Source organism: Kogia breviceps, chromosome 5 (assembly GCF_026419965.1).
Source record: "Kogia breviceps isolate mKogBre1 chromosome 5, mKogBre1 haplotype 1, whole genome shotgun sequence".
Classification (NCBI taxonomy): Eukaryota; Metazoa; Chordata; class Mammalia; order Artiodactyla; family Physeteridae; genus Kogia; species Kogia breviceps.
This window is the reverse complement of record NC_081314.1, coordinates 53891711-54120893: the sequence shown is the minus strand read 5'-3', so window position 1 is coordinate 54120893 and position 229183 is coordinate 53891711. Positions and strand designations below refer to the sequence as shown.

Genomic DNA, 229183 nt, shown 5'->3' with positions numbered 1-229183 from the left:
TGAGGCTAGATTATTCCATCTCCTTCTTCCACCTCAAGCTTGAGATAAGAGAAACAGGATGTCTTTTCTCTACTTTTTTTTTTTTTTGCCACGCCACAAGCCATGCAGAACCTTAGTTCCACTGACCAAGGATCGAACCTGTGCCCCCTGCAGTGGAAGCATGGAGTCTTAACCACTGGACCACCAGGGAAGTCCCTGTTTCTCTACTTTCTGACTCAGTAATTTAAAAACTACAACTCACAGTTTTCTTGAGAGTTAGTTTAATTTACTGAGTTCTGGGGGGAATTCTGCCAATCTCTTTTACCTTTTTCATAGAATTTTAAAACCTTTAATAGTAATATTAAGAAATATTTAAATATTTACATGTACTAATTATTAGCTCTCTGGTGTCTCCATTCCTCTAGGAAAGCAAGTAGAGGGTCACTAGCAATTGTCCAAAGGACAGAAGGTACTTCTCCCTTTGAGCCTCTCACCCTGAGCCTCTAGGGAAAAACAGAATGAAACTTAGGCCTAAAAGCTTCTTATTTTAAAAATGAATTCTATAAAAACACAAATAATGTCAAGAAATATCTGCTGCATGTGCACTAGGTACAAAGCCCTATATTTCATACAATAAATGTAAAATGCAACTTTTGCCCCTGAGTCTAGTTGGGGCAGTCTACTTAGGAAGTTCACACATAAACCAGTGATAAATAATTCAAGATTACATAAAAATCCAAAGCACTAGGGCAGTACAAAACAAATTGCTAATTTTGTGGAAGAGCAAGTAAGAGCTATAGAAGTTCAGAGAAAGGAGTGATTATGTCCAGCTAGGGTGGAGAAAAAATTTTTTCAAATCTCTGATAGCAGTTATCTCAGAAGATAAGAGTGATATGAAACAGAAGCAGCTGTCTTTCATCTGGAGAGGACTTTCTCAAGGCCTACCTAACTGAAAAAATGCTTTATGGAGGCCTGACTGAAAAAAAATCCTTTGTTAAGTTGTAAAGTCATAATGTAATTTCAAAGAGACCTGGGATCTCTGGCAAATTAACATGAGATAGACCACAGGCTACTATTTAGCCTTGTCAGGTCTGCTTTTCCTTACTGGAATTGCGACCTCCAAGACCCACTCCAGTGTAGGATTGTAAGATTCTTGGACCCCTTGGAAACTTTTGGTTTGAAAACTTTACTAGACTGTGAGTTCATGTATAAAACTTCCCCAGCATCTAGCAAAGTCTATGGCACTTGGTACGTGTAGGTTGACACTAGGATTCTCAAATCAGCTTTTCATTTATTGAACATGTTTTTTGAGGGTTTACTATATCATAGTCCCATGCTAGACATGCAGGTAGTAATATAAAAAACCTTGCCCTCAAGGAGCTCGCACTAGCAGACATGTGTCAATGTAAAGGGCCAAGACAATTCAGTGGGGGAAATAATAGGTCTTTTTTTTTGGGGGGGGGGGCGTTAATTTGTTTTAACAAATGATGCTGGAACAATTGAGTATCCATATACAGAAGAATGAAGTTGGACTTCTACCTAAACCATTTACAAAAATTAGCTCAAGATGGATCAAAGATTTAAGTTTAAGAGCTAAAATTATAAAACTCTTAGAAAAGAACACAGCAGGAAATCTTTGTGACCTTAGATTAGACAATGGATTCTTAGATGGCCACCAAAAGCACAAATAACAAAAGAAAAGGATAAATTGAACTTCATCAAAATTTAAAATGTTGGTATTTCAAAGGACACAATCAAGAAAGAGAAAAATCTTCCCACAGAATGGGAGAAAACATTTGCAAATCATATGTCTGATAAGGGACTAGTATTCAGATATACAAGTAACTCTTACAACTACAAAAGACAAATAACTTAATTTCTCTTTGTGGGCAAAGAATTTGAATAGACATTTCTCCAAAGAAGACATACAAATGGCCATAAAAGCATGAAAAATATTCATTATTAGTCATTAGAGAAATGCAACTCAATCACTTCATACCTACTAGGTTGACTATAATCAGAAGATGGATGATAACAAGTGTCGACAAGGGAGTACAGAAATTGGAACCCTGATACATTGCAGGTGGGAACGTGAAGAAGTGCAGCTACTTTGGAAAACAGTTTGACAGTTTCTCAAGATGTTAAACATTGAGTTACCATATGACTCAGCAATTCCTTTCCTAGTTATATAACCAAGAGAATTAAAAACATATGTCTGCACAAAAAGCAGTACACAAATGTTCATGTAAGCATTATTCACAGTAACTAAAAAGTGAAATCAAACCAAATGTCCATTAATTGAAGAATGGATAAACAAAATGTGGTATATCCCTAAAATGAAATAGTATTCATCTGTAAAAAGGAATGAAGTCCCAAAACACATGACAATGTGGATAAACCTTGAAAACCTTAAGCTAAGCAAAAGAAGTCAGACACAAAAGGCTACATATTGTATAATTATATTCATATTAAATGTCCATAATAGACAAATCTATAGAGACAGAAAGCAGATTAGTAGTTGCCAGAGATGTCAGGAAAGGGGGAATGGGGAGTGATTGCTTAAAGGTCTTGGAGTTTCTTCTGGGGTGATGAAAATATTCTGGAATTAGATAATAGTGATGGTTACATGACATTGTGAATATACACTGAGTTATATGCGTTAAACAGATGAATTTTATGTGAATTATATCTCAATTAAAAGTAAATACCTGGTAAGTATTATTAGAGGAGTATAAACAGAGTACTATGAGAGCACTAACTCCATCTGGGTGAGGTTGTGAAGCCCAAAGGATGAAAAGGTCGAGCAGAATCTGAAGAATAATGCCAGATGACAATAGTGGGTGGAGAGGGTCAGCATATGGAAGAGGCCAGAGCTTGTATTTTGCAGGTGGACTTCGGTTCCAAAGCTAATCCTGCCACTTACTAGCAGTATGACCTTGGACAGGTTACTTACTCCCACTAAAATGAGTACCCTCATCAGCGAAATGGAGGATAATGATACCTGCTTCATGGGTTTGCTGTACAAATTAGATAGGATACTGTATGTAGAGCACTCAGTAAGGACAGTTGGCCCTCCATATCCTCAGGGTCCACATCCACAGATTCAACCAACTGTAGATCAAAAATATTTTTTAAAAAAATTTCAGAAAGTTTCAAAAAGCAAAATTTGTATTTGCCATGCTCTGGCAACTATTTCATAGCATTTACACTGTATTTACAAATATTTACATAGCATCTACATTGCATTAGGTATTATAAGTAATCTGGAGATGATTTAAAGTATACAGAAGAATGCACATAGGTTATATGGAAATGCTACACCATTTTATAGAAAAGAAGTGAGAACCCATGGATTTTGGTATCCGAGGGGGTCCTGGAACCAATTCACGGTGGATACCGAGTGACAACTGTATTTAACAAGTGTAGCCTTCTCTTTCGCCTCTCAGCCTCCCCTTATTGCTATTTTAGGTGAATTAAAGTTGGGTGTAAAGGCAGGGCAGTGAAAAGGCCTAGCTTTTGTCTGCCTGATGAGAAATTTAATGAGGCTTAGGTATAAAGGCAGTTGGAAGCAGAGGAAGAAGGTGTTTTAGAGTCAGAAAATAAAGACTCTGTAAGCCACAGAAGGAGCTTTGGATTTAGTCCTAAATCACCTGCAATTTTAGGGAGAAGAGGAATGTAAAAACATTGGTTCTTTAGATGAGAGCCGAGGGAAGAATGGCCCAGAAGAGACAAAAATTCTAGCACCTCAGGAGAGGACATAGATTCTTAACTTCATTAAGTAAAACCGATGCCTACATCTTAGAGGCACTTGATGAGGCTTATTTGCTGGTAATGAATTGCTAATGATTATTTGATGACAGATTTTCTAATTTTTCTTAAATTGCTTGATCCAGCAAACATTTTGATAAAACCAAACCTTAGATGATTCCAGCAAAGGAAGGTGCTTGCTTATTGTGGGGAACAGTGCAGCTCCATTCTGAGCACTATGTGACAAAATTGAAAGCCTTGGTTCTAATTTTGACTCAAGCAGATTATGTAACTTGCTGTATATTTATTTCCCTTTCGGAGAGTAAATGACGACAACTTTAACCTAACTGACTTCAAAATATTATGAAAATAAATAAATGTTTCAAAGCTCTTTGAAGTCCACTGATGGAAAGTACCCTTTAATCCAAAATTGCACTATGTAACTAGAGAGTGAATTATTATTCTTTCCCTGAATCAATTTTTAGTGTTCCCCCTCCAGCGTTGCCCTTGAACATTTCTACAATTACAACAACAACAACAAAAACCTTCTAAATTCTTATTCTGAGAAAAAGTCCCTGCGGTATATTGCAGTAAAACTTCAAACATGAACATGGTGCATTGTAGTTACAAAACATTTTGACAAATACGATCACATTTCTGGTAAATATTACTGTTATCCCTGCTTTAGTTATGATGAACTTGGTGTTCAGAGAGGTTAATTGGATTGGCTAAGAGCACCCAGCTGGAAATGGGAAGGATCAGTGCTTAAACTCAGGTTCTTAACTCCAAATTTCAGGCCCTGCCCATCTTCCTGCATTAAACAAGACAAAGATTTATATACACAGATGTAGTTTATATCTTTCTTTTTTTTTGGCGGTACGTGGGCCTCTTACTGTTGAGGCCTCTCCCGTTGCAGAGCACAGGCTCCGGACGTGCAGGCTCAGCGGCCATGGCTCACAGGCCCAGCCGCTCTGCGGCACGTAGGATCCTCCCGGACCGGGGCACGAACCCGTGTCCCCTGCATTGGCAGGCGGACTCTCAACCACCGTGCCACCAGGGAAGCCCTATATCTTTCATCTGAAAAATTTAACTGGGGAATGAGCATTCATGATACCTAAATTAGGTTGGAAATGTATTAATCATGCTTTTTATTTTGTATATTTTATGATGCTTTGATATCTTGGTGGCCTTACTGACAGAGGAGAGGCTGCCCCTCCCAGGGCTTTTACCTCTAAAAATTATTCTAGAGATAGCAAATGATTCCTCTGTGAATGTGCCTTTCATATGCAAACCAACCAATCCAAAGCCCATATCCCCACTTCCTACTTTATTTAATTTTCATACACCAAGCCCGCATTTCCCCTGTTCTAAATCACCCCTCCCCACCCAGGCCCAGGTACTGGACAACTAGAGACCACCGCTATAGACCAGAGCCTGCTAAAAATATTCAAACTATCCAATCCCAAATTTACTTAAACTTTCGTATGCTGCCTCATCCATTCCTTTCTGGGCCATGCTTTCTCTTTCACTCCTTCTGCCTCCAGACTGACCCTGGTGCTTCCCCATGTGGTCCTGCATGGTGTGACATGCTCCCTTTTTGGGGAACTGTAAATAATAAACTCTTTTTTCAAAAACAGTTGTCCTTGTGTCTGTCACCTTACCATACCTGATTAAAACAAATCCCAGGTGTGAATCAAGATAAGTACAGTTGAACAATGTAGGAAGTTAGGGGCATTAACTTCTGTGCTGTCAAAAATTTGTGTATAGGGCTTTCCTGGTGGCGCAGTGGTTAAGAATCCGCCTGCCGATGCAGGGGACATGGGTTCGTGCCCCGGTCTGGGAAGATCCCACGTGCCGCGGAGCGGCTGAGCCTGTGAGCCATGGCTGCTGAGCCTGCGCGTCCGGAGCTTGTGCTCCGCAACGGGAGAGGCCACAGCAGTGAAGCCCGCATACCACAAAAAAAAAAAAAAAAAAGTAAAAAAAAAATTTGTGTATAACTTTACAGTTGACCTGTATCCACAGCTCTACAACCACAGATTCAACCAATCACGTATCATGTAAGTACTGTAGTATGCATTTACTGAAAAAAAATCCATGTAAAAAAATCCATGTAAAAGTGGACCTGCACAGTTCAAACTCATGATGTTCAAAGGTCAACTGTACAGTATTGTTTCTTAACTAAGAATAAGTAAAGAACTGAAGAAAAAAAGAAAGCAACGCTCTATCCATCATGGACAGGAAGTGAAAGAACAAATACCCTTTTTTCAGTGTGTTACTTACACACTTATTTATTTCAACACATTTATTTAGAGCTTACTATGGTGCCTGGCACTGTGCAAGGCACTGAGTATACAGTCATGAAGAAAACAGGTTTATTCCCTGTCCTTGTGAGATTCACAGTTTAGAGAGAAAAAATAGGCAAGAAAATAAGTGAACAAACGCACAATTACAAACTGTGGTACCTGCTCCAAGGGACATAAATATTGTGCGGTGATAGAGAATAATGGTGGGGAGAACTCTATAAATTGACCTGGAAAAACCTATCTAAAAAAAGACGTTTATGCAGAGAATTAAAGGAAAATAAGAAACTAGATCTGCAAAGTATGGGAAAGAATATTCCAGGATTGTAAGGAAGGCCATGAGGTAAGCAAAGTGGCATCTTTGAGGAACTGGAAGAAAACCACATACACTGACATGGAAGGATATACTATTAAGTGAAAATGGTTGCAAAAGAGTGTATATAGTTCAATACCATTTTTGATAAAGAGATACATATACTTATATGTATGTTAGTACATAGAAAATCAAAAAGAATATAAAATAAGCTGTTAATGATTATTTTTGGATGTGGATTGTAGTGGACTTTCACTTCCTATTTCATATATATTTCTGCATTATTTAGATTTCTGGACAATTTTGTATTCAGGATTTGCTAGAGGTAAATATTAAAATTAAGTTCTATATCATTGTATGCTTCTGTCACATAACTTTTCCCCAACTTCGCTAACTTTTCATTCCTGTTCACTAGCTTTGCTTGTTCCCTGTAATGTATTTTGTTCTGCCTCCTGTTGTCTCTGGCATTTTATGTAATTGAGAGAGACTTATCTACCATAAATAGAACATTACAATTAAGATTTAATATGAAACTGATATGACACTTTATTTTAATACATTAGGAGCACACAGGCAAAAATCTATTCTCAGATACCAACACTAAATATTTAAAAATACAGCATATGCATGTTAAAAAATGTATCTGCTAACTAACTTTTAAAAGTAAGGGGGACTTCCATGGTGGTCCAGTGGTAAAGAATCTACCTTACAATGCAGGGGACGTGGGCTTGATCCCTGGTCAGGGAACTAAGATCCCACATGCCTCAGGGCAACTAAGCCCCCATGCCACAACTACTGAGCTCACACACCTCAACTAGCGAGCCCGCCGTGCCACCAACTACAGAGCCCATGCGGTCTGGAACCCTCATACTACAACTACAGAGCCCATGCACCCTGGAGCCCGCGTACCACAACTAGAGAAGAGAAAAACCCGTACACCGCAACTAGAGAGAAGCTCGCGCACCACAACGAAGATCCCGTGTGCCGCAACTAAGACGCAAAGCGGTCAAAAATAAATAAAATAAATAAATAAATAATAAATCTTAAAAAGAAAAAAGTAAGGACGGCCTCATAAAAATTGCATAACTTTTGGAAATACAATAGGAGGATTATTTTCCTTTACTTTAAGCATAATAATTTGTGGCAAAATTTAAAAATAATTACAGCTATGCTTAGTGAGCGTTTATTATGCTCTACTGTTTAGATACATTATTTCATCTTTTTTCAACTTGTACAATAAGTGTGGTAAATACTGTCCCCATTTTTCAGATTAGCAAACGGGATTAGAGCAGTTAAGTAAACTTCATTTATTCAATGCATAATTATTGAGCACTTAATGCTTAACGAACTAGGAATGTAGAAGTAAACAAAATGTGTAGTTTGTAACCTGGAGGTTGATGGGAGTGATAAATAAATAAACAAATATGTACGTAACATAATGTGTGGAGCATTGAAGTGTCATGAAGATAAGTAAAGTGAGATAAGGGAAGGAAAGTGACGAGAAGGGCACCTTCGGTTAGGTGGTGGGGAGTGAGCTCTGAGGAGATATTTGAGCAGCGTCCTGGATGAAGTGAGGAAGTGAGACCCGTGTAAAAGGCTTTCCCAACTGGGAAGTAGCAAGTGTGAGAAGGAAAAGCAAGGAGGCCAGAGTGGCTGGAGCAGAGGGAACAAGAGAAAACTCTCTGCTGAGTGTGACAGGCACTGGATGATTTGAGCAGGACAGTGATGTGATCTGATTTACAGCTATAAAGCTTACTTAGACTGCTCTGCGGAGAGTAAATTACAGCCAGGAGCAATAGAAGCCAGGTGACCTGTCAGGAGCCTATGGCAGTGGTCCAGGGGAGAGATGATGGTGGCTTGGTTTAGTCTGATAACTGTGGAGGTGGTGAGAAGTGTCAGATTGACTTGGTTTGTATTTTGATAATTTCATGCGTGTTCATGGTAGTGTGGCCAGAGATGAGGTTTTATTTGTATATATATCTAAATTTTTCTTGAAAACAGTTGATTTACAGTGTTGTGTTAGTTTCAGGTGTACAGCAAAGTGATTCAGTTATGATGAGGTTATATTTTGAAGGTGGAGCTGATAGCATTGCAAGAGGTCACACAGCTAGAGAATGGCAAAGTCAGGATTCAAATCTAAGTTTGTCTGTTTCTACAGCTCTACCTAGCACAACTCTTCCAGGCTGCCACAATGCTAAGTAAACATTAAGCAAAGAGCAGAATGGAAGTGAAAGTCCATAGCAGCTTCAAGTGTTTATCAAGTACTCACGTGCTTGAAGTAAGGCTTCGTGGCACAAGGCAAAGAACTCCGGACTGGATGGATAGGAGGTTAGGAGATCAGAGTTCACATTCTGCTTTTGCCATGGATTCTTCCTCAGCATGGGTCACATGACGTCTAACGTCCCTTTAAGCTTTAAAGCTCCCAGTTTCTGCTATTCAGCATCTGGGGAAATATAGCCTAGTAGTAACAGTGCCAACCGCAGGTATACAAGGGAAGATAATATTGATAAGCATATGATTAACATACTGATTATTGTAAGAGTAGATGAGAGGTGGCAGGACTAGACTTTTCAGTTTCAGCACTAGTTGCTTTAGTAAAAGTATTTGGTTTTAGTATACTGTATTACTTTCAAGGAAAAGAGAAAGCAAGTCCATATACTGTGTCATTCCAACCTACAGGATATACTAGAATTTTAGTCCTCATTCATCCAAATATTCAAGCATTCATTCCCTCAACAAGCATTTAAAACCTATTGAGTATTAGGCATACTCAGTAACATTTATTGAACAAATTCAGGTGAAGGAAGACTTTGATAAAAAGTTAAAAAAAGAAAAAAGAGAACTTTTTTAGACTTTTCATTTGGATTTTTAAGGCTGTACAACAATCTTTAAGGTGTGTTGTCCCTCTTTTTTCCACATTATAAAACTAAGACCTCAGGGCTTCCCTGGTGGCGCAATGGTTGAGAGTCCGCCTGCTGATGCAGGGGATACGGGTTCATGCCCTGGTCGGGGAAGATCCCACATGCCACGGAGCAGCTGGGCCCATGAGCCATGGCCGCTGAGCCTGAGCGTCCGGAGCCTGTGCTCCGCGGCGGGAGAGGCCACAACAGTGAGAGGCCCACATACCGCAAAAAACAAAACCCAAAAAAACCCTAAGACCTCAAAAAAAAAAAAAGCAACTAAGACCCAGCACAGCCAAATAAATAAATAAATAACAAAACAAAACAACAAAAAAAACTAAAACATGAAGCAGTTTCCCAAGGAGGGTCAGTACTTTACCAGAATTCAAATCTGGGTCACTTGACCTTCTGTCTCACCATATAAGATATTAGGACAGCAATCAAGTCTAGTTGGGGTGTAGGACAGTGTATGTACTATATTAACTATCCTGCAAGTGTCCAGCACGAGGTGATCAGTGATTTAGAACACAGGTCAGCATACTTTCTCTGTCAAGTGGACCATTACAGTCTGTTGCAACTACTCAACTCTGCCCTTGAAGCACAAAAGCAGCTGTAGACAATACAAAAATGAGTGAGTATTGCTGTGTTCCAATAAGACCTCATTTGTGGACACTGAAATATAAATTTCACACAGTTCTCACTCGTCACAAACTATTCTTCCTTAGATATTTTTTTCAATCATTAGAAAATGTAGAAACCATTCTTAGCTTGAGGGCTGTATAAGAACAAGCGGCAGGCTGGATTTGGCCTGTGGGCTTGTGTTAGTCAGTTTGGGCTGCTATAATAAATACCACAGACAGGGTGGTTTAAACAACAAACAATTATATCTCACAGTTCTAGAGAGTGGGAAGTCCAGGATCAAGGTGCTGGCAAATGTGGTGTCTGGTGAGAAACTTCTTCCCAGTTTGCAGACAATGGCCACCTTGTTGCTGTATCCTCACATGGTGGAGAGAGATCATCTCTCTCATCTTTCTTCTTCTAAGAGCACTAATCCCATTTATAAAGGTTCATCTCTGATGACCTAATTACCTCCCAAAGTTTCCAGATACCATCACATTGGGGAGGGATTATGGCTTCAACATTTGAAGGCTGGGGGGACACAAATACTCACTCCATAGCAGTCTGTGAGGGGAGCTCCAGCATCCATGAAGGGCTCTGTGATCGCTCTTCTCTGTAGGCCGGACCTTACAGTGGGAACTGTAGCCACTGAATTGGGGAACCTAAATGCAATAGGAGTAATTGGATCCTAGGGTTGCAGGGACCAAGTGGCAGCACTGGTGGACAGCAGAGTCAAAGCAGCAATCAGAATAGTCTGACTTGTGCAGACCTATGTCATTGGCTAGTTGATCATGGTATTCCTAGAAGTGAAACAGATAGGAAACCTACTAAATTCTTACTTGAACAGTATCAGTAGAAAAATTCTAGGTCAAGTAAACAAAAGTCTAACCTGAATCATAAAAAGAGAGTCATATCCCTTCATCAATTCCCAGACTTGAGCTGGTTTACAGACCTCAGTACCCCTTAAATAAAGGAGAGCTACATCCCCTACAGAAAGGACACTGGTACACCAGCCAAAGTTTACACAGTTAATCTTTCTCCAGACTTCACCAAAGGGACCTACAACCTTTTAGCAGGGTAACTGTGCACTGAAGAAGAAATAATCAGACCATTTGGGGACTACTGGATGCTGGCTCTGAACTGACATTAATTCCAGGAGATCAAACATCACTGTGGTCTACCAGTTACAGAAGGGGCTTATGGAAGTCAGTTGATTGAAGGAGTTTTATCTCAAGTTTGTCTCGCAGTGGGCCCAGTGGGTCCCCAAACCCATCCTATGTTTATTTCCCTAATCTTGAAATGAGGAATTAGAACAGATACACTGAGGAATTTCCCTGGTGGTCCAGTGGTAAAGGATCTGCCTTCCAATGCAGGGGACACAGGTTCGATCCCTGGTGGGGGAACTAAGATTCCACATGCCGCCGGGCAACTAAGCCCACGTGCCACAAACACAGAACCTGTGCGTCCTGGAGCCCACGTGCCACAACTAGAGAGAAACCCACATGCCGCAACGAAAGATCCCGCATGCTGCAACTAAGACCCGACACAGCCCCCCCCCCCAAAAAAAAAGAATAGATACACTGAGCACCTGGCAGAATCACCACATTGGTTCCCTGACCTGTGGAGTGAGGACTAGTATGGTGGTAAAGGTCAAGTGGAAGCCAGTAGAACTGCCTCTACCTAGGAAAATAGTAAATCAAAAGCAATACCGTATTCCTGGAGGGATTGCAGAGATTAGTGCCACCACATCCACACTCAACTTGCCTGTTGGCCTGTGCAGAAGGCAGACAGATTTTGGAGAATGACAGTGGATTACTCTAAGCTTGACCAGTTGGTGACTTCAATTGCAGCTGCTGTACCAGATGTGGTTTTTATTGGTTGGGCAAATTAATATATCCCCTGGTACCTAGTATGCAACTATTGATCTGACAAATGCTTTTTTCTTGATACCTGTTAGTAAAGACCACCAGAAGCAGTTTGTTTTCAGCTGGCAAAGCCAGCAATACACCTTCACAATCCTACGTCAGGGCTAAATCAACCCTGCAGCCCTATGTCATAATTAGTGTGCAAAAATTTTGATCAACTTTTTCTTTCACATCATATCACACTGGTCCACTGGTCCATTACATTGACGACATTATGCTGATCGGACGTAGTGTGCAAAAAGTAGCAACTGCTCAACTTATTGGTAAGACATTTGTGTGTCAGAAGGTGGGAAATAAATCTGAGAAAAATTCAGCGACATTTCTTCTTCCATGCCAGTGAAATTTCTAGGAGGTCCAGAGGTGTGGGGCATGTTGAAATCTCCCTTCTAAGGTGAAGGATAAATTGTTGCATCTGGTCCCTCCTACAAACAAAAAAAGAAGTCTAACACCTAGAGGGCCTCTTTGGATTTTGGAGGCAACATATTCCTTATTTGGGTGTGTTACTCCATCCCAAGTGGTAGTGGCAGATAGGAATGCTGTTTGGAGCCTTCGACAGGGGCCCTATACTGAAATCACAGCACAGGTCCTCAGGATTTTGGAACAAAGCCCTATCATCCTCTGCAGATAACCACTCTCATTTTGAGAATCAGCTCTTGGCCTGCTACTGGACCTTAGTAGAGACTGAATGCTTAACTATGGGTCACCAAGTTACCATGCAAGCTGCTCATTGTGAACTGAGTGTCATCTGGTCCACCAGACCGTAAAGTTGGGTGTGAATAGCAGCACTCCACCATCAAACGGAAGTGGACTATACATGATAGGGCTGAGCAGGCCTTGAGGCACAAGTGAGTTACATGAAGAAGTGGCCCAAATGCCCATGGTCCCCATTCCTGCTATACTGTCTTCTCTCTCTACCATGTGAGGATTCAGTGAGAAGGTGGCTGTCTGCAAATCAGGACAAGGGCCCTCACTGGATACTGAATCTGCCTGCACCATGACCCTGGACTTCCCAGCCTCCAGAACTGTGAGAAATAAATGTTTGCTTAAGTTGTCCAGTCCATGGCCTCTGTCATAGCCGCCCAAACTGACTAAGACAGAAATAGTAGTTTGCCAATCCCTGATCTAGCATTCAGATGAGCACTGTCCAATAGAACTTTCTGTAATGATAGAAATGTTCTATATCTACACTGTACAATATAGTTGCCACTAGCCACATACGGCTATTGAGCACTTGAAGTGTGACTAGTGCAACAAAGGAAGAAAAATTTTAATCTATCCTTCTTTTTCATTCCTGGAGCCTTTTACCATTTCTCTAAGGATTAATACAGTTTCCCAACTAGTTTCCCTGTCTCCAGTTTTACTTTCCTCCAATCCATCCTTGCTAGAGGGATTTTTCTAAAATCATATACGATGCTGGCACTTCTCCAAAACAAAGTTTCCTGGAAACTTTAGAAAGAAGTTCAGCCTGTTAGCATGACACATAAATCTCTTCATTAGGAAATCACAAAGAGGTAAAACACCTTCCTCTGTTTCATCAGATAAGTGATGATAAATTTCTTGAGGGTAGTCCTTTATCATATTTTGTCTTCACTGACATTTCACACAGTGGCTTGCTGAATGATGCAGGGATGAAAACTTGATTTTGGCCACGGAAAGCTTAAGTTAGAACCCCAGTTCTGGTACAGTCTAGCAGAGTCACCACAGGCATTTAATCACCTTGAGCCTCATTATATTTCTTTTTTAAAAAATAAATTTATTTATTTTATTTATTTATTTTTGGCTGTGTTGGGTCTTCGTTGCTGTGCATGGGCTTTCTCTAATTGCAGCGAGCGGGGGTTACCCTTCATTGCGGTGCACGGGCTTCTCATTGTGGTGGCTTCTCTTGTTGCGGAGCACGGGCTCTAGGCACACGGGCTTCAGTAGTTACAGCACGCGGGCTCAGTAGTTGTGGTGCGTGGGCTCTAGAGCACAGGCTCAGTAGTTGTGGCGCATGGGCTTAGTTGCTCTGAGGCATGTGGGATCTTCCCAGACCAGGGCTCGAACCCATGTCCCCTGCATTGGCAGGTGGATTCTCAACCACTGCGCCACCAGGGAAGCCCGAGCCTCATTATATTTCTGTGCTAAATGAAAATGATAACTAGGATTGTTGTGATCATCAAATGAGTTTGTGGGAATCCTCTGCTTTTAGTAAAAGGCTATACAAATGCTAGTTGTTGTTATAACAAATATTGGGTTTTGAAATGTTTCTAAAAAGCAGTACTGGGGATTTTCTGGAGGTCCAGCGGTTAGGATCTGGTACTCTCACTGCCGGGGCTGGGTTCCATCCCTGGTCTGGGAACTAAGCTCCTGCAAGCCGCTGCAAAAAATAAAATAAAATAAAAAAATAAAAAAGCAGTACTGGCCTGATTTTACCTAATATATGTTCTGACTTTTAAAGCCAATCTGCATGCAATGACAATATAGATATAGTCCTTAGATGTTCAAAGGAAAGAGGGATGAAAAGGCACAATTTTGGCCCATTTATTCCAAACATTCCTTTGGATTATGCATTTTTCATGTTTAGGTCTAAGACTGCTTTCTTCAGTTTTGTTTTACTAAACAAAAATGTCAGCAATACCAATAGACAGGATTTTTTTTGTTTGTTTGTTTGTTTGTTTTTGGCCCCGCAGCATGCAGGATCTTAGTTCCCCAACCAGGGATCGAACCCACACCCCTTGCATTGGACGAGTGGACTCTTAACCACTGGACCACCAAGGAAGTCCCAACAGTTGATTCTTGAGAGTTAAATGACAATGGTATCATATGAGCAGCTCAGAAAAGAAAGAAAAAGTAGTAGTATCTTATTTTTAGGCATCTACAGGGACTTTTCAAAGGGGACTTTCTCAGTGAGTTCTCCTAGGAGTAGGAGGAAGGGCACTGCTTTAGATAAGAAAATAAGGTAAAGAAACAATGTTATCATACAGGGAGAAGTGGTAAAGGACAATTTACCTTACATAGGCAGTAGTCTCTTACCTTCCCTAGGGACATCCTGATCACAGGATTTATGAGATTAAGTATACTTTTCATTAGACCATATTACACTTTGCGATGAATTTATATCACTAATTCATTTCTCAGTTCTTGAAATGCGACTCCATCTTAAAAAGTGGAAAAAGAAGGCACTGTTTGTGATCAGTATGCTATTTTGGGTGAAGGACAGTAAAGATTTATTATTCCTTGAACTTAAGGTTGCCAAAGCGCTTGATGGATCTGTGTCAGATCACTTAGAATGTGTGCCTATCTCTGTAAAACCCACTTCACTCTCCAGATTAAGATTTGTTGGAAGACAGGGACTAATGTTTCATTCAAATTTGCATGTTTGTCTCATCCTGCTTCAGATTAGTTGCCATATGCGTAGAATATAGTAAATTACATTAGCAAACTTGTGGCCATTCCTGCTTGTTCCCCGCGGTATGCAAGTTTGCAATCTTCACTAACCACTTAGTAAATTCATGTCAAACACATGAATGATATTCATAGGGTAATCATGATGATTCCTTAACCGTCCACCTTATGGGGATCTAGAACACTATCTTTGAGCCCAGGAGAGGAATTGCCGGTTCCATACCCAAACTGCCATGCGCTCCAGGTAACAGACCCTGCAGCTACCATGGCATTTCCTTTCACTCTGACACCTCAGCATCCAAACTTGGTGGTATTCTCTTCCATCTCACTCTTTGCAGTTCACATAGGCTTTGATATATTTTAGATGTTCTTAAAAAATTTAACAGTCTAATCAGAACTTTTCATATCTTGGTTACAGACCCCCTCCTCAAAAGGAAGAAGACCCTAGGCAAGAGAAAGCGATCGCGGGGGGAGGTGAGCCACTGGTATCTAAATTGGAAACCTGGTCACTTTCCACAGCAAGCAAGGCTTGAATTGGGAGGGGGGATTGGAAGACAAGGACCCCACGTGACCTCGGGGGCCCGAGGCTAGCCGACCCCGCCCCCTCTCTCGCCGCCGCCGCCGCCGTCGCCGCCGGGGGGCGCATGCGCAGCCCATGGTAGTGATGGAGGAGAGAAGATGGCGGAAGCGGAGTGAGTTACTTGCTGGTGACTAATGTCGTAACCGGGGGGCGAATGGGGGGCAGCGACACGTCCTCTTGAGCTCAGGGCTCTTTCGCGGGCAGTGCGGGGAAAGGGGGACGTGAGAGCTTTCTTATCGTGGAGGAGCCCGCTTGGCTCTTGTGGGGAGACGGAGGAGAACTGTAAGGGTCCAGTTACCTCCAGGCGGGAGCGCCCCTTCCGCCGTCTGGCCCCGGATCTGCGGGGCCCTGTGCGCAGGGTCGTCCCTCGGACCCTGATCGTCGGAATCTTCCGGAAGATGAGCCCGAGTGGGCCGCTCAGGCGCTGTCATCCCTGCAAGTGGGCCCCGCGGGCAGCCTTGTGACGGCTGCCGCGCCGGGGGCTCGCGGAGGCTGGGTAGGGCTGGGCGGGCACTGCCAGGCCTCCTTCGCGCTCGCCTCCTTCCCCCCCCCCACCCCGCCCAGCGCCACCCCACTGCTTCTCAGTGGGAGAACGCGAGACGTGGGGCTGCTCACCGCCCTCCCCCGGGAGGCTTGGAGGAGGTGTCGCAGCGCCGGCCTTGCAGCGGCGGGGGCTGTTGCGAGTCTGACAAGGCTGAAAACACCCTGCAAGGAAAGATCTTCCTTTCCTTCAGGTCTCTGGCTGCAGTGTTGATGCCGCCCTAGAGGGCCACATTCTTGTGTGGCGGTGTGATGGTATGCTTAGTTAGCGACTCAAACTTAGTGTTTCCTGGGTAGGCCGCTGGTGCAGCAGAGCTGCCGTTTGTATTTTGCAGGCAAAACTGTGCGTAGACGGCGGAGTTACCAAAATTGTTCTTTTGTGCTAGGTCTCCAAATGCAGTGCAGTGGTTTAGCCAGTTCTACCCACCGATGTTTAGACGTGTGTCTCGCATTTGGATTCTCTGTGACCATATTTAGTTAGTTACTGAACTGCTTATCGTAGGGTTTGAGATTGGGCACATGGCTGAACAGAATAGCACTGTAAAAGGACCGAATTTAAGCTGGCTTTTTGCATATGTTTGGGACGTGGTTCAGAAGTGCTATGACAGGTAGTAATTTGGTAAAAAGTTTATCTACCGCTATGTCTGTATGCTGTTGAACAGTTACCATATGATGCTGTGATTTGATGATTGGAAGGCAGCTTGCAAAACTACAAACCGCCCTCGCCCCCCGAAAAAAAACCCAGTGAAGCATAAAGATGTGTCATTTACTAATCAAAATAATTAGTAAGAGTCAGCTCCCCCCACACTTTTTTTCTTTTACTTTTCCTCTTATTAAATCGGGATTTTTTTAACCATTTGATTCCTGAAAGAGCACATAAATACTATTTACATACATGATATAAAAAACAAAGAAAATTTGTGCATTAAAGGACACCATATGGGAATAGTGCGTGCATACACAGTTAGTGCCAAATTACTTTGTCATTTCGTGAAGTAGAAAGTGTTCTTGTTACATTCTTGTCAATGCTGCTCCTATGAGGTGGGTCAGGTTTTGTCTCTCAGAAGAAAAGACAGATAAGAAAAGCAGATAAAGCCAGTGTATTCTCAAGTGTGCTTTTCACCATTGTGGTGCATTTTCTGACACTTCAAAAAAATACTGTAGTTTTCATTTCTAACAATATTAAGCCCCTCAGAATTGACTTAATATGTTGTTTGAATTTGTTAAAATAAAGATTCTGTATTTAGTGGAATTTTGTACCACAGCAGTGAAATGAGTTTGTAATATTGTAGGGAAAAGAATCAGTGTGGTACAAAACTGCAGTTTACTGTCCATACATGAGGAAAGTGACATAATTATGCTCTTTTCAAAATATGGAGCTATTATTTGTGAAAAAGAGATTTTTGTAAGGAAGTGGGGAAATTGTTTTCAGCTGCTTCTCTTATTTACCCAGTCAGAGTAATCTGCTTATGAGTATTACTCAGTTATTACATGTAGTGAGGACAATGTTGTAGAATAATTAGAGGGAAAGCAGTGTGAGTTAATAAATTATTTTCTAAGAGAGCTTATTTTTAAATAAAGTATATATGGTAACCAAAAACTAAGCTAATTGACTAAACTAAGCTAAACTACTAAACTAAGCTAACACAAGTCCATAGGCATCCTATTTTAATGTCTAGATAAGAATGACTTTAATTTGTAATTAGTATGGTCACAAGAATATAAAGAAATATTTTAATACTCTGACATTGCTTCAGTTTTAATTTTCCTAGGTAGTTAAGTATTCTGTCATCACCTGTTTTGGTTTAAAAACACTCATCTTCCTTCAACAATAAAAAGGTAAATTTTAGGCCAGACTTTATCTGAGTTACATATCCTGAGTCATTTGAATTCAAATTTAGTAGGTATGAACTGTTAAATATGCTATATATTTGTGAAGTATTTTTCCCTGGCACATATTTATGGTGACTGTGTGCTCTCTATATTTAGTGAGGGCCTTCTTAGAAATTTAGACTGTTGCTGATTATTTCTTGGAATAATTATTCTTTAAACACCATAAGATAACGGTTTTGCCAATATAAATCCTTTGTGTTATCTGCTAGGTTTAAGGACCACAGTACAGCTATGGATAGTGAACCAAACCCTGGAACATCTTCGGTATCGACAACAACCAGTAGCACTACCACGACCACCATCACCACTTCCTCCTCTCGAATGCAGCAGCCACAGATCTCTGTCTACAGTGGCTCAGACCGACATGCTGTACAGGTAGTTCGGTTAGCTAAGACTGAGGATGTCATTACTTTTTGCTTAAGCCAGATGAATCTATTGTTTCATGTCCTCAAATGAGTTACATGATACCCTCTAAATGAGTACAGTTAGAATTGTTCATGTTTGGAACAGCCAGCAGAGTTATTGAATAATCATTCTATTGAGAGGGCCTACATTTGTCAGCGTGTAGCTTATAAAACAATATGTTGGGAAAATTATAATTGGAAGGTCTCTAGGTACTGCTACAACATTGAGAAACTCAACCAAGAGCCCCAGCATGAAGAATGGCTCTAGGTTTTTTAAATTATTTTACATTTGATCCCAAAATATGGACTTAGGATCTATTTAGATCTATTCAGCTCTGTAGATATGTTAAGAGGTTCATTTTAAACCCAGCTGGCCTAAGAACCCTAAACAGGAGGATCCATTCAAGAGCTCTTAGGGGCAGAGGAGGAAGGGAATATTTAATTAGGAAAAGTCTTAGGCTCTTCACTTAGTTGGGAAAATAAAGTTTACCTGGTTAACCTTTATACTAATGGAGGTTGAGGCAATATGGTATAGCATGAAAAGGGCATGGGCATTGCAATCTGATGTGCTCTTTGAATTCCATTTTCTTTATCATTAGTAGATATGTAGCCTTGGGTGAGAGGCGTAATCTCCTTGAGCCTCAGGAAACTGAAAAATGAGGATGAGACCACCTGTTTAGTTAGTTATGAGGATTAAAGGAAGCATCTAGAATTGTGTGGGCCACATTATATATACTCAGTAAACAATAATAGCTAATATATATTGAATACTTGCTATGTGCCAAGCATTTGATAAATTCTTTACATGGATCTTCTCCATTTAACAGATGGGAAAACTGATGTTGTAAATTGGCTAAATAACTTTCCTAAACTCACATAACTAGTTGGTACTTTAGCTTTAAAGTTGTGCCCTTGGGACTTCGCTGGTGTCCAGGGGGTAAGACTCTGTGCTCCCAATGCAGGGCGCCCAGGTTCGACCCCTGGTCGGGGAACTAGATCCCACATGCATGCCGCAACTTAGAGGTCCGCATGCCACAGTGAAGATCCTGCATGCCACGGCTAAGACCCAGCACAACCAAAAATAAAAGAAGACTGATGTTGAGTTGTGCCCTTAACCATTCCATGAGTTCTTATTTTTTCCATTATACCTGTTTTCTCTCTCAAATCTGCATAATTGCACTCCACCCTGAAAAAAACTTACCTGTTTGTGATGTAGTCATCTCCCTGATACATTTTTCTAGAGTGGAGATCCCAGTATACTGGCTGTTTAGCTGCTCTGTGGCTTAGGATTCTGAAGTTACTGTGGAGTAGAATCAGAATTGTTGGAGACCCAGTCAGTTCAGTAAAAATTCAAACTGGAATGGAGAGTGTGTTTGCAATGTTTTTCACCTTTCTCTGAGGCAAGGGATACAGTGAAGAGTATCTAGAGCTTGAGCATACAGATGATGTGACATTTTAAATACCATTTTGTTCTCTAGCCTTACCTAAGCTGGATGTGTTAATAAAAAAAGTGTTACTGAAGATGTGTAGATATAGATATATCTCACAAATAGCACTAACTCTAATTCTTATGAGATCATAGAATTGCTTCTTTTAAAATGTAATCAAATCAATATTTATTGAACTACCTAAGTAGTTCTTTAATACCTTTCAGCTTTCTTTTTCAGTCCTGAGAATCCTCTTCCCCTTCCTTGCTCCTTTAGAGGAACAAAATAAGAACAATGTGCTGTATCTTTAACTTGCATTTAAAGAGTTTCTCTCTCATGAGTATAGTATTGAATCGTAATGAAAGACTGTGCTGACAATAGAAAAAAATTACTATACTCTGACAGAAATACGTGCCAAGTAGGTTTTTAATTTTTTAATTTCAGTTTGATTTTAGAATTTTGTTATGGAATTAGAAGAACATATGTAGATTTACCTGATGAAAAAGACATATTGTTGTGATTCTAAATCACAATGCAGATCTATAGTCCCGTGCACCGAGGTGTCAAAAGCATACATTGGTTTTGTGACAGGAGTCTGCAGTAGGCATAGCAGTCTTTTGTTGGGGAATTGAGATATGAACACATGAAGGTAAAAAACACAAGGAAATATGCTTTCTTGGAATTCGGATAAAGAGATTCACAGCTTTGTGGTAAAGGTGTCCTGACTCAGAAGCTCAAGCTGTAGGATTATGGCTCTATTACTCCCTTAGCTCTTTGAAAACTCTGGTTTGATGCTGAGATTTAGGGTGCTGTTTCAGAGTCATCATGGGCATGATGTGACTTTAGGATGTGTTTGCAGAGTACTGGTATATAGTCTGACTTACCAATTGGACAGATAAAGGATTTTCCTCTTATTAGAATACTTGCTTTTTTACTTTTATCGATTTATGAAGTTCAGGTTCATAGTTTTCATTTTACTTATAGTCACAGTCATTAACACTTTTTCAGGAATTTTTTTTTTAGTAAGAACAGTTTTATTCTGTTTTGAAACAGTTGAATCTGACATTTAAAAAACATTTATAGGGGCTTCCCTGGTGGCACAGTGGTTTGAAGTCCGCCTGCCGATGCAGGGGACATGGGTTCGTGCCCCGGTCCAGGAAGATCCCACATGCTGCGGAGCGGCTGGGCCCGTGAGCCATGGCCGCTGAGCCTGCGTGTCCGGAGCCTGTGCTCCACAACGGGAGAGGCCACAACAGTGAGAGGCCCGCATATCACAAAAAAAAAAAAAACATTTATAAAAGTGATTATTTAGGGCTTCCCTGGTGGCGCAGTGGTTGAGAGTCTGCCTGCCAATGCGGGGGACGCGGGTTCGTGTCCCGGTCCGGGAAGATCCCACGTGCCGCGGAGCGGCTGGGCCCGTGAGCCGTGGCCGCTGGGCCTGCGCGTCCGGAGCCTGTGCTCCGCAATGGGAGAGGCCACAGCAGTGAGAGGCCCGCGTACCGCCAAAAAAAAAAAAAAGTGATTATTTAGTAATTTTCTAAAAAAATAGCTTTATAATTTTAAGTGGTTATTAATATAATGAAGCTAAGTATTTTCAGACATTTAAAGAAAAATACAAATGAGAAGGTAAAAATCACTTCTAATCTAGCTACCCATTAGTAGTCTTTTAATGTTTTCCTGAATATTCTTTAAAATATTTTAATATAAATGGTATCTTACTCTATACACTATTTAGTAACCTGCTTTTTCACCTAATGATATATTTAGAAATTTTTTTGTTAATAGATATATCTGCTCTGTTCAATATAGTAGCTACTAGCTGCTTGTGGCTATTTTAAATTTAAATTATAATTAAAATTCAGTAAAATTAAAAACTTAGTTCCTTAGTTGCACTAACCACCTTGTAAGTGCTCAGTAGATTCGTGGCTGCTGTATTGGATGGCACTGATCTACATTGATATTCGTAATGCTTGCAGGGTATACATATCTTCTCTACGCAAGCTGCAAATTCTACCAAATTTTATCCAAAATGGTTATACCAATTTACATTCTTATCAACAGTGTATGAGAGTATGTGTTTCTCCAGTAGTATTCTTTTAAATCTTTATCCATTGGAAAGTTGGAAAATAGTGTCTTAATTTGTAAGTTTTGACTACTAGTGAGATTGAAGATCTTTTCAAATGCTTACTTAGCACTTTTTCCTTTTGTTAATTGCCTCTACTGGGTAACTTTAATTTGTACAGATTAGTGAATCCTAGTGATATGTAACTAGGAGAGAACTATGTTAATAAGTTTGATGACATTGAATATTAAAGTAGTGAAATTTTATTTTAGTTTATTTTTTAACATCTTTATTGGAGTATAATTGCTTTACAATGTTGTGTTAGTTTCTGCTGTGTAAAAAAGTGAATCAGCTACATGCATATATATATCCCCGTATCCCCTCCCTCTTGTGTCTCCCTCCCACCCTCCCTATCCACCCCTCTAGGTGGTCACAAAGCACCCAGCTGATCTCCCTGTGCTAATCTCCCTGTGCTATGCGGCAGCTTCCCACTAGCTATCTGTTTTACATTTGGTAGTGTGTATATGTCAGTGTTACTCTCTCACTTCATCCCAGCTTACCCTTCCCTCTCCCCGTGTCCTCAAGTCCATTCTCTTAAAGTAGTGAAATTTTAAACTGCTGCTTTTTTAATACTTTATTTTATGGTTAAGATTATGGTTTGACATTGGTTCAATTGACTTATCACAGGTAATTCAACAGGCATTGCACCGCCCTCCCAGCTCAGCTGCTCAGTATCTACAGCAAATGTATGCCGCCCAGCAACAGCACTTAATGCTGCATACAGCAGCTCTCCAGCAGCAGCACTTAAGCAGCTCCCAACTTCAGAGCCTTGCTGCTGTTCAGGTGAGACAGAAATGAATTAAGAACTTATGAGGCCAAAGTTGACATGACCTGCAGATAATTCCTGAAAATAAATATGTTGGGTAGTATTTTAGAGTTTTCAGGTGTCCTGTGATTATTTTTTCTTAAGAAAATATAATAGGCTGCCAAATTGAGGTTAGTTTAAAAACAAATGAATGTGTTTTATGTGTTACTCTATTGCTAACTTTTGTCCCTCTGCTTTTTATCTACATTGCAGAAATGCTGTACTGATGTCATGGTTTTGTGTGTAAAATTTTAGGTACAACAGTGAATAGTTAGGGTTACATGAATCTTATCTACATTTTAACAAAAAACGTTTTTAAAAAAATTACGTAAGTAATTTGCACTCTTTAAAAAAAAAAAAACAGTATAAAATTGAGCATAAGAGGTAAAGTATAGAGGTATTCCTTTTCCACATCCCCTGCTATTTTCCACTCTTCAGAGGTGGCCACTAACAGTTTAATATGTATCCCTCCAGGAATGTTCTGTATAAAAATATGTATGTACACTTTTCTAAAATCCACTCATATGATTCCTACTGCTAAGAGGATGATTTTATGATTAAATGCTTATGTTTTTAAAAAGATCTTCATTATTATTGCACTGTTTGTTTAAATTAAACTGTATGTGAGATTTAATCTTAAATATCCTCACTAGAGGAGAATCTCAATTGACTGAACCTGAAAAAAGGTTTAATAAACACATCCCCAGCTGTTACTTCTTCTCGGTAGTGTAATTTTAAATAACGTGTACGTGATACGAGTAAGGAAACCGAAACCCACTGGTACTTGATATAGTTCCAATTTCTTTTTCATAACATTGGAGTAGTGATTTCACTTCACAGAATACTGAGATCTGTAGAGTAAAACTGACAATGACTGCAGCTATTAAAATAAGATTAGTCTTTGGGTCTTCTGTTCTCACTGTTCAGTGTTTTCTTTTTTTAATCTGGCTAAAGCTTAATCCATGTTGACTGTAAACTGTAAAATAGATGTTTTGACTTTTATTGTGGTTTTATGGTATCCTGGTACCAGAAAGTGTTTAACTTCAGGCTTTTATAGACATATTATAAAGATTTTATTATTTTAGGCAAGTTTGTCCAGTGGAAGACCACCTACATCCCCCACAGGAAGTGTCACACAGCAGTCAAGTATGTCCCAGACATCTGTAAGTGCCTGAAATTTTTTCCTGGTTTTAAAATTTTAAATTATTGCTTTCCAGAAGTGAACTATTAATATTTACAAAACTGTTATTGTTTATCTGTTGAATATTATTGAAATAACAAGTATCTACAAACAAGAATGATACATTTCAAGAATTTGGAACTAATGTCAAACTTCTGAAAATCTGAGTCTTAAAAAAGTTTTTGTATTATTTCTTATGTATGTTTTCCCACTGACTGTGTTCACATCTTCTGTGATTCTGAATGATTGCAGTTTTCAGTGTGCATTGAAAGCATGAAATATATAATTCAGGGAATTAAGTCATACTTTTACTGTGATGTACTAAAGAATGTCATGTCCTTGGTAGACATCTAAATGTTTCTAGCTCTTTCTGTGAAATTCACGTTTTAGAAATTTCACTTTTCAGTTTATGCTTACTTGAGTTATGTGGGTCAAATTTACAAGTATCCATTCAAGATAGTATTATTTATTTTGAGAAAGGAGTAAAAGAAAGGTGATTTGTTATATTGTACATATATACTGGGAAATTGTGCAGAGTATCCCAGTTAAAAGAAATTTACAGGTGTGATAGTACTTGTTTAACTTTTTATTTTGATATAATTTCAAATTGCAAGAATAATAAAATAAATTTCTGTATACGCTTTACTCAGATTCACCAGTTGTTAGTATTTTGGCTCATTGCTTTATCATGCATTCTTTGTGTCTACATATATACAGTTACCTTTTTCTGAACCATTTGTGGGTAAGTTGAGACATGTTCCTTTACTCGTAAATAACTTTGATATGTACTTCCTAGGAACAAAGTCATTCTTTTATGAAGCCACATGTAGTGGATCGAATTCAGGAAATTTAGTATTGATACAGTGCCGTTCATATACAGATTTCATCAGTTGTCCCGTATTTCTCAGCCTCATCCCTATAGACATTATGGACCAGATAATTCTTGTAGGGGGCTATCCTGTGCGTTATAGGACATTAAGCAGCATGCCTAGCTTAGATACCAGTAGGCTATGCCCTCCTCCTTTCCCCAGTGTGACAGCCAAAAATGTCTGCAGGCACTACCAGATGTTTCCTGAGGGGCCAAATTGCCCCTTGTTGAGAACCATTGAGTTAACCTAATAACGTCCTCTTTAGCTGTTTTTTCCTGATCCAGGATGGTAATACTTTGAAGCTTTTGTAAAATTGACTCCAATGGAGTATAGTTTATAGATTGCTGAGGAATTGAAGATGAACTTGTGCTGTATTTCTTTAGCTAAGGTTGTGATCTTTACTAAGTACATGTATGATGAGCGTACAGTTATTTTTGGGCTATTGAGCTGATATTTTTAATTAAAAAATTACATTTTAGCATGGAAGTATCCTGGAATGTGAATAAAATTAGTTAAGAAAGAAATTACTTAACGACTTGAAAATGTTAGACTGAAGAAAATGAAAAATTTAAGCAATGTAATTTCGCCCTAAGCATTAATGCTATAGTTACGGATATTGATGTCAGGTAATATCGTTAACTAATACATTAGTAGTTATGGAAAGGACTGGTAAACCGGATAAAAAAATTATAGATAAATTCTTTGTTCTATGAAGTACTGGAATGGCATTAGGGTATATATGTATAGAGATATGTGGTCTAAATTTTTTTCCCTTCACATTATTAAAAGGTATCCTTTTAAACCATTTTGGCTTCATTATGATTTTATGTATGTGACTTTTACAATCACAGTTCCAGTGATTGTGCTTATTTTTTATGAAATTGCTAGTGCTACTTGTCATAAACCAGGTAGCCTTTGTATGATGAAGAATGCCAGAACCTGTGACTGATTGGTGGGGGAAAAGAAGTAGGGAGAATAGATGTCTAGAAAAAACAAGGGAATAATACATAGCATTTGCTTTGTTTTCTATCCCAGCTGAGCAGTAGATCCAGTGAGTGGACTTGCAGTCCAAATTATGATACTCAAGGTAGCTTAGTAATTAGTAATTAGTAATTAGTAATTAGTAATTAGTAATTACCTAAATTAGTAAATTTAGGTCAGTCTCCAAAAGAGGGGCAGAGCATGGTAGCAGAAATCTCTAGGTAGTGATAATAATGAGCCGTCAGGTGGCAGTCTGCTGGTTTTCAGAGTTTTGGTTATTTTGAAATAGGCTTCCAATAACAGTGAATGACATGAGGGAAGGGTCCAACCTCCAGTAGATAAGAGGGCTACAAGGTAGGTTGTCAAGTCACCAGCCAAATAGGTTGGGGTTCAGAGTAGGAGTGGAATGCAAATGGGGAAATGGAATATTGTATTTTAGAAAACAAAGTAAGAAGTCCAATCATACACCTGGGGAAACTGTGTATGTGGAGGAGACCACTGTTAATTGAATGTATAGGTAATTAGTGGTGCTGGCATCCTCTTCTTTACTGTCATGAGAACAGAAAGGTTAATTCTAGACTCTTACCAGTAGTGAGAGTGGTGTTTTTTTTTTTTGTTTTTTTTTTTTTTTTTTTGTGTGTGTGTGTGTGTGTGTGTGTGTGTGTATGATTGATTGTCTCTAAAACTAGTTGGGACTGAGTCTTTAGGTTGATGTCTTTGTACTTCAATTTAGTGGGACTAAGATTTAGTTAAATTTGATTTGCTAAAATGAAATCTAAACTAGTTAAAAACTCTTATGCAAAACAAAAATCAACAAAGTTAAAAACCAGCAAAGTGGTTGAAAATATATTTGCACCATATATGTCACCCAGCTTATATTTGTGAAATACCAAGGGCTCTGTTATATTAGTAAGATAAACAATGAGAACACAAAAGACCTGCATTGGTAATTTTCAAAAGAAAGACTATTTTTGGCTTTTAAACACATGAAAATATATTAACCATATTAGTAATAAAGAAATGTATGTAAAAACAGCAATAATGTTCTATTTTCACTTGTCAAATTAGAAAACAGGGAAAAACATTGAGATAGTAACAGTTTGTTGGCAAGTATGGTACACTCATATACTATTGGTGGGAATGTATAATAATTGGTACAACTTTTCTGGAGGGTTATGTGGCAGTGTGTATGATAATTTAAACTATGTGTGCCTTTTCACATAGCAGTCTAATTTTTAGTGATGTCATTGACTAAATATGAGATAATTATGATATAGATAATTATGCAAATATGCATGGTTTGTAATGGTGGAAAATTATAAACAATACAGATGTTCACTAATTGAGGATTAGTTAAAAGATAGTTAATTCATACAGTGGAATACTATAGCTGCTTAAAAATGTTATGTGTGTGTATATAAAGAGACTTAGGTTTTCATTAGTTATTAGGTGAAAAAAGCAAGAATATATCATCTCATTTAACTTATTTAATAGGTTATTCTATTTTTCAGTTCTAAAATTGCCATTTGGTTTTTCTTTGTATCTTCTGTTTCTTTTGCTGAGAGTTTATGTTTTCATTTGTTTCAAGTGGGCTCATAATTGCTTGTTCAAAGCATTTTTGTGACTACTGCTTTAAAATCTTTGTCAGATAATTAAAATACTTCTTTCATCTTAGTGTTGGCATCTATTTATTGATTGTCTTTTTCATTCAGCTTGAGGTCTTTCTGGTTCTTGGTACAATGAGTGATTTTTGATTGAAACCTGGACATATTGAGTATTATGTTATGAGATTGTGAATCTTATTTAAATTTTCTGTTTTGGCTGGCTTCTGAAAGAGAGCGTTTGCCACATCCTTACTGCCATTTGGGGGTAGAAGTCCAGGTTCCCCATTTGGTTTCCATTGATACCTGAGGGATGCTCCTTGTAATTGCTAAGTGAGCATGAATTCTGGCTCACTAGGCCTCTGCTGAGGTATCTCTGGCTAGGAGGGATAGGAGTGCTGTGTTACTGCTCCCCACGTGGTCTCCACTGATACTACAGGGATGGGGTGGTTTGTTGTTCGTGGTCTTTTACTGCTTGGCTGGTATGAAAGTCTTGGCTCTCTACCTGGCCTTCTCTGACACTAACCTGTTGGAAGGATTTGTGGGATCAGGGTGCCTCATTACAGCCTGGCGAGGGTAGAAGCCTAGGTCTTTGCTAACGTGGATGTGAATGGGGCCATAGTGTTTTCTGTGGCGTTTGGCTGGGGTAGAGCAATTATTGCCTAAAAGTTTTCTGTGTTGCTAGGCTGTCCCTTTTCTGATCCTTGGCTAGAAAGAGCAGCCCATTGGAGCTTTTTTTTTTTTTTTTTTTGGTCTGTACCCATTGCTGTTTCTGGGTTACTGACTTGTTCACCTTTATGTTTGGGTTATATGAGATTTAAAAAGGAAACCCAGGGAGCTTGCAACCACATCATTCACTGGTCCTGGAGTCTGCTTTTCTCCACCTTTTAGGATCCTCTTACGTTTATTTTATATGTAACATTTGGGATTTTTAGTTACACTTAGGGGGAGGAGTAGGGAAAAGCATGTCTATTCCACTTTCCTGGAAACAGAATTACTATCATTTAACTTATTTTTAAAAATTTATATCTATATATCTGTCTGGATATGTAGGAAGAAAATCTGTAATACACAGCAAACTTAATCAGTGGTTACCTTTGAGGAAGTAGGTTGCAGAGCTTCATTTCGTCTAAATAAAACATGAGTATACCCTTGTTGTCTAAGATGCTGACAGTACAGACAATATAGAGTAAAAGTGACCTCCCATTTCAATAGTCCCTTTTGCCCTGACAAAGTTTTATGTGAAGCTTTCCTATCTTATTACTGTACATTTCTATACATAAATGTAAATAGATAGGCCTATGGTTAATTTTATTTGTTTTAATGTAAGTGATCATTCTATATCTTTCTCTTCTAAGTCTTTGGGCATTTTCAGCTGAAAAGGATTATGTGGCTAGAAATTGCAGTCATAAGTCTATAAATGACTCAAGGGCTGTTTGTTTCTCATTCCCTTTCCCTTTCTTTGTTGTTTTTTGGCTCTAGAATCTACATTAATCCCAGATGTTTTGACTTTAATTCACTGTACTATTCTGTCAAGAAGGAAAAACCTTATTTTTGATAGCTTTCTGGCTCTGGTGTCAGACAAAATGAGCTTTCTTGCTTTCTTTCTTTTCTTTTCTTTTTTTTTTGGGGGGGGGGGGCATGGCATGTGGGAACTTAGTTCCCCCACCAGGGATTGAACTCGTTCCCGCTGCTTGGAAGTGCAGAGTCTTAAACGCTGGACCACCAGTAAAGTCCCAAGATGAGCTTTTGAAGCCCAGTTAGTTTTATGACTTTATTCATTCATACATTCACTCATTTATTCAACAAATATTTATTGAGCATTTAAACACCGTTCTAGGTGCTGGGAATACAGCCACACAGCAGATAAAATCCCTTGTCTTTATGGAGCCAGGGATAGATAGATAATAGGTAAACTAGTATATAATATGTCCAATGGTGGTAAGTTCTATAGAGAAAAAGAAAGCAAGGAAGGGGAATGGGATGAGGGAATTTGCTCTTTTAATTAGAGTGGTAAGGGAAAGCATTGCTAATAAAAATGGCATTTGAAGAAGTGTGAGGGAGGCAAACATGCTTAAGGAACAGAAAGGAGGGTAGTGTGGCTGGAGTGGAATGAGAGAGTAGGAGTATGTTTAGAGATGACTTTAAAGAGGTAATTGTAATCTAATCACAGGGAGATTATTAAACCCTTGGGTTTTACTCTGCATGAGTTGGGAAGCTACTGGAAAGCTGTTTTAGTAGGGATGTGACATGATCTCACACAGGCTTTAACTTAGCTACAATGTTGAGAGTAAGTTCTAGGGGTCAGTGATAGAAGCAGGGAGACCAGTTAAGTGGTTCCTGTAATAATCCAAGAGAGAGATATTGGGGGCTTGGACCCTGATGGTGACAGTAGATGTGGTAAAAAGTGGTTAGCCAGATTCTGAATTTTTTTTTCTCCAATATTTTATTATAGAAATTTGGATGTTTGGGGACTTCCCTGGCAGTCCAGTGGTTAAGACTCTGCGCTCCCAATGCAGGGGGCATGGGTTCGATCGCTGGTTGGGAAACTAAGATTCCCACATGCCTCATGGTGTGGCCAAAAAAAGAAATTTGGATGTTTTGAAAATAGACCTAACAGTATGTGCTGAGGGATTGAATAAAAGATGTGAGGAAAGGTAGAGTCACTGATAACTGTATTATTTTGGCCTGAACACCTGGAAGAATCTGCTAAAGCACCTATGTTGGAGAAGAAAATCACGAGTCTGGTTTTCAACACAATGTATGTTAGACACCCACCTATAGATGTTGAGTAGACGTTGGATATATGAGTTTGGAGTTCATGTGGCAGGTCTGGTGATTAGTGATGTCTTGTGCATCTCATTGACAATTCAAGTCACAAGAGTACGTGTTGACTTTACTGCCAATTGTAGAATATTATGAGAGAAAGTTTGGTAGAAAGGAGGACATAAGGGACCTGGCTTCTAGTCTTAGTTCTGTGACTGACTGGTGGTGTAACTTAGGGCAAGTCATTTAACCTCCTTACACCCCAGTTTTCTTTTATGTAAAATTAAGTTGTCTAATTAGATGGTTTTTAGTCTTTTCATCCATATGTCCCTGGGTCTAGATCAAGGAGAAGGTTCAATAGATGGTGCTATGCACTAAATTGCATCCCTCCCAAATTCGTATGTTGAAGCCTTAAACTCGCATGTGACTGTATTAGAAACAGGGCCTTTAAGGAGGTGGTTAAGGTTAAAAGAGGTCCTAAGTGTGGAGCTCTGATCCAGTAGACCTGGTGGCTTTATCAGAGGAGAGACACCAGAGATCTCCCTCTATCTGCTGAGAGGTAAGAAGGTGGCCATCTGCAAGCCAGCAGAGAGCTTGCACCAGAAACTGAATTGGCTGGCACCTTGGTCCTGGACTTCCTAGCCTCTAGAACTATGGGAAATAAATTTCTGTTGTTTGAGCTATGCAGTCTGTGGCACCTTGTTATGGCAGCCTGAGCAGACTAAGATAGATAGGGCTCTGAGCCTTACCTTAAACTTTATTTATTTATTAAAAAAATTTTTATTATTGGCTGCATTGGGTCTTCGTTGCTGCACTTGGGCTTTCTCTAGTTGCGGCGAGCGGGGGCTACTCTTCGCTGCGGTGCATGGGCTTCTCATTGCGGTGGCTTCTCTTGTTGTGGAGCCGCGGGGGCTTCGGTAGTTGTGACGCATGGGCTTAGCTGCTCTGCGGCATGTGGCATCCTCCCGGACCAGGGATGGAACCCGTGTCACCTGCATTGGCAGGTGGATTCTTAACCACTGAGCCACCAGGGAAGCCCCCTTACCTTAAGCTTTAGACAAAACAGTTCTGTGATCTGTTTGAATCTGGGAGTTCTGAATAAGACAGTGTGTGAAGAAAGGGTTCTATTAAAAAAAAAATTTGAGAACCAGTGGTTTAGATGTTAATCTAAGATTCTGTCAGGGACTTAGCCTATCACATAGTAGGTGTGTAATAAATATTTGTTGAAAGATGAAGTTTAATTATAATCATCAACTAGAATATGTAATACATCGTATTAATTTTAATTCTTGGTTATCTTGGTACCACAAGTGGTTTATCTTCAGTTCAAAGAATCATTTTAGGATATATTCTAATTGCCTGAAATTGCATTATAGAAGAGAGTCCTGACCTCAGTGATGAGATTCTTTTGTTGTTAGTTATGAGCAGGCAGCCAGTTTATCAGGTTTACCTATTGTCCCACACTGTGCTGGTTGCCCTGGGGCAACCATGAGTCAAAGTCCCTTCCCTCAGAGACAGTAATAGACATTTGAAGAACTGTGCCTAGACATATCAAACAGTAACCAACATAACAGTATAGAATCAAGTGATAAATTCCATGGGAGTTAACAGAAAAGAGATCTTAGGGGATTGGAGTAGTTGAAGAAGGCTTTTTGTACGGGACTTAAGCTGAGCTTTAAAAAATACGTGGAGTTTGCAGAGAAGAGGATTCATCCTGAGCTCATGTTCCTGAAATAGCAGAGCTTAGTCTTAGGGATTCATTTCTGAATGGGATTCTGTGCTAGTCTCCCACACTCCTGAGGATAATCTGTGCCAATATTTCCTTATTGAATGCCTACTTGGTGCCAGGTGTGGTGTTAGATGTCAAGAATCCAAAGTGAACAAAGGTCTTAGAGTACAGTAGATATAGTCTACAGACATGTAAATAGTCAAAGGACACTGTGATAGGAGTTTTGTTTTACTGGAGTTATCTTCTAATAACTTGCTTGTAAAGGGTATGTGGAAAATCAATTTGGAATCTTTGTAGGCCTAAAAATTCCCTCCCCATATCTTTTTAATGATTATTTGTATGTAAATTCTATATTGAAAATGATTTTTCTTAGGAAACTTGAAACCATTGTTTTCAGAATTTTCGTATTACCAAAGAAAAGGCTGATTTTGTCTTATTATCACTAATTGGTACTTTTTCTCTTCAGTCTTTTAGGTTTGCCTGTTTTTTTTTAAGCTTTTCTGGAGTTTCATGAGGCTCTCCAGATGTTATTGAGTTCAGGACACTTTTTGGACTCTCTTAGTGTGAAACTTAGTGTTCATGTGTATGAAACTAAAAAAGTTTTAACAAAAATTTATTTCCTTCTATTTTTCTCTGTTCTCTTTTTCTGGAGCTCCTTAGTTTGATATTGGTCTTTCTGGATTGATCCTTTACTTCTTTTAGCTTTTTACTCATTTTGTGTCTTTATCTTTTTATTCTGTTGTGACATATTTCCTTACCCTTTTTTTTTTAACCCTTTCTTTTTACATTTAAAAGAAAATTTTAGTTCAGCCTTTGTATTTCCAATTTCTAAGAGAATTTTCTTATTCTTTTCCCTTGGAATCCTATTTTTCTGTTATGGCTGAAATATTTTAGATCTCTGTTGTGATACTTATCAGATTTTAAAACATTTTTTTTTCTGTTTCCTAAATAATTTATGTTCCTTAGAAATTATCTTGGTCTTTTTTTTCATGCTGCTGGTTTTTCTCTTATAAGAAGAAGGAGTTTTCCCTTAAAATGCTTGGTTTTTCTGCTTATATTTAAGAGTAAATGATTATATAAATTAATCAACATGGGTTTCTTCCACTGCTTTGAAGATAGATTGTTCCCTAGCAGACCTCTTTCCTTAGTGGAAAGGCTGATTAAGATTTCTGTATTTGCATGTGGGAATAGCAGTGGTGATGACAGTGGTAAGCATATATCTTTGGCAGATTTAGAATTGAAGGTGTGCAGGTTAGAAGCTGGCCGTTAGGCTGGTGAGCCAGCAGTTTCGGAATAAGGAGGGTTTTATGTCAAGGTACCAGTACCCACTCTAAAAGCCTAGCTTTTCCGTGGCAGTTTTTAGACTTGTAAAGAGAAGTGTCCTTTCTTTCTAGGTCTCAATACCTGTTCTGTGTGGGAGAGGGGTGGGTTTATGACTGGTGAGTCTGTTTTCTAGACAGACCTGTAGATAATCCTTCAATTTTTAGCCCCACTTCTTACTTCTGCTTTCATACCTCTAAATTCTGAGTCTAACTAAATCCACTCTGGTCTGTTTCTTCTTGTATTCAGGACTACAGAGAGCTTCCTTCTCTCTGTTTTCTCCTTCAGTGTGATCTCATCTTTAGGTCTTATAGAAATGCAGATGGTACCCTTCTCTCTCTCTCTGTTTGCTGTATGTGTGCTTTCTTTTTGTTTAATGTTGTTCTTTTAATCCCCCAAGTTGTTTTTGAAAAAACATTTAAACCCACAGAAAAATGGAAAGAGTGAGCATTGACCCTTGTGTACCCTTCATGTAGCTATCTATAACAATTAAGTTCCTCTCTGTTTACACTGTTTTTCTGACCTTTTATTTTTATAAGTTGAAGGCATCATGACACTTCAGTCCCAAGTGCTTAGCATGTGTTATCCAAGAGGGAGATTGTCTTATATCACCACAGTACCGTGTCACGCCTAAGAAATTTAATATCAGCACAATATCTAATATATGCTCCATATTTGGATTCCCTCAGTAGTCTCCAAAATACCTTTTCCCAGGATTTAATTAAGGATCACACATTGCATGTGGATGTCCTATTTTCCTTTAATATAAAAAGATCTCCTCCTCCCCCCGCCCTTTTTTTTTTGTGTGTGGTACGCGGGCCTCTCACTGCTGTGGCCTCTCCTGTTGCGGAGCACAGGCTCCGGACGCGCAGGCTCAGCGGCCATGGCTCACGGGCCCAGCCGCTCCGCCGCACGTGGGATCTTCCCGGACCGGGGCACGAACCCGTGTCCCCTGCATCGGCAGGCCGACTCTCAACCACTGCGCCACCAGGGAAGCCCAATGAGATTGTTTTTAGATCAAGAACCTTATAAATGATCAGTTTTCTCTAAAAATGTCTAAATCAGATCAACTACATATCAAATGAATTCATTATGAATTTATCTGGGGGAAAATTACTTTCTTAAAACCAAGGTACTTATCCTCTATTATTAATATTAGGAGGTATTTTAAGTTTTAAAACTCATTGTTTTCAAGGATTGTTAGAAATCTATTTCAAGGCTTAATAGCAGTTTAAAATTAAACTGTAGCCTCCATATTTGTCTGGTCATCAGCAGTTTTACTGCATTCTTATAAAATATTCCCTTAGTACAGGTAGAGTAAAAAAGTGTTGTCACCTTCAGCCTCCTTTCCCCTTCAGTCCTTCTGTCTTCTCAGTTTGCTGGATATCCCTTCAGATCTTTACCTATGCATTAAGGACATATATAGTATAAAGAAATGTGTGCCTATGTTTAATACACAATTTTTTTAACACACTGTAAACACACGTAGGTATTCTGCATTTTGTTTTTACACTTAACAGTGTGTCTTCAGAGCTTTCTATCTCACTCACTTGAGCTACTGTGCACAGTGTGGCTGCAGTTTGTCTTATATAACTGTCTTTGTTGATGGACAGTTATTTCCAGTATTTTAATTGTTTCTTCATTGCAACTTTTCTTTTTAGGGTGTCAAAATCTGAACGCAATTGGGAGGTTGTGAAGTTGTTTTTTGTTTGATTGTTTTGCTGTTGTTTTTAATAGCTTGTATTACAGAAAGTAGAAATAATGATTTTCTGTAATAAATAGGCATTTTATTTCATTTCATTGTTAAAAATATGTGGTCTCTTAAAAAGGACATCCTTCATGGGTAGATATTATTATTTGAAATTTCTATACAATATTTAACACTTCTAGATATTTGAATTGCCTAAATTCCCACTGAATAATGAGGCAAGAAAATTTATATACTGCTTTAATGTGATAAAAACAAAACAATATACTGAAGTAAATATAAAAAAAGGAAAATATCATTTCCTCTCTGATTCTAAAGTTAACACCTACATAGAAAAGACAAAAACTTTGAAAAAGAAAATATAAATCATTCCCAAATTTTACCCATAGTAGGCATTATTCACCTTTAGCATTTTGGTGACTGTTCTTCCAGTTGTGTGTGTGTATGTGTATATTTCTATATCAAATCTAATCAGATACAGATTTATGAGTATGCATTATTGTGCGTGTATACAGTGCAGACATCTTTCTCTCAACATGTTTTCACATGTGTGGAATGTATGTATACATACACGCAGATATTTGTATGTAATTGTATAAGTGGATTATATTCTACATGTTATCCTACAGTTTTTTCACTCAGTAGTGGGTCATATTTTCATGCCATTGAATACAGATATAATCAGCCTTTTAATATCTGTGTACCATGTCTCTCTGTAGATATACCTGATTGATTCTGATCAGTTACATGGCAGCAGTGGGTCTCAAATGGGCTTTGGTTTTAGGTAGTACTCTGGGCCAGAGACCCTGTGTAACCTCCTAGTGGGGGCACTAAGGAGTGGTTGAGAGTTAAATGGCTTTTCTTGGCAGATGTGGTTTTCTTTGGTGACTCTTAGTGTCAGTAAGGAGAGAGCGTCCAGCAATAGGGCTAAAGGAGTAAGTTCCTTTATGGAGTGTGGGGATTGAGGTGTGAGACAACAGGATTGGCCAAGGCTTTAAAATGAAAGGGAATTACGCATGTTGCGATGGGATTGACAGAGAAGATAATGGAAACAGTTGAGGGCATCTGGTTCAGGTCAGCAGAGCAAAGCAGAAAATAGGAGAGACATATCAGTTGTGGAAAGGACGGGATTTCTTGCAGAGTTGGCTACTGATCGCCTTGCCCTCATGGGTTTGGCATTCATTAGTAGACACTGTCTGAAATGGCACTTGCCATTTGGAACTTAAAAATAAACATGATAGGGCTTCCCTTGTGGCGCAGTGGTTGAGAGTCCGCCTGCCAGTGCAGGGGACACGGGTTCGTGACCCGGTCCGGGAGGATCCCACATGCCACGAAGCGGCTGGACCCATGAGCCATGGCCGCTGAGCCTGTGCGTCTGGAGCCTGTGCTCTGCAATGGGAGAGGCCACAACAGTGAGAGGCCCGCGAACCGCAAAAAACAAACAAACAAAAAAACACCATGATATTTCGTCTTTGATCTCACAACTTAGACAAAGTGAAATGCAGGTGGCTAGGAGGCTACTATTTAGTTTTCTTCCTTTTTAAGGAAAAAAAAAGCATTCTGTTTGTAATTTTTGTTCTACTTCCTTATTCCTTACAGAGCACTCTCAGGCACTTGGCTATCAGCCAGTCAGTTTTTTAAAAAACTTGTATGTTTTTGTTTAAAGAGTGTGTGGTCTATCCTTTACTAGAGTATCTTTCTTCCTTTCTTTCTTCCCCCTCTTTATTTTTAAGAATCACTGGAAGAACTGGCAAGGCATTATTACTGTAGAGTGACCCAAATTAACAAGCTCTCATGGTATAGGAAAGCACCCTGCATGCCAAAATGTGAGTCAGAAAACCTGGTCCAATTTTACCCTGCTAAGTGATTTAATCTTTGGAGCAAGGCTTTATCCAAAATATCTGTTTGTGGATTGGTGTAGAAAAAGAATATGTTTGGGGGGTGCTCATTAACAATTTATTATATAGCACATCAAAAGCAGAGTTGAACTAGTATCACCACACTATCTGCATTTTTACTCTGCTTTGTTAAGGGCTATACTAGCATTGTTTTCTCTTCTCGCTGTTATACACACACCCACGCACGCTCACTCTTTGTGATAGGCTTATATACTACATTTAAAGTATGAAGTATGCCTTAAAATAACATGGCATTCATTAAGTTAATAAACGTATTGAATGAAGGCACTCTCATAGATACTGGTTATATGAAGATAAATAACACATGGTCCCCACCCTTAAAGAAATTATTGTTTAGACGAGTGAGACAGAAGTATATGCTAGAAGTATATGGAAATTATGGAAGATAACAGGCAAAAGAGGAGTAGTCAGTTCTACTTTGGGGTTGGGATGCCTGAAAAAGCTTAGCAGGTGATTTTTGAGAGAGAATTGTATACTACATAGAGGGGGAAGAGGTGGGGTATTGGGGTAGGTGATGCTCAATTCAGTCCAGAGTTGTTACCAGAGCCATAGAGGCCTGAGACATGATGACACTGCAAATAGCTTCATATGGCTAATGTGAAGGGTATGTATGGAGGAGTGGAAGGAGATGATACTGCAGAGGTAGTTAGGGGAGTTTGAATGTTATCTAGAAGATTTTTAAATGGCTAATTAACATTTATTAATTAAAATTAGGGAAGCAGGGGGCTTCCCTGGTGGCGCAGTGGTTGAGAGTCCGCCTGCTGATGCAGGGGGCACGGGTTCGTGCCCCAGTCTGGGAAGATCCCACATACCGCGGAGCGGTTGGGCCCGTGAGCCATGGCCGCTGAGCCTGCGCGTACAGAGCCTGTGCTCTGCAACGGGAGAGGCCACAACAGTGAGAGGCCCGCGTACCGCCAAAAAAAAAAAAAAAAAAATTAGGGAAAGATTATCTGGCAAGTCAGAGGACACGATATTACAAGCAGAGAGATCATTTTGCAGCTGTTAAACTAATGTAGCTGGAAGTGCTATGGGCTCAGGATCTCAAACTACGTGATTCAATATCAGAATGAAATTGAGGAAGATAAAGGTGTAGAAACAGTAAAAGACGTGACTCATTTTGTGTGTGAGTTATATGAGAGGGAGGAGTTAGGATGACTTCCAGATTAGTCTGTCTTGGGGGATGTTTTAGAAGATGCCAGTGGCCATTTGAGGAGAAGCTGGTTTAAGAAGGAATGATAGGACTTCCCTGGTGGTGCAGTGGTTAAGAATCCGCCTGCCAATGCAGGGGACATGGGTTCGAGCCCTGGTCCGGGAAGATCCCACATGCCGTGGAGCGGCTAAGCCCGTGTGCCACAACTGCTGAGCCTGCGCTCTAGAGCCTGCGTGCCACAACTACTGAGCCCACATGCCACAACTAATGAAGCCCACATGCCTAGCCCATGCTCCGCAACAAGAGAAGCCACCGCAGTGAGAAGCCGGTGCACCGCAACGAAAAGTAGCCCCCGCTCGCTGCAACTAGAGAAAGCCTGCGTGCAGCAATGAAGACCCAACGCAGCCAAAAATAAATACATAAAATAAAATAAAATGAAGAAATGATAATGAGTTTGGTGTTTGAACATGTTGAGTTTGAGTTGGTAAGAGACATCCAGAAAGATGTGTTCTGTAAGTATTTGAACCGACCGAGAGAGTAAGGGTTTGTCGTCAGGATTGAGACTATTCAGGATTGAATTGTTTGAAACTATGGAGTAGGTGTGATAATCTAGGAATTGAAAAGGAAAAGTGTTGAGGACAAAGGACGAACAGTTTGGGGGTGGGCTAGAAAGAAGAGCTGGTAAAGAAGATCGAGAGGGAATGGTCTAAAAAGAATCCACTGAATTTGTCAGAGGGTATTAGTGATTTTTGCCAATCGGATTTTAGTGGTGTGCTAGAGTAAAAGCCAGATTGCAGAATAATTTTTTATATTTTATTGTATTTATGCACTGAATTACAGATTGAAGTATTTTATTAAAATTAAGAAATACTTAAAAGAGACAAATAAATATAGAGAATTAGTTAACCAACTTGTGTACCCACTATGCAGTTTTTTAAACTTTTTATTTTTAAATAATTATTGACTCAGGAAGTTACAAAAATGGTACAGAGAGGTCCTCCTGTATAGCCTTCACTCAGCCTCCTCCAGTCACTTGTTCAGTTTAACAAGTGTCCTGGACTGGTACAAATGCTAATGTTTTGGGATAGATTATGGAACTGTGCAGGTAGTGTGCATATGGATTCTGTACCTCTATGTGGTGCAAGCCTGGAGTTTTGATTCTCATAAGAGCCTCTCTCCTTCCACCTGGGGCAGGGCAGATAGCAACTTTTCTTGCTGCTTCTCAGGACGCATGGGTGGAGCTTTTCCAGCTCCTTTTCACATATTGAGGAGCCCTTTTGAGGATCTTGGCTCAAAACAGGTTTTACTTCTAGGTCCCCACTGAAATAAGCTCAAAATCAAGTCTTCTATCTCTGTGGGCCAATATCTCCCTAGATTGCCTTGGTGTCAGCTGGAGCTTACATCTTTGAGTTTCTTCCTTTCTGGCACCTGGGAATTCCCCCTCCCTTCCCCCTTTTTGAGTTCAGTTATATATTTTTATAATTTTTCATGTTGATCTTGCATTTCAGTTAGTGCATTTGGGCACATGGATGTATTAGTTCAGTCTGCCTTGTTCCTTGAATCAGAAGTCTGATAAACTATTTCTTAATTTCTTATTTCTTAATTTTATTCTCTGCATTGTCCATAAAAAGGATTTGAGGTTGGATTATGTTACTCTCGTTAAAAATATTATTTATTTTAAAAATGGATAATACATGCATGTGGTAGTCTACATGTGTCCCTTTGTCCTGTTCCCACCCAGTTTGCCTTCACAGGTACAACCAGTTACCAGTCTCTTATATATCCTAGAGATAGACCATGCACTAGTTTATTCTTTAACAGCAGCTTTAGTGTTTATAATTTAATCTTGTAACCAATATTCAGGAGTTTTCCATCTGTTTGACAAGTAACAATTCTATTTTCTTCTTTTCTGAGAGCTTTTGAAGGAGAATGTTATACTCGTTATATGTTACGTGTATGTTTTTATACATGTGCATGGATTATCTGTGTTTTAACTTTTGTTCATTTCAGAAATCCCTCGAAATGTGACAGAAAATGAAAAAATAATGTAGACTGTTGATTCAAATGTTTTAAGTCACTACATGGAATATTAAAATAATGGAACAATAGCCCTAATTTTTGGGAGGTAGTAGAAATGATATTTTAAGATGTTGGAATCTTATGAAACACAATGAGGATATCCTTAAAAATTGTCCTAATTACTAACCAGTACATGCTATTGTTTGCATATGCGCAAATAATCGCCTACAGAAGTGATGGGTCTGTCAAACATGAAGCCCTCTCTTAGGTTCCTCAGCCACAATATATACCATTGATTGCCTAACTGCAGCTTGGTGAAATTCAGTGACATGGAAGCAAGAAATGGAAGCCTATGACCTGATATGTTTTCTTCCTTAGATCAACCTCTCTACTTCTCCTACACCTGCACAGTTAATAAGCCGTTCCCAGGCTTCCAGTTCTACCAGTGGCAGTATTACCCAACAGACTATGTTACTAGGGAGTACCTCCCCTACCCTAACGGCAAGCCAAGCTCAAATGTATCTCCGAGCTCAAATGGTAAGATATGAGCTACCAGATTTTTTCAGTGTTTAAAGATTTGAGAGAGATCAAAATGTTTCTTGATTTGATATAATAGGAGACATTTTTAATATTTAAGAAATGTTTAACAAAATTTTTGTGTATGTGCCTAGCTCTTATACATTTATGCCATGAAAAATTCTGCCTTTAATTGGTAGGCCTTCTTAGTGTATCAAATAGTAATTAGCAGCATTAGGGAGCTAACAGAATCTGTAACATAGGAGTGATTAATTTTTAATATGAAATTTCTTTGATTTCAAACCCTTTATCATATTTTAACATCTCTGAAACTGAGATGCATTTTATAATTGATGGCATCTTACAGTTGTAGTTGGTGCTTATAGTGATACATAAAATCACCGTATATCTTTGACATCTTAGATTTGATGAAATTGTTAGAAACATAAAAAACTTGGTTGTTAACTATAAATTAGAATTTATATTGTGGGATCTTCTGAAATCAGGATTGGAGTTCGTGATAATTTACCAGATGAGTCTTAGCTTTGGTTATTCCCGTCTTAAAAATCTGCAAGGTGATCTGTGTTCCTGTGCTCACTTTGATCTTTTGTTAATACAGGAATGTTAATTTGGCTATTGTGTGTTTGAGTATCTACTGATTTCCTAATTTACTTGTTGAGCCTTCTTTAAGGAATGTAAAAATTGGTTGACATTTACTTTATTTGATGTCTTTACAGGTAGCTAGAGAAGAACTTTGTCCCTGATATGTATTTATTTATATGCTTTTTTATCCAGTGAACTGAATATATATCTGGATCCCCAGTTCTCCACTAAAATTGCAAAGGTTTCCGTCATATTTCTAACAGGAAACAATGATATGACCCTCTTTTTATTTACAGACTATTCAATAGATATTACCATATTTCTGGATTTTTTCTCCATGAGATCTTATTTAATCAATAATATGCTTCAGAATTAGGGAGAACCATTTGAAATGGTTGCTACTGGACCGTTTTTGACCTCTAAAACTGGCAGTTTCATATGGTTCACGCTAGACAGAACATCTTTTTAGGTATAGTGCTTTTAGCTGTTTGTACTGGAAATTACCTTCTTGTGAAAGTTACACCTGTCATTTAATTCACTTAAGTTTAGTATGTAAAGAACTGAAGTTTAAATGATCCTGTAATTGGTAATTTTAATTTAAACAGAAATGGCTTTTGAGGAACTGTATAACTTGATGCAATTTTGAGATAGAGTATTCACAGGTTCTTTGAAACAACTGTCATAATTTACTAAATTGGATTGGATAATCTCTGAGTGGATTGTATTGCCTTTTTAAATTAATGGCATTCTGTTTCAGTATTGAAAAAATAGTATTTGAAAAGAGATGGTGATAATTAAATAAATCAAGTATGTCTTTTTCTTTTCTTTTTTTTTTTGATGTGAAGTTTTTTTGCAGGCTGCTTTGTTGTTGACTTTTAACATGTTGTGGCATTTACACTTAGAATGAATATTTCTTTACAAATAGTTTTAAAATCAAGAGCAACCTAGGTTTGTACTACACAGATCCTGTGTAGCTGAGTGAAATATTGTAACGTAGCATGTGGCATAGTTATCCTTTGGGGTAAAGAGGACTGAAAAGACTTTTTGGTGTTTCTTTTCATGTTTCTCACTGAAATTTAGTTTACATTCAAGAGCAGTGACTATGGTTGCCTATTCTAACTTCCATTTTAGGAATCCTGCCACAACAGTTTTGAGCTGGGAAAAGTTTAAGTATGATAGCTTATTCGGGGAAAATTTTGGTATGAGGATTTCATATTGCCAAAATACATTTTCTTTTTTGAGCACTGATTTATTTTCTACTCATCAGAATCATGAGCTGTTTCAAAAATGTTTCTGGTTTTTTTTTTCCTTTTGAGTTCTCTATTATCAAAAAGTTCTCCTTGTCATGTAAAACCTTTTGCTTAGGAGACAATCCTAAACTGCATTGTCTTTCTGTCACAAATTTCAGTCTTTCTTGCCTGCTATACATTGTGTGTGGGACATGTTCTTTTGTCTTAGGGTATTTTTTTGGTTTTTCTGTCTGTACAGCTGATTTTCACACCCGCTACCACTGTGGCTGCTGTACAGTCTGACATTCCTGTTGTCTCGTCGTCATCGTCATCTTCCTGTCAGTCTGCAGCTACTCAGGTGAGCTTGTCTAGCTTCATAATGTGGTACTTAAGGTCTGGGTCTTCAGGTTAAAGGTAAACATACATTTGTGTTTAAGTTACTGATGGTTTCAGTGCTCTTTGTCACACATTTCAGATCAACATTTAATCCAGTGAGAACTTCAAGAAAATTTTTTGCTTTTATAGAAATTATAATGCCATTAAACAGGGATATTTATGTTATTTGACATTAGTGAAAGTTAATATGTTTTGCTATGACATTGTATGTTTAGTTTTATTGTAAAGCAGATTTATTATGTGAGATGTATTCTTTTCTGTAGATTCCTTTGTAAGCAGTTAGGTAATAACCGTGTCAAGATGGCTTTTAAATTTAAAAATGAGCTGGGTAAACTTTAAACTTAAAAAATTGAGCAGAATGTTACTCAGTTTTTTGTTTATACTTTGTTTGGTACTATGGAGAAAATGAACTTTAACTTTCTCCTTACACCATTCACAAAAATAAACCAGAAGTAATGTAGACCTAAAGACAAAAAACAAAACTATAAAACCTCTAGAAGAAAACATAGGGGATATCTTTACAACTCCAGGGTAGGCAAAGCTTTCTCAGGACACAAAAAGCATTAACTGTAAAATAAAATAATGATAAATCGGACTTTATCAAAATTTAAAAACTGTTCTTCAAAAGACATTGCTACAAAAACAAAGAGGCAAAGCCACAGACTGAGGGAAAATGTTCACAATACATATATCTGACAAAGGACTTGTATTCAGAATATATAAAGTGCATTTACAACTCAGTAATAAGATCATGAACAGTTCAGTTAAAAATGGGCAATGGGCAAAAGATTTGAACACTTCACAAAAGATATGCGAAAGGCCATAAAGCACATGAAAAAATGCTCAACATGATTAATCTTCCTAGAAATATAAATCAAAACCACAATGAGTATCACTACACACTCATTAGAATGTCTGAAATAAAGGAGACTGAAAATGCCACATGTTGGCGAGAATGTGGAGGAACCATACTATCATATGTTGCAGGTGAAAGTGTAAAAGAGTACAACCACTTTGAAAAACAGTTTTCTTATAAAGTTAAACATATGCTTAAGATGTTACCCAGCAATTCCACTTCTAGATGTTTACCCTGAGAGATTTGAAAACATATATCCACATGAAGATGTTTAAATGAATGTTCATAGCAGCTCTATTTAGAATAGCCCCAAACTGGAAGTAACCACTGTCTTTTAACCGGTGAATGGATAAACATATTGTGGAATATTACTCAGAAATAAAAAGGAACAAACTACTGGTACATCTCAGAAACATTATAATTAGTAAAAGATGCCAGACATCACAGAGTGTAATACTCTGTGACTCTATTTATATGAAATTTCTGAACAGGCAGAACTAATCTATAGTGAAAAAAATGGATTTGTGCTAGAAGGTGGGCAGAAGGTGGGGGAGATTGACTGGGAAGGGGCATGAGTGATGGAAATGTTCTATATCTTGATTGGGGTGGTGGTAACATGGTATATACATAATGTCAAAACTTATTGAACTGGTTCATTCATTTTATTGTATGTAAGTCACACTTCGGTAAAATTAATAAAGATGAATGAAATTGAGTAAATTTTAAATTAAAACAGTTGAGTAGACTTTTACATTGTATGATACCATTTTGACATTTTTCCATAGATAATGTTTTGGATTGCATATGGCAGAAACTGGTATATCTCAAGGTCATCCTTGGCTTCGAATTTTTAATTTAATAATCTCAATCATCTGGTAAAAAGTAAAAACTGAGATAGCAATAATATTCTTTGGTATTTTTCATAGAATCTCTATTTTATTTAATAACAAAATCCAATTTTCATATATCAGCATATAAAGATGGTGATCAGTTAAACTCCGGTTTCTCATAATGTGCTCTGTGACCCTCTATAGTTCCTTAACTTATTTGGACTTCGGTTTCCATATTTATAAAATGAGACCTTTGTTAACTTTAAGGTTTTTTCAGCTCTAAACTTGAAATGTCTCTCTGTGGAATGAATTTGTTGAAGTAGTTATCTTCCTGTTTGTTTTGTTTTGTTTTGGTTTGGTTTGGTTTTATAAAACCTGTCAACTTCCAGAATGGTAAAGTGGCATGGAGCTAGGAGTGTGGTTGCCATTGAAATTACATGCATGAAGTCCTGTATGAGCTTAAGTTCAACTCCCACTGCAGTCATTTATTAGTTCTGTGACTTTAGATAAGTTACCAAACATCTCTAATAGTCATACATACTTGCAGGTTAAGTTGAAGAGTAAGTAATATATGTTTAGTGTCTAGAATGTTGTAGGTACTCAGTACTTTTTCTGCACAGGGGAGAATAGGAAGACCTGGGTTTATATTCTGACTTCAGCAACAGTTGCTTTGTCACTTGCCAGTTGGTTGATTTTGGATAGGTCATAGTATAGCATGGTGTTTATAAGTTTGGACTCTGGAGCCAGATTCTCTGGATTCAAATACATGTTCTACCACCTTCTCATTGTATATCCTTAAACCTCAGTTTCAACAATATAAAATAAAATAAATGTAATGCTTCGTAGGGTTGTAATGAGGATTAAATAGGTTAATAAATGAAAAACAGAACAGTGTCTGTTACCTAGTTAGCACTCACTAAATGTTAGGTGTTGTTATTACTTATGCTAAGCCTCAGTTTCTTCACTGTGAACTGGAAGTAATAGCTCAGAGTTGTTATAAGGAATATAAATGAGACAGTAATCATAAATAAAGCACTCAGCATAGTGCCTGGCACATAAGATATCACACGCTACTAATTACTGTTTTTGTTATGCACTGTCTAAAAATGAGTCATGAATTTGGTTCTTAGCTTTCATGTAGCTAGTAATGAAGAGAGAAACTCAACCATTTAAAGGATTTGCAGTTTCCAAGGTAAAATAAACCAGTTATTAGGAAAATACAACTAACAAATTCTCTAGAGCACAGTCTGTTTTGTGGGTTCTCATAGTCAAAGTAATTTATAGAATAAGCTCTTTGGGGTCCAGTTTGATGTGTATAGGTATGTGGCTCTCTAATAATCTGACTCAATTCAAGGATAGATGGAGGAACTAGAGGGATGGATTGACCTTTAGGAACGTCTCTACTAATGTTTTTCTTTGCTGTGCTTTAGAAGTGGCAGTGAATGAGGCTGACAGTGGTAGGTGATGCTAATATTTTGAATATTCCAGTGGTAACTTTCCTCAAGTTCAGGGTTGTTTTGAAAAATTTGTGCTCCACTTTGTTAATTTTTAAACATATATTTGCAGTTTTTAAAACATTTAATTTGTTTGTAATTGAGAAATACCAAATTTGAAGTTTTATTTTCATACTTTTTAACTGACAAAAGTCAGTATAACAGTTAATTTTTCCTCAGTATTAAAATTTATAGCATACTGTAAAAAAATGAGAAATTTGGAATATCTTACCCTTACCATTTTAAATGCTCCATCTCTTCTCCTTATCATGAAAAAAAATGTGACTTTCAGAAAGATATCATAAGACTAAAAGTATGTTATAGAAAAGTAAGAAATCTTACCAAGGCTCTCTGGGCAATTCTGTAAGAATTGAGGAGAAAACAGCCTTTTAGATTTAAAAGCTAGAAACAGTTCTACTGCTGGCAGTGTGACATGAACTCTTAATTTCCTTATCTACAAAGTGATAATTCACACATTATTTGTTAGATCCAAATTAAAAAACTGACTTGAGAGTATTTGGGTAATCCACTATAAAAATGTAAGGTGTGAAATTAGCAAAAATATTTTGTGGGAAATCTAGACTTTTTCAAAAGTCAGAAAGTTTCCACAAACTGATCTTAGGAAAAGTTCAGATGAAATTAAAGTTGGGCATTAGATGCCATAATATTCTTTATCTTAGAAAGGGTGGGTTCTTTTTAAAAGTGAAGTTCTGTCAAGGAAATCTGAATATGTGATCTATTAACAGCTCAGTTCTGTATATGCTTTAGGAGTATAGTTTACATGTTTGAAATTTATTGTAAATATTTAAGCCAAGATGACCATAGATAGTAAAGCCATATTCTAAAAGTTATCTATTCATATAAATAACATATAGTATACAATATGCACATGCATACGTTTTCTTTCAGAATTCCAGAAAACAAAAGGAAAATTAGAAGGAAAAAGTATATTATTCTATAGAAATGGACTGCTACAGCTTAAGGGTTCACTGTGTCAGATCTTCATTTACTCTGAATATGCTTTTCATTTGAAGGAAAGCTTTTGTTTTTCAGGTTATAGTTCAGACCTTGATTACCATCATTCTGTGGTCCACCTTATACATTATTTATGGCAGATGTTAAATTTCTTGCTGTTTTTCCCTTGCTTCCTGAGAGATTTTAATATTCCTCTGCTAGACATTTGTTGAGATTTCTTTTGGTAAAACATGAACAGATTTTAATGTTAGCTTAAGAAAACCATAAATAAAACAAGATACTTAACAACAACAAGAGCAACAAAATCCATGCAATACATTGTTCAGAATCAGATATAGGAGAATACCTCAGACTTGTGTAGTTTCTGTTATGTCTGCAGTTGGAATTGCGGGGAGTACAAAAATGCATGTCAGAGATGAGAGCCTGCCAGTCAGAGTCTCAGTATTTCACAGACACAGACATTAGTAATTCTAAACCAAGCTAGGTGTTTGTCATTGGTATAGGCCACTATGATCCAAATTCTATGGGAAAAGCATAGAGGGGAGGAGAAATTATTTCTAACCAGAGACTTCGAGAGGTTTCTTTGGGAGAATGGGTAGGAATTTTACTGGTCTTGAGCACTGAGTTGCGCTTCAGGAGACAGAGTTGAGGAAAGAGGAATTTGAGCAAGGGCTCTAAATGAAGGCAGTGCAAGGTATGTTTGGAGAAGGGTGAGCAGAACAGTTTGGCTAGAGTATGAGGATTGTGAAATAGAATAGTGGAAAAAGGGGCTCAAAGCACTTTGGGCCCAGACTGTGGAGGGCTTTGAGTGGCAAGCTGAGAAATCTGGATTTTAGCATATTTTTTTTGCATTAAATTTCAGTAATACAGCAGTAATTAGTCCATTTTACAATGCTGTGAAATATTTGACAAAAATCAGAGAAGATGCTCCATATGGTCTCACTTAGAAAATTCTTTCAGTAGCTTAGAATGGAACTGATTAAAACTTCAACTGCCCTGAAGTAAACATTTATTTAGCATCTGCTGTTGGCTGAACACTGCATTGGCACTTGGAAAGAGAAGGTATAGAGCATCAGTTAATGATACAGTTGTAGAGACAGAACACACATGAAACTGAAGAACATTCATAAAGCAGCAATATATTTGTTACTTTAGAATCTCTCTTACTTCAGTTTCCCTCCCAGGGCCAGTGCTAGCATAAATGTATTAGGTGCATTCATTTCTGAGGCAAAAGATTAAGAAGCTATTGGAGAGGCATGTTCTGCCTTGCTGTTTGAAAATGTTATAGACCTCAGGTGAAAGTAATTGAGATAATCCTTGCCACCATCCGGACTGGCAGTGTGTTTAGAATAGCACCGGTGTAGATAGGAGTCACACGTAAACCATTTCAAGGCCATGCATGATGTCTTTAGTTCATGAGATCTAGTTCTCAAAGGCAAATGAGTGTTTCATAACCACCACAACAAAATCTCACTAACTCTTTAAAGTTAGTTAATAGGAAATGCTTTTCATAATTATCACAATGGGGTAGGTGATTTCATGAATTTGTTTTCTTACTTAGAAGATTAGTGTTCCCTTATAATCTCTATAGACCTATTAACTTTCTTTTTTTGTTATCTTTCTGATCTTTATTAAGATAGCAGTATTGTATCCACACTGTCCTAATTGTGTGTAGTAATTTCTCGCAAGTTTATGAGGGACTTGTAGCCTTAAAATGTTTCACAGTCCTGTCATGGAGAACTCAGAGTGAAGTAGAAGGAATTGCTCATTCTTCCCTCCACACCCTGGGCTCTCCCACCTCTGCAGCTTTGCTCAAGTTTTCCTCTTTGCCTGGAATGCTCTTCCTCTTTCTCCTTCCTTTTGACTGTCTCTGACTTGGTAACTTTAAAATGTTGCAGAGTAATTTCCTCATATTGATAGTTCATTTGCAATATATATATATATATATATATTCTATTTTCATTTAGTTCTTAATGATTCTTTTCCTTAATGTCTTTTTAAAAAAATTGCCACTTAATGTTTAAGATATGATTACTTAGAATAATAGCTCCCCTTTCCTTCAGGGTTAATTAGCTGTTTCAAGTGCTTATAGCTTTATGCATAATATAAAAAGCATAATATAAATGTGCTGTCATTGTTGTTATAATGGTAATGATTACCACATCAATTAATACCATCTGTTTCATCCTTATTTTTTGTTATGTGGTTCTTAGGTTCAGAATTTAACATTACGCAGCCAGAAGTTGGGTGTATTATCTAGCTCACAAAATGGTCCGCCAAAAAGTACTAGTCAAACTCAGTCATTGACAATTTGTCATAACAAAACAACAGTGACCAGTTCTAAAATCAGCCAACGAGATCCTTCTCCAGAAAGTAATAAGAAAGGAGAAAGTCCAAGTCTGGAATCACGAAGCACAGCTGTCACCCGGACATCCAGTATTCACCAGTTAATAGCACCAGGTGGGATAAAGCTTTTGTCGAAAATAGTTGCATTATTCATTTTCTTAGCAGGCAGAGCAAAACAAAAGATGTCCATTACTTGAACGAGAATACTTTTAAAATATTTTAAAATGTGGATTTTATAAGTTAACAAAAGAACAGTAGTGTAGCTTGAAAAAAGAGAAATCAAAAGAGCCCAACAGCTAAAACAAATTATAATAATAAAATAGATTTTTTGGGGTCAGTTGACATTTGATTAACATCTTCATCATGTGCTGGTCTTCTGTTATGTCGATAAAACCTTTTAGCTTTAAAAAAATTTGCTTGTGGTTTGTTTAATGTGCTTTAGTGGAACAAAATTAAAAGCTTTTTAAAAAAGCAAGTATATATTTTTCTTTAATGTTGTCATAAGTGGGAGGAATTTATCAGTTTCCCAAAATAAGGATTATGCATAATTATTTTCTCACCCTATTGCTTTTTTTCCATCTTTGATTTCATCTCTGAGAGGCGAATGTCAGGGAATCAACTGAGTCGTTTTCATTTTCATCGACCTTTGAATCCCATGTGTGCTCCCTCTGCCATCTACAGATAATGTTGCTTCATGGTTCTCATGCTGGAAATTCTGGGGCCGTGCTGACTCAGTTCCTTACCATGTCTTCTGTTCGTCTCAGAATTTCTCAGTGTTGAGCTTTCTTCACTTCTAATAGGATAAGGAATTATCTGCTTTCTTCTTTAAAGTTAGCACTATTTCCTTGTGTCATTGATTGCATCTTTTTTACTGGCTCCTGACCTTCTTTCATAGTTATTACAGGCATCTTTTGTCTCCCTCATGCTGGATCCTTCCTTTTGCTTCTTAAGCATACTTAGATCTCTCCTATTCTTAATAAATCTACATATGTTTTTATATCAGTTTAACTATTGTTTATTGAAAGTGTGTGTGTGTGTGTGTGTGTGTGTTTGTGTGTGTGTGTGAGATGCACTGGTCTAGATACCTCACATATGTTACATTAAAAAAAAATCTTCCTTTGATCCAGCCTCATCAGGTAAGCATCTTCTTTCTATCCTTTTATAATTATGCATTACTTTTTAATCTTTTTTTTGTATTACTTTTTAAAGATTCATTTTACACTGCTGAAGTTTGCCTTTTCTCTTTTTATGTTTCCTCTGTGCTGATATTGCCAACATTTTCTATATCACGCAGTCTCAAGATCTTGGAATTGTTTGATTCCTCTAGTTAGAAATCTCTCATCCCTCTGAACTTGTATAGCATTTAAAACAATATATTGTCTGCACTGGGTCTTAGTTGCAGCATGCGGGGATCTTTTAGTTGCGGCATGTGGGATCTTTAGGTGTGGCATGCGAACTCTTAGTTGTGTCATGTGGGATCTAGTTCCCTGACCAGGGATCAAACCTGGGCCCCCTGCATTGGGAGTGCAGAGTCTTAGCCACTGTACCACCAGGGAAGTCCCTTGTATAGCATTTTTATATTTCTTTGTGGTACTTTTTCTTTTATAGTTATTTATATACTTATTGATGGTACTTTTTCTTTTATAGTTATTTATATACTTATTGATCTTAGCTTTTCTACTAGACAGTAAGTAAGCTCTTTGAGGGTAGGGAACTAATATCAAGCACCTACGTGTCAGGTACTTTACATTTATTAAATCTTTTAATCCTTTTTCAGATTAACCTTTTCATTCTTTTATCTTGACAACACCAGGTTGTGCCTTATATGTACCTTATATCTGTAATAGGTGGACAGTAGTAAATATTTGTTGGATTAATAGTTGATTTTTTTTTTCCATTTGAATTTTGGAAATTATAGCACAGTTTTTTCCATTTGTACTAACTAGGTATCACTGCTTAGAATTCTTCCATCTGAATCTTAGATAAGTGAAGAGTTTGTTAGAATGTATAAGTAATAAATCCACTCATAGTATGGTTAGATGTGAATTCTTTTTTATAAACATCTGTGTGCAAGGTCCTGCTATCTATATGGTATGATAATAGGATTTTTGTACTGTATTGTTCAGAGTATTCTTAGCCTCAAACTAGCCTCTGGCCAGTGTTTTTTTTTTTTTCTGTTTGGTTGCACTCCATGGCTTGTGGGATCTTAGTTACCCAACCAGAGGTTGAACCCATGCCCTCGGCAGTGAAAGCGCAGAATCCTAACCACTGGAACACCAGGGAATTCCCTGGCCAGTGTTGGTGGAAGGAGTTAGTGTGGAGAGGCAGTGACCCACTGTGCTTGGAATGACTGCTCAGGGGACAATTTATAGTGATTTCTATAGTTTTGATAGATTATAATGGAGGGTAGGTTAATTTCCTTTCAAAGAGAAAGGTAGAAACTCTTTCAGGGTTAGTTCAAGCAAAGAAATCTGCTTTGGGATTTTCATTCCCCCTGAACTCACAGTATCTGGTTCTAGGTTAACACTTATTCTACCCCTTTTCATTGATAGTGTGATAATATCTTTATAGTTGCCTTCCTCTGATGGCCAATATTTTATGTAAGTATGGAGGAGACCAGTAAGCTAAAACCATCAAAGAGTAAGAGTAAGGGGGTCTTACACCATCCTGAGACTTCAGGACAATTGCAATTCCAGATTTAGAGCTTATGTGTATTAACCAAACTCCAGTTTTCTGTGGTGTTACTTTTTAGAAATAAAACCAAATGGAACACCCTAAGCCACATAAACCTTTGCAGCTTCCAAACTTAAAAATTCAATTTTAACTTAAAAATGCAGTTATTCAAAGCAATTTGTATCTTCTGGCAAGGCAGCAGTTATAATTTTTCTACCCTTTTAGTTTTTCTGCTCTTGTTGGTATGGAGTTAGTCTGAAGCTAAAATTTTTATTTATTTATTTATTTTTTAGATTCTTGAATTAGTAGTTTGTCCTTTTCTTCAATTAGAAAAATGCTTCTCCTGCAGGTCACTTTCAAGTATTAAAAAATCTGCTTGTATTCTAACGTAGTATAGTCTAGTAATTATTATAATAGACATATAACAGACATGTTATATGTCTGTTACATGTTCCTTACATGTATTTCTAGGGTGCTAACGTCATTTAGTTTTCTTCATCATTTCTTCTTGAGGGTGGAATTCCCACTTGATATTTATTAATCCTATTTTTAATATATAAAATAAAGGCAAACTTTAACCAAATGTCTGGAAATTATCATGAACTATATTAGAGCTCAGTCTTTAGAGCTTTTATGAAATTAGTTAGAAAAAATATGCATCTTTTTTTGCAGACATTAATCCAGTATGTAGTGAAAAGACTAATTAGTCTGCTTAGGCGATCATAAAAAAATACCATGGCCTAGATAGCTTAAACCAGGGGTCCCCAACCCCCAGGCCATGGACCAGTAGTGGTCCTCAGCCTGTTAGAAATCAGGCCACACAGCAGCAGGTGAGCGGCAGGCGAGTGAGTAGTGAAGCTTCATCCCCTGCTCCCCATTCCTCATTGCTTACATTACGGCCTGAAACCCCCCCTCCCCCATCCCTGGAAAAACTGTCTTCCATGAAACTGGTCCCTGGTGCCAAAATGGTTGGGGACCGCGGGCTTAAACAACAGAAATTTATCTTCTCACAGTTCTGGAGGCTGGAAAGCTCAAGATCAAGAACTGGCAGTGTTTGGTTTTTGGTGAATGCTCTCTTTCAGGCTTGCAGATGGCTGCCTTCTAGTTTGTCCTCATACAGTCTTTCATCTGAGTGCAAGAAGAGAGGATATCGAGTTCTCTTCTTTCTCATTCTGTTGGGTCAGGACCTCACCCTTTTGACCTCATTTAACCATAATTACTTCCTTAGAGGCCCCCTTACCAAACACAGTCACATTAAGGGTTAGGGCTTCAACATGAATTTTGGGGGACACAAACATTCAGACCATAATAGGAACCTAGACTCAGCTAAGACTGTGGATTCTTTTATACCCAGCACTGCCCCTTAATAGCCAGGTGATTTTAGGCAAGTCACTTCACTACTGAAAGTTTCTTCACTTGAAATATACTGGATTAGTATAGTACCCTATGTACCTCATGGGGTTGTAGTAACTACTGAATGAAATAATATATTTAAGAATTTAAAATAATATATTTAATTATTTGCAATAATAAAAGGTTCTGCTGCATATGTGAGAGATGATGCCAATCATTAATTCTCCAGTTATAAGGCCACCCTGACAATACTAAAGTGTTTATTAAAATCAGAGAAATTAACACACGTCATGATTCTCCAGAATACTAGGACTTTTCTTATACGGAAGTATTGTTTAAGGTATCCTCACAGTTATTCTGTAGTATATGTGCTTGTCATTTGGATTTATGGACTTATATAAAATATATAGACTCATTTTGATTTCTGATCAAAGAAAAATTTTATTTAGCTGAAAGGATAACTATTACTGTATTGAATTACCAGCTCTAGAAAGCAAAGATTGCTTACTTGCTAGAGCACAGAAAGACTTTTTATTCCCATGAATATAATCTCCACTGTACTTCAAGAATATGGTTAATTATAACTTAAAAATTGAATTAAAGTGGGCATTTGCTAAACTGCTATTTCCTTATCTGTAAAAGGGTACCTACTCAACAGGCATTTTGTGAGTACAAAGGAGAGAGATGTGAAAGCATCTTAAGCCCCTTGGTGGAAAGGTACTCTATAGAAGTCCAAGATTTTTTTGAATACTTTATAATAGAGAGTCTTTATCAACACATTTATAAAGTGCTGACATAAAATTTTCGGTCTTAGTTTGAAATGCTAGTCTAGTTATATGAAAATTACTTTGTTAAATGAAATTTTAGATCTAATTTCCATTTTGTTTTTAACAATTCGTGGGTATTTGTTGAACCTTCTAAATGCTTCTTTCTTGAGATGTTAATCAGATGTTAATTTCCTTAAAGAATCTCCAGAATTTCAAATAATAACCAACCAAGTACAGAAGGTTGAAAAAAAGTTGTTAGAATTTTTTATAAGGTCTTTGTCACAAATAATAGTTGAATGTAAAAATAGATACAAGGCATTACAGTCTGAGATTAAGAAAAAATTTTTGCCTGTCTTTAGGTATATTTTAAATGTGATAATATTACATGATATTAATATTAAGTAATCTTTTCAGTTTATCTTCTAGTGAACCCAGTTTCCATTCTTATTTAGATAGAGAGGATTTCACCAGCATCTCCCTCTGTGTGAACATATGCACCAGTCAGTATGCAGAAGAGGCATAATGATGTGGAAACTACTTACTACTTGATTTTGCTAATTCTTACATATATATATTTCCTGTTATGAGTGGCTCCCTTGTGGAGAAAACTGGTATTATCACTTATAGATTACTTTAGGTTTTTTTTAGTGTATGTGGAAGAGAGAAGTAAAACAAGATCATTTGTCTAGACAGCATGGCTGATTGTGTCATTTTTTCTGCAAGCAAAACTGTTGCTCTCCTGGATTTGGAATGGCCCCTGAAATTTCATTTCTTAGTTACTGTGATTATTTAACCATGCTGTAGGATTCACACATGTGTTTTGCTTAACTGAATTAACTTTTTATACAAAATATTTTCCTGGGTCAGATAGTACCAACCATTCATGTCGGTTCAAATTGGGGAACTTATTTGGGAAGCTTTATAGGTAATTACATTGACTGTTAATTGGAAGAATGTTTAGACATGGATTAGAAAGGATGAGACCTTTATTTTATGATTTTGAAGTTATCTTTATTTATATTACACTTGTTCAGTTACACCCCTCTTCTTCCCAGAGAAGGAATTCAAGTGGATAAACTTTGTTAAAAGTTAATGGAAATATTCTGGTGACATATAAAATTTAATAAGAATAAATCGTGTAAATTCAGATTTATGAATCAATTGTTTTAGGCAGTTTTCTTTTGGAACTTATCACAGTACAGTTTGTTTTATGAAATTATGTAGTTTTCCAAGGAAAAGTTGTTTGTCATTACATTTTTGAGCCAGTCTTGTTGGGAAGACTTGTAATAGACTTCTGATGATTATGACCTTCTGATGCGAAAACGTTCCTCATTTAGATTTATTTTTAAATTTATGTGATAATTTTTGAAAGAAATACTAATTGTCATTTTTTTCTCTCACAGCTTCATATCCTCCAATTCAGCCTCATCCTCTAATAAAACATCAGCAGATTCCTCTTCATTCACCACCTCCCAAAGTTTCCCACCATCAGCTGATGCTACAACAGCAGCAACAGCAAATTCAGCCAATCACACTTCAAAGTCCAACTCAAGACCCACCGCCATCTCAACACTGTTTACCACTTCAAAACCACGGCCTGCCTCCAGCTCCCAGTAGTGCCCAGTCACAGCATTGTTCCCCAATTCAGAGTCATCCCCCTCCTTTACCAGTGTCTCCTAGCCAGTCACAGTCAGCACAGCAGTCTGTAGTGGTGTCTCCTCCACCACCTCATTCACCAAGTCAGTCTCCTACTATAATTATTCATCCACAAGCACTTATTCAGCCACACCCACTTGTGTCATCAGCTCTACAGCCAGGGTCAAACTTGCAGCAGTCCACTGCTAATCAGGTGCAACCTACAGCACAGCTGAATCTTCCATCCCATCTTCCACTTCCAGCTTCCCCTGTTGTACACATTGGCCCAGTTCAGCAGTCCGCCTTGGTGTCCCCAGGTCAGCAGATTGTGTCTCCAGCATCACACCAGCAATATTCAACCCTGCAGTCCTCTCCAATCCCAATTGCAACCCCTCCGCAGATGTCGACATCTCCTCCAGCTCAGATTCCACCACTGCCCTTGCAGTCTATGCAGTCTTTACAAGTGCAGCCTGAAATTCTGTCCCAGGGCCAGGTTTTGGTGCAGAATGCTTTGGTGTCAGAAGAGGAGCTTCCAGCTGCAGAAGCTTTGGTCCAGTTGCCATTTCAGACTCTTCCTCCTCCACAGACTGTTGCGGTAAACCTACAAGTACAACCACCAGCATCCGTTGATCCACCAGTGGTAAGCCCTTGGAAGCTCTTTGACTTTCTTGCCGAACTGAAAGTAAAAACAGTTTTCTCCCACGCTATGTTATATCATTAGATCTAAATGCCAATGAATTTAAAAAGCTTGAAATTTCCATCTGTCAGTATCAGTATCTGACATACCTGCTATATGGGCAAAAAAAAAAAAAATGCCTTTTGTTGTAGTATGGTTGCATGCTTGATAATTTGTGATGGTTATTAAAGTCCCTCGTTAATTTTATTACTATTTAAACAAATCCATCTGCTATCTTTACAGAGTTGATTTTTTTTCCCCAAGGGAATGCATTTGAACCAGTGTCATCTGCACAAAGTTTTTTCTCTTAAGGTGATTATCCTTCATAGATCCCTTCTGTTGGCTTGTATGTTCTTAAACGTATGGTTTATCTAGCTAACCTTTTTGGTTGTATGCATTCTGAAGTACTAGGCCTTTATGGGGCTTTTGCTTCAAGGTGGAGGTATGCTTGTTATGATGTAATTTTTTGGTAAACTTGTATTTTGTAATTAAAACTTTGTAAAAACCATTTATTCTAGGAAAGAATCCAACTTTGCAAAAAAAACATTAACTGTAGGCCATCTTTTAGAATTATTAAACTTCTGATTTTTAAATTTCTACTAAGGGAGAATATATACTTAAAATATTTCTCATTTAAAAAGCTAAGAAAATCTCAGTGGATGAGTTGAATACTGAGGATGAAAAAATCCACTGGGAGGAGTAAAAATTTTGAGTAACTGAGATTGTGGTGAAATTTATCAAAATAAACCTCTAGAAATGGTACGTATTGCCTACAGAGGAAAATTATCCTGAACAATGTTTTTCTTTTAAACATTCTATAAGGGACTTTTAAAATTTATAAAATAATTTATAATAAAAATTGAAATAAGGTCTTTATGTTAGAATGATCAAATTCATAATTAATTTATAACTGAGGAAAACAGTATTCTCAAAAGAGGTGGTTTTTTTTTTTTACTTTTTTTGAATTTTATTTTATTTATTTTTATACAGTGGGTTCTTATTAGTTATCTATTTTATACATATTCGTGTATACATGTCAATTCCAATCTCCCAGTTCATCCCACCACCCCCACCACCCCCCAAAGGAGGTTTTATTATCAAACCTCACTAAAGAGATTTTATCACTTAAAGGCTAGTAACCATAAACTCAGAAAGGAAAGGAGTTTCAAAGTCTGTTCCTTAATGGGAAACATTTTGGTTCTCAGGATGCAAATTTATAGATTCTTTATTTTTGTCATTCTGACTGATCTTAATAGGCATGAAGAGATTGAATTCCACTTCCTGTTCACTTTTATTAAGAACAGAACTTGACAAAGACAACAATGGGCATCTAGAAATAAGTTTGTATTTCAATTATTATGTCTATATTTTCTTTTAATGGATTTTTGAAGAGTTTACAATCGATATTGTAATATAAAAACACAGGCTTAAAAGTGTACAGTACCTTCAAAGAAATCAAATATAATTTGAATTTATATTCTCACTTTCTAGTTCAGTGAATTGGTTTTTAACAAGTAAAAAAATAAAATTTCTCTATATGCCTTATATTTTTCTAATTATTTTTGTTAGGGCAGACCTTGGAAGAACATATTTGGGATAGAAATATCAAAAACATAACAACACTTGAATTAAAGCTACAAATATCTAGGATCTTATTATTTTCTTCCCTCTATTAATTTTTTTTTTAAAATTTATGTTACCTCATTTTTAGAATTTTTTTTTTCATGAGAAGAATAACTTTCTCTGCTATCACTGGTATGGTCATATTTGCTACAGATGTTTCCATGTTATCGTTCTTATCTTTTACCTTTCTTTGAGTACCATAACCTATTTATTAAATTGCTGTATTTTTCTTTTATTACCTTTATCAAATCAGCTTTTTTAACCATCACATTTCTTCATGAATTACACATTTGTTCACAATTTCCTGGTTGTTTCAAATATTCAAAGGTAGAGAGATACTTCTAAGAGATGTGAAATTTTCAAAGATAAGTGAATTTTCAAAGTAAAATCAGTATGTTTTTTAAAAAGATTTTTCACTGACATTTAGGTATGATAAGTAAGATATGGTAAGTGTAGATAATTTAGAACTAATAAATGTTTTCCACAGTTTATTTAGGGAAAGGAGACAGATGGGACTAATGTACTTTATTGAGGTAAGTTTGGCAGCCAGTGTTAGTTTTAGAATAGTCATAGTTATGAACTAAAGAGAAATTGTGATGTACAGTTTTCAAATGATCTTGTGAGCAAAACCTTCACTTCTTTGCTTTATTCAGTCTTTTAGTTGTCACACTTAGATTTTTTTTTTTATACTGATGGTGCCAGATGTCTGTGACAGATCTGCTTTTGCCTACTTCTTTTATTCCTTAACTTACTTTGCCTTTACATGGACGATGTGGAAGAAAGTATGTATAGTTAGGCTTACCTGTAAAGAATGAAAAATATTTTACAGTATTCTTTGTTGGATTATTTCAGAATACGTTATTTGTGTTTGCCTCTTTTAATCCTTTAAAACTCTTTCATTATATTTTAAAAATCAGAATACTGTGCATGATCATGCCTGATCTTTGATTCCTTAAAAGGTACTGTAGTAGGTGTTTGAAAAACTTGTGACAGCATTAATATTAAAGAGAGAGTTTCAGCATTTTATGAAAAGATGATCTATCTAATAAAGGAATGCTACATAGATAAAGTTGAGCTGGTTGATACAACCATTACTTGTGTAATTACCTCTGAATCAACATCCCCACCACTCTGCCAAATTAAGGTAATCACTACTACAGTAGGTGCCCCTCACTAGAAGTTTTTTGTTTTTTGCTTTTCCTTTAACCCCCAGGACATTTTTGGGGATGACTTTCCCTGTATTGGACATTATCATCATTTAAAAAAAATTATCATGAACAGATACTAGCAGCTGTCATTGTTGCACTGCACAGTAATGAACGACTGCTTTCACTCCTGAGGATCCAGACATGAGGCAAGGACTCTCTCTTAGTGAAACAGGTTTCCAGATTCAGGGTTGTGAGCAAATACTTTTTAAAAATGTTGCCTACTTAGTAGCTGATTCAAATCACAGCTCTAGATATTATATTTGATATAAAATTATCAGTAACAAAGGGATTTTTTAATTTAAAAAAAAGGAAAGCTATTTTATTCTTAATAGAGTCTTGAAAAATTAGGGGTCTTTTTTGTTTGTTTTGGTTTTTAAGTTCTATTGCTGTTGTTAGATATGCCTTTGTAGGTAAAACTTCATAGTCCTTTTTATCACACATAAACATGCTGGTTTCAGAAATATTGATTGTTTTTATATTTAATTTCAAATCAAACTTTTTCAATAGTTTGATTAAAAATATATACAATATTAGATCATTTAAAAGTTTTTTGTGGGCTTCCCTGATGGCGCAGTTGTTGAGAGTCTGCCTGCCGATGGCAGGGGACAAGGGTTCGTGTACCGGTCCGGGAAGATCCCACATGCCGCGGAGTGGCTGGGCCTGCGTGTCTGGAGCCTGTGCTCCTCAACGGGAGAGGCCACAGCAGTGAGAGGCCCGAATACTGCAAAAAAAAAAAAAAAAAAAAAAAGTTTTTTGTGAATGTTGAAGAAACATTTTTTGTTTTGATATTTATTAGAAATATTAATCAGTTTGGGTAAGTTATCTTAAAAACTCACAACTTTTATAAATGTAAGTAATAAACTTTGTACATATAAGAAGGGGGGTAAATTGCTTTGTGGCTTTGTTTTTAGTGACCTGTCATCGTTCAGAAATAATGGTTAAATAAAAAACGATGACAAAGTAAAATACCTGTGTCAGACGCTACAAGTGGACTTTGAAAATTCAGCCTTAAGTTTAATAAAAAATCAATAATAGGTTAGACGTTTTTCAAGTTCCTTCTCAGAGTACTTTTGAGTCCATGTTTTCTTCTTAAGTATTCTTAAGTATTATCTTTACCATTGGATAACAAGGTAGTTAAATTAAAGATGTAACAACTTTCTTCTATAAGTATGGAACAATATTAAAGAACTAAAAAGTAATATGTCAGATGGTTTAGGATGTGTGTGTGTGTGTGTGTGTGTGTGTGTGTTATTTCAAGGACAGATGTTTTCTGTTTAACTGATACTAGCTTATAAAAATTCATTAGATTCTTGAGTAGATCAGAAGATTAAACATGCAATCACATAACCTTTTTTGTGGGTACTCAGACATTAGTATTCAAAATATAATCTTTAATTCACATAAATATAATAAAGAAGAATCTGGGATGTAGTCCTTTAAACAGTGCATTTCCTTATATAATATGTTTCATTTTGGAGATTTACTTAACCTGCTTGTGAAAAATATTAGTATCTATTTTGATTTATGACAATGGAAGTTAACAGAAACTATAGTAAATTCCCCAAATAGTTGTTTGAGTGTATAAAATCAAAACATTTTAAAAAATTAACAAAATTAAAAATATGTCCTGACTTGACTATCACCTTTGGGAAACTTTAATGATTTATAGCCCAGGTACTGATCCACAACTTGCTTTCAGTGAAATATCATCAAGTATCATGAATCATCAAGGATTATGAAAAACTTCATTTGAATGATTTTAAAGTTTTCCTTTCAATCTGTCAAATAGTCATTTTGCCTTTTAATTTTTAAAACACTCAGAATTTATTTTGTTAATTAAATTAAGAACACCTTATCAAATATATTTTAGAAACATTTTTAGGCAGTGTGGTTTGTCGTTGCAGGTTTATCAAGTAGAAGATGTATGTGAAGAAGAAATGCCAGAGGAGTCAGAAGAATGTGTCCGAATGGATAGAACTCCACCACCACCCACATTGTCTCCAGCAGCTATAACTGTGGGGAGAGGAGAAGATTTGACTTCTGAGCATCCTTTGTTAGGTGAGGAAATTCCTGGATTTGGGGAAATTTTCTATTAGAGAAATGTTAGTAACAGAAAAAGTTTTTTTTTTTCACTAGAGGTGGTATTAAACTAATTTGCTGTGTAATTAATTGCAGCAAAACATAGATTAGAATTCAAGACTTTAAAAAAAATTTAATTAATTTATGGCTGCATTGGGTCTTCATTGTGGTGCGCGGGCTTCCTCTAGTTGCGATGAGTGGGTGCTTCTCTTCTTTGTGGTGCATGGGCTTCTCATTGCGGTGGCTTCTCTTGTTGCAGAGCATGGGCTCTAGGCACTCAAGCTTCAGTAGTTGTGGCACGCCGGCTCAGTAGTTGTGGCTTGCGGGCTCTATAGCACAGGCTCAGTCATTGTGGCGCATGGGCTTAGTTGCTCCGCAGCATGTGGGATCTTTCTGCACCAGGGCTCGAACCCGTGTCCCCTGTATTGGCAGGTGGATTCTTAACCATGGCGCCACCAGGGAAGTCCAAAGATTTTTTTTTTTTTGATGAGGAATAATTAGAACAGTTGTTGACGAACTACCCAAATCAAAAACGTATTTCAGCCTTTGAATTTTTAGTAGTTTGTACAGATGTGTTTCATATGACCATTCAGATTTATGTGTCAATCTATTTCTAGCTTAAAAACTAGAATAAATCAAAGTTCTATCAGAAGATTTCAATTACACTTTCCAAAAAATCACAAAGCATTTGAAGTCATATCTGACATTCGTCATAATTGCTTGTGATCCTTGGGCTTCCATGGTGGCGCAGTGGTTGAGAGTCCGCCTGCCGATGCAGGGGACACGGGTTCGCGCCCCGGTCCAGGAAGATCCCACATGCCATGGAGCGGCTGGGCCCATGAGCCATGGCCGCTGAGCCTGTGCGTCTGGAGCCTGTGCTCCGCAACAGGAGAGGCCACAACAGTGAAAGGCCTGCGTACCGCAAAAAAAATAATAATAATAAAAAAATAAAATAAAAAATTGCTTGTGATCCAGACTGAGTAAATGCTTTTAGAAGTGTTCTTTCCCAGACAGTACTTAAATTAAGCCTCACCAATTCTTACTAGGGACGTGGATTAAAAAATTCTTGAGCTTAAGCATTCAAATTCTTATTCACTACTTCAGAACTACTTATGAGTTCAAGTAAATCTTCTCTATACTCCTCCTCATAATATCAAAGTGACTGTGAATCCTAGGTATTTTACTAAAACATTATAATCTATAGCCCAGTGTCTAAGTCCTAAAAAGGATATATTCTGTGTTAGGGTTTTTTTGTTTGGTTTTTTTTGAGTATTTTATTTAGATCAGGGGTTGGCAAATGATAGCTCACGCTTCAGATCCTTCCTGCTGCATGTTTTTGTATGGCCCATGAGCTAAGTATGGTTTTAAAATTTTTAAATGTTTGAAAAAAAAAATCAAAAGAAGAGTAATGTTTCATGTCATGTGAAGATTATGTGAAATTCAAATTTCATTGTCCATGAATAAAGTTGTATGCAACACAGCCACGTTCATTTGTTCAGATATTATCTGTGGCTACTTTTGCATTACTGCAGCAAAGGTGAGTCATTGCAGAGACCGTATGTCCTTTATAGAAAGTTTACTGACCACTTATCCAGATAATATTAATCTTGGTTCAGGCTTTGTTGTAAGTACTTTGTTCTATTGAATATCTCATGGCCTTCATGATCACTTTCAGTTAAGAAGAACCACTATAACAGGCATGGAAACAGACTGTAACGGGGCACTGACTTTGCTACCAAAGCAGCTCTTGTCCTCTCTTTTCGTCAGCATGCCACATTTCTATTCCTTCTCTTCTTTCTAGCTTTTATCCCTTACTACCAATGTGAATCTCTGGAAAGCATGGAGGGGGGAAACCAATTTTCCTCCAACTTTTTCCCTCTCCTGAAAAATAGAAAACATTTAGTCAATAAAATTATATAACATATTTAAGACAAGTTCAATATTATTGCTTTTGCTTATTCAAAATAATACCTCAAAAGATAGATTTAAGAAAATCTAACTATAATATTAAATCTTTGTAGTTTGTGTACACTGAAAATGGATTTATGTTGCTGCAGATTTCTTGGAGTTTTGATTTAAAGGCAGAAGTATGTGTTTAATTGGATACTAACCTTGCATTGTGACTGTGATTTAATTACCTAATAAGCATTACTAATGATACTCAAGAAAATTTAAACATTTTTGAAATATTGAAACTCAAGAATATCTTCACATTATTTCCTCAGGAATGTAGTCTGAGATCCTGGCAGGTATATCCATCCCTCTGGCTAAATTGTCTAAGTACAGTGTAGATTTTTGAATCTTCCTTTAATTTACTTCATACTTAACTAGTTTCTGTAGTATATGAGGGGGGAAAAGCAAGCACAGGTTGCTTATCAAATCATGTAATAAACTAACCTATAAAAATAGAGGTACTTGTTTCCACCCAGGATTCAGTCTTCATAAATTTATAAGAATTCTTTAAAAAGCATCCATAAAAAAGAGTAGAAAAAGCTCATAGATGTTGCTCAGACAATGAGACTGTGAATAGGCAGAGTAACCTGTGGCAAAGTCTTATCAGTTAACTTGGGGTTTCTCTCTCACAGCTGTCTTAAATCTGGAGAGTGTAGTAATTGTGGCTTTTTTTAAACTAATTAATTAAATTTTGGCTATGTCGGGTCTTCGTTGCTGCTCGCGGGCTTTCTCTAGTTGTGGAGAGCGGGGGCTGCTCTTTGTTGCGGTGCGTGGGCTTCTTATTGCGGTGGTTTCTCTTGTTGAGGAGCACGGGGTCTAGGCACGTGGGCTTTAGTAGTTGTGGCACGTGGGCTCAGTAGTTGTGGCTCATGGGCTCTAGAGTGCAGGCTCAGTGGTTGTGGCACACGAGCTTAGTTGCTCGGCAGCCTGTGGGATCTTCCCAGATTGGGGATCGAACCCATGTCCCCCTGCATTGGCAGGCGGATTCTTAACCACTGTGCCACCAGGGAAGTCCCCAATAATTGTGTTTTTGTTCTGCTATAATATGTCAGTGTTTCTTGTGCTTTTGATTTTAACAGCTGATTATAAACTGGCAAGTCATAGCTATTAATAACTTTTTTAAGAAGTCAGTAACTTACAACTTTGTTTTCAACAAAATTTAGATATATTTGTATGTATGATCCAAAAATTAGTTAGAACATATACTAAGCAGTATTTTCTGAATAAACCACAATATACTTAATGCAGCTTTATATTTCTAAAGTAACAAAGTATTTATAAATCTGTAAAGGATATTAAAATTTATCTTATTTTTCAGTTCTCCATAGGTTTATATTTTCCTTCCAACAGAAAAATTGCTTTTTAGTCCCTGTTCAGAATTATATCTTTTATCCTTTTTCTCTAGGTGTATATGTGAAAATTGGGTATGTGGGGTAGGATTTTTATGGAGTTCTTCAGTCTGGTAATGCATGTGTACAATTGTGTATTTGTTCCTGGAAATCAGCAAACCAGTATTTCCTGCTGACTTTTTCTTTCCTTTTCTTTTTTTTGGCTGCGTTGGGTCTTCGTTGCTGTACGGGCTTTCTCTAGTTGAGGCGAGCGGGGGCTACTCTTTCTGCTGTGCACGGGCTTCTCATTGCAGTGGTTTCTCTTGCTGTGGAGCATGGGCTGTAGGTGGGCGGGCTTCAGTAGTTGTGGCTCACGGGCTCAGTAGTTGTGGCACACATGCTCTGCGGCATGTGGGATCTTCCCGGACCAGGGATCGAACTCGTGTCCCCTGAATTGGCAGGTAGATTCTTAACCACTGCGCCACCAGGGAAGTCCTCTGCTGACTTTCTTTTGTAGTTTTTAATGAGGGATTGTGTGACTTTAAATAGGTTTTCCAGTACAGTTTATCCTGGTGGATTATTTGGTGGAACTAGGTCAAGTTATGGCTGTAATCTTGCTGTGATAAGCTACATAGTGTTATTAATTACGTCAGAGTTACTATGTCTGAACTGTTAGCTTTTCCATTTCTGACACAACACCAATTATCACTACACTATTTTGTTAGCTGAAATTTTTATTCGATAGGGATTTCTTTTCTTTCTTCTCTACCTAACTGGGCTATATTTTGAGCATTTTTGATAGTGATATCAATCCTTTTCATACCGATGGTAGAGAGGAGTTACCGTAGCAATGAAAAAAGCATTGCCTCCGGAACCTGACTGCCTGGGTTAGTATCCCAGCTCCACTGCTTATTAGCTGTGTGCCTCTAGGCAAGCTGCTTTATCTTTCTGCATTTTGGTTTCCACATCTATAAAATGGAGATAATAACAGTATCTACCTATAGGCTAGTTTTGAGGACTAAATGTGTTATAACATGTAAGACATTTATACAGTACCTGGCACAAAAGTGCTCAGTAAGTAGTAGTATTATCTTTACCACATGTTCTTTTTTTGTTATTTTTCTCAGACATCTTGTACTCAGTGGTATTCCTAGCTATCAGCTGGTTCCGTCTCTCCACTTTGGTACAGCTTAGTAAAGGTTTATTGCTACCAAATGGGGAGGTAAAGTCTCCATTGTAGGCTGTGGGTCTGTCTTATTGTGGTCCTCAAAGTTTGAAGGGGAGGAATCACAGTGATCCAGCCCAACATTTTTCAATTGCCTGGTATACAGTGTTCCCCCAAATTGACATGTACAGTGTCAATGAAGAGTTGTTAAAGATAACAACAACAACAAAGAACATTTGTGCATGGATGTGGATTAGCTTGAAATAAAGGTAATGCCCTGTATAATTCTTTAAAATTTCTACTTATTCTGTGCATTTCCACATGATTCTTTTTTTCTTAAGCATGTTTTCAGAGTACTTTCCCCCCCATATCATTTCGAATATATAAACAGAAACATAGGTAATTTAATATCTGTATAGCTTAAAATCAAAAAAATTTTTTTAGTAATTATTCTTAAATTGACATTCTAAAACATTTTCATGTCTTATGGGACAGTTCTTTGTAACCAAAGTTGGAGTGACAACTTTGAGCAAGCCACCCCTTTCCTCTGTAAGTGGGAATAGTAGTATGTATCTCATAAGGTTATTGTGGAGATTAAATGAGATAATAAATATAAAGGTCTTAGAATGTTTTTTTAAAGCACCAGATATTAACTATTATTGTTACTAATGTTTATTCTTGAATTTTCTTTCACATTTGCCTGAGCAGAATGCTAAAGATTTAAAAAAATGACTTTTTGTTGTTGTTGTTGTTCCACAGAGCAAGTAGAATTACCTGTTGTGGCATCAGTCAGTGCTTCAGTAATTAAATCTCCATCAGATCCTTCACATGTGTCTGTTCCTCCACCTCCGCTCTTACTTCCAGCTGCTACCACAAGGAGTAATAGTACATCTATGCCTAGTAGCATACCCAGTGTAGAAAACAAACCTCCACAGGCTATTGTTAAGCCACAGATCTTGACCCATGTTATTGAAGGCTTTGTAATCCAGGAGGGATTGGAGCCATTTCCTGTAAGTAGCAAGCAAAATTTGTATTTTTACAATTATTCATGTAGCATTATCTTAAAATGTATAATCTGTTGTTATCTAATAAAAAGCTTGTAATTTTATCTCAAAAGTTGTTAATCTTTTATCTAGAATTTCTTTATATATATCCTTTATATATTTCCAGATATACTTCTAGGATTTTATGCTAGCTATTTAAATGTATAAACTAAGAAGAAAAATTTCAGGATATAAGGATATCAGTTTTATAATTTTTAGAGAAGGCAATTATATGTTTACTCCAATGAAATAAACTTTCTATTTTTTTTAAGGGGATTGAAATGATACCTAAAGTGAATTAGTTTCTTTTTAATGGTGTTTCTTGTATAATGTGATACTTTGTGAACTTTAACTTGAATACAGAAAATGATAACTTCCCAGTGATCTAATACTTCTGATGTTACCCAGTTGATGCTTTAAAATAAGCAAATAGATTTTTTCATTATTCTTAAATCTCAGCCTTCAATCAGATTTCAAAAATGCTTCAAAATGTTCACCTCAAAATTGAGGTGCTATATCTGTCACTAAAAGTATTGTGACTTGAGACTAGCTGTACATTACAGCTATACTAGCTGCATTACATACTAATATCTAGAGATGAACATTTTCCCTTAGAAAATATATTAAGGCAAGTGGCCAAAATCAAAGCCCAAATCAAAGACAAGAAAACAAAATTATGTATTTTGAAGGACTTTGAACTATCTCATTTTTCAGATTCACAGGTAGTGCATTGTGATTGCACTGTGATAGTTGACTGTCTAATCAGTTGCCTTTGCTTTCAGTTTACTGTGTGTATATTAAGCTTGGATCTAAGAATCTCTGATATATAGTGAGTGGAGGAATGGGTTTTTTTCTCCCTATTACTCAGTGATTGGATCCTGGCTCTGCCACATATAGACTGTGTAACCTTTGTCAAATCATTCAGCTTTTTTGAAATTCATTTGTTCATCCAGCAAATGGAGATGATACTTTGCTGTTAGGGTTATTGTGAGGACTAAATGTGCATAAATTGTTCTGTGTAGTGCCTGGCACTTAATGGCCATAGCTATGATTATCAGTTATTACTAGTGACAGTTACAACTTCTTTTTTCAGATTAGAAAAGTAATATGTATTATTTTTTAATGGAAAATTTTTAAAATATAGAGAACAAGTAATCCTCAGTAATACCACAGAGTATATTTTAATATATATATTTTTTCATATGATCAAGGTTATTATTATATATACAGTTCAGCTTCTTTCACTTAGTATATCTTGAGCATTTATTTTCTAGTTTGATTAATAGTACTTAGGAAACATTTTGAAAGGTTACATAATATTTCACTTTCTGGACAACTGTAATTTATGTAATCCTTCCATTACAGTTGGCCCCCCATATCCACAGGTTTCACATCAGGGAATCAACCCAATCATAGATGAAGAATTAAAAGAAAAAAAAAAGTCTACAAAGTTCCAGAAAACAAAACTTGAATTTGCCATGTACGGGCAACTATTTACTTCGCATTTACATTGTATTCAATATTATAAGTAATCTAGAGATGATTTAAAGTATATGGGACAGGACTTCCTTGGCGGTCCAGTGGTTAAGACTCTGTGCTCCCAATGCATTGGGTTTGATCCCTGGTCAGGGAACTAAGATCCCGTATGCCATGTGGTGTGGCCAAAAAAAAAAAAAAAAACAAAAAACATGGGAGAATGTGCATAGGTTATATGCAAATATTACTCTATTTTACATAAGGAACTTGAGCATCTGTGGAATTTGTATCCTCTGGAGTCTTGGAACCAATCCCCTGCAAGTACTGAGGAACAACTATGTTGTTGGACATTCAGGATTCCATTTTTTTGCTGTTCAGGTAGCCCTGAAAGGAGTATCATTGTATGTAAATTACTCACATTTGAAATCCACATTTTAAATAATTTCTTTAGCATAAATTCCTAGAAGTATAGGTATTGGATCACATTACATATGTATTCAACATATGTATTCATAAGACTCTTGATATATATTGCCAAGTTATTTTCTGGAAGATTATTTAAATTTATTCATATACCAGAAGTGTATACTCATAACAGCACTGAATATTACAGTTTTCTCAACCATGAGTTTTCCATTTTTTCTTTTTTTGATTATAATAGGTTGCTGAACCTAAGAGTCAGGAGACTTGAGTTCCTGATTCTGCTTTTGTAAAGAAATCACCTGCATACTTTGGGTTTTTTTTTGTTGTTTTTTTTCGATAGGCATTCCTTTGTTTTATTTTATTTTTTTAACACCTTTATTGGAGTATAATTGCTTTACAATGGTGTGTTAGTTTCTGCTTTATAACAAAGTGAATCAGCTATACATATACATATATACCCATATCTCCTCCCTCTTGCATCTAGCTCTCACCCTCCCTATCCCACCCCTTTAGGTGGTCACAGAGCACCAAGCTGATCTCCCTGTGCTATGTGGCTGCTTTCCACTAGCTATCTATTTTACATTTGGTGGTGTATATAAGTCCATGCCACTCTCTCACTTCGTCCCAGCTTACCTTTCCCCCTCTCCGTGTCCTCAAGTCCATTCTCTACATCTGCGACTTTTTTCCTGTCCTGCCCCTAGGTTCTTCAGAACCTTTTTTTTTTTTTTTTTTTTTACATTCCAAATATATGTGTTAGCATACGGTATTTTTCTCTTTCTGACTTACTTCACTCTGTATGACAGACTCTAGGTCTATCCACCTCACTACAAATAACTCAATTTCATTTCTTTTTATGGCTGAGTAATATTCCATTGTATATACGTGGCACATCTTCTTTATCCATTCATCTGTCGATGGACACTGAGGTTGCTTCCATGTCCTGGCTATTGTAAATAAAGCTGCAGTGAACATGGTGGTACATGACTCTTTTTGAATTATGGTTTTCTCAGGGTATATGCCTCGTAGTGGGATTGCTGGGTCCTATGGTAGTTCTATTTTTAGTTTCTTAAAGAACGTCCATACTGTTCTCCATAGTGACTGTATCAATTTACATTCCCACCAATAGTGCAAGAGGGTTCCCTTTTCTCCACACCCTCTGCAGCATTTATTGTTTGTAGATATTTTGATAATGGCCATTCTGACTGCTGTGAGGTGATACCTCATTGTACTTTTGATTTGTATTTCTCTAATGATTAATGATGTTGAGCATTCTTTCATGTGTTTGTTGGCAATCTGTATATCTTCTTTGGAGAAATGTCTATTTAGGTCTTCTGCCCATTTTTGGATTGGGTTGTTTGTTTTTTTGATATTGAGCTGCATGAGCTGCTTATAAATTTTGGAGATTAATCCTTTGTCAGTTGATTCATTTGCACATATTTTCTCCTATTCTGAGGGTTGTCGTCCATCTTGTTTATGGTATCCTTTGCTGTGCAAAAGCTTTTAAGTTTCATTAGGTCTCTTTTTAAAATTTTTGTTTTTATTTCCATTTCTCAAGGTCAAAAAGGATATTTCTGTACTTTATGTCATGAGTGTTCTGCCTGTGTTTTCCTCTAAGGGTTTTATAGTGTTTGACCTTACATTTAGGTCTTTAATCCATTTTGAGTTTATTTTTGTGTGTGGTGTTAGGGAGTGTTCTAATTTCATTCTTTTATATGTAGCTGTCCAGTTTTCCCAGCACCACTTATTGAAGAGGCTGTCTTTTCTTCATTGTATATTCTTGCCTCCTTTATCAAGAATAAGGTGACCATATGTGTATGGGTTTATCTCTGGACTTTCTATCCTGTTCCATTGATCTATATTTCTGTTTTTGTGCCAGTACCATAGTGTCTTTTTTTTTTTTTTTTTTTTTTTTTTGCGGTATGTGGGCCTCTCACTGTTGTGGCCTCTCCCGTTGTGGAGCACAGGCTCTGGACACGCAGGCTCAGCAGCCATGGCTCACGGGCCTAGCTGTTTCATGGTATGTGGGATCTTCCCGGACTGGGACATGAACCCGTGTCCCCTGCATCGGCAGGTGGACTCTCAACCACTGCGCCACCAGGGAAGCCCCATACTGTCTTGATTACTGTAGCTTTGTAGTATAGTCTGAAATCCAGGAGCCTGATTCCTCCAGCTCCGTTTTTGTTTCTCAAGATTGCTTTGGCTATTCGGGGTCTTTTGTGTTTCCATACAAATTGTGAAATTTTTTGTTCTAGTTCTGTGAAAAATGCCATTGGTAGTTTGATAGGGATTGCATTGAATCTGTAGATTGCTTTGGGTAGTAGAGTCATTTTCACATTGTTGATTCTTCCCATCCAAGAACATGGTATATCTCTCCATCTGTGTCATCCTTAATTTCTTTCATTAGTGTCTTATAGTTTCCTGCATACAGGTCTTTTGTCTCCTTAGGTAGGTTTATTCCTGGGTATTTTATTCTTTTTGTTGCAGTGGTAAATGAGAGTGTTTCCTTAATTTCTCTTTCAGATTTTTCATCATTAGTGTATAGGAATGCAAGATATTTCTGTGCATTAATTTTGTATCCTGCTACTTTACCAAATTCATTGTTTAGCTCTAGTAGTTTTCTGGTAGCATCTTTTCGATTCTCTATGTATAATACCATGTCATCTGCAAACAGTGACAGCTTTACTTCTTTTCCGATTTGGATTCCTTTTATTTCTTTTTCTTCTCTGATTGCTTTGGCTAAAACTTCCAAAACTATGTTGAATAATAGTGGTTAGAGTGGACAACCTTGTCATGTTCCTGATCTTAGAGGAAATGGTTTCAGTTTTTCTCCATTGAGAGCAATGTTGGCTGTGGGTTTGTCATATATGGCCTTTATTATGTTGAGGTAAGTTCCCTCTATGCCTACTTTCTGGATGGCTTTTATCATAAACAGGTGTTGAATTTTGTAGAAAGCTTTTTCTGCATCTATTGAGATGATCATACGGTTTTTCTCCTTCAGTGTGTTAATATGGTGTATCACATTAATTGATTTGCGTATATTGAAGAATCCTTGCATTCCTGGGATAAACCCCGCTTGATCATGGTGTATGATCCTTTTAATGTGCTATTGGATCCTGTTTGCTAGTATTTTGTTGAGGATTTTTGCATCTATGTTCATCAGTGATATTGGCCTGTAGTTTTCTTTCTTTGTGACATCTTTGTCTGGTTTTGGTATCAGGGTGATGGTGGCCTCACAGAATGAGTTTGGGAGTGTTCCTCCCTCTGCTATATATTGGAAGAGTTTGAGAAGGATAGGTGTTAGCTCTTCTCTAAATGTTTGATAGAATTCGCCTGTGAAGCCATCTGGTCCTGGGCTTTTGTTTGTTGGAAGATTTTTAATCACAGTTTCAATTTCATTGCTTGTGATTGGTCTGTTTATATTTTCTATTTCTTCCTGGTTCAGTCTCAGAAGGTTGTGCTTTTTAAGAATTTGTCCATTTCTTGCAGGTTGTCCATTTTCTTGGCATATAGTTGCTTGTAGTAATCTCTCATGATCTTTTGTATTTCTGCAGTATCAGTTGTTACTTCTCCTTTTTCATTTCATTTCAGTTATATTGATTTGAGTCTTCTCCCTTTTTTTTCTTGATGAGTGTGGTAATGGTTTATCGCTTTCGTTTATCTTCTTAAGAACCAACTTTTATTTTTATTGACCTTTGCTATTTCCTTCATTTCTTTTTCATTTATTTCTGATCTGATCTTTATGATTTCTTTCCTTCTGCTAATTTTGGGGGTTTTTTTGTGCTTCTTTCTCTAATTGCTTTAGGCGTAAGGTTAGGTTGTTTATTTGCAATGTTTCCTGAGGTAGGATTGTATTGCTACTAATTTCCCTCTTAGAACTGCTTTTGCTGCATCCCATAAGTTTTGGGACATCGTGTTTTCATTGTCATTTGTTTCTAGGTATTTTTTTATTTCCTCTTTGATTTCTTCAGTGATCTCTTGGTTATTTAGTAGTGTATGGTTTAGCCTGCATGTGTTTGTATTTTTTACAGATCTTTTCCTGTAATTGACATCTAGTCTCAGTGTTCTGGTCAGAAAAGATACTTGATACGATTCCAATTTTCTTAAATTTACCAAGGCTTGGTTTGTGACCCAGGATATGATCTATCCTGGAGAATGTTCCATGAACACTTGAGAAGAAAGTGTATTCTGTTGTTTTTGGATGGACTGTCCTATAAATATCAATTAAGCCCATCTTGTTTAATGTATCATTTAAAGCCTGTGTTTCCTTACATTCATTTTCATTTTGGATGATCTGTGCATTGGTGAAAGTGGAATGTTAAAATCCCCTACTAAGATTGTGTTACTGTCGATTTCCCCTTTTATGGCTGTTAGCATTTGCCTTATGTATTGAGGTGCTCCTATGTTGGGTGCATAAATATTTACAATTGTTATATCTTCTTGGATTGATCCCTTGATCATTATGTAGTATTCTTCTTTGTCTCTTGTAATAGTCTTTATTTTAATGTCTTTTTTATCTGATACGAGAATTGCTACTTCAGCTTTCTTTTGATTTCCATTTGCATGGAATATCTTTTTCCGTCCCCTCACTTTTAGTCTGTATGTGTCCCTTGGTCTGATGTGGCTTTCTTGTAGCCAGCATATAAATGGGTCTTGTTTTTGTATCCATTCGGCCAGTCTATTTCTTTTGGTTGGAGCATTTAAACCATTTACATTTAAGGCAGGTATCGATATGTATGTTCCTATTACCGTTTTCTTAATTGTTTTGGGGCTTTGTTATTGTAGGTCTTTTCCTTGTCTTGTGTTTCCTGCCTAGAGAAGTTCCTTTAGCATTTGTTTTAAAGCTGGTTTGGTGGTGCTGAATTCTCTTAGCTTTTGCTTGTCTGTAAAGGTTTCAATTTCTCCGTTGAGTCTGAATAAGATCCTTGCTGGATAGAGTAATCTTGGTTGTAGGTTTTTGCCTTTCATCACTTTAAATATGTCCTGCCACTCCCTTCTGGCTGTCAGAGTTTCTGCTGAATGATCAGCCGTTAACGTTATGGGGATTCCCTTGTATGTTATTTGTTGTTTTTCCCTTGCTGCTTTTAATTATTTTTTTTGTATTTAATTTTTGATAGTTTGATTAATATGTGTCTTGGCGTGTTTCTCCTTGGATTTATCCTGTATGGGACTCTCTTTGCTTCCTGGACTTGATTAACTATTTCCTTTCCCGTATTAGGGAAGTTTTCAACTATAATCTCTTCAAATATTTTCTCAGTCCCTTTTTCTCTTCTTCTGGGCCCCCCTATAATTCGAATGTTGGTGCATTTAATGTTGTCCCAGAGGTCTCTAAGACTGTCCTCAATTCTTTTCATTCTCTTTTCTTTATTCTGCTCTGCAGTAGTTATTTCCACTGTTTTATCTTCCAGGTCACTTATCCATTCTTCTGCCTCAGTTATTCTGCCATTGATTCCTTCTAGAGAATTTTAAATTTCTTTTATTGTATTGTTCATTATTGTTTGTTTGCTGTTTAGTTCTTCTAGGTCCTTGTTAAACGTTTCTTGTATTTTTGGATCATCTTTACTGTCATTACTCTGAATTCTTTTTCAGGTAGACTGCCTATTTCCTCTTCATTTTTTTGGTCTGTTGGGTTTTTACCTTGCTCCTTCATCTGCTGTGTGTTTCTCTGTCTTCTCATTTTGCTTAACTTACTGTGTTTGGGGTCTCCTTTTCACAGACTCTATGTTCATAGTTCCCGTTGTTTTTGGTATCTGCCCTCAGTGGCTAAGGTTGGTTTAGTGGGTTGTGTAGGCTTCCTGATGGAGAAGACTGGTGCCTGTGTTCTGGTGGGTGAGGCTGGATATTGTCTTTCTGGTGGGCAGGACTGCATCCAGTGATGTGTTTTGGGGTGTCTGTGACCTTATTATGATTTTAGGCAGCCTCTCTGCTAATGGGTGGGGTTGTGTTCCTGTCTTGCTAGTTGTTTGGCATAGTGTGTCCAGCAGTGTAGCTTGCTGGTCGTTGAGTTGAGCTGGGTCTTTGCATTAAGATGGAGATCAGAGCTTTTGCTGTGTGATATTACGTGGAGCCGTGAGGTCTCTGGTGGACCAATGTCCTAAACTCAGCTCTCCCATCTCATAGGCACAGGCCTGACCCCCAGTTGGAGCACTGAGACCCTGTCAGCTGCATGGCTCAGGAGAAAAGGGAGAAAAAAAGAAAGAAAGAAAAAATAAATAAAATAAAGGTATTGAAATAAAATTTTTTTTTAATTATTAAAAATAAAAAAATTAAAAAGTAATAGAAAGAAAGAAAGGAGAGCAACGAAACCAAAAAAGAAATCCACCAATGATAACAAGCACTAAAAACTATACTAAAGAAAAAAAAAAAAGGAAGCAAATAACGGAGACAGAACCCTAGGACACATGTTAAAAGCAAAGCTATACAGACAAAATCACACAAAGAAGCATACACTTAACACACTCACAAAAAGAAAAAGGAAAAAGATATATATAATATGTATTTTTTTAAAAAAAGGAAGCGAGCAGCCAAATCAATAAACAAATCTACCAATGATAATATACTCTAAATACTAAACTAAGATAAACATAAAACCAGAAACAAATTAGATGCAGAAAGCAAACCCCAAGTCTACAGCTGCTCCCAAAGTCCGCCGCCTCAATTTTGGAATGATTCATTGTGCAGGTATTCCACAGATGCAGAGTACATCGAGTTGATTGTGGAGATTTTATCCGCTGCTCCTGATGCTGCTGGGAGAAATCTCCCTTTCTCTTCTTTCTTCGCACAGCTCCTGGGGTTCAGCTTTGGATTTGGCCCCGCCTCTGCGTGTAGGTTGCCTGAGGGCATCTATTCCCACTCAGACAGTACAGGGTTAAAGGAGCAGCTGATTAGGGGGCTCTGGCTCACTCAGGCTGGGAGGAGGGAGAGGTACAGATGCAGGGCGATCCTGCGGCGGTAGAGGCCAGCGTGACATTGCAACAACCCTTAGGTGCACCATGTGTTCTCCCGGGGAAGTTGTCCCTGGATCATGGGACCCCGGTAGTGGTGGGCTGCACAGGCTCCTGGGAGGGGAGGTGTGGATAGTGACCTGTGCTTGCACATAGGCTTCTTGGTGGTGGCAGCAACAGCCTTAGCATCTCATGCCTGTCTCTGGTGTCCGTCCTTATAGCTGCGGCTTGCGCCCATCTCTGGAGCTCATTTCTGTGGTACTCTGAATCCCCTCTCCTTGTGCACCCCAAAACAATGGTCTCTTGCCTCTTCGGCAGCTCCAGACTTTTACCTGGACTCCCTCCTGGCTAGCTGTGGTGCACTAACCCCTTCAGGCTGTGTTCACGCTGCCAACCCCAGCCCTCTCCCTGGGATCTGACCTCCGAAGCCCGAGCCTCAGCTCCCAGCCCCTACCCGCCCCGGTGGGTGAACAGACAAGCCTCTCGGGCTGGTGAGTGCTGTTCTACAGCAATTCTCTGTGCGGGAATCTCTCCGCTTTGCCCTTTGCCCCTATTACTGTGTTAGTGTGTGGAAACTTTTCCTCCTTCACAGCTCCCTCCTGGAGGTGCAGGTCCTGTCCCTCTTCTTTTGTCTTTGTTTTTCCTTTTTTCTTTTTCCCTACCCAGGTACGTGGGGAGTTTCTTGCCTTTTGGGAAATCTGAGGTCTTCTGCCAGCATTTAGTAAGTGTTCTGTAGGAGTTGTTCCACATGTAGATGTATTTCTGATGTATTTGTGGGGAGGAAGGTGATCTCCGCGTCTTACTCCTCCACAATCTTGAAGGTCTCCTCCTCCACCTGCATACTTTGAATATTAGTTCCCTTATCTTTATTTTTTTTAATGTACGTATGTATTTATTTATTTATTTTTGGCTGCGTTGGTTGTTCATTGCTGCGCGTGGGCTTTCTCTGGTTGTGGCGAGCAGGGGCTACTCTTCGTTGTGGTGCACGGGCTTCTCATTGCAGTGTCTTCTCTTGTTGCGGAGCCCAGGCTCTCAGCGCACAGGCTTCAGTAGTTGTGGCACTTGGGCTCAGTAGTCGTGGCTGTGGGCTCTAGAGCACAGGCTCTGTAGTTGTGGTACGTGGGCTTAGTTGCTCTGTGGCATGTGGGATCTTCCTGGACCAGAGCTTGAACCCATGTCCCCTGCATTGGCAGGTGGGTTCTTAACCACTGTGCCACTAAGGAAGTCCAGTTCCTTTATCTTTAAAATGCATATGAGAATGATCTATCCTGAGGAGATAATCCTACAAATAAAAAGCTTTGTGCATGAAAAATAAATCTTAAAGGTTATTGCAGGAAAAAAATATATTAAAGGTACTGGCTCATCAAAATTTATTACTGATTTTTTAAAAAACTTTTTAGCCTACCTGCCTAACTAGGACCCTTGGTTCCATTTGACTGAGACTTTGAAGCATCCATACTGCTCATGAACTGCAGTATAAAGCATTTATGTTCAGGTTGCCTAACCTTTTCTCAAGGAATAAAGCCCTTAATGAATAGATCTAATCAATCATACAAGTAAATTATCACAGATACCATTCATTTCAAGAGATTTTTAAACTAAGTTGTTTCTGAAAATCTTTTAAAAGATTATTTTATTTTGTTCTGTCTGTCTTTTAAAGGTGAGTCGTTCATCTCTGCTGATAGAACAGCCTGTGAAAAAAAGGCCTATTTTGGATAATCAGGTGATAAATTCTGTGTGTGTTCAGCCAGAGCTACAGAATAATGCAAAGCATGCAGATAATTCATCTGACACAGAGATGGAAGACATGATTGCTGAAGGTTTGTGGATTTTTCTTTAAGATGCCCTTTAACTTTTATTGTTTGAAACAAGACATGGGTATTTATTCCACACAGATTTTCACTTGGAAGTATTTATTCTTTTTCTCATATAATGCATTATTTGACTAAAATAGTGGGAAAGCTAATCAGACTCTTAATGGTCATATAATTAAAATAGCAAGATTGGTGTTAATTTGTATACTATCAGTTTGACATTTGAAGGAGTGTGGTTGGGAAAAGTTCCATTATATATGAAACTAATTCAGAATTTTAGGATCAAAACAACCAATTCTCTTTCTTAAGCAGACTTAAGTAAATGACTATAATATTGATTTTGCTTAAAAATTTAGAGCTTCTGGGTTGTTTGGTTTTAGACTTTATGTATTCAGATGTTTGATATCAGGTGGGTATTATAGTTGTGTTAAGGACGTAGTCTTCAATCAAAAGGCGATTAAGTTTGTTCATAGAGGAAAATATCACTAAATCTTCTCAGTGTCAAATAATTTTTTTATAGACCTTATTCTAATAGTGAATATTCCATAAAAGTCAAAGTGGTAATGCAAAGTGACTTTAGGAAAACAAACACAGATAAATGCAAAAATGATATATTTTACTTTTTATTGATTCTGATCATGGCTCTGCAGTTGATAACCGTTCAGTTTAATTAAATAGCATTTAATATAGTCAGAGCTCTATAATAGTGAATTAATTAACATCTGTGTCTAAGTAATTATCCTCAATATATTAATATATTTCATCTAAAATTAATTTATTCATTTTGTAAATATTTATTTAGCATATATTATATGCCTGTACTTTGCTAAAATTAAGTAAAATAGCATGCTGGTAAGCAAAATAGATACTGACTTGGCTCGCAGCTTTCCTGATTCTTAAGAGGAAGGCACCTCTGTCATTGTGGTAATTTATGAACTGTTACAAAGTATTTATCACTGTTTTACTTCTTATTTGAATAGCAAAGAGTATGATAGTAGGATAAAATTTTTTTACTGCTAACTTACGTTGAGTTCGATTTGATTTTTTTTATTTAAAAGAATGTTAAACATGAACATTTTCAAACATACATACAATTAGAGAGAACTGTATAATGAATCCCAACTCACCCAGATACAACATTACCCAATTTTAAACATTATTTTGCCACACCAGCTTCATCCATCCCTTTTGTTTTTTTCTCCCTATGTTCCCCCTTCTCTCTTTCTCTGTTGCTTTTTCTCTTTCCCTTTTCTCCCTTTATTCCTCTGTTTAAAAAAAGATCATGGTTCTTATTGTATTTTGCTAGTACATGCTTCAGTGTGCATCTATAAAAAGTGTACACTTTAATGCTGTGTCACACAAAACAACATTAATAAACTGTTTGGTGTCATCTAGTACCTGGTCCATATTCAGATTTCCTCAATTGTATAATTGATTAAATTGTATAAATGTTCTTTTATAGTTATTTTGTTCAAATCAGGATCCAAACAGTGTCTACATTTTGCCTTTTGTTGTTATGAATTTAATTTCATTTAATTCCTAAATACTTGCTTTTTGTTATGCATACTATTTATCTGAGAAAATTTTTCATTTGAGATAAAGAGTAGTAAAGATGAATGTGCAGGGTATGTTTTTTCTTGTCTGTATCTATAAGAATAAGAAGTGTATAAACAGGAGTTTTCTAGGCTAATAAGCATATGTAATGTGCTCTCTTGTGTGCACATATTGGAGAAAAATGGAAAACTGCTTAGGAAGCTTCACAGCATATTTTGTGATGCTCATGGTTTATAATATAATACAATTAAAACATATGATGGACTATGCTAGAACCTAGAGGAGCTTTTGATCTAGTAGGAAGTAGCAATCTCCACAACAGAAAGATAAGTAAGGAGCAACATATGGTAGGTATTAAATGAATTATTATAGACAGTAAGAACTTGGCACGTTAAAACTGGGTGAGATTATTGCCAGTTTGGTGAGTTTTCTGTGGAGATGGGATTTGACCTGGGTCTTGTCTGGTAAAGCATAGATTTAAGATAACAGGAATAACCTTTCAGGTTAGCATACCATGAATAAATGCACAAAAGATGTGCAAGTGCTAGGTAACTTCAGGAAGGGGCAGTGAGGAGTAGACAGTTGGGTTAGAGAAGGAGTGGGTAGTAATGCAGTCAGATTCTAGCATACTTTGATATTTGACTGTGGAGTTAGGTGTTATCTTGCTCTCAAGAGCATGGTTACTGAAGATTTTTTAGGCAGGTGACACGAAAAAGAGTGTTTTTGGAAACTGCTGGTCACATGTAGGAGCAGTGTAGAGGTTTGGCATGTAATTGATACCTGTAGTCATTGTGGGAAGAGGAAGACAAGGCAAAGGGTAGTTTTAAAGGACAAGATACCAGAGCAAGGAAAAGGGAGATTTAAAGATGATTAACCTATGCAATGAATAATAAATAAGCCATAGAGATCTAATGTATGGTACAATGAGTATAGACAACAATATTGTACTATAATCATCAACCTTGCTAAGAGACTTAAACTTAATTATCCCAGTGACTAAAATGAAAGGATAAAAACGTAATGTGATAGAAGTGCTCACTATTGCTACAAAGGCAGTCATATTATAATATATAAGTGTATCAAGTTAATGTATTTTAGACCTTAAATTTACACACTGTTTTATGTTAACTATATTCAGTTAAAGAAAGATTAATCTATTTCATAGTGGAGATATATTTACTGAAAAATGTGTCAAATTTTAAAATCCTTCATAATTTCCCAAGGTAATTTTGTAAAGTGTTTCTGTTACTGTTTACTTCGGTGTTTACGGGAAGTATTACAGGGAGTGGTGAGGTCACTTATTTAGTGGCTTTGGTTGTAGTAGTATATACAGTTTAATTCAGTATGAAGAACAATGTAAGGATTATTCTTTTTTTAAAGGATAAACTGTGTCTCTATTTGGACTGGTTCTATAACCAGAATCTCCAACCAAAATGTGATTTACCAAAATATCTTATGTCTTCCCTGGTACATCATCACACTGATCATGGTTTCTGTCTCATTGCCTCTCTTTGCTGCTGATCATCACATGATCTCAGGTCTTCAGGAAAATTGAAAAGTAACTCCTCCTTGCACAGAAAAATTGGGGATCTCTATTAGTTAGGATATGTGTTTGGCCACTCCATTGGAGACCCAGAATAATACCTGATGAAATAAAAAAGTTTAATTTTCTCTGACATAGTCTAAAGGTAAGCAGTGCAGGGCTCCATTGTGTTGGACACCTAAGCTCTCAGTGGCTCTGCCATCCCTAGAATGTTGCTCACATTTCCAAGATAGCTAATCTTCTTGATCACATCCTAATTGTAAAATGGGAGAAAGGGCACCACCTGGAATTTGGTCAGAAATTGGCCACACATGGGGCAGAAACATTACTTTTTATTCTCAGTGTCCATATTCCTAGCTAAAAATTAGGATTTTGTTACTGTGGGAGAAAAGTGAAGAATGGATATTAGGGAATTGCCAGCTGTCTCTGCCATAGAATCCCATCTTTATTAGCTAAAGCAATAGTTTTTTAAACTTATTTTTTAATTTTTTATTTACAAATGTGACAAAGTAGCCTTGGTAACATTACCAGATTTGTTGAAAGTTTGACCAGATATTAGAACTGGACTTTTTTGAATCTGTTAATATTCCTCTCTTCTTTATGACAAATAAAACTGATGTTCTATTTTTGTCAGGTTGTTAACCCTTAGACCATACCTGTTTGGGATCTCCCCTCTCTCACCAGCAAAAACATTTCCTTCTTCATAAGGTATTCTAACCTATTATCAAGTGTTGCATATTATTATGTTAATTAATACAAACTTTTGAAATAAAGCTTTCAGTATAGTCGAAACAGAACAAGTTGACAAATGGGCTCTTTGGGTCCGGATTGGTGGCAGTGGTGGTCGAATAAGAGGTTCTGTCTCCAGTACAGGCTTTTCAAGGTCAGATCTGGTTACAAGCGTGACAGCGTAAAAGCAATACTCCTGGAAGTATGACACTAGGTCCCAGGGATGTGTTGAGGGGCACAACTGTGCGAAAGCCATCTCTAGGTCATTGGAAGGAGCAGTTTTTACTTTACTTGCTTTGAGACTCTTTTGTTCCTCATTGCTACTAAATAGATGAGTTTTGTTTATGAAGACAGTCTTGAGAATTTCCTTGAGATGATCACTTGGTAGTTTATGATTTGATTGGTCATGACAGTGTATTTGGATGTCTCTTGGAACTTCAAATATTTCACAGTGTGTTTTTTAGTTCTTACTGCCTTCACTTAATTTAGCACTTTGCTGTTTGCTTCTCCAGTAATACTGGGATAATGTGATGCTTGAATGTACTGAGTACATGTCATCCATGCCTACATTTCAGAGTCCCTTTCTTCATCTTAACAAGTCTTGCTTAAATGAATAACATAGAAAAGCACATATGGAGCTCATAGCTAAAAGCTTTAGTTAGTGGAGTTCTTTTTGTGTATATTTTATATGACTCGGCATAGGAATTATGATGATGCATGAAAATGGCAAAATATGGTGGATTTAAGAATTTAACAGTTTTCATTGAAGTATTTCTTAAGCACTTATTACAGGTCTTAGTACTCTTACTTCTTATGTGGAAAATAGGAAATGGAACTGTCACTTTTTTTAAATGCCTGCTACTTATTGGGCATTCATGTAATCTTCACTGCAATTCTTCGGGAAGGGTATTTTAAACTCCATTTTACAGATGAGAAAACGGTGGGTCCTGAAGATAAAGTTGCTTACTTACAGGTGACTGCTGCTGGTGAAAACTTGAGGATTTAGGTGGGAAGTTTCTTTGGGTCCTGTGGTATGACTTGAAAGTTATGGATGTAGAGGTGGAGGGAAGGACATTCTTATTTAACAGAGAAGCACCCTGACAAAAAGGAACAGAGGTTAGAAGTTACAAAACCAATGGTGATTTTGAAGGTAAATGTAAATTACTTTTGTTTTAATATGATAAAACTAAAAGGGACTGTTTTATAATTAGATAAATACATCTTTATGTATTCTGTTGTACATTGCAGATCTTTGAGTGTTAACTGTTTTAAATGCTCCTCTGAAATCAGACATCAAAATTTTACCTTCTCTTTGGATTCATCCTCATTTTCTCCAGTTAGAAGTGTATTCTTTGCTATATATATTGTACATAGCACAATGTATCAAAATTCATATACATGATGCTTTTTGAAAGGTAATGACTTTGTTTTATTTTGCACATTTTAGTTAGGTTGGATTCTTAGCAAAATGAACCTTTAAAAATGTATTGCTTATTTATATAGAGAAAACTCATAAAATATTTTTATGCAGGAGCAAGAGGGAATGGTGGAAGTGGTTGTTTTGGGGGGCTTTGCCTTGCCAAAGTGGCTATGGATTGAAAAGTTAAAAGACCATTCCTTTTAAGTTTCCTGGAGGGTCTGAACACTAGCAACATCCAGCCAAAGTAGAAGCTAAAAGAAAATTTGCCACGATTAAATTTTTGGAAGTTTTTTCTTTGTTTTCTTCTTTTTAGAGGCATTAGAAGAAATGGACAGTGAGTTGCTCAAGTGTGAATTCTGTGGAAAGATGGGGTATGCTAATGAATTTCTGCGGTCAAAACGATTCTGCACTATGTCGTGTGCCAAAAGGTATTTCTGTTCTCTTGAATTTCCTAGAGCACAAGCCAACGACTGCTGTAACAAAACCAAAAAACTTGTAGAGTTTACCAGTAGTCAAAACTAGATATTTTAGAGGCATGATATCAAATAGGCATTATTTGGAGCTACTTTGCTATTTAGTTGTTAACTTTTGCTCTGTGAAAACTGCATATTCATAACACATACAGCATAATCTAATACTGAAGTGGCAATCTTCTGGTGGTAAGAATATGCTAAGGAGAACCCCTCCTGTGAATAGATTGCTAGTCCTTAAGGTGTCAAAACAATATGTGTTTTATCAGTATTGAAATACCTGGATTTACTTTGTTATATTTTAAAATGTTTCATTTCTTTTAACCATATCCTATTTATTTTAGGTTTCTAAGTGGGACAGCTATAGCATAAGTTCTCCACATTGTTATATTATCTGACAACAAAATGGTCTGTCTTCTAAACCTGTATTTTCAATAGTAATATTATAGATGAATAGTATTACTATCAGGAAAATTTTTAGTATCTTCATTGATCTAGTCGCAAGTTTAGTTTACAATGAAGAACACCCCTCTAATTCTGATTATAAATCCTAATTATAGGTATTTCCCACTAAAGGTGAAGTGTATGCACAAGCTGATTATTTTGAAATTTGTTTTCTATTCCAAAAGTTATTATTCTTTCAAAGAATTTAAGATCTTAAAGATACATCCAGGGAATTTCTTGCTTGAATACATTATTTAGTATGGTGCGCCTAAAATATACTTAGTAAAAACTTAAGTTAAATAACTAGTAGAAGTATTTTCCTCTAAAAATGGGTTATTGGTTTTTCAATTGTCAATCTGTTATTCAGATATTCTTTCATGTTATTGATAGTCCTAATCAAATTGTGTAACTCCTATTTTAACTTAGGAGTTTTTCCAGTTTGCATGTACCACAAGAAAGAATAGTGGCTCTCTGATTCTAAGGGATTAAAAACTGAGGGAGAAGGATTGCCTTTCAGAATATTTTAAACTTCTTGACTATTTAGAAATATTTCAGGACATTTAACACACTACGATCACTCTTCTCCCAGAGGTGATTGCTCAGTTGTCCTGTTATTATACCTTTAAGCGAAGCCCTTTAGAGGTTTAGGGGTCCTAATGTAGGAAAATGCAGACGAGAGAAGAGCAAGGAGGAGAGGATAAATTAGGTCTCACCTGAGAACTGCTGTTTACATGTCTGCCTAGCTATCTGTCTTAGGTATCTAAATATTTAGGGACTAAATAGTAAGTGTAAAGTTAGTCTCTTTTCTCTGTTCTGTAGTCAGCTAGGAAAGTTTTGTCAGTTGATGTGAACGGAAATCAGAAACCTTTAGAGCTGAGCCCACATATGAGCATAATGAACACAGGAGGAGCTTGTTGAATTGTTTTAGGGTAAAATGAAGTGACCATCAGGACACTTTTCTTTTTTATATTTTTAGTGGAAAAATAGCCTATTCACTCTCATAGTACTCCTTCTACCTCCTGGTATTTTCATAAAACACAGGTGAGGAAATTCTTGTCATTTCCCTGAAAAATCATCTTAGAGCAAAAGAGTTTTGAAAATAAGAAATTACAATGGCAGTTTTATGTGTAAAAAAAGAGGAACTGTGTATATTTTTCTTAGCCTTTGTGTAGCTTTTCAGAAATTTCTATCTTAGATCATCTCTTTTCACTCTTCTTTCTAGGGAAGGGGTTGGCAAACTATGCCCAGGCTGAGTCCTTTTTGGAGCCTATTTTTGTATGGTCCCTGAACTAAGGATAGTATTTAAATTTTTAGGTGGCTGAAAAAGAATCAAAAGAATAACATTTTGTGACACCTGAAAATTACATAAAATTCAAATTTAAATGTTATTAAATAAAGTTTTGTTGAACCACATCCATGTTCATGCATTATTTTTTTTAAATAAATTTATTTATTTATTTTTGGCTGTGTTGGGTCTTTGTTGCTTACAGTCTTCCTCTAGTGGCGAGAGCGGGGACTGCTTTTCATCGCGGTGCGTGGGCTTCTCATTGTGGTGGCTTCTCTTTGTTGCAGAACACAGGCTCTAGGCATGCAGGCTTCAGTAGTTGTGGCGTGAAGGCTCAGTAGTTGTGGCTCGTGGGCTCTAGAGCACAGGCTCAGTAGTTGTGGCACACGGGCCTAGTTGCTCCGTGGCATGTGGGATCTTCCCAGACCAAGGCTCGAACCCATGTCCCCTGCATTGGCAGGCGGATTCTTAACCACTGAAGTCCCCATGCTCATTCATTATTGTTTATGGCTGCTTTCATGTTACAGTTGCAGAGTTGAGTAGTTGTGCCAGAAACTTGTGTGGCTTACAAAGCCTAAAATATTTAGTATCTGCCCCTTCATAGAAGAAGTTTGCCAGCCCCTGTTCCAGGGTGTTGGAACTCAGTAAATGGCATAGGACTCTTTTTAAGCCGTCATCATGCTTTATAAAGGTCTACATTTAAAAATTTGAGTGCTCACTTCTACAGCACATATTCTAAAATCGGAATGCTACAGAGAAGATTAGCATGGCCCCTGCACAAAGATGATAGGCAAATACATAGTGTTCCATATTTTAAGTATATATATGTTAAAAATGTATATTTTAAAATATTAGTCTAGGGCTTCCCTGGTGGCGCAGTGGTTGAGAGGCCGCCTGCCGATGCAGGGGACACGGGTTCGTGCCCCGGTCCGGGAAGATCCCACATGCCGCGGAGCGGCTGGGCCCGTGAGCCATGGCCGCTGAGCCTGTGCGTCCGGAGCCTGTGCTCCGCAACGGGAGAGGCCACAGCAGTGAGAGGCCCGCGTACCGCAAAAAATAAATAAATAAATAAATAAAATAAAAATAAAAAATTTTAAAAATTAGTCTATTTTGATAAAATAAAAATAATCTTTCAGCCAATTTTAAAGAATTATATATATTTGAATTTCCTGAATTCCTGAGACCCATGAATTCCTTTTGGAACTTTGAAAACTCAACTTTACCTTTTCATTCCTTGATTTTAGTTATATTTGAAAAATATTTTATTAGCCATTTGGGATTTCCCCCTCTCTACTATATTAACCTCTTACTATTAATCTCTCTTCAGAAATGCTTACCTGGAAAAATAACAATTTGAACGTTTAAATAATTAATTCATAATTTATTTTCTCCTGGAACCTTGAATTATTTTGCAGCTAGAAAAATGAGTTAACCTCTGTATTTTGCAGTTTCTGTCATGCTGTTATTAGGGGAAAATATCAATACTTTGTTATAGGTGTCCAGTATTATACTGAGAGCTATATTATGATGTAAAACAAGGCCCCCTGCCTTTTTTTTTTTTACTGTTAGCATAAGTAAATCTATTGAACACTATGGTTTACTTTCTGAGGTATTACAGACCTTAATGAAATAAATGGCACTTACTGATTCACAACTGCACTTTAAGGTCATAATTAATTACTAAATGGAGTGTCCCATACATGATTTAATTTTTTTCTTACTTGAATTTCTTAGGTACAATGTTAGCTGTTCTAAAAAATTTGCACTTAGTCGTTGGAATCGTAAGCCTGATAATCAAAGCCTTGGGCATCGTGGCCGTCGTCCAAGTGGCCCTGATGGGACAGCGAGAGAACATATCCTTCGGCAGGTCTGTAGAAACTTTGATTCAATGTACAATACCCTTTTCAGAAATACAAGGAAAGTGCAATGCTGTATTTTACCTGTACTACATTTTCCAGCTTCCAATTACTTATCCATCTGCAGAAGAAGACTTGGCTTCTCATGAAGATTCTGTGCCATCTGCTATGACAACACGCCTGCGCAGGCAGAGTGAGCGGGAAAGAGAGCGTGAGCTTCGGGATGTGAGAATGAGGAAAATGCCTGAGAACAGTGACTTGCTACCAGTTGCACAAACGGAGCCATCTGTATGGACAGTTGATGACGTCTGGGCCTTCATCCATTCTTTGCCTGGTATGTGAGTCACCACTTTGGCCTTAATATTTGTCTTGTGCACACACAGAGGAGTGACGTTAGATCCATCCACACCTATTGCACAAAAGGGTTAGAGAAGTTCTATGTATATGTACTCATTAAATGGCATTTGGTATTGAAATGTGATCTGTCTCCTCTTGCTTATTCCCTCAGCACAACTGGGTATTTTCTCATACCCCCCAAGTCGATAAAAACTGACTAGTCCTGCTTCTGCTGTGACACCTCAGCCGGTGAAGAGATTAAAGGTGCTCTCTTCTCTTCAGTCTGATTTCTCTCGAGAGGTCAGTAGAGAGATTGAGTCAGACACTTCTTCCCTTCTGCTCTTCCAGTTTTCTATTCTATTTCCTCCTTATTTCCTAATTTAACCTTTTTTAAATGAAGTAAGAGAGACTATAATTTTTTTTAACTTTTTTGAAAGCTAATCAGCACCTTTTAGAATATAAAATTTTGGCTTCAAAAAAAAAAAACAAGCTGTTTCTTTTAAAGGAGGCTGCATTCTTTGATTCTTTGCAGTAAATAGACATCAAGAATACTTCTGAAATTAAGTAGACAACTGAATTCAGTTATGATATTCCATTCCAGTATTGAGGGTTACTTTCTTATTTATGTTTTCTGCTCTCTCTCTCATTTGGTACTCTTTCCATCAGCTTAAGCCATTATGTTCTTTATCTTTTTTCTTTACTACAACAATAATCTTTTATTTCCACTTTCTCTAAGGGGCTGGCTACTGAAGACAGCTGCACCTTTGCTCATCATGAGACCCACACTGCTATATATGTTAAGACAATATATATTTTTTTAAGCAGCAAACCTTTATCATTCACTTTGACCTTATGAATATGGAAAATAAGGTTTTAAAAATATGTGTTCCATTTTGGTTTTTCGGTGAATCTGTCATTTCTCTTGACACAGGCTTTCCAGAAAAATACATCCCCTTTGAACTTGTCTACAGACTTATTAAAATTAATCCAGCTATTTTTGCTAATTAATCTTTCTATGAAGGTGACCACTGTCTCAGAAGCAAACTTACAGCTAAAGTGTTGGGAGTTCCCTGGTGACCTAGACGTTAGGATTCATCACTTTCACTGCAGAGGCCCGGGTTCAATCCCTGGTTGGGAGAATCATCCCACATGCCACGTGGTGCGGCCAAAATACAAAACATAATAATAATAATAATAATTAAAATAAATTAATTACATAAAGTGTTGTATGGGTGAAGAAAGTATATTCAGAAGTATTCTGCTTTTTAAAAAATTCCTAGCTTGTGATGGGTCAACTTAATGAACTTTCGGTTTTATGGTGGTACAAAAACGATATACATTCAGTAGAAACTGTGCTTCAGTTCTGAATTTTGATCTTTTGCTGGTGATATGAAGCACAGTACTCTCTCCTCAGGTTGGGTAGGGCAGCTCCCAGTCAGCCACGCTGTCACGAGGGTAAATAGCTGATAGAACCATTCTGTACCCATGCAACTCTGGTTTTCACTTTCAGCACAGTATTCAATAAATTACATGAGACATTTAACACTTTATTATAAGATAGGCTTTGTGTTAGAAAATTTTGCCCAACTTACAGTAGGCTAATGTAAGTGTTCTGAGGACGTTTAAGGTAGGCTAGGCTAAACTATGATGTTCAGAAGGTTAGGTGTATTAAATGCATTTTCGACTTGATGTTTTCAACTTACGATGGGTTTGTCAGGATGTAAGTTGAGGAAGATATATATACAGAACTCTGAAATTTTATTAAATTATTTTTTCAATAGCTTGTTTTAGAAATGTTAAATAAGTTTTCCTTTTTTTTTTTTTTTTTTTTTTTTGCGGTACACGAGCCTCCCACTGCCGCAGCCTCTCCCGTTGCAGAGCACGGGCTCCGAACACGCAGGCTCAGCGGCCATGGCTCACAGGCCCAGCCGCTTCACGGCATGTGGGATCTTCCCGGACCGGGGCATGAACCCGTGTCCCCTGCATCGGCAGGCGGACTCTCAACCACTGCGCCACCAGGGAAGCCCTAAGTTTTTCTTTTTTCTTTTTTTTTTTTTTGAACAAGGTATGGTCACTTTTAAAGAAAGATGAAATTGTTTAAAGAAGGGATACATTTTTCATGGGAAGAGTTTTAAACATGCACCTAGGAAAACTTAGGTATGATTTAAGTGCTGACCATGTGGGTTTAGAATCTCCTTTAAAAAGCTGACATATTAGAGAATGGTGAGTCTTCACTGGGTGTGGTTTTAATACTTAGTGCAAAAAATTTTAAGTTTTATACCAGTCTAGATATCCTGAGAATTAACATTGGAATTGACACTAATCCCTGAGGCTGGACTTTGATTCTGTCATCTTCAGACATAGTCTCAGTCTTCCCAATGGGGTACATGAGCTGTTAGCCTGATTTCTCATTTGGGGGAAAATATTTCTTTTCCTTTGGGGAGGAGGAAAGTAGTTGGCCAAATAATTAACAAATAATAGATACTGCTGATTCTTCTATGACTTCATATGCTTTTTTTTTTTTTTTTAGGGCTAGTTTTCTAATTTTCCCCAGCATCCATTTGCCATGAGACTACTCTAGGCTGCTTTATTAGAACAAAGGCTAACTCCTTTGTCTTATTACTCTTGCTTCATTTGAATTGAAAATTATTTCTTATAACTTGAGATGCTTGTCTTATTGAGTTCATCAAGACATTTTGTTGCTAATTGTTTAGAGAACATTATATATAAAGCAGACTGCTTTATAATTTAGAATTGGTTGGTACTGTTTAAGAGTTCGCTGAATATAACTCTGCTTTTCTTTTACCTGATTAAATGGGGAGTAACTGCTTTGACAGGCTAAATAACAAGCTTATTTGTGTGATCAGTTAACATCTTCTTAAAGTTTTTCTCTGAATAATGCCTGTAGCTTAAGGTAAATCTCAGCTAGAAAATGCTGTTATCTTTATTTCTCTATGTTCCTCTGGCCTTTGTAAACTTCCTTTTGAGCTGAAAGCTCATTCAGGGCTGGATTTGTTTTTCTTTTCCCCTGAGCTTTTCTCATGGAGTGAACAAACTTGTAAATTTTGTAATCTCTTGTATTTTGTTTCTTTCCAGTTGAGGCTAGGTTTCCCTCTTTCATCGGGGCATCTATATTTATTCCTCAAGTTTTCTCTTCTCATTGTGTAATGTCATCTTGTGAACCATCTTGGTGGGACCATGTTAGAGCTGGTATGCAGACCAGTCTCAGAGCTGTTACCAGAGTGAAAAATTATTTTCTTCTAAATTTTTGTACATTAAAAAGTTCTCTATAGGAACGGTTCTTTTTATTCTCTGTTTACTGCAGTTATCTTCTTTAACTCTTCCTTGATATAGTGAACTGCCTTTTGCAAAGATCACTTTAGTCTGTATTTGTTGATCTGTGAATCTACAGTAGATTTGGTTTCCCTGTAGGCATATAAAGTAGGTATTGTCTAAAAACATATGACTGTTTACTGGTTTTCATAATACTGATATTGGGACTTCTTATTCTATAGTATTGAGTGCAGGTAATATCTTTTCATCATCCTTACTGATGTTAGTTTTGGGGTGGAGTGTTTTTGTTTTAGGTTTAGCTGGAAAAGTGGCTGGACATTTGTAAGGTTCATTTGGGACCCATGTCCATGTGCAGAGGTCCATGCCCATTCTGGTGGCTGCTTGTGGTGATGATGTCAAGCCAGCTGAGCTGACTGGTTGCTGCAGTTGGGATATGTTCTGTAATGGTCCTGGGGCGCCAGCTGTTTTACAGAAGTAGATTCTAAATATGTCAGAAATTCATAGAACTATAGCTCAGCATACCTTGAGCATCTGGGTTTTTTAAAAAAATTCATCTTTCTCTAATATGTTTCAGGAAAGCATATTTGCTTCTGCCTTTTTTTTCCATTTTTCTTTTTTAAGTCACTTTATTTTTTCATTTCTATACTAATGTATGGTATAAATACCCTTTTTGTGGTTGGCTTAAGAAAGTTGTGATCTAAAATTCTGAATATAATTCATTCCTGTTTGATCATGCTGTTTCCCAACTTTTTGTTCTGTATTATTTTGCTAATACATTTACCGTCTGTCGACAAGAAGACATTTGAAGAGCGCTCTGATAATACCAAGGAACAAGCGCATGCTATGAATTTCTTCATGGAGAACTCCTTGTTTCTATTCCCAAATGTAGCTCTTATGGTCCTCATTACTTCTCATTGCTTCTGTTTTCTGAATCTAAGAAAGTCCTACGCTATCTTTCTCTCTCTTCTCTTCTTTCCTGTATTCTTGTAAGTAAGACTGAAGAGAGAAGAACATTTAGTTCTTTCATAAAAAGAAGGATGAAGTCACAACTAGATGCAAGATTAGTCAGTTTTGTCTGCCCAGTTTTGAGAGCTACCTCTGGGAAAAGAAAAGGGGCTTTTCTATGGTGAGTAATCCCATTTTAACTATATAGTTTCTTTTATATGGTAAGTGGCCAAAAGCATAAAAATTTTGCATAGGGTACTTTTGAAATGTCAGTTTTTAAAAAATCTGAGAAATTATTAAAATAGAGAAATTGAAAAGCTGATTGCTATATAGGAAACAGGAAGGATACAACCAACAGAGACAATGGAAAAGAAATAACCAAGAGAAAAGCTGGCCACACAGCTGAATACAGAAAAAAAAGTTTGTGTTACTCTTACAGATAGCTCCTTTTTAGCAGATTCTGTATTTTGTTCATTATTCATTCAGTGAGTCTTCACTTATCCAAAAATATAGGTATTTAGCACCTACAATGTTTTGTGCTTGGTGCTGGGGTTATAGGGATGACATTATATAAGAGGATGATATCCTCTTATATAAACAAGAGGATGATACATTTGCAGTAGGTAAGAATAATCATTCCAGCAAAGTTGTATCCAAAGGTATAATGTAATCATTTCCATTATCTTTTTCTTCGTGTTCTCCCTCAGAATGCTGATTTGAATAGAAAGACTTTAAGCTGTTAGTTTTTATTCTTAAATTCACTTTTATAATTTTGTCTTTTATAGGGAAGCTTCCACATTTTTGCATTGTCTCCTCTCATGGTTCCTTAATTCATTACCTTCCCTGCTGGTTTCTTTACCTTTAGTGGGGAAGTTTATTAGCTTGGCTGCGCAAAATTTGGTAGATAATAGAAACGTTTGAGGTTCAAGTAGAGTGCTCACGTTGTTACTTGCTCTAAAGCACTTGGTTTACACAGAGAGGTAAAATATTGGTTATTTGTCAAGAGATTAGCCAGCAAGCTCAAAATTTCAACGAGAATTTGTTTTCTTATCAGAAGTGGAGATTAGTCCAGTGATACTAAGATTTGAAGTTGAAAATACAAGTTGATCATTGTAATACATTTCAGCAATAGATTGATACTATAATTTTGATGGATTGGTTCTGTCCTGAGTGAATAATAAAAATGTTTTGGATGTGCTTGGCACATTGAAGGTTGTAAATCAGAATAAAGGTACAAATGATAATGAAAGTGGTACTTGAGAAAATATTTCTAAATTATTATTTAAATGGCAGAACATTAATATTTTATTCTTTTGTACCTGTATGTGAAGGATATGTTATACAAAGTAAAGTTCTTGAGGTATAATGACTAGTTAATCCAAACTTGCTGTATGTGTGGCATGCTTTCAGGTGATGGCATTGCCCTTTTCGTGAAGGTATGTTATATCTGGACTGAACAATCTGTACATTTTACCTGACTTATAATTATTTCTGCAATATTATTTTTAGAACAAGAATTCCAAGTAAATTGCTTTACCTGGATTTTGAATTCTTACTTTTTAGAATGTCAGGAAATACTGTCTTGCTTCAAGAGTGAACCCAAGACTACCATCAATAAATTTCATGTTTCTCAGTCTGTATTTCAGATACTCAGACCCAGTGAGAGCATGACTGTGACTGTTAGGAGTAACCTCTGATTGTTGTGTATTAATTCTAACATCCTTCCTCTGATCAAATCCTAGGCTGCCAGGATATCGCAGATGAGTTCAGAGCACAGGAGATTGATGGACAGGCTCTTCTCTTGCTAAAAGAAGACCACCTTATGAGTGCAATGAATATCAAGCTAGGCCCGGCCCTAAAGATCTGTGCACGCATCAACTCTCTGAAGGAATCTTAACGGGATCACGAGGCTTTGAGAAAACAGCAGTTTTATTCTGAAACTAACTTGTAAGGTAAAGGCTCCAGTGGGCCTACAGTGTTACCACTGACTGTGATGGACAGCCAGGCACATGGGGATCTGATCTGTGCATTAAGGCTGACATTTCTTCTACAGATAAAATAATGCATTATATTGATACATTTTCATAATTAGCTAACATGGGTGAATTAATTTTACAGGTTACAACATTGAAAGACTTGTTATAGAGGGCCATGATATTTTTCAAAGTGTTTTACTAGATAATTTTTTTAAAGGTGATGTTTATCATTAATATAAAAATCCTTTTGAAAGTAATTTAATGATTTACATTTCTCCTCTTTTGATTCGGTTTTCTTATACATTTTTCTACCCTATAATTTTTCTATGGGTTGTCGTAAGAGATATAATTTAGGAGTGATTTAGGAATAATTTTGGAGTCCAGTGACTGGAATTGTATGCAGTGAGATATCACTGTATGTTTTAAAAAACATGTCTTTTAGACAGTTGCTTTGTCTATAAAAAGGATTGCATTCTAGCATGAATAATACTGATCTGGAAGTTAGAAGATTTGGTTTCTATTCCAAACTTGACCAGGAATTTGGTGTGACTGAGGAAGTTAGTTTTCCTCTTAGTTTTTGTTCTTTTAGAGCAGTGGTTCTCAACAGAGGTCAGTTTTGTTCCCCAGGGGACATTTGAAAATGTCAAGGGACATTTTGGTTGTCATAGCTTAGGGGTTGTGGGGGGGGGGGTTGCTGTTGGTATCTGATGCGTGGACAGGGATGTCGCTAAATATCCAACAATGCACAGGACAGCCCTCTACAACAAACAGTTATCTGGTCCAAAATGTCAGGAGTGCCAAGGTTGAGAAACCGTAACATAGGAGTGATAAATGTTGCTCTTTTTCACCCAGAGGGATATTTTAAGAAAAAAAATTTTTAAAGGGATGTAATAAGGAATAATACATTGTACAATGGAAGTATTTCAGATAGCATTAATGTTCTGCTAAGAGTATTTTTCCCAGTTTTATGCATTCTAGAAAAAGGGGGAAAATCTGCCTGTAAAATGAGGACTAGCATACTTAGAATTTTGACTCTCAGTATTGAGTCATAATAACAATTATCTTTCATATCTCTCTGCACTGATGAAGGCATAATATGATTATGCCTTATGAACCAGTGCACACAGCCTTTGCTGGCAGGGCGATACTCTGTAGAGGCTATGTGGTTGGTCTTTGGATTTATCTAGTGTTGAACAAGCTGGATCTAGCTAGAATGCACATTCCTTTTTCCTTGACTAAATCCTTGTATGCTTCTTGCAAAGCAGTTATCCAGCTGATGTCTCTTGGATAATTGGATCTAATTTTGTATGTACATGTTTTAGAGAAAAAAATTTTAAAGCAAAACCTTTCATTGAACAGTTAGTGTTCTTTTAGAATTATGGCACTAAAAATTGTGGCAGGCCTGTGAACTTTATAGTCCTGGACATCAAAAATGTTTTAATCTTTTTTTTATCTTATCTTTACCATACAATGGAAATGTTTTAATAATTCAAGGAACATACACAGATATTTGGCAGAAGTTCAGTAAGTGAGGAAGAGTCAGTGGGTTTCAGTCATTGTCACTGATCTTTTAAAAAAGATTGTGTTATGCTAGTAGAAGACTAAAGATGTCATTAAAGACATCACAGATATTTATCTTTTGGCTTTGTGTACATTAGAGAATGTTGATTATTTTTATACAAAAATACAGCGGGTAATTTTTTTAACCTTTAGATGCCTCTTGTTTGAATGTATGCTTTGTGGGATTCTTTTGTGTAGTAATGTTTTTAAAAAAAGACATTTACTGATAGTTATGTGTAGGATTAGAATATGTAATATAGTGTAAGGCTCATGTTCCAGACCTACAATAGCTTGTAGTCTATGTCACATATTTCTGTATATCACATTTTTAATTATTGGATTACAGTTTCAAGGAAAGGTAGGTACTCTACAGTTAATTTTCATTTATTAGCAGTTAATCATTATGACAGAGTTGTCATATGCTTTGACTTTTCCCCTCATCTTGTAATTTCAGAATACAAGTAAAGGTTAAGCATTAGTAGGAGATGGTCCACCGTATGAGCACTGAAGGGTACAATGGAAAAATCTCCCCTGGAATTAAAACTTCGTCACAGATGATCCACAAACAATTCCTACAGAATTGATTCTTTGGAGATAGACTCCCCTGGCAATAATGATTACCTCCCATAACCATATTATCTGTATATAGCCTTTAAGGTATTAACTTGGAACTGTGGTCCCTCTTCTGATATATCAGTCATTATGTACTTACTGCAAGCCCCTGTGCATAGCACTGTGTTAAGTATCCGAGAAAGCTTACAAGAGGGGTTTCCATTGGAGAGCACCTTATAATTCTAAATCTTACAATAATCTTAAGAACAGTCCAGATCTTCTGTTGTCCCTACGCAAAACATACCCAGAAAATATACTTGCTTTTTTCAAGTTATTTTATTTAGAAATGGCTCATTGGCTTTTAACTAGTAGCTTTCCCATTGATGCAGCTGTTTCTTTCTGGGTGATGTAACTATCTGAATTTCAAAATTTCAGTTATGTATAATGGATATAGACGATAACACTGGGTGCCCACTTCTCTCCTGAGCTTAAAGCACAGTTTTAGTATGAAATAGGTGGGGAGAGTGCTGTCATTTTCGTTTTCCTTCATATTACTAGTTGTTGGAGGATTTTGATGGGGGAGAGGGAATGACAAGCAGAAAGGGTATATGGGAAGTTCTTCCTACTTTTGCTACCTAAGTTTGCATTTTTTGACTTCTTTATACTGATGCACTCTTTTCCCATTGAGGAAGAAAATCCCTACAAGTTTGAAATTTTATTTGCTTTAAGCCATGTGTTCCTAAGAAAGTACACAGAGAGCTGATTTATAAAAGTTGCTTCTTACGTGATGTGCATTTTCATCAAGCCTTGTGTAGGCATGAGTCTGACACAGCTGTGCAGCTTTGATATATAATCAGTGTAAGAGTGCTGTCCCACAAGCTGTCACTTTTTAAGTGGCTGGTAATTTTTCCACGATGGTCCTTTTAATTCGCTGGTGCATCCTCTAAAGAGACATTTTTTAAAGTCCCAGTTTAAGGGCTGTCCCCTCAGAATAGACAATGTGGAATAGAGGGAAAGAAATATTAGTGAAGGAGCTTGAGAATGGTGGAGAAGCAGACAAGAGACCTGGCACTTTGTTAGTTTATCCCACTTCAGCGCTGAACAAATTTCTGCACTTTTGAAGTTAATATTCATGTTTTACCTAGTTCCAAATAGAAATTATTTTTTGTAGGTAGCCCACTTTATTTTAATTTTTGATGTAGCTTATCTCCCCATATCCAGTGTAATATTATAGTCAGACATTCACTCAAACCTGTCCCAGTGCCCCATAGCACTGGCTTGTTCAGTTAAATGTTATGAAGTCCCATTATTTTCATTTGCAGGGTTTTGGTACCGCCATGGCACAGGTATGGTAAGGAGGCAATATATAGATTGAGTATAGTCTTAGGCTGTGTTTGCATGTGTGTAAACAGTCTTGGAAAAAGTAAACTATTGCACATATACGGGAATTATGCTATCCTCATAGCCATATCGAGTGGAAGAAATCCCTGGTTGGACACACTGTTAAAACATTTCAAAGATATCTTTTCAACCAGAACAGCCTGGTTATATTTTGTGGTTTGAAGATCCTCACCCTTAGTGAATGGCAGGAACTCATGCTGCCTCTGGGCAATGGGCATTGAGCATTACTGCCTAATAGGATGAAAGAGCCTCACTCCCCTTACTTCCTCAAGCCCCAAGGAAACTGTGTGAAAACTTTCTTCTTAGAGAGACCTTTGCCTGAAAATCCCTACAGAGGACTTTGTAGTAGGGTTAATTTTAGGGAGGTAACTGGGGCAGGAATTTCTAATACCTAACAGTCATGTCTTCGTAAACCCTCTGGGCAGTGGAAACTGGCCATTTATGTACAGTGTTTGCTCAGTCTGTTTCCTTTGCAGGACGTGTAACTATAACAGGGCCTTGGGGAAGGTTTTCTAGGGGAAAGGACAGGGAAGTGGAGGAGGAGACAAACGGAGAAGAACATTCCAGACACAAGAGGATAATATGGTTAACTGAGTGAGGTTGTGTAGTATAGATATGGCCATCAGTAGTTCAGAATAATAAATTCTAATGGTTGGGTCCCAGTTATAGCAATAAACAGAGTATAGTTTTTATTTTGTCAAGAGTTAACTGTAATCAAATTCATTCTTTTACTCTCTTTATCAAGAGATTCTGCCCTTAGGAGCATATTAATAGTTCCAATGATACATCAATTGGTGAGTTTTGACTTCTGAAAAAGGTGACAATTATTATAGTTGGAGAATATTTGTCAAGAACTCAAAGGTTAACTGTTATAATTGAGTTATCAGAATTATATAGAGGAGAGAGTATCCATTGTCAGATACTACAGTTGAATCAACCTTGTAGATTGTTACAAAGAAAGGCATTTTTAAGATTTTTATATAGTGTTTTGTTAGGTTGTGTCTCAGTCTAAGAGTTGGATGACTAAGAGCTATAGGGTTCTGTTTATTAGCGTGGCTTTCAGTAAACACAAGCCTACCTCTATTTCTTTGATGCACAGTAGTGTAGATCATGAAATGAACTGTTTAATCTGCATTCATCAATATTGGTATTTTCTGAATCTGTTTAGAGCATTTGATTTCATCTTAACAATTGTGATTCAATTAAATAAGCACAAATACAATATTAGGGAAAGTAAATATGCAATCTTAATAAAATTTAATTTCAACCTATTATAAGTTGTACATCTTAAAAAACTTCTTTGGGAAGATATTCCTCTTTTGTTAGAAGTTCATAAAATGTATCATTATATAGTTTCCCTCATAGCACTAATATAAGCCATTTCTTCAATAAAAAAATGTTGAAAATTATATTATCTTCTTTGGAAAAAGTTTCCTAAATTTTAAAAAATTATAAAGTTTTACATATTATTTTTCAGAGCTTATTTAATCTACTTTAAAATAATACTATGGTAAAGGTGTTTTTTTGGAAGTTGTAAAGCACTAACACAAATATAATTTTTACCATCATATTCCAGAGCAAAACGTCTGGCTTTTCCTGAACTTTCACTTTAGTACACGTACATGAGAAGGCAGACCTGCCCTCCTTCTCAGATACGAAGCTCAGCTTCTCTACTGAAAACTCTCCCATTCTGCTCTACCACATGAACACACACCTCTGAAGTGCCATGTTCATGGGAGCTCTGGGAAATGTTTTCCACAAATGTTTCATTTTTTTCCCCTTTGTATAACTTGTGAACATTTAATTTTACTTAAAGGTGACAATTTCAACCTCCGACATTAGAGAAGAGGTACATTTAAAAAGTATTTTTTTCTACTGCCTTTGAAAAGTACAGTTGCTCTCAGTGATATTGGGGGCGTCAGTATGAATCCATAGAAAAAGAAAACCTGTGTAAAGATCTTAAAATGTATTGTTTAAAAGAAGTAATAAATGCATTTTAATTTGGAAAAAAGAAATCTATATAAATTTAAAGCACTATTATGCTAACATTGTATAGTTTTAAATGTAAGAGTAAAAAAAGTTAAGTCCTTTTAGATCACCTATTTAAATTCACTCCAGTAATCTTAAGGATGGATAGTAGCCATCTTATTGACTTAAAAATTATACTTTAGGGACTGTTATCAGTGTTAAATCCTGATTTTGTGTAGCTTTAATTGATGGAGGTGAACAAGTTGGGGTTTATAAGAGCGGTGGGGAATGGTAGTGAAATGAACATCAACATATTTTAGAAAAAGGAACTTTTTTAGTCTTGCCTCAAGCAGACCAGATGTATCCATTGCTTAAAATCTTTTAGAATGCTTATGTTAAAGCCGTAATTTTGTTTTAGGTAGTACTAAATAATTACTTCAATAGTAAATAAGAGATGCACATAATCATTAAATTAACATGATAAATGAAGATAAAACACTGGCTGGGAGACTGGGGTTTTACTTCTAGTTGGTGAATTAGCTGTGTGACACCTTAGGCCATTACTTAGCTTTTAACCTGTTTCCTCTTCTGAATATACGGCATGGAGACTGTACTACTCAAAATGTTGATTTTGTTTAAAATCATCTTTAAGCGATATAAAATTATGGTTCTAGGCCACATAATGGGGTATTTTTAAAAGTTGCTCCTACTTAATTCTCTTTTACCTTAATTCTCTTAATTTCCTTTCTTAATGGTTCATTTCACACTTAAGAGCTTTTGCTAAAAGATAATTATTTATTAAGCATGTTTCCTGGGTCACCCACAGTCTTTGTTCTCCTAAGGATTAAGGTAGAAAATTCGCACAGATGAGCAAATGAGGACGTTTTTCTAAACGCTTCTTGCTAAACCACTGAACATATCTTGAACATTGTCATTCATTCATTTAGCAAACCATTTGAACGTTTACTGTGCAGTATGTGGTATACTTAAGGAACTAGTAATAAGTAAACAAAATCCTCTCTTCCCCCCATTTTTGACTGTGGCTTGAACAAACATGGATGTAATTATTATTAATGTACTGAATGTAAAGTTGGAACTGAGAGGGAATTTTTATGCATTGGGTAAAGGATTAGGCTAGGTGATATCTAAGGGATCTGCGTGAATCACATCATAATTCCTATAACACATTTTGCATACTAATCCATATATCTGATTAGGTTACAAAATTAAAGGTACCTAATATTAGGATTTACATTTTGAAACTGGTGTGACAGCCCATATTTCTCAGAATTATTTTGACACTTGAATCTATTCCAGAGGTGTTGCTATATGCAGGGTGTGTGACAGAACAATACAAAGAAGCTGGTGCTGATTTACTATACATTTTGAACTACACCCAGTATTGACAGTGCAGCAGTAACTTTTGAAAACTGAAAAATCTCAGAAGAGCTTGCTGAAAAGGTTTGGTTTTTATTTTGTTTTTGTCTTTTTAAAGCAAGAAAGATTACATAAAATTTTACTATTATCACAAATATCTACTTTTTAGAAAGCACTCATATATTGCATAGTAAATGGGTTTCCTTTAAAATGCAGAACCGGTAAGCAGTAAAACAGTTTTGTGCTTGGAGCTTGAATTTACAGGTATTTGGGGAGTAAATATAGAATGGGAGAATTGATTAACTGGGAAAAGGTCCCTTACCACCCGAGGATTCTGTGAATTACATTGTGATTTCCTATTGACACAAGGTTACATATTAATATCATTTGATACTAACCTTCTCCATAAAGACACAAAATGGAAACATATTAAAAAGCTCTTTTATGTATCATAGTTACAGCTTTTTAAAGCAGGAAAATGTCCAAATACATGTTAGACTAGAATCTATAATAAAGTGTTTGTAAACAGGAACACTAACATCCAAGTGACCAGATAGTCTGGGTTTAAAAAAAATTTTCCATGGTACTGGTTAAAACTTTTAAAATATTTTAACTTATATAATTTTTCAAATATTTTTGCTGTTAAAATATCTATTACATAAATACTTTTTGTATGTGTATTCTAAATTTTTAAAAAAATCAGTGGGAGTGTGCAAAGATGGTATAATTTTGGACATCTAATTTCTAAGGCATTTAACTGGATTCCCAATCACCTCATTCAAAAGCTTGGTCTTTGTTTTTTTTCCATGGGAAAAAAAAAGTCAAAGTAAGATCCAAAAAACTCCTCAAAGTAAGGGGTGAGCTTGTGGTGTAGGTTGGAGTTGTAGACGGCAGTGTGCAGGGTGGATGCTGACACTGGTGTCAGGCATTTCAAGCCTCTGTTGAATTAGTGTTCCTTGTCCGCTTGCTTGTTGAAAACATTTTTTTGCTGTTGACTTAACAAAGGCAAATTGTGATAAACTTTTTAAAATTTTTATTTTTGATGCCTTATGCACATGTTAATGGATTTTTAAATTCCTCCTTTTGCTTCCTCCCATTGTTCTAATTAAATAGGACTTTCATATTATTAAAACCTCAAACACTGACCCAACCAGGATGAACAAGGGGAAAGAAAACTTTTTTATCTTTACAAAAAACAAATGTTAAGATTATATATAGATGTATTCTTTATGTTGGATATTGTACTAGAGTCCTCCTTGCAGGGAATGAAATAGTTTTAGCACTCTTAGCATTAGCGTTCCTAGATTGGTGTCTATAGCTACAGTTTTAAAATGTATAACCTGACAATGAAGTTAATTTTGCATTATAAGAGCACACCATGATCTATGTAAAAAGACTGTCCATTTGGTGTATTTTTTTAAAAAAGAGAAAGCACTTTCATATTAACAGTAGCATGTGTATGAATTTTAGATTTTCATATTTGTTGTGTCTGTATTCAGTGAAGTAAAATTGAACATTTCAAATGTTTGTTGATGGCAACATTAACTGTTAAATTAAAGCACCTTATACTCTGCTGCTTAAACTTGCTTGTAATTGCACCTTTGTTACCTGCACATTTTCACATAGAATATTGTTGTAACATTGCTTCATGTGGGTCTGGATGGAAGGTTAGTGGGCCTACAGGATCATTTATTTATATTGTTTATATTACAATAATATATTGTAGACCAGTTGTAAGTTCATTTCTTTACAAATAAAAGCCTCTTCCATTTGGCTGGTCAACTGAATAATTTCTTTTTTTCCTTTAAGCTTGTGAGGCATGGGGCATCTTCTAAGTAAATAAACAGCTTAGAGGGGCTTGAAGTAGTTATACATTATCCAGGTTTAAAATCTGCAGAGAGGGATAAGTCTTTACTAATTAAGTAAAATATATTCTTCAGTATCTCAGTTCCACATATGGCCAATTAGAAAGCCAATACATTCAGAAGGAAAGTAACACAGAGAAGTAGAGCAGGTTTGTACATTGACAAATTAGACGGTATCTGTGTACCTTAACTCACAGAGTGATTTCAGATTTTTCTGCCCTTTAGATTGCTTCACTCCAGTAGTTCTCAACCGGGAACAGTTTTGCCCACTGAGGGGAGTATGGCAGTCTCTGGAGACACTTTGATTGTAGTGACTGGGAAAGGAGGTTCTACTGGCACCTAGTGGATAGAAGGCAGAGATGCTGCCAAACTTGCTGCAGCACACAGCACAGCTCCCCCAGCGAAGGCTTATCCAACAGAAGACGTCAGTAGTGCTGAGGGTGAGAAACCCTACCTTCACACCGTGGTACTGGTACGTCGCCAGTGTGATTACGGGTTGTCATGCAAATGTATGACTGACAGATGGTAAGTTACAACTGAAGATGGATCTGTTATGTCAGGAAAGAGACCTAGTCACCACTCCCAGTTCTGTAAGGTGAGCAACCAGAACTTTTCTTTTAGAAATATTTGCACTAAGAACAGAGATATATATTTTTTAATTAGCTGAATTTATTTTTTTTTTCATTTACCATTTTAACCACTATTTTTTTTTAAAGAATTTATTTATTTATTTATTGGCTGCATTGGGTCTTCATTGCTGCACGCAGGCTTTCTCTCTAGCTGTGGCAAGCAGAGGCTACTCTTTGTTGTGGTGTGTGGGCTTCTCATCGCGGTGGCTTCTCTTGCTGTGGAGCACAGGCTCTAGGCGCGCGGGCTTCAGTAGCTGCCTCACATGGGCTCAGTAGTTGCGGCACGCGGGCCCTAGAGTGCACAGGCTGCAGTAGTTGCAGACCGTGGGCTCTAGGGTGCGCAGGCTTCAGTAGTTGTGGCTCGTGGGCTCTAGAGCGCAGGCTCACTAGTTGTGGCGCACTGGCTTAGTTGCTCCGCGGCACGTGGGATCTTCCCAGACCAGGGCTCGAACCCATGTCCCCTGCATTGGCAGGCAGATTCTTAACCACCGCACCACCAGGGAAGTCCTAAAAATAGCTAAATTTAAATTGCACTAATCTTTCCCCTTATGTTAAAGAATATTTACACCAAATTATTTAAAGAAAACAATCTTGATTTTCTTGCTCTAAGTGTAATAAAAATGTTTATTTAAATCTGAAAAGCTGGCAGTGAATTGCAGATTTACCTAACAGTTTGTATCCAGTAGTTTTCTGGGTAACACAAATATAAGTATGGTCAACAGGTATAAATATTTCTTATTGGAAGTATTTTGTTAAAAAAAAACCCTAATAAATAATGTTACAATCCCAAAATGACACATTCTGAAAAGGTATGAAAGTTTGGGATGCCAGGGAGAGCTTACAGTTCAGTTCATTATTTATATGTCCCAAGTCATCATTCTTTCCCATCTGTAAAATTATAATTCTTATAGCTATTAGTTTTAACATGATAACATGTCAACAAATTATTACTGATATAGGCTTTTCAATTTGCTCAAGATTATGAATTGTAAGTGGAATGAAGCAGCATTTCCAGTTGACAAATGGATCCACAGGTAATGCCATGTTTCTAAAATTAAGTTTGTGACAATTAAACCAAAAAACTGTAGCAATGAGAAAACTGTTGACAAAGTACAACCACGGAATGTTCATCTCGATGTATGCTGGAATCTGTACTTTAAGTAAAAGGATAATTATTTGAAGTAGTACAAATGGTAACCAGGTACCAAGAAAACAGATAATCAACTTGGGCAAGAGTGTTTTTTTAGAGCTCACAGTATAACTAGAGTGGGATGAAAAGGGAAAATATAGGACAGTCTCATTCATATAGGAAGTTATCCTCACAGCCTGTACCAAGGTAATAACTTCTGACCAAGAGGTTATAAAAGCCATAAATAAAATCATCACCATGGAAAACGACAGCCAGTAACTCTGAATGCTAATGTAGAAAGGACACTGATAAGAGTAAACATTCTGTGCGTTCAGGCTTTGGTAGATAGCTGGATCTCCTAAAACATAAGTAAGGACTGAAATCCAAATTAAAATAACTGCAAAGAAATAAAATACTTTTTGACACTTAAATGGAAGCTTGGTGGCTTTAGAGAAATTCAGGTAATAATCTATACAAGCTATCAGAAAAACTGGATAATGCAAAAAGCCGTAAGTAAAAGAAATAATTTGAGTAAATAGGCAGATGTGGTATTTAGTAAACCTAATGCCTAAAAGTACAAAATCCCTGAAATAGGATATAATGGAAATAGTCACCAAAAGTAGAAGGTCAGTAAATGCTAGTGAAATGCAAAAATATTCCATAAAATTTTGATGGGTGTTTTTTCTTCTCATTCCTAGTGTGAGGATATTTAATAATATTTTCCCAAGTGTAATCAAGAATAACAGACTGTTAGCATCTAGGGGCTGATTTGTTTGATGTAGCTGGTACTGAAAAGAGCAGTTCTCTGAAGTAAGAGCAGTCATTTTTTTTTTCAGTTCAATTTCAAAGGACTGCTGCTACAATAAAACAGTGCTTCACTTTATTTTCCATCCCTGCAAAGAAAAGTGAAAAAAACCTTGATGTTATCTTGATGCTATCACTGTTTTAAAACTTTACAAAGCACCTCATCTCAAAAATCTATTTTAATCCAATCACTTCCCCAAATAAACTTACATTTCTCATACTTATAGAATACAGAATATGATCAAGAAGAATTAATGTGTATACTCTCGTCATTCTTTGAGACCCAGATGGTCCAGAACTCTCAGCTCTATAACGAAGCTGTTTTATATAAATTACTAACTTCTGCATAAGCACAGCTTTTAATAACTTGTTGAAAAAAGGTAGAAAAACACTTATCTACCAGAGCCAAAATATAGGCTTCATATAGCTGATTCACTTTGCTGTACAGCAGAAACTAACAACATTATAAAGCAACTATACTCCAATAAAAATTAATAAAAGAAAAATGACTGAAACACTCTTACAAATACATCTACTATAAAAACAAGCCATGTTTTATGTCATCCAATTTTATAACTGAAGAACTGGGAATAATTCAGAAAATAGGCATAGAAACTCTGTGTAGCTCTAGAAAGAGGATCTAGGATACCTGATTTTCACTCCCTTACTCTCCTAGAAAGAGAATAGTTCCCTGGAAATAAAAACTGAGATACTTCTTTCCAAAAAACTGGAAGGTTCCTGCATTAAGTCATGACATAATCATGAGATCATTCTACTATTAACTATGTTGTGAATAAGATATCACATTGATGGTTTGAATTTTCTCCTTTGGAAAAAAAACATTTAGCAAGTTTGACTTCTAAAAATAAAATACATTCCAAGAAAATACATATATATATGTATTTATATATTTAAAAATACATATATATAATGTATGTAATATATTAATATATAAATTATATATTAATATATAATATATATATTATATATATATATATATAGGCTTCAAATAGCAGCCTGATAGGAATACTCAGAACAATCCACTGATAGCTGTTGACTCAGTCCCACTCTGACACCAGACAACATTGCCCGTTTTTGTCTTTCTGTCTGTGAAATTTAGATAATGCTTATGAGGCCCCTTTAGTATAGCTGGTTTCAAAGCTTTTTAGCTGCAGGATCATCATTCAAATAAATCTCTGAAGCTCAAAGATATAAAACAGATGGTTCAACTGAAAATCATGAAAATACTGGCTAAGGAAAAAGATTCATCAGGTGTGGCACCTGGAGAGATGAAAAAATACAGGGAAGGAGTAGGGATACCTGTAAACATTAAGAATTGCTAGGTAAGGGCAAAGGAACAGGAGCTGAGCTTGAGTGATAAATGCATTCAAAACAGGAAAAAGATGATGAAAGGGAAAGTTCCAAGAGGAAGAAATCAGGAAAGGATGGAAGAAAAGGAAGGAAATTCAAGAAATTTAGCCTAAAAAAAAAACCCCACACAAATTTATCCTTAAAAAATAAAAACACACAGTTGACCCAAAGTTGTTTCTGCAACTGTACAACCAGTGTTTATAACAGCAAAACAAAACCCAAACAATAACAAAAAACCTACCCATGAATGTCAACAATTAGGGATGCGTTAAAAGTGATACATTCTTACGATGTACTATTATGCAGCCATTAAAAATGTTTCTCGGGATAGGAAGACTTAGTTTTCACTCTACCTTTTCTATACTTGTTAAATGTTTTTATGCCTTGTGATTTTGTTACATGTTAAAAAAAAAATACAGTGATAATTTTCCACAGTATGTTTACTTAAGTGAAATGCAGGATAAAAAATTATGCAGCAACATGTCATCTAATTTTTTACAGATATTATACATGTATAGAAAAAGACAAAAGATACATATCAAGTTATTAATATGGTAGTATTATAGGTTTTTCTGATTTTCTCAAACTTTACAGAAAAAAAGGGAGTATCAAGTCTGAAAAGCAAAAAAACAATTTGCCTACAGATAACTGATGATTAATTTCAAGGAATTAGTGAGGATACTGTCTGAGGGTAAAGAAAAGAGAGGGAGAGGGCCACCAGTTCTGTTGACAGAATGAACCCTAAGCTGACAAAGAGTCTCTCCTAGTTGAGAAGAGAATTCAACTCTCTTCAACTAGGCCAACTTCTGAGCTTCTGTATTTGTCTTTTCATTGTCCAGTTTTAGCAAGAATATTGCTAAGTCGGTTTTAGGCAGAATCTCTCACTCTCAATATCCAACCTCTCTCAATACCTGACCAGGTTCCTCATCCCCATCATCCTTTAGTTTAGGTGATGTCTAATCACCTTGACCTGCCTTCAGCAAGAATTCTGGTAGGTCAGTTTCACCAGAATCCCTTCTTAACCCCTGATGTTTCCTTGGTAACAGTCCATTCACTGACCTGACCCCCACCTTCTTCCTTGGGTATAAATTCCCCCTTTTCCTTGTTGTGGGTGGAGTTGAGCCCAGTCTCTATACCCCCCGAACCCCAACTGCAAAACCCCATTATTGTGGTCCTCACACCTATTGCAGTCATCTTGAATAAAGTCTGCCTCATTGTTCTTTAACAAGGATCACAAATAATTTTTTCTTTAACATATTCTCATGGCCATCAATCTACCTTGTCATTAGCTAAGTTATTAAGACACACAAATAATGTATCTATTTACACACACATGTATATGTAAAGACAGTTATAAAAATCATCTAATACCTATTTTCATAACTATATGTTATAAAGGAACAAATGAAACAAGTTCTTTTGTATGCTCAATTTTTTTTTTTCCTATACTCAAATATACTATATAGTTTAACTTTACCCTCTCAGAAAAGGATCCATTCCAGATTTGATATACAGGGGCACAGAATCATGGCTGCCACCTTGACAAACACTACTGGCCTTGGATAAGGAAACCTGGGTGGAATGGTAAGACTATAGGAAATCCTTGTGCCAAGAAAAAAAACAGACTTAGTTTTAAATAGCAAATGTTGGTTCAGAATGGGGGTGGGGAAGGGAAACAATGTGGGTTCATATTTATGAAGACCCACTTATTAAAACATGTTTAGGATAAAAGAAATAAAGAATTATCAGTATAAAATGACTGTACCCTTTACAGTCCTATCCAAAATTAAAGCTAAGGAATCATATTTAAGTAGGCGACATCCAAGGGGTGTTTCCTCAGTTTCCATTTTACCACTGACTTTCCAAGGGGAGCTGATTGGAAGGCCAGGACAGCAGGCCTGTCCCTGCAGGAGGGAAGCAACCCTGAGTGTCTCCCAGGGGCCAAGGAAGCGGGTCGGGGGCAGGGGGTCAGCCACAGCCACCGAGGCACTAACCAAGAACCTCTTCAGAAGAAGATGGGGAGAAAGTAGACAAATCTGAAGTGGAATATGTAAGAGAAACATAAAGCTGGAAGAAACTTCAGAGACAAGAAAGATAAGGCCTAGGGAAGATATGCAACTTGAGGCAATAAAAAGCAGTCAAAGGGACAGTATGGAAAAATGTATGTTGGAAAATGAGGTTTTGGTCGTTTTACAATGGTTCCTGAACACCATAATCATGGAAACCAATGAAAACTTTCTTAGATGAAAATGTTAAACCCTACTTACTCCATAAGCCACTGAAAGTATTCCAAATTCCATCATTTTGTTCTTTAAAAAAACCTCCCCGTAGAAGACAAAAGGCCTTTAACGGGCTACCCGTCCCCCAATTTTCCCTTGAAAAACGTTCACATTAACTACTGAGATGCAAAGATTTTTGAAGATGTGATCCTTTTCCTGCATGATGTTTTAAACTACTTATGAATCAAGTCATGCTTCATATACAATTCAAGAAGCTAATGTGCAAGTCCTTTTCAAGGCATCTTTGGGCTTGCTGTGTGATCTGGCCCGTTTAGAAGTATTGGTAGGGCCTGAGGGAAACAAACCATGCCTTCTTTTCACTGACCCAGTCTCTGCTTTTCCACTTATAACCCAATTAATTCTTAACAACACACCATACTTACTCTGCTTTCTCCAGTAGGTCTTTCTTGGCTGATCGTCCTATTTTACTTCAGTTTTACTGCCTTTAATTATCTCACTTTTGGTTCCTGGCATACCAAAATGCCATGTGAATAAGCTCTGTGTGAAAGATAGAAAATAAAATAACCGTCATTAACAGCCACCTAAATAACTGGAATTCAGTGTAACTGCGTCCAGATCTCTGCTTAGAGAAACTGTAACGATTTGTAGGGTTACAGCAAGTAACTTCTTCTTTCCAGCAAAAGGAAGGAAGGGGATACTTAGATTAAAAGTCACCAAAGACCCTGAGATATGGGTGCAGATAACATGGTATCTGTTTATAGAAATATTGCCTACATTGCAGTTTTCACCCACAGGTTCAGAGTCTAAACTAGGCTCTCAAACTTTCATTTCAGGACCTTTTGACACGTGTTGCATGTTAACGTGAGTAACATTTTTTTAAGTGAAAAATTACTGTGTTTTCCCAAACAAAAAAAATTGAGTGAGCAGAGTGGCACTGTTTCACATTTCGCAAATTACTTTAGTATCTGGCTCAACGGCAGGCAGCTGGATTCTCTTCTATAAAATCAGCTGTGATATCACACATGTAGCTTTTGGAAAATCCACTGTACATTCATGAGAGTTTGAGAGTACGAAAGAGGTATATAACTTCATAGCATGATTACAATCAAATAGTTGTGTTAGGCAATCATAGAAAAGTTTCCTAACAAAACCATCTGCATTAAACAATGGGATGGGAAGATGAGCACAGTTAACGTTCTGGTCTACTATTATACTGAAAATGGGATTAGCACTGTAGCTGTTTGCTGAGCCTCACAAGTGAAGAAAGCCTCTGGGAGAAATAATGTATTGAGCCTTGTCCAGGGATTTTAAGTACCTTTTATCTAATCCTTAAAACAATCATGAAGGGTAGACATTATTTTCTTTGCACGAGGAAATGCTCGGGGGTTAACAAGCTCATTTCCCCAGGATGTGTGACTGCTAAGTGTTGAAGCTTGAAGTTCAACCTCAGGTTTGATTTCAAAGCTCTTCAGTAAGCCACAAGTATGGCTCAACTCACAACTGGAAATGTAGAAAGGGATCCAATTTATGTATGTGAAAGAGCTTTCCAAATAAGAGTGACTGTGTAGATTATTGGCACCCAAAGGATCCCATGAGAGCCCCTTCAGTGTTCTCTTCCCCTGCCACAGGGAGTAAACAGGATGTGTTCCAGATAGTACAGCTCAAGACAGTGGGACCTCTGTCAATCTGCGTCCTTGAGTGACTGTGTGGGGCAGTGGCGCAAAGCCCCAGGTGATTCAGAATGGATGTACAGTGTAAGCAAGAAGTAAAGTTTGTTGTATCAAGCTGGAAGGGTTTTGTGATTATATGTTATGGCCTATCCTGACACATAAAATGCCTTATAATTCTCTGTACCCTTAACATTTCTTTAAGAATTAGCATGTATTATTTATATTATCAGAATTTATAAATCCACAGTAGAAAAAAGAACTTTGAAAAGCAGCAAGGCAAATATAAGAAAACCAGCAAAGTCAAAATTCAGTTTTAATTTCCACTACATTAATTGCTTTTGCACCATATCGTTCTGAGATTCTTATATTTGCCTGTATTGGAAAATAAGGTCTTGATTCAGTGACCTGAATTTCTGCCTTAAGAAAAAGAAGAGTAAGGGAATTCCCTCACAGTCCAGTGGTTAGGACTCCACGCTCTCACTGCTGAGGGCCAGGGTTCAATACCTGTCAGGGAACTAAGATCCCACAAGCTGCGTGGTGCAGCCAAAAAAAAAAAAAAAGAGTAAATTAAACCCCAAAGTATGCTAAAGGAAGGATATAGTAAATAACAGAAAACAATGAAATTTTAAAAACAAACAAAAATTTAAAAACAATGAACCAAAAGCTGGTTCTTTCTAAAAACCAATAAAGTTGTAAACCTCCAACCAAACTGAGAAAGAACTTAGCAAAATTAGGAGAGAGAGGACCACAGATCCTATAAACATTAAAAAGATAATAGGGGACTATTAAGAATAATTTTATTCCGGGACTTCCCTGGTGGTGCAGTGGTTAAGAACTACCTACCAATGCAGGGGACATGGGTTCGAGCCCTGGTCTGGGAAGATCCCACATACTGTGGAGCAACTAAGCCCATGCGCCACAACTACTGAGCTTGTGCTCTAGAGCCCGTGAGCCACAACTATTGAGCCCCCGTGCCACAACTACTGAAGCCCATGCGCCTGTTACAGCCCGTGCTCTGCAACAAGTGAAGCCACTGCAATGAGAAGACCGTGCACCACAACGAAGAGTAGACCCCACTCACTCCAACTAGAAAAAGCCCACCTGCAGCAACAAAGACCCAATGCAGCCAAAAATAAATAAATAAATATTTTTTAAAAAGAATAATTTTATTCCAGTAAATGAGACAACTGTGATGACACACAAATTTCTGGAAAGGCGTGGACTACCAAAACTCAAACAAAAAAATTCCTAAAAATCCCTATTAAAGAAATTGATTTTGTACTTAAAAACCTTCCCACAAAGAAAATTCTAGGCTCAGATGTCTTCACTAATGTATTCTGCCAAACATTTAAGGAAGAAATACCAAGCTGAAGGAGAACAGACGAGAGAAACACATTCCAACTCATTTTACAAGACCAGAATTACCCTTATAACAAAACCAAAGACATTTCAAGAAAACTAAATTACAAAGCATCATCCCTCAAGAATATAGAGGCAAAAATCCTTAATGAAAAAATTAAATTCTTAATATGTGAAAATAATAATATAACCTAATACATCACAGTGTATGCAATCTTGGTTTAACATTAGAAAATTGATGTAATTCATCGTGTTAACAGAATAAAGGAGAAAAACTATATGATCATCTGGACAGATGTAGAAAGAGCATTTAACAAAATCCAACATTATAAAAACTCTCATGAAAACAAATAATAGAAGGGAACTTCCCAGCCAGATAAAAAGCATCTACGAAAAACCCACATCTAAGCTCAAATGCTGAAAGAGTGGGCTTTTTCCTCCTAAAATCAGGAACAATGCAAGGATGTCCACCCTCCAACCCTCCTCAACATTTTATTAGACATCCTAGCCAGTGTGGTAAGTCATTAACAAGAAATAAAAGGCATGTAGACTGTAAAGAAAGAAGTAAAGCTGTCTTTAATCATGGGTGACATGATCATGTACTTAGAAAGTCTGCAACAAGAGCTACAAAAGGTAACAAGTGCATTTAGCAAGGTTGTGGGTTAATTTTTTAAAAATTCTATTTCTATATACCAGTGATAAATAATTGGAAAATGAAATAACATTTGCCATAGCATCAAAACTATGGAACATTTAGGGATAAATTTGACAAAGCACAGGCAAACACAGTATTCTGAATATTTTAAACATTGCAGAAATGGCACTTGTGTTTGCTTTTGTGTAACTCGTGGACAAAGACTTACAGACAGATGCAAAAATAAATCCTCCTTTGCAACCCAGAACTCATTCTTCAGTATGAGTTTTGATACAGAAGAAGGAACATGATACCTAAAACAGGTTCAAGTGTTGGGGGTATATATACACATAAAGGTTGCTTCCAGGACTATAAAATTGCATAATTTAAAAGCATAAGATATGAGGGAAATTATCAGCTATACTGATTTAGTACTCTAATGTTGACATGAAACAAGGATGGCTTCTTTTTTAAGGCTTGTATCTTGAGAACACAATATCTGGACTTTAAAAAGGTACTGGCATAAAGGAAACATTCCCACTTACCACTGCAACAAAAAGAATAAAATACCTAGGAATAAACCTACCTAAGGAGACAAAAGACCTGTATGCAGAAAACTATAAAACACTGATGAAAGAAATTCAAGATGATACAAACAGAAGAGAGATATCACATTCTTGGATTGGAAGAATCAACATTGTGAAAATGACTATACTACCCAAAGCAATCTACAGATTCAATGCAATCCCTATCAAACTACCAATGGCATTTTTCACAGAACTAGAACAAAAAATTTCACAATTTGTATGGAAACACAAAAGACCCTGAATAGCCAAAGCAATCTTAAGAAAGAAAAACATACCCAGAGGAATCAGGCTCCCTGACTTCAGACTATATACAAAGCTACAGTAATCAAGACAGCATGGTACTGGCACAAAAACAGAAATATAGATCAATGGAACAGGATAGAAAGCCCAGTGATAAAGCCATGCACTTATGGTCACCTTATCTTTGATAAAGGAGGCAAGAATATACAATGGAGAAAAGATAGCCTCTTCAGTAAGTGGTGCTGGGAAAACTGGACAACTACATGTAAAAGAATGAAATTGGAACACCATACACAAAAATAAACTCAAAATGGATTAAAGACCTAAATGTAAGGCCAGACACTATAAAACTCTTAGAGGAATACACAGGCAGAACACTCTATAACATAAATCACAGCAAGATCCTTTTTGACCCACCTCCTAGAGAAATGGAAATAAAAACAAAAATAAATGGGACCTAATGAAAATTAAAAGCTTTTGCACAGCAAAGGAAACCATAAACAAGATGAAAAGACAACCCTCAGAATGGAAGAAAATATTTGCAAACGAAGCAACTGACAAAGGATTAATCTCCAAAATATACAAGCAGCTCATGCAGCTCAATATCTAAAAAACAAACAACCCAATCCAAAAATGGGCAGAAGACCTAAATAGACATTTCTCCAAAGAAGATATACAGATTGCTAACAAACACATGAAAGGATGCTCAACATCACTAATTAGAGAAATGCAAATCAAAACTACAGTGAGGTATCACCTCACACCGGTCAGAATGGCCATCTTCAAAAAATCTACAAACAGTAAATGCTGGAGAGGGTGTGGAGAAAAGGGAACCCTCCTACACTGTTGGTGGGAATGTAAATTGATACAGCCACTATGGAGAACAGTATGGAGGTTCCTTAAAAAACTAAAAATAGAACTACCATACAACCCAGCAATCCCACTACCAGGCATATACCCTGAGAAAACCATAATTCAGAAAGAGTCATGTACCACAATGTTCATTGCAGCACTATTTACAATAGCCAGGACATGGAAGCAACCTCAGTGTCCATTAACAGATGAATGGATAAGAAAGATGTGGCACATATATACAATGGAATATTACTCAGCCATAAAAAGAAACAAAATTGAGTTATCTGTAGTGAGGTAGATGGACCCAGAGTCTGTCATACAGAGTGAAGTAAGTCAGAAAGAGAAAAACAAATACCATATGCTAACACATATATATATATATGGAATCTAAAAAAAAGAAAAAGTTCTGAAGAACCTAGAGGCAGGACAGGAATAAAGACACAAGATGTAGAGAATGGACTTGAGGACACGGGGAGGTGGAAGGGTAGGCTGGGACGAAGTGAGAGTGGCATGAACATGTATACACTACTAAATGTAAAATAGCTAGTGGGAAGCAGCCACATGGCACAGGGAGATCAGCTCAGTGCTTTGTGACCACCTAGAGGGGTGGGAAAGGGAGGGAGGGAGGGAGGGAGAGGCAAGAGGGAGGAGAAATGGGGATATAGTATATGTATAGCTGATTCACTTTGTTGTAAAGCATAAACTAACACACCATTGTAAAGCAATTATACTCCAATAAAGATGTTAAAAAAAAAGGTACTGGCATAGCCCAATGATATGTACTGTTCTAGGGTGTGATAGCTTAGGAGTAATCTGATTTCAACTTAATGCATGTTTAGAGGGTGTCTAAAATTCAGAACCAGTCAGAGCCATCTCCTCTGACCATAAACATGGTCCTAAAGTAAATTGCTTGAGAAAATTGGATCCCAAAGATTGCAGGTGGGGATTTTTTAAAGTGTGTCCATAGTCTATGGGAGATCAAAGAAGGTGACCTAGAAGGACTGTGGACCGACTGACATGACAACTGTGGACTAAGCAAAAGTTCTTTTTGAAAGGGCTATCTTATCTTGAAGATTAGGACTCAAACCTTGGAGGAACTAAGTGACTGGCAGTGGAAGGAATCAGAACACATGAAATTCCTTAAAAATGTATTGACCTAAATAATTTTGCCTGTTTTATACAATTTTTAAAAATCCTTTACACTTACAAATAAATAAATATTTAATAAAACAGAAATTAAAGAAGATCTAAATCCATGGAGACATATATGATGGATTGTAAGACTCAGCCAGTTTTTTTGTAGAAATTGGCAAGCTGGTTGTACAATTTATATGGAAATGTAAAGGACCTAGCAGAGCCAAAATAATTTTTAAGAACAACAAAGTTGGTGAACTTACACTACCTGATTTTAAGACTTGCTATAAAGGTACAGAAATAAAGAGGGGGTATTAGCATAAGGATAGTCCTATAAATCAATCGAACAGAAGAGAATCCAGAAGTAGACCCATATATTTATGGTCAATTGATTCTCAACAAAAGTACAAGGTAATTAATGGGGGAAAGGATAGTCTTCCCTAAAAATGGTGCTGGAAACCATATATCCATATGGGAAAAACTAACCTTAACCCTTACCTCACACCATACACAAAGTAAACTCAAAATGGATCGTAAGGCTAAATGTAAAAGTGAAACTGAAATTTTTAGAAGAAAACAGGAGAAAAATCGTTGTGGTCCAGGTAGATGTATTAGTTCCCTAGGGCTGCCATAACTAATTACCACCGGGTAGTCAAAACAACAGAAATTAATTTTCTCACAGTTCTGGAGGCCAGAAATCTGAAATCAAGGTCTCAACAGAGCCATGCTCCCTTTGAAGGCTCTAGAGGAGCATCCTTCCTTGCTTTTTCCAGCTTCTGGAGGCTCCTGACATTCCTTGGCTTGTGACAGCATAACACCTATCTCCGCCTCCATCTTTACACAGCCTTCTCCCTTGTGTGTGTCTGTGTGTGTCCTCTCCTTTTTCTGTGAGAACCTAAATCACTGGATTTAGGGCCCACCCTATTCTGTTATTACCTTCATTACATCTACAAAAACTTATTTCCAAATAAGTCACATTCCGGATAGACAAGAATTCTAGGGGGACACTAGGCACCCACTATAGTGGGCATAGCTTTCTCAGGATGTGCACATGTGCTCGTGCACATACACATGTTGATAAGCTGGACTCTGTTAAAGGGCAAATACTTACTTCTCTTTGAAAGCATAGTTAAGAAAACGAAAAGGCAAGCTACAGACTGGGAGAAGATATTCACAATAAATATCTTACCAATGACTTGGTCTCAGAACATGAATGGACTCTTACAACTCTAAGACAATTAGCCCATTAGAAAAATGGGCAGAAAATTTGAAGGGATACGTTGGGGAAATGAAAACCACAATGAGATACTGCTGCAACACCCACTAGAAGAGCTAAAATCTAAAAGACTGACAATACATGTGTTCACAAGGAAGGAGAACAACCTGACATTGCTTAAACTGTTTTGAGATTTTTTAGGATGTTAACATTCAGGTACCATTTTATCCAGTAATCCTACTCCTAGGTATTTACCCAAGAAAAATGAAGACATATATCCACAAAAAGACTTGTACACAAATGTGTGGCAGCTTGATTTACCGTGGCTACAAACTCCATATCCACCAACAGGAGAATGGATAAATAAACTGTAATATATCCATATGGTGGAATACTTTTCAGCAATAAAAAGGAATACATGCTACACAGGGATACATGCTACACAGGGATAAATTGAAAAAACACGCTGAACGAAAGCATCCTGACATAAAAAAGCACAGACTGTATGATTCCAATTATGTGGAATTCTAGAACAGCAGAACTAATCTGTAGGGCCAGACATACCATCAGTGGAAACCTAGGGCCAGGATGGGGCAGAAGCACCAGGGAACTTTTTGTAGAGATGAAAATGTTCTCAAAAAAAAAAAAAAGTTCTTTATTTGGATTGGGGTGGTAGTTCAACAAGTTTATATACATCTTTCAAAATTCAAACAGAACATGGAAATGGATGTGTTTTATTAATTACTTTTTATATATTATTTATTTATTTTTGGCTACGTTGGGTCTTTGTTGCTGTGCACAGGCTCTCTCTAGTTGTGGCGAGCGGGGGCCACTCTTCACTGTGGGCTTCTCACTGGGGTGGCTTCTCTTGTTGCAGAGCACGGGCTCTAGGCGTGTGGGCTTCAGTAGTTGTGGCACATGGGCTCTAGAGTGCAGGCTCAGTAGTTGTGGCACACGGGCTTAGTTGCTCCGCGGCATGTGAGATCTTCCCGGACCAGGGCTTGAACCCGTGTCCCCTGCATTGGCAGGCGGATTCTTAGCCACTGCGCCACCACAGAAGCCCTATTAATTTATTTTTAAGGCTGTTCATCTCATAATATTGCATTTAAAAGTAAAAACCTAGAATTACTTTAAATATCCAGCAATAGGAAATTGGCTACATAAATTATGATTCAACTTCCAATGAAACTGCTTCTTTTCTTTCCAACAAAACAGAAGCAGGAACATAAGCATCACCTAGGAGCTTGTTATAAATACAGAATCTCAGCCTCCAGCTTGGACCTAATGAATCAATCTGCATTTTTAATAAAATCTTCAGATGAATCACATATACTGATAATGGACTGAAGAATGCCAGCAATGGAGAAAGCACAGTGGCAATCTAATTTACACGTCAGGGCCCTCAAAAGGCTCAGGAATTGTTGGCCCAGGTAACTTTGAAAAGGGATGCAAAGATGGGGCTAAAAACAAGAGGATTAGTCGCAAATGAAATAAACAGATCCCAGATCCCTTCTGTGACTCAGTGCAACAGGTAACTCTCTCTCCCCAGCTATGGAATAAGAATGGAGGTCTTCTCCTCTGGCAAGGGTAAAAGAGAGAGTCTATAGAATGTGGCCAAGATTTGAGGATGAAGGGGTATCATGATGAAAATGGAGACTGAGTAAAACTACACATATTGAAAGCTTCTCAGCTTCTCAGCTCTGCAGCCTTATATCCCCACTTGGATTTCAGGAATACCATTATCACAAAAGATAAAGATCCAAAAATCCTTCTTGAGGGATCAGCCCAAGAAGAACTATCTAAAGACAGTGAAATTGAGTCTTCTCTAAGGAAACATCCCAGATGCCCTACTCATATGCATGACTAGACATCCACAGAGCCCCAGACATTCGAAGAAAATCTCTACAATGAAAAGTCAAACCCAAAAGCAGAAAAAAGATAACTTCGAGGAAAGAGAGACAGTGCTAGAAAAAAACATTCTTCAGAAACTCATCGTTTTCAGGGAGAAAGTATTGCATCCATGAAACAAAAGGAGGAGGCTATTTAAAACAATCACAGAAATCACCCTTGGAAAATAAAAGTCTGACAGCAGAAATGATAAGCTGAACTGAAGAGTTAGAAAATAAAGTTCAGGAAATTTCCCAGAAAATGTAGAACAAGAAGATAAAGGATAGTAAAATAGAGAACAAATTTAGCAGGTGCAATATCTGAATAATAGGAGTCACAGAAAGAGAATAAACTGGAGGGGAAGACATCAGGAAGAAGAGGATGAACATTTTCTAGAACTGAAGATTTTGCAAGATTGAAAACCTTCCACCTTGATGGAAGAAAACAGACCCATGCTGAGATACATCAGAAATTTCAAAACAGTGATAACAAAGAGAAGAGATAACCAGTTTCCCAAGAGAAAACAACAGGAAGTTTTATGCAAAGAATTAAGGGATGGAATGGATATCTTGAAAACCAATAAATTAAAGGAAAAAATAAAGCATTTACCCTGCCATATATGAGATGTACCACTTGGTAACCAAGCAGTAGATGAGGGGAAGCATCTTTTTAAAGAGTGTTCCAACTTACACATGAAAAATAAGTTGTAGACCTGGAATTCCACCCATGAATTAACAGATGTAGGCATTAAGTACCTATGGCTCTGATCTTCACAACAGGAGAGTAACCAGACATTTTGTGCCTCCTATAGGCTGAACCTGAGTCTGATCAAATCTCTGGATCCAGCTGCCAATTTGCAAGAAAAGCAGAGGACACAAAACTGGAAACAATCCAGATTTCTATCAACGAGTCAATGGATAAAAGAGTGGTATACCCATGCAACGGAACAGTACTCAGCAATAAAAGGGAGGAACTATCAATACATGCAACAACACAGATGAGTCTCAAAGTAACTATGCTGAGTGAGAGAGGCCAGGCAAAAAACAAAATGCACGCTGCATGATTCCATTTATATAAAATCTTAGAAAATACGAACTCACTGAGAATGACAGAAAGTAAACAATCAATTGCTGAGAAGATAGGAAGGGGTAGGAGGGAGAAATTACAAAGGGGCACAGGGAACTTTGTGGGTGATAAACGTGTTTACTCTCCTGATGCTGGTGGTGTTTTCATTGGTGTAGACATATGGCAAAAGGTATCAAATTGTACACATTAAGTATGTGCAGTTTATTGTATGTCAGTTATACTTCAATAAAGCTGTTTTTAAACAAGGAAATAAATACAGAGGGACATACTGAGCTGCACCATGAGTGTGCAATCAGCAAAAGTCACAGTGGAAAACTCTAAAGGTCAAGTGGTCCAGTTCTTCAATAGAAGGAGTGGAGAAGCAGTCTGTAGATTAAAAGAGAGTCTTGAAAGACATCTCAAATACTTTTTTTTTGCGGTACGCGGGCCTCTCACTGCTGCTGCCTCTCCCGTTGCGGAGCACAGGCTCCGGACGCGCAGGCCCAGCGGCCATGGCTCACGGGCCCAGCCGCTCCGCGGCACGTGGGATCTTCCCGGACCGGGGCACGAGCCCGCGTCCCCTGCATCGGCAGGCGGGCTCCCAACCACTGTGCCACCAGGGAAGTTCTCAAATACTTTTTAGAGAAAGGGTTAAGACTAAACTAAAGTCTCCAGGGACACACACTTGGGTGATAAAACAATTTTTTAGAAATGCAAGAAAGGGGGGTTCCCTGGTAGCGCAATGGTTAAGAATCCTTCTGCTGATGCAGGGGACACAGGTTCAAGCCCTGGTCCGGGAAGATCCCACATGCCGCGGAGCAGCTAAGCCCGTGTGCCACAACTACTGAGCCTGCGCTCTAGAGCCCGCGAGCCACAACTACTGAGCCCATGCACCACAACTACTGAAGCCCACACGCCTAGAGCCCATGCTCCACAAGAGAAGCCACTTCAATGAGAAGCCTGCGCACTGCAATGAAGAGTAGCCCCCACTCGCCGCAACTAGAGAAAGCCCACGTGCAGCAATCAAGACCCAACACAGCCAAAAATTTAAAAATAAATAAATTTTTTAAAGAAAAAGAAATGCAACAAAGGCTACTCAGCCATAAAAAAGAATGAAATAATGCCATTTCCAGCAACATGGATGGACCTAGAGATTATCATACTAAGTGAAGTAAGTCAGAAAGAGAAAGACAAATATCATAAGATATCACTTGTATGTGGAATCTAAAATATGACATAAATGAACTTATCCATGAAACAGAAACAGACTCACAGACATAGGGAACAGACTTGTGGTTGCCAAGGGGAAGGGGAGGTGGGGGAGGGATGGATTGGGAGTTTGGGGTTAGCAGATGCAAACTAGTATATATAAGATGGATAAACAACAAGTCCTACTGTATAGCAGAGGGAACTATATTCAATACCCTGTGATAAACCATAATGGAAAAGAGCATGAAAAAGAATATATACATGTTTAACTGAATCACTTTGCTGTACAGCAGAAACTAACACAACATTATAAATCAACTACGATAAAATAAATTTGAAAAAAAAAAAGGAGGGCTTCCCTGGTGGCGCAGTGGTTGAGAGTCTGCCTGCCAATGCAGGGGACACGGGTTCGAGCCCTGGTCTGGGATGATCCCACATGCCGCGGAGCAACTAGGCCCGTGAGCCACAACTACTGAGCCTGCGCGTCTGGAGCCTGTGCTCCACAACAAGAGAGGCCGCGACAGCGAGAGGCCCGCGCACCGCGATGAAGAGTGGCCCCTGCCTGCCACAACTGGAGAAAGCCCTTGCACAGAAATGAAGTCCCAACACAGCCAAAAATAAATAAATAAATAAATGTATTAAAAAAAAAAAAAAAAAAAGAAAAGCAAGAAAGGGATTACTCTGAGTCAAGTTATTTGGGGGAAGTGGCTCATGGAACAGAAGTCTAGCTCTTTATCTGAGTGGTGGTTACCAGTGTGTTTGCCTTATGATAATTCATTAAACTGTATATTTTTGTGTATGGCTTTCTGTACCTATTTTATTTTTCAGTAAAAAGATATTTGTGTGTGTGTATAATCAGAATGGGGTCAGGCTCCTCAGCAACACCAGAAGCCAGATACCTTTACTCTAAGGGATTGTTAACTTCAACCAAACAATAACACTTTTCTGGCATAAAAACCACAGGCAAAATGAACTGGGAAATAAAATTACAAAATATAATCTCTTAGAAATCAAACAGGGAAAAGATGAAAAGTCCAATAGTGAAATAGTAAATTGAGCAAAGGATTGGAAGAGACAATTCACAAAAAAGGAAAATGAGCTATTAAACATATGACAAGATAGTCAACATCATTCATAAAGAAAACCAGAAACTTAAACTATACTGTCTGCCTCTTAAAAAGATAGGCAACACCCGCACCCCCAAATTCATCATGAGAGTTTATCTGTGAGACTGCAGGAGTATAGAAAAACTCCTCTGAAAAGCATTTCGACAATATCTATCAAAATTGCAAGCATACATGTATGTCCTTTGAGCCAACAATTCCACTACTAAGGGTTTATCCTATAGATTCGCTTGTATGCATGAAAAATTAAGTGTTTATAAGATTATTCATGAAAGCACTGTTCAGAATAACAAAGGAATGGAAATAACCTAAATATCCAACAATAAGGAAACAGTTAAATAAATTATGACACATCTATTCAATGCAATACTATGCAGTTATTTTTTCAAAAGGAAGAAACTCTTCATATACTGACATGGACATGTCTCTGAGACACATTATTAAGGAAAAAAGCAAGATACAGAATAGTGCATAGAATACACCATCATTTGTGTAAGAAGGGTGAGAAAAAAAACATAGTTCCATATATGCATAAAGAAACCCCGGAAGGACACTTAAGTCAGAAAACAATGATAACATGGGCAGGAATTTGGCAGATGGGATCATGGATGGAATGGAGACTTCAATACCATTTTCCTACTATTAAAATTCTCTTAACCATGTGAATGTATTAATTATTCAAAAAATTAAATACACCGAATAAGGAAAAAAACTAAAGTTATCAACAAATTGGTACAACTCCCAACTATACAAACTAAGTATCTGATTTACTTTTAAAAGCTTTTAAGTCTTTAATGGAATTAAGTCTTTAATTCAAAGTCAATTAAGTGTAGATATAAATCAAAGCTATTTTTAGATATGTGAAGACTCAAAAATGTCTGCATCACACAAAGTTCTTAGGAAGCAAATGGAAGGCATATTTCATCAAACCAAGGGGATAAACTAAGAAAGAGAAAGACATGGGATCCAGGAAACAGGGGATTCATTAGCAAAGAGGAAGAAGGGTCCCTTGGTGGGAGATTAGATACACCAGGTGTAGAGCACACAATCTAAATTAGAGTAGCACCTGTGGCTACAAGAAGATGAAAATTCCAAATACCTTTGAGAGTACTTAAAGAGATCTACAGAATAAGGAGGAGTTTGCAGTTGAATTACTGTGAAGTATAAAGAAACAAAAAAGAAGAAAGACCCCTCAAAGGAAAACAAAAAAGTTGTTCAGGAAAGGAAACATAATATAATATAATATATAATATATAATATAATAATATAATATTATAATATACAACATCGGTTAGCTGTTTTTGCAGTCATTATAACGTTAACATTATGAATGTGTACTGATCTAACCCCAACTGTAACATAGTTATATTGATAGTATGGGATCTGGAAAGTGTTCATGGGTATACTGATGGTGGAAGTGGGGCTTGCCAGCAAGGCAGAAGAGCCCTAAATAATCATCTTCCCCTTAGGAAGTCAACAGGTGAGACTTAAACTAAAAGCTGTGGTATAAGCATGTTACCAGAGGTACAGAGGTAAATACTATCAGCTAAAGGAGTTGAAGTTGCCTGTGGCGAGCAGGCAGAGAAACAGCTTTTTTTTTTTCCTCTCCTGTAATAAGCCTTGTGACCCAACCAGACAATCTTTTGAATAATGTATTTTTGTTACTTGGGTAAATATTAAAATTATATTTTTAAATGAAAATAAAGAAATTTTATTTTAAAAGACTGTATTTCATCTACTTTAGGGCACACTGTTCCCCAACATTTTTTATATCTCCTAAGTCGGGATGCTGATGGCATCTTACAATCACTGTTAGCCAGCTTGTGGCTTGTTAACTTCCTAACTAGACATATACAAAAAAGGTATGACAAAAAAAACCAAACTATGACTAATAAGTCTAAAGGAGCTCTTTCAATAAATATAAGAATTCTAAAAACAAAAAAAAATACCCCACTGCATCAAAATTTGGCAGGATATTCTTTTTAGTGGTACATAAAATAATGTCTTACAATTGATGGCATGTTAGAATGGATGAAATAAGGTAATTACCATCCAATCATCTTATAGAATATTATACAACCTGTATTTGTCTAATTGTTTCCTCCATATTAGATAAGCCTTTTTCCTGAGAACACTAGATTATACATCCCATTGTGTCAGTCTAGTCTGCCTCATTACTGGTCATGTGAAGTTAGAGCATATGATGAAGGAGGTGTCTGCCCTATTTCTCTACCGTAGGGGTACCTTTTCCCTTTTGTAATCAGTAAGTAATCTCTAGTGTGATAGCTTGAGACTGTTAGACTCTGCTGTTCCCCAACAAAGTCTGACCTAACAGTTCTAGCATCCATTGCCTGAATCAATCACCACACTGGGAATTGCAAAACAGTAATTTTTCTAATTCTATGACTAATTCTGCTTTTACAAACTGGCAATTTTCCCCCCCTGGAAATATATTATACATTCATGGATTTGTTTTTATTCAATATGTTATAATGCACTGCCATCATCATTCTTTTGAATGTGTAAACTTTCCTGCATTCATCCTGTCAGAGTTCCCTCCTCCTGGAACTCTGTGTCCTCCTGACATGTCCAGTCTTTAAGCATTTGTTTGCTTTGGGGCACCTTATACTTCAGCAGACCCAGAGTCATTTTCTTCAAGGAGCTCTAGTTCCTTTTAGTAAAAAACATTATTTAGAAAGCAAAACCTGGGTGAGAGGTGTGCACATTGCTATTGGAGCGTCTCTGTGTCTAGGCCCTTTTAGTGGGCAGGACTAGAATTTTTTTTTTTTTTTAATCAAGAGTTGATACTGATAACCTCCAATACAAAGCTAACATCACAGGAGTCTTTCTTATCTCATTCCTTATTTTTATTCCCTTCTCCCACTGTGATAACCTGGTTCCCAGTTACATTAAGATGCTGATTGATTGATTCTAACTACAATACATACTAAAGAGTTTCTGAGTTACTACACTGATACCTTTGCCAACAACTAACCATATAAATAAATGCCACTCTTTTGCCCTAGACTATATCCTACTATGGTTACAGAGTCTGAGCGCTACGTTAAAAAGTTACCTGAATTCTGTTTTTTCTCTTTATAGTTATATAATCAATTTGATATACTGTTTTTTATTATTAATTGTTCTTTGTATATTCAATTACAGGATTTGCTGTTTTCATTTTTATTTAATTTTATGTATTTGAATATGTAAAATATTTACCTAGTTCAAAGTCAAAGCTACACATATAAAAACAGATACTCAGAAAAGCCCCATTTCCATTCTTATCCCTCCACCCATATCCACCCAACCCTTCTCACTTGTTTCTGGTTTATAGTTACTAAGCACTTTCTGGAAAAATGATTTGTGGAGGTGTTTCCTCTGGAATAGTTACTGTAAACGGGACTGCTAGGTCAAAGGGTAAACGCTTACTTATACACTTTTGTCAGATATTGCCAAATTCTCCTCCATAGGGACTGCTGACCATTCTTGAATGATGGTTTAACTAGTATTAAATTCTAAGTTGAAGGTATGTACTCTTTGGTATTCTCAATGTTATTGTGAATGAGAAATCTGTTGTCAACTGCTGTTTCTTAGAGGTATGGCAGAAATGGTTAGTGGTTTTCAAATATGTGCTCTCTTCTCTTCCTGAAGCCCACAGAGGACCTATATTTCCCAGTCTCCCTTGTAGTGAGGTATGGCCACATGACTGACTTCTAGCCAATGGGATGTGAGCAGACATGATAGTAGCCCTTTCTGGGCAAAGCTCATTCCGCCTTCCTACGGGCAACCAGAGCAACTCTGCAGGACACATGGTGAAGGCAGCTGGGCTACCATCAGCCGGGTCCCTGAGTATAAAGGGCCCTCCAATGACCTGAAATATCTGCCCAGGACAGTTATATGAGAGCAATAAACTTGTACTGAATTTGAGCCACTGTATTTTTTACCTATTTTTACAGCATTTTAGCCTATCCTACTTAATACAAAATACTTCTAATTGCTTCTTTTTCATATCCCTCCCATCTTGCTGCATTTATATCCCTGCTTCTATTTCAAAATTTTTATCCACTGTAAGCCTTCACTGTATCTTTTGCCAGCTCCTCAGCCTCCTAAAAGTATCCTTAGCCAGAGCACTGACTTATGAGATGTGGTACTCTGCACATACTCGTATTATAGTCATTGATGGCTCAACTACTTTGTGATCCACCATGGCCCAGGGGCTTGTTCTGCCAGACTAGGCACAAAGCCAATCATTCTCCAATCTGAACTTCCTGCTTACAAAATTAGCCTTCATTTGACATTGTCCAGTTTGTAAGTACCTAATTTATCCAGGTTATTTTGACTTCTGTTTCCAGTATTTCTGGCACACAAACAAATATATACACAATACATCAATAGTCATAAAGTTTATTTAATGGGACTGGGTCCCAGACTGACCTCTGAAGGGTTAACTGGTAAGCACTATCCTGCACCAGCACCATATCCTTGATGTCTCTGACCTTCCCACCATCTGACTGTGGTATCATATAAGCTAAACTATGTTTCCCTGGGTCGTTGCTGATTCTGTTATCCATAATTAAATCAACAGCATGAGAAAGTCAAGACATATGTGCCCTGTTTCCTCCAGATCCTTACAATGTTCTTGAAAAAATTAGGTTACATTGATGAGATTCGGTTTTCCATACAGCTATCATTAATTTTTACCCAATGCCCTAGCTTCACTTATAAATTAATATTCTGGTGATGTATATTTTCACATACCCTCCCTCACAGTGTGACTGTGTCTTCTTTTTTATTGCAAATTCCACACATATATATTCATCTCTTCATCATTTTGGTGGGAACACACAGATTAATACAAGTACAGTGTTCAGAATTAAGGAGAAAGGAGTTCCATACCTTGTATTAATTGCTTTTGCCACCAAATTTTAAGAAAGATAGCAATAAATAGGAATATACCTAAAGAAGTGAACACATAGGGGAAAGGGATTCATAAGAGTAATAGTTAAAGGGTTACCAGATTGGGAATTGTTCAAAAGGAGGACATGTTAGTTTGGGAGCTAGTGTTTGCACCACCACCAGAAATGTCCAAATACATATGGGACAACTGCTTAGTAAACATGTTTATAGAGCTTTAGTCCTCAAAGGACATTTGAACTAGAGACTGCTTCCTAGTTCTCAATGATTATCATCAACTTTAGTTCTGCTCTCAAGCAAAGGAAGGGGTTTAAGCATACAGTGATCTGGAAAGTACCAATCAGAAACCCCTGCTCAATGAGACCTCACTGGCAGTCCCAAGCTACTGAACATGGCCCCTGGGATGACTCAACATGAGAGAGATGACGACATTGCTCAAGTTCAGTTGTCCATAGCTTCTAAAACTATGGCTCTGTTGGTCATTGCTGCGAAAGTGAACCAGGCCCATCACCTAAGGGAGATCCGTTTTTCAACTTCACACAACCTGGGATAGCCTCCTCAATCAACCAGGGTCAAGCTGTCCTATAAGTCATTGACAACAGCATCCCAGACCTATGCCAGCTTACACTACTACCATAAACACCCACCTGTTTTTTCCATTCTCTCAGGATTCAGAAAATATAACATACACATCTCCTTATATTGATTAATTTCATTATTTTTATTAAAGTGTAGTTGATTTACAATATTATATTGGTTTCAGGTGTATGGCACAGTGATTCAGTATTTTTACAGATTATTCTCCATTAAAAGTTATTATAAGACAATGGCTATAATTCCCAGTGCTATCAATAAATCCTTGTTGCTTATCTATTTTATACATAGTAGTTTGTGTCTCTTAATCCCATACCCCTATCTTGCCCCTCCCTCCTTCCCTCTCCCTACTGGTAACCACTAGTTTGTTTTTTTTAATCTGTGAGAATATGTTTCTGTTTTGGTGTATACATTTGTTTGTTTTATTTTTTAGATTTCACATATACATCATATCATATAGTATTTGTCTTTCTCTGACTTATTTCACTAAGCACCTTATTTCACTAGGTCCATCCACATTGCTGCAAATGGCAGAATTTCATTCTTTTTTATGGCTGAGTAATATTCCATTGTATACATATACCATATCTTCTTTATCCATTCATCTGCTGATGGATACTTGGGTTGCTTCCATATCTTGGCTATTGTAAATAGTGCTGCTACGAACACTGGGTTGCATGTATCTTTTTGAATTCATGTTTTTGTTTTTTTTCAGATATAAACCCAGGAGTGGAACTGCTGGATCATATGGTAGTTTTACTTTTAGTTTTTTGAGGAACCTCCATACTTTTCTCCATAGTGGTTGCACCAATTTACATTCCCACCAAAAGTGTACAAGGGTTCCCTTTTCTCCATACCCTCGCCAACATTTGTTACTTGTGTTCTTTTTGACGATAGCCATTCTTCCAGGTGTGAGGTGATATCTCATTGTGGTTTTGATTTGCATTTCTGTAAAAATTAGTGACGTTGAGCCATCTGTATGTCTTCTTCGGAAAAATGTCTATTCAAGTGTTCTGCCCATTTTTGATTGGGTTTGATTGTCTGTTTTTGGATATTGAGTTGTCTGAGCTCTTTATTTTGGATATTAACCCCTTGTCAGCCATATCATTTGCAAATACTTTCTCCCATTCAGTAAGTTGTCTTTTTGTTTTGTGGATGGTTTCCTTTGCTGTGCAAAAGCTTTTAGGTTTAATTAGGTCCCGTTTGTTTATTTCTGCTTTTATTCCTTTGCCTTAGGAGATAGATCCAAAAAAAGTATTTCTATAGTTTATATCAAAGAATGTTCTGCCAATGTTCTCTTCTAGGAGTTTTACAGTTTCAGGTCTTACATTTTGGTCTTTAATCCATTTTAAGTTTATTTTTGTATATGGTGAGAGGAAATATTCTAATCTCATTATTTTACATGTAGCTGTCCAGTTTTCCCAGCACCACTTATTGAAGAGGCTGTGTTTTCTCCATTGTATATTCTTGCCTACTTTGTCATAGATTAATTGACCATAGGTGTGTGGGTTTATTTCTGGGCTTTCTATTCTGTTCCATTAATCTATGTGTCTGTTTTTGTGCCAGTACCATGCTGTTTTGATTACTGTAACTTTGTAGTATAGTCTGAAGTCTAGGAGGGTGATAGCTCCACCCCAAATCATCTGAAATATCTTTTAAGTAATTGATTTCTCCAGTGCTTAGACCAAGGACCATAGACTTCTTAGTCCCCCAGGATTTTCAGGTCAATGAAGAATTGGGACATAGGCAACAAGTATACAGATTTTTTTTGAGAATTGTTTTTGAGAAATATTACTGGACACTTAAATGGAAGGACTTTGTCATATCCATATCCTTAGGCCTCCCAAGCTCAGAAAGTAGGAAGTAAGACCTTTTAAGGTCAAAATCTCATTGTGTACAGTTCTGTTATTTTCATACTGATTTTTTTAGGCATGAGACTAACAGCAGAAGTTTCAGAGATTAAGAGAAGTTTTTGGGGACAAGTAGGCCCCTTAAGAAAAATAATTCTACCTAAATATATATATATGGTGCTTTTTAGTTTATAAAGTATTTTATGGAGATAATCAGATTCGAATTGTCTAAATCATGCTCCTGAACCTACATTCAATGAGTCATGCCAAGATGTTCGAATGTTAGAAGTAGTAACAGTGGTCTTTTCCCTAATTTGACATGACAAAAAAAGTGCCAAAAGATGAAAAATAGACACATTGACATGAACAGAAAAAGGAAAACAAAACATATGATCACCTTGAGAAATGCAGAAAAAAGCTTTTGACAAAATTCAACATCCATTCATGATAAAAACCAAAGTAGGAATCGAGGGAAATTTCCTCAACCTGATAAAGGACATCTATAAAACAATCTACAGCTATCATCATACTTAACTGTGAAAAACTGACCACTTTTCCCTTAAAGGAACAAGGCAAGGAAAAAAAAAAAGGCATAGAGATTAGAAAGAATAAAGTAAAATTCGTTGTAGATGATGTTTATACATACAGATAATGCTAAGGCATCTACCCAAAACTTACTGGAGTTACTAAGTTACTTTAGTAAGGTTGCAGATCAGTTTTTTAAATTGCATATATACACACACATACATATATATATATGTATGTGTGTGTGTATATATATATATATATATATAGCATATATATAAGACAAAATTTGAAAATGTAAAAATTGCCATTTACAGTAGACTTTAAAATGTAAAATACATAGGAATAAATCTTTTAAAATGTGTACAAATCATCAGGGACTTCCCTGGTGGTCCAGTGGGTAAGACTCTTCACTTCCAATGCAGGGGGCCTGGTTCAATCTCTGGTCAGGGAACTAGATCCCACATTCATGCTGCAACTAAGAAGCCTGCATGCTGCAACTAAGAGTCCGCATGCCGCAACTAAGAGTCTGAACGCCACAACTAAGAACTGGAGCAGCCAAAATAAGTAAATAAATAAATAATTTTTTTAAAAAATGTAGAAATCATCAATGCTAAAAGCTATAAAACACTTCTGAGAAGACAACAACAACACTGCTGAGAGAAACTAAAGACCTAAATAAATGGCAAGATATACCATGTCTATGGAAGATTAATATTGTTAAGATGACAATGCTATCTAGATTGGTAGATTCAATGTTGTCCTGATCAAAATCCAACCAGGCTTTTTGGTAGAAACTGACAAGTTGATTCTAAAGTGTACATGAAAAATGCAAAAGATTCACTTTGCTGTACAGCAGAAACTAACACAACATTGTAAATCAGCTATACTCCAATAAAAATTAATTTTAAAAAAAGAAAAAAAATGCAAAGGGCCAGAACAGTTGAAAATTTTTGAAAAAGAACAAAGTTGAAGGGCTAACACTACCTGATTTCAAGATTGATAAACTACCAAACTGAAGATAGAGTGGTACTAGCTTAAGAACAGACAAACAGATAGAACAGAGTAGAGAGTTCCAACAGTCCACTTGATTTATAAGAAAGTACCAAGGCAATTCAATGGAGGAAAGGAAAGTCTTTTCAATAAATGGTGCTGCACTAAATGGACAACTGTATGAAAAAGAAGGAGCTCAATCCCATCTCACACCATACTCACAAATTAATTCAGGATTGATCACAGGCCTAAATGTAAAAGCTAAGACTAAAGCATCTAGAAGGATAACAAAGAAGAAAATCTTTGCAACCCTGGGGGTAGGTAGAGAATTATTAAGCAAAACACAGAGGCACCAACCATTAAAGAAAAAATTATAAAGTACACTCATTAAAATTAAAATCTGCTTATAAGAAAATGAAAAAGCAAGAGATACACTGGGGGAAAATATTCACTACACATATATCTAACAAATGATTTGTGCTCAGACTACCAGCCTATTTACCTATCTATCTATCTATCTACCTACTTAACTACCTTCCTACCTATCTATCTATAATGCCTACAAATTAATAGTAAAAAGACAAACAACTCAAATCAAAAATGGGCAATATACTTGAAAAAGTTCAAAAGGAAAATGAACAAATGGTCAACAGCATGTGAAAAGGTGCTCAACATCATTAGTCATCAGGAAAAAGCTAATTAAAAGCACATAGCCATATAATTTCACATCCATCAAGATGGCTAAAAGTAAAAAGACCAATACCAAATATTGGGAAAGACGTAGGAGTATAAAATGGTACAATCCCTTGGAAAAGTCTGGCATTTAAACATACATCTATCCTATGATCCAGTACTTCCACTCCTAGGTATTTATGCAGGAGAAATTAAAATACATGTCCACAAAAAGACCTGTATGATAACACCAAATGCTAGTGAACATGTGGAGCAACAGGAACTCTCACTGCTAGTGGAAACACAAAATGGTACAGCCACTTGGGAAGACAGTTTAGATTGGCGGTTTCTTACAAAATTAAACATATGCTTATCATACGATCCAGTAATCGCCCTCCTTGGTATTTATCCATAGGAGTTTAAAACTTATATCCACACAAAAACCTATACACAAGTCTTTATAACAGCTTTATTGATAATTGCCAAAAGTTGGAAGCAACCAAGATGTCCTTCAGAAAGTGACTGGATAAACTGTGATTACTTAGCATTAAAGGAAAAAAAAAAAAAAAAGCTATCAAGCCATGAAAAGACATGGAGGAACCTAAAAAAATGCATTTACTAGGTGAAAGAAGCCAATCTGAAAAAGCTCTATACTGTATGATCCAACTATATGACACTCTGGAAAAGGCAAAACTATGGAGACAGTAAAAAGATGAGTAGTTGCAAAGGGTTAGAGGGGAGAAAGGGATGAACAGGCGGAGCGCAGAGGATTTTTAGTATTACTCTGTATGCTACTGTAATGGTGAATACATGTCACTATACATTTGTCCAAACCCACAGAATGTACACCACCAAGAGAGAACTGTAATGTAACTATGGACTTTGGGTGATTATGATGCATCAATAAAGGGTCAACGACTGTAACAAATGTGACACTGATCCGGGATGTTGATAATAGGGGAGGCTATGCATACGCGGACTCAGGAAATATATGAGAAATCTCTTTGGGAAATTGTGCCTTCTTGTCAATTTTGTTGTGAATCTAAAATTGCTCTAAAAGATAAAGTCTATTTAAAAAAAGGCTTGTACACAGTTAGGAAATATTTCTTAGATATGTAATTAGAAGTGTAAACCATAAAAGAAGAAATTGATATCTTAGACTTCATCAAAATTTAAAACCTTTTTCTTTAAAAGGTGCCATTAAGAAAATAAAAAAATAAGTCAAAGATTCATAGAAAATATTTGCATGTCATATATCTGATAAAGCCCTTGCCTCTAGATTTTTTTTTTTTTTTTTTTTTTTTTTTTTTTTTGCGGTACGCGGGCCTCTCACTGTTGTGGCCTCTCCCGTTGCGGAGCACAGGCTCCGGACGCGCAGGCTCAGTGGCCATGGCTCACGGGCCCAGCCGCTCCGCGGCATGTGGGATCCTCCTGGACCGGGGCACGAACCCGTGTCCCCTGCATCGGCAGGCGGACTCTCAACCACTGCGCCACCAGGGAAGCCCTTGCCTCTAGAATTTAAAAAAATATTTGAATATTTTACTTCAAGTATTTTTATTTGAATATTTTAAAGAATATTAAAAATTATTTGAAACTCCATATGACGATGGTGACAACCCAATTTAAAAAATGGGCAGGGCTTCCTTGGTGGCACAGTGGTTGAGAATCTGCCTGCCGATGCAGGGGACACGGGTTCAAGCTCTGGTCTGGGAAGATCCCACATGCCACGGAGCAACTGGGCCCGTGAGCCACAACTACTGAGCCTGCGCGTCTGGAGCCTGTGCTCCGCAACAAGAGAGGCCGCGACAGTGAGAGGCCTACGCACCGCGATGAAGAGTGGCCCCCACTTGCCACAACTAGAGAGAGCCCTCGCACAGAAACGAAGACCCAACACAGCAAAAATAAAATAAATTAATTAATAAACTCCTACCCCCAACATCTTCTAAAAAAAAAATGGGCAAAATATTTAACTAGATATTTCAGCAAAGCAGATATACGAATGACTAATAAGCACATGGAAAGGTGCTAATCATCATTAGTCATTAGGGAAATGTAAATTTAAACTGTAATAAGGGAACTCCCTGGTGGTCCAGTGGTTAGGACTGGGAGCTTCCACTGCAGGGGGCACGGGTTCAATCCCTGGTCAGGTAACTAATCTCGAAAGTGGTGTGGCCAAAAAAGAAAAACCAAACAAAAAAACACATTAACTGTAATAAGATACACTCACACAGCCATTAGGATGGCTATAATTAAAAAAACTAACAATACTGAGTGTTGGCAAGAATGTGGAGAAATCAAAAGTATCATACATTGTCTGTGGCACTCTAACATTGTACAGCCACTTTTGGAAAACAGTTTACCAGTTTCTTAAAAAGTTAAACATAAACTTACTATATAATCTGGTAATTACGCTCCTAAGAATCTACCCAAGAGAAATAAAAATATAGGCCCACACACACCTGTACATGAATGCGCACAGAAACATTATTTATAACAGCCCAAAACCAGAAACAATTCAAATGCCATCAACTAGCGAAGAAATAAATGAAATGCGGTTACATCTGTAAAACTGAACTATTCAACAATACAAAGGAACAAGCTACTGATACATGCTGCAAATGGATGAACTTCAAAAATATGATGCTAAGTGAAAGAAGCTAGGCACAAAAAACCTACGTATTCTAGGATTCCATTTATAGGAAATATCCAGAAAAGGCAAGAGACAGGAAGTAGGTCAATGGCTGCCTGGGCTTAGGAGTGCGGACTTAAGCTGGCATGAGGGAACTTTGGTGGTGATAGAAATGTTCAAAAATTAGATTGTGGTGATGGCTGTACAAATCTATAAAAATCAAAGAATCGTACACTTACAATGGGTGGATTTTATGGCATGTAAATTGCACCTCAAGAAAACTGTGTTTTTAAAAAAAGGACTTGTAAAAGAATGTTCACAGCAGTTTCCTTCATAAAAGCCCCAAACTGAAAAGAACCCACATGGTCTTCCAGCCAGAATGGACAAATTAATGGTGGTATAATCAAAGAGTGGAATATTAGCTATTAATAAAAAAGAACTACTGAAATACACAACATGCATGAATCTCAAAACATGTTGACAAAAGAAGCCACTTTTGTTTTCCTATTGTATACTGTATTCCATTCATAAAAGAGTCTGTTGTTTGCTGTAGACAACCTCTGAATCAATCACACTTATTTCCAGAAAGTATGGTGTGTGTGTGTCTATTTGGAAGTCATAACATGTCAAATAGTTAATATAAATGAATGGCTAATGATTTAATATTCAGTTTAAAATGTTTTAATTATGTCACGTGATACACACAAATATACCTAATATATGTTATTTAACATAATCAAACTCATTCATTCTGTGCATATTAATTCACTCATTTACTCCAAACATATTTATAGAGGGCCAAAAATATATTCCTGGCATCCAAGTTCAAACTATGACTGAATCACAAATACTATGTTGATATTTCATTTTTTTCTTCATGACAGAATCTGAGTATACCTTTCAGAATACAGTTTATTTAACATGCGTTTCCTGGTCTGCTCCTGGGAGGAAAAAGTGTTACGAACCTAACAGTCACAGACTTATGAAGCAAAAACAAGTTTGGTACCAGTCAGGAACTGCAGATTCAGGACTAGTAAGTGAGGCTGTCATTTCAGGCCTGCATGAACTCGCCTGAGCCTGCCACTGGAAGGCAAGCTAAAACATGCAGACATACCCTGAAGAAAGCTGCTGCCTGGTCAGGGGACTCAGGACTCAGGCCAGAAGGAAGAAATGCCACCATCACAGGCAGCTACCCACCCTTCAGGTAACTTCCCTCCCACTCCCCAACCCCCTTGGGAGTCACACCTCAGAATCTGCTCTAAGCTGGGCCTTGACGTGTGTGATGATGAACAAGGCATGACTGCTGCTACCCAGAGAATCTGTCTACAGACCACAGTACCCAGTGCCCGGGAGGGTATACGTCAGGGTACTTCCTACACTCCTCCTGCATTTTAAAGAGTCTTCAGAATGTTCATGCATTTTGATCCAGTATCTCCACTCCAGGAATTCATCATAAGGGAATAATCAGAGCTGAAGGAAGTAATTACAGCCTGAGCAGCTCACTTCAGCATACTTATAATAGCCTGCAGAACACCCTCCCACCCCAAAAGGATCAGAACAATTTAAATGCCTCACAATAAGGAAGTAGTCAAACGCTTTATGACAGCCATAAGATGGACTACTTATCTGTAGCCATGAAAAACAAGCTCTTCAGGAAGATTAAAGAATGAGAAAATGCTGGCATTACAATGTAAGATGACAGAATTGAGATAAAAGTTGTATATGTCAGGGTTTCTCACGGGGGCAGATACTGTAGTGGAATTCCTCATGCCTTCCAGAGATTCTGCTGATCCCTGAGAATCAGTGAAACCGAGAGGCGTGAGCTGTTACCCTCAGACAGTCTAACGGCAGGGGATGGGAGGCTGAAAACCAGTGGTACATGCAGTATTATTCCCATACTGGGTAAACCCGAAAAATGTACGAATATACACAGATCAGAGGTAATTAATGCCAGGCCACCTGTGATTGGTAAGGTCATGGCCTTGTAGACCAATACTTCTCAAGCTTGAATGTGGATCTTGGTAGAAGCTGGAATCTGATGCACTGTGTCTGGGGTGGGCCTGAGACTCTGCACTTCTAACAAGCTCTCATTGCTGCTGGTCCGCAGGACACACAGGATTAGCAGGCAGCAGAGGCAAGGATACCAATGGGCAATGGCAGGGGCTGCAAGGGAAACCCCTTGCAGAACAGTCAGAAAGGAGCAGCTCTGTGGGCTGTTAGCTGGGGTGGGGAGGGCCGTGGAGGCTGTTCAGCTTCTCACTGGAACACCTGGCTGGGAGCGGAGGAGGAGAAAAAATGGAGGAGAAAGGCAACAGTTCCATGAAGGTCCGGACCTGGGCAGGAGGAGGAGGGAACCCGCCAGCCCAGTGCCCCGCCTCCCCCGGAGCCCCGCGGGCACCTCCGTGAATGGGTCTGGGCAGGAGCTGTCAACCAGGCTACCTCTGCCTCGGCTGCCGGCAGGGGACTCTGGCGGGGACAGGCTACCCCTCCGTTCTGCCTCCCTGGACACAGGGACGCTTTCAGCTTCCCGAGAACACCTCAGCTCTCAATCTCCCCCCCTTCCCCTCCCCAGACGTCATCACTCCCTATGACTCCTTAAGGGCATAAGGAATAGGAACACAGGCTACCTTGTCTGATAAAGGAGAACGCACAGCCCACTCCTCTGTTCCCACTTCTGGGCTCACCTCTGGCCTCAACCTCAGTTCACTCGTGTACCTCTCCTGACAGAGAGCAAAAGGCAAGAGAAACAAATGCAAACAAATAACCCCGCACCACTGGTCAAAGATCAAAATCGGAGAGCCCTTTTAAAACTACAAAATGCTCTTGCAAACACAGGTCAACAGCACCTCTATTGTTTCTCCAAGTTAAAAGTAACCCCCCTGGGGCACCTGGTCTTTGACTTTGCCACTCGAGGGCAGGTCGGACACAGCACTTCACGGGGCCTGCGTCAGGACTTCGTATTTCTGCTAGCTCCCCCCAGCATTCCTGTGAGGAAGGCACGCCCCCAGCTGACAGCAGAGGCGCCGCAGAGGACTCAGCTGGCCCTAGCCCGCCGCCCAGGCAGACGCATCTGCCCCATCTGCGCAGTCCGCTTCCCCTCCATCAGGGGCAGGCGGGGGGGGGGGGGGGACCCAGCTCCTTTCCACAGGCACAGTGCGTTTTAATCCCCAGACGACAGGGCCAAAGCCCCAATTCCCGGGCCGTTCTTGTCATCAGTTCCAAAGCTGCTGCACCACCAAACCCCCCTGTTGACATCTGTCACGGAGGACATTTCCTCAGGCCGCGAGGCAGGCCAGGCTGCCTCTGAAAACAGGGAGGTCAGAGCTGGAAAGCGTGTCTACCCTGCAGCCTGCCTTCTAAAATTCTCGCGGGGAGATCCCCCCAATAAAGGCAAAAGCGAAGGAAGGCAGGGCTCCAGCGACAGCAACAGCCAATGCTCAGGGAATCCCCACTCCGCGCCGGGCCCTCCACGTTCCGCTTCAGCCTTGCAGCCCTATGAGGTAGGTGTGATTGGTACTTCCATTTTACATAGGAGAAAACCGAAGGGCAGAGTGGTTAGAAAAATAGGTCACGGTCACACAGCGAGGTGGTGGGAGAACCAGGAAGACATCAGCCACCTGGCGAGAGTCCACACTCGGGGGCGCCACATTTCACCTGTGTTTGCTGTGGCCGTCATCAACCCAGTCTCCTTGCAGGCCGCCTGTTTGACCAGGGAGTAGTAATCACCTACCTGAGAACACGCCCACACACCTGAACCCCAGAGGTCCCCAGAAAGGTTCCGATCAACCCGCCGGCCTGGCACTTAGGAAAGCCCTCAGCCTCTAATGTCCTTCCAACCACACAAGGCAGCCCGCCTGCAGCGCCCCCCGTCCCACGTTTCTTCTCACACTGGGGTACGCACACACCTAGACTGACAGCTCTAGTGACAAAGGTCTCAAAACAACACCTGAGGTTTCCTCAAAACCGCACGGCAAGGTTCCATCTGTACTTCCTCCTCAGCACCTCCACCTCACCATGCCCACACCTCCACACAGCAGCCACGAGTACTCAGAACTCAGGGAGAGGAAACAAAGACCTAAACAGCAGCCTCCACTGCAACGAAACTCCACATATAGACAGAGGAGGGAACATCTGTCTCACGACCCTTACGTGAAAGTTTCAAGATGAGGAATCAGGCCACTCTTGGACTTGCATCCCAGAAACCTCTCAAAGGCTGGCCTAGGGCGCCTCAGTTCCTCCTGCCTGCAGAGCTTTCCGACGGGGCCATGCCTCAGTGGTGTGTAGGACAGATTTGTCACCAGCTGGAGAGGGGTAGGCAGAGGAGGGTGAGGGGAGTACCTTCTGGGCCCCTCAGAGCAGAGAGCCAGGGCACAATCTCAGGATCGCTCTGGATCCCAAAGTCAGGCTGCTTAAAGACGGAGGGCTAGGGCTTCCCTGGTGGCGCAGTGGTTGAGAGTTTGCCTGCCAATGCTGGGGACACGGGTTCGTGTCCCGGTCCGGGAAGATCCCACATGCCGCGGAGCGGCTGGGCCAGTGAGCCATGGCCGCTGGGCCTGCGCGTCTGGAGCCTGTGCTCCGCAGCGGGAGAGGCCACAACGGTCAGAGGCCCGCGTACTGCAAAAAAAAAAAAAAAAAAAAAAAAAAAGACGGAGGGCTTCTTGGTGGCCCACCCCTACAGGACACCCTGGGGGACCCCCCAGGTGCACAAGACCCATATTCCCACTCACAAAGAGTCAGTGGTTTGGGAGGCACTCCTTTTCTCTGCTGCAGCGTGCCCACACATGGACTCCATTTTTATTGTATTGCAGGGGTAGTAAGCTCTAAAGTTCTATGTAAATGAGTAACACAGACAAGGTGTGAGAAAAATGATGACATACGTTGTATTTTCTGTCATAGAATCACTGCAAACACAAGAATCTTCATTCTCTCAAAGGAATACGCTCTTTTCCTTTTTCTTGGGACAAGAGCCCCCAAGCTCTCTTGGGTTATTCCATTTTGGGTAGATGCACACGTAGGAAGACCTCTTACTGTAAGAAACAACGGTGCAAGTGTGATGGTCCCGTCTCAAGGATGGGGACCACAATAGGGAGTGGTGGAGACCAGGGGGAAATGAAGTACACTACCCTGCTCTAGAGAGAAGGCTGCTCCAGTACCGCCTTCAGGAATTCTTGGGGGCAGAATATTTGAAATCTCCCAATTGGCAACATTGGCTCAGCTTTGTTTTGATTTTCCCAAACTCTCCGCTGGCCTGATAAAACATCCTTGTCAGCTGGATGTGGCAAACGGCCCCAGTTTGTAACCAGGGCGGTTGAGTGTGGCAAAAAGATAGCTTGCCTAAACTAACTAAAGAACTCTTGGGTATGGTAGCTCTGCTGTCTGCTAGAGTTTGGACCAGCACAGAGGCTGGAAATAACGTAAACTCTAAGGTCCAACAGATCTGAATTTGAATCCTGGCTCTTATTTTTACCAGCTGCCAGACCTCAAGTGACCTCAAGTGACCTCAGCTGCTAAGACCTCTCTTAACTACAATTTCATCCACAAAATGGGTTGAAAATACCCAATTTAGAGAGCTTTGTGAGAATTAAAAACGTCTGTGAAGACGACTTGAACTCTTAATGAATGTTAAATTTCCTTCCCCCATATCTCCAAAGAAACCACCTGGCAAGCCTTCGCTTTTTTAGATTTTCAAATTTCTCAGCTGCTAAAAACTAAAATAATCCTCCAGCACCGCTGCTGAACCTCACAGGATGGGATGAAGTGATGTAGATGAGAGTGGAGTGCTTACAAATTAGAAGAGGATTATTGACTGGATTGCCAACACCCTTTCCTCTCATTTCTAGGCCAACAAAGCAGTATGTAATTTGATTTTCTAATGTGTTTATACCCTTCCATAACATGATGTGGGAGAAGATGGTGTCACATTTGTGGTAATTCCTTAAAATGGCTATTAACAATCAACTCTCCAGAGCCCGCCCAAATCTACCATCCTCTCACAGAGGAGAGCAGACATGAGGTCACTGCCTGTTCACTTAAAGAGCCTGGCAAGTTTCTTTTCTCTCTCCATGTTCTTGTCTCAGAGAACTGAGGTAGAAAATAAAGTCACTTAACAGTTGCATATTTCTTTGATTCACACAAAGAAAACTGTCACAAGCCAAACAATTTCACCTAAGTACCATCATGAATTCACTATGATATTTTCCAACAGTAAGGGGATTTTTGTTGGTTCTCTCATTTTCCCATGCACTATGAGGAAACTGGGACATGCTTTGGCATTTCCTCAACTGAATCTGACTTAAAGCATCTTTACAACTTCTTTTATTCTAGTGAATCTACACAGGCAAGGTCTAGGCTGAGGGGATTCATCTAACACTTCAACTTTCAGCTATCACTGATATAATTTACTTGACTTGTTTTCTCTTAAAAGCAAGGAGGCATTAAAATCAGTTCCATGGTATCTACTAAGAAATGTGGGTTTATCTTTCGGGACTATGCCTCCCTTTCCTCCCTCTATTGAATTTTAATAGCTCCCTCATAAGATCATCACTTTTCCAAATTACTAATCAGGCATGATAGAATGAGTAGGAATTATATGATAAATCCAGAGGGGGTAAAAATAAGCAAGTTGGATGAATATATAGATATAACTTCCCATGTCCCTCCTCTTGAAAGCAGGGTTCTTGGAAAAGAATGCACAGAAATTTCAGGAGCCAGTTCTTTGCTAAATATTTACACTGCTTGATACCTGAAGCAAACAAGGTAAGGACAGGAAACAGGTCACACAAACAGATAAGATCTCTCCTGGGTAATAAGCAGAGCTCCACTCACCTTGTGATTCATTTTCATAATGTTGACTTTGTATTGATGTATACAGTGCTTCCAAAAGTGTACATAAAACCTAAGTGTGTACGGGAGTGTTCACTACTCTGAGCTGTTTTTTGATGAGCATAACTTAGAAAGCATTTGGGCAGTTCAGAAAAATTGCTAACACATTTTATACAACCTGTCCATTTGGAGACAACTCAACCCCTATGCTCGCTAATACCCTTTGTATAAAAAAAAGCTGACCCAGCATCCACCTGCATCAACTTGATCCTCTCAGCTTTGTCACACTCAGCAAATACTCTATGCCTTCGCAACAAAATAAAGCGGCACCCCTGGGAGGGAGAAAAAGATTTGTTATGAGTCTGGAGAGGCAGCCTTTATACCCAGCTAACAAAAAGTGAGGATCTGTGGAAGGCTTTGAATCTAGAACCACTAGTGTTACCTTGCAAATCTACCTTCTGCAAAAAAGCTCCACAAGTGGTGTTACGTTGAAAGGAAAATGCCAAACATACAAAAGCAGAGTCAAGAGTACAAGGCAGTCCATACCCCCATACCATTCATCCATCTTCAACTATTAACAATTCCTGGCCAATCTCCCTTCACCTTGTTCCCTCTCACTTCTCCACTAGCAGCCCTCCCCAAAACTGGCTTATTTTGAAGCAAATCCTCAACCTGTATTTCAAGTTTAGAATGTATTTCTAACAGATAAGCGTTAAAAAAAAAAAAAAAACCCTAATCATGATACTGTTACCAAAAGCAACTAAACAAAATTAATATTCTTAATACTAAAAAACAACCAGTACAAATTTCCTTTATTGACACAATTTTTTAAAAAAGTTTTACACATAGCATTGCCGCCTTCTGTCTCTTAGTTTTTAAACCACAGGTTCCCTCCATCCCTGTGATTCTCATAGCAGCCAGGCTGATCCTCACCTGCAATTCCCAACAATTCTATTCTAGAGATACCACAAAGAAACTCAAGTCTTAGGGGCTGTCAAGAAAAAATGTGTATGTTAATTAGTCGTTTTATAGTTAAAGAAGTTTAAAAGTAACCTGAAAAGCACAAACGAAATTGACCTGACCTGAAGCCATGAACAATTCTGAGAACCAAACACTCATTCAACTGTCCTTTGCAATTCTAGTCTGTGGTGGATTTATCTCCGGGGTTTGAGCCGACCCCCCGCCCAGGCCCTTACCCGAGTCATTTGCACAAGCAAAGCAATGGGGCGAAGCAAGTGCGTTTCCTCCCAGCTGGACCTTCCTCCGCAAGCCGGGTCCTCGCGGTCGCCTCCGGAATGCGGGGGGCGGGCCACCTCCTGAGGCCACCTGCCCAGGTGAGAAGAGGAGTTTCATTGAGCCAACAAATTCCGGAGGGCGGTCCCAAGTTATTTAGAGATAATTTTGAGCCATCCAGGCTGGGCACAGAGGAACCACCCAGAACGCCACGGTCTCAGAGAACAACCAAGCTGAAAAGCCCTAGGGCTTAATCGCAATGCCCGGCGCTCGCGGGGGTACCGTCCCCAACGCCCGAAGGCCAAGAGGGGGGACGCAAAGTCCGCCGCAACGAATACACGAGCGTGTGTGCCAGGAAGGAAAGTTGCACACACTGATGTTTTACAATGTTTAATAGCTCTCTCCCCTGGAAAGGGGGTGCGAGTGTCTGGATGTGAGTATACATCCAACCTAGACCACCGGTTCCATCCCCGCACCCCACCCCCGGGTCCAAACCCGGGACGGACCCATGGAGCGAAGGCTACGATCACCCCGCAGCTGGAGCGCGGCGTCCTCGGCTTTCAGTCCAGGGCCACCACCCACTCCAGGATCTCTGAAGTAATAGAGAACCCCAGCCCCTGAATCCCTGGGAGTGAAATTCCTCTCCCTCCCCGACGCGCAGAGCACAGCCATGGAAGCGGGGAGCGGCGCAGTGCCGTCGCCCCCACCCCACCCCCGGAGCCCCGGGTGAGGAGGGAAGCAGCTGCGTGACGCCAGGTGCGAGTTCCCGCAACTCACCCGAGGCGCGGCGGCTCTCAGCTCCCGGCTCACGCTCCGCGTCCGCGGCGAGGTCGCCGCCCGGGCACCTGCCGCGCCCGGCCCCAGGTGACCGGGAACCCCGTAGCAACCCCGTGGCGGCCCCGCGCGCTGCTACCAGGAAGTGCGGATGCAATCCTTTGTGCGCGCACACCCCGTCGCGACCCCAGCTGGAGACTGGCCGGAGGGCGCCGCCTGCGGGCGGGGCGGCGAGAGGCGTCCAGGCCGCCACCCAGGCGCGCGGGAGAGGGGCTGGGGTCGAGGCTGGCACAGGGGACGCCCCGAGGGTGTAGGGTGGAAGATGAGACCCCCCTTTTGCGTGCCGGGCCTTCAGATACTCCCACCCCCAGCCCTGCCCAAGGAGCTCCCATCTCAGCAGGGTCACCACGGGGCCATTGCAGTTTCCTCCAGATGAGGGTATACATAGGGTGACAGAACCTGATATAAAAAACCACCTGTAATGCACTATGAATTCACATTTTAAATAAAAATTCGCAAATTGCATATTTGGAAATAGCACACTTATACTGCATTGCCTTTCTTTATGTCAACATTACTAATTTGTTATATTCAACAAATATTTGTTGAGCACCTACGACTTGCCAATCATTTAAACATTTAAAATATAGCGCAGGGAACTCCCTGGAAGTCCAGTGGTTAGGACTCTGCGCTTCTACTGCAAGGACCACAGGTTCGATCCCTGGTTGGGTAAGTAAGTGCCACATGCCCAGCGGCATGACCAAAAACAAGAAAAAAGAAAAGAAAAACCCAGCACAGTTTCCTCCTCCTCCTTTTCCTGAAGGGCCTTCAATAAGTGGAATGGGCCGGCCCTTTCTGAACCTCCCAGAAAGGGAGGTCTTGCAAGGAACTTAGCAACGGCCCGCCCAAAGGTGCAGTAAGAACTGAACCGTGATAGAAATAAGTGTGGGCTGCTAGAAGGCCTGAGGAGCGGCTTGACCCAACCTGGGGAGGTCAAGGAGGAATTTCTGGAGAAGGAGACATGTGTGCTGAGTCCTGAAGGACTACAGGATTCACCAGGATGTGAAGTGTTTCAGCCAAGATTCCACTGTGAGCAAAGCCAGAAGCCAAAAGCTGGCCAGAGAGTGCATGTTCTGAGAGAGGAATAGCAAGTGAGTCAGTAGAGCTGAGAAGAAGAGGATGTGAACTGAGTTAGAGCAGGGGGTGTGGGGACCAGATCATGCTCCTATCACAAAAACAGCTGCTGACATGTATACACTGATGTGTATAAAATGGGTGACTAATGAGAACCTGCTGTATAAAAAATAATAATAACAGCTGCCGTCTATGGAGTGTACAGCATAAAACAGGAACTGGACATGCATCACTTCAAACTATGTGGTCGGGTTATTACTCCCCTTTAAAGAAGAGGAAAACGAGGACTAAGAATGCGTGGTGTCTTGCTACTGACAGGGCTGGGAGGAGGTGCCTCTCAGGAGCTAGCCTGCACTTTTCATGGCTCTTTCCAGGCCAGTCCAGGAGGCTGAATTATCTTCACATGTTCTCAGCATCCTCAAGTATCCCCACGTGCCCACTGCTGTCTCTCCATTCCAAAGCCTGTGTCAACAACTGCCCTCAGACCCGCGCCTGCCTAGAACAGATGCCAGAGTATACGGCTGTGCACACCAGACTCTTTCCCAAGGGGAACTCGGTTTCAGGGGCTGGTGGAGGGACTGTGCAAGAGCCCTTTCTTGTTCCCTAATAGCCATTCTCTCCTTCTTCCATAATAATAGAACTGAAGCTGAGTCCAAACCTGCTTAGAACAAAGACTACAATTCCCTTCCTCTCTTGCAGTAAAATATCAACACATCAACAGTGGTGCCCAGAGCCCCTAGAATCCATTTGATCCAGCAGTACTTCTGAGGCAGCTGTTTCCTCCCCAACATCTTTGATCTGTCAGATATTTTTCGTGGGGCAGACACTGCTTACTGTCTCAATATCCAATCCCCCTTCTTCCCTTCGAAGAGAACTCAGATTTTGTTCCAGGAGGCGACGCGCTGGGCTGAAATGCTCACCTTCCCAGAAGTCCTTGCGGGGCAGTCACATGGCTTGACTGCTGAGGTGGAGGGGGAAGTTGCCTAGAGAGTCCTGAGAAGGTTTTTGCTTTCCTGAAGCGGACGCCACCGCTTTTCTCCTTCTGTTTTATTCTGGCTGTGAGGTTGCTGGAAGCTTGGAGGGTGAGCAACCATTTTATGACCACAGGACAACACACAAGAGAAAAGGAGGAAAAGCACCTGCTGCAGACTGCTGAGCTCCAGACTTCTTATTACATGATAAAAATAATCCCCTTACTTTTTTAAAATATAAATTTATTTACTTTATTTATTTTTGGCTGTGTTGCGTCTTCGTTGCTGCACGCGGGCTTTTTCTAGTTGTGGTGAGCAGGGACTACTCTTCGTTGTGGTGCGCGGCCTTCTCATTGTGGTGGCTTCTCTTGTTGCGGAGCACAGGCTCTAGGCTCATGGGCTTCAGTAATTGTGTGGTGCGCAGGCTCAGTAGTTGTGGCGAACAGGCTTACTTGCTCCGCGGCATGTGCGATCTTCCCGGACCAGGGATCGAACCCTTTTGCCCTGCATTGGCAGGTGGATTCTTAACCACTGTGCCACCAGGAAAGTTCCCCCTTACTTGTTTAAAGCACTCTTGGTTAAGGTTTGTTGCAAGCAATTGAATGCAATCCTAATGGATACACTATTCTTTCCAAAGAAAAGCCTCAAAAGTCAATCCGCCAACCCTACCTAATACAGTGTGATAGCAGAAAGAGGGTGGAATTGGCATGAGAAATCTATGAGTTTCAGCTCTTCCATTTATTTAGCTATTGACCTTGGGCAATTCTGTAAAATTAGATTACGTCTTGTAAAATTAGAAATTGTCATCAAAATACAAGGCATAGTGCTTCCTGGCATATGGTGAGTGATTAATAAATGATCAGTTTACAGCCTCCACCAAATGGATATCTGGCCAATATGTAGATTCAGAATCATATATCCACCTACCAGTTTCACCCCTTAGACAAATCTTTTGTCTATTCAGCTCTTAGATGCTTTGTAATAGCAAAGTCAATCTTAAAGTTTCAGTAAAAACCAGCTCTTGCCTAGCGTCTTGTTTCCTCATCTCCTAGACAATATACACTCTACCAAAAATTTTTAAGAGGAAAAGAATAGAAGCATAGACTTTGTTGTGACCAGCCATGAATTACTGGTACACTAGTTTAGCAGGTACATATGCATATTTCTGTTTGACTCTCTTTTTTAAAATAAGAAACTCTAATTTCAATGCTTTGAGGTTTGTATTTTTAATTACCAAGCAAGATGTTTTAATGGTCCAAAAAATATGCTTTTGTTGAAACTACAACATATCCCTTTATGCTGAAATTGAATAACATTAAAAATTACTATCATTCACTTTGGCTTTTAATTTTTTAAAAATTTATATATTTTTGGCCGCGTTGGGCCTTTTGTTGCTGCGCGCGGGCTTTCTCTAGTTGCAGCAAGCGGGGGCTACTCTTCATTTCCGTGCTTGGGCTTCTCATTGCGGTGGCTTCTCTTGTTGCGGAGCACGGGCTCCAGACGCCCGGGCTTCAGCAGTTGTGGCTCGTGGGCTCCAGAGCGCAGGCTCAGTAGTTGTGGTTCACGGGTCCAGTTGCTCCGCGGCGTGTGGGATCTTCCCAGACCAGGGATCGAACCCATGTCCCTTGCATTGGCAGGTTGACTCCTAACCACTGTGCCACCAGGGAAGCCCTTGGCTTTTAATTTAAAAAATAATACATTCTTTCAATCACTACAGAAGTTTTTAAGTTAAAAAAAAAAAGGACCGTAATTTATTTAACCTGCCTTCTATTAATGGACATTTAGGTTATCTCTAGTTTATCTCAGTTACAAATGACATTGCCTTGAACATCTTTGACTCTACACTTTTGCCCATTTGTGTAATCCGACCACATCTCCCCACTTCACAACTTGCTCCCCAGGTCCAAGCCCCCATCCATCTCTTGACTGGATTGTTGGAATAGCCTCCTGAATGGTTCCCGTTTTTGGCCTTGTCCTCCTTCAACCCATCTGCAATGCAGCAGCTGGAATAGTCTTTTTCTTTTTTTTGCCCATGCTGCACGACTTGTGGGATATTAGTTCCCCGACCAGGGATTGACCCACAGCAGTGAAAGCACAGAGTCCTAACCACCGGAACGCCAGGGAATTCCCTGGAATAGCCATTTTAGAATGTAGGTCAGATATTGTCCCTCTCTGGTCAAAACTTTCCAGTGGCTTCCCTCTCATTCAGAGTCAAAGTCAAAGTCCTTCATATACCCTGAGAAAACCATAATTCAAAAAGAGTCATGAAGCAAAATGTTCATTGCAGCTCTATTTACAATAGCCAGGACATGGAAGCAACCTAAGTGTGCATCAATAGATGAATGGATAGAGAAGATGTGCCACATATATACAATGGAATATTATTCAGCCATAAAAAGGAATGAAACTGAGTTATTTGTAGTGAGGTGGATGGACTTAGAGTCTGTCATACAGAGTGAAGTAAGTCAGAAAGAGAAAAACAAATACCATATGCTAACACATATATATGGAACCTAAAAAAGAAAGAAAGAAAAAAAAATGGTCAGAAGAACCTAGGGGCAAGACCGGAATAAAGATGCAGACCTACTAGAGAACGGACTTGAGGACACGGGGAGGGGGAAGGGTAAGCTGGGACAAAGTGAGACAGTGGCATGGACATATATTCACTACCAAACATAAAACAGATAGCTAGTGGGAAGCACCACATAGCACAGAGAGATCAGCTTGGTGCTTTGTGACCACCTAGAGGGGTGGGATAGGGAGAGTAGGAAGGAGGGAGACGCAAGAGGGAAGAGATATGGGAACATGTGTATATGTATAACTGATTCACTGTGTTATAAAGCAGAAACTAACACACCATTGTAAAGAAATTATACTCCAATAAAGATGTTAAAAAACAAAAACAAAGTCCTTACAATGGCCTATAGAGCTACACTGGCGGCCCCCATTACTGTTACCTCTCTGTACCATCCTCTTCCATACTCCCCTCTCTGCTACAGCCAGATCAGGAGCTTCCTTGGTGGTTTGTTTGTTTTTCTGTTTTAATATGCCAGGTAGGCCTCAGGGCCTTTGCTATCTCTTTGCTATCTCTTTTTGGAACTCTCTTCTTCCAAATAACACATGACTTAATCCTTCACCTTTTTCAGGTCTTTACTTATTTTTGTTTTTAATAGTTAACAATTATGGAGAGGTTAACATGGTGAGGCATCTGGTCCTAAGTGTTTTACATGTATTACTTCATTTAATCATTATAACCACCCTAAATTTTATTATCCCCATTTTATAAGTGAGGGACTTGAGGCACAGAGAGATGAAAGAATTTGCCCAAGACACACAGCTTGTAAAGAACAGAACCAGGATTTGAGTATTCAAAGCCACAACACTTTACAATACTTGTAGTAAACGGAGAACCTCTCAGGAGCTGCTAACATCCTTTCTGCTCAAGAATCTTGCTCAAGATCTGAAGAGCCACGTTTCTTCATATCCTGGGTTTTGGAGGTTGTAGTTATTTCCTTGCTTATATAGATGGACTTGTCTAAGCTTTTTATTGTTGTTTTCTCTCGTTCATTTCAGTGTATTTCCCAGAGAAGCCCAGCATTACACACTGTACTTCAACTTTACCAGAAATCTTTAGTAGCATTATTTGCAAGAAAATTGCAAAGTAGCTACTGATTCCCCTACCCTGGGCCCTGTCCAATTCAGTAACCACTAGTCACTTATGACTATGAATTAAGTCCTTAAAATATTAGTAGTCCAAATTGAGATATGCTGGAACTATAAAATACACATTGTATGTCAAAGGCTTAGCGCAAAAGAAACAATGTAAAATATCTGGATAATAATTGTTTATGTTGATAACCGTGTTGGAATGATAATATTTTATACATACTAGGTTAAATGAAATATAACATTAAAATTAATTTCATTTGTTTCTTCTTTTTACAATGTGGCTACTAAAAAATGCAAAATTAATACATGTGGCTCACATATTTCAACTGGGCAATGCTGCTCTAGGGTTTCCTTTCCTGCAGCTATGGTTTAGGCAAGCGGGAGAGGGCAATATAGTCGAACAAAAAAACTTGCAGAGAGGGAAACAGAAGGCAGAGGTAGTATGCTCAAGACGCAGGACAGACCCTTCACTTTCCCTTGTCAAAACTTTGCCCACGGGCTTCCCTGGTGGCACAGTGGTTGAGAGTCTGCCTGCCGATGCAGGGGACGTGGGTTCGTGCCCCGGTCCGGGAAGATCCCACATGTCGCGGAGCTGCTGGGCCTGTGAGCCACGGCCGCTGAGCCTGCGCGTCCGGAGCCTGTGCTCCGCAACGGGAGAGGCCACACCAGTGGAGAGGCCCGCATACTGCAAACAAACAAACAACTTTCCCCACGTGGGCATTATTGCTTGCCTGTGCAAATGCCGCCCATAGTCAATGCCAGTCCTGCTGTCTTTTCTGTGGTCAAACCACACAGCCTAATCTTTCTGGTTCCTATGTCCCCAGGGATCTCGCTATAGTTATTTATTCTATTGATTCCATATATTCTTTACCTACAGAACACAACATTCAAAATATTCCCAAACATGTTCGCTTCAAAGTAAAACCGGGGTGGGGGAGGGGAGGGGGTAGAAGTCGATGGCAATATAAATGAAACAGATTGGCTATGAGCTGATCATTGTGGAAGCAAGGAGATGGGTACATGGGGGTTTGTTACACTATTTGGTCTACTTTGGTATATGACTGAAATTTTCCTTAATAAAAAGTTTAAAACAAATTCCCAGATATGCATAATTAATACAAAATCTCTTTTCATGGTTCAGGATCCACACATGTAATTTACCCTAACAATTTCTCCCTTTTAAAATGTAATAAATTTCCTTTTGGTCAGAACGTCTGCAAGAGGTAAGCAGACAGGATACGGTGTACAATGAAGGAAACAATGCAGAGCTTTCAATTTGGCTGAGAAGACAGGCTAAGTTCATGGCAGGCAGTAACTTCACAACTTGAAAGTTTCCTGTTTATATTTTTCATAGGAAAGCTTTGGTACAAAGTCCAAATTCAGTGGCTAGTGCCTTGGACCCACAGGAACCTGGCCTTATCAATAACACGTTTTTCAACAGCTGCTGTTTTCCCATGAAAGTGTGCCCACATCGCTTCTGAAACCAGGACATCAAGTGGAAAGCACTGATGAATTGGAAAGTGTTCTTTATTGTATGTTTCCTGCAGTACCACTCAGCCCCAGCACGGAGTATTGGGGTGCTCCCTCGGAAGTTAGACTCCCTGGTTTCAAATCCTGGATGACTGAGGGTTGCCTAAGTTTTCAATGCCTTGGTGGTTTTTAAGGTAAATCTGTAAAATGGGAATAATAAGGCATATCTCAAAGGGTGTTGTAAGGATTAAGTGAAATCATGTGTGAAATATGCTTTATACCTGGCCCAAAGGAAGGACCCAGTAAATGGTAGCTGTTATTTTTACAGCAAACTCCTGTTTATTCTTAGCTGTTTGACACTTGACAAATTGTCTAACTAATTAAATATTCTGGTTCCTGTATATAAAACATGAGAAATTACCAATTTTTAAATAGTTAAATGACTGTCTTTTCCACTAGACTTGGCTCTCTGAGGGTAGGATCCATGTATTATTCAGTTTGAACCCTCAGTGTCTAGCATAATGCAGCTCATAATCTTTGAAAGACATCACCTTGAATACAACAAAATACACTTACAATTTAAGGTCTAAGCATTGCTCTTACAGTTACAAAATGTTTAGGACACTGGTTTATAAGCAATTTATAACATGAAGTGGATGTGGCTTTTGTGTTTACCTTTCTTGGGAACCTCATTCAACAAATATTTATTAAGTGCCTCCTGTAAGGAAGGGATCGTGTGCCGGGTGCCTCATTAAGGAAGAAGGCAGATACAACTCTTGTGCCTGGAATTTATTTTTAACAGGGGAGACACCTTTGCATGACCACTTACAAAATTACGTATGTATAGTTGGAGGAGAAGCACAGGGGACTGAGAGAGCAGACAAGGGGGCACTGAGCCTTAGCGTGGGACCTCTTGAGAAGTGATGTGCAGGGTGATGGCAGAGCAGGAGTAGCTGAAGCTGAGCAAAGAGGGTGAAAGAGGATAAAGAATGGGCTTTCTGGGCCTTGAATACAGTCCAGCCTGAAGGCCTCAGGCTTGTAAGGAGACAACATAAAATGCTGGAGGAACTGAGAGAGGCTGGTATGACTGGGTCTGGGGAGGGGGAATAGCAAATTGTGATCTGTATTTGGAGGAGTCAGCAGGGATCAGGTCACGGCAGTTCACTGGAAGATTTAGAATTTCATTCTGAATGCATGAATAGATCCTCCCTAAAAGCTATGACTTCCGAAATTCGCTTCAAATAACCCAAGAACATTGGAGAAAGTAGGTGGGGTATATATGAAATGAAATTGGTCATTCATTGATTTGTTGAAACTACGTGATGGGTATATGGAAGTTTATTATACTCTATTTTTATGAATATTTAAATTTTTCTATAATTAAAAAAAAAAAAGAAATCCCTCTAGCTACAATAAAGAGAAAGGATTAAGAACAGATGTGAGGAGACCTGACTTTGCTATAGACCAGGTGAAAAAGAAGAGAGTCTTGAACTAAGGTGGGATAGCAGTAGGATTTGAGGGAAGTGAATAGATTCTAGTGATAATCGAGAACTCTAATAGATGGAGTTTGGTGATTGATTCAAAGTGATGGAGGGAGAGTGGGAGCTATCATGAATGGGTCCTTGTTTTCTGCTTTGAGCAATCAGGTAGAGAAGCTTTCCTGAGGACAAGTGGCCTGCAAAGGGAAGATTCTGGTAGAGTCTTAATATTTCCTCCCATTAACTCCATCTACCTTCTCAAGGTTTAATGTAATTCAACAAACATTTGCTGCATTCCACGTGTTAGGCACTATATTGGGAGGTGTGGAGTGGTGTAAAGAGGAATATGCAATTATAAAAACAATAAGCTACCATTAACTGAGTATCTATGATGAGAGAGGCATTTTACACACGTATCCCATAATCCTCACAGCATCCCTGCAAAGCAGATATTATTAGGCCCATTGTACAGATGAGGAAACTGAGGTCTGGAGAGCTTATATAACTTGCCCAAATTCACAGCAGGAGTGAGATGGAAGTCAAGTCAACTTTTTTGGCTCCAAAGCCTGTGGTCTTTCCACTATATAATACTGCCTCATGGGAGTGCTGAAAAGGCAGGCGGAGACATTCCAAAGACAATTCTATCCACATCACAGTTGTTTTTCTCAGACTTGTACAGTTTCATGACTCAAAGGGATTACAATGCTAATATGCTGCCTGGAAATTAGTGTATGAAAATTCTGAGATAGGTCAAGCCAGTTCATCACCTCCATCATAAAGAATCCACAATGATTTCTTAATCAAGTTCAACTATCTTTTCCCAGATGATATCTTTAGCCCTTTGAATCCAATTACTGGAATAATGTTCCAGAGTTTTATGTGTTTCTTCCCTGGGGGATGGGACCATTATTGTTTCAAGATGAGCAGCAGGCAAGATATCTAGTACTTTCTCTTCCCTGCTGTGACTTCAGAGACTGTACAAAATGTTTGTCAAATGTTCCTATGCCTGCATTTATTTATTTTTTAAGTCAAAGCAATTATTTAGGCAGTAAAATATATGCAAAAGTTAAGTTTGTTTCAGTGACATAAGGCAAAATGTGGGGCCTTTTTTCCTCTTAACTTTTTTTATTACGGAAAATATTAAACAGGCCCAAAAAAAGAAGATTATAATGAACCCCCATGTTCCAGGCACCCAGCTTCAACAATGATTAACTCAACGGCCACGCTTGTTTCATCTTTACCCACCCACTTCCTCCCACATGCTTGTTCAGAAGCAAATCCCTGACTTGGTATCATTTCATCTGTAGATGTTTCAGTATGTACCTTTAAGAGATAAGAACTCTTTGGGGGCTGACTGTTTTGTCCAGCATTTCCTGAGACTGGTTTGTGGGAACATTTGCCAAGAAAGGGCTCAGATGTTTTCCAGAAAGCTGCACTGGGAGAGGTGGGGAGCGAGGTCAGAGGAGATGGCTGGTGGGCAGGGAGGCTTTGGGTGAATGTGGGAGCAGCCAGAGCAGCACCAGGGCCCACTCAGGGAGAGTCAGTTCTTCAGCTCTCGGCCTCCACTCTTCATTGTTAGCTCTCTCCATGTTTGGTGAATTTATTGATGTTTCTTCCTGAGTCTTAGTTAGTGTTTTAATGACCCCCATGGGAGAAACTCAGCAGAGGTGGCAATTCAGTGACTGCCTTTTGAAGTACCTGTCTCATCTGCATTGTCCTTTCAGTATGGCCAGCTCGCTTTAATGGGACCAGTAACAAGGCTCTCCAGGAAAGCCGACTGTAAACTCCCTGAGGGTAGAGTCTGGATATACAGTTTTCTCCCCATAATACCTGGCAGACTGTTTAGCACATAGTAAGTGCACAGAAAATGGTTGTCCAATAAAGGAAGGAAGGAAGGAAGGCCTGAACAACTAACTGAAAGAATGCCAAAGTTTTAGAAATGGCAAAAGGTGACAATAAACCAAGCAGCAAGGAAAAAAAAGAAAATCTATGGAGAGTGTGGTAGGCAAAATCATGGCCCCCTCAAAGGTGTCCACATTCCAATCCCCAGAACCTGGGAATATGTTGCCTTATTCAGCAAGAGGGACTGTGTAGATGTGAAAGGCTGAGGATCTCAAGGTGGGGAGATTATCTTGCATTATCTGGGTGGGCCCCATGTAATCACCAGGGTCCTTAAAAGGAAAGAAGGAGGCAAGAGAGTCAGAGGAGATGTGACAACGGAAGCAGAAGTTGGAGTGAGGTGAGTACCGGCTTTGAAGATGGAGGAGACAGGCAGCCTCTGGAAGCTGGAAAAGGCAAGGAAACAGATGCTCCCCCAGAACCTCCAGAAAACAGCCCTGCTGACCCCTTGATTTTAGCCTCCAAGGCCCATGTCAGACTTCCGACCTCCAGAACCGTGACCTGTTTAGAATATGTTCCTAAGGTAATCCTGTTGTCTCGACATTAAAAACATATTCTGAATCTGCCCCGTTTCCCGTCTCCACGCTGCCCCCTAATGCACACCACCCTCCTCTCCTGTGCCACAGCCTCCTGACTGCAGCCCACTCTCCACAGAGCTGCTGGGGTGAAGGTGAGGGCTTGCCACGAGTGCATAGACTCGTCAGCACCTGGCCTCACCCATACCATGCTCACCTCACTCACAGTGCCGCATTCCTTCCTGCCTGCAGGCCTTGGCACTGCTGGTCCCCTGTCTGGAGCCATTTTCCAGGATCTTTGCGTGACTGGACCCGATCAGGTATCTATTTAAATGTCACTTCCTCCAACGGACCTTCCTGAAGCCTGATCTGAAGTACTGGCCTCGCCCTCCTCCTGCTCTCTGTGCAATCTTAATTTCTTCAAGAACACATTGCTTGGGCTTCCCTGCTGGTGCAGTGGTTGAGAGTCCGCCTGCCGATGCAGGGGACGTGGGTTCGTGCCCCGGTCCGCGACGATCCCACATGCCGCGGAGTGGCTGGGACCGTGAGCCATGGCCGCTGAGCCTGCGCGTCCGGAGCCTGTGCTCCGCAACGGGAGAGGCCACAACAGTGAGAGGCCCGCGAACCGCAAAAAAAAGAACACATTGCTCTCTGAAATTATTGTTTGTAGGCTTGTTTACTGTCTATTTCTCCTCACTGAAAAATAGGCTTCTAAGAGCCTGGGGGCCTTGTCTGTCTTGTACTCGCTGTACCCACAGTTATTGGAATTGCCTGTCTCACTTGTATTTATCAGCGATTTATATTTACTGAACAATGGACAGATGGATGGATGGATGGATAGATGATTGGCTAGTAGGGCTGAAGGTGGACCAGAGATTAAGATCCTCATGTGACTGGGTAGCCTTTTGAGGATACCTGATGAGCAAGGAATTCATCATGCACACAATACCTGGGTGGACACTGGTAAAGTGTGGGATGCCTCCCTGCCAGAGGCACTCACCTCACCTTCCAGTCCAACCTACCAGGTGCCTGGTGTCCCCCTCCTGTAAAAAGAAGGAGATGGCTTAGGAAACAGAGTCTGTTGGTGACAACTGACTGAACCGGAGAGGAGGAGGCTCCAAGGGGTGCAGCAGTGACAGCTGGAGCCAGGCAGAAGGGCAGCCAGGGCAAGACCATGTGACATCAGGAGGGTGACGACAGGGACAGGAGCTATGGCAGGAAGGGTGACAGCTGCAAAGCAAGGAAGGGATGGGTATAGAGCGTGGGTGGTCCCTGAGCATGGGTGAGGAGGGTACAGGGAGCATGTCAGGCTCACAGAAGGACCAAGAGAGCACAAAGGCTTTTGTAGTGGGGCTATTTGTCATGTCATAAGTCTGATCTGGTTCTGAGCTTTTGGTTACTGAAGTGGATGCTGTAGTTTTGTGAGCTGGGACTGTTTAATCAGGAGGGCTGTGATCTCCTATTGCTCGGAGGAGAGGGTGACTTAAAAACAACAAATCCTTCAATGTGGGACATGTCGTAAGCCAGCTTGTCTTCCGTTTGAACATCCAAAGTCTTAGAGGTGACCATGTGTTTTTTCCCCCAAAGACAGGAAGTTCCTGTTTCAGAGTGAGAGACCCAGCTGTTTGAATTTTCTACAGCAATTAAAGACACAGGCTTGGGACAACACCGGTTCAACCCACGTCACCTCCAAGATACTTGCTTTTGCTGGCAGCAACCCTGGAGGAATCATCTCTGGCTTACAAGAAACCAGTTTACTTGAGATCTGAGCTACTATCCAAAACCGCACTAAGGCAGCTAATGCAGGCCAGCTACGCTAAGGAATCCCGCAGCTAGGCAGCTCTTCAAACATTGATCCTGTCATTTTGGAGAAGTCTCATAGCTGGTGCTCTCAGACCTCCACCTGAGTTGAGCAGCAGGCCCTGTGGATGATCAGTCATTTCCTTATTAATTAGGTACTTCCTATGTGCTCAGGACTGTGCTAGATGCTTTGGGTAGAAGTATAGTGAAAAAAGCATTAGGATGGGAGTTGAGTAACCTGGGTACTCTCCCTCTGGCTCCCCCATTAGCTAGTAGCACGACCTATGGGAAATCCATTTAACCTGTCTGTGCAAATGTTTCTTCATGTGTAAAATGAGAGAAGCAGACTCTGTCCCTTTAAAATCTCCTCCAGTTCAATTCTAGATTCTAAGAAGTAGAAAAATCATATCTAGAGATTTTAATTGAATATCTACTAAGTGCAAGAGAATATGAAAATGTTAGATTCCTTAAATCCCTTGGTTAAAACAGTAGGTAATATTGTTTGTGAGGTTATAACATAAAAGGGACTTCCAAATTATGTGACTTAATTAACAAAATGTTCCACCCAGAAGAGACTTGACACAGGAGTTAGGTGTTGCGTCATTCTAGGACTCCTGCTAAAGTGAAGCAGAGGGCTGAGAGTCCCCACAGCTGTCCTGCCCATGTCTTGGAAGTCATATCTCATGGATAATTCAGTCTTAAATCTCTGGATTCATTAAAAAAAAATCAATAACCAAATCAAGTTGAGTTAAGCAAGAAGGTGAAATACTTTGGCACATGACACTGAAATGTCAGAAGATTGGCAGGGCCTGGCATAGTTTGATCCAGGAATTCAGTGATGTCCCCAGGACCTGGCTTCTCTCTATCTCTCTTGTCTGCTCCTCTCCACGCAGGCATCATTTTCAGGCTCCATATGTTGGCAAGATGGTGCCAGGAGCTCCAGCCTCAGCCAATCTGCACTAATAGCTGCCACATAGGTCCTGGAATTCACTCTGGTTAGACTAAGTTGGGAATGACTTAAAATAAGAAGTGACATTTGAGCTGGAACTTAAATGAACTGTGAGAACTTATGAGTCATTGGTGGGACAGAGGAAACAGTCCAGGCAAAGGCAGAAGAATATATGAAAGCTTGGTGTGTTTAGCGAAATCCAAAACTCCAGTTCATCAGAAGCATGTGTGGTGGGCCTTAGGGGAAGTGAACAATGACCTGCCCAATTTTTATCCAGAATTTTAGGCAGCATCCATACCCAATTCCTTTCCTTCTAATCTACCAACATCACTTGAATTATTTTTATGAGTTGAAAATGTCACCAAATAAACTATAAAAGCTTAACTGAAAAAGACTGCCAGGGTTAACAAGTTATATTAAGGGTTAACAAGTTATATTAAGTTTTTAGGAAAAGTAGGCAATGAGTTCACATTTCCAGTCCAAACCCTTGGTCCTTTTTGAAAGGGAGAGTGTCATTGGAAGTTTCCACCCTGTTGGACCTGGGAGTGATATTTGCCTTTAAACTTACTAAGGCCCTGATTGGTTTTCTGTCTTGGCTTTGGCTCCCCTGGAAGCAGGCCCTGAGATAAGGACTTGAGTGTATGTAGTTCATTGGGCAGTGATCTCAGGAAACACCAACTGGGGAGTAGGAAAGACAAGGAAGGTCCTATGAGTTGAATTGTATTTCCCCAAAATTCATATGTTGAAGTCCTAACCCCCCCATACCTCAAAAGGCAACCTTATTTGGGAATAGGATATTGCACATGTAATTAGTTAAGTTAGGATGAGGTCATAAGAGGTAGAGTGGGCCCTAATCCAATATAACTGATGTAGTTATCAAAAGGGGAAATTTGGACACAGACATGCACACAGGTAGAACACCATGTGAACATGAAAGCAGAGATTGGGGTGATGCTTCTACAAGCCAAGGAACACCAAATATTTCATGCAAACCACCAGAATATAGGTTAAAGGGATGGAACAGATTTTTTTTTTCCTTACAGCCTTCAGAAGGAACCAACAGAAAAGTGAAAACAACCCAAATGTCCATCAATTGATAAATTGATAAACAAAATGTGGTATATTCATAAAATGTAATATTATTGAGCAATAAAAAGAATGAAACACTAGTATGTGCTCAACATGAATGAATCTTGAAAAAATGTTAAGTGAAAGAAGCCAGGCGCAAAAGGCTTCATACTGTATGATTCCATTTATATGAAATTCCCCAAAAGACAAATCCATAGAGACCAAAAGTAGATTAGTGATTGCTAGGGGCTGGAGAGAGGATGGGATGAGGAGTGAGTGCTACCGGGTACTGAGTTTATTTTTGGAGTGATGAAAATGTTCTGGAATTAAATAGGAGTAATGGTTGCACAACTGTATGATTATACTAAAAACTACTAAATTGTACACTTTAAAGTATGAGTTTTGGGACTTCCCTGGTGGCGCAGTGGTTGAGAATCTGCCTGCCAATGCAGGAGACACAGGTTAGAGCCCTGGTCCTTGAAGCCACATGCCGCAGAGCAACTAAGACAGCGCGCCACAACTACTGAAGCCCGTGTGCCTAGAGCCCCTGCTCTGCAACAAGAGAAGCCGCCACAATGAGACGCCCGCGCACCGCAATGAATAGCCCCCCGCTCACCGCAACTACAGAAAAGCCCGCACACAGCAACAAAGACCCAACGCGTGCAAACATAAATAAATAAATAAAATTTTAAAAGAAGTATGAGTTTTATGATGTGTAATTTATATCCTGATTTTAAAAATGAGAGATAAGATCTTTAAAAATACTGTCCTGCCCGAAGGAGGAGGGAGCTGGAATATTTATCTACCTGCTCCCAGCAGTCATTGGTTGAAGTCTGCTCCTGGGATGTATTTAACTCCCTGGAACTTGTGGCCTGATTCACATGTGGACTCCAGAAGCCAGAGAGAGCCTGTGCAAGAGTTGCCACTTGGAAGTTGGGCCTAAATATTTTTAGGAGCTATCCATTCCGAAAGTGTGGAGAGTTCCCTACGGGCTCATGGGCCAGTGCTACTTGCCTTCCAGAGTTATACAGTATTGACTTCTTCCTGCTCTGTCCTCACACAAGTCAAAAGTAGTCCCTCAACTTGGAAGATGAAGTGTTATGTAGTGAGGGCTTTCCATGAAGTATTTATGATTTAATTCATTTTGAGATTATCCACAGTCGTTTTGGCTGCAAACAATGGAAACCAACCCAGGCTAGGATGGCTATACAGCAGTAACAACAGATGGAGAGCAACAAGTGTTAAGGAGGTCATGGAAGGTTTGAACCCTCATTTATAAAAGAAGATGAAGTGATTGTTAAAGTCTGAGGGGCTCTGAGATTTACTGAGCTGGAGGATAAGGCTCAGGCAGTGAACTTCAGGCAGAGAAGCCATGCGTCGGAGCCAGGGCCAAAGTCACAGAATTTTGCTTTGTTTCCAAGGCACACACTTTCAGCAGGTCAAGCTTGAAATGGTATGGTTAAGATCATACAGCAATTTCTAGATGAAGGCAGGATTAGACAGGATTTTGAGTCCAGGGATCCCTAAATCCAAAGTCCCCCATTCTTCCTTCTGCAAGTTTGCAATTTCTTCATAAGTAAAAGGACTGATGATGGCAGAAAGGTAGGAGTGAATAATGATGCCACGGGGACCTGGGCAGTGTCCCTATGTGCCATATGCAATTTAAATGGGATCATTATTAAATGCAGCCACAATCTGCACTCATACATGTGTCTCAAACAACTAATTGCTGAAGGTGCCTGGCAGTTTTGTTTGCTGGCTGCAACTGGTCCACACGGAGCAGGTAAATGATTTACACCCCTGAGACAATGTCCTCAGGGCTTTTGACACTCCTCCATTTTGTGTAAATCTCCAGCTTGGATTTTCTGGTCCTATTCTGTCTGCCTCCATTTCTAAAGCCCTTCCTTCACCCCCCTTTTTTTTTTAAAAAAAAACCCCACATGATTCTGTGTGTCATCAAACCCTCTTTATTTTCAGTCATGTTTGTCCAAGGCCTTTAAATGCTAAGCTGCTCTGGAACAGCAGGTCTCACACCTATTGGTCTCTAGAGTCCTTAAATACTCTTTTCACAATTATTGAGGATGCTAAAAAGCTTTTTCTGTGGATTATTTCTGTCAATATTTTACTGCATTAGAAATTTAAAAAACAAAAATTTTAAAAATAGTTATTAATTAATTTTAAAATAACGATGAAAGAGATTACAGGTTAACATAAAATGTTATCATGAAAAATATATTTTTCAAAACAAAAAATTTGTGAGAAGTGACTATTTTACATTTTAAACAAACCTCTTGAATGTCTGGGTTAATAGAAGAAAGCTTGGTTCTTATATCTGCCTCTGCATTTATTCTGTTGCCATATCACACTGGAAAACTCCACTATACAATGTGAGAGAACGGGCTTGAAAAGGCAATAACTTCTTACTTAGCATTATTATGAAAATAATTTGACTTTGCAGATCTCCTGGAAGAGGACAACCAGGAGTTCCCCTGGACCATACCTTGAGAACTGCTGCCATTTTTGGAGCTCATCATTCCTTTGTGTAGATCCATACTTCCATCTGGCATCTTTTCATCCCATGTGAATAATAACTTCCTTTTACATTTCTTGCAATGTGGGTTTATTGGTAATGAATCCTTTCAACTTTTTGTATGTCTGAAAAAGTGTATTATGTCTTAGTTTTTGAAAAATATTTTTACTGGGGTAGTAGAATTCTACATTGACAGTGTTTTATTTCAGTATTTTAAAGATGTTGCCCTACTGTCTTTTCACTAGCATTGTTTCTCTTTTTAAATTAACATATATTTGACACGTATTATTACATTAGTTTCAGGTGTACAAAATGATTTGATATTTGTATATATTGTGAAATGATCACTACAATAAGTCTAGTTAATGTCCATCATCATACACAGCCACATTTTTTTCTTGTGATAAGAACTTTTAAGATCTACTCACTTAGCAACATTCAAATATTCATTACAGTATTATTAACTGTAGTCTTCGTGCTGTTTGATAATAGCCATTCCATCAGGTGTGAGATGATATCTCACCGTGGGTTTTTTTTTCACTGTGGTTGTGATTTGCATTTCCCTGATGATTGGTGATGCTGAACACCTTTTCATGTACCTATTGGCCATTTGTATGTCTTCTCTGGAAAAATGGCTATTCAGATTCTCTGCCCATTTTTCATCGGATTGTTTATTTATTTATTTATTTTTTCTATTGAATTGTAATCGTTCTTTGTATATTTTGGATATTAACCCCTTATTAGATATATTATTTGCAAATATTTTCTCCATTTGGTGGGTTGCCTTTTCATTTTATTGATGGTTTCCCTTCCTGTGCAGAAGCTTTTTAGTTTGATATAGTCCCACTTGTTTATTTTTGTTTTTGTCTTCATTTTCATTGTTTCTGATGAGAAATCTGATGTCACCTTTATCTTTGTTTCTCTGTATGTTATGTGTCTTTTTGTCTTTCTACATTTACGATTTTCTCTTTATCCCAGGTTTTGGGCAATTTTATTATGATGCACCTTGGTGTAATTTGTTTGTTTTCATGTTTCTTGTGCTTGGTGTCTGTTGGGATTTTTGGATCTGTAAGTTTAAAGTTTTCATCAAATTGGGAAAAATTTGTCCATTATTTCTTCTAATGCTTTCAGTTCTCCCTCTGCAGTCCCATTCAGGGATTCCAATTGCATATATATTTGGCTACCTGAGGTTGTTCCACAGCTCGCTAATGCTCAGTTCATTTTTAAAAAAAATATTTTAAAATAAGTATAGTCTCATGGGAAGTTGCAAAAACATTCATAGAGTCCCTTGTACTCTGGGAGAAACTCTTCCAGTTTCTCCCAGTGGTATAGCTGTAGAGCAGTATCAAATCCAAGAAAGTAACATTGGTACAATTCTGTTAATTTACCAATTATCTGTACCTGTTAAAATACAGATAAAGTTTCGTTTTCACCATTTTTAACATACATTCATTTGTGTTTGTGTGTATAGTTCTATGTATTTTATCTTATGCATAGATTCATGTAACCACCACCACAATAAAGATGTAAAACTGTTTCATCACCACAAAAGAACTCCCTTGTGCTACCCTTTTATATTCAACCACCATCCCTGTCTCCTGGTAACCATTAAACCATTCTCCATTTCTGTAGTTTTGCATTTTGAGAATATCACATAAATGGAATCATTATGTAGATAACATTTCCAAATTTACCAGTGAAACCATCTGAACCTGGAATTTTCTTTGTGAGAAGGTTTTAAAATACAAATTTAGTTTTTAAAAATGGATATAACAGTATTCAAGTTATCTATTTCTTCTTTTTTTAAAATAGATCTTTATTGGAGTATAATTGCTTCACAATACCGTTTAGTTTCTGTTGCACAACAAAATGAATCAGCCATATGCATACGTGTCCCCATATCACCTCCCTCTTGAGCCTCCCTCTTGAGCCTCCCTCCCATCCTCACTATCCCACCCATCTAGGTCATCGCAAAGCACCTAGCCGATCTCCCTGTGCTATGCTGCTCCTTCCCACAAGCCAACTATTTTACATTCGGTAGTGTATATATATATGTCAATGCTACTCTCGCTTCGCCCCAGTTTTGCCCTCCCACCCCATGTCATCATGTCCATTCTCTGTGCCTACCTCTTTATTCCTGCCCTGCAACTAGGTTCATCAATACCATTTTTTTGTTGTTGTTAGATTCCATATATATGCATTAGCATACAGTATTTGTTTTTCTCTTTCTGACTTACTTCACTCTGTATGACAGACTCTAGGTCCATCCACCTCACTACAAATAACTCAATTTCGTTTCTTTTTATGTCTGAGTAATATTCCATTGTATATATGTGCCACATCTTCTTTATCCATTCATCTGTTGATGGACATTTAGGATGGTTCCATGTCCTGGCTATTGTAAATAGTGCTGCAATGAACATTGTGGTGGATGTCTCTTTTTGAATTATGGTTTTCTCAGGGTATATGCCCAGGAGTGGGATTGCTGGGTCATATGGTAGTTCTATTTTTAGTTTTTTAAGGAACATCCATACTGTCTTCCATAGTGGTTGTATCAATTTACATTCCCACCAACAGTGTGGGAGGGTTCCCTTTTCACCACACCCTTTCCAGCATTTATTGATTCTAGCTTTTTGGATAATGGCCATTCTGACTGGTGTGAGGTGATACCTCATTGTAGTTTTGATTTGCATTTCTCTAATAATTAGTGATGTTGAGCATCTTTTCATGTGCCTCTTGGTCATCTGTATGTCTTCCTTGGTGAAATGTCTATTTAGGTCTTCTGCCCATTTTTTAACTGGATTGTTTGGTTTTTTTGATATTGAATTCCATGAGCTGTTCGTATATTTTGGAGATTAATCCTTTGTCTGTTGTTTCATTTGCAAATATTTTCTCCCATTCTGAGGGTTGTCTTTTTGTCGTTTATGGTTTCCTCTGCTGTGAAAAAGCTTTTAAGTTAATTAACTCCCATTTGTTTATCTTTGCTTTTATTTCTGTTACTGTAGGAGGTGGGTCAAAAAAGATCTTGCTGTGGTTTATGTCAAAGAGTGTTTTTCCTATGTTTTCCTCTAAAAGTTTTATAGTGTCTGGTCTTACATTTAAGTCTTTAATCCAATTAGAGTTTATTTTTGTGTATGGTGTTAGGTAGTGTTTTAATTTCATTCTTTTACATGCAGCTGTCCAGTTTTCCCAGAACCACTGATTGAAGAGGCTGTCTTTTCTCCATTATACATTCTTGTCTCCTTTGTCATAAATTAGGTGCCCATATGTGTATGGATTTATCTCTCAGCATTCTATCTTGTATCATTAATCTATATTTCTGTTTTTGTGCCAGTACCATACTGTCTTGGTTACTGTAGCTTTGTGGTATAGTTTGAAGTCAGAGACCCTGATTCCTCCAACTCCGTTTTTCTTTCTCAAGATTGCTTTGGCTATTCGTGGTCTTCTGTGTTTCCATATTAATTGTAAGATTTTTTGTCCTAATTCTGTGAAGAAAGCCATTGGTAGTTTGATAGGGATTGAATTGAATCTGTAGATTGCTTTAGGTAGTGTAGTCATTTTTTACAATATTGATTCTTCCAATCCAAGAACATGGTATATTTCTCCATCTGTTTATGTCATCTTCGATTTCTTTCATCAGTGTTTTATAGTTTTCTGAGTAAAAGTCTTTCACCTCCTTAGGCAGGTTAATTCCTAGGTATTTTATTCTTTTTGTTGCAATGGTAAATGGGAGTGTTTCCTTAATTTCTTTTTCTGATATTTCGTTGTTGGTGTATAGGCATGTCAGAGATTTCTGTGTATTAATTTTGTATCCTGCAACCTAACGAAATTCATTGATTAGTTCTAGTAGTTTTCTGGTGGCATCTTTAGGATTTTCTGTGTATAGTATCATATCATCGGCAAATAGTGACAGTTTTACTTCTTCTTTTCCAAGTTGGATTCCTTTCATTTCTTTTTCTTCTCTGATTGCTGTGGCTTAAACTTCCAAAACTATGTTGAATAAGAATGGTGAGAGTGGACATCCTTGTCTTGTTCCTGATCCTAGTGGACATGCTTTCAGTTTTTCACCATTGAGTATGGTGCTTGCTGTGGGTTTGTCATATATGGCCTTCAATATGTTGAGGTAGTTTCCCTCTATGCCCATTTTCTGGAGACTTTTTAAAATCATAAATAGGTGTTGGATTTTGTCAAAAGCTTTTTCTGCATCTGTTGAGATGATTGTATGGTTTTTATTCCTTGATTTGTTAATGTGGTGTATCACATTTATTGATTTGTGTATACTGAAGAATGCTTGCATCCCTGGGATAAATCCCACTTGATCATGGTGTAAGATCCTTTTAATGTGCTGTTGGATTCTGTTTGCTAGTATTTTGTTGAGGATTTTTGCATCTATGTTCATCAGTGATATTGGTCTATAATTTTTTGTGTGATATCTTTTTCTGGTTTTGGTATCAGGGTGATGATGGCTATGTAGAATGAATTTGGGAGTGTTTCTCCCTCTGCAATTTTTTGGAAGAGTTTGAGAAGGATCGGTGTTAGCTCCTCTCTAAATGTTTGATAGAATTCACCTGTGAAGCCATCTAGTCCTGGACTTTTGTTTATTGGAAGATTTTAAAATATGGTGTCAATCATTACTTCTGATAGGTCTGTTTATATTTTCTACTTCTTTCTGGTTCAGTCTTGGAAAATTTTACCTTTCCAAGAATTTGTTCATTTCTTCATGGTTGTCCATTTTATTGTCATCTAGTTGTTTGTACTAGTCTCATAATCCTTTGGATTTCTGCAGTGTCAGTTGTTATTTCTCCTTTTTCATTTCTAATTTTATTGATTTGTATCCTCTCCCTTTTTTTCTTGATGAGTCTGGCTAAGGGTTTATCAATTTTGTTTATCGTCTCAAAGAACCACCTTTTAGTTTTATTGATCTTTGCTATTGTTTTCTTTGTTTCTATTTCATTTATTTCTGCTCTGATCTTTTCGATTTCTTTCCTTCTACTGACTTTGGGTTTTGTTCTTCTTTCTCTAGTTGTTTTAAGCATTGGGTTAGATTGTTTATTTGAGATTTTTCTTGTTTCTTGAGGTGAGATTGAATTGTTATAAACTTCCCTCTTAGAACTGCTTTTGCTGCATCCCATAGGTTTTGGGTCATCGTATTTTCATTGTCATTTGTTTCTATGCTTAGTTGCTCCATGTCATGTGGGATCTTCCCGGACCAGGGCTCGAACCCGTGTCCCCTGCATTGGCAGGCAGATTCTTAACTATTGCACCACCAGGGAAGCCCTGTAGGTTTTTCTCTTTCATCACTTTAAGTATATACTGCCACTGCCTTCTGGCCTGCAGAGTTTCCACTGAAAAATCAGCTGATAACCTTATGGGGATTCCTTTGTATGTTCTTTTTTGTTTTTCCCTTGCTGTTTTTAATATTTTTTCTTTGAATTTAATTTTTGTTAGTTTGATTAATATGTGTCTTGGTGTGTTTTTCCTAGGGTTTATCCTGTATGGGACTCTGTGCTTCCTGGACTTGGGTGACAATTTCCTTTCCCATGTTAGGGAAGTTTGCCACCATAATCTCTTCAAATATTTTCTCAGACCCTTTCTTGTTCTCTTCTTCTTCTGGGACCCCTATAATTCGAATGTTGGTGCATTTAGTGTTGTCCCAGAGGTCTCTGGGATTGTCTTCTTTTCATTCTTTTTTCTTTATTCTGCTTCTCGGCAGTTATTTCCACCATTTTGTCTTCCAGCTCACTTATTCGTTCTTCTGCTTCCGTTATTCTGTTATTGATTCCTTCTAGTGTATTTTTCTTTTCAGTTATTATTTTGTTCACTTCTGTTTGTTTGGTCTTTAGTTCTTCTAGATCTTTGTTAAACATTTCTTTTATTTCCTCAGTCTGTGCCTCCATTCTATTTCTGAGATTCTGGATCATCTTTACTATCATTACTCTGAATTCTTTTTCAGGAAGATTGCCCACTTCCTCTTCATTTATTTGGTCTTGTAGGTTTTACCTTGCTCCTTCATCTATGACATATTTTTTGCTGTCTTTTTTTTTTTTTTCTTTTTTTTAATGAGTGGGAATGTGTTCCTGTTTTACTGGTTGTTTGGCCTGAGGCTTCCAACACTGGAGTTTGTAGACTATCGGGTAGAGCTGGGTCTTGCTGCTGAGATGAGGAACTCTGTGAGACCTCACACTGATGAATATTCCCTGGGGTCTGAGGTTCTCTGTTAGTCCAGTGGTTCAGACTCAGAGCTCCCACTGCAGGAGCTTCCACGTGACCCCGGGATTGCAAATCAAGATCCCACAAGCCACGTGGGGTGGCCAAAAAAAACAAAGTAAAAAATAAAATTAGACTAGGAAACTAACAGATATGTTAGAAAGAATATAAAAATAAAAATATAGGTGAATAAACAACTTGAAGGTACATTGGTGCCACAGTAGTAAAAAAGAGGAAGGAAAAAAACCACATGGTTATGGGGAAGGCCTTGGCTGTGGAGAGCAGGGCCTAAGCAAGGGTGAGGTTTGGGTGGTGGGCTGGGCCAGTGCTCAGGACCCACAGGGCTGGAAAAGGCCCTGGGGGCTGTGGGGGCTGGGGCTTAAGCTCAAGGAACAGAAGGGGCCCAGGCGTGCCCCACACCCCTGGTCTCCGAGGGCAGGGGACCTCATCTGGGAGCCCAGCAGGCTTCCTGGGCTTGAGTGGGTGGCGCAAACACCCTCCTCTCCTGCTCCTCGGGTCTGGGGTCTGGGAGGGCCCCCTCCCTCCTGCCTCTCCTGATCTCTCTGGCCTCCCTCCTATGCCCCCAGGACCAATGTGGGTTGGGGTGCTGTGGGGTGGGAGGGTGCACCTTGGAGGGCAGGGGATCAGCTTGGGAGCTCAGCAGTCTCCCCGGGCCAAGTGGGAGGGGCAATCACCCTCCACTCCTCCCCAAGGGCCCCTCCCACCTGCCTCTTCTGATCCCCCTGGCCTCCCTCCTATGCCCCCAAGGACCCACATAGCATGTACGGGGCTTTGGAGTGGGAGGAACCGGCCTGGGAGCTCAGCAGGCTCCCCGGCCCAAGTGGGCCAGGCGATCACCCTCCACTTCTTTCCTGCTCTTCCCAGAGAGTCCCTCCCACCTGCCTCTCCTGATCTCCCCTGCCTCAGGGGCACCGATCCTCGGTGGTCAGAGTTCCCCACCAGCAGGTGGCAGGTACCTTAGTTGTGGGGAGATGCTACCTCCACATCTTCCCACACCGCCTTCTTGACTCCTCTCTATCTATTTCTTTTTGAGTGGGCTTTGATCATTTGCATCTTTCAAGGAATCTATCCACTTCATCTAATTTATCCAATTTATTATACAAAACAATTAAAAAATCACTATCTGTTTAATGTCTGTAGGCTCTCATATTTGTAATTTGTGTCTTTTTTCTTTTTCTTGATGAGTTTGGCTAGAGGTATACCCTTTTAAAATATTTTAAGAGAACTTTGGTTTCATTGATTTTGCTCTGTCCTTTTCATTGATATCACTTTTTCTATTTAGGGTTTCTTTCTGCTTGATTTGGACTTACTTTATTTGTTTGTTTCTAGTTTCTTGAGGTAGAAGCTTAGGTTCTTAATTTGAAAACCTTCTCTTTTTCTAATGTAAACATTTAGTGCTATAAATTTCTCTCTAAGCACTGTTTTGGCTATATGCCCAAAATTCCCATATGTTTTGTCTTTATTTTCATTTGATTTGAAATATGTTCTGATTGTCTATTTGACACCCTCTTAGGCCCATGGGTTATTTAGAAACATGTTTAATTTCCAAACATTTGGAGATTTATCAGATACCTTCTACTTTATATTTATGTTTTAACTGTTGTGATCAGTAAATTTTGTACAATTTCAATTCTTTAAAACATTTTTTATGGCCTAGGATACGGTGTACCATGGTGAATGTTTCATGTGTACTCTGTGTATGTACTCTGATGTGATTGGGTAGCATATTCTATAAATGGAAATTAGGTCAAAAAGGTTGATAGTGTAATTCAGTTTTATATCCTTTTTGATTTTTCTGTCTACTTGTCCTGAGACAATAGTGTTAAAGTCTCTAATTGTGTTTGTAGAACAGTCTATTTCTCCTATCAGTTCTAACAGTTTTTGCTTCTTGTATTTTGAAACTGTGTTCTTAGGTGCATACACATTTGGGATTATGTTTTCTTGATGAATTAATGCCTTTATCATCATGTAATATCCCTTTTTATTGTTGTCCACTTTGTTATAATAAAGCCATTACAGCTTTCTTTTGATTTTCACTCGCATGGTATATCTTTTTCCATCCTTTTCTTTTTAGCCTATCTATACCTTTATTTTTATCCAATCTGGCAACCTCTGCCTTTTACTTGGGGGGGTACTTGGACCACTTACTCTTAGTGTTAGCCTTAAACCTACCATCTTTCTAGTTGCTTTCTGTTTGTCTGATCTGTTCTTAATTCATTTCCCCTTCTTTCCTTGCCTTTTAATTTGATCAGTTGAGTATTTATTATGTTTTTATTTAATCTTCACTAGACTTATTAATCATGCATTAAAAAAATTTTTTTTGGTGGATGCCCTGAAGTTTTCAATATAGATCTTTAACACAGTGTACTTTCAAATAATATTATGGCTTTTTTGTTGTTGCTGCTATTGGTCTGCAATCAGATGAGGTTTGCAACAGAATATAAATCAACTGTATCACTAAGCACATTGTTTAGTACCTGACTTTTTTTCAGATCAAGACTTTCTTGATGAAGTAAGCAGTATGTTTACTACATTCTTGCACAAGCTTTCTGTGTTTTTGTGGTCTAGTAATAAAACCGTCACAGCCCAGCACCACTCCTCAGACCACACTTTGAGTAGCACACTGGTCTAAGCCATAGGCAAGATTATCTTTAAGGATAAGGAGGCATATGTCTTCTTCTACCAGTGCCTGATGCATGATCTAGAGCCCAGTACCTTCAAGGAAGGAGCAGTCCATTCTTTTCTCAATTATCTCAAAGTACATAAAAGATATCAAAGTAAATAGCCCATAGTACCTTTGACTAAAGACTTCTTTTCTCAGACACATGCACCCCTATGTTCACTGCAGCACTATTCACAATAGCCAAGACATGGAAAAAACCTAAATGTCCATCAACAGATGAATGGCTAAAGAAGATGTGGTACATATATACAATGGAATACTACTCAGACACAAAAAAGAACAAAATAATACCATTTGCAGCAACATGGATGCAGCTAGAGATGGATAAACAACAAGATCCTACTGCATAACACAGAGAAATATATTCAGCATCCTATGATAAACTATAATGAAAAAGAATATTAAAAAGAATGTATAGATATATATCTCAATCACTTTGCTGTAGAGCAGAAATTAACATAACATTGTAAATCAACTACACTTCAATTAAAAAAAGACTTCTTTTCTCATATTCTCAAACACTCCACAATTTTTGTTTTTGCTTTACTGTTTTTTGCTTTACTTTTTATTGAAGTATGATCAACATATAGAAAAGTGCACATATCATAAATGTACAGCTCAATGAATTTTCAGAAACTGATTACACTAGGGTAACCAGCACACAGATTGAAAAACAGAACACCATCAGCACCAAAGAAGACCTCCTTGAGTCCCCTGCCCTTTCAGTCATCAGGGGTACCTCATCAGGGGTACCACTATTCTGACCTCCAACAGTGTACCTTATAAGTTTTGGATACTTATATGAATGGAATTGTATAATATGTACTCTTTTGTGTCTGGTTTCTTTTGCTCAACCATTATGTTCATGAGACTTATCCATATTGTTGCCTGTAGTTTTAGTTCATTCATTCTCACTGCTGCACAGCATTCCATTGTGTGACTATCTCACAATGCGTATATCCAATAATCCACTGTTGATGGGCATTTGTATTGGTTCCAGTTTTTAGCTATCACAAATAATGCTGCTTGGATTCATCTTAAAAAAGAATTTGTAAACTTTTTTTTTTTTTTTTGCATTACACAGGCCTCTCACTGTTGTGGCCTCTCCCATTGCGGAGCACAGGCTCCAGACGCGCAGGCTCAGCGGCCATGGCTCACGGGCCTAGCCGCTCTGTGGCATGTGGGATCCTCCCGGACTGGGGCACGAACCCGTGTCCCCTGCATCGGCAGGCGGACTCTCAACCACTGTGCCACCAGGGAAGCCCTGTAAACATCTTTTGATGCATTTCTGTTTGGTATATTCCTAGGAGTGGAATGGTTAGGTCATAGAGTTGGCATGTGTTCAGCTTTAGAAGATATTGCCAAACAGCTTTCTGAAATTATTATATCTATTTATTCTCCTGCTGACAAGGCATGAAAATTCCATTTGCTTCACATCTTCACCAACGCTTGAATTTTCTGTATTTTATTTTAGCCATTCTAGTGGTTATGTAGTGGTGTCACACTGTGGTTTTCATTTGATGACTACTGATATTGAGGATGTTTGCACATGTTTATTTGAGAAACATTTCAGATGCTTACTTGAGAAATGCTTGCTCAAATCTTTTGCTTACTTTTTATTTGGGTTATCTGCTTTTTTCTTACCGATTCATAAGAGTTCCTTATATATTCTGGATACAAGTCAGATATAAGTACTATATATATCTTCACTTACTGTCTTATTTTTTCACCTTCTTAATAGTATTTTTTGATAAACATAAGTTTTTACTTTTACTGTAGTTAAATTTATCATTTTTTTCCCCTTTATTGTCTGCATGCTTTTGGTGACCTGTTTAAGAAATTCTTATGTACCCAAGGTCATGAAGATATATTCCTCTCCTTTCTTCATAAACTTTTATTATTCTACTTTTCATATTTAGACCTTTAGTCATCTGGAATTCATTTTTGTGTATGACATAATGTAGGGGGTCAATATATTTTTTCCATATAGATATCCAATTGACTCACATTCACTCCCCACCAGAGTGGAGTATCATCTTTATTGTAAATCAAGTGAATACAAACATGTGAGTATTAATCTTTTTCAAGGATGTCTTGGTTATTTTTGGCCCTTATATTTCCATCTACATTTTAGAATCAGCCTATCAATTTCTATTTAAAAAATCCCTGTTGGGATACTGATTAGAACTTAATTTAACACATAAATCAATCTGAGGCGAACTGAAATCTTTATAATATTGTCATAATTCAGGAACATGTTATATATTAATCCATTTATTTGTGTCTTCTTAATATGTCTTAGTTCATCTTAATATTTTCAGTTTTCAGTGTAGAGAAGTGTTATTTCAGCACAATAACATTTTGTGCACATTTTGTTAGATTTAATCCTAGGTAATTTACATTTTTTGATGCTATTGTAAATGGTATCATTTAAATCAATTTCTACTTGTTTGTTGTTTGTATATAGAAATTCCACTGAGTTTTTAATCTATGTTAACCTTTATCCAGTAGCTTTCCTAGTTCTAGTGGCTTGTCTGTAAATTCTTTTGTATTTTCTTTGTATATAATCATGTCATACAATTTCTTTCTTTCCAATTCTTATGCCCTTTATTCCTTTTTCTTTTCTTATTGCATCAGCTGGTACTTCCAGTATGATATTGAATAGGAGGCCCTCTTGTTTCATTCCCAGTCTTAGTGGCAAAGTTTTCAGTAATTCATCTTTAAATGTGATGTTTGTAATAGATTTTTGTAGGTACTCTTTATCAGATTTAGAAAAATTTCTTCTATTTGTAGTTTGCTTCTGCTTATTATATTTCAAGTCAATCACTTCAAGTCATCAGTATAGGAAGTGAGAGTTAATGTTTAGAGCTCAGCTCTGCACTTCTGGAGGACACCAGATCCACCTCTGCATTTGCCTTTAGCCAATGGTGACATTTTCCTTTCGCTACACCTGAATCAGCCATTCCATCCCAGTCCTCCAAACTCCCAAGTTTCTGACCACTATCAGTTCTGTAGGTCTGCTAATTTCCTGCTGTTAACCCCCAAACCGATTTTTCTACACTTTTGCCACTCTACCCCCAACAGGCATTTATTCTGAAAAGTGGCAGCATCCTGTTTTCTCATGTGGAGTAATAATCTTTGATGTGTGTTTAAATTTCAGTTATTCTTATAGCTGATTTGGAATAGAGAAAAGATGAGAACTGGTTAATATTTCTAGCAAATTGCTCTCAAACCTGCTGTACTCAAAAAACAAAGCACCTAAAGAATATACAATGGAGAAAAGACATCTCTTCAGCAAGAGGTGCTGGGAAAGTTGGACAGCTGCAGTAAATCAATGAGGTTAGAAAACACCCTCACACCATATGCAAAAATAAACTCAAAATAGCTTAAAGACTTAAACGTAAGGCATCACACCATAAAACTCCTAGAAGAGAACATAGGCAAAACATTCTCTGACATAAATCATACCAATGTTTTCTTAGGTCAGTCTCTGAAGGCAATAGAAATAAAAGCAAAAATAAACAAATGGGACTTAATCAAACTTACAAGCTTTTATACAGCAAAGGAAACAATAAACAAAATGAAAAGACAACTTACACAATGGGAGAAAATATTTGCAAATGATGCAACCGACAAGGGCTTAATTTCCAAAACATATAAATAGCTCATACAACTCAACAATAAAAAAACAAATAACCCAATAGGAAAATGAGCAGAAGACCTAAATAAACATTTCCCCAAAGATGACATACAGATGGCCAACAGGCACATGAAAAGATTCTCAATATCACTAATTATTAGAGAAATGCAAATCAAAATTACAATGAGGTATCACCTCACACCAGTCAGAATGGCCATCATTAAAAAGTCTACAAATAACAAATGCTGGAGAGGGTGTGGAGAAAAAGTAACCCTCCTACTTGTTGGTGGGAGTGTAAATTGGTACAGGCACTATGGAAAACAGTATAGAGGTTCCTCAAAAAACTAAAAACAGAGTTGCCAATATGATCCAGTGATCCCATTCCTGTGCATATATCTGGACAAAACTATAATTCAAAAAGATACATGAACCCCCATGTTCATAGCAGCACTATTCACAATAGCCAAGACATGGAAACAACCTAAATGTCCACTGACAGATGAATGGATAAAGAAGATGTGGCACATATATATTATACAATGAAACATTACAAAACCATAAAAAGAATGAAATGATGCCCTCTGCAGCAACATGGATGGACCTAGAGATTGTCATATAAGTGAAATAAGTCAGACAAAGACAAATACCATATGATATCACTTGTATGTGGAATCTGAAGTATTCACAAATGAACTTATCTATGAAACAGAAAGACTCACAGACACAGAGAACAGACTTGTGGTTGCCAAAGGGAAGGGGCGTGGGGGAGGGATGGATTGGGAATTTGGGGTTAGCAGATGCAAACTATTATATATAGAATGGATAAGCAACAAGGTCCTACTGTATAGTACAGGAAACAATATTCAATATCCTGTGATAAGGCGTAATGGAAAAGAATATAAGAAAGAATGTGTATATATATAAATAACTGAACACTTTGCTGTAGAGTAGAAACTAACACAACATTGTAAATCAACTATACTTCAATTAAAAAAATGTAGTACCTAAATATTATGGTTGATAGGCAATTCAACCAGACTGAATGAAAAGACATATAATAAACTTTTCAGGCATTTATGACACCGGCACTTTAGGAAAATACTCTTAAAATAAGGCAACTCTCTTACCATATGATCCAGCAATCCCACTCCTAGGCATATATCCGGAGAAAACCATAATTCAAAAAGATAACATGCATGGGACTTCCCTGGTGGCACAGTGGTTAAGAATACATCTCCCAGTGCAGGGGGCACGGGTTCAAGCCTTGGTCTGGGAAGATCCCACATGCCGCAGAGCAACTAAGCCTGTGTGTCACAACTCCTGAGCCTGAGCTCTAGAGCCCATGAGCCACAACTACTGAGCCCACGTGCTGCACCTACTGAAGCCCACGTGCCTAGAGCCCGTGCTCCGCAACGAGAAGCCACCGCAATGAGAAGCCTGCGCACCACAACGAAGAGTAGCCCCTGCTGGCCACAACTAGAGAAAGCCCACCTGCAGCAACGAAGACCCAACACAGCCATAAATAAATAAATAAATAAAATTTAAAAAAATATATACATGCACCCCAATATTCATTGCAGCACTGTTTACAATAGCCAAGACATGGAAACAACCTAAATGTCCACTGACAGATGAATGGATAAAGATGTGGTACATATATGCAGTGGAATATTAGCCGTTAAAAAGAATGAAATAATGCAATTTGTAGCAACATGGATGGACCTGGAGATTATCATACTAAGTGAAGTAATTCAGACAGAGAAAGACAAATATATGATATCACTTATATGGGGGATCTAAAAAAATTAATACAAACAAACTTATTTACAAAACAGAAACAGACTCACAGACTTAGAAAACAAACTTATGGTTACCAAACGGGAAAGGCTGGGGGAGGGATAAATTGGGAGATTGGGATTCACACATACACACTACTGTATATAAAATAGATAACCAACCAGGACCTACTGTATAGCACAGGGAACTCTGCTCAATACTCTGTAATAACCTATATGGGAAAAGAATCTGAAAAAGAATAGATACATGTATATGTATAACTGAATCACTTTGCTGTTTACCTGAAGCTCATATAACGTTGTAAATCAACTATACTCCTATATAAAATAAAAATTAAAAATATAAGGCAGTTCTCTACTATCCAATGATATGGAAAGTTTTACCAGCACATGTTTGTTAAGTGGAAAAAAGTTAAGATACAGAAGAGAGGATATAGTGTGTGCCTTTAGGGTAAAAACAAAGGGTGGGAGGGAGTGAAAATAAGAACTTTTATTCATACTTTATTATATATGCATAAAGAAACTCTGGTAGGATATCTATAGGGGAGGAGGTGGAGTGGGAAGAGAAACTGGGCAGATGCAAAGTTAAGAGAGAGATTTTGTATACCCTTTATAACTTATGATTTTTGAACCAGGTGAATATAATACAAAATTAAACTTTAAAAAGAGAGAAGAAAAAGAAGATGCTCTTGAAGACCCTGAAGTATAGAAGCTGGTGAGCTCCCACATAGGACTTCCCTTTTCCCCTTCTGTCTCTCTAGGCTGTGGCTCCAGGAGTCAAACCCAGTCCAGATCTTCGATGCTAATCAGTAAGCAGAATGGCAGTCAAGAGATCTTTTAAATATTTCAGTAAGTAAAGGGACACTTTTGAAATAGAATGGACAGAATTTGGTGGCTGATTATATATGGGGACCGTGGATGACTGGACTTCCAGTTGGGCCAATTGTGACTTGAGGACAGTAAGGGGTGCAGCCCTGTACAGATGGAGATACAGAGATCTCAGCAATAGTAATTTTGGAAGAACGTTCGGTATAGAAACCAGGTGGCAGTGGGTTAAAGTGAAGCGGAGAATAAGACTCTTAAAAAGGATGAGGAGTGAAGGGAGGAATAAAGATACTTAGGAGAGAAGAAAAGTGGACAGAAGTTGTTAGAAAAGGGAGGTCTGAGCACCCTTGTAGGCTGAAGGGCAGAAGCCAGTGGAAAAAGCCACTGGAATAAATTCCTTCCTCACCTTGACATCTAAGGCCTCCTGCAAAATGATTTCCTTCTGGCTTTCAAGACTCAATTCCTGATAAACAACAAGGTCCTACCATATAGCACAGAGAACTATATTCAATAAACCATAATGTAAAAGAATATTAAAAAAGAATGTGTATGAGAGGGGTGGGATAGGGAGGGTGGGAGGGAGGGAGACGCAAGAGGGAAGAGATATGGGAACATATGTATATGTATGACTGATTCACTTTGTTGTAAAGCAGAAACTAACACACCATTGTAAAGCAATTATACTCCAATAAAGATGTTAAAAAATGTGTAAATATATGTATAACTGAATCACTTTGCTGTACAGCAGTAATTAACACAACATTGTAAATCAACTATACTTTAAAAAAACCCCTCAATTCCCAATATTCCCTTTGATTAAGACAATTGGGTCACTTACTACTCTCCACAAAGTGATCCTTATCTGTCTTTGTTTTTTGTTTTTACTCAGCATATAGCCTTGGCCTGGAGTCTTTCCACAGATCATCCTATTGATCCCATTGGGCCTCCAAGTCTTGAACACCATTGCAAAGTCTTTTTCTGATCCCTGAGTGTGATTTCCTCTGACTTTAAAACTCCCAAAGTACCTTGTATTTCTCTTTTCACCTCTAATCAGATTAAGCCCTTGAATGATAGCTATTGGTGTACTGTCTCATCGCTCCTTCTTGCGATTGTTATCCCTGCAGCATTCACACAGCACAGGGATTTACACATCGGGGGAGCTCAGCAAATACTAGTTGAATTCACAGTGAAGGGAAGAGAAGAATTCTTAATAGGGACTGAGGTTTAATGGTCAGAGAGTTCTCAGGAAACTGCTCTCCCAGCCAGGAATCTACCCTCAGTGGATAGTGGTGGCTCTGTTCATCCAGTGTTAGGCTGGGGAGACGAGGCCATGGCACAGCACTTGGAGTCCCAGTCTGAGGGAAACCTCCACTCATCTGTGTGGTTCTCTCTTCCATCCAGGATGTGATTAATCATCTGTGCAAAGTGACGGAACTGTTGCTACATACAATATGGATCTCCCAACGTTGAAAAGTCCAGCATAAAAGAGTACATAAGATAGTTCCATTTTATATGATGTTAAAAACAGGCAGAAGTGAACATGGTGGGGAAGGGAAGAGTCAGGTGGCTGGGGGCGGCACGGGGGTTTCTGGGTGCTGGTGTCCTACTTCTTGGTCTGACTGACGTCACGTGGGTGTGTTCACTGTGACAATTCACTGAGCCATACACTTATGATTTGTGTACTTTTCTTTAGGTATGTTACACTTTATTTCAAAATTTTATTTAAAAATATTTCCTGTGCATGTGTGCATTTCTTAATTATCCAATTGAGCTGTTCCAGCAAGAGAACATTAAAAGGCAACAGGAAGTTGGTCACACACGACATTAAAGCAAACCCCCTTCTCTAAATGCACCATTCTTGGCTGCCTTGATCTGCAGGAAGATCTTATGTTGCTGCAGGAGAGACTGAATTTTATAGTACAAATCTGTTTGAAAAAAATTCCCATAATTACATGTTGTATCAAAAAAATAAAATAAAATCAGCCAACAGGAAGGAAATGGAATTGTTCTCAGCAGCACAGCAATGTCTTGGGTTGCTTCCTCTTTGTAGTGCAGCATAGGGTAAACAAAATGAGCATCCTGGTGGATTTTATTTTAAGCAGGTTTAACTATGATAAGCACAAGATACTTAAGAAATAAGTGGAATGCTTGTTTGACATTGTCCCAGACGTTAAGGCTGTGTACTGGAAGCCTCCATCACAGAGGCCCAAGGAGTTATTCTTTTGTTCCTTTCCTTTCTACTCCAACAGTTCGTGGTTATTTTTCACTTGGATTTGTAAACTCCTGGAGGGCAATATTCCCAATTCTGGGAAACAACTGTTGATGGTAAAAAGGAAGTACAGGGAATGAATGATTGCAGCGGTAAAACGCTTGCTTGTCGCAGAAGTGCTACCCCGTCTTCCTTTTTGGCCTCCCCAGTCTTTCCTTCATGACCTAAGCCCCACAGCACCAATGTTTTGTCTCCATGGCACATAGGGTTTGACTCTGTATTTGCCTTATCTTCCCCCACAAGGCTGGAAACTTTCAGGTGGCAGAGATTGTGCTCTTCGGGTAGAGGATGGATCTCCTTCTGCACCATGTTTGCTCTTGTATGGGCAGAGGCTTGCTGCATGCTCCTTCCCTGGAATGTGAGCTGCTTGGGGGCAGGGACTACAGGTTCCTCATGCTGTATCTTCCTTGTTTGGTACATAGCAGGGGCTCAGTTGGCCGAACGAAGAAAAGAAGGGAAGGTGGATCGGGTCTCCCAGTTTCAAGATTCTTCAGATGACCAACTTCCTGAGTGCTGTAGAAAACTGTTAATTGCCTCGTGGAAAAGCAGTCTATGGTCTATACTGGGAGTCTAAATGGCATCCCTCCTGTCCCTACTGGTCACCACACTCTAACTCTTAATCTGTATAGGGTGGAATAAAGGCTGTGAGTTGGGGGAATTCCCTGGCGGTCCAGTGGTTAGGACTCAGCACTTTCACTGCCTGGTAGGGGAACTAAGATCTCGCAAGCCATGTGGCATGGCCAGAAAAAAAAAAGAGAATGTGAGTAGGCAATGGGGCTGAAAATTTGAGCTTATTTCCCAGGAATTGGTCCCCTTGCTATAGGGAAACTGTTTTTAATTGTGCCTTGGCATTGATGGAAACTTTAAAACAAACATTCCATGCTGCCTTACAGTACTGTCATTTAATGTCACTTTGGTTGGAGCCTGAGGGAATCACTAGACATCTTCAGAGTCCTTGCATATGCTGTTTTTAAAAAATAAAATTTACAATCTGTCCTTAGGAAAGAGACTGAATTGGAGGCAGCCTGGAAGGTGAGGTAGAAGCAAATGTATAGGAGTTTGAGAAGTGGAGAACTCTGAGGCCTCTATTAAACAGTAAGAACAAAGTTATTAAGAATAAGAGTTTCAATCTGGTAAACCTTGCAGAGTATATGCAACTAGAGAGCAGGGATGGAGATGTGCTCTTACTTGTGTAGCATCTAATAGCTCTTTCTAGTCGTGAAGTCTGACAGATATTGTATAGACTATATATTCAATAAATGCAGACCAGTTTCTACATACTCATTGCTATTTTCTTCAGTTGTGGACTAATTTGTTAGTAATTATTTTTTCTTTGCAGTACAAACTGCTATTAACTGTAAGAGGTAAAGACATGGGTAAGTTAACCATTAAATCTCCCTCATCTAAATCCCTCTTATGTTGATCATCAAACACATCCTAATGTGAAATCTTTGTAACATGCATTTGGCATATACTTAGTCTCAGGTTAACATTAAGTTCACAATTTGAAGCTTGAAGTTGATGAACAGAAACACAATTTAAAATCATAAGCTGGTCAATGATTTGTTCTTCTGGAAAAAATGTTAAGTCTGTAGTTTCGCACATGTTCTTCTTCCAGATCAGCAGTTTTTGCATATTCTAAGTGCAAGGTACTTGCACTTATTTAATACATTTTCCCACCTCAGTGAACACACAGTTACACAAGTAAGAGTTTAGATGTATAAACGTTAAGTTTTAACAGTGGTTGTCCCTGCAGGGTAGATCTGGGGGTTTTCTGTTTCCTTATTTTTGCTTTTAAGTATTTTCTGAGTTTTCTGTAATAAGAAAATAATCTCGATTTTAAAACAAGAGGGAAGTTTTGTTTAGAACACGTAAATTTAATTAGAAATATTCAGAGAATCTGATGGTTGCTCCAAGAGCCACATCTTCTCCTTCCCTCTAGACTTACCCCTAATGAGCCCATTTCCATGTTGTTAGTATAGTCTAAGATGCAAATTTGATTGTGGCACTTCCTCACTTTGAGTTAATTCCCTCCAAAGGTACTTCAAGTGTCACTGTTCACACTTATCTTCCCGTGTAAGTCGGTCGTCTTTCAGCTCCAAGGGACAGAAGCCTTACAAAATACCTTAAGCAAAAATGAGGAATTCGTTCACTCATGTAACTGAAAAATCCAGGCAGGGCTAGATCTAGGAGTTCCAAGATGGCATTATGTCGTCTTTCCTGGTTCTGCTTTTTTCACGTTGGTTTTATTTCTAGGCAGGCTTGGTCCACCTGAAGGAAACACAGCCATTGGTGTCTCCAGGCCCACTTGGTCCTTAGAACTCTAGATCTTGAAGAGAGGACTTGGATTGGTCTGGGTTGGGTCATGTGCTCTTCCATGGGGCCAGTCACCCTAGAATGGAACGAGGAGACTACAGAAGAGGAAGGAGTGTTCCGCAAAGGAAGAGATTTTAGGCAAACCATGACTGGGCTCCAGAACCATCACTTCTGCAGGGGTGCATAATTGAGCAGCTTCTTGGTCAGGTCCATGTGGGCCAGCAGTATGCAGCACTGCAGGGAGTCCTCCTGGGTATACTCGGCTTGCAGCAGCCCCTGGCAGGCCTCCCACTTGTTGCTGACGATCTTGCTACACGTGAAACAGTGCACAGGTATGATTATGGCAACAGCACAGCATCTGGCTGGTCCTGAAGGCTGTCCCACCATGGAACTTGCTAAATATATGTTAATGAAGTAGACATGAGCTGTGAATCACATTAAATACTAAATTATGCTAAATTAAGTATCACTGGCCTTTGAATATAATGTTATAGTCTCACTTGATATTGGTGTATCTGATTAGCTAGGTAAAGGGGTCTTACCTTGGAGTCCACAGACCTTTAGGGGATTTGACAGAATTCAGAGGATATGTGAACTTGGATGGGGAAAAAATTACTTTTTTTTCACTAGACTGCAACTGAAATTTAGTATTTCCTTTGATTATAAATGCATACAGTGCAGAGCTGTTTTAGGCAGTAACGTGACTTCGTCACTAACAGAAATCAGGTCTTTTCATATCACATTACAGTTGCAGAGATCTCAATATATTGTTCATGCTACTTCAATGTCATAGCAGTTATTAAACTCTCTGCTAGATCTGGTTATTAAACGAACATATATTACTGTATCACACACACACATATTTTGATAACTTACACTTTAACATAATTGGTTTTATAATGCTATGCATTTTATTTTCTGCACTTAAAAACATTATTCTGAGAAAGGATCCATGGCACAAAAAGTTGAAGTGATCTAGGTATTCACTTAAAACAAGATGAGACCAAAGTGTGATGATTTGACTCCAGAGAACTTTAGCCCACTCTACTCTTTCTAATGTCATGCTGAAATAGAGATGACGAGCCTTTTGGACAATCCAAAAACTACAGACCTATGTGTGATTTACTTTAGTTTCAGAGGGTCTCTGGGCTAGGTTAGAAGAGTGGAGTAAATGCATTTGGACCTACTCAAAAACTTATAACTAAATGCTGCAGACATTGGCTTAGGAGCTTGCTAAAGAAGACAAATTTGTTTCTTTGTGTGGTTATCTGCATAGGTATCTACCAGAATAGGATTTTGGTTATCAAAACTCTTAGGGCAGAAAATCTACAAACAACAAATGCTGGAGAGCATGTGCAGAAAAGGGAACCCTCTTGCACTTTTGGTGGGAATGTAAATTGATACAGCCACTATGGAGAACAGTATGGAGGTTCCTTAAAAAACTAAAAATAGAATTACCGTATGACCCAGCAATCCCACTACTGGGCATATACCCAGAGAAAACCATAATTCAAAAAAAGACATGCACCCCTATGTTCATTGCAGCACTATTTACAATAGCCAGGTCATGGAAACAACCTATATGCCCATCAACAGACGAATGAGTAAAGAAGATGTGGTACATATACACAATGGAATATTACTCAGCCATAAAAAGGAACAAAATTGGGTCATTTGTAGAGACGTGGATGGACCCAGAGATTGTCATACAGAGTGAAGTAAGTCAGAAAAACAAATATCATATATTAACTCATATATGTGGAATCTAGAAAAATGGTACAGATGAACCTGTTTGCAAGGCAGAAACAGAGACACAGGTGTAGAGAACAAACGTATGGACACTAAGGGGGGGAAAGCGGCAGGGGGGTGGTGATGGTGGGATGAATTGGGAGGTTGGAATTGACGTATATACACTAATACGTATAAAATAGATAACTAATAAGAACCTGCTGTATAAAAAATAAAATAAAATTCAAAAAAAACCCCCCATAAAACAGAAACAAAAAAAAACCTCTTAGGGCATGCTCTGTAAGGTTGTGAGATACTTTCTAATAATGTTTGAGGACAAGGACCCATCAAAGAGGTAAACTCTTCATTAGAATTGTTCTCTAGGAATTTCTCTGGTTTACTGGTCTTGGTTCCCAATAGGAAGCAGATGGTTCTTAAATTAAGATACTTGGAGGAGATACTAACAAAGATGTGGGGTGTAGCGGAGCCACAAGAGGAGGCACAATAGCTTCAACAACTCCAGGCTAGTATCAGCAGAGCTGACATCACCGCTTGGCCAGAAGGGAAGAGAACAGGAAGGAAAGGAGTAAAGAGAAGTTTAGAGGAAGTGGTAACCTTTGACTATTGAGGCAGCCCATAGTGGAAGAGCAGAGAGAAGAGGTTAACCCTGACCATCCTCAGATCTCCAGCTAGGAAACTCCTTAGACACACCCACCCAGAAGCCAGGAGGCAAAGCAGCCGACTGCTGTGGTCCACTCATAAGTCTCTTGAGGGCAGAGAGTAGAGTGGAACTGGAGAGGTAGAGATATCCAGCACATTTGGCAAATCCCTACCATAGCATTTTTCACACTATCTGATGGTCCAAGAGGGCAAAATTTTTTTTAAATTCACGGCTACACCTAAAATTCTGGCACGTTGTGTTTGGTATTACTGAACAAATGGACAAAGAACTGAAATACTGCTAAAACAAAGAGCAAAAGGAAACTACTACATACAATTAGGAACTAAGTATTTACTTTCAGACAGAATGGATATTTAAAATGTTATGGAAATACCGGAGCATGATTCAGCAATAAATCCTATTCTGTAGATCAGACAGATATGTCACAGCTTTATAACACAGTTAAGTACAGTTGATCCTTATGTGTGGATTCTGTATTTGTAAATTTGCCTGTTGTTTAAAACTTTTGTGGTGCTTTCACAATCATGCATAGAGAGGTGAAAAATTTGACTTGCCCAATGCGTATGTTCCCAGTTGAGGGTGACAAGTTGACATGCTGTGTCCTTGGTTCAGCTCTCTTAAACAAGCATCCTTTGCTCTATTTAGTGCATTGTTCTTTGCATTTTTGTGTTTTACTGGTGATTTTACTGTTTAAAATGGCCCCCAAATGTAGTGCTAAAATGCTGTCTAGTGTTCCTACGTACTAGAAGGCTGTAACAGACCATATGGAGAAAGCACGTGTGTTAGATAAGCCTGGGTTGGGCATGAAGTTATGGTGCATAAGTTCAATGTTAGTTAACTCAACAAAACAGAAAGACACCTAAAACAAATTTATGTATTGATTAGTTGGTGAAAATGTGGCCAGAAGCTCACACAATAACCCCAGTATTTCCCCTAGGAGCAATGATTCAGTATTTGTTAATTCTGTGTTGGTGGTGACTTTACAGAACCTAACTACATGAATAATCATGATCAACTGTAGTTATTGTTTTTCAATTCCTCATAAAGATTCAAAAAATAAAATTCAATTTACAAAAGACACAAGATGATTTTTCTATAGTTAGCAGCTAATTGGTACTCATAATGTAAAACCAGAAGGGGGGAAAACATTAAAACCCATCACCACTGCATAATTTTAATGTGATATATTAAAATTTATTACTTTTTGATAGTATTTGGCTAAATCCAAATTATTTCAATTAAAGTCATCTAGAAGGCCATATAGTTTGAAAATTAAAGAAATCAGTGGGAGGGAAAAGGAGAAACAACCTATTTAATACATTGACTTTACAATCACAAATGCATTATCATTATTATCTGGTCTCTGTTAATTCCATCCTGCTTATTAGTTAAGTCAACTTATACCCACTCCACAATAAATCCTACATTATCCAAAAGCTTCATGCTTCTATTTACAGTAGCATAGCAAACCTGAAGATTTTTTTTTTTTTTAATCACGATTCCAATGACTAATGTAAACAATTTTCCATGCTCTGGCATAAGAATATTTAATGTTAGTCAAAAAAGACAGCCATCTATTATTCTGAGAAATATAACTGTGGCAGTCTTTTGATTTTTTGTTTATAGTATACAACTTTGAATAGTAAAAGAGCTGAAATTTCTAACTTGCTTTCTAACCACAGTAAGAATGACATTTTCCCCCAGGGACCACCAAATATTTATAAAAATTTGTACTAACATTCTTTAAGAATCCACACATATCGATAAGAAGCTGACTTTCCTGCCATGCTCCAAATGTCTTAAAGGTTAGACATAGTACATATATTATAAAGAGCTTAAGGATAAATATTGAGTGCCTGGGCATTATCACAACAGTAAAGGTTAAATCATTTTTATTTCTGAAAGACACTTTTGGTACCATTATCATATCCCAAAATAGGTATTAATGCTACTGGTGATTAAGAAGCTCAGAAGTTATAATTATGCATCCCTTTTGGGGAAATAAAGCAGAAGAGCTCTGAAAATGTGAGGGGAAAACACCCAGGCACTTAAATCAATGAACATTTGCTAGGAGGAAACTTACACTGATTGACTGCAGCCTTGATAGAGTTGCATTAACATCAAATAGCCACATTTCTGTCCACTTAACAAGGAATACTATAAAGAAGCAAACAAGCCATGTTTAACAAAATGTGTCAGTATACAGAAAGTGTACTTTTTCACAATTAGAAAAATTTAACATCTTTAGTCTAACTTTAGGTGGAAAACTGCCTAAAGAAAAATGAAGACCTATACACACCACCTATTTCAACTAAAAGCAAAATGTTCTCACTGTGACTGAAGGAAAATAATATTCATTATCATTTTATAAGAGTATAACTCCAATGAATGATTATGCTCGTAAGTAAACACGATTTTTCCTAAAGATTTGTAATTAAGGTTTGCAAGACATGAAATCAAACTGCAAAACTAGTTTAAAGCAATTAGAGTCCAATGGTTCTCTTATGTTTTCTTTTATGTTCTTTATTTTAAATTGAGATTTTAGAACAGTAAATTATCTTTCATAGCAGTCCTCCTGGTCTGATAATACAGCACCCCATTTCTGAATGTAGAGATTTAAGATAAATCAAAATGAACATTAAGGCGTACAAACAGCTACTTTGTCTGCTCTTATTTAATAAGGATCGTTTTAATTCATATTCAAATACATGGAATGTTGGCACAAAACTGAAGCTGCTGCAGAAAGATCACAGATGTTTTGTGGGTTATTGAAACTTCCGTTTCTCTAAAAACATACGTTTAAATGGTCTTAATTTTACAAATTTAAGTGTTGAGAAAATGTCTAAATAAGAAGTCAATTAAAATAAAATGTTTATTTGTAAATTATGTACAGAATACATTTTACTTTATGACAAGGAAATGGGAAGAAGAGCCATCACCTTCCAACCAATGCTGCTTGCTTGCTCTGTTGGAGATGACCACGTTACTCTGAATGTCGTACAAATCAGTTTGGATTTCCTAAGTTGGAAAAGGAGAATTTGTAGTTAAACTAAAAGTGTTGCTGCATTATTACTAGTTGGCTTGTTTCCACAAAATGCTTTTGAACCCTGCTAACTCAGAATCTTGGAAATTATCTGGTAAAATTTTATTATCAACAGAAGCTAAACTATCAAGAACAATAATTTAAGCATTTCACCTTAAAGAAACTGTGAAATGGCTACATAACTATGCATAATAATCTGAAATGGTGGTGTTTGTTTTTATCCCTTTTAGTTATTTTGATTAGTCTAACAGTAAAAAGCCATACAACTATCAAAAATGTCATTAATGTAAATGTCACTGTGGAAAGTGCACCTTTGATAACTATCAAAATAAATGAGACCTATTTACTGTAAAATTATCAAATAGATAAAACTTACAAATGGCTTTAGACTGTACCAATAATAGTATTACATGAAATGAGGGGTTGAGTATAACTGCTTGGATGTCAAATCCACTTCAGTAAATGGATTTAAAGAATGCTACAAATGTCATGTATACATTATGATCAGCCAACCTAGAAAATCCAACCTCTTGCACTTATTTAGTCCCCAAATTAGTCAGATTATGATTTTTCATGTGAAGATTTAGTTGTTTCTCCATCATTGTCTTCTTCTTCCTCCTCTTCACAATCCCCATCTGTTTGCTGTTCCAGTTCCTCTTTTGTGATCATTTCAAAATCATTCCCATTTCCACTACTGTGTTGGGATCGGTCATCTTCTCGCCTGTCACTGTCTGTGTCTGAATGCCGTTCTCCACCTGAGCCTTCTGTTCCATGATTTCCTGGTCCTACTTTTCCTTCCTCATCTTCCTTTTTCTCACTGTCTGACTTTTCCTCACTGTCGGACTTCTGCTGCTTTTTGGTTTCAGACTTCTCATCTTTCTTTAAGTCTGCTTTTGGTCCTTTATATTCATGTGTGTACAGAGGCCTGAAGGAGTCAATGAAGCCCACGTCAGCAGTCAGATTTGGCAAGAACCAAAAATGGTGCCTTCCTCCAGTTATGAGCCAAATGATGAGAAATAGAATGCAACGAGCTGTGGGAGAAAAATTTCTCTAATTGAATAATTCAAAAATTGACTCAGAAAGCACGTAATATTTGTCAATGAAAAAGTGGGAAAACATTCAGTTTTATTATTTGCATATTGCATGCACCTTAAGTAGAAACAATTAAATCCTAGCTTAGCAGCTATCAACAGTATTCTAGGCACAGAGCATTCTTCTCTGAACTTGAGGGCATAATGCTACAATGCCATTCAAAAAATTGCTTTTGTAATTTTTTAATTCGGGTGCTGTTTCATGGATATACTTATGATTTATGCACTCTGCTATGTTATAGTTCAATAAGCACAGCTGCCAGTTGGACCCTGAAGTACACATGAGACCACAGTAGAAGAAAAAGGAAATAAATGCAGGATGAAGGATACCTTAAGCAGCCTTAAAAAGGAGAAAGCAGGACTAAACCATGACTTCCCTAGACCCCAGACACTTTTGCCTTTGTAAGGCAATTCCTTCATTAAAAAATATTAAAAATTCTGCTTTTCCGACCATACTGGTACAAATACAAATATAATACTGCACAGCTCCACTATGATATGCATGTGTATATATTATTATTTTTGATTTTAAAAGAAATGAAAATGAAACAATTTCCGTAGGCCCCTAAATGTATCATGAGTTCAAGGCATGTGCCTACCCTGCCTAAAGGATAAGTCTTCTAAGAAAAAATACTTTTGAACAATAAGATAATGTTTTACTAAAAGTTACGAGTTTCTTAAATAAGTATGTAATTTCTGTTTATTTTAAGGACCAACCTTCTCCCAATATTAGGACACATACAATGCTAATGAAAACCAGATTGCTTCAACAAATAGGTTTGAAGTTACTCTTTTAGAGCAATATATGACAAAACTGTGGTTTAGATAATGGAAGAAATTGAGAATTTTAAAGTTTATAGTAATGAGCTATCACAAACAGAAACCCCAATATTTCATATACTTTTCTCTTAATTTACCAAACATATAGAAGAGCTGAGTGAGTGATTTGCCTGGTTTTTCTTTTTTTTTAAGGTAATGATTATGTGAATGTTATGGACTAATCAATTATGACAGGTTTTTTTGGTTTTATTTTCGTTTTTGTTTTCTTTACTGGTAATTATATCATTGTTTTCAAATAAGACCTTAGAATAGCTCATCTATGTTCCTTCCATTATATTGCTCTGGACAAATAAAATGGTTATAGCTGCCTTGACTTTTATAAAGCAGTAATTTCTATTTTCACAAAAGAACATAAATATTCTGAAAGACTGTGTGTGTATACATCAGTATCTTTTGTGGTACAAGCAGAAAAGGCAAATATGCTTTGAAATTATGGAATAATCAGTGAATAAACCCCACTGATAAAAATAAATAATGAACATCTCTTAAGGAGGCTGCATATTTTTCCCTCCAAATAGAATTATGATGTTATGATAGGCTTTGAAGGGTTGTAAGACAGACAGTTCATAATATGAAATCTTGCCTCAAATCTAAGAAAGAGCAATATCGAAATGGCAAATAAAATCTAAATTCTAATGCCATATATAAACTGGGTGTAGCAGAATTCTAACATTTTTTACAGTTTTTCTCTATATGGCAGTAGATTATCAAGGTCAAAAGGAGAGGAATCATGAGAAAACCGCTGTGATATGTATTGTCATACCAATTCTATACTAAAAGTGACATATTTAGAAAATCGGCAAAGATCTTATTTTAAATGGTAATACTAAGAATATGTATTCAAAGTAGCACCAAATATAATTCTGACCAACATATAATAGTTCATGAGATATTAAAAAAATCTCCAGTTTATACGTGGGGTACAGATCAAAACCATTTGAAAGTATATTTGGAATTTTCCAAGAGAAACAACATTTTCTAAGAGAAGCAACGAAAATGGGTTTATTTTCTGATTTGATTCACAAGACTATTTAATGCATAATGCGACTTAAATCCATAGTATATTTAAAATGAAAAATTATAGAAAACATTACTGAAGAAACAATACTTTTAAAAGCAAAACAAGATAATAACCATAAATTATTGTGAATATTGGTTTAAATAAAAGATAACCAAGTGGGTTAATTCTATTCAGTGGAGTTAAACCTTTGCTGAAAAATTTCAAAGAGCTTCTAAATCTTCAGAGATTTGGGAACCAGAAGACACCAACTTGATTAGTATATCTAATGGCAGATAAAAGTTTATGGCTTCTCATTCTTGATGCAGGTAGTACACTACCACGAATTACCTGCTTCACACTCTTAGATATTATTTCTTGGCCTACACGTGTGCTGTTACATGCAGAAACTTCAGGGGCTATTCTCAAGGTGACTAAGCTAGAGGAAGGAAAAACTGAAAGGTGGATGAAAAGGGCTTCACACAGTCAGAGATCCCAGAAAAAAATGGAGGCCCATAAACAAGATGAATTGAATGAAAATACTCAATGAATTCCTGGGTCCATGGGTGGTGGCACCAACTCAGGACACTTTGATGTCCAGGGTGAAGGGATGTGCAGAGGGAAACTGCTTAGGGCTATAGCAGTAATGCTTTATAAACATAAGAATCTATTACATTATATATCATAGAATCGCAGAATAACACACAACCTCCTCAGATAATCTTGGCCAAATCATGTCCTCTAAAAACAGATATTAAATCATTAATGTGGATATTTAAAAACATTTCTATAAAGAAGTACTCCTATATGTCCTGGTGGAAAAGCTTATTTGTCATTTGAGGAAAACAATCAGAATTTAGTACCATATACCAACATAAGCTCTCGATGGTTCAAAGAATTACATATAAGGTTAAAAAAAAAATCACTAAAGAGCTTTAGACAAGCATAAAAAAATTCCTATTTCTTTCCCAAAATGAAAAACTAAATTAGACCAGTTTACCCTATACAGAAAAATTTTCAAAGACTAGAATTTTAAGCAAATACTTGTTTTTTCTCGTAGTAACATGTTCATTGTAAAAAATATAGACAAATGTAAAGAAGAATATTAAAATCATTCAAAACTACCACCACCATTTATATTTAGGCATATTTCCTTATAGTCAAACCCTCCTTGGCACTATTTCCATTTCAAACAAAACAAACCAAAAAAACAAAAAAAGTTCCTAATTATATAAGCAAAAAATACATTATCTTAATTTTATCATTTGATAACTAGTGATGAGCATTTCTCATATATTTATTAATCAATTGTTTTGAATTTCTTCTTTTGAATTGGGTTATTTTTATATTGTTATTTTTAGCTATGAAAGACCCCAATCATCCAGAAACATAAAATAACATTATTTACATTTTCTTGTTGATTTTTAAAAAGCATTTTACAACCTGTTAATGCATCAAGAATTTATCTTGGTACATGGTACAAACTGATTTTTACTAAAAATGGCATAAAAATAAGTTTCATTTGCCTTAAGTAAAAAAAAAGAAGTGTTTACTGAAAGTATTATGTCTAATAAATGATCAACCACTGTAAAAATATTGAAGTCCTTGTGGTAGTTAAATCTTAAAGCCTAACTATTTGCAGGTTGAGACATATTAAATCCTTTCATCACAACAGACCAAATCTAATCAAGCACATATACTACTTCAAGCCTGAGTCAGTTTTGGGATATGATCCAAAAAGTAGGCCCATATACTTCTTGATTCACTTACATTAATCTTGCTGTTAAACATTACTGAAGCTCCAGATTACAGTCCAAACTGCTCAGTATCTACCTCTTACCGAGGTCAGTCTTACAAATAACAATACTTACCAACAGCAAGAAGAAGAATGCTGGCTACAAAACAGCCTGCACCCACGCTGAGGTAATAAACACCTACTCTCATTTCTGCTGGCCAAAGAGGGAAGAGGGTGGCTGCTATCACTGCAATCACTGGAACAAGAAATGAAAAAGTTACATACATAAATAACCTTTAGATTAAAATTTTAAATGGCTTAGTTGCCATAACAGTGAATATACTCCTAGAGGGAGAAATAAAACATAACCATATTGAAACATATAAAACTGCCATTTTTATAGGTAAAAAATGGTCAATTATCAACCATTTCATAGTTTAACCTAATAGTTTAACTACTATTTTAAAATTAGATTAGGGTTTTTCTAGTATAAATTATACATAATTAGAAAAAAGTGTTGTCTAAAAATGTGAGACTGTTAAGCTCCTTAAATGATCAACTGCTGCTGCTGTCAACTTCTGACTATAAAATATCTCTCTATCAAATAGGGAAGCTTAAAGAAACAACAACCAAACAACAGAACTAACCAAAAATGATTCCAAAGATCCCTCCCTGGAGATTGGTTATGGGATGAAGCTCTGAGATCTACCAAATGAAAAGCTCACCAGGAAATTCTGATACAGATCATTTTTGGTAGTTAGGGAAGCTGTATACAAGCATCTCCAGTTTTTTTCTAAGTACAGTGGGACCACATGGAACAATCAAAAGAAAGACCTGGTTTTTAGGTATTTACAGCCAAAGAGATCAGGATTCAAATTCAAATTCTAGCTATTTCATTTATAAGCTAAGGATTGGATTATTTTGAATGGGATCCTATGATCATACTGATCAAACTTGTTTAACTGCTATCTATTTTTTTCTACTTGTTAAATCATTGCCTCCCTCTACTCCTATACCGTCCCCTCCCCCCACACCAAATTTACAGGAATAACACATACCTATGCTAACAAAACAAGCAAAAAAAACCCCCAAACAAAAAAAACCCAAAACAGTAAAAGAAAAAAACAATAAAAAACAAACCAAAAGGTATAATGTGAAGTCTTCATCCAATTCTTGATCCATTCCCCAGAGGTTAATTACTATGATTTATTTGTACTCCCAGAGACTGCCTATATACAATTAAAACTAGCCACACAGAATTCTTTTTTTTTTTTTTTTTTAAAATGAGCTTACAATACTCTTACTCTTTTACAGTGTTCATTCAATCTATTCTAGATATCTTTTCATGAGTACTAATAAGAATTAGTCTTATCTAATTCTTTAAAAGCTGCATGATATTCTGGCACACAGTTGTACTGTAATTTATTTCACCATTCTCCTACTGAGGGACTTGATCTGTTTCCAGTTTTATCCTATTATAGACAGGAGGGCAACAAATACCAATGTACATGTACATGTGTGCAACTGTGATTACAGCACAGGATAAATTCCTTGAAGTGTAACTATTAGGTCAAAGGGTAAAGGCATTTAAAACTTGAAAGATGTTTGCAGACGACATGATACTATACATAGAGAATCCTAAAAACGCCAACAGAAAACTACTAGAGCTAATCAAAGAATTCGGTAAAGTTGCAGGATATAAAATTAATGCACAGAAATCTCTTGCATTCCTATACATTAATGATGAAAAATCTGAAAGAGAAATTAAGGAAACAATCCCATTTACCACTGCAACAAAAAGAATAAAATACCTAGGAATAAACCTACCTAGGGAGACAAAGGACCTGTATGCATAAAACTATAAGACACTGATGAAAGACGTTAAAGATGATACCAACAGATAGAGAGATATACCATGTCCTTGGATTGGAATAATCAATATTGTGAAAATGACTATACTACCCAAAGCAATCTACAGATTCAATGCAAACCCTATCAAATTACCAATGGCATTTTTTACGGAACTAGAACAAAAACTCTTAAAATTTGTTTGGAGACACAAAAGACCCTGAAGAGCCAAAGCAGCCTTGAGGGAAAAAAAACGGAGCTGGAGGAATCAGACTCCCTGACTTCAGACTATACCACAAAGCTACAGTAATCAACACAATATGGTACTGGCACAAAAGCAGAAACATAGATCAATGGAACAGGATAGAAAGCCCAGAGATAAACCCACGCATCTATGGTCAACTAATCCATGACAAAGGAGGCAAGGATATACAATGGAGAAAAGACAGTTTCTTCAATAAGTGGTGCTGGGAAAACTGGACAACTACATGTAAAAGAATGAAATTAGAACACTCCCTAACACCACACACAAAAATAAACTCAAAATGGATTTGAGACCTAAATATAAGACCGGACACTATAAAACTCTTAGAGGAAAACATAGGAAGAACACTCTTGGACATAAATCACAGCAAGATCTTTTTTGATCCACCTCCTAGAGTAATGGAAATAAAACCAAAATTAAATAAATGGGACCTAATGAAACTTCAAAGCTTTTGCACAGCAAAAGAAACCATAAGCAATATGAAAAGATAACCTTCAGAATGGGAGAAAATATTTGCAAACGAATCAACAAAGGATTAACCTCCAAACTATATAAACAGCTCATGCAGCTCAATATTAAAGAAATAAACAACCCAATCCAAAAATGGGCAGAAGACCTAAATAGACATTTCTCCAAAGAAGACATACAGATGGGCAAGAAGCACATGAAAAGCTGCTCAACATCACTAATTATTAGAGAAATGCAAATCAAAACTACAATGAGGTATCATCTCACACCAGTTAGAATGGGCATCATCAGAAAATCTACAAACAACAAATGCTGGAGAGGGTGTGGAGAAAAGGGAACCCTCTTGTGCTGTTGGTGGGAATGTAAATTGATACAGCCACTATGGAGAACAGTATGGAGGATCCTTAAAAAACTTAAAATAGAATTACCATATGATCCAGCAATCCCACTACTGGGCATATACCCTGAGAAAACCATAATTCAAAAAGACAAATGCAGCCCAATATTCACTGCATCACTATTTACAATAGCCAGGTCATGGAAGCAACCTAAATGCCCATCGAAAGACGAATGGATAAAGAAGTTGTGGTACATATACACAATGGAATATTACTCAGCCATAAAAAGGAACGAAATTGGGTCATTTGTTGAGACGTGGATGGATCTAGAGACTGTCACACAGAGTGAAGTAAGTCAGAAAGAAAAACAAATATTGTATATTAATGCATGTACATGGAACCTAGAAAAATGGTACAGATGAAGTGGTTTGCAGGGCAGAAATTGAGACACAGATGTAGAGAACAAACATATGGAAACCAAGGGGGGAAAGCCGTGGTGGGGTGGGGATGGTGGTGTGCTGAATTGGATGATTGGGATTGACATGTATACACTGATGTGTATAAAATTGATGAGTAATAACCTGCTGTATAAAAAAATAAATAAAATAAAACTCAAAAATTAAAAAAAAAAAAAAAACCTTGAAACATATTTGCTAATGGCTCTCCTAAATACAGTCTGAGGGATTTGGATTAGAATAAAGGGTCAATGCATATTTCTGAATAGATACTTTGTGCAACTGTATTAGGAACAGCCATGAGATAAATTCCTAGAAGTAGAATTGTTGAGTCAGTGTGTATACATTTAAAATTTGGAAGATATCGCCAAACTGCCCTCCATAAAAAATAAAACAACAGACATATCATCAATTATTGGAGAGTATTGGTTTTTGTTAAGTGTTGGACCTTCACTAAGAGTAGGTACCATTAAACTTTATAATTCTCTTGATAATCACTGTTACTTTAATTTGTATTTAATATGAGTGTGATTAAGTATCACTCACAATTATTGGTTACTGTATTTCTTTCTTTTTTAAAATAAATTTATTTATTTATATTTTATTTTTGGCTGCGTAGGGTCTTCGTTGCTGCATGTGGGCTTTCTCTAGTTGTGGTGAGCAGGGGCTACTCTTCATTGCGGCACGTGGGCTTCTCATTGTGGTGGCTTCTCTTGTTGTGGAGCACGGGCTCTAGGCGCATGGGCTCAGTAGTTGTGGCTCACAGGCTCCAGAGCACAGGCTCAGCAGTTGTGGCACACAGGCTTAGTTGCTCCATGGCATGTGGGATCTTCCCGGACCAGTGCTTGAACCCATGTCCCCTGCATCAGCAGGCAGATTCTTAACCACTGCGCCACCAGGGAAGTCCGGTCACTGTATTTCTTTATCTGTGAGTTACCTTCACCATTCTTAATCTCTTAAAGATGTAGTGCAAATATTCTCCTCAATTTATCATTTATCTTCTGGCTTTATTTAAAATGTACTTTAGGGGCTTCCCTGGTGGCGCAGGGAAGAGGGCCACAACAGAGAGAGGCCCACGTAGCACAAAAAAAATAAAAATAAAAAAAAATAAAATGTACTTTAGAAAATAATTATTTTATGTTAAACATTTTCTTTCTGGCTTCTGCATTGTTTATATTTCTTTCTAAATTTTAGAGATTATACTTACCAAGAATTAATCCCATGACAAATGTTTTAAAGTGAACTGGGTCATAGATCCACACAAATACCTAGAAGAATCAAGAAACCTCAGTGCTTAAAGTTCTAAGGTTATATTAGAACAACAGTTACTTCCAACCTCTTAACATATAAGAACTACTTTTAAAGGTAAACAAATTCCAAAGACTGTTCCTTTAGTAGCAGTGTTTCTTTTGGTATCCATTCAGTTAGAATATTATTTTTAAAACTATAAACTATGTAACGCAGTTAAGTACATTTCTATGTACTTGCATGCTTTTAACAGTTTACTCCTATGTGCAAACCATTACTTAACCATTACTTATTCAACCTAAAGACCAGCAATTGTACAGCCTTTTTGCCCCTAACGTAATGATGTATACTGGCATGAGTAGAGTAGAACCAACCAGTCTAAGAGCACAGTTATGATAGATTCCAGTCAGGCCCTATTAAAGATCCAGCAGCTCTCAATTCCACCCAACTGATGAGAAGCAAAGAACCATTATTAAAGATCTTGCTCAGTGAACATAAAGATTCTATGACTCCCTGCAATAATTTCATTGCCAGCTCCCCACGGAGGGTCTGTAGCCGCAAAGCTGGGAACCACTGCTTTAAAGCTTACTTTATAAAACAGAAATTTACTTCATTTAGAATAAGCAGAACTCTGCTCATCATCCATAAAACTCTTAGTTTTATCTCTTAGTTTCTATAAATAACAGTACTCTTCCATTTCCTAGTTCTATTTTGACTAGCGCTCTTGGTTACTGCTTTTTGATTTGCTTTTATTTCTAACATTCCTCTTTTTTAATACTGCACATTCATCCTGGAAATTGGATCCACAGACATCACTTCTGCCATTTAGCACTCTAAATAAACAAGGTTTTCAAGACGTTTCCCATCTTTAAAAGTTTCAAAGCCTGCTTCTTTCTAAAGAATAAAATCTTAGCCTTTCTGGGAATGCAAGCACCCATGTTTTTGCTCAGGAAAAAGCTTCCTTTGTCTAACAGACCTATAACTCCTTTGCAGTGTACCTGGCAATCTACGAGTCATCCTTCAACGCTCAGGTCAAGTGTCCAGAATCTCCAGACCCTCCTTATCCTCTCTTGATTAAATTACCTATCCCTAATTGGTATTCTCCCATCATAATACCCACCATGCTGTAATATAGTACAGGCATGTACTATATTATACTGTACTATATAAGATATACAGTGTACCTCAAAGGTATTTCCAGTTCAGCTCCAGATCACTGCAATAATGCATTTTTTGGGGGTTTCCCAGTGCAAGTAAAAGTTATGTTTACACTATACTATAGTCTATTAGGTGTGCAATAGCATTATGTCTAAGAAAACAATGTACATACCCTAAGTAAAAAATACTTTATTGCTAAAAAATGCTAAAGGCTCATCACATGAGCCTTTGGTGAGTCTTAATTTGTTTGCTGGAGGAGGGTTTGAAATATTGTGAAAAATACCAAAACGGGACAGACACAAAGTGATCAAATGCTGTTGGAAAAATGGAGTTGATAGACTTAATGCAGGGTTGCTGTAAACCTTCAATTTGCTGAAAACAAAAAAACAAACAAACAAAAAACTTTATCTCTGAAGCACAATAAAAAGAGGTATGACCATACCATGTTTAAACACTTGTACGCTTGCTAGACTATTACAGCTTCCAAGAAGATAATCTTATCCTATTTATCATGTTATTCCCAACACCTATAAAAACAACTTCGCATATAGCCAATGCCTGACATTTAACTGAAGGTATTTGTGCTTTCACATTAAGAAAGACCTGTGGTCTTCTATTACATTGGTTCTTAAGCAGGGGTTCACATCAGAATCACCCAGGGATACATTATACAAAACACACACACACATCCACACACACACATTTACTATAGATTCCACCCTAGAGATCCTCATGCAAGTATGCCTGGAATGAGCCTAGTGCACACATTTTGTGAAAAGCCTTCCCAGATTTTCAAGCTCATAGCTCCAGGAACCACTGCTTTCTATTTATACTACTTTTGTATTAGGTACAGCAAGAAATTCACAACAACTCAATGGCCAGTATATAAGTAAATGTTTATGTATTGGTTAAATGACTAAATTGAGTGGTCTTCATGGAAGGCTACAACCATACAAATAAGCCACTAAATTAAATAAATACAAATGATCTCCTTGAGGAAAGCATCAAGTAATATTGAAAATTTTAGACCCTTATAGTCGTGTGTCTAACTATAAGAGGCAGAAACCTGTAGGTGTCCCTACTTAACCATTGTACTTTTTTTCCTTTGATTCTAATGGAAATCTTATATTTTACTGGGCAAATGACCATGCAGTATAAAAAGCATATTTCTAAGACTTTACTGCAGCTAGGCATGACCATATGAGTAGGTTCTGGCGAATGGAATCCATGCAGAAATAAAATCACCAGCTTCCTGGAAAGTATCCTTAAAAAGGAAGCATGTCCCTCATTCTCCTTCCCTCCTCTGGATGCAGATATAAGGCTGGCAGTCATTTTGCACCATGAGGTAATCTTTACTAACTGCCTCACACAGGCGGAAAAGTTGATCCACCATGGAGCTGCCTTATCTGCTTACCCTCCGATTTCATTAATGAGAGAGAAACAAGTATCTGTTTTGTTTTAAGCCACTGTTATTTCATGTTTCCTATCTATCATAGACAGCTGAACCCGACTCGGATTGACTTAAAACTTTTTTTTTAAATCTAACGTCAGAGACATCCACTTTTAAAAAGTAGATTTTGTATCTATATGGTTAAATTTATCTAAATTACTTCTTTTCTTAGTGAAGGCATCAACGATAATTCTAAAAACTGCTATGGAGAATTGGATTTCTACTTATAACCTAGATACTCTCACCTCATTTCCATCCAGAAAAACTTGATCATCATGTGGCTCAAGCTTGAATTTTTTCTTAGTTTCCTTCTTTTTGGGAGTTCCAGGAGTTTCCTCCTATTAAAAAACAAGTTGAATAGAAGAAAACACATTTGTAAACAAGCAAAAAGCAATGTAACATCCATATAGTCAAAGTTTCACTATATGAAACACAGAAATCAGAATTCTCAACCACGGTATTGGTAAGAACCCTAATGCGGTTTAAGTGATTGTTGTGCAGTATTTTAAAATGCTAATACACCAGTAGTAGTGCTAACGTGCAAGTAATAATTTTTTGATTTTTACTTAATTTTAGTTGAAATCACCTTTTTGGATTCTTCCTTTTCACCATCTTTCTTTTTTTCTTTTTCCTTTTTTGTCTTTTCATCCTTTAGATTTTCTTTCTTGCTCTTTTTATCTTCTTCTTTTCCACTGTCAGCTTTTCCTTTCTCTTTTTCTTTTTTTATGTCTTTCTCATACTTCACTTTCATTACTTTTAGTGCCCGATGAAAAAACTGTTTCTTTAAAAGCCTTTGGAAACAAAGATATGACATTATATTCCCTATAAATTACATAAATATAGACCAAAAAGCAAAAATATCAAGACCTGAATAAAATGAGCAAAGGAAGACATACACTGGCAACTCACAAGAGAAATTACAACTAGTAATTACACCTAGTAAGCTCACTGAAGAACAATCAAAAATGTCTAACTGAAAACCTGTGCAGCCAATTAGATTATATGAAAGTTGTCAACCTAATTTTCATTTTTTAACTGTATAATTTAATGAGATTATAGGTTTGGAATTATCCTTAAGTTTTTCTCTAGGTTCATTAGGAGTCATCAAGACTCTGCTTTATTTAAAGTTAAGTCTCAAATTCAAGAGCAGACATAAGTGGTATATAAATATATGGGGAAAATAAATATAACAGTTTAAGAAATGTTAGCAGATTAAAAATGTGCCCATGATCTGACTGATCCAAATACATCCTTCTTGATGTATTTTTCTTCTCTCCATGTATTTCACTATTCAGCCTGTCACTATAATGAAATATCTCCAATTAACTAATGAATAATTAAATATGCTAAGGTGAGATTTCTGGACTCTGAAAACAACTCTTCATAGTATCAAGTTGAAAACTGTACAATATATGTAGCAAAACAATACCATGTGTTCCTTGCTTCACTAATTTCTCTCAATAAACTGATCTTTCTTCTATTTAGCAGGGGAGTTTTTTGTTTGCTTGTTTTTTAATATTCCTACTTCAGGGCATTTCCACTGGCTATTCCCTTTACCTAGAATGCTCTTCCCCCAAATAAGCATGTCCTTTTGGTTTACTTCCTCACTTCTTTCAAGTCTTCCCTCAAATGTTACCCTCTCTACTAAGCCTACCCTGTTTAAAATTATAAATCTATCCCCCATCCTTCCTCCTGTTTCCTGTTATCCTATCTACAGCATTTATTCTTTTAGTTTAATATACACTTTATAACATGCTTGTTTGCCTCCTTCACTAGACTGTGAACTTCTTAAGAGTAAGAACCTTGCTTTATTCACTTCTTTATCTGATGAATTTAGAAGCTCAGCTGACCCCAAATTAAGTCAACATTGGCTGACTCAATCTTTTCTAATCTTACTCAAGAAACTGGTTTACCCTTACCTTTGTCATCTAAAAGCCATCTTTTCAAATCTTATATTCCAGTTTCACAGTTCCTGATTTCTTTATTCCTGCCTTGATAAAGTACAACTACCAAAACACAACTAGAAGCTAGGTCTCTCTGCCACCATCTGTGCCTGTTAATGGTAACTATCCACCTTTCTATTCAATACCTTCACTGGTGCCTACTCCAGCACATCATACCACTTGCTAACTAGATGCCTCCTTCTTGCCTAAAGACCACCTATTTCTGATCATTATCTTGTGCCCACCTGTGTTCTGACCTGCTTGGCTGGGCTTCTTTCTGCTGCTCAATTAGGTTCACCCCATGAACATCTCCACAAAGCTAACTTCTAGGTCTCCTCATTTGGACTTTTACTTGTTCAGAAGATCTATACAGCATATATAATTATGCCATTATCTGAAACGCCCCCAAAGAATCCATCATTAATATCTGCTACACACATATATATATGTAAACAAGCAAAAATCTGAAATGAGACCCTTAATAATTAACTACTTATGAGTAGAAAGTGAGACTTAAAGAGTAGTGGTGGGTATTTGAATATGAAGGGGGATCTTTAATTTTTACTCTACTTCAGAACTTCTTACAAAAATTTACAATGAAAATATTCTAATCTCTTTGTTTCTGCACTTAGATGATTTCCAGATTTTCTATCAGCATCATTCATTACAACTTCACACATTACTGACCACAGAGGTATTAACACCACAGGCATTAGTTTCTGCAAAACCCCCCACCCCAGTCAATAATGTGTTAATATGAAAATAAAAATACATTTTATTCATTGTATGTTAATTGAAAACCAGCATTTCATACTACAGTTCATATTATAGCTCTCCATATATTAAGAGTACATGTACACACACAGATACTTGAGTATATAGTCTCAAATGGTAATATAATTATCCATGAGGCAACATTATTAGTAATTTGGATTTTCTTCTGTATCATTTTCAAAATTTTTTCAAATTTACTTTAGTGAAAAAAAATGTTCTTAATAAAAAATAAATAATTTTTTAAAACCCCATAGAACTTTAGGAGAAAAAAAAATCCTTCCCTTGACGAGCAGATACAGAAGAGCACAGAATCAGCAGGAACACCTACTACCGTTACTCCTCCTGTACAGCTACCCCAACCCCTTGAAAGAAAAGAAGACTATTAACCAATCAAATTGGTCTTGAGAAGTTCACATTCAGGTAGATGGGTTCAGATATCACCGCTACCACTTAACAAGCTATGTAATATTGGGTAAGTTACTTAATTTTAGTGCATTTCTAAAATGGGGTATAAATGAGAAGCATGTAGATTGTTTAGTGTGGTGCCTGGCATGCATGTTCTCAATGTTAGCCATTACTACTGCTGTAGTAAAATCGTGAATTTCATTTAATATTGATAGTTATGGAAAACACAAACACATTTGGTTTTATAAATAGTTACATTATACTCTCATTCCATTCATTAATAAGTAGAATCATTCACTTATTCCTTGATAGTTCCTTAGAGAATGTCTACTTCAATTCACTCTATGCCTCAAAAAATGAGATGACATTTACTATTGTAATAAAATCAGTGCCTCCATTTATTTAGCTTTAAACACACTGTACAGTACAGATCATCTACATAAACTCTGACATTTTCACAGACTACTCATACTTTCCTATCTCAGTATGTTCTGTGCCCTCTGCCAGGATCAAATGTCCACTCTCCTATTGTTTGCTGGGTAATCACCTATTTCTGTTTCAAAATTTGATTAAAACATTTTCCCTGAGAGGTCATTCTTGAAGTTTCCCCATTTCTGTCTTTCTTACAGAACACACTGTATTGTAATTAGTCACAAATCTTCTCTAACAGATGATAATATGCACTTTGGAGGCAGGAACCAAGTCACAGTTATCTCTGTATTCCTGAAGCCTGGTCTATATGATAAGTATTTCTAGAATAAATGAATGGATTAAAAGCAGCTTGTAAAAAGTTATTAAAGTGCTTATTATTTTTCTTCACCTCTTAATTTTTTTTTACCAGGTTTAATAAACGTTTATTAAATGCCAGACATATGTTTAGGACTTTCACTTATATGACAATGGTGAATGCCCACATTATGCTAATTGCTGTGGAGTTACAATAAAGTATAAAACAGTCCTCCAATTGCCTTCAGATTTAGCGGGCAAGAAATTTAGAAAAACTAACACATGCAACAATTCTATTTAAATAGTTAAGGACTAAACTGTATGCTATTACCTTTATAAATTCTGTAGAACATTAGATTAATGTGGGCTAGAGGATCTGGGGAATACTAAATGGTAGAGATAGAATTTGAGAGATATTTATATTGAGAGGCAGGCAGGATAGAGGAAGAACCATTTGTGGAAAGTGGCAGGTTATTATCAAAGAAAGACCAGAAGAGAGAATGAGTATGGTATATGAATGAGAGTGAGAAGGACACCACTGGACTGGGGGGTTGGAGATGCAAAGTCACTAGGAGGGTTAGGATGATGCTAGATAAAAGGTTGAAGAGTCTGTACTTGAAATAGGTCATAAAGAGGCACATCCTACAGTTTCCTGTTTTCTTGTTTTTCCTTAGACTCCCTCAAGACCACTTCAGAAAATGAGACAGGACAAGTGTCCCTTTGTGGTTTTCCCTGTAGTCAGGCAGGAACCCATGTGGCTGGCCATCATGAGGTCACCATGGTTATTATTAGAAGTGGCTTTGAAAACTTTAGGTAGTTATGCTTCTCTATCTTAGTGCAAAAAGGACACCAAAAGCTTGATATGAATGGGAACAACATATACAACAAAAAGTGAGTGTATTGCTAGGACAATCTCTGTACTCGTTTTTTTGGCTTTTCATATAATGAAGTATCAAGTCTCCTAAAAGGCCAAGTAAAGTGTATTAATACTGGCTGCTCTCCTCAGAGATTTGGGCTCAGATTTAATATTCAAATAGTATTGACAGGTTAATCCTTCATCTTAATTTTTCCTTCATTAAATGCATCATCATTTTGGAGGAGATAGTATAGTGCAGTGGTTAAGGGCATGGACTATGAAGTCAGATTGTTGGATTTAGAATTCTGGCTCAGCCACTTACTAGCTGTGTGACCTTGGGTAAGTGATTTAACTTCTCTGTTTCTGCATTTATAGCACCTTTTAATTTTTACGCTATATATATAAAAAATAAGTCTGTTTTGAGGCAGGCAGGGAAATTTGCACTTTGGAGTTCTAATACACAGACGGCTGTAAAGGAAAATACCGACTACACCACTGTTAGCTAATCCCCGTCCTGACAATGAAATTTCCATTGTTTCTGAAAGGTCCATTAGTGACTCTAGTTTTTGGCAGCTAAGAATTTGTTTTTTTGGCTGTGTAATGTGGCTTGTGGGATCTTAGTTCCCCGACCAGGGATCAAACCTGGGCCCGTGGCAGTGCAAGTGCAGAGTCTTAACCACTGGACTGCCAGGCAAGTCCCTGGCAGCTAAGAATTTTAAGAAATAGTTAATAATTCTTCAACTTTACAGCATTAGAAACCAGGTTGTAAAATAGTGGTTTTTAAGAGGGATCTCATGTGGCTGATACTTTAAATGCTATTAAGCAACATATTAGTAAATGCTATGTGTATCTCCCTACTAAGCATATAAAATAATTTAAAATGTCAAATTCCCACCAATTATAAAATTTAGTGTCACGAAAATAAAATTTGATTTACTAACTTTTTTTTTTTTTTTTTTTTGCGGTACGCAGGCCTCTCACTGTTGTGGCCTCTCCCGTTGCGGAGCACAGGCTCCGGACGCGAAGGCTCAGCGGCCATGGCTCACGGGCCCAGCTGCTCCATGGCATGTGGGATCTTCCTGGACCAGGGCACAAACCTGTGTCCCCTGCATCAGCAGGCGGACTCTCAACCACTGCGCCACCAGGGGAGCCCTACTAACATCTTAATAAATACGTTTAAGTAGTAAATAAACCAAGGGAAAAACTGGAGAAAAAACAAACAAACAAACCCAGCATACTTCTTTCCAAGAGAAAAGTGATTTTTTTTTTTTTTTTGGCTGCTCCATGCAGCATGTGGGATCTTAGTTCCCTGACCAGGGATCGAACCTGTGCTCCCTGCAGTGGAAGCGAGGAGTCCTAACCACTGGACCACCAGGGAATTCCCCAGAAAAGTGATTTTTTTTTTTTTTTTTTTTTTTTGTACACCATTCACCATGAAAAGTTTTTCCCAAAGGAGAAGTATTTATTATAAAAAACATGGATATGTTACTGAACTGTCTATACTTCATCTTGGAATGAAGAAAAGACAGATGTTTCAGCTGCCTTGATTGCACAAGGAATATATTAGCAATCACAAACAAAATAGGGAAGGGTACCTGGCTAATGGCTCAGTAGGCACTGAAAAAACAAAACAAAACATGGACAAAAGGTCTATTGAGAATCCCTGACAAAGTTTTGGAAAAGATTCCCCAACTTTTGCTCTAGAAAAGAAAGAACTTTTTTGTTCATGACAAGCACTGGTATATGATTTTTATTGCTGATCCTTCAGTTCAGTCAGCCTGGCAAATGTACAAATGTAACAGAACAAAAATAGAAGTTATAAAAATATGATAGCCTAACACCAAATAAATGCATTTCCAGAGGTACTGAAGAAATCCAGGTTACATGTAAAAGCTATACTTGAGCTATGCTGTAACAGCACTATACTTAATGATGAAATAGGGAAGGAGCTTCAGGACCACAGAGAATATTTTTAAATTACTATTTATATTATCCTTCACTAAGAAATAAAAACTACCTGTTGCAGTAGTCAACCACAGATTCCCTCGTTGTAAATAAAGCTTCCTCTCCTTTCTTGGCCTTCGCCCACTTTGAATCCAAAAGGCAATCCACTGCTTTTGAAGCTAAAGAAGAAATTTATTATTTTAAATTTAGTATACAGCAAAATTTGTGTCTATCTAAACAAATTCTATAAGGCAAATTTCAACATTCTGGCAACCGAAAATAAAACCAAGTTCAACAGAAAATTTAAGTTTGACACAATCATGACAAATAGTTCCTCAAAACCTCAATTTGTGAAACATACTGATTAAGCATCTTTCTTAAAGTAATGCTGTGAAATAAATGACATTCAAAAATATTAACTAAAGCAAGATAAATTAATGAGAAAATGTTCTTTAAAAAATTCAAAATAAATGTAAATAACACTCATCAAATAATCATAATATGGGATAAACAAATAAAAAAATCTTCCTCTACCACAGTAACAGAAATTCTGTCACCAAGCTTTATTGTAACCCACCAAGGAATAAGCTCTGTGACACAATCTACTGTCATTGGAAGAAGCTAAATACATGAGATGTTAAAAATACACCATGTCTATTTTTATAAAATTTTAAGGACTATCAAAATCATTAATCATAACACTGAAGAGAAGACAAATTTCTTCCCAATAATGGTAATTCAACCTTAACTGATCAGACAGGCAAACTCAACAACTACTGATTTATAAGCTATGGGGCAATATTACAGATAATATTAGCTCATGAAGTTGTTTAGATCATGTGAAGAACAAACACTCCTAAGCTGGTTGTGACACACTTGTTTCACACTGAATTCTATGCCAGAGTTTTACAAAAAGAGTATTGTTAAGTACATGTATTATCTGAATAAAAGTTAGTGTTAGTACTGAAAATAAATCCTATTTAAAAAATTTCCAAGAAACATTATTAAAAAGCACTTTCTTTTATTTTCACTGACATTTTCAATCATGAAAGGAAAGAATAGGACAATCAATTGTCATATGCTCATCATCACTTAGCTTCACCAATCATGCTTGGAGCACATTTTTAAAATATCTACCTATCTCCAAATTAGGTATCTTCATAAGATATGTACACAAATATAATTTTATTGATGTAATCCTACCAATAAAATAATCAACCCGGTGACCCATCATATTGGTGGACTTTGTTGGACAGTTGAATCGAAGAAACTTGGCTACAGCCTTCTCTTCTTTAGATGGTTCACCAACTTCCTGCAAAGTAAGAATATTAATTTAATGTAATCATTTACTTGTGACACTGATACACTGAAGAATAATTTACAGATCTCTTCTGAAAATATTTTTAAGTTTAGTACAGGCCTTTCTTTCAAGTTTTTTCTGGAGCAGACCTGGTAATGTATACAGAAGACAGAATGGAGATTTTTAACATCACGTTTTTCAAATACAAGTTGATAGGGCCCAAACTTGTCTGCCTCTTGGCCTCAGCTACAAGGCATTTATTTTGAGTTGTTTTTCCAGTATGGTAATCCTTTTGTACCAGTTCACCTTCACTCTTGCCTGGTCTCTTTTTAAAAGCCGTAAGGAAATAATTTTAAGAGGTTGTCAATAGTGTGTGCCCAAACGTCAGCGTAAGTAGAAACAGGTGCCGTAAATAAATGTTAAATAACAGCCAAAGCCATGTACCTTGAACAATGGGCAACAGATTGCAGGAGGAGTTCTCAAATTAACCAGACAGCTGTCCCAGTGTGGTCCCAGATACAAACTACTATCAGAGATGCTGAAGATTTGTATTCCCTTCCCTTTCCCCTGTGGTTACAGATTCTAGATACTGTCAGGGAATCTTTTCTCACCTTGCCTTTCTTCTTTTCTTTCTGAACGGGGTAAAGCAAAAATAAAAATGCAATAGACAAATAAATTACAATCTCATTTAAGAACTGATTAATAGAAGGGCACAAAGAGTTTTGGAAAGGCTGCTTTAATCCTTCCCTGTTTTCTTTTTTCCATTCCCTCCTCCAAACTTTCTACCACCTTCATTGTTTATCATTCCCCATCTTGCTTTTATTTCCTTACATTCTGAACTTATGTTCCTGTATACTTATTCTCCCCACTCACATACTGAAGAAAATGAGGTCAGTCTATGTTTGCATATATCTTTTATATATATAGTTTTAGCTGTCTTATTGCTGTAAGCTATTGTAATAAAAGTACTGTCTTTAATTACATGTTTAAGCACAGTACATAGAGCACTCAAGCAATATTTCTAGCAATATACAATTTAAATGTGAATGATTTCAGGAAGGTCTATCTCTTAAGATGAATAAAGTGCCAAATAATAGTAAAGAATTATCTGCCAAGAATCTAGTCTGCTGAGAAAAATTAACGCTGAAGACAGTTATATTTTAGGCAAGACATTCTAATAACACAAAACAGGAAAAATAAATTCTCTAAATCATCTATCTTTACGTCAGTTTTCCCACAAATTTCAAGTTAGTTTGCATTCAGTTATGTTTGTTAAAAATAAGGAACAACTAACAAATCAAAGTTTCAGCTTTAATTTTATCCTGAAGAGGAGTAACTTGTGAGATGAAGCGAAAATCTGTGCCATGGTTGCTGGGTCATCTGGCAGCTACTTCTCATATTTCCTTTGCACTTCCCAACTTCTCTACTTCCAACATCCAATTAACAATGCATGATTCTTATACTCTCGTACTATCCCATTTGTGGGTTACTATTTGTGACAATAAAAATTAAAAGCCTGCACAACATTGTATATCAACTATACTCCAATATACAATAAAAATTTTTTTTAAAAAAGCCCAAACCATTCAATCCAAATGAAGACTATAGTAAAAACCAAATATTTATGTGAATAAAAGACCTTTAGTTTTATATATAAAAACACATATCACAAAAAAAATAGAATCTTAAAAAACTGTAAATTCAAAATTTAACACTCCAAGTTCAGTAACATCTACAATGTTCATAATTATTTAATCTGGGTCCTAGTCACAAAATATAGTTTCTGACAAACTAAAAAGTAAAAATTCTATATTTCGGTTTTTAAAATCACACTAAAATTATTAACATATATGTTAGTATATGTTAAACGATAGCATTTAATTATGTCTGTGTAACGCATTGAATTTCTAGGAGCCTCATCTATTAGTAAATAATATCCTATATATTCATGTACAGCCAAAAAAGTAATACTATATAAATAGCTGGAAATAATGAGATACTATAACTGGCTTTATAGAAACCAATTCTATTTTATAATCACACACATATATGTTCAATTTTTCCCTCGGTTGATACAACTGTTGCCAATTTAAAGATTTATCCAATTAACTGATAACTTGTTACTGGGATATGCTTGATTAAAAATGGTAGGTGGGGGAGAAGACTCAATAAACATAAATTGTTCAAATACACACATACTGTTTACCCTATAATAACTTTGGGTGCTACTGTTAACACCAAAAATTTGTTAAGGCATGATACCTACACTTTGTTACAACTTTCCAAAACAACAACTGTTATTTTCCAAAATGAGTGGTAGAAAAAATATTTTAGGAGTACAAAAGGAGTGAGATTATCAATGTGGATGAGAAGAGCTATGAAAGACCTCTTGGAAAAGGGACCTGGATTTTGAAAGATGAACAAATTTGGGATAAGCTGAATGAATAGCATAAAAATACTGTGGCTAAAGATGAGCATAAAATTTGGCTCTAGTAGAGACAAGTTAGGAAGAATTGTGAGGTTAAGTATGTATAATAGGGCTAAACAGTATTCAAGGCAGTCTAAGAAATTTCAAATTTACTCCTTAAGTCACAGAAACTAGTTTTTGAATAGAAGGAGGACATAATGAGAAAAAAAAAATGACTTAGACACTATTTTGGACCCTGTATGTAGAATTAACTGGAGGAAAAAAGGCACAAGGCAGGAAAATGACTTAGTATTCAAGTAAGATGTGATGTGATACTAGACTAGGAATGGGAAGGATTTTGACATATGAAACATTTCAAATGTAGAACAGATAGGACTCAATGATAAAAGATGAATGAAATGGCTTAGTAAAAGATGTCAGATTTCTAATGTGATCAACTGAAAGGACAGGTTTTCAATTAACAGAAATTTGGGAGGAAGGTGATTCTGGGGGAAAAAAAATCACATCAACTTTAGGCATGACAAGTCTACACTCATACTAACTCTCAAACCATTTACTGAACGCAGGCATACAGGTACTAATCTACTGATTGTTGATAAGAGGCATCAGACGTAAAATCTATTAGAATACCCAAGAAACTGAAAAGTCCATTCTATTATTATATAATAGGGAATCTGATAATACATGAATCCACATTTTAAAACCTCATTTTAACAATTAACTTCAAGTTCACCAAACTCTTTTCCACAACTGCAACAACAGACTAAAGTATTCTATTTGCATTCCCTTCCCCTCCTTGGTAAAGGCACTACACAAAGCAAGAATGAAGAGAACAGACCCAGAAAACATGGACTTGGATAATCTCTCCCAACCAGACACAAAGTTACTTATCCATTGATACTTTCTTAAAGTATCAGTTAACTTTCCTTAAACATCTGACTAGAAAAGTAGTGAATTCTATCAACATACTGGTACAACAGAACTGATTCCTTCCTTGCTCCCCCTTCAAGTTCAAATCCTTAAAAAGTTTCTATTATCCTCTGTGAAATATTATGAAATATTCATTATACCACACATAAGTTATACATACTATAGACTGCCTCTAACAGTACAGGATTTGTGCCATCTTCTGGGGCTTTAAAGCCAGAAAGAAAGACTGTTACAGAAGAGCACCAAGAGAATATGACCTTGGGAAGCTAGTAATATAGAAGAGCCTGCCATGGAATCTTCATTCTCACTGCTCCCCTGCTGCAGGCTAAAACAGTCTTATCCTCTTCCTGTTTATACATTAGACTATAGTACCTCCCTTCTTTGTTCCCTTTTGATGTGAAGAAATCTTCAGAATATTTTCCTAACTTTTCTAGAAACTTTCTGACAAAAAGTGAAGGCCTTTTGCGAATAGCATCACCCACTAATAAAGAGAAACCAGCTCATCAAGCCTTGAATGAAGAAAACTTTGTAGCTCAATGAATGAGTTCAAATGTCTTAGAATGAGGAAGCAAAGAACCAGTACCTTTTGAGGCTGGACTGCCAACCCAAACACCAAAATGCCGGGTGTTGCAACTCTTAATCCAAAATTACAAAAATTGAAAGTTTGGGTAGAACATTCTTTTTAAATTATTTAACAAATACTATTTTTATTTTAGAATACTTCAACACTCAAATACTACAATGAAACTGGGATTACCATTTCTAACTATATATTATTTTTGGTACTTAAGATAATCTTTTTAAGAAAAAAAAATATTAGATCAAGAGTCAGTAAGCCATGGACTTCAATATTACAAAATTTTTGACTTAGAATTTCTTTTCCCTATCCTCCCACCCCCAAAACGACTAGAATTTTTAAAAATTGCTATATTCAATAGAAATAAGCTTAGGTAATAAATAAGCTTGTTGAATGAATTGAGCAAAAGAAAAAGATTAGTTCACCAACTGTCAATCTGTATCTTTATACAAACAGTATAAAATATTTGTGAAAATACAAATAGGTTAACAGGTTAAAATCTGAAAGCTGGAGGAGACCTTAGATAAACTATTTGCTTAAAGTCACACAGTATGTTACTAATAGAGCTTTACAAGAGTCTCTGTATCTTGACTTTGGCAGTGCCCTTCTAAAATCCCACAGCCCCTGCCATTGTAAGCCCTTCCTTAAGCCTCTGGGGGGAGTTTCACTTAGGACTGGCTTTCTGGGTTCCATCTCTTTTCTTCATAAAGTCCCAGAGTCAAGAGCACATAACCCTAAACTTTCCCTTTTCTGAAATTAAGCATATTGGTTCATGATAATGTCAGGGTTTTACTGACAGGGAGACAGATGGGTACAACAAAGTTAACTGAGATGCAGGTATTATAAAATTTCTAGGAATGAATAAGCCATTTCAGTGTCCCAAAACTCAACTAAATACTTTACACATAAGCAGAATATTAAATAGGATGAGTCTCTTTAGCAGGGACAAGTCTCGTTAAGTCTTTTTTGTACAATTTAATATAAAGATTGCAAGATTAAAGTATGTCAAAACTATTTTTATTTTTTATTTTATCAATGGTGTGAACATTCAACTGGAATTAGAAGACTTGGTCTAAATCTGGTTTTACTATCTTGATGAGTGACCCTGGGTCAAGCCACAAATCCTCACTGAACCTCAGTGTATCTGTAAAATGATGTTAATGGTTTAGATCAATATGTTTTATACCTAGTTAATACTTTCAGATATAGGTCCTAAAAGTAGCTTAAGGATGAGGGATAATGGTAGTGAAGTAGTGGGGTACTGAGGTGATAGGGCTTTGGGTCCACCCCTCTGCTTTTACATAAGAGCTGCATTTGTGCAAAAGGATTCCAAAAACCCCTACTATTTGAAAATCATTTTCAACTCACTTACATAAATGCATTTCTTAGAAAACTTACAATTATTTACTTTCAAATGTTTTATTAATTTGAATTGAGATCACTCTCACTTGAGAATCTCAATCATGAAAACTTTGCAATATAACGTCAGTGAACATGTAGCTCACTTTTGGTTTTCAGTGACCAGTAAAGTGAATCCAAGAAGGAAATGTGACAAAATAGTCTTCTTGTTTCCAACTTTGATGGAACACCAGAATTTAAAATTAGGCTACATTAGAAAAAGCATACAGGGCTTCCCTGGTGGCGCAGTGGTTGAGGATCCGCCTGCCGATGCAGGGGACATGGGTTCGAGCCCTGGTCCAGGAAGATCCCACATGCTGTGGAGCAACTAAGCCCGCGTGCCACAACTACTGAGCCTGTGAGCCACAACTACTGAAGCCTGCACACCTAGAGCCCATGCTCCGCAACGAGAAGCCACCACAATCAGAAGCCCGTGCACCACAATGAAGAGTAGCCCCCTGCTCACCGCTAGAGAAAGCCCACGTGCAGCAACGAAGACCCAATGCAGCCAAAAATAAATAAAATAAATTTTTTTAAAAAAGAAAAAGCATACAAATTAACTACTTTTTAAAACCCTGAACTTGTTCATATCAATCATTTCCCCCAATATACAAATTATAATTCAAGGTCAGTAAATCTACTAAACATAAAAATCTTTTCTAAACATGAAACATCAAGTAGCAACAGGAAACTGAGTTAATATTACGGATCTTTTTGCCCAGAGTCTCACAATAGAATTTTTTCTGTAACTTCAACTCTGAACTTGGTCGTTACGTTTTATCTTTTTGTCTAAAGTAATGCCAATATTATAGAGTTTCTGATTCTCTGGAGGAAAAAAAAACCAAGGAATTTTATAAGATATTGTACACTTTTATTAATTTGTTGACACTGCACAGTAGTACTCCAGGTAGCACTCCCAAGATCTCCACAACATTTTACATAGCACAGCTATGTAGAAAACTTGGAGGAGGTGAAAAATGTTATTTATTTTTACTTAGCAGTATACCAGCTTGATTTTTAACAATCAGATCCTCACACACTTACCTAATCCCCAACTAAACAACAGTTAAGTAAATAGCCATTCTTTATGGAACTCAAAGGTTTATTTACTGAATAGATAACTGTTAATCTTTCTTCAGCATATCAGAGTGCTTAACAAAAACTAAAACAAATTATCCTAAAGCCTTCATCCCTGGGGAAGGGGAAAAAGGAGTTACGTGCTAAGCACTCTTTTAATAGCTTTTATAACCTTTAATAACAAGTCACCCACGCACCTATTTTTTGCACAACAACCCAATGAGGATATTTTTTTAAGGTAAATATCCCTTCTTATGGATTTGGAAATAGAGGAAAAAAGTTAAGTAACTTGACCAAAGTTACAGGGCCAATAATTTTTGACACTGGGGTACAAGCAGGCACAAGTTTTAGCTCCCAGTCACTACCACTACTATACAGGTTTTTAAATCTATCTTTCTGCTTAATATGAGATCACAATTGAAATAGAGCAGCTATTCAAAGTGAATTAGAATCACCTTTACAACAATATTAAAGAACAGTTGAAACTGTAAAAACAATGTTTATTTAAGGCCATAAAATGTACGTGTGTAAATATAAGTCCAGGAAGCCCTAATTTGACAACTTCAATACAAACTCTAATAAAAGTATATTTTGTATCCATACCTGACCAATAACACTAGATTTTGAAAGACTAGAAATAGTATAATTAGAAACGTCTTCCATAATAACCTTAAGCCTTGGTTTTATGAACTGTCTGAACTTGGGGGGCAACTGTCCCTGGTCCTCTTCTGTACTCTTTTTGAAACTACTTTCTTATTTCTGCCTAATTCTAAAATTCCAAATTTGCTGATCACTGGCATCTTTTTTTCCCTAGTACTTCAAAGTTTTCAGGAGAATTTTAACCTGCATAGCTCAAATCACCTGTGGTGTAAGTCAGTTAAGTGATAAAAATGGGGGAAAAAAACATTAGAAAGTCATCTAAGCAATGAAATAGTAAGGAACAGAAAGACAATGACGAGAGTAACAATTTGTGATTAGTATATTAACAGTTTACAACACGCCATTAATTTATGACGACATATGAAGGTTTCTAGGCACAGGAGCTAATAAGGAGACAACAGAACATCCTGAATCTAAGATGTTCCCCGTATTTAATCCTCTCGGCAAAGAGCAAGAACAACAGGGGGAAAATTGCAAGGAAGAAATACACAGATGACATGCATGTGGAATGAGGGAGGGATGCTACGTAGGTTATGAGGATGACACACTGGCATGTGAAAGGTTTCTGGGCGGGACCCGCTCGTTGCAGTACCAAGAGAGTTTTGTTTATTTACACTGTGTCGCTGAAAGAAAGCCGGAAAGCTTCAGTTGGACGCTTAAGTTAATAACTGTGAGAAGAAAAGAGGCTGCACGCAAACGAACATCTGGATACGCAGATCGCCGCCTGGGCCCCTGGGGCAGCTGACCAAACACCGATCACTAACCCCTCCTACGGTCCTTCTATCTGCGCACAAAGAACGGGCAGCTTTAGGTCAGTCCTCCGCCTCCTTCTACCCTAATTACCGCGGCCTTAATTTCGGGACAGCTAAGGCGAAAGGATGGCGTGGAGAAGGGAGGGGAAGAGCCCGGGGAGGGTCGGTGTCTGCGCTCGGAGGACGCGGACCGCCCAGCACAGGCCCAGGCCGGCAACGCCGCCGCCACCGCCACCCTGGGCTGGCGGCCGCGCCTCCCGCCTTCCGCCGCTGCCCCAGCACCTCCGCCTCAGTCTCCGCCGTCGCCAACACCGCCCTTCCTCAGGCCCCTCACAACGACTCAGCCCGCACCCCGCGACCTCGCGGGGGAACCCCACCCCACCTCGTCCTCGATTTCGCCCGCCCTTCCCGGGAGCTTTCCCTGCGTCTCCCACTTCCGAGAGTCCCCTATCCCAGGGCTCGGTTTTGGTACCTGAATCCGCTTCTTGTGTCGTCTGCGTTCCGCCATGTTGGCCGCTCCGCCCGGTTCCCTCTGACGTGGAGGTAGGCGGGGGCGGCGGAAATATCGCGAGAGCGAGCCGCGGGGCTGTTATGTAACCTACCGGCTAACGCCGGAGCCGGGAAGCTGTCGAGAGGCCGGAACGAGGCAGGTTCGGCGGGTCTTGGCTGCGCTTTCTCTCCCCTCTTCCCTTGGCTCCTTTTGTTGCAGGAACTGGAAATCGCTGGGACCAGAAGGAAGTTAAGAAGTGAATCAAAGAACAGGAGGACTGGAAAGAGTCTTTGGTTCCCAAACTTGACTGGGCATCTGAATCACCTGGGAAGCTATTAAAATACAGATTCCGGGGGCCCCACGCCCCTCGGAGTCAGTAGGTTTGGGGTGGAGCCTTTTACAGAGGATTTCATGACACCTATGGAATTCTAGACGTCTCTAACTGTGGCACTTCTTTTCTTGCCTGTGAGCCCTGCATCATCTATTCCCCACGTGTAAATTCTCCTAATCCCATTTTGAAGATGGGAAAGCCGAGACAGCTGAGGTGCAGCCATATGAACAGATTTATCTAAGGCTCCACAGTTGGTAGATGGTACAGACGAGACCTAAGCCAAATTATCTCCCCGTACAATATAGGGGGTAGTCGGGCTCATGTGAAACAAACTTTGGATTCCCCATTCCATTTTCCACGTTGCTTCTAGAAACGCATCTTTAGAATCCGAGTCAGAGAGAACTGAGGAAAGTACAAACAACTAATACGATGAATAAGGAGAGAGATTCTAAGAAGTTGGAATTAAGAAGACTGCAGGGTACTTGGAGTCTGGTGAATTACTATTATAACTATTGTTATTTTAGAGCTACCTAGATCAAAGAGAATGGGCTTAAATTGCTAGTAAGTGTTTTAAGATAGAAATTACCATGACTTTAATGGAGATTTTAAGGCATTTTAAATAATAGAAAATTGGGAATTTACAGAAAAGTAAGATGAAGGAAATAAAAATCCCTAACGCTACCATCCAAAGATCTGTTAACAGTTTATTTTCTTCTAGTATTTATTCATACTTTGTGTGTATATATTATATTTCCCCCTTTCCCCCTAATTGAGATCATATTTCATAATATGCCTTTTTCACTTAATGTTATGCTGAGCATATATTATATCTTTAAAAAATTCTTCGTTTCCCATATATATGTAACCTAATAGCAATTAACTATGTAATTAAGGCAAATAATGGCATCTTGATGCCTAGTCTTTTATAAAGTAACATAGCTAACGTTCATTTTTGGACTACGCAATTCTGCAGTCTGGGGACTGGATCAGCAAGTCATTTGGTTCCTTTTCGTTCTATAATCTACAGTCAGGGTGTGTGTAGTCAGAGAGGGGTGAGGAAAAAATGATGATTCTTGCCAATTAACCCAAAACATAACACAGAATATGAAATGTGTTTATTCCTTCAGTCCTCCCCATCCATAATGAGGGTAGATCTGTTTTGTACTGTTTTATTTGGAGAACACTGGATTCTCTTCATAGGAAAGCTAGTTTATAAATGAAAATATTATTGTATTTAATAGATGTTGAGTGCCTGCTAGATGCAAAATGCTAGGTTAGGACTATGATGGGGAATGAAAGCCCTTCGTGGAAAATAACTACCTCTCTAGCTACTGCCCTACCACCGTTTTCTTCAGAAGAGGTTTAATTTACTCTCCCCACGTCTCACTGACATTCACTTCTTAGACTACAGCAATTTGGTTTCTACCTCCACCATCCATTAATAATTCATGTCAAATTGTAGCGTCTTATTAAGGATTTGACAATATTGACCATGCACTTAATTTGTTCTCCTTCTTTGGCATTCATGATATCAGGTTGTTCTTCTGATTTCTCTTTGGCTCCCCTCTCTTTACCTAGCTGTTCAATGTTCCTGGCCACCATGTTTCCATTCTCATCGTCTTCCCTTTTCTCCATGCATTCTGGGGATTCTTATTCATGTTTACAGCTTAATTCCAAAATACTGCATTAATGTTTATTTCTAGTTGTCTTCTGGATATCTCCACTGAATGTCCAACTGGAAATCACCATTCCCCCTCCACAAAACCTGTCTCTTTTACTGTATTTTTAAACTCTGGTAACTGCATCACTGTTCACTTAATCACTCATGCTAGAAACCTTGGAGGTATCTCAACCATGCCAATCAGTAAGCAATCCTGTTGACTCTGCAACTGAGATGTTTGGAATTCTTCCCTTCCTCATCATTCCTATTGCCATTGCTTTGATTAGGTCTTTATCATTTCCTACCTGAAATGTTGTTGCAAAAGCCTGCTAATCGTTCCGCCCCAACTCTACCCTCTCTACACTCCAGACCATCCTCCACTCCCTTGTTAACGACCCGCCAGGCACCATTGCTCAGAGTGTACAGAAACATTAAGGATGGCTAATGTTTGCACATATAACCCAGATGTCACGTTTCTGGGTCCTCCCTCCATTTAATATTTATATAAAAATAGCTCAAGCACTCTTCTCATCACCACATTTATATCTGATGGTAGTAGTGGGGAGTTTCTCCTGGCCACTTCTTGCTCTGATTTCCTTATGAATTTGCAATGTCATTCCTGTTACTTGACTTTTATTTCTCACCCAAATGAGGCACATTACCCCTCTCCCTTTCTTTTGCCAAAGCAAAACTTCTGTTTATCCAAAATCATTGAAAGTTTGCAAGAGCAGGATCAAGCCTGGACCTGTCAGACCCTACAGAACTAACCACTCAGGGGAATCTCTGCTTTGGAGGAGTGAGGAGTCCACAATAGCAATGCTGAGTTCAGGAAATTACCAGATAGCTGTGACCAACCTGTCAGGAAGCCAGCATCAGAAGTTGTTGCCAGCACTGCTGCAACTGCCTCTTAACTCCCACAATCAAGGCTGAACACTGGAGCTGTAGAAGAACCCTGCATCTCCATGACCTTGCTTGCCAGCAAAGTGAAAGCCAGCCAGCAGCAGAAAGATGGCTTCCTCATCACTTTTGTCCTTCTGATATACAACCAGTGCATTGAATTAGAACCAGACTCTAGCTGCAAGGGAGTCTGAGAAATGAAGACTTTAGCTTTCTGTCCTTTGCCACGTGCCAGCTGACCATATCCAACCATCATCATCTTCTTCCTTAGAATCACCTGGTTCACTCCTTTCCTGCTTCATCTTTAGTACTGTGAGACCACACTTCTCCTCCTACTCCCCCATCCTGCCAAATGCCTTTTCATACCCACATGTTTCCTATTTTTTTCTTCCCCTTCTCACTTGGCAGATCCTTCAAGGGTCAGGAAACCTAACACTTCCACAGTGAAACCTTCCCCGAATTCTTTCTTCAGTAGAATCAGCTGTTCCTTTTTCTGGGTTTCTGCAACATTTCATACAATCAGTGCTATAGTATATATAATTTAATATAGTTTTAATATATTTATATGTAAAATAATTGTATAAATTATTTTTATATATATAATACAATTTAAATAACAAATAGTATAATTTGTTGTTTTTCTTTCTACCAGACTGTGAACCATTTAAGGGCAGGTACTATGTCTTATTCTGTTCTCAATATCTAGTCCAGCCTGGCTTAGTGTGAATGGGTGTCAATGGAGTAAATAACGAATGATGACAATGACATGGTCCTTATCCTCTGCAGCTTTCGTAAATGGAGAGAAATATACTTACAAGACAGACAAAGTTATGTTAAGTCTTCATTATATCCATGGCCTCTATTATCTCTATAGTCCTCTATGAAATTAGAAGAAACCAGTTTAATAAGCTTCCCTAGATTTGATGGAGGAAGCACTTCCTTGTGAAAGATGAGAGACTAGCTTTCAGTCATTGTGCTTGGTTTCCTGTATAATAGTAGTCTTACCTGAGAACAGAGATAAGGATCCACCTTCTCAACCTACCTCCAACCCAGCAATTTGAGAGAAAATACAGGGTTTGACAAAGCAAAAAATCCCCCACATTAAAACCTTTTGGACAAGGAAAGAAAGCTAAACCTCATAGGTTATTAATATATCTAGAGCTTGTTTTCTGTCCAAACCCAACATCTATGAAGATGGGAAGAGAGGAGAGGGATGGCAAGGGTGAGAACAGAAGTTCAATTGGCACAGAATTCATGGAACCTGAAGTCAGGAGGGCCAAGAAAACCAGGGCATCTAGACCTAGACCTCACGTGCAGATTGGGAGAAAAATCCTAACATTTTTTCTTCTTGATGATTAAATAAAATTCATATTTTATGTCAAGACAAGAAAAATTTAAACATAAAAATTTTTCTTTGCCGGTTTGGGCTTCCTACCTTCCCTTTAGTGTGTATTGTGGATCTACATTAACCAGCCCTCCTTAGGAAATAACATTCCTTCTTAATCTTGTAACGAGCATGGGACTTCCCTGGTGGTGCAGTGGTTAAGAATCTGCCTGCCAATGTAGGGGACACGGGTTCAAGCCCTGGTCCGGGAAGATCCCACATGCCGTGGAGCAACTAAGCCCATGTGCCACAACTACTGAGCCTGCGCACTAGAGCCCACGAGCCACAACTACTGAGCCCATGTGCCACAACTACTGAAGCCTGTGCCCTAGAGCCTGTGCCTCGCAACAAGAGAAGCCACCACAATGAGAAGCCCATGCACCACAATGAAGAGTAGCCCCCTGCTCACCACAACTAGAGAAAGCCCGTGTGCAGCAACGAAGACCCAATGCAGCCAAAAATAAATTTAAAAAAAAAAAAAAAAAAAAAAAAAAAAAGAGCATGACCCACTACTTGCTTTGTATGTGTAGGTCTGGATTATGTAAATTGTCAATAGTCATTTGACATATAACCCTTTGTCTCAAAAACTTATATAACTGTGTTTTGATCTCTAATGGGCAGAACAGTCTTCAGACCTTTCTGAAAGACTGTCTCCTTGGTTATAATCCTCAGTTTGGCTCGAATAAAATATTCCATTTCTTTTTTTAGATCAACTATTGATTAATTTTTTGTTCACATTATATTGGCCTCAGAAAATTTTCAGACAGCACTTGTGCTTAAGAACTGGTCCAGTAATGCTGATTTCTCTGAAATGAAAAGAACAAAAGGCCAGTAAATCTTATGGAGTAGATATGTTAACTTTCAGGTAATTATCTAAATAATCTGGTGGAGGCTGTGGTAATTATGGGTCTACCCCCCATAGTTATTCAATTTTTTTGTATATCTATATAAGAAACTACTAAATATAACATTTTATATTCCTATGTGACATGTAAAATCTTCTGCTTCCCATGACTGCACTGGCCTTTTTTTTTTCCCCTATAGGTTGCTTCTGAGTTATGCAGGGTCACCCCTAACCCCACTGGAAATGAACTCAGTGCATTTAAAGTGCTATATTTCAGAGCAAACAGCAAAAAAGTACTAGGCTCTTTTCCTAAGCTCTACTTCCTAAGGAGAGGGATTTGGGGGTCTTGATTTTTCATCTGCCAAATGGAAAACTTTCTTCTTCTATACACCCAGGAATTGCTGACCTGAAGATTAGTGAATTTAGTGCTCGGTTGTCATAATAAAACAGTTCTCAGCAGAGGTCTATTGATATTGTGACAAGGACAGACCAAGATTATCTAAGTACTTTTACGTACAGTTGCTATACTGAACTTCAACTTTTGGTAATAAAGTATATGCTGAGAGTTTAGAGTGTGATTTTAAGAAATGCCTGAACAATTCTACACATGACTAATCAAAGAAAAGTCTTGCTTGTCTAGTCTTAAATTCAAGAGTGAAGATATTTCTTTTAATTAATATGTAATTTTTACCCTGTCCACAAACCAATATTATAATAGGTGAATTTTTCTCAACCATGTTTTTAGAATTTATTTTTAATTTTTTCAACTATTCATTTTGAAATACTTTCATACTTATGAGAAAGTTGAAAAAAATAGAAGAATTCACATATACTCTTCACCCAGCTTCTAAAAACGTTAACATCTTGTGTAACCACAGTACCATTTTCAAAACAGGAAATTAACTTGACAGAGTACTACTAAGTAATCTGCAGACCTTATTCAAATTTTGTCATGTTCTACTACTTTTTTTGTTCAGGATTCAATCCCAGATCTTAGACTGCATTTAGTTTTCATGCTTTGTTAGTCTTTAATCTGGGCCAGTCCTCAGTTTTTCTTTGTCTTTCATGACAATGAAACTGTAGTTTTTCTTTGCCTTTCTTTGATTCTTTGAAGAGTATTGGCCAGTTATTTTGTAAAATGTTGCTCATTTAGGTTTGTCTGATGTTTCCTCATGATTATATTCAGGTTATGAATTTTGGGCAAGAATGTCACAGAAGTGACATCGTGCCCTACTCAGTACATTCTATCAGGAGGAATATAGTTGATGTGTTCCATCACTGGTGATGCTAACCTTGATCACTTAGTTAAGATGGCATCTGCCAGGTTTCACTGCTGTCAAGTTACAGTTCTTCCCTTTGAAATTAATTAGCATCTAAGAGAGGATACTTTATGTAAATATCCTGCTTTTCATCATACTTTTGCCCACTCATTTTAGCACTTATTAATTATCTTTGCCTGAAATAATTATTTCTGTTGCTAAATGCTGATTTTCTATTGTCAACATTCCTTCTATATATTAATTGGAATAATATTGTAAGAAATAGTTTATTCATTCATTTATTTATTTACTATTTATTTATTTTAACATCTTTATTGGAGTATAATTGCTTTACAATGTTGTGTTAGTTTCTGCTGTATAACAAAGTGAATCAGCTATATGTATACATGTATCCCCATATCCCCTCCCTTTTGTGTCTCCCTCCCACCTTCCCTATCCCTCCCCTCTAGGTGGTCACAAAGCACCGAGCTGATCTCCCTGTGCTATGCGGCTGCTTCCCACTAGCTATCTATTTTACACTTGATAGTGTATGTATGTCAATGCTACTCTCTCACTTAATCCCAGCTTACCCTTCCCCCTCCCTGTATCCTCAAGTCCATTCTCTATGTCTGCGTCTTTATTCCTGTCCTGCCTCTAGGTTCTTCAGAACCTGTTTTTAAGATTCCATATATATGTGTTAGCATATGGTATTTGTTTTTCTCCTTCTGCCTTGCTTCACTCCATATGACAGACTCTAGGTCCATCCACCTCACTACAAATAACTCAATTTTGTTTCTTTTTATGGCTGAGTAATATTCCATTGTATATATGTGCCACATCTTCTTTATCCATTCATCTGTTGATGGACACTTAGGTTGCTTCCATGTCCTGGCTATTGTAAATAGTGCTGCAATGAACATTGTGGTACATGTCTCTCTTTGAATTATGGTTTTCTCGGGGTATATGCCCAGGAGTGGAACTGCTGGATCATCTGGTAGTTCTGTTTTTAGTTTTTTAAGGAACCTCCATATTGTTCTGCATAGTGGCTGTATAAAAAAAAAAAATCTACAAACAATAAATGCTGGAGAGGGTGTGGAGAAAAGGGAACCCTCTTGCATTGTTGGTGGGAATGTAAATTGATACAGCCACTATTTATTTACTTTTAAAATGATCAGTTTGGCTTGACTCTCTAGAGACCATCAGTTAGGAATGGTTTGTGAATGAGAATTAATATGACGACCTTTGGGTACTATAATCTCCATTCCCCCTCCCCACCCCACCAGGAATTGCTTTGTTTTGTGATATCTGAGGAGCTGATTTTTTTTTTAATTGGGGCTGATCTGGAAAAGAACTTGTATGGTTTTTTAGAGAGGATCATAGAGAAGATTCATCTCTCACTATGAATCTGTTTGCATCCATGGATCTGCACTGGGGCTGAACATCTTTCCAAGAAAAAGACCTTGAACTCTGTGAAGGCATATACAACATGTGTGATGGTTGTGGTCCTCACGGGGACCAGAGTTTCGGAAGGAACAATGTGGGGCATGAGAGCAATGGGAGCTCCTGATAAGAGAAAAAGGAGCCTGATCTGGTAAGTCAGACCCAAACAGAGTGCTAGATCACTGATGTAGCACTTACCTCTGATGTAGAACACAGACCTCTGGCTTTAGTGTGACCCTTGGTAAAAATTGCTTAGTGTATTAATGAAAAGAACTGTGTGTGGGAGGGATAAATTAGGACTCCGGGATTAAAATATACATGCTGTTATATATAAAATGGATTACCAACAAGGACTTACTATATAGCACAGGGAACTACACTCATTATCTTGTAATAACCTATAATGGAAAAGAATCTAAAAAAGAATATATATCTAAAAAAGAATATATATATGAAACCGAATCACTTTGCTGTACACCTGAAACTAACACAACATTATAAATCAGCTGTATTTCAACTTAAAAAAAAAGGTTGTTGAGATCTGGAATAACAGGCACTCACTCATTGCTGGCAATGGTGTAATATTTTGTTACATGAAAAAAACCCCTCTCAAATGTAGTATGTTAATGTTTGCATAAAAAGAGGGTAAAAAAAATAGATGTACATTTTTGCTTGTTACAGGAGGGCAATTAGTGGCTGGAGGACAGGGATGGAACAGAAGTTTTTCATGGTTTACCCTCTTGAGCCATGTGACCCTATGCACTACTTTTCTTAAACTAAAAAATTTAAGTTGAAAAAGCAAAAGGAGGAGGAAGAGGAGCAGCATTTATTAGCCAAGGTGGAAGCAACAGTGGCTCCCTACCACTGCAGGGATAGGAGGGTCCAGGTGTTAAGCACACCTCCCATTTGGGGGCCACAGCAGTGATAGCTGGGTCAGCAAGGCCTGGCCTAGACCCCAGGAATCAAAGACAACACTTCCAGCCAGGCTTAGCATGGTGGTGCTACAGGCATAGGGGCAGAATGTCCCAAGTTAGAGGAAGTGGGTAAGAATTGGGTGCATTTCACCTGTATTAGGAATGAACAAACTTGTTCCGATTGATCATTTGGAAAAAGCAAACACTCTGGAGGTGGTGAGTTCCAAAAGCCTCGGTGCGCTTGCGTGGACAAAATTCTAGCAGCAGGGTTTTCTAAGTATGGTTCCCTCTGGTCCCCTCCACCATGCTTAACATCCCCTCTGCTTAGGCAGGGTGAAGAGGCACATGTGGGAAGGAGCCCTCAGCATCAGCCAGAACATGTTGGAAACACATCATTTCATAAATGCTCTCAGGACTTGGTATGGGATTTTAAAATGGCTCCGAGCTTGATGGGAAGGAATGGGTAGGTGGTGATAGTTCATACTCCCTTTCCACCCAGGCACTTGAGTTACTAATCATTTTCCTGTCTCAACCTGTTTTGATATTAGGATTTCTTTTGCTTCAGTTGTCAAGTTCACTTACCAAACAGAGCTCATTGTTCACAGTTCAGTGAAGAGCTATTCTCTGCTTGTAACCTTGGAAATGGGGGGAGGGAGTATTTTGAAAATGACACAACAGAGTGTAAAGCTATGAAACAAGAAAGGGAGCCTCAGACAGAATACAACAATCATCTGAGAATTAATAAAAGCCACATGTAGAGAGATGCTTTCATTATTTTCTATTTTTCTTTTTGGTTTTCATGCTTTTGATTTTCCCACTTTAGCCACAGAGAGTGTTTGTGGGCATGGAAAAGCATGTTGGCTGGGTTTCCTATAAGACTTTCAGTTTTTACAAAACAGGCAAACAAAACCAGATTTTGTCATACTAGCACCTCAAGGCCTAGTACCTGGATCCTTTCTTCACTAAAAAAATATATACACACATACATGTATGTATGTTTGGTTGGATGGATAGATAGACAGACATATATAGATAACATAGAATATTAACTGCTAAGGATCCTATACATCATAGGTCAATGCCTTCATTTCACAGATTAGAAGATGGAGGCTTAAAGAAGTAAAATGAGAAGTAAAATGACCAATTGTAATTCAAACTTATATCTTCTAGCTCCAAGTTAAGGGCTCTGTCACTTGTGAAGCATTCCTTTTAAGGAGGGGGTATCTAGTGGAGTTAGCAAATACTGTGATTTCTTGATGGTTTCAGATAAGTCCCAATACCTGGTACTCCTTTGGCAGGCACATGGGAACAGAGTGGTGCAGCAGTTGCTATATTAACCTCCAGCAGCATATGAATAAAAGGAGCTGGTATGGACATTCAGCCATTCATCCTTTAATTGAATACCTCCTCATGCAGGACTGTGTTAGGTTCTGTGAGGAATAAAAGATGAATAAAAGTAATGGTGTATAAAGATATTCAAAAGGATATTTATAGTAAAATCCCAGAGACAGAGGGAGACAAGGAGTGAGTGAGCTTTGCGTATACACCAAAATGTTAACCATGGTCATTCCTAAAAGGGGTAATTAAAGGCTACCCTCCCCTACCTTCTTCTTTCTTTCCTTTTTTGGTAATCTTAAATGTTCTACATTCTGCATAATAAACATGCATTGCTTTTGGAATAGGGAAAAAAGTTATTTTTAATTTAAAAAATTGACTAAGACATGCTGTGTGGGTTCTTCAGAGAGCCAAGTGGGCAATGGTTGAAGTGTCCTTGGTGGTCTCTCACCTCCCCCAAAGGTCTGGCTTCTGGGAAGCCCTGGCTGGGTGGGAGCATGGAAGAGGAGGGGATTGTTCTTGTATTCCCATGGCCCTATCTTACCCCAGCTACTGCCTCTTGGGCAGCAAGTGCTTTGCATTAATTCTCATGGTCACATTACTCTCTTGATTGTTATACTTGTCCATGCTAAATAAGGGACAAACTGCTGTCATTGGCATAGCATGGAACAACAGAGACACACTCACTGGTTACCTAAAAAAGAAATAAATGAAAGAATCAAAAACATTTAAATAATCTTTTCCTAACTTAGAAAGTGTAAAAGATGAATTTTCTTTTGAGAGAAAGTCAGCTGTGTTAAATCTCATACACGTTATTTCAGTTTAAAGGCACAATTGTCCATTGTTCACAGGGAAAAAGAAAGTGCTTGAAACAACAGGAAACTTTTAAGCATACTTTATGTTATCTTGTTCTTTAACTTTGACATTATAGTGTTATTGGAAATATTGTGTACAGAGTGAAAGTCTTTTTATTTGAAAAAATTAAAACTAGTGTATGTTTCGCTGTCCTTGGTTACTATAAATCATTTACTAGTAGTGCCCTTGGTCTTCCGCAGTCTCTCCACTATACGAAATCGGCAGGAATGGCCAGCAAGTGTTTGGGAACAGAGAGGTACATTCGTTGCTATACCATCTCCAGCATCATGTGAGAGAAAAGAGTTAATCACTACTTTCCATCATCCATCAGTTTACTGAACCTACCCTGTAGGGACTGTGTCAGGTACTATGAATAAAAGAGTTAATGATGTGCAAAAATAAAAATGATGAAGCAATTATTTTTCCTTTAGGTTCCATATAGTTCTGTGGAGTTAGTTTTGCTTTTGGCCTCTGAAAGTTCTCATTTATTTATCTCAAGTGTTTACAGAGTGCTAACATAGGATTCAGAAACAACCGGGCCAGTAAACTATTTTCCTTATTCTTTAGTGCAAAACAGAGCAAAAAAAACCCCAAAAAACAAAACAAAACAAAAAAACCCTTTCATCCCTCCTGCACACAAATATAATTATATTATAATTAAGATAACAATCTGATTAATAAAGTTTTTTCCAGTTCTAATTGCCTTGATGCCATCATTTGAGCCACTGCACTGACTTGAAGCAAGACATTTTTTTTTTAGCTGCATGTTTCAATAAATTCCATTGATAATTTAAGGCAGTTTGAGTGATTTTCTAATAGTGTATGTGTGTGTAAGTCAGGATGCTGGCAGGACACAAATGGCACCCTTAAACCAGATAATTGAGGAGAGTTTAATGAAGGACCAATTACACAGGTGTGAGTGGGGTTAAGGGAAACCAACAAGAACTAGCAATAGCAGGAAACCTTTCCATCCCCCAGCCTGAAATGACAAGAGGAGGGGCTGGTTTCCCACAATCCAGAACTTAGGAAGGGCAATAGCTGTTGTTTCTAGAGAGGGCTGCCTGACAGGAGCTGTGGGCTTTATGAGGAAAGCAGACTTGCAGGAAAGTAACCCAAGGAATAAATAAACACTCTAACTTATCTTTCCTCCCACTCCCAATGGAGAACATTCGTCATCCTGTGACTCTAACATATTTTTTACAAAGTACTTTGGGATGCTAGAGACAGTGCATAAATAAAAGAATGATCATTATGATCATTGCTACATATAATTCAGTTCCATTTGTTGAGCATTCATTGTTGTGGATACTTTGAAATTGTGCAAGAAATTTAGATTCCATAGTTGCTTTCAAGGGGCTAATACCCAAAAGAGTGAGATGAGATATTACAAATGGAAAACAAAATTAAGGAGCTAAAATATATGTACAAATTCAGGCTTTAGGGATGAACCAATCTGTATCCAGCTCATAGGTATTGGGCACAGGAGCCAAAGGAATCAATGACTGCCAGGAGTTTGAATCTATTAGAAGAGACATGCTCTTCCTTTCTATCCTGTGATTTGAGAATATTAGGTATTGACTGCTAGAGGCATTTCACTATCCGGAGAAGAGGCCCTGGAACTGCTCAGAAGCCACTTCTATAGAACTTAACATTGGAGTCAAAGGAAGACAGCACAAAGAGAAACTGGATCCTTGGTGACATCATTCGAACCACTGGATAAGCCTCGCCTGAAGCCAAACATTTAGACTTTTTAGTTACAAGATCCAACAAGCTCCCTTTTATAGTTTAAGCCAGTTTGAATTGGGTTTTCTGTCATTTGCATCATAGAATATCCTAATTGATACACCACCCTAAAAGAAGATAATTGAAAAACTATTATTTCAAATTAAAGATTTCAAACATGAAAAGTGAGTCTTCACAAGAATGCTTGCATTTTATTGTTATTCTTCATCCTAAATTTTAAAAGAAAGCCCTGATTTATGAATTAACAAGTGTTTTAGGGATAGTAATTATAAGAAGTAGCCTAATCAGACCACATTCACTTTGGAAAGTTCTCTATGAGGGAAGCAATGCTTAGAATCTACTCTGTACATGATTTACCTAAAGAGTTCGTGAGTGTAGACAGAGGCTGGTGAATAATGATTTTTTTATGCCTCTAGCATGGGAGCAGTCATCAGGCCTGGAATAAAGACTTTTTTTCATATTCTCCCAGGACTAAAAATGTTGCCTTTTATAGATTTATTCTTTGGAATTGTTGATATCTTTCTTATATACAGCCTATACAACCAGATTTTGGATGGTTCATTCTGATTCCTGTGCTGTGAATATTTATTTGCTTACTCAATTAAATGAGTGGTTTTAGTGGTAGCCACTGGTGTTAAAGCACAAAGAGCCAAGATGATAATTTAGGAAAAGCTGAGTGTTAAAGGATTCTAAACCAACTATTAGACTACAATAATAACTCCAATATCATTAACACAATGAACCACCTGATACTCATCTAATTCATAAAAATAAACCTAACATGGACAAAATTTCTTTCTGCAGCTTGGAATGAAGCTGTTTCTATTTATTCAGTGTCTGGGGACCTAAATGTATGAAAAAGATGTTGCCAATAGTAGAGGTCTGCAACTGAAGTTTTGAAAAAATCAGGGAACTGTTTCCCACTATTTATTAAATTATACAAATGCTTTTCATAAACACTTATCATACCTGTTTTGAAAGTAAAAAAAAAACTGCAGCAGAGTTCTGTTATCAAGGCAAACCACAGCACTGCATTTGACATAACTCCAACAAATATTGTGCTTCCTTTACAAAACTGGTTGGATTAGTCTCACAAATGTCAAAAAACAAGTTGAGCGTCCAGCAAATTATCTACCTGGCCCATATAGAAAGCACTGAAATTTCTAGCTTCCACAGGACATTCTGCAGTGTTCAAAGTGCAGTTGAAAGGCATTTCTAGTCTGTGATTCAAGGCAGTTCATGGCCCAGCCTATTAGGAGAGAAACATCCTTTTTGAAGTGAAATTAGCCCTTCTCTATATAGGAGTGGAACTGTGAAAAAAAAGTTCAGAAATTTGGCTATTTCCCCTACCCCAAAAAGACACAGAAGGGCATCTGAGATTGCTGAATAATTTTTTTAGACATCAAAGAACACAAGAATGTAGAGAAGACTAACAGAAAATGGACCTATGAAGGTGTTATAGACTGAATGTGTTCCTCCAAAATTCATGTTGAAATCCTAACCCCCAATGTGATGGTATGAGGAGGTAGGGCCTTTGGGAGGTGATAAGGTCATGAAGGTAGAGGCCTAAAGAATGGGATCAATGCCCTTCTAAGAAGGGTCATAAGAGTTTGCTCCAGTTTTCTGAGTTCTACCATGTGAGGATACAATGAGAAGTCAGCAGTCTGCAACCTGGAAGAGGACTCTCACCAGAACCTGACCGTGCTGGCACCCTGATCTTGGATTTCCAGCTTGCAGAACTGTGAGAAATACACTTCTGCTGTTTATAAGCCACCCAGTCTATAGTATTTTCTTATAGCAGCCTGAACTAAGACAAAAGGTGATAAATTTGTTTACAGTAACAAGGTATCTGAGATCCTTGCTTTTGGTTTTTGTTTGTTTTTTATAAATTTATGTATGTATTTATTTATTTTTGGCTGCATTGGGTCTTCGTTGCTGCATGCGGGCTTTCTCTAGTTGCAGCGAGCGAGGGCTACTCTTGGTTGCAGTGCTCGGGCTTCTCATTGCGGTGGCTTTTTTTTTTTTTAACATCTTTATTGGAGGATAATTGCTTTACAATGTTGTGTTTCTGCTGTATAACAAACTGAATCAGCTTTATGTATACATATATCCCCATATCCCCTCTCTCTTGCATCTCCCTCCCACTCTCCTTATCCCAGCCCTCTAGGTGGTCACAAAGCCCAGCTGATCTCCCTGGGCTATGCAGCTGCTTCCCACTAGCTAGCTATTTTCCATTTGGTAGTGTATGTATGTCAGTGCTACTCTCTCAATTCTCTCAATTCAAATACCCTTCCCCATGTCCTCAAGTCCATTCTCTACGTCTGCGTCTTTATTCCTGTCCTGCCCCTAGGTTCATGAGAACCATTTTTTTTTCTTAGATTCCATATATATGTGTTAGCATACAGTATTTGTTTTTCTCTTTCTGACTTCACTCTATATGACAGACTTTAGGTCCATGCAGTGGCTTCTCTTGTTGCAGAGCATGGGCTCTAGGCGTGTGGGCTTCAGCTGTGGTACGCAGGCTCAGTAGTTGTGGCTCACGGGCTCTAGAGCACAGGCTCAGTAGTTGTGGTGCACGGGCTTAGTTGTTCCACAACATGTGGGATCTTCCCGGACCAGGGGTTGAACCCGTGTCCCCTGCATTGGCAGGAGGATTCTTAACCACTGTGCCACCAGGGAAGTCCCTGCTTTTGTTTTATTTGATGAGAATAACTTCTTAGCAAAATGAAAGAAATAATAATCTAATTCAATTAAACAATCAGTAAACTTTTTGTCACTCTAACTAGCAAAATAAAATCCACCCCTTAGGGAATGAGCCATTCCTTAGGGAATGAGAGTGGTAGTGGTGAAATACATTAGAAGTTTAGTTTAAAAAATATATATGCACAACCTAAAAGCATTCAGGGTTTTTTCAAAATGGCACCCAATGATGTTCAAGTGAACTCTTACCTTTCCTGGGGAGATTAACTTTTCACAGCTGTACAATGACATCTCAGGATTCTTAGCAGATACATCAAAGACCTTGGACCTCATGTTGTTGGCTTATGTGAAGAGACATTCATTTGGCAGAGGACAGGCTGGAAAAGTATAGTAAATTGACTACAACTTTCTATAAAACAGACCTTTCATATATTTGTAATGAGATGACAATGTATATATTTACCATAATGAGGAATGGCATTTGCTTGAAGTGTATTCTTAGTATTATTGGGCAGAACAAACTATTCCATAAATTAAAAATAACAAATATGTATTTTTGCATATTCTATTTTATTAAAAAATACTGGAATCCATACATATTGTATAACTCTTTAGTAAACAGATTTTTAAAAAACTTTTATTGTGGAAAAGTTCAAAC

The 229183-nt window shown here is 38.0% G+C and overlaps 4 protein-coding genes, 2 non-coding genes and 1 pseudogene across 13 annotated transcripts; 3 read left to right on the top strand and 4 right to left on the bottom strand.

Annotated features, from left to right (window-relative positions):
- The first annotated feature begins 15808 nt into the window (after positions 1-15808).
- Positions 15809-98214, top strand: PHC3 (polyhomeotic homolog 3). 8 transcript variants are annotated; one of them, XM_059065059.2, is made up of 16 exons: positions 15809-15858; positions 18389-18554; positions 22760-22915; positions 24023-24100; positions 40558-40716; positions 42787-42885; positions 49291-49537; positions 55620-56491; positions 56792-56839; positions 61263-61416; positions 66643-66893; positions 77427-77586; positions 83140-83254; positions 86760-86892; positions 86984-87215; positions 93199-95143. In XM_059065059.2, the coding sequence occupies exons 1-16, from the start codon at positions 15845-15847 to the stop codon at positions 93351-93353; spliced, it is 3039 nt and encodes a 1012-aa protein (XP_058921042.1). In that variant the 5' UTR covers positions 15809-15844; the 3' UTR covers positions 93354-95143. The 8 variants fall into 8 exon arrangements, 7 of the variants coding, with proteins under 7 accessions (XP_058921042.1, XP_066890098.1, XP_058921044.1 ...); XM_067033997.1 differs by lacking the exon at positions 93199-95143 and adding an exon at positions 87390-87517; XR_010840666.1 differs by lacking the exon at positions 56792-56839 and having other exon boundaries at positions 87009-87215; positions 93199-93687.
- On the top strand, positions 85737-85841 carry LOC131757932 (U6 spliceosomal RNA). Its single transcript, XR_009336076.1, has one exon. It is a non-coding gene; the product is annotated as a U6 spliceosomal RNA (small nuclear RNA).
- Positions 98215-102812: 4598 nt separating the features above from the next.
- On the bottom strand, positions 102813-177550 carry LOC131757519 (uncharacterized). The gene is made up of 5 exons (XM_059065082.2): positions 177467-177550; positions 142321-142452; positions 141507-141636; positions 108751-108865; positions 102813-104806 (listed from the first exon to the last, which is right to left on the bottom strand). Exons 1-4 carry the CDS (start codon positions 177548-177550, stop codon positions 108822-108824), a joined length of 390 nt encoding a protein of 129 aa, XP_058921065.2. The 3' UTR covers positions 102813-104806; positions 108751-108821.
- GPR160 (G protein-coupled receptor 160) lies at positions 103721-104737 on the bottom strand. Its single transcript, XM_067034000.1, has one exon. The coding sequence runs from the start codon at positions 104735-104737 to the stop codon at positions 103721-103723; it is 1017 nt and encodes a 338-aa protein (XP_066890101.1).
- LOC131757878 (small nucleolar RNA SNORA40) lies at positions 112177-112301 on the top strand. Its single transcript, XR_009336028.1, has one exon. It is a non-coding gene; the product is annotated as a small nucleolar RNA SNORA40 (small nucleolar RNA).
- A 1772-nt stretch (positions 177551-179322) lies between the features above and the next one.
- Positions 179323-179944, bottom strand: LOC131756814 (DNA-directed RNA polymerases I, II, and III subunit RPABC5 pseudogene; annotated as a pseudogene).
- A 4877-nt stretch (positions 179945-184821) lies between these two features.
- Positions 184822-213254, bottom strand: SEC62 (SEC62 homolog, preprotein translocation factor). The gene is made up of 8 exons (XM_059065080.2): positions 213146-213254; positions 204755-204863; positions 203625-203730; positions 197490-197694; positions 197149-197241; positions 194255-194315; positions 189810-189929; positions 184822-186041 (listed from the first exon to the last, which is right to left on the bottom strand). The coding sequence occupies exons 1-8, from the start codon at positions 213179-213181 to the stop codon at positions 185572-185574; spliced, it is 1200 nt and encodes a 399-aa protein (XP_058921063.1). The 5' UTR covers positions 213182-213254; the 3' UTR covers positions 184822-185571.
- Between the last annotated feature and the right edge of the window lie 15929 nt (positions 213255-229183).

Coding starts and splice junctions, on each gene's coding strand:
- LOC131757519 (XM_059065082.2), bottom strand. CDS start 177,550: ATGGTGCAGAAGGAGATCCATCCTCTACCCGAAGAGCACAATCTCTGC. Junction 141,637..142,320: donor TGAGAGCCGCCGCGCCTCGG/GTGAGTTGCGGG, acceptor TCACCTGGGCAG/GTGGCCTCAGGAGGTGGCCC. Junction 108,866..141,506: donor TGCTTGTGCAAATGACTCGG/GTAAGGGCCTGG, acceptor TCTTTCACACAG/AGCTTATTCACATGGCATTT.
- GPR160 (XM_067034000.1), bottom strand. CDS start 104,737: ATGACTGCTCTTACTTCAGAGAACTGCTCTTTTCAGTACCAGCTACAT.
- PHC3 (XM_059065059.2), top strand. Junction 24,101..40,557: donor CAAGTATGTCCCAGACATCT/GTAAGTGCCTGA, acceptor TTTCTTCCTTAG/ATCAACCTCTCTACTTCTCC. Junction 77,587..83,139: donor GGAAGACATGATTGCTGAAG/GTTTGTGGATTT, acceptor TCTTCTTTTTAG/AGGCATTAGAAGAAATGGAC.
- SEC62 (XM_059065080.2), bottom strand. CDS start 213,181: ATGGCGGAACGCAGACGACACAAGAAGCGGATTCAG. Junction 197,242..197,489: donor AAAAGGAAGAATCCAAAAAG/GTGATTTCAACT, acceptor GTTTTTTAATAG/GAGGAAACTCCTGGAACTCC. Junction 194,316..197,148: donor TTTTTCTGGATGGAAATGAG/GTGAGAGTATCT, acceptor TGATTCTTCTAG/GTATTTGTGTGGATCTATGA.